Genomic DNA, 226,514 nt, shown 5'->3' with positions numbered 1-226,514 from the left:
AAAGTTGGCGAAGAAATGGGTTCATTTTAATCTAAGCGAAGAGCTCATCACGATCACCATTTCTTCTTTGAAAAAAGGGGGGGGGTCGTTTATCTTCGAATTGTGTATTATGAGAAACGCAGAATTATTTGGGGATGAAAGTAAAATAGTTTTCAGAACTTAATTAAATTCACGTATACGTGGTTTGTTTTATTTTGCTTTCGTTTTAATGTATAATTTAGCGAGATGTGTTCACCGGACTAACCCCGCCGCTAGTGGTATGGCCCACTCCCCGCTGCTAGCGGTTGTTATCTCTGGCTTTGCTAGTGAACAGATTTCGGTACAAGCTAACGGAACACTTGACTATTATCAATCCCCGAAAAGATGCTCCTCCGGCGGACCAAAACTGTCCAACACTCGGCAAAAAGTCCGGTGAAACTTTGTCCGACTGTGTCCCAACTTGACTGAAGAGGCAGCCCCCACAACGGTCTTCAACGATGCACTTTCGAGGGGGGTGTTAGCATTGTTTAATCGGTCCGTAGTACTCCCTGCCGAGGACGACTCGACTGTCTTTTCCCTCTCATTTTTCCCTTAAAAAAATATATTTATCCAATTTCCTGGAGCAAGTCCTCACTGATGAATTCACCGAAAAAGGACGCAGATGATGATGTGCCCGTTAAAGACTCGATCAAATACGGCGAGCTGGTCATTTTGGGGTAAGTAGTAAAAAAAAAACGAGTGGGATGGAGAAACCGCTCCATCATCGTGGCGCCTCAGACACACTAAAACGTACAAATATTTATCTGTGCTTGTATTTCATTATTTATTGTGCAGCCGACGACGTTTCCCGCTACCCGATCGTCGATATTCGCGTTTTAAAAACTAACTTTAAAGCTCACGGATTGTCTTGTTCGAGCGTGGTGCGTTTAGGTGTCGTGGTGAAAAAAAAGACTCCGTGGCCATTTGACACAAAACTGCAGCGGGAGACACTTTTTCATCAATGGTTGTAGGTGTACAGTGGGAGACAGGGACGGAGGGGGGCTGAATCCCGATGATGTCATCCTATGCTGTATCTTTTATGGCTCCAAGTAGGGACCGTCTGAAAAATGCATGACCGCGTGCATGCTTTTTATAGTGTCGTCTTTTTATTGATTTTTTTTTCCTGCTGTGTTAAGTTTCATCCTGATCGGTGCAATGGTGGAGTAGTAGTGGGAGGAGAAAAGCCCCTCTTCGTGACTGGTGCGGAATCTGCTGGGAGCTTCGATGCCCCCACCCCCCAACACACATACGCACACTTGCATCCCTGCCAGTTTTGCTCAGACGTCCCTCTTGGTCCACACAGTTTCCTGTCTGTGCCAAAGATAACTGACCTAATGGCCTATTGTTTCCCCCTACCCCCTTCCTGCTCGCAGGCTGAACATCTGAATACGGAAGAGTCGTCTTCCACGACATCTATTCCCTCACCATTTAGGCATTTGCAACCAGGAATGACAAAAATGAGCTCAAAATGTTGTACGTGTTTCTATTTTCCAGCCCATAACATACAGAGGCAGACAAATACAGTGCAGCTCAGGCTTTGGATGGCAATGTTTTGGCTTTTCTTGCATTTGCTTTACTGACTTGAGTCAGCATGGCTATCAAAGTACAGGCAATCTCTCAATTCATTCTCCATCCTGTTTTAAAAAGGAGGCTCATACCTCTGTTGCATATTCCAAACTGGGTCTGACAGGAACTTTACAAAACTTCACCAAGACCAGATTATGGTTTTGTCCACTTGCACGTGTGGGAATGCTTGAGGCAATCCAGAAGATGTTCAGCGGGTAACACGGCGACTCTCTTTTCCCTTTCGGTCGCATCTCTTATGTGTTTTGACCTTGCATCTGTAAGCCTCGATGATGTCACGCCAACCGTGCGCGTGGTCAATGCCGGTCTTCCACGCCGGCCGCATGAGCCGTCTTGCCAACACACGTTAACCGTTAGTTAGCATGGACACCATGCAATCTGTCTTTGCTATTATAAACATGCTTTGTCTCTTCTACACCTTCTTATCTCACCGTATCCCTCAGTTGTTGAGAGAGTGTTGGAGGTAAAATCTGGGTCCAGAGGGAGTGAATATTTCATGCTGTATGATTTATGATGTTTGCGCATGCAGGACACAAGCCGCCGCTTGCGTCGTACGTCACACACAAGCCCTGTTTCGTTTCTGGCCTTATTTAATTTAATTTTTTTAATCTCCTTCCATCGTCTCCGTCCTGCTCTTTGCTTATTGCATTTATTATTTTATTATTTTTTGTCATTCTTTGTGGTCGTTGCTCGGCAGCGACGAGTCGCCATCGAACGCAAAACTGATTCCGCTCTACGCTTGCTTTGAGTTTGCGTGGGGTCGCGACTGCCTGTTTGTCACCGCTTTTGGTTCACCTGCTTTCACAACGGTATGTCATGCACTTTAAATTTCGCCCGTACGGTGAATAAAAATGATATATAACATATTCATATTACCATTATTTCCCACTGGAGTAATTGCTTTCAAATGGAGGATTGTCATCGAGGTTTTAACGCGCTGCTGATTATTAACGGCCTGAAAGCTGCCGTGCTGCCTTCTGCCTGAACTGATGGCGCGGAAAGTGTTTTTATCGCCTTCAGAAAGAAAATAAGAGCAAACTGTGTACGGCTTTTGTGAAGCATTTGGTACAGCATGAAATCCGCAAGTCCATTTTCCCATAATGAAGTTCAGATCGAATTTGAGCCAATGGGAGTTTTTAGTCACCAACTGTCAATGCACAACTATAATCACTTCTCACTTCCCGTAATTATCTCATAAATGTCAGGCTGAGTGCAGAAGCTATTGAAAAAAGATTTTCTGTGTGTTTCTGGCGGCACACACACAAACTCCCTTTTTGGTCAGTGGACAAAGTTTGACATTTTGGAAAGTCCCATCCAGGGCGAAGGTGCTGATCTTTTGTGGAAACCATGACGTTGATTTCCCGAGCGCTTCTTATCTGTGACACAGGCACTTCCTGCGGCGTTTGTGTCACGAGAACACCAAAAAAAAAAAAACAGCGGCGTCAGACGGTGAATCAACACCAATGGCGACATCCAGGCTTTGCTGACGCTTTCTTTGTTGCGAACGCTGCCCGTGACGCCCGCCTGGTGTTTTGTCATCTTTGTGCCGCGTCGACTGAGGAGATGAATTCTCATTGAGGGTCGAGCTCAAGTGGAGCTTTTGATTTCGGTTCAAAAGAACTTGCGGGCCGAGCTTTTTTTAGCCACTGCGTTTTGATATCTTGTACATAGACGAGATTAAATCCACATCCCAGATTTTCTCTCTCTCTCTCTCTGAGCATTTTGCCTTCCTTAACTCACTGCTGTGGGGTTCAACTGGATTCCAACCGTTTACTGCCACTGACGAATATGTCGGTTGAGTACATTTTTGATCGCGTGGTCGAGGGTCTTGCGCAATTTTTTTTTGTGTCGCTCAATCTTCTCGATAACCGTAATAACGAACATACGCCATTAGCAGCGTTGCACCACTTGGATTTTGAGATCAGCACAGCATTTGATTAAAAGATAAATACTCGATAAATAACCGTTCAAACCATCGTCTTCCTTCTTCGCCATCATCAGGTACAATGGCTCTCTTCCCAGCGGCGACCGCGGGCGCCGAAAGAGCCGCTTCGCCCTGTACCGACGCGCCAAGGCCAATGGCGTCAAGCCCAGCGCCGTGCACATCCTCAACACGCCGCAGGACAGCAAGGTGTGTGTGTGTGTGTGTGTGTGTGTTTGTGTCCTTCTGGTCACCACCGCAACAAAATGGACGAACCTGTATTGATGCTAATTGTCTCCTCGGTGATGTTAATGAGCCACAGGCTAATAAAGGTCACTTGACTCACGCTGGCCACTCGCTTCGTTACAGGCTGTGCACAGCAGGGGGCAGCACAGCATCTCCTTCACGCTGTCCCGCAACCAGACGGTGGTCGTCGAGTATTGCCACGACAGCAACACCGACATGTTCCAGGTAATGTGTCGATTCACGTCTCGCAATAGGCTGTTATGTCCTGTTGATTATTGGTTGGATGTCGAGAATGATGGTTGATGTGACTTAAACTGTGTGTTTGAGCTGGACGATTAATCGAGTTAATCAGTTAATTCAGGTTCATTGAATTAACTGATCGTTTTCGAAACTGTCAGCGTTGCTATGGTAGCAAATTTTTCAACCGTTGTCTCTTTGCAATAATAATAATTTTTATATTCCCTGCATTGATATAAATTTTGATGCACATATGGACCATGTGGCTTAAGTATCTGTGGCTGTTATCGGCAACCGTCGTGACTACACGATACTTCAAAATAAGGCCGGCATTGGCTCAATAAAATACCTGTTGTCGGTACTTGCCTATTCCCAATTTCCACAATTATTAGTTTTTTTTTCCTAATTTCTTTTGCGTGTAAGTTTAAGTCAATGGGAAATAACATTCAAAAGTTACAAAGCTGTTTTGATATCAAGTGCTTTTTTTTTTTGTCCCTCATGTGTTTACCACAGATTGGACGCTCCACAGAGAGTCCCATTGACTTTGTGGTGACGGACACCTCTGGGGGTGTGAAGGAGGGCGAGGACCCTTCCATAGCCCCCAGCACCATCTCACGTTTTGCCTGCCGCGTGGTGTGTGAGCGCCACCCGCCGTACACGGCGCGCATCTACGCCGCCGGCTTTGACTCCTCCAAAAATATCTTCTTAGGGGTGCGGCAAGTCGTTTTGCGCAGGTTTTGAATTCGCTTGCTTAATTAAAGGATTGTGTAAGTAATTGCGCATGTGCCGCCGCAGGAGAAGGCGACCAAGTGGAAGAACCCAGACGGCCACATGGACGGCCTGACCACCAACGGCGTGCTAGTCATGCACCCCGACGGCTTCCCCGAGGACCCCAAACAGGGTCTGTGGCGGGAGATCTCTGTGTGTGGCGACGTCTACACCCTGCGGGAGACTCGTTCCGGGCCCTGCCGAGGCAAACTCGTGAGTCGTCCATTTCTGGATTGATTTGTTTTTATGGTTGGGGGGGGGGTGAAACGGTACGTGTATTTGGATCATACAATCGGTTTGTGGTATGGAAGGGAGGAAGTGGAAGTGGAACGTTCTCATAAGATAGCGATGCTTTCTCTTACAAGTTGAATTTGTTTTCAAATATAGTTTAGGGGTCCTAGCATGACTCCCCAAAACTCAACCAAAATGCACGTTGGAAGCAGCCACATTCTTTTTTTTGTGCGCCAGTTTAAATCCTTCCATAAGGAATGGCTTCGGCGAGATATAATGTCCGGAAAATGTCAAACGTTAAGATAAGATAAGATATCCTTTATTTGTCCCACACTGGGGAATTTTACAGCCTCCAGCAGCAAGAATGTGTTTCACATTCATACTTTGAAAAAAACCATTCATTACACCTTTAATGTGTGCTGCCCTTCTCCAGGCGGAAGGCGAGAGCAGTGCGCTGCGCGACGGCTCACTCGTGGACCTGTGTGGCGCCACCCTGCTGTGGCGCACGGGCGAGGGCCTCATGCGCGCTCCCACCCTGCGCCACCTGGAGGCGCTACGCCAAGAGCTGAATGCGTCGCGGCCGCAGTGTCCCGTGGGTCTCAGCACGCTTGCCTTTCCCAGCCTGCCGCGCAGCCACAGGTACGGCCCACAGACGGTGACAAGCTAAAACCTTCGCCAAGGCGATTATAAAATGACTGAAGAGGTGTAGGTTGTTGATGATCCATTCAGCCATTTTATGGACGTGATACGAAAAATGAAAACAAAACAAAAAAAAAACGTGGATATAAGACATTGTAATTTCAGCCTTGAAGAACGTCAGCCTTGGGTCTACCTCACCTGCGGCCACGTCCACGGACGCCACGACTGGGGCCAGAGGTCCGAGGGGGGCGAAGAAGAGCTGTTAGAAGGCGAGGGCTCCACCACGCGGCGCGAATGCCCGTTGTGCCGCAGCGTGGGCCCCTACGTGCCCCTGTGGCTGGGCTGCGAGCCGGCCGTGTACGTGGACGCCGACGCCCCCACGTACGCCTTTGTACCGTGTGGCCACGTGTGCTCAGAGAGGACAACCAGGTACTGGGCGGACACCCCGCTGCCCCACGGGACGCACGCCTTCAGACCCGTGTGCCCCTTCTGCTCTGCCGCCCTCAGCACCCCCGGGTGGACGCGGCTCATCTTCCAGGGTCCCATCGACTAGCCGCGACACAAAGTTCCCTTCCTCCTTTTTTTTTTTAACCGTATGCAGCTCCTTCCCTTATTTCTCATTCTGGATTTGGTGATGGATTGAGGATCTGGACTTTCGGCAACTCAACTCAACATGACAGAATGATCGAAACGCTCACTCATTACCTCAGAAGTCTGCGCACCTCGAGTCTGCTGGTTTTCATCCCGCACAAGCTGGACCGTCTCGTAAAGAAAAAAAAAAAGTTTTAATAAGTCATGATGGTTTTTTTTTGTAGCACTGTAGCAGGGCAACGAGATCTCCGTGCTCACATGATGCTTTGTAGCGCGTCACCTTTTGTGGAATGAAAGCCAGCAGATGTTTAAGAGCATACTCGTGGGGGGCTTTGACCCCTACAACGGAGGTGATGTGGACGGACGTTTTTACTCTATTTTGAACGGAACACTCGCACTAAGGTAAAATCACGATACTCCGCACCAAAATTCTTTATATTTATTCATACTGGTCCACCATTTTTCTGATGCAATTCACATGCTGAAGAATATCCTGCACATTCACATTCCTTAAAGTTTCCCAACATTTCTCATTCATTGTTCAGCGTCAGCACTGCAGTGTTCACATTCCTTTTCTACAGGAATAGCATTTTCGATTCTTTCGATTTAAAAATGGGTGCCATTCAACGGCCGTCAAACAGGGGGCCTCTGTACAGTATGCGCCTGAACCAGATATCAAGCCCATCATCAAGCAGATCGAGTATAAACAAGGGCTTGGACTCCCAACAAACTTGGTAAGATCCACTTTACACACACACACACACATACACACCAAACTCCCTGAAGCAATAACACCACTCGTTCTTGTATAAGCTAAGATCTCACGCTAGGTTTTAGCCAAGCGCTAGACTAGCGGCGGTCGCCTCCCCCCTTTATGATATGTTTTGTCTGGGCAGACTCTTATCATATCCATGTCCCTAATTTTAAAATCTGAAAACAATACAAATATATTATTACATTCTGATTAATACCCAACACACTTCTGGTTTCTCCACCACTGATATCAGGGTTCCTTTTTCAAGTATGTGACTGTGTCGGTGTGTCCAAAGCAAAAAAAACAAACAACCCCCCCCCCCCCCCCCCCTCTACTACATTGTGTGTCAAAGAAAAGTTATTTTGTTAGGAAATATGGTCTAGTGTTTAGGTAAAAACAGATATATCCATATATATATATAAATACATAGCCTATTTTTGTATCGGATTCAGTTGTTCAACTTGGTGGAAGAGCAGCGTATGGTCTGGGATGTGTTAGACGTAGCAGAGCCCATGAGTGTGAAAATGTGTCAACACTGTCTCTCTCTCGCTCTCGCTCTCTCTCTCGCTCAGACAAAAAAAAAAAAAAAAAAGATACATACATTGACACAGTGCTGCCATTGCTCGGACATTGAATGTAGCCGACCATACAGGCTATGTGTGTATTAGCCTCCCTGGTGCTCTTATTGAATGGTCTATATTGTGATACTATTTTTGTAAGTGAATATGACAGTGTAGCACCCCCCCCCCCAAGCTTGAATATAATAACTATGTATGGAAGAGTGGATACACTCGTGTGTGTGTGTGTGTGTGTGTGTGTGTGTGTCACTTGCATGTACACACACAGTATGTACGCTGCACTTCAAAATTACGTTCCAGTCTCCACCGCCTTTTGAAATCACGCTGGGTGTTTGACGACTTAAGATGTCTTCCGAGTTTTCTTCGGCTGTTCAATGTGCAAAAATAGAAGAGAAGAAAAAAAAATCCTCATACTTGACCAATGTTTGGAAGTGGGAGTCACACACTTTGTACTGTAATGCTACGAATATTTGCCGCCAACTCTGCTGCAGCATAAGAGAAATTCAGCCCACCTTTCTTTGTTTTATGTCACACATGCGTTTTCCAGCTTGTTGCTCACTCACAAAGCCAGCACAGCGTCGTTGCCGACATATGAACCACGGAACAAAATCTTGAGTTCGAATTCCATTCAACATTTTGAAAATGCTTGATGCAAACCAAAAAAAAAAAAAAGTGTTACCATGGTTTGGTTGATAACATTTACAATTGAAACCACTTGTATTTGGAAATGGCTGACTTTCTGTTCAATTTTGAGCTAAAATACGCTAACACGTTTTCGTGCGCTTTCTTACAGTGGAAAAGTGCACCAAATTCACCCGCAGCATCAGCCGTAAAATTTGTACAATATTCGATGCCAATTTTTTTTTCCAGAATTTTGGATCAGACTCCAAATTTTCACCATTGAGATACCATTGCGTGTTCCACAATTTGAGCTTGGTTTATAATTTTATTTTTTAATGGTTATTGTCACTCAGGATTTAGTGTGGGACAGAGTGATTTCACTTCAAACGTGAGAGCATTTATCTGCTACTGTAGACAGTATCCAGCTATTTACGGGTTTTAATAAAATAATCTAACTTTGCGCGAACCTGCCAAAAAATAAATAAAACGTCGTATACAGTGTTGGCATGTGGATGGAAGAACTGTTGGGGCACCTGTTTTTTAGTTTTAGATTCCTATTTTCATTTACTTTTAGGTGTTCATTATCGAATTCAGTCTTTTAGTTTTCACATGTAGCTTCTACTAGATGCAGAAACAGTATTTACTTTTAATTGTTTAGCACTTCTTTAGCAACATGATGTGTCATTTGACCTTCATTTGAAGCCTCCCACATGTATTAAACCGTGAACCCACCTCACTTTTTTATTATGCATTTTTCAAGATCTACAAACCATGTACAGCTCCTTTTTTATTATTATTATTTTACAATCGTATTCCTCTGTAACCGAATGGTGCACAGACAATCGCTCTACACATGTCAATAAACTGTTGAAAAGTGCCGCTTGGCTTTCGTGTGTGACTTTTGTGTGGGCCCACGTTATGTGCATGCATTAAAAAAAACAACTCCTTGCCAGCAGATGGCGCTCTTCACCAAACATTTGTGGATATGGTCCTGCGTTGCTTCACTTTGCCTCACAATAGAGCTTTTTTTGGACCACCTGGCTAACGTGATTGGAACATTTTCTTGTTTGAAAATAGGGCAAGCGCGGTGATCAACTAGTTGACGCATCCGCCTCAGTGTTGGTTTTGATTCCAGCTCCGGCCTTCCTGTGTGGAGTTTCTCTAAGTGCCTGCCAAAAAACATCAATAAATACTTGGACCGTGGCAAGCTATTTTATGTTTGCCTAAAAAAATGTGTGAGCTTTCAAACGTAACCTAATTGTTCACTCCGGTGTAATTGTAAATTATTTCATGACTTGAATTGATGGGCTCCCCCGCCCCCTCCCTGTAGGTGGCACCTGACGTAACACCCCTTACCCACAAATCCTTGTGAAATGGCGCCAAGATAACCCGGAAATGATTAGGCTCCTGACGACCGCACCACGAGGACGACTAACCCTCAAAGACGCCCAGACTACCTTACTGGGCCGTATTAAACACGTATTATACACGGAAGTGCCATGTGATGTTTCTTTAGTTATTTGCGTGTCAACTTGAAGGTCAACTTTCGGAAAGGGATGATTAGAACGAGTCCCGTAAATTTGTTTTGAAATTCTGCCTGTGTAAGGACATGTGAAGGGAGTTTGTAATGAAGCTCGAAGCACGAAGACAGTAAAAGATAGACCATGTTCGTTACTCTTTCACTGACGACAGATGTTTTTTCATGTTGGTACTTCGAACCACTTTGTTGCTTTTATTTACTTGACCGCAATGCTCATTTTGTGTGTGCAGGAGGAATGGAACCGCAAGAGGGTGCCAGCTTCACACTTTCGTGAACAGGCAGTAGCGGAGAGGGAATAATTAAAGTGCCAACAGAAAACATTACGTTTTAGGTGTAGTTTGCACTCTTTTAAACAGTCTTTTACAATTGTATTAAAGGTGGCAAAATAACACTGCTCTGCTCATACAAAAAACTTTCCAAAGTTACCTCTTTACATCTTGACTGTTTTTGCAACCTAGAATAACAGCTCATGAAAGCTGATGTGTCAAGATGAGTATTTTTCCAAAGTTTCATTTGAATTTTCCTCGAGCCCCATCTTTGGCAGCATGCATCGCAGAGAGGTGAGACCAAATGGCTGTTGCCATGGATATGCTGTGCTGCCACCACAAAATCTGTGTAGGCTTGTTGAACATGTACGGTAATTAATAACAAAGGCTTCTCAGCCATGATAGCATGGAGCTCAGCATCTGAAACCCCATCTTCCTGCTCCTATAAATAGCACACAGTGTGAGCGAATCACAACAAGGAAAAAGCTGCCCCCGGCTCCTCAAACTCGACTGTCACATTTATCTCTTTGACAAGTTATTTGCTCTAAATATATTTTCCTGCACCATAAACTGCAAATTGTCTCTGGTTATTAGTTTAAAAGCAGTTTTCATGCGACGGTCAGAATGCTAATTGTCACTTTCCTCCAATACAGGCCGATCATTGGAAATGGTTTATTGTGCTTTGAATCCATGAAGCCGCACGGAGATTTGACTTTCGCCAAGCATCAGTACTACGATCAACACCTTCAAATAAGTGTAAGTGCCAGTCAGTGTGCCAGAAGCTACTGTTGTGTAGTGCCTCGCTCAGTTGACAGAAAACAATGGTGTGTTTAATGACATGTATTGAGGTCATCCGATCACCCACTCCCTTCCTAATTGTGCCTCAGTTGCAACTTCCATATAGAAACATAGCGGGTGGATTGCCATAAAATTAATGGGAGGCCAACCGTATGTTCTCATATGTGCTCGTGGTTATGGACTTGCGTTAAGATTCCTCAACTGCAAACCTAATGTGCCGTCAGTGACGCTCAGGATGTTTAAGGCTGCATTTACACTGCTGGTCCATGTGGCAAATTCTCATTATTTTCCTGAGTATTTTGACCATTAAACTAGACTTGGATCCAATGACAGTTCATTGAAACAGCCACGTGTTTTTGCTATTCATGGCGAGGCTCGGAGCATATTCCCTGAAAATAGTAGCGATTTACTGTCCCGTATCTCCATGTCTGCAGTTTTAGTCGGAATCTATTTCTGCATCATTACCTTGGGGCTGCCGTGGACTCACGTTCTCTGTTCTGGGCGACGGTTATAAATTGTCTGCCGCCCCGCTACTGCTTCTGAAATTGAAAAGAGATTATTAAAGACGTTTATCATAGGAGTGGCTTAAACCCGTCTGAAAATGGTTGGCGCAAAGGAGAGACGCTAAAAGAAAAAGCAGCCTTGGGGAAATAACATGTTTGTATGTTGAGGGATGTGGTGCTCCTTCCTTGCTACCAGACGGGGTAGTCCCATAGGCCTCCTGCATGCTGTGTTGTACCTGCAGCCAGTTGGCACAGCAGGACACTCAGTCATAACTATCATATCGGAGTCACATTAATGACCCCCCTGGCGACGGCACCAGTCTGGTTCGGGTGGTGTACTGCGTTATGTCTGTCTAATCCAAGACGCTTCTCCTACAAAAGACGTAATTGGTGGTTCAGTGTTTCAGATGTCTCTTAATAGTCTTAAATGTTCAAAAGTGGTTCACCACATCCATGGATGGCAGCCAACTCCAGCACCACTTACAGCCCAAAAATCCCTGTTTTTTTTCCCCCTCCAAAATATATAAATGTTTAACTCATTCACTCCCAAAGACGTTTTTAAACGTCTTTTCAGACTTGGTCTAGAATTGGCTGGTACTGAATGAGTTAAAAGAAAACTAACTACACTATGGAACTTTTCCGAAGCGTATCATGCTGGGTTCCAAGTATTGGGTAAAGAAACATCACTGGAATACAGACAATATGGAGAGTAATTTATGTGCATGCATCACTGTAGAAAGTGGTGCTGAACCAGCCTCTGTGTGCTCACTGTTAAGTGCTCAGTCAAATCAATGGTCAGTCACTGACCTGGAAAATGCTGAAAAGCTTTGCTTGCTCTATCGATAGGCATTCTAATTAAGAATAGCGCCCGCAGTGTGAGCGGTGTTTAACTTAGCAAAAGTAGTGTCAGGAAATTCAGTCAGAAAATCTCATTCTAGTTGATCTCCAATGATATGATGGTGTTTGTAGCCAAACATGAAATTGGGCGTGATGGTTTTGTCAGATTGACATAATGAGACCATTTTTGGTTCACCGCATTAAATTTTAAGTCACGGATGGCCTTGTCTGACACGGGCAGAGTGTTAGCCTGGCACTGAAGGAGTCCATCTGTTCAGCCCCCCGAGTGCAAAGTATTGAATCTCTTTTAGGTCAGGCTTGCACACTAATGAGAATGAATCAGGGTAGAACTCTCCAAAATGGCTGTTGTTCACTGGACCGCGTTTCATCTGCCGGTCGCGACAATCAAGAGAACGGCGCACGCAGACGGCAGGCAAAGCAAAAGGGACTTGACTCGAAGCATGTTCAATGCTCCTCTGATTCTTGGGCCTCCTCCGCTGAATTTTCAACAGTGATCACGTCTGGTTAGAGGAGCTCATTGGTCTTTCTTCAAAGATGTCCTCTTTCAGTCCGGCCTCCAGTTGTAGTATCCCAAGTAGCAGCCAGGGATGCAGCAGTTGACTGCAGGGGCGGCCAGACTAGCTGGAGCTCAGGAGTCACTTTGCACAGCCACAGCACAATCAAGACGCAAAGCCATGCAGCTTTTCGAACGTCGCTGCAGGAAAAGAGAAGGTGGCCAGCCAATCTAGCCCGGGGGGGGGGGGGGGGGGGGGGGGTTATTGTTTCAGAGCACATCCCATGCGGCGCGGGGAGGGGGCGGGAAACAACTGCATCGAATGCCATGCATGACAGCATCAGGCAACGCATCAGGGGAGGAGGGGCTGGTGTCAGAGCCAAGCTAGCACGAAAAGAGATCAAGAGTGTCTGCGGGGTGGGTGGGGGTCGAAGGTTGAAGCCGAAGTAAAGTTATTTTCAGTTCTTGGACGAAGTGACATTCAATGTGCTTGGTCCAAACAGTTTTGCAGGCATCTGGGAAACCAGCTTCATCTCTCCAGCTTCATCTGAAGATCCACATCAAGGCGAGCAACCACAAGGTGACCGAGAGGAGCCCGAGGCTGCCGCGTTCAATGGCCCAGCAGCAGAACTTCTCACCGGAGGATCCGATCCAGGTGGACCAGTCTCCAAAAATGTATCTGGAGACAGACATTGACGTGGTGAGAAGGGATGACCATGCAGACGATGCGGCGATCAACCTTGACACTCTTCCGCCATTACTGATCGATGAACAAAATGTAATTCCGCCCCCTCCGAATTTCTGCCAAGGATTTGAAATGAAACGTTTCCTGGAATTTAATCACAACTCCCCCAGATGCCCCTCCAGATCCATCTCTCTGCCTAGAGGCATCAACATGGTGAGTCCCAGTTGTTTTTTTGTTTTTTTTTGCTCCAGGAGTGCCTAGTCATTTGCGTCATTAGTATTTACATCCATATTGTTTTTTTAAAAAGAAATGTTCTATGATGTCTCGTCAATGTAGCCGCCGATCAGGTTGTTCCAAGCGTACTCGTCAGCAGCCCACCCATCCGGTCTCCTCTTGTCTTGTCATTAATTAGAGAAATGCAACCAGTGGTTTTCCCGAGACACGTGTTGCAGGAAGACCGGATTAAAGGCTCAATTAAACATGACTTACTTCCAAAGTGAATGCGTTTGATGTCTCGGCATGATGTTCACCTCAGAGGTGGAGGAGAATCAAAGCACACGACTGCTTATTATTTTTCGGCAAATAAACCGGCACAGCACGGTTTGAAAATAGTTGAGCATATCATACAAGGGGGGCAACAAAGAATTTCAACAGGTCATATCAAGAACTCTCCATCCAGGAAGGTTCATAGGAATGAGCAATGTCGCCATGTAATATTAAAAGAGAAGCTCTCACGTTGCTTTTAATTTATTGTCTGATTAAAATTCAGCCTTTGCCGTCACCTTAGCAACTGCTTGGGAAAAAAAAAAAGGTGGGCGGTATGGGGGCTGTGGAGCCAGCATGCGAGCCTGTTGGTGTTCATCGCAGTGTTGCTTGCTTGCAGCAAACTTTCATCTCCTCACCCTCGTACTTGGCGAGCGAGTGGACATGTAGCAAACGTGCCTCCATGGTTGCGCGCGACCTCTCCGACATGTACTCCGATGAAGAGATGGCGACGTAGAAAGATGTATTCGATCACGCGAGGCCGTGCTTCATCCACATTTTGTAGGCTCTTGCTGGGTTTATCGTTCTTCAAATAACCGAATCCCCTTTTGGAGACTTAAACATGGTCGAAAAATTCACCAAATTTCTCATGCGTGTCAAGTCAAGTACAACTTTATTGTCAAATCCTGAATGGAAAATGTATGACTCTGTGATATGTACTCTTCGTATTGTAAATACAGTACATGGATGTCATTATTGGTACCCCCCAAAAAAAAAGTTCATTGTAAATTTACTAATGAAAATCAGACCTTGTTTTTGAATAGTGGTAACCACCAGAAGACCCCCCCCCCCCCCACCCATCGAACTATTTAACTCATTCAGGACCAGCCAATTATGGACCAAGTCTAAAAAGACGTTTAAACACGTCTTTGGGAGTGAATGAGTTAATGGTGTGACTCTGCAGTCTTAACTAATTTCAACTTGTAAGCGTGCAAAGGTGCAGATAAGATAAGGGGAAGCAAACAGAAAGGTCACAGAGATACGGCTCAGTCGTCTCTCAAATTGATATGCCAGCGAGGCCAAATCTCACATCACCCCTCAAAGAAATGAGAAATTATTTCGACCCGAGCAAGATGTGAGATGTGTCTAAAAATTTAGAATCCGATGATGAAATATGACATCCTGCGCCTTGTCGACAGACGACGGGGGGGAGGCCGGCCGGGAATGTGTGTTGGGGAAAAAGTGCTGACGAGATATGTCGGAATGATACCGTCTCCAGATTCAACAAATGGAACCACCTGTGCCTCTTTGGTCTTTGTTTTCACGTCTCGCCCTTCCCGCGCCGCATCGTGTCCCTTCTGCCCCCCCCCCCCCCCCCGCACATCAATGAGGGAACTGAGGTTGCCTCCGCTTTCTCTCGCTTGCAATATACTGTATCTGCAGTCTGGCTGCAATGGATGTTTCCACTCTTTAACCCCCCCCCCCCCCCCCCCTCCTCTCCCCTTCCCCTCCGTCTCCCGCCGCTCGATGCCTCTCACTCTTCTTCTCTCATGCCGTTCGTCGAGCTGATGACATCGTTCGCACCTCACGCGCAGGCTGCGGTGAAGCCCTTTTTTTTTTCTTTTTTTTTTTTCTGGAGAAGTAATGAATGAGGGCGCATGAGGGGGTGTTGGGAGGGGAGATGAACACAAACAGAAGCATGACAAAACGAACATGGTACGTTGCTCCCCCCCCCCCCCCCCCCCCCCCTCCGTCTGACAGCGTAACATACTCTTGTTTCCTTTTAGGTGTGTGACCATGGCGTGAACCACGTAGACACCATCAGGTAAGGCATCCACTCCTTTATCCTTCCTTCATCGCACCCACGCCTTCTCCCCGCGTCCTCTTCCCTCCCACTCTTCCTCTCTCTTGCACAGTCTTCCCTCCCTGGCTTGGTCGTCTTCTACTTCTGCTGCTGCTGCTGGTGGTGTCGGAGCGGCAGCAGAGGCGTCAGCTGCATCGTCAGCAGCGTGCGGCAGCGGGGGTTTCTCGCAGCTTCGGGGGAGCGGGGGGGGGGGAGAGCTGATAACGTTCAGGAGGGAGTTTTCGCCCAACGTTGACTAAGTCAGCCCCGGAGTGGGGTGGGGGGGGTCGTCTGTCCTTCTTCAGGATGAAGCTGTGCTTGAGCACCAGGTATCGCGTCACTCTTTGCATCTTTGGAGTGGTTGTGCGTGCGTGCGTGTGTGGCTGCGTTGGAAAGAACGCAGACCTGCTTTTCTGCTAGTTTGATGAGGCGGATGTGGGGGCGAGAGGGGGGGGGGGGAATTCAATGCTTCAGAATGCACGCGCGGCGCAAGGGCTGGTTTGACTCGGTCCGGAATTTCCGTACAGAGGGAGTTGGTGTTGACTTGCAAGACTTGTTTTGATCCTGCACGATGTTGCGTTCACCTGTCGGAATGCTCCATGCCGCGGTGATTAATAACTGCAAGGCGAGCGCCGCTCCTGCAACTCTCGTAGGTGTTGAGATCATTTTCAGATGCTTTCTCAGACACTCGTTCGAAAAGGACCAGTGCTCATCCACTTTCCCGATTTGAAGTTGCTTGACAGGGGGGGGGGGGGGGGGGGGGGTCGAGAAGGAACGCATCAGATGCAGGGCAAGCCTCGTTTTTGCTTTTTTTTTTTTTCTCCCCTCCTCAGTGAGCCATTGGTAAACGTGTGCACATGGAAATACTGTCGATGCTTTTGTTGATCACAGACAGCCGTTAGGACTGTTTCAACAAAGGCTCGTCAAGGTTTCCTGGCAACTTGTCATCAATTGTCCTCACTTCCGTGTCACGGTTTCAATTGAATTATTGCAGCCTTGCCAAGATGGATGAAGGGAATCCCGCGCTTCTTGTCCTCGCTCTTCGGTTTTACGAAGGCCGACCTTACCGGTAACCCCCCCCCCCCCCGCCCCCCCGCTTCCACCTGCTCACTTCATCACCGACAACCAGCGGTCTGTACATGATGAAATGCCCTGAAATTCTCTTCCCCGCCCCTCCTCACGGAGGTTCCTGCCCCAGGGTGCCCCGCGGGGGGAGAGAGTCATGTCAATTTTGCATGAAGGAGATTTCATTTTGGTTTGCAGATTTTCTTTTTTTTTTTTTTTTTAATCTTAGCGCTGCTCTTCGGCACTGATTGATACCGCCAGATTGAACCGAACGCGATTCTGAAAGGAAGTTAAATCATTCGATGATATTTGGAGAGGATTTTATCAGGACGACCCAGTTCACTTAAACGTGACCGATGTCGTCCTTTTCATGGCAATAATTACATTTGGTTAGCGCCAGTGGAACCTTTTAAAATCCACCCATCCATCTTGTATAACACGTGTCCTCTTCAGAGTCAAGCCGATCCTCGCTATGCCGGCAACGATTAGTGACAGCCAGAACAATTAAATGCTCGAATTAACGTGGTTCGCCACCACTTGTCAGTCAATCAGCGCAATAGCTTTCCGTTTCAGATTCCATACTGAACAAGTACGTTGTGTGAAAAAATAAAGACGGATCATCGTTATTACAGTGACAGTTTTTGGGACTGCGCAGTGAAATTTCCAAATTGGGAGTTTGGGTGCAATGAAGAAATGTGCCTCATGTCAAACAATTTGGAGTTCAACACGAATTTTCCGAAAAGGTAGACCTCAAATCAAGCAGATCTCAAAAGTCTTTGCCATGTGAATGGTTAACTTCTTTTTACACTTGTATTCCAATATTAACTATTTTTACTTTATTTTTTTGGACAGTTGAGTATATTAAAACATTCACATTGTGCCGTTTATTGTCAAATGAGAATGGATTATTTAAATTGAATTAAATTCAACAGAACATTGGTTCACTATAAAATGTAGCAGAACGGCAGCAGCGCTTGAATAAATATTGTTTGCTTAATATGCAACCAACCCCCAAAAAAAATCTATGCAAGGAAATTGTGGTTTTAAATACGCTAGACCGTGGCTGTTAGCGTTGCAATTTTTATGGATTCAATGTACTAATGTGTCCTTCTGGCCGTGGCGGTCTGACCAGCCAGCCTTGAATCAGTTATGCAAGATCTGCGCGGAGGAAACGTTGACAGCCTCCCCCAGGAGTCATTAAACGGACCTTATCAGCTCGCGCGTTGCGATCCTTCTCCTTTGCCCTCCTCGGCAGCAACGGGTCACGTTCATTCCTCATGTGGAAGCACTCGGCCGGCATGTAAAAATATCGTTTAACAGAGCTGGCCGAATGTTATTTTTATTTTTTTTAAGTATTAATGCGAACTAAAGTGGTTAACCTGAAGTGACGAGACAGTGATACCAATTTTGATGATTTGCGTGTATAACAGAATATCCATTCGAAAATATTACCGATGTTGCATAATGGGCAAGCCGGCTTTGCTTTTGAGGCGTAAATAAATTCCAAATTGTGCCACTTGAGGTGTTTGATTTGGGAGGTTCCACTGTGCGCGAATGCCGCGTGTCTTTCACAGCCCTTAAAATTTCACAAACACAATTGACAGTCTACTGCAATCGATAAATGTATGGAAATGAATGGCTCTGCTGCTAATCTTTGCGCACGATCCGATTTCAGACTCGCAGCCCCCCCGACCAATTGCCGTAAGTGTGTTTTTTTTTTTTTTTTTTTTAAATAAGATTGAGATTTGTCCATTAGCGTTGCAGATGCGGTCTTGGATCTAATAATAGGATACGGTTCATGTATAAAAGATGCACTCGTTCATTTGGGAAATCACTCCGATCGTCATTCTTGGAAAGTGCCTCATTTGTTATTTATATTTGTACAAATACGGTACTGTATATGCGGCGCCTCTGTTGCGTTCATCCGGACGAAGAGTGCATTCTCTGAATGATCACTGAGTGGTATTCCGCTGCGAAGAAACAGAATTATGTAAAGCTTTGTGCTCCCCGTGTCCAGTTCTAATCCATATAATCATGAAAGTAACCTTTCAACAAAAGTGCAATTTGTGCATCCTTGCGAGTCAGGAAATGGAGCAGCGAATACAGATGCTCTGCGCGCTGTTATTTCGTAATGTATTTGAACTGTTCTTTCTATTTGAGTTTGATATTGATACTGGACGCCAATTCGTATTATTTATTTATTTTTGGTGAACGTATCTACCCGGTGACTATTTTTTTTTCTCCATAATTGCTGGGTTATTTGTTGGGTTGCTTTTTAACCCTTTCATGCACCCTTTAATCAATACCGGGGCAGGCTTAGGTGTGAGATGTTTTCAACGTGGCGTGGTTGAGTCACGCGCATTATAGATTGGTGCAGATGTGGAGGGAAAGGGTGGACGGCGGAGAGCGGTCATCTTTTATGTGTGTCTGCGTCTCCGATGAGTCAGTCGTCTCTCCCCCCCAGGTTGTCTTCACTCGAATGCTGAGCTTGGAGCTAGGGGATCCTCACTGGTGAAAGATCGAGCCGGGAGTTTTCGTTGAACTTGGAGCCACAGACCGGTTACGCCCACGACTGGTTGCCAATCAGTGGCGGAGTCGGTATCCAAATTGTAACCCAAAATGGACATCTCGTACTGTACCTGAACATCTGGCTTCCAACAAGCAAGGTAGTCACAAACGCAACATCGTAATGCTCTCTGGACTGAAAATATGAGAGCGGTGTAAACGTGAAGATTGGAAAACGAGTCTTAAAGGGGATATTTCCACATTTTGAGTCACCGACTGCAGTGCTGTAGTGTCGTGGTTCACTCGCCTGACTCCCGCGCAAGCAGAGTGAGGGGCGGGAGTTCCCCCTCGATGACGACGTGATTGTTTTGTCTCCGTCTCTACTCCGTTTTGAGTGTTGCGACGGGATTTCCTGGTCACACCGTCATGCGCTGTGACAAACCCATTTTTTTTGGGGTGAAACTCTGGTGATAAAACAACCTACCGGTACTTTTTTTTTAACTAGGTCGTTGCTGTCTATGCAACATCTCTCGGACCATCTGTTCACGCTCCACGGTTCCTCCCACTCAAGCCCCCCAGGCTAGCTGTTAGCTTATCTGGTAACTCAATGGAGGTAATTTCTTGTCCTTGTCATTTCTAACGTTGCGAGACTCGGAAGTCCATCTTACTTTGAGCTTCGCGCTGTTGCCCCGATGTCATTACTCGTTCACGTATTCTACCGTCACCACGAATAATTGAATCGTTTCCCCTTAAAGGGAAAGTGATCCACGATCGGAATTGAAAGTGGTGGGAGTGATGTAATTATTGGCCCGTTTGCTAGATGACCTTGCTTGCCGCCGTGTAAAGCGCTGGCTCTCCCGATTGATACCTTTGAAAATGAGATCCCCTGAGTTTTTTTTTTGTTTTTTTTTTGGGAAGCTTGGTTTTGCCACAAAATGTGACTAGAAAATGTCAGGAAAGCCTACGAGAACAGCCCAGTTGAATCGGAAGCAGTTGGCAGGATCTTGAGTTGTACGGGTTATGGTTCACGTTATAAGAGTGAAAACGATTTGAAATGATTTTTTTTTTTTCGATTAAGAAATCTGGCATTTGAACAAGGGGTGTGTAGACGTATCTACTGTAGCTGCTGGTTATGGATGCCTGCCCCCTCACCTCCCTAATCAATTTTTTTTCAAGCACAAATGTCTGTGCATGTGCCTGCCGTATTTTTTTTAAAAAAAAAAGGGGGGGGGGGGTCCTGATGGAGTAAACCTTCACCTCATAACCACTTCCTGCTTCCCCCCCACCTCACCCCCAACTTTCATGTCCTCATCCTCCTCCGCTCCCCGCCTCCCTTCCCGCTCTGCTTATCAGCGCTCTGAAATTCTCTCCAAAGCGAGCATGGCGTGGGTGGGCGGCTGGCAGCCTCGTATGAAAGCGTTCCCCGTCCGTCGATGCGGCGCCGCGCGGCGAAGAGGCTCAATTAAAGGAGCGAGAAGTCGACAGGGGGGGGGGGGGAACGAGAGGAGGACGGGCGCTAGGGAACGACCGACATGGCCTGAGATGTCCCAATGTTTATGGCGCGGCGTTATTCCTTTGTGTGTGTGTGTGTATGTGTGTGTGTGTGTGTACAAAGCCACAAGACATGCAGATCGACACTTTTATGGTGAGATGCATACAAACACATCAGCCTCCCAAATAGCTCTAAACTGGCAGGGCCAATCTCACCTCACTGAGCCGGTGTGTGATGACTCACCGGGGAGCAGCTCGAGAGAAGCCTCTGGTGCTTGTGTGTGTCAGGGAGGGATGGCGGGGGTGGGGGGGGGGGGGATGGGGGGGGCGTAGACTTGTCACCAGCTGTTGCCTACTCGGCCTGATGCGGAAATCGCCGACCAGCAACGAGGTGCGAGCGGATCAACACGTTTTCCTTTTGACCCCTGCGCGTGCGCCTTTGAGTGTATTAAGTGCAATATCCGCCGACTCGTTATCGGGGCGGGGGGTGTCGCTACAGAGACCTGCGGGTACCTCTGTTCCCCCCCCCCCCCCGCCCACTTCCGAGGGGACGTTATCGGGGCTCAGCTGGAAGCGTCTTTGTTCAAACCGCGGCGGACGCGCTCGTCGAAACAACCCGCAGCCGTCGTCTGAGGGCTGACGTCGGCGTCCCTCCCGCACGCGTCATCCCCAAATATTTAGAGGAGGCGGCCGCAGAAGAACAGAGCCCCCTTGTCAAAGTCGTTTTGTTTCGACGCGGTGGCTGTCTCGATTCGCTTTGTAAAAATGATCGGATTTAGCGGTATCTCAGATCGGTCGCTCGTTTGTACCAACGCCGAGCGGCGACGTCATCGCTCAGAGTTGCGCGACCTTTAGCCCCCAAAATACTGTTCGCTAACATGTTTATTGATCTCGGCCATTCATCGGGATTATCGACCGAAAGATTGATTCATGTGTGTTTGTTTTGTTTGGCAGGTAGAACAATCGCTAACCCCGCAGGCATGATTTAGGGCGGTCTCTTTCGGGACACTAACACCCGTCGGCACCTCGTGGTCGACCCCCTATGAACACATGAGAGGGAAGGAACACAGACAAACCATGAAAAAGATATACATTGGCAAAACCGCCTCAAAAGTCCCCCGAAACGGCGGCAAACATCTGAAAAAGAGGTAAGCCAATCGAATGGAATCGCACCGTCTTTGCCACCTGTCCTCATTTTTTTTTTTTTAAATCTGTTTGTCCACTCATCCGCCCACGAGGTGTCTCCTCTCTCTCTCCCCCCTCATCCAGTCACACAAATGCATCGTCTGCCAAAGCAGGAGTCACGTTGCCTTCGTCATCCTCTTCGCCCCGAGTGAGAGCACTCATTTACGTCTGACTCAGCTCCCGCTCGCGGCCTCGGTCACTAATGGGACGCCGTTCCCGCCGTTCCCTCGAACCCACTCTATGTAAATTCATCCCATAGCCAACAACAAACACCCTGTATTCCCGCGCCGATGCCGGGTTGAAAGGGAGGTGAGGCGGTTGGAGGTGGAGTGCGAAAAAAGTCACTTGAGACTTCGCTCACAAGTCTGCTCCGCATTCGTCTCTGACTGGGTTGCAAATGTATTAACAATTAGGGCAACTGCCTGGAGAGTTATAAGTCGGCCCCCCTACCATTTAAATTTAGAGAAAGCGATTATATTAATGAGGTTTTTTTTTTTGTTTTGTTTTTTTGTTAGGAGTATAAACATTTGGTGCAGGGCCGCGCTGGAAGCAAAGATGTTTAATTGTGTCAGAGTAAATAACAAGCGCATCCAAACTAGGCTGTTCAGCTACTCGGTTGAAATGCTGTTTGAATTAAAGCACCTTATATAACGGCGGCTCTCTTGAGGCACTTTTCTTTCAGGACAGCCAAACTCTCTAGTCCTATTTATGAATACATAGGAGATAAATCCCCCCGTTGGCGAGCAGCTCACGACACCTCCCCTCTCTCTGCTGGAGTCGAACTCGACTCATTGAGTTTCCAAGAGAGAAATTAAAAAAAAACAGAGAGGTGGTTGAGGGCTTGCGGAGCAATCGGAAATTGAGGGGAAGGTGTCGCGTTCGTGAGACATATCAGTGGAATCGGACTGAGCAGACCCAGATGGAGAAGTGGCGCTTAGTGCGTCATGGGGGGTGGGGGGGGGGGGGGAAACAAAAAAAAAAACGACGGCCTGCTATGTGATGTCATCAAACATAAAAGGGGGTTTTCACATGTTTGGTTCAAACCATTGGGACCGATTTTCAGTTTCACCGCACTTTCCTTGGGCCCGTGGTGGCTTAATTTATTCACCCTCAAACTATTTTTGTGCTTGTTTGTTCTGTGCGACTGCTGAAAGTAAGCATCAAAGGTGTGGTGCAACTGTGCTATTCTGCATGCTTTTGTTTTGAAGGTCTGATTTGTACATGGATGTGTTAACTGTCGATGTTGCCGGGCAGACCAGGAGGCTTTTCTTTTTTTTACCTTTCTTTGTGGGTAAAAGCTTTCACTGTGGAACCTTTTCACACGACTTTGAAAATGCTTTCTTTGAATGAACGTGCGAGAAATGAGTGGCTGAGTCACATTTTCACTTTTTTAACCCTGGAGAACCCAAAAACCCCTTTCTTCTTTGGAAAATGATGAATTTTACATTAACTCATTCAGTACCAGCCAATTCTGGACCAAGTCTGAAAAGACGTTTAAAGACGTCTTTGGGAGTGAATGAGTTAAATGACATGCTATATGTTCACTGAACACCAAAATATTTTCAAATATTGAATGCTTTTATCCTCGTTTAGGATGAGGGCCAAATTTGACCCTTTGGGATCTCCAGGGTTAAAAAAGTGATAAATTGCGGTGGAGCAGAAAACTGGCACCCCCAAAACAGGTTCCACCGTGCTGTGAGTCCTAATTCTTAAAAGCCAGTAGGCGTATTGCCCCAAGAACATCGTGTACAGATTTGAAGGCACAAGGGACCATTGGAGTAGGGGTCGATCTCAGCATCTCAACCTAATGCTGATAAATGCAACGCTGACATAGCGTCGGCCCGTAGCGAAGGAGGGGGGGAGGGCCGTGTTGCCAAAAATTTAGTGAGTCAACTCACTGCGGTTTAAATGCACCGGTAGGATTTGTGCCCGGTGAAGCGGCTTTGTTTCTGCAGATCCTGTCCAGCTTGCAGCATACAGCATTTTGTCTTCAACACGTGTAGCTGCTTCTATGACTTGCGCATACGTCACCCCCCCCTCCCTCCCTAAAATAAAAAAGAATAAACCAACTACTTTCTGCAATCTATGGCATGAATATTAATGAGATGCCCTGTGGATGATCCCTCCTCTCCATGCGACCGGTGAGCGCTGAAAAGAGGGCCTCTCCATCTCGAGCCTTTTGTTACCTGACGTGGTTATTAGGGAGAGAAATGAGGCACGGGAGTGAAAAGAGCACGCGAGCGCATCTCTATTCGTTTGTTATCCGGGCCGCAGATAGTCATTAGCTTCCTTCCTCCAGCTGTCCGTCAATACGGGCTCCATTAGGCCCGGCCGCCCGCGCTCGGATCCATGGCGGCGGCCCACGTTTCCTCATTTCCCACGTACGCTTGCCCTTTCATTAGATTGAGGCAGCGCCGACTGCAAAAAAATAAAAAATAAATAAAATAAAATGAAAAAAAATTCCACACGGCGTATCCCGACATCTCGGCCTTCACGTTCCATTCGCGTGATGTATTAAAGAGTTTACAGCTCATATTTCACCGTTAATGATTAGGTTTCTCTCACACTGGCTGTCAGCTTTTAATTCCAAGAATCAGAAACGCCGCTTATGGTGTGTCTGCCTGCATGCGCACGCCATTTTTCTGCTTGAAATCGCCCTCTCCATCGCCCCCCCCCCCCCCCCCCCCCTTGCACGGCTGTCGGTCGGATACGCGCACCTCCCCGTTCGTTGCTTGAGGAAATTTGACGCGATAACTCGATTTATGTGTGTGCGCAGCTCATTGCTGGAGCAGAAAGAAGACCTGCGGAAGCGACTTTCCTACACCACGCACAAGCTGGAGCTGCTGCAGAGCGAGTTTGACGCCACCCGGCAGTACCTGGAGACCGAGCTGCGCCGCGCTCAGGAAGAGCTGGATAAGTTTACCGATAAGCTTCGCAGGTTTGAACATTCTAACTGGAAGAATGACCCTGAATCGGTTGCCAGCCAATCGCAGGGCACACAGAGACCACGCCCACACTCACAGCTAGGGACAATTTAGAGCGTCCAATCAGCCTGCCATGCGTGTTTTTGGAATGTGGGAGGAAACCGGAGCACCCGGAGAAAACCCATGCGCATATATGAAACTTCAAATGCATGCCGCAGTGGCTGAAGAAAGATGCGAGGAGGGAAAACGCTGAATGATCAAATGCGGGCGGGCTACGCTTTCCTGCAGTTTATTTTTGTCTCCGCTTTTGCTTCAGGAGGCAGCTCATGCCCGAGTGTATAGATAAAAATAATTGTCCAAACAGTCAGATATGCACATTTATTCGTAAGATTGACCCAATGTATTATTATTATTATTTTTTAAACGGTGCGCTTGTTTTACGCCAGCTCGCGTGATTGTGGATAAACAATGTACGTTGTTAACTGTGCGCTTTAGGATTCAAAGCAGCTACTCCGCACTGCAGAGGATCAACCAAGATCTAGAAGAGAAGATTCACCGAGATGTAAGTAAGAAGTGAAATGCTGCAGCGGGTAGTGTAATACCCGATGCCTTGACGTTAATTAGGGCTTATTAAAGATGGTGCGTCGTCCTCCAAAGCGTAGTGTGTGACAGCAGCCCCCCCCCCCTCCCCCATTGTTCCTCCGTTCAACACACCTCGCCTCATCGGCCAGACCAGAAAAGATGTTAATCAGACAGTAAACCCGCGTGACCTTCGGGGGGGGGGCTTTTGCTTTTAATCGGCGGTGGCTAAACATTGTTACGGCACACGGCGGTGTCATCGGCGAGATGTTACATCACATTGCAACACCGGCGGGATAATCGCTTGGGCTCCTTAAAATAGGAGAGGACCGGCGAGTGTTTTTATGCATGAAATGAAAATTCGACGTTTTGAAACTCGGAACTGCAGTCGAGGTGACGCCGAAACGCTCACCTGTCATCTTGTCAGTCGCAGCACCATGACGACGAAAAGCGGGCGCTGAGCAGAGAGATCATCGTCCTCAACAACCACCTGATGGAGGCCAAGCTCACCATCGACAAGCTCCAAGAGGACAATGTGATAAGACACTTTTTTTTTTTTTTTGATTTTCATCACCACGGATGACGATGATGTCACAATTGCATGAGGCTTCCATCATATCCGCTTCTCGGTTGATAAGAATAATCGCATCTTGATGCTTCTCGCTCCGTAGGACGTCTACAGGAAGGATTGCAACCTGGCCGCTCAGCTTCTCCAATGCAACAAATCCCTGTACAGGGCCCAACTCTCCGAGGTGAGCCTCCACCCAAATAAAACAAAAAGGGGGGGGGGGGGGGGGTGAGGTTTAAAAAAAATTCATAAATGTCACAACCGGTTGATGTGTTAAACCCCGAAGTGCTTTTCGGCTGACAAAACAGCAAAATCTGCTGGCTGATTAGCACAGCGCCACCCCACAGTTCAATTGTACTTGTCGCACGTATCGACGTGGTCTCGTTAGGACGCCTCTTTGCACCGCATCAGTCTCACGCACGTGACAAAGCGCACATGAGATTATGGAACCCCCCCCCGCTGCTGTGATTGGAAATTGATTGCGCAGGACTGACAAAGTACAACCAGTATGCACACAAAATGACGTATCGAGAAAAAGTTCACGATTACATCAGAGGGGTCTGAGGCTGTCCATGCGCACGTGGTAACTGATAGATCGGCAAAATTATGGCATCACGACTGACTTGCATCACAATAACTGCCCAATCCGATCAGTGTAAAGTCTACTTTGGAATCTTAACTCATTCAGTACCAGCCAATTCTAGACCGAGTCTGAAAAGACGTTTAAAAACGTCTTTGGGAGTGAATGAGTTAATGACCTGGGCATGTTTTTTTTTGCTCTCAGCTACCTACTGACTTTCAGGAGCGACTGACTATGCACATGGAAGAGCCTCCGGTCTGCCGCACATACTCGGACTCCGTGCCGGCCTCGCTCATCGGGCAGGTGCTCGAGAAGCCCGAGGAGGCGTGCAGCAGCAGCCAAGCCTCGCGCTCCCCCAGCCCTCATACGCCGGACCACGCTTTTGTTCTGGAAACGTTGGCCCAAGGTGGGGAGCGCCTGGGTCTGCGCGCGGCCTACAAGTCCGACTTGTACAGCAGCGACACGGCCCTTTACTGCCCCGACGACCGGCATCGGGAGCGCAGGCCCAGCGTGGACCTTCACGGTCAGAGGAAGCTCCTCTACGAGCCGCAGAATTCCACCGACAGCAACCCGGAGGATTGCCCCGTGGGCTTGAGACCCTCTTTTACCCAGGAGCGCTTTGCCGAGTTCCCCCCCTTGGGGGTGGGCTCCAGCTCCTACTCCAGCTTCAGCGGAGGGGGCTCGGAAGACAAAGCCAACGGCCCGCCGAGCAGCGCCGCTTCCTCCCCGCGCCAACACACCCTCTACATGGATTGGAGGGATGCTGGGGACTACGAGAGAAAGAGCGACTCATCCTGGGACAGGGATAGTCCCAGAGGGTTCGGTAACAATCATCCCTTCCAGCAGATGGAGATGATCCACCAGCAGAACAGCAGCTCGCCCGTGTACAGCCGCACCATGTCCTCCTGTTTCAGCGAGCCCTACGAGCCCCTGCCTCAATCGTCTTCCCCGAGCGTCGCCTACGGTGACAGTCGCCGAGGAAGCACCCTGGCCCCCGAGGAGGAGGAGGAAGAGGAGCTGATCGGAAGATGGCGGCAGCTCAGCGCCGAAGACTTGAGCTCGCACTCTTACCGCAGTCCCGGCCGCGCTTCGCCGTACAGCTTCTCCGAGCAGCACTTCTCCGTGAGGCCGGCCAAGATACGTCTGGGCCCGCTCTACAGCAGCTTCCAGGAAGGGGCCGACTACTACGATCAGCAGGCAGCCGGCGGCATGCAGGATCCGGTGTGGGTGGCTGCGAGTCCGGAGTGCAGCCCGGTGCTCCGCCAGGCTCACAGCCAAGCCCGCTTGTACGAGGACAGCCAAGGCTCCGAGCACAGCCTCTACCACCCGGGCAGCTCCAAAGACCGAGAGGGCAATGAGGCAACCGGAGGCCAAAGTGCCGATTATGGGGAGCAAAGTCCCAACAGCTCCACCGAATCCCTCAACCACCGGTCCATGGAGATGGCGGCGGAACTTCAGCACTACCAGGCGGAGATGCACAACCTGTCCGCCCAGGTGAGCCCGTCGTCGCCGCCAACGGCCCCACCGCCTCCGCCGCCGTACCACCAAAAATTTGCCTCTCTGGGACTTTCCCGGAAAGACAGCCTAACCAAGGCACAGTTGTACGGAACACTCCTCAACTGACGGACCTTGAGAGGAAAAACGGGAATAGAAGCCACAGAAGTGTATGTGTTGTGAACGTGACTGGTGATGACTGGAAAGTGAGAGGCCTCTCTACATCGTAAGAATGTGTGCAGCGGTACCTTGACTTACAGGATTAAAAAGAAAAATCCAGTCGATTTTTCACATTGCGAGCCAAAATTTAAATAGCATCCAGCTTCACATACGACATTCTCTTTCCTTATGTCTTATATTTTTAAATATTGCACTACATTTTTTTTTTAAATTAAAAACACAACATGGGTGTTTTTTGCGGCACCGGAATGTCATTTCAATGGTGGTCACTGAATTAATCAAACCTGTAAATCAAGGTACCACTGTATTTATTCTATATTTATTGAGTAGAAAATGACAGATATTTTTTTGTATGTAGCTATTCAAATGACAATTTTAGTCAACCTGAAACTTGTACATACACAAAGTAAAAAACGGCCAATACTATCTATTAAAACAAACGCACCCTTAACTTGACGCCTGTATAAACAGCATTGGCCTTGTGTACCAGTCACAGTTAATTAACAAACAGTGACAAATTAGCTCCGTTTTTTTTTTCTCCTTTGATTGAATTTGACAGTCTCGGTTGGTGTTTTATATTGTTATTGCTGGAATGTTTTGACATGTGAACATCTGTCTCGACAGTTTGTTTTAGTTCTTCTCTTAATATAAGGACACAAAATTCCTGCAACTGCCAAGCACCCACTTTCGACCTCTGATTCGGACACCGACACCTTCATCAAGACTATATAACCTTTGTTCCTTTTATTAACCATGCATGATTAGATATTTTCGGTTGTTTTATTGGATCAATAAAAGCACAAAGTATGCAGATGATCCTTGATTGTTTAGACCTAAGACGGCGTGTGTTGTATTTGGGGCCGGATCAAGGTTTGATGATTATATTTGACAAAAACTAACCAAATAACTAAAATAGTGAAAGAAAAAAAAAGTTGCGTCTCTTCCCTCAAACTGACGCGCCTCAACATGAACCACTTCCTGGCCCTCAATGCAACCCTCAAATGTAACAGCAGGTGGCACAATAACTAAACAAATATGCAGTCTGTCATTTTTACTATCATGCAGAAAAGGTACATTATTTGAATATTATTTCAATATTACCATGAACTTAGAATCACAACAGAGTCAGCTTTATTAATTTTTTCTTACAATTTTATTATACAATAGAATGAAACCAAAGATCAAAACCTGTTTTTGTCGCAAACGCAAATTGGTGAGCACTGTCAAAAACTGCAATTTAAAAATAAATCCAAAAAAATCAGCGAAACGGCAACGCCTTGAAAGGTGAACTGCATTATAGCACGGTTTCACTGTATAGAACCTTTTCATCAAAAAGTTTTTTTTTAAATTCTATTTTTGCTTCTTGTACTCTATAATGGCCTGATGTCACAATACCTTTTGTCCACGTGGTGAATGTAAGAACATTACTACTTTTTGTGTTGCAGCAACCTCCCATTTATCCCCCCCCCCCTCTTCCATCCTATTGTTCTGCTTCTGCCTATACAGCACATGGTACACAAAGCACTTTTATTTCTTTGCCCCTTTATTGGCACCCTCCGGTGGGGGGGAAAAAAAGTGCACATTTGTCAAGTTAAACAATATGTTACATTCTTCACGTTTTTCTGGGGAAACAATGATGGAGGGAAACGTGGTGACTCAGCGAGGTGAGTATGTTTGTAATTCCTCGACGTTACGTGACTGCGAGGTGTCGTCAAAAGGGTGAGTGCTTTTACAATATTTTCGTTGGATGATGACTTCTCGAGTGACTGCTGTAATTTGAAAATGTGACGGTGGTTAAGGATGCATTGCAGAGAGGCCAATAAGATGTCATTTTCAAGACTTGAATATAACTCGGCACAACTTGAATATTTCATCGGCTGAGTATTGGCAATCTCACTCTTATTGTCTCCACTGGCTTCGTAAAATCCAATCAGTCCTCGAGTCCAACCATCCTCATGCTTACATCCCACAGTTTCTTAGCCGCTTGTTCGTCCGTGGCCTTCGCAAGCAGCTCCTCTTCCTCGCAGTTTGCAAAGCACTTCCCCGACACCCCCTCCACCTCTGGCGAGCAGGCCAGATAGAGAGGCGTCTGCGCCCCCGCCAGCGGACTCTTGAAGAAGAGCAGCGATGCCAGGTAGAAGAGCGGCTTCGCCAGGAGGGGGATGCGAACGTGCCTGCCCAGCCTGGTCCTCACGATGCCAGGTGTGAGCGCGTTGACCGTCACCCCCGAGCCCTCCAGCCGCTGCGCCAGTTCAAGTGTGAACAGCAGGTTGGCTAATTTACTCTGACTGTAGCAGAATGCCTTGTTGTATTTCGTCTCGCTGTTCAGGTCGTCAAAGTTGACGCGGCCGTACTTGTACAGTTTGGAGGACACCACCACCACGCGGCTAGGGGCGGAGCTCTTGAGGAGGTCGAGCAGCAGGTGGGTGAGCAGGAAGTGGCCCAGATGGTTGACGCCGAGCTGCATCTCAAAGCCATCCTCCGTCTTGGAGTAGGGACACTGGTACACGCCCGCGTTGTTGACGAGGACGTCGATCTTGGGTTCCTCCTGATGGCTCATAGGCAGATATGCTTTAATATGCGAGATTTGTTTTAAAAGCAATAAGAAATAAAAATAGATTGAATCGTAACAAATTATATCAAACCAACCTTCGACCCACCATTATCATAGGTTACCCTTATGGCCATAATTAAGGCAACAGACCACAAATTAAATTTTCCGATTTACCAGAAGGCGCTGAAAAGAGCGAAATTAGAAAAATATTAAATAAAATGAAACCTGGGTCTCTAATGGGAGGGCCTATGGGATGTAAATAAAAACCTAGCCAGTCTGTTACCTATCGGGACCATGGACAGCTCACAAGAACTGCACCTCTGGTGTCAGCATTCTTAAAAACGTAATTTCTGTGAGTGAAGATGCGGATTCGTGACAGCTCACCTCTTGAATCTCTTGACAAAATTTACGAACCGATTGAAGCGACGCAAGGTCCAGCTGTTTGATGACCAACTCCCCGAGCTCTGTGTCCGAATGTCCCCGGATGTCCCGGGCCGCCTCGGCGGCGCTCTGGCGGTCCCGGCAAGCCATGATGACCCGGGCCTGGACTTTCAGTAGCTCACCGGCTAGGGCCTTCCCGATGCCGCTGTTCGCTCCGGTCACGATGACGGTCTTACCTCGCATCATGCCCGCCGGGTACTGGAGCAGCTTGAATGCGTTCTGTCGCGGGAACAAGCGGCGCATGACGAGCAGGACCCCGCCACCGACGACGGCGGCGATGAGGACCGCAGTGGCCATAGAAGCACCGAAAATAGTGTAAAACCAGTCGCGTCGTGTTCGGAAGGAAGTGACAAAGTGAGCCCAGGACTAACCCGGATGTAAACGCGGAAGTAAATCGAGGATATAAAATCGCTGCGCTAAAAAAAATCACTCGTAGCGTATTTTAACAATTGCTTACGTCATGTAGTAATGTCTATTTGTAAATAGAAAACGGACACGTTTTTATTCGTTTTAATATAGAAAGACCAACATTGAAATGCAACTTGATTTTCTTGTTTGATTTGTAGGACGACTACTAACAGTTAGATTTTTATTTCTAAAACAACGATAGAACGTAGCACGAGATACAAATGAAAAAAAAAACAGCTCGTGTTTTTGTTTTGATTCCCGGAAGTTTTCATATACAGCATTTCTCATCCTGACCAACAGATGGCGACAACGTCGCGTCAGAAGACGATTTTTAGTTTCCTCTTTACACTAACATTGTGATTGTTGTACACTAATTGTGTTTTGTCATGAACAAACATAAGTTTACTGACTAACGACACTCCCGCAATACTTGAAAGACAATATATTGTTTTCAGAACAAGTCAGGGCCCAGAGAGCAGGCCTCAGTGTCAAATATCACCTGCCATTGCACCTCTAAGCGCCAAATAGCAAACATATATGGGCTGATCATGGGTTCATTTTAAAACTTGCTTTGCATTGACTGTATCCAATCTATTGTTCTGTGATATGTTATCAGATAATATGCGATCCTATTACGAGAGCGCAGTTTTGTTTTGCATTAAGCAGTGCTCCTTACTTCCCTTGTACTTTGCGGCTTTTATTCTGTATATGACTCACATGGATATCACTAATGCAAAGAAGCAAGCTTTCTCTAATGTTGCTCTGGGAATTAATTGAGAGAGCAAGAGAGCGAGAGAGCGGGCGAGAAACATTTCCTGTGGCCTTGCCATGTTTCCAGTTGGGTAATACCTCCTGTTTTTCTAACTGTTTGCTTCATTTCCTCTCTCTCTCTCCGCAGCTGACGGCTGAAATGAGGACATGTGGGAATATGGGTCGCAAAAATGCCAAAACTCATCCTTCTGGACTTTAAAAGATTTAGATTTGAACACCTCCTCGAGAATGCATTTTTTTCTCTCTTTCATGCTTCTGTTTGTCACTAGTGCGAGCTCCGTTTCAGAAGGTAAGAATATCTTTCATTTTCAAAGCTTAAAGCGACAATGCAGAAGTGCTGAGGAAAATCTGTCAGGCGGCGACTGTTGAAAATTAGAGTTCCTTAAACACATATGTTTTATTTTGTTTTGCTGTTTTGAATTCTATTTGGTGGGGACTGCACTGTGATATAGTGGGTAGCCTTAATTCATTAACGGCATAACAATCAGGCACCTGATTGCTAGCGCCAGCACAATCGTCAATCGAGTTATGGCATACGTTTTTCAAATGTGTTAAGTTGAGAAAAAAAAACGATGTTGTGGGCGGATTCTACCCCGTTTGCTAACCCCCACAGGGCAGAGCAAGAAATTGTGCGATGTCACCCCCAAAGATCTGTACATCCAAGTGGGATCCGATACTCAGATCGTGTGCGAGAGCTTCTGTGCCCGCGGTAACGTGCACTGGACGCTGGACAACAAAGTTGTGGACGAAAGCTGGTCCCACGCCGTTAATTCCACTCACAGCATCGTGTCCCTGAGGAACTTCACCCAGCCCAAAGCCACCGTGCAGTGCCACCGCGACGACACCGGGGAAGTGCTCGGAGGGACCACGGTCAGAACGTACTGTAAGACCCTGCCATTTATTTTTGGTTTCATTATACCGGGGGGGGGGGGCATTCCAGAAAGCAGATTATATGCGAAAACTCAAATTTAATTGTTATACTTTAAATAAGCCATCATTGAATCACCTCGCACACTTTGTATTGAGATACATTTTTTTTAACCTCCTTTCTGGGATTCTGCCCCCCTCCTGGCGTGGGCAAAGAAAGATGCAATAATCGATGTGCTTTTTTTTTGTTGTTGTCGTTGTTGTTCTTCTTCTTCTTCTCCAATATAGCAAAACCCACCAAAATTGGCTGCATCTGGCACTATAAAAATGCATATTCTGTGGGTGTACCCGAGCTTTTCACATGCGATTGGGAGCACGGTGCCCAGTACCCAAAGGAAATAAATTACACCGTACTGATGTGAGTTGAATATTTCCTCCAGGTTGCGAAAGAAGCCACGCGTGATCATAAAATGCACGTTGCTTTTCGCAGCTCTCGCTTAAACACTGCCCCGAAGGAAATCTGCAGCTCGCAACAATCCACAACGTGCACGTCCGACGATGTGCACCAGTCGGGGAACGTGACACTGGCGGGTGGTAACCACAGTGTTACGGTGAGAGCAAAGACCAAATATTGGGAGGTTTACTCTGACCTTTACAAATTTAACCCCCGTCACATATGTAAGTCACACCGACGTCACGATAAAATGCTTTAAATAAATAAATAAAATATAGTAGGGCTTGATTTAATGCTGCCGTATGATTCTGCTTCTTTAGTGCAAATTCAATCTCCAAAGTTGAACCTCCAGGCCATCTCTGGTCATCTGCTGGCGAAGTGGACCACGTCCGTGCCCTCAAAGAAACACGACTGTCAAGTTCGATATAACGAGGTACCGGAGACGCAATCTACATCCTGATTGCTCTCGTTGTCGTCTGACTTCAGCCCTTTTGTGTTTCAGGTTGGCGAGAAAAGGAAACCAGAGGTAACGTAAAGGGATGTCGACACGTGCATTCGTTGCGCTTCCCTTTATGATCTGCACGAGAAATCCATTTAAACAAAAGTGTTGATTTCACATTCGAGGCACAGATTTCATTTTCAATCGTGCCGCGATGTGAAACTGAGGTCGACAAGTAAATTCCCACGTCCTCGGTGCGGTCATCTGAGAAAAAGTCAATGTATGCAAATGACCGTATTTTCCGCACTATAAGGAGCACCTAAAAGCATTCATTCCATTTTCTCAAAAGCCGACAGTGCGCCTTATAATCCGTTGCGCTTTATATATAGATCAATATCCTGATTTATTGGACGTAGTACTTTAAATGTTTTTTTAAAGCGGTTGCGAAAGCAATCTAAATTCTATTATATTTAGCGTATCTCCACCTAGTGGATGCACAACCCAACTGCAATTACTATTGTAGCTTCGATTCTATGCGCCTAAAAAAGCGGTGCGCCCTATCTATGGAAACACTTGTAAATAGGCCATTCATTGAAGGTGCGCCTCATAATCCAGCGCCGTTTAGTGCGGAAAATACAATAATCTGATTTTGTTACGGAGAGCGGGGAATGAAATTACGCTTCATTTAAAAATAAAAATAAAAATACTGAATCTTTTGCTCAAAAATGTCTTTTCCCGGGAAGGTGCTCAATAAGACTTTGGAAGCAGGAGAAAAAGGAACTCTAACCATCAAAAACATCGAGTCCTGCACTTACTACAAAGTTTCAGTCCGCTGCGCTTGGGACAAAGCTCCCTGGAGCAAGTGGAGCCGAGAGGAAACCGTTCTGAGCCAACTCAACAGTAAGTTCCCGTCGAGAGAGTTCTTCGTTCAAAGTGAAAATGATGTGATACCTCGGCAGGGAGTGACGTCAAGCTGCGTCTGTGGAGGAAGGTAACTGACCCGGGAAAAAATGGCACGAGGAAGGTTCATGCCATGTGGAAGGTACGCAAGCTGGTCAATTCAATGCCCCACGTTGTCATCTCCGAATATCAACGCATTGTCCCCCCCAACAAAACCTCTCATAATATGCGGCTACTTCTTCTTCGCAGGAGATTCCGTCAGCGTGCCGAGGCACATTTACATATTTGATCCAACAGTCTCTCGACAAGGACAACGGGACTCAGGTCGACGACAGTCCCACTTTATGTTGGAATTCAACTTGTACGATACTTGTGAACGAAGACGCATACAGAGTCCGGCTCAGCGTCTTTGATAACGACACCTTCCTGGCAGAGGACTCGGTTTACGTTCCGGCTGTTGGAGAAAGTAAGTTTTCAGGGACTTCCATTTTATTTAGCCACGTTATGAACACCGCTGTGTGTTACCGTATTTTCCGCACTACAAGGCGCACCGAAAAGTCTTCGTTTTGTTCAAAGCTCACAGCGAGTCTTAAATTCCGGTGCGCCTTGTGCATGGTCATTACGGTAATGTGTCGACCCCCAAAATGGCTCCTTGCTGGAGACATGCTTACAATGTTTTAACTTGCTGTTGGTTCAGTGAACTGTGTCGCTGCTTTATTAAATAAGTTTTTGTTGCAGCTCCGAAAAAAGGAGTGCTGTTTTGTTTTTTAAAACGCACACTTTATTAATGGTTTTCAGTCGCAACAAATGCAGGTACGTCTTTGTCCGTCTCCGTGCCTCCTTTTCTAACGTTCGACTCGAGAGGCGTTCATGACCGCCTCCGAAAAATGTAAATTAACGATTCCTTCAATGAAACGGCGAATATTGAAAACAATGCATCAAAACAGAAAGTCAAGCGGGGAAATCTCAAAATAAATTCTATAGTCCCCCCGCCCCTACAGAATTTATTTTGTGATTTACTCATTTGTGAATACAGTCCACAACAAAGGGAAAAAAAATAAACACTTGTGAGACAGTCCAGTCCACAACATTTTATTTCCTGACATCTGATCGTTCCGTTGGAGCCACGCTCAAGGAAATGCCAAAATAAATTCTGTAGGGGGGCTATAAAATTTGAGATTTCTCCGCTTGATTTTCTGTTTTGAGGCACTATTTTCAATTTTCGGAGTTTCATTGAAGGAATCGTTAATTTACGTTTTACCACCACCGACGCTTTCAAGCGGGGTACATTCAACGTAGAATCTTTACCCCTGTCACTCACTATTCCTTGGTCAGCTCACATGTCAATCAGGACAGTTGTCCCACTTTTTTATGACTGATCAAATGTTTTTGATTTTCTTCTTTGGATTGTTCCAGCCAGCCTCCCTCAAGTTGCAAACGTGCGGACTTCTTCGACCGGCGACGGTGTTATTTTGGTCAGCTGGGACGCGCCTTCTCAGCTTGTCAGCGGTTACGTGATCGACTGGACCCACGATGAGCTTCGCTACCGCTGGAAGGAAAGCAATTCCACCAGCACGACGTTGTCGGGTAGGAGAGAAAATGCATGCGGGTTGGGGGGGGGGTTGGTGGGGTGGGGCCTGGAATGATGCGTTGTTTCCTAACCATTAGTCTAACGTTTCACGATCTTATCGACAGTGCATTAACAGGAAGAGGCTATTGTCTGCCAGTGACATTATTGTTAGTTGCACGCTACTTTTTAAAAATGAAAAGTTTCTCTCCCTTCCAGGTCTTCTGGATAAAAAGCCGTACAACGTCACGATCACGTCGCTGGTTGGCGACAAGACGGGCCTCGGCGCGCGGGTCTCGCGGATCTGCGCAACAGTCACGGGTTGGAATAAATCGCTCGGTGCGTCTCTAAGTACTCTGGGTTTGAGATTATTATTTTTTTATGTTTCCCCGACAGCGGCAGCAAATTTCTCCACCGTCAAGGTTGAGGTTAAAGACAAAAGCGCCCTTGTGAGTTGGGATATGGAGCATCCGGATGTCTGTAGCGGCATTATTGTCCACTACCTTGTTTTCTATGGAACGGGGCAGGGAACAAAGCTCAGTAAGTTGACTTTTGATCTTTTAGCCACTTGGTTTTTCCTTTCTTCGGAACATATCCAAGTTTCTTTTTGTCCCTTCCAGATGTCACGGTTAATGCTACGACACGGGAGATTCTTTTGAAGGATCTGCTTCCTTACACCCAATACAGCATGTATGTCAAGGCCGTGGCGCTGACGGGAGCGAGTGAAAGTAACGTCAGGCACTTTAACACAAAACGATTCGGTAAGTCACTTTTGGAATCGTTTCTGATGCTGGGAACTTACTTGACCTCTTGTCCCTTTGCATATTTGGAATCCCCTTCAACTCCCGTTACTTGTAAATGACTCACCAGCACCAGTGTGACTGATGGGGGGTCGGGGGGGGTGAGTGAAAGACTGGAGATGGAAAAAAATGAGACCAAGATGAATCCTTTCAAAACTATTCCACCATTAATGTGACCTACAACCTGTACAATCTAATTGAATTGAATTTTTAAATCTTTTCGAGGGGGTGGTAAAAATAAATCACTGAGATAATGTGCTTGCGCAACAATGCGCACCCTCATAAAACCAATCGGATGGAAACTAATGTGAATCTGGGGATAGGCACACGCGCCTGCCGCTATCAAGGTTCATGGGCGTAAGATGAAGTGTGAGGCCCCCAAAACTTCAGAAAATGAATTAGAACTGCTGAACTTTATATGGGATTGTGCAATCTGCTGCATGTGAGTGGGCCCTCGCACAATCGAATGCCATGATGACAAATGCGGTCTTCCTTTGACAGATCCGAGGTTCATCACAAACCTTTGCGTCGTCGGAAGCATCGTTATAGTCCTCGTGCTGTCGACCGGGTTGTGCTGCGCGATACAGTAAGTGTTTTCTATTTCTGACAAAAGAAATTCTGAAGGCTTGTTGGATCATGAAAATAGTTTCCGTTTTGATTTTCAGGCTCCTCGATCATTACAGGAATGACAAATGGTCATTTTTCTGTAACGTGTAGCAGACCTTCGCTTTACTTCGTTTTTAGGAAGCTTGGGCAACTTACACGTTGGAAAAAAAATGTCTGATTTCAACAACTGATCATTAACAAGGCGTTTCCATGTCTTCTAGGTATAGGAAATTCTTGCAGAAGCCTCTTCCGAACCCGGGCCTCAGTTCTGTTGCCCTGTGGCCATCAGGAGGCCATCAAAAGGTGAATTCAATTGAAGAGAAAGTATTAAAAGCATATGAAATTGGCAAAGGTGTCCACAACTTAAATTTTTTTTTTTTTTTTAAACGCACACTTTATTAATGGTTTTGACAGTCTCAACAAATAAAGGTACGTCTTTGTCCTTCTCCGTGCTTTCTCGTTTCTTTGAAGGAATCGATATTTTAAGTTTTTTGGAGGTGGTCATGAACGCCTCTCGAGTTGAACGGAAGGAGTGTAGCTCCATCTAGTGGATGCATTGTAGATTGCGTTTTATAATCCAGTGCGTCCAATACATGAAAAAAATTACAAATTATGCCATTCATTGAAGGCGCGCCTCGTAATCCAGTGCGCCTTTTAGTGCGGAAAATACGGTATTATTTTATTTTTTTGGGGGGGGGGGGCATCAAATAATGACAAACGCTCTGCCTCTCCCCAGGGGACTTTCCCTTTCCGACTATTCAACTATCCGCCAGAAAGCTTCTGTGCACACGTCTACACGGACGAATCCCAGCTGACCTCCACGCCGGACATCAACCGGGAAGACTACAGCTTCCCAGCTTTGACGTCAAAGCTGGCCGCGCACAATGAGAAAGCGAATGAACCTGAAGAGACGCCGACTCGGTCATCTTCCGGAGAATGTCCAACGCTGCTCCTTGAGGGCAGCGGTCAATTAAGCCCGTACCGAAGCCAGAGTTCTGTGGAAAGCCCCACCCAAAATACTGAGAAAGAACGCCAATGTCTGCTTCCAGTCAAACATCAGCAATTGACAGCATCGCTAGCTATGTATGTGACAGTGGATATGTTTGAACAAGACCGAGGCAAGTGAGAAAACGCGGAAAACATTTCATAAGATACGATGGTCATTCAATCAGTGAGGTGAAGTTTTCGGTATCAGGACATCTAAAACAAAAGCTTACTTTTTTTTTTCCCCTTCGACTTAGCCTCCCAGCGCTGTGACACACATTTCCCCATCTGAGCACAGGCTTCCATGTTGCCTCAGCGTAAAAAAAAATAAAAATCTTTGGATTGATGTCTTAGCTCATCTCTCAAAAACGTGTGTGGCAGACCAAAAAAAAAACAAAAAAAAACGTCCTGATACAGAATAAAAAATCGATATTTATTGAATGACCCTCATACATTAAATTATCTATCGTGTATATCATAATTATGTGCATGTTGAAATGCATCCCCAATTGAGACAAATGTTGTTGTGCAGTGATAACAGTGCAAAATATTTTATGCATGAACTCATGAAAGTCTATCTACTCTTAAAAAGTAACTCTGAATACCTGTGTATGTGCGTCGGCTCGAATTTAGTAAAACAGGATTTCACGATTTTCACAAACACACACACCAAGGGACAATTGAAGGGACGTTTTTAGCCGAAAAAAACGACCATCTATAGTAAGGCGTTTTTAGCCCAAAAAAAACGACCATGTATAGTAAGGCGTTTCGAGCCCAAAAAAAACGACCATGTATAGTAAGACGTTTTTAGCCCGAAAAAAACGACATAGTATAGTAAGGCTTTTTAGCCCAAAAAAAACGACCATGTATAGTAAGGCGTTTCGAGCCCAAAAAAAACGACCATGTATAGTAAGACGTTTTTAGCCCGAAAAAAACGACATAGTATAGTAAGGCTTTTTAGCCCGAAAAAAACGACATAGTATATAGTAAGGCGTTTTTAGCCCGAAAAAAAAGACAGTATAGTAAGGCGTTTTTAGCCTGAAAAACACGACAAAGTATAGTGAGGCTATTTAGCCCGAAAAAAACGACATAGTATAGTAAGGCGTTTTTAGCCTGAAAAACACGACAAAGTATAGTAAGGCGTTTTTAGGCCGAAAAAAACGACATAGTATAGTAAGGCGTTTTTAGGCCGAAATAAACGACATAGAAGGAATTTTTAGGCCGAAATAAACGACATAGTATAGTAAGGTGTTTTTTAGACAAAAAACCCACATAGTATAGTAAGGCGTTTTTAAGCCGAAAAAAAACGACACAGTATAGTAAGGCGTTTTTAGGCGGAAAAAAACGACATAGTATAGTAAGGCGTTTTTAGGCCAAAAACAACGACATAGTATAGTAAGGCGTTTTTTAGCTGAAAAAAACGACATAGTATAGTAAGGCGTTTTTAGGCCGAAATAAACGACATAGTATAGTAAGGTGTTTTTAGGCCGAAATAAACGACATAGTATAGTAAGGCGTTTTTAAGCCGAAAAAACGACATAGTATATATAGTAAGGCGTTTTTAGGCCGAAGAAAACGACATAGTATAGTAAGGCGTTTTTAGCCGGAAAAAACTACATAATATAGTAAGGCGTTTTTAGCCGAAAAAAAACGACATAATATAGTAAGGCGTTTTTAGGCCGAAAAAAACGACATAGTATAGTAAGGCGTTTATAAGCCGAAAAAAATGACATAGTATAGTAAGGCGTTTTTAGGCCGAAAAAAACGACATAGTATAGTAAGGCATTTTTAAGCCGAAAAAAACGACATAGTATATTAAGGCGTTTTTAGGCCGAAAAAAACGACATAGTATATATAGTAACGCGTTTTTAGGCCGAAAAAAACGACATAGTATAGTAAGGCGTTTTTAGGCCGAAAAAAACGACATAGTATATATAGTAAGGCATTTATAAGCCGAAAAAAACGACATAGTAAGGCATTTTTAGGCCAAAAAAAACCACATAGTATAGTAAGGCGTTTTTAGGCCGAAAAAAAACGACATAGTATAGTAAGGCGTTTTTAAGCCGAAAACAATGCCATAGTATAGTAAGGCGTTTTTAGGCCGAAAAAAACGACATAGTATAGTAAGGCGTTTTTAGGCCGAAAAAAACGACATAGTATAGTAAGGCGTTTTTTAGCTGAAAAAAACGACATAGTATAGTAAGGCGTTTTTAGGCCGAAATAAACGACATAGTATAGTAAGGAATTTTTAGGCCGAAATAAACGACATAGTGTTTTTAGGCTGAAAAAATCGACATAGTATAGTAAGGCGTTTTTTAGACAAAAAACCCACATAGTATAGTAAGGCGTTTTTAGGCCGGAATAAACGACATAGTATAGTAAGGCGTTTTTAGGCGGAAAAAAACGACATAGTATAGTAAGGCGTTTTTAGGCCAAAAACAACGACATAGTATAGTAAGGCGTTTTTTAGCTGAAAAAAACGACATCGTATAGTAAGGCGTTTTTAGGCCGAAAAAAACGACATAGTATAGTAAGGCATTTTTAAGCCGAAAAAAACGACATAGTATATTAAGGCGTTTTTAGGCCGAAAAAAACGACATAGTATATATAGTAACGCGTTTTTAGGCCAAAAACAACGACATAGTATATATAGTAAGGCGTTTTTAGGCCGAAAAAAACGACATAGTATATATAGTAAGGCATTTATAAGCCGAAAAAAACGACATAGTAAGGCATTTTTAGGCCAAAAAAACCCACATAGTATAGTAAGGCGTTTTTAAGACGAAAAAAAAACGACATAGTATAGTAAGGCGTTTTTAGGCCGGAATAAACGACATAGTATAGTAAGGCGTTTTTAGGCCGAAAAAAACGACATAGTATAGTAAGGCGTTTTTAGGCCAAAAACAATGACATAGTATAGTAAGGCGTTTTTAGGCCGAAAAAAACGAAATAGTATAGTAAGGCGTTTTTAGGCCGAAAAAAACGACATAGTATAGTAAGGCATTTTTAAGCCGAAAAAAACGACATAGTATATTAAGGCGTTTTTAGGCCGAAAAAAATGACATAGTATATATAGTAACGCGTTTTTAGGCCAAAAACAACGACATAGTATATATAGTAAGGCGTTTTTAGGCCGAAAAAAACGACATAGTATATATAGTAAGGCATTTATAAGCCGAAAAAAACGACAGTAAGGCATTTTTAGGCCAAAAAACCCCACATAGTATAGTAAGGCGTTTTTAAGACGAAAAAAAAACGACATAGTATAGTAAGGCGTTTTTAGGCCGGAATAAACGACATAGTATAGTAAGGCGTTTTTAGGCCGAAAAAAACGACATAGTATAGTAAGGCGTTTTTAGGCCAAAAACAATGACATAGTATAGTAAGGCGTTTTTAGGCCGAAAAAAACGACATAGTATAGTAAGGCGTTTTTAAGCCGAAAAAAACGACATAGTATATATAGTAAGGTGTTTTTAGGCCGAAAAAAACGACATAGTATATATAGTAAGCCGTTTATAAGCCGAAAAAAACGACATAGTATAGTAAGGCGTTTTTAGGCCAAAAAAAACGACATAGTATAGTAAGGCGTTTTTAGGCCGAAAAAAACGCATAGTATAGTAAGGCGTTTTTAGGCCGAAAAAAACGACATAGTATAGTAAGGCGTTTTTAGGCCGAAAAAAACGACATAGTACAGTAAGGCGTTTTTAAGCCGAAAAAAACGACATAGTATAGTAAGGCGTTTTTAGGCCGAAAAAAACGAGATAGTATAGTAAGGCGTTTTTAGGCCGGAATAAACGACATAGTATAGTAAGGCGTTTTTAGGCCGAAAAAAACGACATAGTATAGTAAGGCGTTTTTAGGCCGAAAAAAACGACATAGTATAGTAAGGCGTTTTTAGGCTGAAAAAAACGACATAGTATAGTAAGGCATTTTTAGGCCGAAAAAAACGACATAGTATAGTAAGGCGTTTTTAGCCCGAAAAAAACGACATAGTATAGTAAGGCGTTTTTAGCCGAAAAAAACGACCATGTACAGTAAGGCGTTTTTTTCCCGAAAAAAACGACCATGTATAGTAAGGCGTTTTTAAGCCGAAAAAAAACGACATAGTATAGTAAGGCGTTTTTAGGCCGGAATAAACGACATAGTATAGTAAGGCGTTTTTAGGCCGAAAAAAACGACATAGTATAGTAAGGCGTTTTTAGGCCGAAAAAAACGACATAGTATAGTAAGGCGTTTTTAGGCTGAAAAAAACGACATAGTATAGTAAGGCATTTTTAGGCCGAAAAAAACGACATAGTATAGTAAGGCGTTTTTAGCCGAAAAAAACGACCATGTACAGTAAGGCGTTTTTTTCCCGAAAAAAACGACCATGTATAGTAAGGCGTTTTTAGCCGAAAAAAACGACCATGTATATAGTAAGGCGTTTTTAGCCGAAAAAAACGACCATGTACAGTAAGGCGTTTTTTTCCCGAAAAAAACGACCATGTATAGTAAGGCGTTTTTAGCCGAAAAAAACGACCATGTATATAGTAAGGCGTTTTTAGCCGAAAAAAACGACCATGTATAGTAAGGCGTTTTTAGCCGAAAAAAACGACCATGTATATAGTAAGGCGTTTTTAGCCGAAAAAAAACGACCATGTATATCGTAAGGCATTTTTGGCCGAAAAAAAATGGGGCAAATCGTTTTCTTGATTGGGTGTCAGCCGGGTGAGGGTGCCGCCTCCCCTCTGCCGATGGCCCGAAGACAGCCGGGGGAGGCTCCAGCACACACCCCCGACCCCGACCGACCCTTGTGAGTACAAGGGGATGAGAAAATGGATGGGAGGGTGGACGGACAACACCCATGCCAGCAAGAAGAGAACATGCAAGAGCGACAGGCCGGAGCTGGATTTGAACCCTGGACCTCTGCGTTCGCACTCCAACCCTAACCAGTGGGCCACGGAGCCATTGCAGCATCACACTCAAATGTATAAATGAAAGCATAAAACACTTTTTTTTTTTTTTTTTTTTTTAAAGATCAACACAACACATTAAAAGTCATGATACTCTTAATTCTCTCTGTGTTGTCATTTCTTGCTCTTGTGCAGCTTTCTTGGCTTCAATCTTCTCGACCTGTTCCTGTCGGAGAAAGGGGATATGTCATCTGACCATCTCAGTCACAACAGGATTTTTGCGTTTTTGGCCCAAAAAAACGACCATGTATCGTAAGGCGTTTTTAGCCAAAAAAAACGACCATGGATGGTAAGTCGTTTTTAGCCGAAAAAAACAACCATGTATAGTAAGGCGTTTTTAAGCCGAAAAAAACGACATAGTATAGTAAGGCGTTTTTAGGCGAAAAAAACGACATAGTATAGTAAGGCGTTTTTAGGCGAAAAAAACGACATAGTATAGTATGGCGTTTTTAGCCCGAAAAAAACGACATAGTATAGTAAGGCATTTTTAGGCCGAAAACAACGACATAGTATAGTAAGGCGTTTTTAGGCCGAAAAAAAACGACATAGTATAGTAAGGCGTTTTTAGGCCGGAATAAACGACATAGTATAGTAAGGCGTTTTTAGGCGGAAAAAAACGACATAGTATAGTAAGGCGTTTTTAGGCCAAAAACAACGACATAGTATAGTAAGGCGTTTTTTAGCTGAAAAAAACGACATCGTATAGTAAGGCGTTTTTAGGCCGAAAAAAACGACATAGTATAGTAAGGCATTTTTAAGCCGAAAAAAACGACATAGTATATTAAGGCGTTTTTAGGCCGAAAAAAACGACATAGTATATATAGTAACGCGTTTTTAGGCCAAAAACAACGACATAGTATATATAGTAAGGCGTTTTTAGGCCGAAAAAAACGACATAGTATATATAGTAAGGCATTTATAAGCCGAAAAAAACGACATAGTAAGGCATTTTTAGGCCAAAAAAACCCACATAGTATAGTAAGGCGTTTTTAAGACGAAAAAAAAAACGACATAGTATAGTAAGGCGTTTTTAGGCCGGAATAAACGACATAGTATAGTAAGGCGTTTTTAGGCCGAAAAAAACGACATAGTATAGTAAGGCGTTTTTAGGCCAAAAACAATGACATAGTATCGTAAGGCGTTTTTAGGCCGAAAAAAACGAAATAGTATAGTAAGGCGTTTTTAGGCCGAAAAAAACGACATAGTATAGTAAGGCATTTTTAAGCCGAAAAAAACGACATAGTATATTAAGGCGTTTTTAGGCCGGAATAAACGACATAGTATAGTAAGGCGTTTTTAGGCCGAAAAAAACGACATAGTATAGTAAGGCGTTTTTAGGCCGAAAAAAACGACATAGTATAGTAAGGCGTTTTTAGGCTGAAAAAAACGACATAGTATAGTAAGGCATTTTTAGGCCGAAAAAAACGACATAGTATAGTAAGGCGTTTTTAGCCGAAAAAAACGACCATGTACAGTAAGGCGTTTTTTTCCCGAAAAAAACGACCATGTATAGTAAGGCGTTTTTAGCCGAAAAAAACGACCATGTATATAGTAAGGCGTTTTTAGCCGAAAAAAACGACCATGTACAGTAAGGCGTTTTTTTCCCGAAAAAAACGACCATGTATAGTAAGGCGTTTTTAGCCGAAAAAAACGACCATGTATATAGTAAGGCGTTTTTAGCCGAAAAAAACGACCATGTATAGTAAGGCGTTTTTAGCCGAAAAAAACGACCATGTATATAGTAAGGCGTTTTTAGCCGAAAAAAAACGACCATGTATATCGTAAGGCATTTTTGGCCGAAAAAAAATGGGGCAAATCGTTTTCTTGATTGGGTGTCAGCCGGGTGAGGGTGCCGCCTCCCCTCTGCCGATGGCCCGAAGACAGCCGGGGGAGGCTCCAGCACACACCCCCGACCCCGACCGACCCTTGTGAGTACAAGGGGATGAGAAAATGGATGGGAGGGTGGACGGACAACACCCATGCCAGCAAGAAGAGAACATGCAAGAGCGACAGGCCGGAGCTGGATTTGAACCCTGGACCTCTGCGTTCGCACTCCAACCCTAACCAGTGGGCCACGGAGCCATTGCAGCATCACACTCAAATGTATAAATGAAAGCATAAAACACTTTTTTTTTTTTTTTTTTTTAAAGATCAACACAACACATTAAAAGTCATGATACTCTTAATTCTCTCTGTGTTGTCATTTCTTGCTCTTGTGCAGCTTTCTTGGCTTCAATCTTCTCGACCTGTTCCTGTCGGAGAAAGGGGATATGTCATCTGACCATCTCAGTCACAACAGGATTTTTGCGTTTTTGGCCCAAAAAAACGACCATGTATCGTAAGGCGTTTTTAGCCAAAAAAAACGACCATGGATGGTAAGTCGTTTTTAGCCGAAAAAAACAACCATGTATAGTAAGGCGTTTTTAAGCCGAAAAAAACGACATAGTATAGTAAGGCGTTTTTAGGCGAAAAAAACGACATAGTATAGTAAGGCGTTTTTAGGCGAAAAAAACGACATAGTATAGTATGGCGTTTTTAGCCCGAAAAAAACGACATAGTATAGTAAGGCATTTTTAGGCCGAAAACAACGACATAGTATAGTAAGGCGTTTTTAGGCCGAAAAAAAACGACATAGTATAGTAAGGCGTTTTTAAGCCGAAAAAACGACATAGTATATATAGTAAGGCGTTTTTAGGCCGAAAAAAATGACATAGTATAGTAAGGCGTTTTTAGGCCGAAAAAAACGACATAGTATAGTACATGGTCGTTTTTTTTGGCTAAAAACGACTTACTATACATGGTGGGGGTTTTTTTTGGCTAAAAACGCCTTACTATTCATGGTCGGGGGTTTTTTCGGCTCAAAACGCCTTACTATACATGGTAGTTTTTTTCGGCTAAAAACGCCTTACTATACCTGGTCGTTTTTTTGGGCTAAAAACGACTTACTATATACATGGTCGTTTTTTTTTGGCTAAAAACGCCTTACTATAAATGGTTCTTTTTTTTCGGCTGAAAAACTCATTGCTATCCATGGTCGTTTTTTTTCGGCTAAAAACGCCTTACTATACATGGTCGTTTTTTCAGCTCAAAACGCCTTACTAAACACGGTCGGTTTTTTTCGGCTGAAAACGCCTTACTATACACGGTCGTTTTTTTCGGCGAAAAACGCCTTACTATACACGGTCGTTTTTTTCCGGCCAAAAACGCCTTACTATACACGGTCGTTTTATTCGGCGAAAAATGCTTTACTATCCATGGTCGTTTTTTTCGGCTAAAAACGCCTTCCTAAACATGGTTGTTTTTTTGGGCTCAAAACGCCTTACTTTACATGGTCTTTTTTTTCGGCTCAAAGCGCCTTACTCTACATGGTCGTTTTTGGGGGCTAAAAACGCCTTCCTATACATGGTCTTTTTTTTTGGCTAAAAACGCCTTACTATACATGATCGTTTTTTTCTGCTAAAAAGGCCTTACTATACATGTTTTTTTTTCGGCAAAGAACGCCTTACTATACATGGTCTTTTTTGTGGGCTAAAAAAACCTTACTATACACGGTCGTTTTTTTCGGCTAAAAACATCTTACTATACGTGGTCATTTTTTTCCGGCTAAAAACGCCTTACTATACATGGTCGGTTTTTTCGGCTAAAATCATCTTACTATACGTGGTCATTTTTTTCCGGCTAAAAACGCCTTACTATACATGGTCGGTTTTTTCGGCTAAAAACATCTTACTATACGTACTCATTTTTTTCCGGCTAAAAACGCCTTACTATACATGGTCGTTTTTTTCGGCGAAAAACGCCTTACTCTACATGGTCGTTTTTGGGGGCTAAAAACGCCTTCCTATACATGGTCGTTTTTTTTGGCTAAAAACGCCTTACTATACATGATCGTTTTTTTCCGCTAAAAAGGCCTTACTATACATGTTTTTTTTTCGGCAAAGAACGCCTTACTATACATGGTCTTTTTTGTGGGCTAAAAAAGCCTTACTATACATGGTCGTTTTTTTCGGCTAAAAACGCCTTCCTAAACATGGTCTTTTTTTTCCGGTTAAAACGCTTTACTATACACGGTCGTTTTTTTCGGCTAAAAACATCTTACTATACGTGGTCATTTTTTTCCGGCTAAAAACGCCTTACTATACATGGTCGTTTTTTTCAGCTAAAAACGCCTTACTATTGTCACGTTGCGAGGTGGTGGAGGACCCAAAAAAGCAGTCAGGAGGGAGAAGCAGGATGAACTTGATGAAGTGTATTGATAAAACACAGAAAACGAAATCCTACACAAAGTCCTAACAACTAAACGAATACAAAGTATTAAACAAAAGCATGCCTGGAGCTGAAACATAACAATGACCAAAACACGACTGAAACAAACCTGACAGCAGCAAACAAGCAAACAGCAACAATGACCTGACACCGAGTGCTCGTGCCGGGAGTCCTTTTCAAACAATAAAGAGTCCTTTTCAAGCAATAATTATGTAACTACCACCTGTGTGCAGCTGCAGGGGGAGCCCGACAGTGCCACCTGTTGGTCCCAAACCAAATCATGACAGTACCCCTCAGTCAAGGGACGGATCCCAGACATCCCAGAGTCGTCCAAAGGCTTGCCTCGCCGGGGAACGGGAAGTAAAAGCGACGGCAACCCTTTGGCTGGGCTGCAGGGGGAGCCCTACAGTGCCACCTGTTGGTCCCAAACCAAATAATGACAACTATACATGGTCGTTTTTTTCGGCTCAAAATGCCTGACTATACATGGTCATTTTATTCGGCTCCAAAAACGCCTTACTATACATAGTCGTTTTATTTTCGCCTAAAAACGTTTTACGATACATGGTCGTTTTTTTCGGCTAAAAACGCCTTCCTATACATGGTCGTTTTTTTTGGGCTAAAACGCCTTACTATGCATGGTTGTTTTTTTGGGCTAAAAACGCCTTACTATACATGGACGTTTTTTTGGGCTAAAAACGCCTTACTAATCATGGTCGTTTTTTTGGGGCTAAAATGCCTTACTATATACATAGTCGTTTTTTTTGGGCTAAAAACGCCTTACTATACGTGGTGGTTTTTTTGGGCTAAAAATGCCTTACTATATATACATGGTCGTTTTTTTCGGGTGAAATCGCCTTCATATACATGGTCGTTTTTTTCGGCTAAAAACGCCTTTATACATGGTCGTTTTTTGGGCTAAAAACGCCTTACTATACATGGTCTTTTTTTTCAGCTAAAAACGCCTCACTATATATATGGTCGTTTTTTTCGGCTAAAACCGCCTTACTATACATGGTTGTTTTTTAGGCTAAAAACGCCTTACTATATATACATGGCCGTTTTTTTTCCGGCTAAAAACGCCTTACTATACATGGTCGTTTTTTTCGGCTAAAAACGCCTTCATATACTGTACATGGTCGTTTTTTTCGGCTAAAACCGCCTTCCTATATATGGTCGTTTTTTTGGCTAAAACCGCCTTACTATACATGGTTGTTTTTTTAGGCTAAAAACGCCTTAGTATATATGGTCGTTTTTTCGGCTACAAACACCTTATACAGGGTCGTTTTTGTCGGCTATTTTTTAGGTTTGAACCAGCGTTGCCTGCCCCCAAACCCGGCGAGTGTACCTCTACACTACCAGTGACTGTGGCTTGCTATGCACTTTCACTGGTGTTGTATTTTCACATGACAATTCACCTCTTCAAATAGTTCGGTCTAGAGAATTTTTATCCTTTTTATTCAATTGTTAATGCTTTGAAAAGCCTGACAGTTGCCTGACAAAAAATTGGTTGATGTCAAATAACACTAGAATGATTGGGATATAACTACTGTTGAATCATCCACTAGTATGGCGATACTATAACTGAGGTTTTTATCCAAACAATGATTAGTTTTTCTTTCTTAAAATGTTGCAAGAAAATAACAGGAAAAAGTAACTAAGCGTTTGATGTGGTATTTTCACATCACTGAGTGGGGTTTGATCCCATGCTTCCGCCACACAAATCCGGCGAGTGTACCACTAAACCATCGCCCCCCCCCCAAAACGACCATGCATCGTAAGGCTTTTTCTTTGTTGAACCCCCCCCCCTCCCCGCAACCATGTAAGGAATTTTTAGCCCCAAAGAAAACAACCATGTAAGGCGATTTCTTTGCCGAAAAAACGACCATGCAAGGCATTTTTAGCCGAAAAAAACGACCTTGGGTAGTCAAGCCATTTTTCTAAACGACCATGTATGCCAAGGCCTTTTCCCCCCCCAAACGACCATGTATAATAAGTTTTTTTTTAATGTATGACGACCGTGTCGTGTCCCACTTTCAAACAAAAAAATGCTTTGTCGCCCTCTTGTGGCGAGTATAAGCACAACGCAAGACGTCAGTCAGATCAGATCAATATCAGCTACATTTCTTCCCTCAATGCTCTCAAATTAGTGCAATACGTGGTAAAATATGCAATTGCTAATGTAAAACTGACTTACCATCCAATCACAAAAAATGTCTCTTTAAATACACATTAAATTCCATGGATCGATTTGGGGTACTTTAAATTACACTAGGTAGTTAAAGTATCATTAATCCCCCCCCCCCCCCAAAAAAGGGAGTTTTAGCTGCACTGGACAATGCTGACATACTGTACATTTGAAAAGGTGAGGTTGATCAACAACATTTAAATAAAATATGACCAAAAAACATTAAAAAACAATAAAATCACAGATAAAATTATAAAAAGAAGAGATGAATTTCAACTCTACATACATATATCAGCAAAGCTCAAACAACTTTTGATCTGCATTGTGTAAATTTACACCAAAATAAAAGCAGGGCACCACCAGCATGTTATGTTCTCTTCATTCTGCCGTTGATCCAAATTATTTGCATGAAAGGATAATGAATGTACTACAGATGAGTTACATAAAATGGGCAATGTGATATGCTCTACCAGCTGCATTGAAGACGGGGAGTTGTTTCGTGGCCTGCAGTATATCGCCCATTGCCACATTTGATAATCAATACAGCTGCCAGTGCCGCGGCGACGACCGCACCCAAAACTCCTCCTGCGACAATCGCTGTGCATAACACAAAACATTTTAATCATTTCTTTGTCCGCCAAAAATAACAAATACAGTTTACAGTACCTGCAACAATGTCCTTATTCTCCAAGAAGCTCCTGGGGTTGCCTTTTGGAAAAATGGCCAATTCCGTATGTTGGACGAGCTCTTTTAATTGATTCGAGTTAAATTTGGAACCATTCTAATGACATGACATAACATGAAACGTATTAGAAAGTATTGATCAACAAGGTCGGACAACTGGTGTGAGTGTTAAGTAATAAATAAACGTGCATTTGTGTGACGAGTCTTACTTTCTGGGTTTTGGTTTCCGATTCTCCATCCATTGAATTGTCATCTGGTAGAGAAAGGGGGACAAAAAAAAAAACATCGACGTAAACTTTTAAGATGCACATGTATAATTCAAACAGAAGAGCAAGTTGCGTGTTACTTAGCAGGATGATATTGATTTGAGATCATGCGTTACCGTCGTCAGCGCTGTCTTGGTTCAAGCCCGATCCAGCGAGGTCTTCAGGCGCGTCACAAAACTAATGCAATGAGCGGGAACAATGATCAAGAAATGAAGTGGGAGAATACAACTTTTCATAGTACGGCAATCGAAAAATGCATCACGTCTCAGTAGAAGGAGCCGCCCAACACAAACAAGTCTTATGATTCGTTTTCTTCCTGGAGTAATTTTTTTTAATCGCCGAACAGATTTTTTTCGGCATCTTGTTTATGAAAGGGTGTACATCGCCTACTGCTCGAAGTCACAGTAAACCAAGATGCAGTAACTGTATGAAAGATAATAACGTTCTGTTTTGAATGACATACACGAGATACATGCAGGTATAGTTTCGGCAACGTAATGTTCGTTGCTCTAAGTTGCATATTTCGCTACGGGGAAAAATACTACAAACAGCTCTCGGTGTGACGATCTACTGGACAACAAACATACATATTCCGTATATCTATTACCGCCGTGTGGTCAGTACAGTAAATACTGTATATGCGTCGGGTGATTTGCGGAAATGAGACGAATCTGCGAGTACAGAAATGAGGCGTTTAAAAAAAATCAAGTGAATATCAAACTTACCGATTTATCGACAGTGAATATGGAGAGCAGAAATAGCGTCATGAATATTTCCGTCATATTTTATGCATGGAAGGCAGAGAGTCGTTGCAATTTTCTTAGCGGTTCTTGTCGTTCACCCCCGCCAGCCACCAACGTCGTAGTGATGTGTCGTTCGCGAACTACCCGGCTCTTTGAAGTGAACGATGGGAGCCGGTCCGAATAGGAGCCGAATTTTTTTTCTCCTGTTCACCCCCCCCCCCTTCTGTTAAAGCCGCACGTGATTGGTCAAGATCCGTGGTAGAACAGTAAGGGGAGGGTTACACACACGCTGCAGTTTAAAGGGGGAGGGGTTAGAGAAGAGACACAGCAGCACACTGAGCAGCACGCGAACAAGTCAGACGAGGAGACGAGAGAGCTAGTTAGCGAAAAAAACACGGTGGAAAGCGGAAACGTGAGAAAATGGATAGGAAACGCAGTGAAATTTGGACTAATTTCAATTTAAATGATAGTTCAAAGGCAGCGTGTAGACTGTGCAAGGTTAAAATATCCCATCGATCAGGCTCCACAAACAACCTGCACAGGCACATCAGAAAAGTCCACCCATCAGTACAATTTGAAGAGAAAAGAGAAGCAAGGGAACCAGCTATTAATGAAGGTGCTAGTCGCTAGTGTGTCTGCAACTGTTGCTGCTGCTGCAATGTCACAACTGCCTAGATGTACAACCCAGAGCTCTATGAGCCACTTTATGCAAAAAGCTATAAAACCAGCAAAACAGAACACAATTGACGAGGAACTGGGTAAAATGATTGCAAGTGATTTTCAGCCATTTTGTGTTGGCTGTGTGTTGTCGCAACATCTGTCCCCTCAGAGAAAATCTTCTCCAAAACAGGGCAAATATTAACAGAGGAGAAACAGGCTCAATCCCTCAAAGCTGAGGCACTTGGTTTTTGACGACCTTGTTTTGAGATGGGTCTTTGTACTTTGTTGGTTTTTCTTAATGCCAATCTTCGCTAAAGAGAAGCTAAAACCTTTACCTGGATGCTGCTTTTTTCTTTTTGTTTTACAAATTTTAATTTTAATTTGTTGTGTGGTATTCAATGCTTACTTATGTTGTTTTACTGTAAATAGTTAAAAGGTTGTAAATATACACATTCAGAGATTGGAACTTTTTGACGACCTTGTTTTGAGATGGGTCTTTGTACTTTGTTGGTTTTTCTTAATGCCAATCTTCGCTAAAGAGAAGTTAAAACTTTTACCTGGATGCTGCTTTTTTCTTTTTGTTTTACAAATTTTAATTTAGAATTTGTTGTGGTATTCAAAGCTTACTTATGTTGTTGTACTGTAAATAGTTGAAAGTTTATAAATATACACATTCAGAGATTGGAACCTTTTGTTGACCTTGTTTTGAGATGGGTCTTTGTACTTTGTTGGTTTTTCTTAATGCCAATCTTCGCTAAAGACAAGTTAAAACTTTTACCTGGATGCTGCTTTTTTCTTTGTTTTACAAATTTTAATTTATAATTTGTTGTGTGGTATTCAAAGCTTACTTATGTTGTTTTACTGTAAATAGTTAAAAGCTTATAAATATACAAGCACTCCATGTTGTACTCCATGTTGAGTATGTTCAGAAGAATATAAATAAAGCCATATAAATCATAAATATTTGATATGCTGTCTATTCTTTGCATTAGTAATTCATTTTACACAATACTACGTTATTTTTGGTAGTAAATTAATTTAAGCAACAAAAAAAAAACTGAGGAGCCATTTGGGAGCCGAAAGAGCCGGCTCTTTCTAGGGAGCCGAGCCAAAAGAGCCGGCTCTCTAAAAGGAGCCGGAATTCCCATCACTACAACGATGACTTCTTAGTCTTCTTCTAGCAGTTTCTTGGCGATTGACAAATGCGCATTACCGCCACCTAGTGGTACAAAGCGCGAACCGAACAAGACCGCTCAACCACTACAGGTGTTTAAAACAAAGCAAATCTAACCCTCAATTTAAATCCTCTTAATCTCCGCCACTACAATTGTTGCCGACTTCAGGGTCGTTCACAGGCTTTTTTTTTTAAATCAGCTATTAGTAGAGAATGGGAACATTAAATGCAGAAGGGCGCACGAGGACCCGAGTTGATGCTCCTGAAATGCATTTCCCTCAAACTAAGTTAATACAAACCTACACATTGCGCTTACCTCCACGTTTTCAGTCTGCTCAAATTCAACAGTGGCCCACCTGCAATGTCTTTTTTTTTTTTTTTTTTTTAGATGTTCCTATTCTGGTCCCGCCTTACTCGTTTCCCACTATCACTCAAAAAAATATATTTTTTTTTAGATCAAGCTGACAAGCTACATAAACGAAAATGACAAAATGCAATTCAAATGTTAGAAGAACAGTTTAATCATACAGTCACAATTCTGCCTCCAAAAAAAAAGTGTGTTTTTCTTCATCTAACAGCTGGAAATGTACATAAGGCCACCTGAAAATGTACATGACTTTGACTGTGACAAAACTCATATGTTCATATTTATATAATTGACAATATTTTACAATGCTTTTTTTTTTTTGCTTACAAGGTAGTAGCCGTTCCAAAATACAGCCTTTTTCTGTACAAAAATATTTGCCATATCCTGTGAGGTCAGCAGACAACTAAAAGGCAGCCTCTGATTTTGAGGATTTTTTGTTTGTTTGTTTTAAAAATCCTTTTTTTTTTCTTTGAAAAGTGTCACACGTCAGAAAGACTATCAACAGTGGATGTTTACAGCAGCTCCAGTACAAATAAGAGGCTGGCCTTTTCCCATAGATTTAAAAACAAAAATTACATGCCAGATTATGAAGCCTGAAACATTAATTTTTTTTCTCTTTAAAATAACACTTGCTCAAATAAAACTGTGTACAGAATATTCAAAAGGGGGGTGTAAAGGAGTGATGAATATACACACGCTAAAATGCACACGCTTGTTTGCCTTTTCTCCCCCCCCCTAAAATGTAGAAGACATCCCATTTACAGCATAAACAGTTACAAATGTACAACTGTACAGGGAGAATAAAAGCATCACTACAAGTTTGCAAGGCCTGTTAAACACAAGACATTTTTTTTCTCACTTTAACTAATAATAATAATCTTACAATTACCGACTGCACATATACTACATATATTCTACAATCCAAAAAAGCCATCACTACAATTATTACAGGACAGTTGGATAGATTTGAGATGGGCCCCCACCGGCATCCAATCCAAAGAGTTAAAAAATACAAAACATTGGCGCATTTAAAAATCAGACTTAAAAATCCCTTCTTCCAAGTCCCAGTAATAATTCCATCTCATTTACAACGCTGGGGGGGAAAAGCCCCCACACTTTTAAAAATGTTGAATCTTATGTGGTTGGGGGTGCGAGGGGATTCGTCCATCAACAGCGACCAGAAAGCAACAATTAAGAATCACACAAAAAGATGCTACACTAAAACTACTTTTTTTTTTTAAGCTAGAGATGATTATTTAGTACATAAAAGTTAGCTCAGCGCAGTGTTCATTTTCTACTCCAAGACACTAAAAAGGATCAAGAGGGGAGCTCAAACGAAAATTCAACCTGACAACGGTGCGATATTAAATAATCGTCGCTCTGGTAAGTTTCGTTTCAAAACCGAAGCCCCTCTCTCATTTAATACCTTCTCTTGTTAGTACCTGTTACATGTGATAAATGCAAGTTTGGGCTCAGGTAGTCTCTTTGGGTACACCCCCCCCCCCAAAAAAAACAACAGACTTCCAGCTGCTGACCGATTCAATCGCTCAAGGGAGGTCAGAGTGCGAGGGCAAGGCAGGGGGGAAAAGAAAGGCCCCATTTAAATATAAAGCCACTCACGTTGATTTGTTCTCTAACGTCAGCCCGACTAATTTCGAGCAAGCACAAAAGGGATTTTCTCAAAAGATCCGTGGCGACGAGGCTGTTTGGAATCAGCAGCTTTGGCATTGGGAGGGGGGAATTACTATTGTTTCGACTTTGACACGGGGTCAAACGTAAATATGCAATTTCCCGGACTTACACAAGTCGGTTTGAAAAGCAAAAGGGAATTTTGTCACTCGGTTTTAGCTTTTAGTAGGTCACTTGCTGGTTGAGAATTGTAAGAAGTTTCGGCAAATGTGTCGGGGTTTTTTTCCCTCTACAAAGAATTTACATGGTAAAAAAAACAAATGTACAATATGAAAACCAGTCAAATACATCGGTCACATAATTAATGGCCTTGTGCTTTACCCAACAAATAAAGCTAGCTCACTTATGCCGGTCATGGCAGGTGGGGTGGGGGGGGTCAAATGGTACTTCACCTGTGGCAGCACAATAGCAGGTGTCAGTTGTCACAGCTGTTTAGGTGAAATTGACTTTTTTTACACCCCCCCCCCAAAAAAGGAGATCTTAATATGCTTGGGGGGGGGGGGGGGGGGGGTGTCCATAATGTCGTCTTTGACTACATGAGGCCGTTTGTGGGGCCACCGATTGGACCCAACTCGGAGCCACTCTTCATGTAATACTTTTCCAGTTTGGCCAAAATGTGTTTTCCGTAAGTGTACTTGCGCAAGGTGGCGATGTGAGGCCGGATCTAAGGAGGACAAGGTTGGGGTGGTCAACAACAGGTCATTTTCTTATTTTCATGTCAGGATTAATATATAATTGATATGAGATGAATATAGTTAATATTACTAATAATATAGGATATTAATATTTGATCAAAGATTATATTGGATCAATAATAGTGTTGAATACCGTATTTCCCGCACTAAAAGGCGCACTGGATTATAAGGCGCAATCTACAATGCATCCACGATTCCGTTCGACTCGAGAGGCGTGCATGACCGCCTCCGAAAAATGTAAATTAATGATTACTTCAATGAAATGACGAAAATTGAAAATAATTCATAACTTTGCTGCTGTGAATTGGGAATTTCTCCATTGCGAGACTAATAAAGGTTTTCTTATCTTATCTTATCTTAATGCATCAAAACAGAAAGTCAAGCGGGGAAATCTCAAATATCTCAAATCTCAAAATAAATCCACACTGAATATTACCAAAAATAATTTGGGAAGGATCTCTGGAATGGGCCAAAATGGCTGACTTACTTTGTGCGAAATCAAATTGGCCTTCCGACAAGCGCGCTTACCTTGTGCATGATGATTTTCCGCTGGGCGGGTTCGGCCATGTCGATCATTCTTTGGACCACGTAGTTGGCGTACTGGTCCTTCATCATGGTGTACAGGGCGCTGTGGGGGCCGTCCTTCTGGCAGCACACCTCGTCGATCAGCAGAGCTCTCTCGGCACGCGAGGAGTGGATCACGCACTTTTCCACAACGTTGCTGATGCGCAAACGACACCGCAGTCGTAATTCCACTGCTTCCCCCCCCCCGTTTCACGGTTCCGTTTTAAGACGAGCAGCGCGGCATCGTACCTTGCAAATTTATGTTGGCTCAGTAGAAGGACTTTCCCACGCACTTCCGCAACGATCTTGCTCTTGTCTTCCGGTCTGCCGTGCTCCAAAACATGCTGAATGACGTAGTTACCATACTGATCCTGCAGGGGGAGGCAACGGACGTGCAAGATCAACGACGGCATGGGCGGGATCAACGATTTTCACAAATGCATTACAAAGAAGTGGAATGACCCCCATTCATGTGACACTCGTGCACTCTATGGAACCGGTGAGGTCGGTCATGAAGAAATGCATGCATGTCACGGCGGGAAGATAAATGAGATGCCCCCCGCCCCCCCCCCGCGGAAACTTGATGATGTCATCACTGCAGAAGGTCAGACAAAACAGATGCTGCTGATTTGCAAAAAGGGACGGCGACCGGGCAACCAAACCAGCAGCATTTTTGCCCCTTCGGAAAATTGGTGATGGACACGTTACGGGATGAGGTAGGTTGAGTCTGAGCGGAAAGGGAGAGAGACAACACCACTCGGAACGGTTCCGGCCTGTAACCTCATCGTGCACATTTGCTTTCAGATGCATTTCCTGTCAAGTCTGTTCATTTCCGCTTGTCAGATTTTTGCAATCCAATTTTTTTTTCCCTTCCCGATTCAAGCATTTGAGGTTTCAAAAAGGAGTAAGCTCAGAAAAGAAACACCGGATTTAACAGGAGATGCTGCGGGCCATCGCACAGAAGGGGAAGCCTTGTGAGTCCTCGGTGCGATTAAGTGAAAAAGTAGAAAGGCAGGGGGGGATACATTTTAAAAAACTGTTGATTAAGGACGCGGAAAAGTTGAGAACTCCATCTATTGTAACATTAAAAATTAGAAGAGGGAAGAAGGAGAAAAAAAAACATGGACATCCTTGAGAGAGAGGCAAATTGCTCTGACCTTGAACAGTGCATCACGGGACACTGTATAATATGTTTTGGGTGTCATCTCCAATGATACGCCTTGATATTTCTGGATGGAATAGGTGAAGGGGGGAGGGGGGGAGGGTGGATGTTTGAATATTCACGTCAGATGTGATGAAAGCTAACAAGACAATTTTTTTTTTCACAAGCACAACAATGATGAGTGACGTTCTGGGAGGAAAAAAATAATCTGCAATTTAACCAAGTGCACACGTTTGTTTACCTGACCCAGTTGCTCAGAGTGCTGATGCAACTCTTCCAGTATTGGCAAAGTCTGCTCCTGGGTGCAGTGCTCCAAAATCCTTTGGATGACTCGACAGCCGTAAGGGTGCGTGGAGAGGACAAACACCTGAAAAAGCAGCCGCGGGTAAAAACACTTTTTTTTTTTAAGCCGTCAGTTTTAGCGGCTTTGACACTTCAACGGGTATCCCTGCTGACACACACAAAAAAAAAAAAAAAAAAAAAAAAACATCGCTGCGAACAGAAAACCAGTCCATCCTGCCAAATTAGCAAATCCTGCAAGCCACTTTTTTTTAAGTGCTTTTCTGCAAACAAACAGGCAACATGAGCAGAAATTTTGGGCTTTGTGTCCGATAGAAGGCAATCATGGAGACATGAATCAAAGTGACCACCGACAAAAGCCTGGTGCCCAATTCAATGTTTAATTTTATTTTTATTTTTAAAAAGCTGTGGTTTATGTTATGTTTGAAACGTTAAACAATTTGGCCGTTGCCTGCGCCATTCATAAAACAAGTACCATATTTTCCGCACTAAAAGGCGCACCTTCAATGAACAGCCTATTTTGTAATTTTTTTATCATATATTGGACAAACTGGATTATAAAACGCAATCTACAATGCATCCACTAGATGGAGCTACGCAAATGTCAGAAGGGAAAGGAAAAAATATGATTCATTTTGAATGATGTCACGGTCATTTCAAAATCAGATTTTTGGAAGAAAGATTTTTTTTTTTTAAAAATCACCTGAGCAAAACAGCGATGAGATTATTTCAAGCACTGATGAATTGAGGCACGGCATTGATGACAGCGGAGCTTGCGACCCTTTTCACTAACACGACACACATACCTGGCCTTGGAAGGCGTCTATAATGAACTGCAGAGCTTGCGGCTGGACACACTCGATGCACTTTTGCACCACATGGTTACCATTCTGGTCCTTCACGCACTTTAAAACATGGCCGTCCAGCTCACGAACGATGTCACTCTGAAAACCACAAAAAAATCGTTTGCGAGGAACAGCTGAGACCTTTCCAAACACCGACATCAGCGCGTGGAAATTAAAGCCTCGAGTCTTTTACGATGGAGGGAGGAAAAAAAAGGGTCAAACAGATTTGAAGAAAAATCTCACTTACAATTACCTGCTGGTCTGAAGAAATGGACTCTAAGGCTTTCTGAATGACCCTGCAGCCGTACATCTGTAAAGCCAGCGGGAGGACATGGCCGCGGATCCGAGTTGCCAACGCCAGCTTCTGGTCCGCGCTTCCAAACTGCAACACAGAAAACATCTCAATCTGACATGACTCGACAAAGCAGCCACGCTTAAAAAATAAATAAATAAAATCTCTGCTCGCTAAACGTCGTCACCCGTCTAACCTCAAAGAATTTCTGGATGACATAGTTGCCAAACACATCTGTCATCAGCTGGTATGCGGCTTGTAGGATCTCTCCGAAAACCATCTGTCTCTCGGCGGGACTGGCCCTCTCCAGTTTCTGCTGGATGAATCTGAGAGGTGAAATTATTTAAAAAAATAAAAAATAAAAAAATCAATCTCCATTGGACAGAAAAAAAATAGATGGCAATTTCTTCAACCAGGAACGTTCGTTTCGCAAACCTGGATCCGTGCTGGTCTTGCGAGAACTCCACCATGTGTCCAGGCAGGTCTCGGAGTTGAAGGTTTGGAAAGCGGTTGTTCCTGAAGTCTTCCAGGAGGCGGCTGCGGCCGGACGGCATCACGTCCGAGCGGCTATAGCGGGGCCGAGACGGTGGGAAGAGCTGGCTGCTGGAATTAAATAGGCTAGAGGTGCCGCCGGCACTGCGGTACTTGGCCTCGGCTCCGGGTGCTGCGGAGATGTAACGCCCGCTGCCGTTTGTCAAGCCACCTGAGATGATAGAATAATATAGCGGTGATTGTAAAATTGCAACTCTTTTGATTTTGTAGTATAGGGTGATGCCCAAATTATTTTTTTTACATAATTCTCTGGTCAATATGAATAACGTGATCAGGTTAGAATTTTTTTTTTTTTGGAATGCACAAACTGAAAAACTGTTCTAAAAATAGCTCACCGGTGATGAGACAATTGTGACTTCCTAGGATTGTTGTTGCAGTGACCACAGTAATGAATGGCCTAGTTTGTAATTTTTTTCATATATTGGATGCACTGAATGATAAGACGCAATCTACAATGTATCCACAAGATGGAGCTACGTCCCTTCCGTTCAACTCCAGAGGCGTTCATAAGCGCCTCCGAAAAATGAAACTACAAAAATTGAAAATAATGCATCAAAACAGAAAATCAAGGATTTTCACAAATCCTGTAGCCCCCCTACAGAATTTCTTTTGTGATTTCCTCGTTTGTTAATACACAACAAAGAAATAAAACACTTCTGAGACAGAAATCACAAAAGAAATTCTGTCGGGGGGGCTACAGAATTTATTTTGTGATTTCCTCGCTTGATTTTTTGTTTTGATGCATTATTTTCAATTTTTGTAGTTTCATTGAAGGAATCGTTCATTTACATTTTTCGGAGGCGGTCATTGAACGCCTCTCGAGTCGACCGGAAGAAGAGAAGGCACCGTAATTGTACGATTAAATTTAAAGAAAATCATTTCAGAAGTGTGTATCGAACTCTTAGCCCCCATGTATTAATCCGTAACCAAGTAGTAGCTCTCAACTTTAAAAAGGTTGGCAAGCCTGTTCTTATTAAAAATATCAAATATTTTGGAAGACCCTACAGAGCAGCGAGTTTGCGGACAATGACATCTCTCTCTCATTCAGCTTCAACTCTCATGCAAATTAGCGGGTCGTCGTCAATGGCGGAAACCGTGCTGGACTCTAGCGACGCGGCGGAATGACAAATATGCTCTCACCGAGGTGAAGGCTGGAGGAGGACCCGTGAGAGGAGGGAAGAGAAGGCGGGGGAGTGAGAGGCGAGTGGCCGGGGGTGAGTCCGATGGGGCTGGGTGAGGAGGAGTAACCCAGGCTGTTGTAAAAAGGCTGGCCGATGGGAGTTAAACTGCTGCTTCCGCGCTTGTAAAGATCCGAGCTCGTCAACAGGGAGTCCCTGCGAGACACGCTGCTACTCGTTGAGCTCGACACTACGGCGACAAAAGAAGGAGGGGCGTTGGAATAAAAGCAAAAGTGGAAACATCACGTGAACCTTGGGCTACCGACCCGACGAGCCGAATCCTCCGAGGGCAGACGCCAGACCCACGCCGAGCGAGCTGCCGGTGCTGCTGAAGCCCAACGAGGAGCTCTGCGGCGGCGGCGGAGCTGATGTGTGCGAGAAAAGCGAGCTGCTCTGAGAGGTGTTGGGGACAGAGCCGGAGCCGTAGAATGAACTGGACTGCAGGCCGCTGCTCTGAGGGGGAGCCTGCTGCTGCTGCGGCTGAGGTTGGGGTTGAGGCATGGAGCGGTACATGCCGTTGGCCGGAGGGCCTGGCATGTTGTTACCGGAACCGGACGCGGACACCGCAGCTGCTGGTTGGAGAAAGCAAGGAGGGTGAGACGAGGCAAAAGAAAAAGTTGTCTCATGCGTTACGTTCAATCCGAAGCCGATTTGGGTATTTAACACATATTCCCCCCTAAATTTTTTTAGGGGAGTGACTCCAAAACGATGTGCTTGCACAGATCCTGTTCCATGGAAGATTGTCCAATTACAATTAATTTCATTTCCGCACTGGGTTATGAGGCGCACCTTCAATGAATGGCCTATTTTGTCATTTTTTTTCATATATTGGACGTATTTTCATATATTGGGCGGATTTTAAGGCGCGCTGTGAGCTTTTAAGGCTATGGAAGACTTTTCGTGCGAAAAATATGGTACTCCAAATAATTTATCCATCAAGATGATTGCTATTTCAGTCTTTTTTTTTTCCTTTAGGGGTACGCTGTGAGATTTTTCCAATTTAAAATGTACACTGGCTCCAGAATAGTGGCTAAATATGTCCAGAGAAAGGTGAGTTACGACCTCATCTTTTTCTGAGGGGTCTAACGGGGGAAACCATGCGTAAAAGAAATACTAAGACGTAAATCCGACTAGCGCTCGAGGAGACAAGATTTGAACTGAGAAAATTCATGCAGACCAAAGCCGACAAATATCAGATTGTCAACTTTTATTTGAAACTGTTGTCCTTTGTAGGTTGCGACCAATCACCTCAAATCAGAAGTGCCGCTCATCCAGATAGCGACGAGGTGCTATATTTACTTACCAGCCTGGGCTGCTGCGGGATTGATGAGGAGAGGCGTTTGGACTAAACGAACTGGCCCGCCGAGGCCGGTTCGAGCACTTGGGCCCATCACCAGTGCGCCGGTCTGGTCGTAGAAAGCTGCGGGGGCCAACACCTGATAACCTGAGCGGAAAAAAAGCCAATTTGTCAACAGATGATCTGAAATGCGAGCTGCAGATTGCAGGCCACGGTTGCTGATGAGCACGTGTAACCGACCGGGCATTCCGGCGTACGCCAGTGCGGGGTTTGCGGCGGCAGCCGCTGCAGCCAGAGATTCCTGCTGACTTTGTTGACCTTGACCGGGCGTAAGAGGACGCTGGTTGTTTCCCGTGCGCATTACCTGCCGGCATGTTAACGTCAGAAAACACAGTACAAACACTTTTGTACAAAGCAAAACTAGTTTCAAACGCCCTTGAAGGGAAACCAGACAATGTGAGGCGTTAACTGTGGTGCGCTTCTTTATGCTGCATTGGAAGCACACCGCGCAGGTGTTGAGGTGTGGAAGCTCTTTCACGGTCTTGCCTTGGCGTTCGCGACGACACGTGGTGCTCACCTGAGGTTGGCCCGGCCCTGGTCCCTGATTGGATGCTTGCTGATTCGCAGAGTGATTGGCAGTAGATGCGGCCTGTTGCTGAAAAAGGTTGGCCGGGTACACGCCCCAAGGAACGCCATAATATTGCGGTGGAACCACCGTGGGCCCTGGGAGGGGAAAATAAAGAACACTGTTGTCGTTTTTCCAACTTTTGGAATAGTTGGCACCTTGATCCACGTGGCGGCGTTGAAAAGACCGGACGAGGTGTGTCAGGTGATCACCTGCAAGAGTCGCTGCTGCCGCCAGCCCTGCTGCCGTGTATGGATCAGCTCCAGGGGGTGCGGCGTTGATGATGTAAGGGTTTGGCACAAACGCGGGAGCGAGGCCAGCTAAGCAAAGTCAACAAAAATCAACAGAAAGGTCAGTTGCAGGGGAGAATACTGGACCCAAGTAAACTGCTCAGTAGAATCAGGGATTTAAAAACAAGAAAATTATACGGCAACGGTACCAAGGTGCTGCTGTTGAGCCGCTGCCAGGGCATATTGTTGCTGCTGGGCTGCTGTGAGCTGCTGGACCGTGAGGGGATTTGACCGCTGGAATAACTAGAAAGGGACCAAAGAGATTTAGAACCTGCTTCAAACTTACAATTACGAGTTCTACATTCAAAAAAATAAAACAAAAACCACACACCTGCTGCTGCGAGCTGTAGTCAAACAACCCCACCGGGGTTCCGGAGGAGTCCACTTGAATCTGGTTCCCTGCATATTCAAACTGGAGGGATTCGACACCGGCTTGTTGTTCCATGCCACCCATGTTCTGGCCTTCCTGGTTCTGAAAGTCCTCCACTGGGCCCTTGTTGTGGTTCTGTTGTTGGAGAGCGTGCGCGTGGGCGTGGGCGTGAGCGTGGGCGTGGGCGTGAGCATGGGCGTGGGCGTGGGCATGGGCGTGGACGTGATGTTGGGTCATCATCTCCAATCCGGTCTGGTTCGGGCCCATCCTCTCCACGGCTTCAGTTGGAGAAGCTTGACGGCTTCCTGGAGTTGGACTGAAAGACATAAATGCCGTTAGGATACGAGTCCTCGGGCCTTAGAAATATTACGGGCCTTTCGGTAGGTTGGATATTTTGCCCAACCCGCCCCCCCAAAAATAACGCCACACATACTTGAAGTCTTTGCAGTCTCTGTCCATGCCGTTCAGTAAACTTCTTCCATTGGCTTTCGCGGAATCGCCGTCGTCGCCCACCTTCATCTCAGGGCTCTTGTCTTCCTCAAACGGAGAGACTTTCTCTGGGCCATCATTCTTCTCTCTCCCGTCCTGGTCCGTATCGCCTCCACCCTGGATTAGCAAGAACACAAGGTTAGGTCGAGATGTCACTCAACGGTGGAACTAAGTGCTAAAAATAAAAAAAAGACATTTTCGGGCATGAGACATTCGTGAAAGTAGAATAACGTTAAAAACCACAAGTGCATTTCAACTCACATAGCCGCCGTTCCTGTAACGGCCGTCCATCTTGTCGCCGGGAGACGAGCTCAGCACGTACTCCACCATGCTCACACCCAAGCCTCCGCCCTCCGAGCGGGGCGAGAGCACCGAGTTGGCGTCGCCGTTGCCGTGGAAACCCTGACCCGGCCGTCGCTGGACCATAATTGGTTGGGAGACTGAATGGTCTAGAGAAAAGGCTGGCATCAAACATCTGCAAAGCTGGCCGTAAAACCTTTTACGGGTAGGATTTTTTTTTCAAATCCGTTACAAACAAAACAAAACAAAAAAAAACATTTGGGTGTGAAGGTTGGAGTGACTCACGTGATGACCCCCAGGCATTGTCCCTCCACTCCTCTCCAAGAAGCATTCCTTTTCTTCCATCCTTGGCCAGTTCATCAGAGTCCCAGAGCTTTTTCGCTGGCAAAATCTTCAAAGAAAACAAAATCGGATTAACTCATTCACTCCCAAAGACGTTTTTAAACGTCTTTTAAGACTTGGTCCAGAATTGGCTGGTACTGAATGAGTTAATTGAAGCTTTTTTTTGCCCTTGAGTAGTTATTGCGTTTGCAAAAAATGTCCTACCTCTCCCATTCCTCTGGACTCCAAAGCCAGAGCTTGAAAGTCATAGTTCATTTCATCCACAGCGCGGACCTGAGCCACAAACACGACAAACGCGTTAAAAGCACAGTTTTCAATTTCACCACTGCTCCCTGACCCTTATTTTAATCATCAATTAATATGTCGATCATTTCTTCGATCGTGTTTACAAGCAAATGCGAAAAACCTGATCAACATGATTGGGGTCCCCGGTGGGCCAGCGATGCTTGCCCGGCGCGCAACCTGCCAGCTGCTCCCCGGCCTGCCTCTGGAAGAAGTAGCCGACCGTGGCGTCGTCCTGCGAACGACCGCTCAACGGCGGCTGCGGTGTTCCCGGCGTGGGGTTGCCCGTCCGATCCATGCCCTGTAAATGGGGGCCCCCTGTAGCCTGGCCCGCCACCGCGGCTAGGGGCCCTCCACCGTGGACCCTGACCCCTCCGGCCTCAGGAGCGCCATTTGCATGCAGCATCCCACCTCTTGTCTCCTGCCAGGCCACGTCATTCATACCTAGGATGCTGCATGGAATGCTCATTCCACGGAAAAGCCTAAAGAGAAGCGGGAGAGGTCACTCAATGGACAAATCAGGGGACAACGCACAATCGGATTCAAGATTTATAGGAGAAAATGAATTTTGGTAACATTATTGTCATGTTTGTATTGTCTTCATGACTAAAAAGTGTCTGGGAAGGCTGATATTTCTTAACTAATTTCGAGCAACGGGTCAGTTACATCACCATTGACTTGTGACTACGGCTGCAGTCTGTTTTCACGCCGTTTAGTTTGGTCGGCACAACCCTTGCTTTAGTTGTGCCTAATCGGTCATGAACTCCCTTTATCAGACGCGTATGAAAGCGAGGAACAAGTCATATCACCAGTTGCTCAAATCTGAGAAAGCCATGTAACGAATGTGGCAGTGTTTTGAAAGCTACGTGGTCTTGGGATCTTTGACAAAGCTCTTGAAAACTTGCGCTGACTACTGAGAACTAAAGGGGTTGTCGATTCCAAAGCCAATTTAATGGCTTAAATAAGTGTCGTTTTTGTAAATGACCACAAATTGCCCAGGGGCCATCCTGTCGACGTTGGTTCTAGCTCAAACAATTGCTTTGACTCTGTTATTTTGTTGTTGGAATTTTAATTTGTGAAGAGACTAGCGTACACTCACAAATGAGTTGCTTGACAAAACGCTGCCTAATACATCACCAACAGAGTTTCTTCTTGATAAAGTTTGTAGCTTTTGTTTTTTTAAATAGACGTTTCAATCAGAAGTTAGCACATCCTAGCGAGGAGGCTGAGCAGTCAGAAATTTAATGGTTAAAAGCACAATTAAATGAAAAAGCTTAATTTATAATACAACATAAAGCTGGCATCAGGCTAAGTTTTGCTGACACTGTCCGAGAAGTATTAAATCTTACAGTTGCTGTGGATACACTGTAGTTTTCTAAAAAGGGTCGTACGTATTTTGGTTGCTTTGTACGAGATGAAAAGGGGGTAAAACATTAACAGTTCTGCACAACCACTTCGTCAACAAGCAAATCGCAATTTCTTGCGCATGTTCTTTGCTAAAAGACACTTCTTGATTAGACTCCATTTAAATCGTTATGCAACTTCATAAACCGATGGTTTAGTGACCCAAACAGTAATAGCTAGGCTAATAGATGCCCGTTCATTACAAAACGAGTGCTGAAAAACAAAAAGCGGCATGGGAAAGGTATTAATGAGCACAACAAAAAGAACAAAACAAGTGCCGCTTGTTAGCATTCGTTACTAGTTTCGCTCGTGACCGAAGATGCGGCGTCGTAGCATCGCTACGACTGAGCCTTATGTGTATACATGTAAAACTGCTACATATGAACACAGACCACCGGACAAAATGACAGTCTTGCTCACACGATAACCATTATTCAAATATTACCAACAACATACTGATTGTTGCAGAAAACTGACGCCAGGCTAGTTCGACAGACAAGCTAACTAGCGAGCTAGCTGCTACCAGCGGCGATTTTGGGGTCTTAGACGGCTGGATATCCACGGGGGATTATCATTTTAATCATTCCTTAAAGTGATGTGGTTCCATTTTATCCTAACGTCCGATTTAAAACGGCATCTAAAATCGTTTCACTATTATTAACATTAGCAAGCTACATGAGCAACCATCTTAACGCTAGCCGCGCCGGGCCTGTTTATTATGGCTTGTCTGTGCTTGACATCAAAGTTTACATGAGAAACCAGCGCTGCATTTTTTATATCAGATGATATTAGTTTCACCGAATATGTGCGGTAGATTTTAAAACGAGGAGAAATGTCGCATCGGGTGCTGTGCTATAGCGCTACTAGCCAACTCGATGTTGTGTGCGAGCAAGAAACCAAGCAAACTCAGCGGCTAAACAACATGGCACCCCTTCAAGTTGCAAACAGAGGGGCCTTTACCGCTAAACAAAAGGGGAAATGCTCGCACAACGGCGGCGGTGTGTAAAACACACGCGCGTCGCCACTTTCTTCTGTCTGTCGACACTGAAAAAGGAGCTCAAAATACTTACGCGTTGTAGTATGGAGAGAGGCTCCGGGCTTGAGGCACGCCGTAAACCAGATTCTATATTGTTTTGTTTCCTTGGAGAGAGCGCTGATTTCTGTGCAAGGCTTTGATAGCCTCGGCTAATAGTTGGCCCGTGTTGCTGCCCCCTGCGGGTAAAGAGCGTGTACTGCTTCCGTCCTGCGCTGCACAGCGGCGTGCAAAGGAAAGTCCCCTCCCCAACTACTTCGTTCGTTGCAACGAGGGGTATTCCGGGCTCTTTTCAGCGATCTGGTGTCTTTGGCTCGACTCTCTGGGCTCAAAGGGACGAAAGAGCGTGAAAAGACTTGCTCGTTGCTTGCTGTGAAAACAGTCACCCATGACTCACATTGGGCCCCCTCGTCTTGTCATTTACTATAATGCCACAAATTCATACATTTGTGATTTTTAAAAATGGCATTTGCGTCACCACTTCATCTCTATTGCATTCTCCTCAGCTAACACTGAATAGGGATAGTCAGTCAGCACGGAAGGATTACTCGCTCTGTACCTTTTTAATAATTTATTGAAGCACTTTGCAGCAGAAGCCGAAATAGTAGAAGCAGGTAATAACCTAAAATACACAAATGAATATACATCACAATGTAAATGTGTATATAATTAATAATTCATTGAATAGCTTGTTTACTGAATAACTTAATAAACCACGATTTCACACTATGTATTATTGTAGTCATCATTATTCATTATTCTAAACGCAAGAATCTATACAGCAAAAACGTATCAAATGGAATCGAACAAGTCCCAGCGGCCGAAACCCGGAATTGGAGCCCCGGAATAATTAACTCCAATTAACTCCAGCCGTAACGCAAATTACCCCGCTTGAACATTAAAGTGCAGTCGGACAAACATGACAACTATGCAAAAAAAAAAGAACTAAATAAAGACACCACTGTGATTGCAGACTTTGGCCCACGCTGTGTAAAGTGCCAATTGCGAACAGTAACTTGCTGTGATTGCGATGCGGCTAACATAAAGCACAACGGACCCAAGACAAAGCAAGCAAACAAAGCGAGCGTGCACGCTTGAATCTAAAGAATAACTCTCCATATCTGATAAATAAAAGCGGACACAAACGAAACTCACTATTGGGCCATGCTGACCACAAAGTGAGTGTTTTCCCTCACAAAACAAACTGCTATGCCGCTTTTTACACGTCCGGTCACCTGTCAGTGGCAGCCCCGCCCCTCTTAGAGCAGCAGGTTGAATCCAAAACTGACCATGGTGCTAAAATAGTGCCTGGTTCACTCAGATTTAGACCACAGACCTAAAACACACCCTCGGTCAGGTAGTTAAATCTTTAAATTTGAATCATCCGGATTTACTGTCCAACCGTGTGGTCTTCTGCAACAAAAGGCTGAGGAGTAGGTTGAGAAAAAAATGACAAATTCCCCACAATTGAGCTGCCAGACTAGTTTTACAAAAAGAACAAACACAGTAAGTATGCGCCATAAACTGTAATGTTTAAAAATAGACTTGAGAAAAGCCTGGATTCTCTACTTTAGCCGAGGTTTGAAGTTTTCTGTCACATTTTGTGTGACCTAGTTGCCGAATCGACCTCTTCAACGGTGATTCGATTCCTGGTCGTTTCTACCAACTCGTGAACGAACGACCCATTCACTTTTTTTTTTCATTATTATTATTTTACGTGTTTAGAAACATCAGTATTGTGCTCTACGACCTACGTGATAAATATGTTGACATTTTAAATGTTTAAACAGTTCGAAGGAGTGCTAAAACATTTGGATGCGGTCATTCGGACGAGCCCTCCCCCGAAACCTCAGCGAGATCCAATCACCAGTTGCTTCACGAGCTGAAAGTTCCCTTCCTTATTTCCGATTGGATTGCTATATTTAGGAAAGCTCACTTTGCTTTATAAAGAGATCTCGCCGAGTTGTCACCGCACGGGGAAAAAAGTGTTGCGGCCGAGACGCCCCAAAAAAACGTGACTTTTTTTGAGGGTCGATTCTTTGAAGACTTTGCAATGGGGAAGGAGACGCAAATGGCGCTCGAGATCCGCAAGAAACTTGTGGTGGTGGGCGACGGCGCATGCGGGAAAACGTGTCTCCTGATCGTGTTTAGCAAAGACGAGTTCTTGGAGTTGTACGTCCCGACCGTTTTCGAAACTTACGTGGCGGACATCGAGGTGGACTCCAAGCAGGTCCAGCTGGCCCTGTGGGACACCGCGGGCCAGGAGGACTACGACCGGCTCCGCCCGCTCTCCTACCCGGACACGGACGTTATTTTGATGTGCTTCTCCGTGGACAGCCCGGACTCGCTGGAAAACATCCCGGAGAAGTGGGTGCCCGAGGTGAAACACTTCTGCCCCAACGTGCCCATCATACTGGTGGCCAACAAGAAGGATCTACGCAACGACGAGAACGTCAAGAATGAGCTGTCCCGACTTAAGATGGAGCCGGTGAGGCCCGAAGACGGCCGAGCCATGGCCGCGCGCATCGGCGCTCACGACTATTTGGAATGCTCGGCCAAGACGAAAGAGGGGATCTGGGAGGTGTTCGAGGCGGCGGCGAGGGCAGCTTTGCAAAAGCAAAAATCCCGACGGCCGAATATTTTCAAACGGTGCGCTTTTATGTGACTGGGTGGCTCCAAGGACTCGCCGAGACGTGTTGTTTAAGGCCTGTTGGGGCAGTGCCGCTCCCTGACAAAGTGTGGCCCAAAAAAAAAAAGAGAGAGAGAGGAAGAGGACAATAATGGCCCCGAAGACTGTTTTGGCCACGCCGTCGTCTTTTGCTGCTGCAGGGAGTGTTTTTGGACACAATCGTGGGTCTTATGAGCTGAATTTCACTGGTGGAGGAATGAAAACACAACTTTTTTTTTTGCCTTTTCAAGCTCACCATCTGTAGCCGAGAACGCTTTTTTTTGTTTAAAAAAAAAGTGTGTATTTTTTTTTAAATATCCTGAAAGCTGAAAAAATCTGAATTGTGTTACATAGCACTGATTTACCTTGAAATATCCCCAACCAGAGAAGATGGATGACGTTAATAAAGCTATGATAGCTCGCTATAACCGCAACCACTTTCCATCAGCCATGTAAATATATAGATTGTTTACATATTGTTAAGGGGAACAAAGGATGTGATTCTCCAGGAGGAAGAAGGTTTAATCTGTCCAATTGCATCATTTACAACGCATTTCTGCACACATGGAACATCACAACAAGACGAGTTTGCCAAGCAAATGCCTTCCACAGCACTTTCTATTTTCATTCTTTCAACCACTGTGCAACGATTTTCGAGCGAAGAATCACATGTGTGTTTCTGTGGACCGATTGTGGCTGTTAACAAGCTAGCCTATCGCTTTGCTAAAGCCTATGAACAAACCTCTGGGTCATGTTAACCCCATTGATTAAATATTTGGATTAAAATTGGCCGTGTATCCTCTTCTCCAGTTCCTATTTTTCACGTGAGCCTAAAATTTGAATGATGAAAGCGATTTCACAATGAGAATAATATAGTCGGTGTTTAATTTGAAAACGAAAGACTGATTCGCAGACTCCTTGAGCTCACGTTCTGCTCACAATCGACAGTACAAACATAAAAGACATTAAAGCTAAAAGCAGTCATGTTTGCACATGTTCACTTTTGTTACCGTGAAACAAGTGTTTTTAAACTTAAGAAGTTGCACAGCATTGAACTCGATAGTGTTCATTAGGGATGGGCATTGAATTAAATTTCCATGTCATTTTTACATCAAATTGAAGCAGTAAACATTAAATGTTGCCTTACATAAAAAAAAAAGATTTCTAGTCGATGTACAGCATTTTCTAAGTCGACGTACTACAGAAATCTTAATATTTTGGATTCAGGACCAACTATGCAGTCTAGTGCAATTTTTTTTAATGAAGCAGGGGTTCATTATTTTTGTCATTCAGGTACATTTTCAGCATATTATAGTCGTCGCTGGTCATGTTTGTTGGAAGGGCACTAACTAGGTGAAGCGTTGACTCAAAAAAAATCTTGTAGCGGTTGTGGTTTAGACCTGAACCAAGTTATGGTTCTAAAGCCTGCAGTTTGCTAGCACGGGTGAGCCAATCGCCGTGGCTCACTGCGGGACGAAGCCATTTGATGGCCGTAAAAATACAAAGTGAGACATTGGTGCGTTTTTGGGGACCGCTCAAAAAAGTTGGTTTACGATGAAAACACTCATTCGGTTGGGACATGCACAGGACTGTATGTTAATCCACCTGAGTGTCCGAGGTATGACTATGAATGTATCTCCTTGTTGTGGACAAACGACACAAATGCATTTGAATCATTGATGGCAAATCACTGTCCACTTATAAAATGTGTTAACTTTTGTCTTAGTGACACCGAGGGCAGAAAATTGGGAGTGCTGCAGGATTTAGTGTCTGATGTTAATCTTTGATTCTGAATCTTAAATGACTTGTGACTGCTGTCGGTAACAGTCGTCTGTCAATTTTTTTTTTTTAAAGACTCTTTTATAAATTGTAATTATGCAAAAGTCGCATACCTGCCTCTCATGCGTTGCTGGGATTTTTTTTTTTTTGCTGACTTCCAGGGCAGGAATGCATTGTGCTGCACTTCCTGATTATTCCCACACTAGCTCCCCTCTTGTGTTTGTAATTGTCAATGGATTTGTATTTACACGTATTACTCAGATGGGTCTGGTTTGCATTTGTCCATTTCTACAATTACGCAGAAGAAAACAAAAAAAAAAGCACAGAGTATGTGGCAATCTAAACCATTTTGTGCATTAGGTCATTTTTAATCTTGATTTGCATTTTTTGGGGGGGGGGGGGGTAAGCAAACGCGCTGACGTTTTTCTGAAGCAATAAATAAAATGTGGTTGCCATGTTTTTGTTTTTCCTCCATCTTATTTTTACCAGGAACTATTTAACTCATTCAGTACCAGCCAATTCTGGACCAAGTCTGAAAAGACGTTTAAAAACGTCTTTGGGAGTGAATGAGTTGTATTCTTTCCCATTGTTCAGCTATTCGAGCGCATGTGTCACTTATACAGAGTCCGACTATAATTAGACGTGACGATACAAATGACTAATAGGCGTACGGCAGAAAGGCGTTGGAAAGTTTCTTCCCAAGAGTTTTTTTTTTTAAACATTCTCTGTAGATTATTACAATTGTGTCAAAAAAGTATATTTGTTAAAAGACAAACTGACACCGTCTGAAAGCAGATGGAGGGTAGATGGAGTTTGCAGTTAAAACCAGTTTTTAATTCAGGAAACAGGCTTTAAATAGAACAGCACAACATACAAATGACGCACGATACGCAACGGCGTGAAAATAAACAAAAGGCAGTCTAATAATAACGACAACAGAATAGACCAGTATCATGGATACAGGCGACATTTAGTGTACAGTTTTGCATTTCCTTCTTGGAAGTGGTCCTTCCGTGACAACAACAACAAAAAAACTGGCGCTACAGTGTAGTTAGCCGCTGGAGTTTAGTTAAACCGGGGAACGAAGGGAAAAGGGATATCCAACTCCACCTCGCTGTCACCAACTCTGATGACTTTTTCGAAAGTTTGATTATTCTCCTTTAGGATTCGAATGACGTTGCTGTGGAAGGAATTCAGATGTCTCAGCGTCACGTCAATTGAGGACTCGATGTCCGCTCGAAACTGTTCGGCGGGAATGTCATCCAGAACGTTCTGAAGTTTTGTCGCCACGGTTTGAAGATAGCCGCTGATTATGCGGTGAATCGTTTCGATCCGCTGAACGACACTCGCAAAGGTATGGGAGTCGATGGCTTCCTGGTACATGTCGGTCAAGAAAGCGGGGACCTCCGTTATATCTTGCGATCTTAGAATTGGGAGCAGCATTTGATTTAATTGAGAAAGATCCCAGGGAATATCTTCAATGACATCCCCTCCCACTTTTTGCATCGTGGCAATCACTTGGTCGCAGACTTTCCTTAAAGCTCCAAAGAAGTCATTCAGAATGTGTCTTCCGGGGACGGGAATGGCTTCAAAAGATTCGGTTGCTACTATCGAGGAAAAAAAGACGAACTTTGAGAACTTCCGATTCGCCTCCTCATAAGCGTCAATAATAACGGTACGCCATTTCTGATAGATTTCGAGGCCCGACCGTCTTTGCGGATACCCTGGGATTCGGAACTTGGTTTCTCTCAGGAATATAACCGCAGCCTCGAGAAAAGTCTCCACTTTTTGTTGGGATCTTCGAATGATACGATTGGTCTGATTTTTAGCAGATGTCATCACCTCGGCGGGATTTTCGACAGCCTTATTCAACAACTCTGTACCTTGCTTCCTTACCCGCTCCAGAGTCCCCTCGAGGCGTCTTGCGTATCTGTTGATTTGATCGTAGGTCGCGGCAGCAGGAGTAATGACCGCTTGAACGGCCGCAGGTACGTTCTTCTTCAGTCCCAGCATCATCTCGTACGGCATTTCCGTGTTCCAGGAAGTCTGAAGATTCAGCTTCTCAGAATTCATCACAGACATCTTCAGGGCCAGGATATCAACGTCCGTTTGTGGTTCAGTCTGAGGAACAACAAAACGGTACCATATTTAACTCATTCAGTACCAGCCAATTCTGGATCAAGTCTGAAAAGACGTTTAAAAACGTCTTTGGGAGTGAATGAGTTAATGCGCTCTTTTCTCTAAAATTCAAAACAAACAAACCCCAAAAAGAATTTGACTTACAGGGTAGCGACCATAGAGTCTCGCTCTTGCTTGTGCCGGGTGCTCAGTTTGCACCTGAACTCCGACGAGACCGGCAGATGGGGTGGACAGAGAGAAAACGAGACGGTTTCCCGTCATCTCCTGGCGGACTTCCACGGTTTCGTAAGGAAGATTGACCTTGAGGGAATTGCTGATGGAGGCATCAATATTTTCATAACTTAAGAGGATGGCGCTGTCATGACTTCCTTCCAACACCGCATGTTTTACAACCACCACCGAGGCCATCTTGAATCCCCCAACTAAGTTGACATTGGCAGTGCCCTCGATATTCCCTGCCAGAACCTCCCACTCCGAAAACGAAGATGCATCGAGTTTGACCAGGAAGCTGTTCTTATTGAGAACGCTGGCGTTGCTTTTGAAAGTGATCATCGGTGTTTTCATCGAGAACTCGTGGATCAGATCGCCCATCTTTGGAATCTGGATGCTGTGAATTTTCGGCAGAGTGATTTTGGGAAGCGTCAGAGCTGGCATTGTGACAAGACTGCTGTCTGGGAGGGGAATGGTGAATGTTGACATCCTAATATTGATCCCTGGCACTGTGTATTCAGGAATCGTCAGTGATTTAGGCCATTCGGTGTAATATTTTTCAAACTCTGCCTGTGCTGTGGCATAGGACGAAACCAGAATATCGATGACCGGATCGGCATTCACGTCGATGGTGAACGTCTCCGGGTTTTTTGTGTATTTCATCTTGGAGCTCAGGTCAAAAGTCTGTTGAGTTGTCGTCAGGAGATTCCCCAGGCCAGCGTCGTCCCACAGTGAGAAGTCGTCCACTTTCGGTGTCCTCGTGCCATAAAATGGCAACGCTATTTCAGGAATGGTGATTGGTTGCCGCAAGATGTCAAGATTTGCTTCTCCGTGAATCTGACACATGAGGTGAATTTCCGTTTCACCGTGATCCATTTTGAAGAAATGGGAGTATTTGTTTTGGTTGACTCTTGCCATTCCGGTCCAGCTGGCCTGCTGCACTTGAGAGTTGAGCGTCACAGAAATGTCATTCTCAAACTCCATCTTTCCCGACTGCACGAACGGAAGGAAAAGCCTGGAATTTCCCTTATTCTTGGTGTCGAGCGTGAGCTCGGTAGGCGTTATCAAGCCCAGGGCGGAATTCGAAAGAGTTCCCTCGATCAGTTGTGCGTTATGGGAGGCGGTGAAATCGATTTGCAGGTCTTGAAGGCGAGCCTGGAACTTCATGTCAAACACGCTGGTCTTCATCACGGGTGTTTCCGTTTCGATTTTGGCATCGATCAACGCGTGGCCGAAAACGCAGATCTCGGCGACCACATTCTGATTGCTTTTGAAACCTTTGCAGTTTGTAGCGCCGGTGAAAGTCACTTTGGCCGTGTGCGGACCCAGGACCAAGTCAACGACGCTGTTGTGAGTCGCCTCATCGGAGAAATCCCGAACTGCGTATTTGGCATTGGCCAGAGTGTTCACGTTGAGTTTTGCCGAGCCGGCTTCAAGTGCGAAATTCGTTTTTTGGGTTGACGACACGTGAGTGAAAACGTCGAGCGATGGCATGTTGAGGTCTTGATTGAAGTTTGTGTTGACGCTTGCGGAGAGTCCGTCTTCCATGGCCAAGAACACGTTGTTGACAAGTTCGGCGGAATACCACTCGAGGCTGATCTTTGCCGTCGTGTCAGCGGAGCCTTGACCCAACAGTCCGTAGACGGTCATCGTTCCCTTGTGGTCGACTTTAAAGGACGACTGATCCATTTTAATCGACTCTGAAATCGCCAGACGGCTCATTTTGGGTAGAGCCAAATGTGCGCCGGCATCTACGGCGAACTGGAGGGCCCCCAAAGTCGACGTGGCCTGAGAATTAAGATTCACCTTGAACTCCGGTGTGAGCGATGTCGCCGAGGTGTTCGCCAGATCTGCGCTCGTCCTGAGTTTGTAATGCGGCGAGTCGATTTGGAACTCTCCGTATAGTTTTCCGAAACAGGGAACCTTGCTCATATCTGTCATTTTTTCTTTGAGACGCAGCATTAATGTGTCATAATCGAAAGACTGTATTTTCTGCACCATCCTCAAGACGTAATCCCTCACGTCGTCAATCATCTGTTTGAAGTCAAAGGAGTACAAATGAGTCATAAACTCTCGAATACGGCCCGTAAACTTTTGAAACAAAGGCTGCAGGTCAAATGACCGAAGAAGGGCAAATACAGACTTAATCTTTTCCCTCACTTGATACGTCTTCATCATTTCGACTACTTCATCCATCACTGTTCCGATCAGCTTCTCAATTTCATATTTGGACAGAATTTCCTCCATTTTTTGATAAATGACCGCAAACCTATTAGCGATGTTATGTTTCTTGATCCAAGCCGCGATAGCATCCTTGACGGATTTCAGCACACGGATGATTTTTTCCGTCGGCAACTTGGTCGTCAGGTTCGTCAGGGCGTTTTCAACGGTGTGGAAGCGTTTTCTCACATCTCGGACGAAGACGCTCAAGTCAAAGTTGTCCACGAACTCCTTCATTTCAGATACTTTGTTCTTCATCGTCATACCGATCTCATACTTGGCGTTGACGTCTTTCAGCAGGTCGACGCCGTTGTCGGTCAGACTCGTCGCTGTGTTTTTTACGTGTTCGATCACGGCGGGGATGTGCTCGGTGAAAGGGATGTGGACGAGATGACTGTCGGTGTTCTTGTCATACTTGACGAATCCAGACAAGCTGTAGTCTTGCCCGGCTTCGCTAAAGAGGTTCGTGGTGACCGCTCCTCTCATGTCAATCGCCATTCTCTCGGCTTTGTTGTAGGCCTCGAATTCCTGATCAAAAGTGTGGTCGTTTAGCTTCGATTTAACCTTCAGGTGAAGGCTTTGTTCTTGAAGGCTCATGGTGCTGCTGAGTTTGCTGTCCGCGGCGGTCTTGATGGCGGGTAGGCCTCGGATCTCGTGGGTGGTCGACCCTCTGTACTCAAACGACTGCGTGAAAAGCAAGGGTTCGGCTTTCAGGAGGAATTTACTGTACAGATCGCCACTCTGCTGTCCGTAAAAAGAAACGCCGCCGTTGGAGTTGAGCGAGGCATCGACGGTAAGGGCGAAGGGCTCGGCGGCGGCATTGACCTTACTGTCCAAACGAAGAAACCGAGATTTGTAATCGGCGACGTGGCTGAATTTCACAGTCAGGCCTGCAACCTCCAAAACGGCGGCATGCGTTATCTGAGATCCAAGTAGTTGACCGTTGGTGTTGCACTTTGTGGACAGGATCATGTCCACGAACTTGACTTCGTAAGTGTGCTTGAGTTCGTCCTCCGACGAGCCTCCCTTCAGCGTTCCCGTCAGCTCCACGTTGTAGGGCTGCGCTTTGAACTGGGCGTCGTTGTTAAAGTCGATCTCCATGATCTTGAGGTGATTTTTGATCAGAGCGGAGGCGGTAAACGGCTCCATGGTAACGGTGATGTCGTGCGCGTAGGAGTTTCCGGTGTTAAGGAAATGAGCCGTCTTGGCATGGAAGGTTAAAGATCTCGACGTCAGAGAAAGGGAATTGGAATTTTCCGTCCTCATTTCGTTCAGCGATCCGACTACGTTGCTGGAGACGATGAGGCCATCTTCGCCGACTAGGAAATTCATTCTGTTCCTCGTGTTGAATGGCGAGACGTCGCCGTTAAAGACGCCATTGAGGTAGACTTCGGAGCGTGCCATTTTCCCTTCGATATTCAAGTCCACGTTATTCCCTCCAATGCCTCCCTTGGTGGTGAGAGACAAGGTGGCGCCGTCGGTGGCAAGCCCGCTGTGGAAAATATTCTCAAAGGTCAGTCGGTTGCGCTGAGCAGTCGTGGTACAGCTGGTGGTCACACCGTTGGCGTTCAGAGTCAACGTTGCCTTGTGAGAAGCGAGGCTTGAAAAGATGTTGAGGGAGGCATCGGCGTTGAGCTCCAAGCCAGAGGGATCAACGGAACCGGTGAGCAATGAGTAGGCGCGGTTTACCGTATCGTCCGCTGTATTTCCTAGACGGAGGCTGGCTTGAGCTTCCGAGGCGGAGAACTCAACTTGGCTTTGAAGCGTTCTCCGACCGGCCTTGCTCACCGATTTGGAGAGAAAGCTCAGCTTGGAATCCTTGTAGTTCAGGTTGACGTTCGTCGAGTGCTGAGCGGGGTGACTGTTAATGTTCGTGTTCGACTCGATGTTCAGATTCTCATTTGCATATTCAGCCTTGATGTTATTTGTAATTTTCAGGATTTCGGAGTTCGCTCTCAGCGTGCTCTCCGACCTGAGTTCCTTCTTTGCGCGGTCAGATGAGAAGGTGTTGAGATAAGTGGCGCTAGCGGTCAAAGATCCCATCGTGAGACTTCCATTCGCATTGATATCCCCCAACAGCTTGGCGGAATCAAGCGTGAGGTGCTTGGTCATGTCCAGAGACGTCCGCAAGCCGAGCGGGGCAGCAGCATGGATGTTGTATTTTCCCGATGACGTCACATCGTCCGAGACGACGGCAATCGTCTCCTCCACATTAACACTCGTACTCACAAACGTGTGCTCCAGGGAGCCGTTCAGGGTGAATTTGAGCGTTTTCTCATCTGTATCGGTAACTTCTGCAGCTCCTGAAAAAACAACAACAAAAATGTAAAAAAAACATTAAACACTATATGGCTGATATTTTTTAATGCCTGTTGAAAGAAAGACATCAAATTACCCTCAGATGTGAAAGCCAAAAGTTTGATGGGACTGGTAGCCTGAAGCGTGAACTTGGCCAAATAGTTTGGAGAGTCCACAGTATTGTTACCCGCTGACACGGTTGCCTCCCAATCGTAATAGTTGCTGTTCACCTTAGCGGACGCATGCATCATTCCGATCAGCGGCAGGGTGAGCTCTTGCTCAGAGGGGATGGTAAATTTGGGGATTCCGATCTGGTGTGGTGCAAGCAGGGGCGTGATGATTGCGTTCGTTGCGATAAACAGTTCCTCCGAGGATTTGCCTCCAAGTGGCAGCGGGATTCGGATGGTCGTAAAGTTCTTGTTGAACCGGTAGCGGAATTTGCTTTCCCTGACGATTGGATGAAAACAGACACCAGTTTTTATGAGAGAGATGTCTTCTTTTTTTTTGTGTTAGCATTTAGATAAAAGTCTGACAATTTGAAAATCGTTTTTTTTTTCTTACATATTCATGAATAGGTTCTCGGGCACGGAAGGCATTTCCACCTTTGCAATGTTGTTCTTCAGAGTCTCCACATAGGGGACGTCAACTGAAATTTTGTTCATCCAGATGTTGCTGGCCTAATGAGAAAACACAGTTGTTGTTTTTTTTAAACGTTTGAATGCATATTAAGCCCAAGCGAACTCACCTCAAGCGTCTTTTTGACAACGTGACGCAGTTTCATGTCAGTGCTGGCAAGCTGACGATCCAAAGCATCCTCGGCAAATTTACTGAGCCAGGCCCCGAGCGCTTCGGTATAAGGTAGCAGCACTATGGTCTCAGCATTCATGTTTGACAGCAGTTGAACCTCAACCTCATCATTGCCTGAAATACAGAAAGAATATTAAATCTTTTAGCTTCCGGCATGAACACATACATTCGAAATGAGTCCGGCGGCGCATATTTTTGGAAGACGTACCGTATTTGAACGTGATTGACTGAATAGATGAGGTCTTGGGGAGATTCATATCACTTTTGATCTCCAAAGTGATTTCTTGGCCTTTGGGGCTACTTTCAGTCACGGTAGCAGAGATGCTAGCGTCTGTCTTCAGCGCGGGCACAGCCAACTGAACCTGCAGCGTGGCTCCCGTTGTGGAACGCAGTCTAGAAAATAGATTTGAAAATATCAAATGAGAGCGTGGATCAAGACAACTACAGATGACGGTTAACTCGTTTACTCCCAAAGACGTTTTTAAACGTCTTTTCAGACTTGGTCCAGAATTGGGGCTTCGTCGGGTTTCTGAGTTTGTGGTTTATTTTACTCACTGGGCACGACCAGTGAGAGTGAGTTGTGGCACGTTCTTGTTGGAGATCTCAAGGCTGAGGGCTTTGCCTTTGTTGCTGCTGTCAGTCAGGCCAACCTTGACCCCGGCTTCGACATCCAAGACGGGTATCTGGATTTGGCTGGTGAAGACGTTCCTGTTCCTGTTGTATTTCATGATTGCGGAAGCTTCGGCGTCCTGATCCCCTGCGGGGTCGGGAGAAAAATAGTTTCACGTGACGCTGAGAGAAGAGGGAATTATTCTCAGAATAAAAGAGTTTGTGGCTATCATCTTTCTAAATGTGGCGCCGATACCTTCAGCTTTCAGAGTCATCTTCAGAGAGTCGACCTTCTGGCGGCCATCTTTTCCTTCATTGAGGAGCGTGTACGCAACGGTGGCTGTGTAGGAGACCTGAGGCTCGATTTCAATTCCAAACCTGAGGTGAAGAGTACAACATTTTAGTTCACTGGCAAAATAACAAGTAACTTTCTCTTTGGGGTTCAATGATTTCATTCCATCCTTTTCAACTTACCTCGTCTCTCCGCCCAGGGGGAAGTAAGGCACATCGCTTTTACCCTGTACATCAGCCTGAAGTTTTTTCGTGCAATACTTGAATCCGAAGAGGGAGTCACAGTTTATTTCACTCGTGTTGTGCGGGATTACGGAAGCGTTGCCATCAGCCACAATCACTGCATTGCTTTGTAAAACAGATCAAAGAAATTGTTTTTCAAAAATAAATAAATAAACTCCCCCTGATTGACAGCCAAAAAGTCCAACAACGACCACAATCACGATATTTTTACAGAGGATAATCAGCGACAGTGCACTCATATTTTGTATTGCTGAAGAATTCGTGGGCATGCACTCCAAAATGTTTCCAACCCATATTACTTTTGACCACATTTATTTTGTTTCACCTGATGCTCAAAAGTTTTGCAGGGCCCCGCGCAGCCGGTATAGTGAGCTTGACTTGGTTTGCCTCCACGGCTAGCTTAGCATTGAATGCGCTCTCGTGGTACAAGCTGGTGTGCATCTCGACAGCGGAGGCAACAAATTCGGGGACGTGGACGCCCATCTGGGTCACAAACTCAACGCCGACGGATGGCTTGAACAACAGTTCATTCTGTGTTTAAATGGAACAAAATATTGAATCGGTAGCGGCCATGTTATACATCCAATAATAAATGGCTTCTTGGTGAGAATAGAAATGAGAAAATACCGCGGCCGGGGAAATGCGAAGTCCTCCCTTAGCTCCGGGAGTAAACGTGCCAGACAGAGAAAAAGTCAGAGGCAAGCCAGTGGCGGTTGGAAGGACAAATTTGTTATCCATGAACATGTAATGGATAAAGATCTCATTGTCGGTGCCGGACATGAGGTTGGACACAACCTGATGGAAAGGAAAAAGAAGAAATATTAATGGTCTCATGCTGTCCTTAATTAAAAAAAAAAAAAGAGAAAAAAACTGATATGAAAGAAGAAATATGTCATACCTGTTTCGGGAGAAGCTTCAGGAAAATCTCCGCGTACATTTTAGCATTTTCAGCGAGAAACTTCAGATCGCTGGCCTTGATGTGGCCAAACTCGGTTCCCATGATCTTCAGGTAGGCCATGGCCTCTGGAGATTCTTGATTCTGGAAATCTTTTACCAGATGGTTGAAATTGCGAACAATTTCTCTCATAAGATCTTCGGGAACCTGAGGGAAACAAATATTTGGGATCCTTTAAAGGTGATGTTTGTGTCGTGTAAAAGGGAAAGAAGTGAACCCCCAAAATACCTTCTGTCCTTCTGCTTTCAATGGAGCTACCCACTTTTCCAGAACTTCCATCATCTTGATTGGCACCTTCTTCTCGGCCCAGTAAAGAGCCTTGGACAATGTATCTGGGAAGAAGCCGTTCTTTCCAAACAACGCCTCAATCGAGGGCTCTGAGCCTTTTCCTTCGATTCCGAGCTATCAGCACCAAATGCAAGATTCGGAAACAGCGAAAGCGAAGGTTTAAGTTGTTTTCAAAATCATTCATCGGCCATTTGCCAATTGTGACAATGACACACCTCCCACATGTCCACGTTGTAGCCAAATATTTTCAGGGTGGATTCCATCATGACTTCTCTTGGCAGCTGGTTGCTGGGGTCAAAGATCACATTGCCCTGGAAATTAGCCTGCATGTTGTTATTTGCCAAACCCAGCTTGTAGTTGCGGGACTTTGTTGTGTAGTCATGGTGTGTCTCCACGTCATAGTCCTGCAGAGCGTCCGCTATCTTCTCGCCAAGCCTAAAGAAAATAAACAAAGACACAAATAAATATATGTCAAACTATTTGTACCATTTTTGGTTTGAAAATCAAGGATATGTTTATTCAGTCGAAATAAATCTTACTTCCGGGTCTCAGGATCAGCGGAGGAGATAATGTTGTAGACGTGGGAGGTCACGAAAGATTTGACCTGCTTGTTCTGCTCCTGTTTCAGGATCTTCTTTACCATCTCGATGTCACTATTGAGGGGATTTCTCATGAGAATCAGATAGGTTGCAAGACGTTTCTGCACAGCACCCTTTGGGTACTGGCTTACCCGCTGGAGGTTAGAGCGAACCTGCACCGAAAAGGAAAGTTGATCAGTATGACAAAATGTACTGCAAGGATTCAAGATAAAACGAGGAAAAAAAATGTCAACGGACAGCTGCGAGTTACCTCATCTGTCATAGACATACGTCTGAAAGCCTGGATGGCAGCAAGCTGAACAGCGAGTGTGGTTGCAGGTTGTCTCATGCATTTCAGCAAAGTGTTCTTAATGGCGGGGTCGGCGACTTCGATCACATCTCCGATGTTACCGACAACCTGCAGAGAAATTTTACATTAAATTGTCAGGAAAAGTCACAAAAGTTGGTCCGTACTCTGTAGCTACATAAATCAAATTCCAGTCATCTGTGAACATTTCCGGAAAGATTTTGGAATTCTTCTGTGCATTTATGTGGAATTCAAATTCAGTGGCAACTCACCCAACTTGAGCAAGGAACTCTCTCGACAAATCCAGGTCGAGGAATTAAAAACACAGCCAGATTCTTCTACTCAAGAGCTCATTTACCAGCCGGTTTAGTAAAAACTGGAGCAAAAATGTGGCATATTTTTACTTTCTGAACCTGGATTTGCCACCTCTCCCGAGGCTGCACGTAAACCCTTTTTGTCTACCTCATTGGATATTGCACAGTTGGATCCATGTGTACATGTTTACCTCATTCACTTCCAAAGACGTTTTTAAACGTCTTTTCAGACTTGGTCCAGAATTGACTGGGACTGAATGAGTTAAGCTTCCCGTCAAGCGTTTTAAACTTGATTACGCACCCTCAAAGTCAGGAAGGTCAGGTCTTTCTCGCCAGAGCAGTCTGGGCCCAGAAGGGAGGCCGTGAAGTCAGAAACAGCAGTAATCTCCGGAGTGACTTTTCCCTCAGCCTGGTAAAGCCTAGTGACAACGTTTTGGATTAATTTCTTTACACAAGAGATCATCGACTAGCACATCATAACTGGCACCGCCACTGATGTCTACTTACCTCCTGACTGCATGACTCAAGGCATACATGATGGGCTTGCTCTTCCTGTTCTGAGCCATGGCCAGAATATCCTTGACCATGAGGCGTGAGGGGTTAGGCATCAGTGCAAGGGCATAAACTGCCATGTCGACTTCAAGAGCAGATTTATCAAAGGTCCCGAGGACCCTCAGCATGGCGCCGGTGCACTCTGGAGTACCGCATTGGACAAGAGCTTGCATGGTCACCGAGTCGGACATATCCATCATCTCAAGTGCAGCGGAACCCAGGATATCAGCCTTCAGACCACGCAGTTCAGAAACCAGTTTGTGGAAGAGGGATGCACGCTGCTCGCCGTTACTGGTCTGGGATAGAGTCTTCAGCTGCTGCATTGCAGTCATGGCAGCATCTTTAGACTGCTTAGGAGACTTGTCATCAACATGGTCCATTGGCAAGAAACGCAGGAGAGCCTCATCTGTTCAGAAAATCCCGCCCCCCCACAAACCATTACACTGCAGATAATGAACATTGGTGGAGAGATTAAAGCACATTCTGAAAAACTGAAACACTAACTATGATCAAAGATTCTGTCATTAATCTTGGTCGTCTCCCTCAGAGTCACAGTCTGCTTCACCAGAGTGGAAATTCCATATTCGCTCCTATGCGGGACACAAAGTTACAGCAGATGAATGAACAATATGGCAAACCGCAAAAATACACTTTTTTTTGTATATACCTTTTGTTTAGGACTATTTTGTCCACTTACTTGTGGGAGAGGGGCAGGAAAATATGCTTCTCTGTACAGGTTCCACTTGTCATGTGCTTCTTCTGGTTGTCAAACTTGTAGTTGCAAGTCTGGTGGCTACTGATCATCTTGGACAAAGGATATTGCTGGAAATGGAAAGCCAGAAATAAACAACGAATTTGGCTCAACTTGGCGTTAAGAAGGTAGTTTGAGGCTTTTTACCATTCCTGAAAGGAGAGCCAGGGGACTGCTGGCCTGTTTGTGAGCGCTGAAGCCATCACAGCTGGAAAGATCCCTGCTGATAGTCACGTCGGTGGCGATGTCTCCTCTGGCGTTGACTGTGAAGTCGGTGGTGCAGATGCCGTACACGGTGGGCTGGATAGAAATGATGTCAGAATCATTCAAATTGAGGAGAATCTGTCAGTGGCGATACAGCATTATGGCTGAGGGTGTTTCTCTTTCTTTTAGTTCATGGATTGTTCTTTTTAATAATAGACTGATACTGAAACAGAAATATTTCAACACACGAAATATACTTGTAACACACCAAGACAAACTAAAGTGGGCACAGTTGTTAATATGCTAACATGGAATCCTGAGGACTTAAAACACACAAAAAAAAAGATCAATGAGGATTTAACTTTGTGCCTTCTGGTCAGGTAATATATTCAAAGACAATGGATCCAAGGCAAACATGGCAACATTTGGGATGCTCACACATAGCAAAAGATTGATAACAATCAAAACATGCTCATAATTCGTATGCGAACAAATGGCAGCCTCTCATCCTACGGAAAGTGCCGGAGTAGAGCTATCACGTATCTTGTTCAGTATTGGTGGTGTGATAATGCAACGAAAAGCCTAATTCGCCTGATTAATATTTCAGATGAGTGGCAGACTGTGCCATGTGACAGGTTGCTGAAGAATGACGTGGCGTGAAATTGCTCTCACAACTTTTCCCTCGCTTAAGGTGAAATAAAAGGAACAAAATGTATGGCATTTGACATTTAAGTCGCACTTTGTACAACATAAGCAAATGTTAATGGACTATAAATTGAACGAAACAGAAAAATAAAAGAGTTGGTGAGTTTTTGAATAGGAAATGACTGTCTACCTTCGTCGAGGCACGTGACGCACTTCCTCGCTCACGTGCACCGTTTTAAAATGCTTCACATCCTTTGTCAGTGTCCTCAGTGAATTGCACACAAAAAAAGAAATAGAATAATAATAATAACAATAATAATTTTAAAAACGAGATATATCGCAACAGCTCTGATAGCTAGCTGCAATTGCAGATTACTGACCGCTAACAACTTCCGGTGATGTACTGTGGGTCACGTCAACATAGGTTAAAGGTGACTTGATTTTTCTTTTTTTCCTTTTTTTCTTTAATACTTTTTGTGAAAGTGAGACTGGTAGGGTGCTCTGGGTGCAGTGTGTACTAAAACCAAAATATATCATATTAATAACATAAATAAATGTTACCTCCCATACCCCCCCCGCCCCCCCACCCCCTTGCAATAGACTTGGGACCAATCTATCGCAATAGACATATTAGGCACCCCTATGTCATCGACTATGCAATGGGATCCAATCCAGAGTTAGATTTGAGAGCTGGATGGGTAAACATGTTTTCTCTTTTACTATTCTACTTGGATCAAATTGTCAAATCAATAGGCCAGATAACATGAGCAGATGATGCCTCGGGAGAGATAAAGTTATCTAGGACTTTGCCCCGCCGGCTGACGTGGGAACACAAAGTGACCCACGTGCATTTATCAACTATGACTGTTCCAGATGATCTAGTCATTGTGCAATGTGTTTATCGGTGAATGACTCTTCGCAGAAAACAGAATCGAACTTTCAAAGAACAACAACAGGCCTTCTCACCATTTTCTTATTCCTCTCTTCTTCCATGACGGGAACAAGGAGAGAAGACATAATTCCTCTCTTGATGTTCAAGATGTTGAGCGCCTCATCTTCCTCGGGGAAGAGTTTCACATCAGTGTGTCCCTCAACTGTGATCTTGAGTGGGTTCCTTTTGACATGGACGCATCATCAGTGACAGCCTCATTCTACCTTTGTCGGGACATATACATTGACAGCAAAAATAATAGAGAAAATAATAATAACTTTGAGGACCCTGGCAGACCAGCAGCGCTGATGTAGGTTTGTAAAAACAAAACAAAAACAACTAAAAAAAAAAAGGCAGTGGAAGACGACAATGCATAAGTCAGTCTGTAGAAGCATGTTTTAAGAAATGATTTAAGGCTTCTAAATGAGGCTTCTAAATTACAAACATAAATTAGGGTGATGTAATGTATTCTTCTCCCTGGATAAAATAGCTGCTGGTTTTCAGTTTTCAAGATGGGGAAGTAGACTTACTTGGCCATGGCGGCTTTGAAGGCCTGATTTCCAGCAGCGGGGCGGTACAGTGCGTTCCCATCGTCATCCACAGCAAAAATCTCACTCAGAGAACATTTTGGGGTGCGTAGGATGAAGCTGCAGGTCTGAGGCACGTCAAGCTCAACCTGCACAGTCGATGAATCGCCGTTTAGTCACGTTTACCTTTCCCTGCAGTCAGGACAGGGTAAAGACTTTTAGTTCCGGCCCGGAGACGAACTTGACAGGAGATTTTAGGGCCGCTCTTGTTGTCGGTGGCTCCGGGAACGCCGTTGAAGGTCTCAGCCTCGTAGTCGTACACAAAGCGCCTGAAGTGCCTCAACCTTTTAGCCACTGAAATGCGTATTAGCGGTCAGTTAGACTTGAGCAACACTTTGCTCCAGTTACATTTTTGAGAATAAAGGGGCAACTTACAGAAACATGTTGGAGATTGTTCGTCCGCACGTCCTACATCTTGCTCTAGAAAGATAACCGCCCCCCCCCCCCCCAAATTAATGCATTCACTCAGTTCATGATGACAATGAAGTCTCTACAACATAGTAGTTAATATAAAATATCTACTGCCTATGTTAAAATACCTTTAAAAATCACAGTACTTACGGGCAAGAGTGTATGTGCCCAGAAGCAACAAAAGGCAAATCCGCGTCCATCCCATGTTGGACTCAGAAACCTGGAAGCCTTGGTAAAAAAAAAAAAAGAGCCTTCCTCTTTCACCGGAGACTCATCCTTGTGCTTCATTTTAAGGCTTTTATACATCTGCCGTCTTACCAGACGTGATTAAGGGTCTTCCAAATGTGTTGTCACGGTTCCAAAGTCTGATTAGTCCTTGTTGCAGGCCAAAGGTAAAATGTTTCACAAAATAAGATGTGATGTCAGCACTGGGTGGGGGTGGTCGGTGTGATACTTGTTTGGAAACAGCAAACAGTCTTTTTCCACTAATAAAAGCTTGAACTGTCCATAACCGTATCTAAAACGATTCCATTCAAATTCACCGCACGTAAAAAGGAATTGTACCTAAACTGGATACATTTTCGAAACAAACAGTTCTTGGCGGCCCGAAAATCTTAAATACAACCGAACTGTACTCAGGCGGTAATTCTTTCATGTACCACTAGAGGGATCCTGCGTACCACTCGTGATACTAGTACCACACTTCGAGAATTATCGTTTGAAAACTTCCACGAGATAACCTTTGATCTTTAATATAAATCATACTGCTGAAGAAAAGTTGACTCAGATGACGTATTGTTTTACAGCAACATTTAAAATTCATCGACTCTTATTTCTGATTTCCACACTCGAGAACATATCATGAATGTCATCATTATTTGTATACATATACAGTTCTGCATATTGATCTCTGAAAATTCTTTTTCCGGGTCATGTCACATCTTTTGTGACATCTGCTACCATTACGACGGTTCAGTTTGGAATTGATCGAATTATTATTTTATTAATAAACACGTGCTGTTATGGTTATACTCGTCACCTTACTGAGAATATTTTTTCAAGTCTTTTGGTTGAAATGTCTTCGTATAAGGCCGTGCACGACAAACTCCAACCGCAATCAGAGACGTATTCTTAAGTGAGTTCATCACCGCATCTTCTAATTGGATCATTGTTTTCTTGTTTCTTGTATTCGGTTTGTGTGTCGTGCTACGTTGCCATTGCCAATTTTTAATCCCAGTGATGACTAAGCATGTGGGTGAGTGAGCGTTTGTTGCGTCGAGCCAAAAGTGACTCAACCTGTCAATCCATACGCTGATGATTCACCTCTCCCCTATTTAGAAAAGCCGGTAAAGGCTGTTCGAGCAGGATTGTGTGAGAGCGTTGCACGCAAGATAACCTCATTAGACAGAGGAAGACAAGTCTAACTGAATATGATACTGCAATGTAATTTATCGCAAACGAACTTGTGGACTTGCATGCTATGGCTTTGATTGAAACCTGTGAAAAGAATATGATTTTGCACCCCTGTCATAAACTGACAATCCTGTTTTTCAGTCTAGGCTCATAACAATCGTCATCACTTTTCTCCCATTTATGGAATGGCTCGCTTGAAAATATGAAGGATTAAGTAAATGTCATTTCGCATTAGTATGGCTATTAACATTTCTGATGTTTTATTTGGAAAGAGTTATGTAAATGTTTATATATATTTTTAAATATGTATACTGTATATAAGAATACCTGTATGAGAGTGTGGTTTCAATGCTCAATTCTAATCTCAATACAAACTGAACTGTCAGGTGATTCTACGCAAGGATCTCATTTGAATGCGTCGGGGGAAACTAGTGTCGTAGTCTTGAAGCGCTCATTCAAAATCAAACTAAAAACTTTGAATGAAGCCAAGGATTTTAGAAACGGCTCTCGTGCCGATACTACATGTTGCGACAAGGTACGTGCTGTGCTTCGGATATAACGCGCAATTGATGTAATGGTTTTGTTTCATAGGCACTGCAGACAAAACATTGAACTCGGATGGTTCACTTTCAGATACTTTATTGACAAATGTCATTTATCCCGTGAGTACGTAAAAGGTTACATGCACAACAGATGAAACAAGATCATTTAAAACTGTCATACCTTTGTCATAAATATGGCTAAGCAATCTAAGTGGCAATACTCCTTCCAAAGAGGCGGGAGTGTTTTCTGCTAATTCAGACCTTGGTTTGTTCGTCATTGTTGAAATGCAAAAGGGAGGTCAATTTCAAGCCTTCCATTTGTGAGTTTCACCCGAGCCTCAGGTGAAGCTTCCGTCAGCCACCCGGAAAGAGTCGCGTTAGCCTGATCAACTCCCTTGATGATCATGTCGATGATGGAACCATACGCATTGTTGAGCTGCTCCGTGTCAAGGGCAGAGATCTTGTCAACGATAACCTTGATGAGCGTCACGATATTGCGGTAGATGTCATTGATTCGGAGGAACGCTTGATCTAAATAGTCAGACTTGATCGAGTCAACAAACTGCTGAGTTTTACCAACGACAGCTCTCATGGTCTCACTCATTTTCTCCAGCGTTGTGTCAAGACTCTCCATATTCTTCACAAAGGCCACCAGTCCATTCATGATGTCGCGTACATATGTTTTCACGTTTTCAAAGATCTGGCCAACGGTAACCGCATCACCAACTGGCATGGAGACTTTCATGGTGCTGATTTTCTCCACAAATGAGTTATAGTAGATCTCCATGGACTGATACATAATCTGGGTGTTTTTGTCCAGAGCCGTGGCAATACTGTCGGTCATTTTCTTCAGGACCTCAGGAAGGGTGGTCATTTCATCAGACCCTGGAAGTTGGAACTTGGTCTCCCTCAGGAGCTTAACGATAGCGTCCACGATAACCTGGAGGTTTTGCTGGTATTGGACAATGGTGTTTCTGAAGAAGATTGACAGCTGGCTCATCTGGACATCGTAGTTTATGGCGGCGTTATAGATATCACCGATGCGGGTAACGACGACATTCTTCAACTTGTCCACGTTGCTTGTGATCTGATACTTGCGAAGGAACTCCGTGAAAGCAGAGACGATGGAAGGGATTCGCTGTTTCAATTCCGAGAGAATGATTTTGGGTGCCTCTGTGTTGTAGGTAATCTGGAGGTTCATCCTATTTGCGTTCTTGGAAGAGGATTTTATGACGAAGATGTCGACATCAGCCTCTGGAGCAGACTGTCAAAAAAAAAAAAAAATCCCAAAAAAAGAACTGTTAAGCAAGACTGAGCAAAAAGCAATTCCATTTGTAAAAGCGTCAGGTTACTCAACTCACAGGATAACGACCGTAGACTCTTGCGCTCAATTGAGATGGGACCCTGCCATTCATCTGCAAGCCCAGGAAGCCAATAGATGGAGCAGATAGTGAGGCACTAAGAACATCTCTGCGAGCGGCGTAGCGAAGGTTGACATCAGTGAAAGTTGGGCTGGTGATGTCCACGTTGAGGGTCTGGCGAGAAACACTGAAAAAAGGAGATTTTAAATTGAATTGTGGTCCTGTGATTGAAGGAGAAAGAAGTACAGTATGCAAAGAAAGAGATAATCTTACCTCGTGCTTTGGTCAATGACATGGTTGGCATCCATGTTGAGGTCAGCATGTTTCAGGATGAGTTTGTTAATCACGTTCAAAGCGGCATTCTCAAAGTTTACCGTTGAAGAAGCTGTTGGGTAAAAAAAGGTTTTGTGTCATTCAGTACTTGAAAATATTGCAGTACAATACATATAATTATACTCAAGGAATATCATGAACTCACCATCCATGTCATAATCCAAGATGACGAACGTGGAGGTGGCGGAGGATTTAAGTGTGCCTTTGAAAACTGGAGCGTTTCCCTCCAAGAGCGTATCAAAATTTGAGGTGTACAGTGGGCTGATGAACTTGCCGTTGGTGGAGATCTTCTGTTTGGCGACTGTTACATCGACCACTGTTTTCTCCGAGATGGTGAAATCCCCCAGGGTGCTTGGTTGTGACAGATTAATCTCAATATCAGCAGTCAAGGAAGAGACTGGTGCAATATCAACGGTCGCTTGGGCAAAATGTTTCCCGTTGGTGTTGAAAGTGAACAGGTTGAGCTCATTGTTACTCAAATGCTTCAGCGTGGCGTACATACGACTGAGGGAGGCTTGCAAAGACACGCTGTCATTTAAATCGAAGTTGATCACTTTCGTGGTGCCGTGGTTCAGCTTGACATCAGCAATGACCTTGGAGGTGGAGCGCAGGCCGTTATTCAAGAACAGGTTCACGTCACTGTCCAGGACTCCAAGGACGATATAGTCATCAAGGACTTTGCCATCCACGTTTGCCTTCATGGCTGTCTCAATGGAAATGTCTTCACTGGTTCTCTCCAGCTTCAGGCTCCAATCGGCGTTTGCTTTTCCAACAGCCTTGACCACTGGAATGTTGTAATTGCCCTTAATGTTCACAGTGGAGTGAGCCTTGGTTTTGGATTTGGTGTCCCCAACCAGACGCTGGTTCAATTCCAAGCTCAGTATAGGCAGAGAAATTCGTGCAACAGAGGTCACGGAGGTAGCGGCTTCCAGAGTCTCACTACTCACGCTGAAGGTGCTGTCGTGGGTGCCTTCAATGTGCCGATTTTCTAGGGACAAGGAATTGGCCAGCTTGATTCCTCTTTTGCTGGTCAGGCTGGCGGTGCCATCAAGTTTAGCCTTTAAGGCCTCAAACACTGAGGTCGTCGTAGCTCCCAGACGGAATACAAGATCATCTGCTGCATTCAGCCCAGTGTTGACATTCACACTGATGACAGAAGACTTGAAGGACAACTCTGTAATCAGGTCACCCACGGGGGGGATCTCGATCAGGCTCATGATCACCGCAATGGGAGCAGCCTTCTTTTTCTGATAAACAATCTTGGCATCCAGATCCACGTTTTGCTTCGGCGAAATCATCAGGTGCTTCAGTCCCATCAGTTCATATAGATTCACGTCCTTTATTGCTGGGGTGCGCATGTCGACAAAGGGGATTTGGATGGCAGGAACGCTGATGGGGTTGTTGAGGAAGTCAAGATTGACATTCCCATCCATCGCGATAAAGGCGCCGGCCTCATTTCTGTTGTTGTCCACAGTGAGGTTGTAAGTCATTACAGCCTGATTAAGACGAGCGGTGTAAATTGTGTTCAGCTTCTGGTTGTTGGGTGTCAGAGCGGCGGAATAATCGTTGCGCAAATCAATCTTAGCAGTAGGTGCTCCAAAGATTGTAACCCTGCTATTGATTTTGTTTTGGAAGTCAGCAACCAAGTCGTTGGGAAAGGCAACAATGTTAATTCCATTGGAAAGGAGTCCCCTGACCACTCCAGTCACTTCTGTGTCATGGTTTGCTTTAAGATCGGCCTTCATGGTAATGAAGTTGACATTTCCAGAGGCGGAAACCACACTGCTCTTCACGATTGGCGCCTTCATGTTACTGAGCAAATTGAATTTGTAGATGTAAGGGCTCGCCTCGGCTGTTACTTGCTGTTTCATTGTCGCTGTTTTTAAGTCTGTGTTGCCGGAGAAAGTCAGTGTGACAAGGCTTGGACTGAGTGACAAATAGAGGGTGCTGTTGTGGTTGCTCTCCTGAGCAACAGACTTGCCGACATTGTCAACAGTCAAAGTGAGGGCGTAACCGTCTTGACGGACGATTGCTTTCTGGGTCACGATGGCATCACTTTTGACACCGACGATTGGAAGGTCGACAAGATGTTTGTAGTTAGTCTCGAGAGAAGCAGCCATTCCCTCTTCCATTGCAACGAAAACGTGGTTCGTGACATCAGCGTTGTAAATTGGAGTGTTCACTTTCACCGCAGTCTTTGCTTGGGCCTGGCCGGAGAGACCATAGAGAGATAGAGAGGCTAGGTGGTCGACGACGAGAGCAAGATGGTTGATCTTGAGGGTCTCTGCGAGCACAACGCGGCTCATTTTAGGAAGAGCAATCTGAGCAGTTGAGTCAACTTTGTAATTCAGGATTTCAAAGCTGGGAGATGTGCCTTGGGAACTGATCATGGCTTTGAATTGGGGTGTCATGACTTTTTCTGTGGCGTTTTGGAGCTCGGCAGATGTCTTCACGGTGTAGATGGGAGTATTAAACCGGATCTCGGCAGAGAGTTTGCCAAAGCAAGGGACGATAATATCACTTGGGATCGTTGGAAGTTCAATCTCAGGAACTGAAAGAGACTTAACAAGCTTATCGACAGGGAAGTGTGGGAGAGACGGGAAGGAGATCTCAGGAAGGGTAATTTCTGAGAGGTTTATCTCAGGCATGGAAGGCAAGTAGTTCATCTTGAGGTCTCCGAAGAAAGCATCAATATCAATTATTTTGAAGTCATAATTCAAGATGAAATCGATAACTTGGAGGATTCTCTGCTTGATGTCATCAAAGGAAATGGTGGTGGCTTTGATCGTATGGAAGCCCAGAATGGTGAACTCAGGAATGTCCAGCTGTGTGGGGATGTCAACCTGCTGAAGTTTATCCATGTTGAACTTCACGGAGGGAACCACAAGGTCAGTGAGCGGAACGGTGAAGGATGGAATAGTCACCTCATATTTCTTCAGTTCGCTCGTCAGCGCGTCGTAGATTTGCTGAAGCTCACCGATGATCTTTTGTTCAGGGAACACTGACCTGATTCCATCTATCACACTTTGGCAAATATAAGTGGCAATCGCCAGAACTTTCTTGTAGTAGTTCCTCATTACCTTGACGTATAAGACAAGCTCATCTCTGAAGTCGATATTTGTAACTTCTTTTTTGATTTCTTCAAAGACCCTCCTGATATCTTCAAATATAGCCTGGTCCATCAGTTCCTTTACAGATGTAAGAATTTCTGCAACTCTGATTTCTCTCAGACGATCCGAAATGCCTTTAGCAGAGGTCAAGACAACGTTGGCGAAATCCTTTGCCGCTTCTAGTTTCTTGGGAATTTCCAGAGCCCTGATTAGATCATTAACATAAGTTGTGCAGCTTGCAGTGATTTTATTAACCTTATCCACAAATGCCTTATAATCCAGTGATGTCATCTTCTGCATGATAGACTCAGCGAAGGACTTCAGGTCTTGAATCATATCCTTAACTTCAGTAGATTGCATGTAGTCAATGACGACCTGGAAGAATTGCTGGCATTTTGCAGGGATGTTTGCATCCTTGACCATTCGGGCAACAGTGTTGAGGGTTTCCTCAATTCTAAACTGCTTGATGACCTCCACAAGTTTTTCAAAGATGACTTGGATCTTTTTGTCAGCTTCAAGCTTGACAATGAACTCCCTTATCTTGGAAGACAATGCGTTGATTTTGTCAAAGACCTTGAGATCCTGGATCAGTTCCTGGATATACTCCGTCATCTCATTGAATAGCTCGATTGGGATCTGACTCGTTAAAACCTTGACGGAACCGCTAATGTCAATATCTTTAATGATCTTCTTCAGTTCAGCAACAAAGTTGACAAGATCGAAATTGTCAACGGACTGCTTCATGATATTCAGGCAATCCTTCAGATTAGACACGATTTGGTATTCCTTCTCAATATTATGCAGGAATGCCACACTAGTGCCTCTCAATTTTTCCAAGTCGATCTGCTGGATCATCGTCTTCACAGTCTCGATAAGATACAGGACCATTCCCTTGATGTCATACTTTTCATTAATGGCATTTAGCAGTTCCTGGATCTGTGATGCCACGGTTTCAGGCAGGCTGCCGTCAACAATAATCTTCTCCATCATGGCAAAATAGTGTTGGATGTAAAAGGTGACCTCAGTGATCATTTTCTCAACGTGAACCCTAAGGTTTCTGAAAGCAGCATCCACATCCTCCATGGAAATCAGAGATTTGGGGGTAAGGTCACTGATGTACTCCTTCAACTGAATGACTTTGCCTTCAATGTTAAGTTGGGCAACAAACTCACTCACACGCTGCGGAAGAGCTTCAAGTTTTTCTCCGATCCGCTCATTCTTGATGTAGTCGCGAACAAGTTCTGCAACACCGACAAGAACATCCTTGATACCTTCCAAGAAGACAGGCACGTTTTCCAGCAGAGGGAACTGAATGATGTGACAGTTTGTGTTCTTATCATACTTGAGGAAGCCTGAGACACCAAATTCCTGGTTGTCTTTGGATTCTGCGTTGATGATGTTTGTGAGGATGTTCGCGGAAATGCTCATGCCAGTTCCCTCGGCGGTGTTGTAAACGCTGATGTCCTGATTAAAGGCGTGATTGTTGATTTTCGACTTCAGACTAACAATGGCCTTCTGTTCATTCATAGAAAGACCGGCATCCATCTTATTGTCCAATGTGGTCTCGAGGGAAAGTCCGTTATCTAGCGCCTGGCTCACTGAGGCTCGGCATTCATGTGAGGTAGCAAAAGCCAAGGGTTGCGCTCGCAGGAGGAACTTGCCGTAGAGTTGTGCACTGTGCTTTCCGTACAACGCCATGTCTCCATCAGCATTGAAGATGGCATCGAGGTTGAAGTCGAAAGGAACAATGCTGGAACGGATGTTGTGGTCAAAGCGCAGAAGCTGCGAGTTAAAGCGAGCGTCATTGGTGAACTTGGCAGCAAGACCGATAATCTCAAGATCTGAGGTGTGGCTCATGTAGGTTCCAAAAAGATTCCCAATTGTGCTGCACTTTGCGATGGCAGTCATGTCAGCATAGTTAATCTGATAGCTGTGCTTGATCTCTGATTTATCATAGGTAGTTTTCAGACTTCCGGTCAGGTCAATTTTGTAGGAGCCGGCCTGCAACTGGGCATCATTGATGATATTAGCGGCGAGAAGCTTCAGGTTGTTGTTGACCTTGGCAGATGCGGTGTAGGGTGTCAGGTTAATGGCAATATCGTGAGTATAAGAGGCAGACTCACTAGCCTGGGCTTTAGCCTTAGAGTTCAAGATAAGGCTAGAAAGTGTTAGCGTCAGATCATTGCCATTATCAAAGTTGAGGTCGAACATTGCAGCCTTGTTATTGAAGGACAGAGTTGCTTTCGTAGTGTCCAGCCCAGCGTTAAAGGTGTTGTCCAGAGACAGTGGGCTCCGAAGCGTGTTTGTTCCACTTGTGACCAAACCGTTCTTGTCCAATCTCAGGGTGGCTTTGTGCATGGCCGTGTTCTTCAGAAGCTTAATGTTGGCATCGCTGTTTACAGTCAGACCGTTGACATCAAGAGAGGAAGTGAGCAGTGAGTAGATCAGATCTTCTCGGTGGTCCGCGTTTGTTTCCACTCTCAGAGCAATTTTGCCTGCTCCGGCCGAGGCTTCAGCTTTGTGGTGGATTTTCATACCAAGAGCACGGGCGCTTGAATGGCACTTCAGTGAGGCTTTGCTGTCTGCGAAAGAAAACTCAGCGGAATGCGTCAAGGTGTCTTCAAAGGCGTTGGTGTTCGAAACAACTAGGAGGTCACCATCCACAAAGCTTCCGGTGAGTCTGTTTTTAGCCTGAACGATTGTTGATTCCAATTCAAGCAAAGAATCGAACTTTGCATTTGGTTTGAATGGAATAACGTAGAATGTCTGATTTGAAACAGTCTTGGCAGAGAGGGGTCCGGCCTTGAACATTCCCTTAAAGCTGCTATCAACAGAGATCTTCTCAGCGTTGATTCCAGTCAGAGAGTTGTGATCGATGTCGACATTGAGGCTAAATGGGCTTGTGGCTTCAATCTTGCTATGGGAGTGAACGTTAATTTTGTCAGTGATGGTTGCATCCTCAACAAAACTGACACTGGCTTCAAGAAACTTGTGGGACAAAGAGCCTTTCATCTGGGCTTTCAGTGAGTCAGTGGTGGCCAACAGTCCAGAGCCTAAACGAAAGAAACGAAAATTAAATTCAAAGTCGTTACAGCCTTGTTTAAGACTCAGTTAATCTATAATAGTTAAAAGTTTAAAAAAAATACCTTCGATCTTGAATGAGAGGATTTCAAATTGAGAGGTTCCTTTGGCATCAAACTTGGCAGAGTAACTTGGAGCTTCCATAACATCCTTGCCGGCTGCGATTGAGGTCTCAAAGTCGTAGAGGTTGCTCTTCATCTGTGTTGAAACTTTAGCTTTGCCAAAAAGAGGAATAGTCAAAGTGATCCTCTCAGGGACAAAAACCTCCGGGATTGGAATCTCCATGGAGACGATCTCCAGTCCAAACTCAGGCAGAGACAGGTGAGGTGTTGTTAAAGCCGGCGGGAAGTTGAGCTCCTTTGTTGACTTTCCCCCAAGAGGGACTGGAATGGTGACGGTGAAGCGCTCTTTGTTGAAGTAGTACACAGCCTTTGTTTCACTGTAAAAAGTACAAAAGTTCAATTTAGAAATGTTTTGGAAACACCCAATCACTAATTCATGTGGCTCATTTCCAACATACGTGTTCAGGAACAGTGTCTCTGGCAGGGAAATTTCAGGCATATTTGGAACTCTGAAGTTCTGAAGGTAAGGGATCTCAGCACCATACTTCTCCATGTAGTTGTTTGCCGCCTAAGAAACAGACAGCAATCGAAGCTGTTCTACTTCAACACGAATAAAATCCCATTTGCAAAAATTGTTGGATCTCATACCTCTCCAAACCTCTTAAAGATGTGAGAGACCTTCATGTCGGTCCGTCCCACCTTTGTGTCAAGAAGGTCTTGGGTGTACTTCTCAAACAAATCCTTGAATGGGCCAAAGGTGACGTCAGTGTTCATGTCAGATTTGAACCCAACCTCAACCTTGTTGTCGTCTAAATAACGGAAAAAGTGCAAACAGTTTCAGATGAGCTAAAGTATTACTGATGGTTGTTTTTTATAAGGAAAAAAGCATAAGAAAAATATATTACCATATTTCATTGCAATCTCCTGCTTGGACACAGCATCCATGACCTTCACTTCACTCTTTAGTTTCAATTCCAATTCTTCCTCTCGCTTCATGTCAGCTGTGACTGAGGCGTCAACGTTAAGTGTGGGGACCAGGAGCTGAATTTGAAGCATACCTTTCTTCATCACCTCAAGACTGAAAGAAATACCAGCGAGTCAGAAGCTAATAGACGTCGTATGACATCTTTGTTCCTCCATGAGACACTTGATTTCTTACTTGGCTCGACCAATGAGGGAAAGCTGAGGGATTTTTTTGTTCAGAAGATCCAAATAGATGGAATGGGTTCCTTTGCCTCTGGTATTGCCATCAACAACACCCAGTCTCAAACCTGCTTCCACATCATAGTCAGGAATCTGGATATCAGCTGTGACCGTGTGCTTCCTTCTGTTGTATTTCATGATGGCTCTGGCTTCTGTGGGCTTGGCGCCTGTTTTGGTCCGACCAATTCCATAATGTCACTCCAGTGAATTTCAGAACCACGTCAAGTAGCGTGCTATCGTCTTGAGTGTGATGTACCTTCAGCTCTCAGAACAAACTTCACAGAGTCGATCTTATGCTTGCCCTCGTCTCCCTCTTTCAGCAGCTCATAGGCAAGAGTGGCAGTGTACTCAGTGACTTCGCCTGTCGGATGGAGCTCCAGTGCAAATCTATTCAATAAAACGCATAAAATCATTTCATGAACGAATCCGTTTTTGCTCAGTAATCTATATCGAAAAATGTAGCTGTTCTTTGTGTAATCTCACTTGCTGTCACCAGTGATGGGGAAGTAGGGTGCTGTGTCTTGAGAGAAAGCATCCGTGTACTGAAGAGCAGTGCAATATTTCATCCCAGCAAAGAAGGGGGTGCATTCACTGACATCGACTTTGTTTGTCACCATTGGGGGGAGAGTCACGACCCTCAGGTCATTAACTGCCACCAGGGTGTTTCTAAATTTGAAACACAGAGAAGGAGTTCAAATAAAATATTTCGCTTTTGACACCATTCCGACACCATTTTTTGTGTGCAGCTTACGTCATTTTGATGAGCTTGGTTGGTCTTTTTGGAGCAGGGATGGTCAGCTTGACGTGGTCACGTCCCATCGAGATCTTGGCCTGGAGGCCACTCTCGTGGAAGATGTTGGAGTGCATCTCTAATCCAGAGTTGAGATATTCAGGAATGTAGGCGCCAACGTGGGTTGTAAACTCAACGCCCGCAGAGGGCATGAAAGCGACTTCACTCTGTCAGAGAAACACAAAAGATGCACAGTCGTTAGTGTAATGATACGTGACTTACGTATCATTTGGTACGGTTGAACACGTTCAGCAAAAAATTACCATGTCGCGGGCCATCTTAAATCCAGCCTTGACACCAGGGGTGAAGGTTCCAGACAATGTAATTTTCAGAGGCACGCCAGTGACAGTCGGCAGGAAAAAGTCATTGTCCATGAAGATGTAGTGGGCGAAGATGGTGTTGTCAGCCTTTGTCATCAGTCCCTTCAGGAGCTGCACAAATACAAATCAGATTTAGATCTCAAACATGTTTTGTAAACTGTGCTCCTCGAGCCGCATTGTCTTTCATTACATCAGTAGGGAACATCTTGAACATGCTCTCAAACATCAGGGCAGCAGAGTAGGCCATAGCTTCCAATTCACTGGTCTTCAGATATCCCAGCTCGTTTCCGAACAATCTCAGATACATCATCGCCTCTGGAGACTTGGTGGCCTGCAGTTTTCTCATCAGCGCGTTGAGATTCTGCCCAACTTCTTTCATGAAGTTCTGAGAGATCTGAACACAGATGCGGAGAGGAAGTATTACCGAATTGTTCGACACAACCAAAGTACAAGTTCTTTGCAACCGACTCAAGTACCCGTCTCTTCATCTCAGCATTCCTCAAACCGGGAAGGAAGCTCTGTACAATCTCTTTGACTGCATGCATGTTATCCGAGACAAAGTACATCGTCTTCATGGCAGTGTCGGGGAAGAATCCATTGTCACCAAACAGTGCTTCAACCGTTGGTTCAAATCCTTTACCCTCAACACCAATCTGTAATGATCGTACAAGTCAACCAATTGGTGTTATAGAAACTTAAACTGACGGTTTGTGTTTTGATCATTCAGAATATTTACCTCCATCATGTCAATGTCAAATCCAAATGCCTTAAGAGTCATTTCCAGCATGGCTTCTTTGGGCAGGTAGCTGGTGCCCTCAAAGATCATATTTCCCTCGACAGATCCCATCCGGTAGTTACGAGAGAATTTGGTGGGGTTATTGACGGGTCCAATCTCATTGTCCTGGATGGCATCGCGAATCTTTTGTCTGAGTCTTGATAAGAAAAGAGATACATTTTCAACTCTAATCGTCTAAATTCTACAGTACCCTGACAATGACAAAATAAATCATACGTAGCAGCTTGTCACTCACTCTTCAGTTTTCGTCCCAGTTGAAGACAAAATATTGGTCATGTGGGATACCACAAAGCTCTTGAATTGGGTATCTTTCTCGGTGGGCAGGGCAGCGGCCAAACGTGCCAACTCACTTGGCAGCGGGTTCTTCATAACCACAAGATATGCAGCGATTCTCTTTTGCAGTGGGGTGGCACTGTCCAAAAGGACCTGAATGAGAAGTTCTCTTCCCTGTGACAGAAGAAATTGATCCAATTAGCAAGTACGATCATGAATTATTCAAACCATCCTTTAATATCTCTAAAAATTGGCACGTGCCTCATCTGAGATGGGAGTCAGCCGGTAAACCTGGATGGCAGCTTGCTGCACTGCCAGGGAAGCAGCTGGCTGGTTCACACACTGGAGCACTGAAGATCTGAGTGCAGGACTAGCAGGCACAACAGCGGGAGCCATGTTCCCAATAACCTAGACCAACACGGACAAAAGTTAGTTTTATCGTACGGAATAAAGAAACGGGCTTTTGATAATGGGTTAATGTTTCCATAAGACTCATGGAACGAGCCATTTGCTACATGACATACCCTCAAAGTCAGGAAAGTGTTTTCTTCATCACCAGCGCAGTCGCCCAAATGACCAGCCAAGAATTCAGCAACAGAGCGAATCTCAGGGATTAGCTTTCCTTCACTTTTGTAAAACCTGCAGATGAAGAAATGTCGGTTTAGTGCCTTCGAATTATATTTGACAGTCAATGGTATACCCTGAATAAAGGTAACAAAGCTCACCTCTTGACTACATTGCTCAGGGCGTACATGATGGGCTTGCTGGGCTTGTACTTGACCATTTCGAGCATGTCATTTATCAGCAGGGCAGAAGGATTAGAAACAAGTCCCAATGCAAAAACTGTGGCGTCAACTTCAATTGCTGTGGTTTGGAAGCCCCGAAGGATCTGCATGATGGCACTGCTGCACTCCGGAGTTCCGCACTGGGCCAGAACTTGATAGGTCAGGACACGGGACATAACGAGAGCCTCTGGAATGGCACCGCTCAGAGTTTCGGTCTTCATTCCGCGGACCATGGTGACCATCTGACGGAAGAGGTGTGCCCTCCTCTCGCCCTCGGTCTCAGGCAGATTGACCAGTTCACTCATCAGATCCAGATAAGCTTCTTTATCCTGGAAGTATGTCTTGTGCTCAACGGTGTCCATATGAAGACTCTTGACGTTATCACCTGTGACACATCAGCAGCATCGTGGTCATCGGTGATTCTGCTTTGAAGATGGGAATTAAAACATCTCAGGAAAAAAAATATGTAGATTTACCATGATCAAAGATTCTGTCGTTGGAAGTGGAAACGTGCACCAGGGTCAGTTCTTGCTTTCCGACATTTGTAACGCCATATTCACCCCTGAAATTGTAAAGCACCGTTTTAGGATCCGAACTGAGGCAGAAAATGCGCTATTTTACTGAAACAGCGGGCATTAGGTAAAATTCAGATTTACTTGTGGGAGAATGGGATCAGGATGTGCTTCTCTGTGCAGGACCCGGAGGTCATGTGTTTCTTCTCGTTGTCAAACTTGTAGTTACAGGTCTGTGAGCTTCTGACGAGCTTGGAAAGGGGGTATTGCTGAAAATGAAAAATGAAATAATCATTATGAAAGGGACATTGTGCTTTGTTCAATTTTAAATGGCATTTTCTTGCCCTAAACTCTCTTGTTTCATTTCCTGCATGCCTTTTGTATTTTTTTTTGATCTTACCATGCCAGAGATGAGTGCCAAGGGGCTGGTATAATCTCTTGTTGGGACAAATCTGTCACATGTGGAGAGGTCCCTTTCCAGGCTGATGTCTGTTGCAATGTCCTCCCTAGCGTTGATGGTGTAGAAGGTCTCGCACATACCGTGAACCGTTGGCTAAAATGCAAAATGAACAAATGCATTCAGTACTCGTTTTACAATAGAAGGCATTATTAGTTTAATCGAGGAAATAGAATATTGTTGTTGCTTTTGGAGATTGCCAAAAGGTGTACCATATTCTTATTCTTGTCCTCTTCCATCATAGGCACAGCCAGGGCTGAGATGATACCCCTCTTGATGTTCAGGGCGGTTGTTGTCTCACCTTCCTCAGGGTACAGTTTCACATCGTAGACACCCTCAACTACAACCTTGAGAGGATATCTTCAAGATGGAGAAAATATGTTAACCGGCTTGTTTTTGGACAACCCCATATTTGTTAAAATGTTCCAAATTTTTGGGGGTACCTTTCCATTTCATCAGCAAAGGCATTTGAGCTGGGGGCAGCACCGAACGTGGGGTTGCCATCTGAGTCAGAGCCAACCACTTCACTCAGGGCACAGCCAGTTGTGCGCACGATGAAACTGCAAGTCTGCGGAACTTCGATTTCAACCTGTGACATATGACCCACGTCGAATTAATATCATATGTTTACCTCCACCGCGTTTCAACTTATTAAAACTGACTCGTTGTAAATGTAATATCTGAAATAAATATATGCATATCAGAAAAGAGACTGGATTGCTCCTACTTTGCATGTTGCCCTGGGTCCATTCTTGACTGATGAGGCTCCGTCGATGGCATTCAGAGATTCCGCCACGTATTGGTATTCGTACTTGTGCAGGGTCTTGTACCGTTTGGCCACTTGAGTAGAAAATCACATCAATTTAGTAAGACGCTCATTGCTGTCATGTGATAAATTATTCGGCAATCGGGGCAACTTACGCAGACACGTTGGCTGATCTCCATCTTGCGCAACTTTGAACAAGAAAGAGTATCATTGTTTATTGATGCCAAAAGATTATTATTAGTGTGGCTCTTAGAACATAGACATAAGATTAATTAAAGACTATTTTAATGTACTGTATTGTGTTATGAGTTGTTTATCTGCTATTAAAAAATTGACTATATATCTCTATATATATATATATATATATTATATACAGGTATATATATATATATACAGTATTCTTTTTTTTTAGCGAAGGCTTTATCAAATCCAGTTTTAGTCTGAGGAACTACTTTATGAAAGTGCTGATGATGAATTATTTCAAGACTTTGTGACATCTCTCTTTTCTGCAGATAAGGGTGTCCAAACAACTTTCTGATAGGCAGCAAAGTACAAAGATGGGTGCAGTAGTAATCACGATTCGAAGTGCAGAGTGAAAAACAGACACCGGGGGTTTAATGCCGAGACAAAGGCATGTTGATAGATAGGGTCACCATAATCCAGAACTGATTTATCCCCAAAAAAATTTTGAGCAGCCTTTTCCTCCATGAAATTTGTTTTGTTGCGGTATAAATGTTCTGAATATGACATGATTGTAATAGCAGTGTTTGCGATATTGGAAAAGGAATATTCTGTCAAACTATTTTTTGTATAGAAATGAGCATCACAGGACCAATTATCGCGCCTTGCGGGACACCTTTGATCAATGCCAGGTAAGCCAAACCTTTACGCTGATATTGAATTCAACACACAGAAAGAATGAAGAAGATTCCAATAGTCTGACAAATCCCTGACTTGCATTTTTTAAGGTAATCATAGAAAAGGAGAAGACTGACTTGGAAAAAAAAATCCTTTCTGGCAACAATCTGTAAACTTCAATTTCCTTTTCCCTCAAAGGTAAAGTTTCTCCTCTGTGAAATGTCCAAATTAATGAACCGGATTCAGATGGTCATCCACAGACTCTTTAGCATGAGGACACTTCAAATAGCATGATCTTTAGCCAACAGTGATCATAGAAAATTTGCAACAGCAAGCTTAATCTTTATACCTAAATAATATGAAATTGAACATTCATATTATGAAATACAATACTGTATATTTAAAAGGACGACAAAAGACGACAACTGTCAGAAATACTCACCAGCCAAGGCTGATGCGCCGAGGATCAGCAGAAGGCAGAGCTTGGAGTCCCTCATGGTGGGCCCGTATAGCCCAATTCCTTCGGACGCTTGGCGAGTACTCAGATGAGACTGAGTCGTCCGAATCCCTGCGGAGCTTTTATAGAGCACTTACTGGGAGGAACGCTCAAAGTCCACTGTGACCTGCAGTGTGGAGGGACAAAGGGAAAAGGTTTGAAAAGGATACTGCGTTGCTCAAAGCAAAAGCTTACAACACAGATTTTTCTGAAATCGTTACGCGGCGGGGTCCTCACTCAAATGTTTGATCTATCGAGACAAGTCAATGAGTTGAAGTTACTTTGTTCCTTGTTTGTTTTTTGTAACTCAATGTCTGCGCTTGACCAAAGTGGGTCAACCAAGTCAAATGGAGCTATCGTGTACCATTAACTTGTTTCTACGACAAGACTGACTTAGACAAAATTTTTCTTCCATTTCTTAAAGCGTTTTTTTTAATCTGGTGATTAATTTATTGACTCAATTGAAACAAGTTTAGCAATTTCTAATGTTGATTAAATACAAATTAAAAGCATAGCAAGGTGGCTTTTTGGGCCCTTTATTTTGTATTGTGCCGTTTTGTTCTGAAAACAACAAGGGGCCCCACAAATATGCAAATTAAAACTGTCACTGTCACTGAAAGGGTTAAAAAAGAATATTCGGACGATTTTCTTGATGTAATATTTCGTTAATTATGAAATCAAACGAAACACCGATGTGAGTCATTTCAGAGGACTATCTGTTGAAATCAAAGTTTAGCTCCAACGTTGATCTGTCGTTGGCAGTCCTTTATTGCACTCAGTACTTATTTGTGATTCATCGCATTTTGAAAATGGCCACACCCATGAAAGCAAGCTTCACTAAATTACAGCCAAAACATACCAGAAAGTGTGTCGCAAAGATTCACCGAAGAATCGGAAAGTAAGCGACACTTTAGTTTGGGTGTCATCTATTCTCATTAAATATTGAAAATTCTGACTGCTGTTTGGATTTCTGGATTTTTTTTCAGAAATGTTTCAAACGGTCCTCAGCAGACTTTTTTTTCCAAACGGGAAAAATAAAAAGGTTGCCACACATGTTTCATACCCAACATTTATAAATGCAGTCTCATTCCAAGTAGATTACAAGTACATAAAAAATGACAATTTTAATAGTACCTTCTTGTTCTTGTGTTGCTGCTTCCACTGCCACCAACCCAAAATGAAAACTGTCCCCCCCTAATTCAATACAAGCTGGAGAATGAACTTTGATCAACAAATATTCAAAGGTTCCTCTCAGGCTTTATTTGCTGTTCAGGCAAACATAAATAAACATTTTTTAACTCTGCGCAAATTTTTTTTTCTTTATCCGTGAACCTAATTTTTAGTGGAAGCATATTTGGCGGCATCATTTGGAAAATTTAACTTGAAGATGTGGGTTTGTATTGACTGCCATATTTGTGGTTTGGATCCAAAGCGGGTTTGGGGCAGTGGGGGTTAATCCTTGAATACTTGATAAGCTACACTTTGTGCGATTTGTCTGAGTGATTCAATCACGAGAAAGCTCATATACTGTATGAAAGGACATTTTTGGTGCTACTTTGCTGATGATGAAAAGAAAATTCTGTCATTTGTAACCATTTTTTTCTGGCACGTTACATTTTTTAACGATTATAAAATATTTGATCAACTTGATTCTACTTTTTGTGACCTAATTGACATACTTAGAGTGGTTACTAAATGATTGGTCAATCTGGAGGGGGCAAACAGTGGCCCGAAAGTCCAGACATAACCGAGTCATGTACAGAGTATCTGCCGTGTCGTAAAACGCAATGTGCACCCTGCAGCAATGTTGTTGTTCTATTTTATCAGGGAGCGAGTGATAACGCTTTTTGAACCTAATAAAAGGATTGACAATCTAAGAAGACAGGACAAAGTTTATTATACACCTTCCATAGAAGGCGTGCATGCTATCGTGTTGTTACGTATTGCATACGTTCTTGCGTTCAGATGATCTAACTTAAGCAAAAAATATATACGTATATTAAAAATCCAGCCTTTTTCTGTACTGCTAGTCCTCACTCGCACAGACGATTAAAAAAAATTTGAATTAGGGAGTGAAAATGTTTCTGTTCTTTTTATTCCAGAATTTTGTTGTTGTTGTTGTTGTTGTTTTTAGAATTACGTGGCCTGTCTGGTCACATGTACTGTATGGCTGAACAGGCTAGAGATTTCCCCACTTTATAGCAGAGGAGTCACGCTTGACGACCTTATAGAGATGCTTCGTCTAGAATAAAAAAAAATAAAAATTTGATTTTCATGAAAAGGGCAGAGGGTCACGTTTTTTTTTTCCAAAGAAAATTTGAGGCTTAATGCAACAAGTTTATGACAGCAACCAAAGACTTTACCCTGACCTAATCTAATCCTTTCCCATGTGTATAGTATGACATTTGGTCATCCAGCTAAATCTTAACGTGACTTTTTCAACTAGTCATGCTTTAGTGTGCATAGTCCATGAACTTTATGTTGCGTTCCTTTCGTGTTATTCTGCATCGTAAAAACGCTGCCATAATGGTTCGGCTGGTGTGTTTTCTAACCACAATGGGTAAAGACACACATTTTTTTTCTCATTATATGTGCTATAGACAGTGGAGTGTGTTATTCCGGTTCTTTAACAAAATCATTTTGGACAAGGCCTCGACTTGCAAAGCGGTGGCCTCCTAAACTTGCAGACCTCTTAGCACCCTCTAGTGCACAATTTCGGGAAACAAAAACTCCTCTGCTCACCTGAAAATGTTGTTTCCTAATAATTTGGGTGGTTTCCCCTTTTCAATTCCAACGGTTACGTTTAATTCAACAGTCTACATGTGTGCGCTGCATGCGCCCCATTCATTGATCTGCGATGCTAGTGTATGAAGTATCAAAAATCACTTTTTTTCCCCCCACACTGTGCTGGAAGAAACCGTTTGTCTCACCGCAACCCCCTCTCCCTCCTCCTCCAACCCTTGTTGTCATGGTAACAAAATCAGTACTCCCCATTGCCGAATGTGGAGTGAGCAATGGGTCATTTTGCACGAGACAGTGCGGTCCCAACGTTTCGGTGTAGCGCCATCCCTGCCTTCAGATAGAATGAAACCTGCAATGTGCTTATGGGAACAGGTGTCAGGCGTCAGACACACACACACACACACACACACACACACACACACACACACACACACACACAGTTAATTATTGATCCACTGCCTGAAATACTGACATACACACCGCACTTCCTGAAGTGTCTCAGCTGCACAATTGAAGCTACAGTCGCATGTTCATGGTTAAAGAGCCTACACAATTTAGAGTGTTAAAATATATGGGTAACAGCTTTAAATTGGATTTCAACAGGGGCTCGTGAGATACAGATACACACACACACACACACACACACACACACACACACACACACACACACACACACACACACACACACACATACTGTATACAAATATATAGTCTTCTTCTGCTAAACTTTTTTTCTTTTTCCTTTTTTTTTAAATTCAGTGTTATTTTTGCAAGGTTTTCTTCTCATACGCGTATTTGAGATAGGGAGCTAATAATAGTCGACGGAGATAATTTTCCATCGGACGCTGCGACTTTTTTCTCCGATGGAAGCAAGCAAGCAGAGAGTGGAACGAACCATTCCGTACGTAGGGAGGTTGGCTCATACGAACAAGTCACACTTTCAGCATTAAACATTTCACCACTCTCAACACTCAGTTTAACCATTTAGGAGTTGAAGATATCGTATTAAAATATAGTTATTTCACAAGATGCCGTGAGAAATAACGTGTATTTTGGGTCATAAGTGAAAAGTAAACCCCATTGTTATTTTTTTGGTCGAGTCGGATGAAAATCGAGCTCGTGCCACATCTTCCTGCAGCCGTTAAAGCTTCTAAGCATCGCATGTAGGTTGTAGATAGACAAACAACTGTGAGTAAACAGCATTTTTGCAACAACTCCGCTTTTGAACATATGTGTGATTTTTTTCCCCCGTGTTGGTTTGGTCCATAGAAGACGCTGAAGTTGATTGTGAATTCTGTCCGCTGAAGACGACGTCAAAGTGGACCGACCGAAGCGGACTTTTCTCCCGTGAAACTCCAAAATCATCCCCTCCAAAGGTAAATTTTATTTTAGTGTGTTTAATAACAAACTTCTTCGAACGTAAAAGTTCAAAGTGCGCGTTCGGGTGCCGTGCCAGTTTTCTCCTCAAAGAAGACACGATGGTAGTTTGAGGGTTACACCCATTGACGACCAGACTGCACCACATTCCTATTTCTGTCAAGTCTGAGTGAATTATTCAGTCCACTTATTTTATTTCAAATTCACATTATTGTACAACGTTACAGTTGCTTATCGAAGAAAAAACCCAAAGTGACAACTGGAAACCGTTATCATGCATCAACAAATAATTGAAAGTATCCCTTTTACTCCGTTACTCTTGTGTCAGACATCATTTGTGGGATGGAAAAAAGCTTTCAAGAATCAATAAATGTCATTCAAGTAACTAATAACAAAGGCCAGCTGCACTTTGTGTAGTTATCAGAATGGTGGAAGTCTTAAGGGGAGTCAGAAAATTTTATTTGGTCTTATTGCCCTCTCTAACCACATGTTAAATTGTGACATAAAAAACGGACGAACTGGAAAAACAAAAACACACGATGGACAACTGCTTTAGTCCACCCACACATTGCACACACGTGAGCGTTTCCATCCAGCAATATAGTCCAGTTCACGTGGAGACCAGGAACAATTGTAACATTTTTGACATTTATTTCTCTAACTTTGAGCCCTTTTGACGTGGGGGTCTTCAAAGTGCTCCGCAAACTAGCCTCAAGTGTCTACTAATAAAGGTCATGGAAAATGCCAGTGGAACGCAAACAGAAAATGCATGACGCAACCTCAAACCTAAGGAGTGAAATGTTACAACTGACCCCATGGTCTGGGTCAGTTTATCTTGGGGGTGAAATGTGACATTTTGAAATAAAGGCCACAATAATGACCGGAGATAGTGTGAGTATTGTGTTCAAAACATTTCAAGGACATCAAACGTCAAAATGTGCCACTGTGCACGAACTACAACAACAGGTTTTTTTTTTTTTTTGGTTTTTTTTCGGTGGGGTGCACATTTATTTTCCATTTCCCTTTCTCAGAACTCATCTTCTGCTCTACTTTCAGTGTAAGCTTGACAGGTGTGTCAGTTATTGCTGTTTGCTTTCTCTATCTTTTTCTTAAAGGGAGTTTCTGTTGTCTGACTCTTGGTAAGGGCCGAGCAACTTTTGGGACTAAAGTTCAGATAAGTCTGTGTTTCTTCAGAACAGATTGTGGCTTTCTGAGTGGCTTGGTTTCGAGCTGCAGCAGAAGTTCGGTCGGCTAGCTAGGACAGAGGCAACGTTGGTATTCCAGTATTTTTCTTTCTTTTTTTTTTTTTAAATTAAAAATCAAATGTATACCGATCCATTCAAGTCAAATTTAGCTGGTAGTAAATTGTATAATTTTAGAAACGTTGCTACTTACCTCAGACAAGTTTGTTACAACTGGTATTTTAAAAAGGAGCTAGCTTGGCTAAGCGCTAGCAGTTAAAACATTACCTTACAACCTCGATGAATGTGGCTAAACAGGCGCATAATCAAAATGATATACATTTTTAAAAAAAAAGAAAAAAATATTCAGGTATCAGCTCACCTGTTTTCTGAATTTGGTCATGTGACGTTCGCAAGTTGAGTCCTTTGGGGTTGTGACGTCATTTTCAATCGACAGCAAGTGGCAGTACAAGACAAAATGGCCGCCTCTGGATAGTGATGGAAAAAAATGAGTGGATTATTTCTGCTTGAGTTAGATTCCACAAATGCAATATTAATCAGAATGCCATATTTAGACTAGTGGTGGTGCATAAAAAATAATTTATTGAGAGTAGGCAAATGTTTTACATTGGAAAAAATGTCACAGCAAATCTCATTCTGAGCGATGGCTAAAGGTGGATACACGATTATATCTCAAATTCCCAATTCATATATATTTTTTTGGTTTTAGCATAGCTAGCGATCAAAGTGAAATCGGGCAGAAGCGACTGTTTTTGAAGTGCACAATTGGCTCGCTATTTGGAATCTCTTCTTAAAAAGTTACAAAAAAAAGTCTTAGAATTGGCTTGAGCAAGGTTGCAAAGTTTTTGCATGACACCATATAACTTACCAACAATGGTGTTATCATGCCTAAAACTATGGTGTCCTGCTACTAAATGGTCTTCATATCTTTTCGGAGAGACTCTGGAAGCATACGATTGTCTCGGTGAACTCAATTTACATAATATTTTGTAAAGGCATGGCTAATTGCATCAGAGTATGCCAAGTGCTGCATCATCTGTCCTGCACGAGTCCCAGATTGGCGGTTGCATTGGCTCCCTTTTTTTTTTTTTTGCGCTTCAGCACCACTATTCGGTTGCCGTAGCAACTGGTGTGTCAGGGGACCTCATCCTGAGCCAGCGCACGATGTTCTCCGCAGCAGTTCAGAGAAAAGCACAAAGCGAGAAATGACATGAGAGCTCATTTATTTATTTTTTAAGACCAATTAGTTCCTAACGCAATTCTGTTTTTATAACCAACACACACACACGCACTTCAGTAGGAAAGAGGTTCTCAAGTCCTTGTTGTCCCGAGGTTCGTACAGCATCCGTGTTTGATTACCATCCAATTAAATAACATTAAGGGTACCATTTTTATTATTTTTCAAAATCGTTCGGCCAATCGACTGCAAACAAACGTTGGAATCAGATGTCACACAGCAGTAAAAGTAATTACAGCCACCATATTACAGTATCCGTTTGGGAGGGGGGGGGGGGGGGTCGTCAAGCGGATGACACATCCGGCTAGGAAAAGCGCTGCCATCACTTGAGAGCAGAGGCAATGATTTGAGGAAATACGGTAATGAGGATGGAAATAAAGACAAGTGTCATTTGTTCCGCTCCCTTGATTAAAATCATTCACATCGTTTGTTGTACTCACACGCTATGACTGCATATGTTCCGAGCGTTGGGCTCGTCATCTCCATCCAGATTCAACAAGTCACTTTTCATTTGAAGTCACGTACAACAGTGGACGGTTCACACGAGGGATTGGCAATTAGGAACAGCAAACTCAAGGGCCGGCACATCAAGTTTCTCGTGAAAAGTCAAGAGGTATGCGGGATTGTTTTCTTTTAGCAAAAAAAAAAAATGCCGTGAATGCCAGTCATGCTCCCCCCCCCCCCTCGGAAATGACCTAATTTGGTCAAGTAGATGCTTGAACAATAAATACAGAATTTACAATGACACGTCCAATCCAAGCGCAGCAATGAGTGTGATGATTTTTTTTTTCCAGGTTGATTTACACCTGCACCACCTGTGATGTTGCGATCACACTCTGATGCTCCTCGTGAAGAGCCAATTATTGGCGGGCGTGTTCATTACTTACTTTTTTTCTGGCTCCCTGAGCATCCAATCTATTAACTTCCACAAGGGATTCCGATACCTCCATCAAGCAGCATTTGCAACAATAATGGAATTGTTTTTTTTTTTCCAATACAATCATGCCACACAAAAAAACAAAAAAAAGCAAAAAGAGAGCAGGCTACTCTTCCATCAGCTGGCTCCAGTTCAGCAATATCAACAATATAAAATCCCAGGACGATACGGGCCTTATGTTAAGGTATTGGGTACTTATGGAGGCGGCCGATACCAGGCACCGATACTGAAGGCCAAAAAAACAAAAAAAAAAACTCCTCTTCTGCAGTAGTTGGGGTTATACTGCCGTGAATGATTATCTGCATTAGAAAGAAAGGTCTCTGGTCCCAATATTTTGTTGCGTTCATTTATTATTATTATTTTTTTAATATTAACCCTTTCAAGGGACAGCGATTACTACAGTGGACAACTTCTCATGTTATGGGGTGCATGAAAGGCTTAAAAGTACCACAGGTATTGTGACTCTGTATTGCGGAGTATTCAAAGAGTGAATACTCGTAGTGGTATCGATCTGATCAAAAAAAGTGGGATCGGACATCTCTAATAATATGACAATATGACATCAACCATTTGTTGAACCAATTGATTATTTTCCCATTTATATGCTAATGAGATTTGTCGGTTCTACTTGAATTCTCTACAGGAGAGCAGAAAACAAAAGTAGTCGTCCAAAAACTAAAGAAGTGGCAGTGTCGAGAACATCAGCCGAGCAATCGCCCTTGTCGACGGGAGCGTTGCATCATGGGAAAACAGAACAGCAAGCTCCGGCCCGAGGTCTTGAACGATTTACGAGAGAACACGGAGTTCTCCGACCACGAGCTGCAGGAGTGGTACCGCGGCTTCCTCAAGGACTGCCCCACGGGTCACCTGACCGTGGAGGAGTTCAAGAAGATCTACGCTAACTTTTTCCCTTACGGAGACGCCTCCAAGTTCGCCGAGCACGTCTTCCGCACGTTTGACACCAACGGCGACGCCACCATCGACTTCAGGGAGTTTATCATCGCACTGAGCGTGACGTCGCGCGGCGGGCTGGAGCAAAAACTGCGCTGGGCCTTCAGCATGTACGACCTGGATGGGAACGGTTACATTAGCCGGGCCGAGATGCTGGAGATAGTCCAGGTGAGATTTTTCCACTGCATGGCACCCATACGGTACCCCCCCCCCCCCCCCCCAAAAAATTTTTTTTAAATCATATATTTCAATTTTAGTATTTATTTTACATCAATGTTTTGATCTCAGTCTTAAGTGTTCACGATGACGTCACAATGTCACACAATGTGACAAACATAATTCAATTAAGACATAAATCAGTAAACGATATGCAGGTTAATTAAATATGGAATTGGGAAAAACAAAGCTTGATGATAAACGGCTTTTAGAAACATGAGATGTCAAACGTAGGGATTATTTGTCTAAATCAAACAGCAGTTTCAGCTTCCAAATTTGAACTTTGAAATCCGATTTCTGGTCTTGTAGGACTGTAGTCATATTTTCTCTTGACATCACAGAAGATGCCCTTTCCGTGGTTATATTTACTCCTCCGGCGTGGTGAGCTCAGCTGCCTGCGAGGTCGCATCAATATTGGCTTTAGAAATGCATCAGAGCTCCCCCCCCCAACCCCCCTTTTTGTTTGTTTTGGTCCTCATCCAAGGCTGAGATCCTTTTCGATTATTTCCAAGATAAGATTCACAATTTTGGGGATCTCACTTGCACTATGAAAAACACTTATGTGACTAAACCCGCCTTCGTTTTCGCAGGCCATTTATAAGATGGTGTCTTCGGTGATGAAAATGCCGGAGGATGAATCCACGCCGGAGAAGCGCACAGATAAGATCTTCAGACAAATGGACATTGATAATGATGGTGAGATTCTATTCAGGATCCAGAAGGCTATTAGTGCGAAGGCAAATAGTCCTAAAATGGACTTTAAGCTGGATAAATGCTCAAACAAGCATTTACTACATCACTGATTTCGTGTTGGAACACTTGGCGAAGCGTTTGTGACTAATACCACAGCGCCACCTGTTGGCCAACATTGATAACCCCCCAATCTGACTTTAACTTCTGCCGTTTGAACAGGTCGTTTGTCCTTGGAGGAGTTCATCAAAGGTGCCAAAAGCGACCCGTCGATCGTGCGACTGCTGCAGTCCGATCAGGGAACCTCTCGTCAGTTCTGAAGCAAAAAAAAAAAAACCTCACGTGCGCCGAAGCATGTACAGCACTCCATGACGTCTTATTGTTTACAATCGGGGTTTCCCAAATACGGTTTGACTCGAAAAGTTACAAATGTGGTTCCTCTGCTAAAATCAATCACGCGTTGTCGTGACGACATTTAATGACAAATTAGTAAGCTCACAAAATGTGACCCATTTTGAGTCCAGACTGTTGTTTTGGGAAACCCTGCTTTTCATAATTCTATTTTTGTGGCTTCTTTTCTGTGGACTGTTGCGCTTTTCCTCGCGTGTAAAATCTTTGATCCTGAAATGGATTTTACTTGTCCTCCTAAAAAAAAAAAAAAAAAAAAAAAAAATCAAGTGCCATATCGTATATTTATATTGACTGGATTCCTCACATAGCAAGTATTAAGACTCTCGCTGCGTTACCGTTCAGAGGGAACTAATCGAATCACTGCGTTGGGATTTGATTCGCTTCAACGGTGTTGCTCGGGAATGCTCGATGGCTGTTTTACACAAATGATGTACATGCCTTTTAGTATCGCATGCACTTTGTGATATACTCAACGTAGGTGACTTTAAATAGAGAGACCGTGGCTGTTTTTTCATGGTTTATTATTGTAACAAATGTTTTCACACAATTGAAATAAAGTTTGTGTAAGAAAAATCTACACAAGCTGTCTTCCCCCCCCCACTTCATCCTAACCCCACTAACATTCTGCACCCACTGGATTGGAAAACCAGGTAAAAGAAAAAGATATGATGTCGCGTGAGGGGGGGGTTTTGACATTGAATGCGACGAGTGCACATTTAAATACAGGAGAAGAATCAACGATAAAACACTTCCCGTCTCCTTTTGAGCATGTTGGACTGCAACTTTCAGAAGGTACGCCAGTCATTGACCCCTCCCCCGAATGCGTATTTGTGACTTGATAAAAAAAAAAAAAAATTCAGCCGCCCCCCCCCCCCCCCCCCCCCAGGAGTATTTCAGTGACTGCGACCAACCTGGCCTTCCATTCTTCCACAGGAGAAGGGGAGGTGGCACGCACTGGGACCAGACCGCATCCGACGTAAACCAGCCGGGATCAAATCTGAGCCGCCTTTTGTTTTGATTCTGAGCTTCATAACTCAATCTTTTTGTCAAAGTCATCATCATCCAGCTCGACGTCGCTCAGGTCGTATTCCTCTTCCTCGGGAAGCTGGTTGGTGAGAGAATATAATGTGATTTTTATGACTGGGGAAAATAATCCGGTCATTTTGTCTCACCTGTCCATCTTTTCCATCCCACGGTTCAACCGAGTGAATTTGGGGTAGGACACCACCTGTCAACGTGGCGGTCGAGCCTCGTCCAACAGAAAGCTCCCTGCAAACCACCAGCAAAGAACGATTTTTACGTTCCCGCTGTTCATTTGAACGCCTCCATCGTACCGCTCACCTGAGGAAGTCGTGAATCCCGGTGTCACTGAAGGAGCCCTTGAGCAGAGCGAATTTCATCTTGCGCGTGTTGATGGCGGCCATGGCGGGGTAGCCGAAGCCGCCGATGCCCAGCGAGGCCTCCAGCTCCATCTGACTACCGGCCTCGGCCCACAGCCAGCTGATGGGGGGGGGGGGGGGGGGGGGGGGGAGATGAGACAGGGGTGCTATGATGAAGTCCCTTCTCTTACGAGATCAGAGTCCAAACGTTTCAGCTCTCGTTCTTACCCCCACATCTTCTTTTTGTACTTGTCGGCCATCTTCGCCATCACATCCAGGTAGCCGTTTCGACCAGAGGCGCCTTTTTCCATATGAACAGTTCAAACACACTTGATCATAAAGGAAGCACGAGTCCAGTGGGTGACACTGTTATTGGAGTTAATGAGAACTAACGAACACTAAAAACGAAAATAAAATTTTTCCTTTATGAAAGACAAAAAAAAAAAAAAAAAAAAAAAGCTAAAACGATATATTACGTTTGTAAAACTAACTATAAAACTCTTGTAAAGAAGAAAGGTCACATGGTGTGAGAAATGTACTCTGGCATTTTTTTTAACCTTGCATTCTATAAGTACTGTTAATGACTACAAATAATGGTGAGTGATATGGGTGCCAGCGAACAAAAGTACAGTTTGCAGGACACTGTGTGCTCACCTGTGTCCAGGATGTGGGGCAGGATACCAATGATACACAGCTGATTGTCCTCACAAGTCCCCTTCAGGACATCTTCGTTAATAATCTGTAAAACAAAGACATTTTCTTCCCTTTTTATTTCGGAATGAGAACTTGAGCCTCGTGGTATGCAGTCAAAAGTTGAGGGGCGGTCAAATTACATTCGCCGACTAACCTCCAGCAGTTCCGGAGCAGGGGCATTATCAGAAAACAGATCCAAGGCCCTCGCGATGATGTCGCCGCTGGAACGTCCCCCCTGGTAGTCCTCGGGCTCCTCCCCTTTGCGGAAAATCTTGATGGTGGGAAAACCTCGAATCTGCAAACACAGGCGAAACATTTCAGATTCTTACAGCAATGCCGTCGTGTTCAAAATTCAGTTTCAGTTAGTTTCATCAATGCGACCTGAAGAGGATGTCGGGAAAAAAAAAAAAAGAATAAAAGTTTCAAAGTTTCATACTCACCCCATAGCGGCTGGACACAGCCTGATGTACAGTTGCATCCACAGCTCCCAGGCGAACTTTGCCCTTCGTCTGCTCCTTCACAGCCGAAGCGGCGGCTGCCCACTCAGGCTCCAGGCTGATGATTGAAAAAAGGCACTTTCATCACATCACTTTCCACATTAAATCACTTTAGAATAATCAATTCATAACACTGTTTGACTTCTGCAAAAGATATTTTTCCATAAGATGTGAGTCCGATGTCCAATCTGTGCGATACGGACAGCGTGTCGACGACTCAAACTCACTTCTTGCAGTGTCCACACCAGGGAGCAAAGAACTCCACCAACCACACGTCGTCACTGTCCAGCACCATCTTGTCAAAGTTGTCATCAGTGAGCTCCACCACATCCTTTTTACTGCCACCGTCACTCCCACCGCCACTCTGCCAGAGGCAAAGTTTTACTGTCTCGCCAAGCTCTGGTTTTATACATTAACACCAGAAAAGCTGCATTGACTCCGTCGTACCCGTTTGCTGTAACCCGAGCTGCCAGAACTGCCACTCAGTCGTTCTTTGACCAGAGCACGCAGGGCATTCATGGCTCCATCCACGATGGCCTGGCTAGTTCGTCCACCTGAGGGAGGGGTGAAAAAAAAAAAGTTGTAAAAATCTTTTCAAGTGAAATATACAAAGACAAAGACACCCTGTCGGAAGTACCTTGATATTGTTCGGGTATGTTCTTGTTGGCGCCGAAGATCTTGATCGTGGGGAAGCCGGAGATGCCATATTGGCTTCCTAAAGACTTGTGTTCATCTGCATCTACGGCACCAACCTTGACAATACCCTGAAAGAGAACACGGGCAGTACATTTAAACACTCAATTGACCTTATACAAACTTTTCCGCATTTCCTCGAATGTGAGTGTCTCAAGTCCGCCCCACCAATGAGCGACCAGCAATTATCACCAATATGGTATCACCACAATCCACTAAGAAGAAGAGCTGAAAGTCACATTAATATACACTGATGTCATGTTTACTTTGAGGGCTGTCGCTGCCTTCTTCCAGTCTGGCGTCAACCTTTGACAATGGCCGCACCTGATGAAGACAAGGCATATCAACATTATCCACCTGTGCCGTCCAAGCATTGTATGATAGACATGAGAACCATTATACATAATACAAAAAAATATTATGAAGCTGGAGCTATTACAATTACTGGCCACTCCAGACATAAATTTTGTTGTTAATTTGGTTGTCGGGACACTCCTATGCACTGTATTGAGCCCACCAAAGCTGCATTTGTGCACTGACCAGGGAGCGTAGAACTCGATCAGCCACAGACTGTCGCTCTGGATCACCTCTCTGTTGAAGTTGGACGGGGTCAGTATGACCACATCGTCGCTGGGGGAATAAAAGGCTTGCACACGAACAAACAGCGAGCAGCACAGCAACACTCCTGCACCAAGAACCACAGCAGCACGATCAGTACTTTTTAGCTAACCATTAGTCTATAGCACAGTTACGTATAACCAGCAGAGGAGTCCTTTTGAAACACGGCTTATCCTGCATTGACACGTGTTTTATAAATCACACTTTTATTGAATTAAAGAAGCCTCTTAAATCACACTCCTATTGAATTAAAGAGGCCTCTCAATGACGCTTTCACGATTCAAGCTAGCCAACCAGCCAAACTTCACAATTTCCTAACCTAAGAATCTCGGTGCCTTTTAATGAACTAATTTGAATTTTTTGGTTCCACTTACCAGAAAGTAACGGTTTCATTATTTTAGCAGCGTCTGCGTCTCCTCCTGTACTTGCAAACACTGCGAAGGCTACCTCCTCTTGATTCAGCTGCCTGAAATAAAGTCAATGGAGGAGATTCACCGTGGCCCACGCTGATTGGCTGAACGCGAGCGCTGCAACCAAAAAGCGAACATCGATTGGCTGAAAAGAGCAGTTCCGAATAGCCGACCAATCGGAAGGCGCCGTGTATGGTTTTTCAAGGAAGCCTGACGTTCACAACAAATGATAAAGAAAAGTCAAAACAAGCGAATGACGTCTACAATTAAAATACACAAGGAAACCATGCAAAACAAAGCCTGATACGCCACACATGCGTCCTAGCAATACATGTGTACAGTAATTGTAACATTCCAAGTCAATGTGGGTGATTCACAGCTATACGGATTAAGACTATTAATTTGTTCAACTCAAATAGCCCACTGTTATTTACGTTAGGTTTGCCAATGATACAAATAAAATATAACCGTGCCTCTGTTCACAATGGGGGTTTTTTGCCTCTAGATGGAGACAAATAATCACCCAAAACCGTGAAAGAACCTTTTTGTACTGTATCCCTTTTTGTAAATCACCTTAAAGAATAAAAGCTTATCTCTTATTTTTCTGTCGTACCGGAAGTCACCCTTTCGATTATTACAGCTTGATTTAGAGTTGCGCGATTTCAGTCTAACTTTGTCCACTCCCAGAGACGCCAAACCTCAGTGCGTGAAAGCAAGGACACTTAAACCCCTGCTTCGGAATTTCTCTTTTTATATAATTGCACCATTAATCACTTGTACTTGACTTTGACAAAAATATAGGGACACCCCGGCCCTACACCAACACAATGTGGGGGACCCACAGGAGCCGGTACCGGAGCGGCTCCGGAGCCAGCGAGGAGCCCGAGATCGTGGTGAACATCGGCGGACTGAAACAGGTGTTCTGCCGGGACGTTCTCAACCGCTTCCCGGACACTCGCCTGGCCGAGCTGGTGAACTCGGTGTCCCCCCTCCCCACGGAGGACATCTCCTCCCTGTGCGATGACTATGACCCTGAAAAAGGAGAGTTTTATTTCGACAGGGATCCGGACGCTTTCAAGTGCATCACGGAGCTTTATTATTACGGCGAGATTCACGTCAAGCGAGGCATCTGCCCCATCTGCTTTATGAAAGAGATGGACTTTTGGAAAATTGACTCGGATTTCCTGGATGAGTGCTGCAAGAGCCACTTGAAGGAGGTGGAAGACGAGCTGGAGGAGATCGCCGAGAAAGTGAGGACCATCCTGGTGGACCGGGATGGAGACCCGAGCGTCAGTGGTTGGCAGCGCTTCCAGACGTGTGTGTGGAGGCTGATGGAGAAGCCCGAGTCGTCCTTGGCTGCTCACATCATCGCCATCCTCTCCTTCGTCTTTATCCTGGTCTCCTCCGTGGTTATGTGCGTCAGCACAATACCGGACCTGCAGGTGGAGGACGAGGAGGGGAACCTCATGGAGAACCCCACCTTGGAGGTCACACTGAAAAAAGGAACTTTAAAAAAAAAAAAGAAGCTCATTCTATATATTATTATCTTAAAACTAATAGTAACAAAACAAAATCTAAATAATTTTGAGAAAAAAATTAAAGACACCTCTATAAACCAATTAAAACTTACTGAATTTAAAAAAAATTATAACGAAATCACAAAAAAAGCAATAAGCAAAAATCCACCTTGGTAGCAGTGTAATCCAGATATGACATCTCAACTACCGTAAGTAGGAAGCAGTTGTTTTTTTTGGAGAGGATAAAGAATATCTGCATGTGTGTAAAAAAAAAAAGGCAGAAATGTTGATCATCGGTGTGTAATTTTAAATTACACAACCCTTTGAAACGATGAATGGCTTCTCCAAATAATTCTTGATTAGTTTTATAATCATTTCATTGTTGATCAAAGTTTTAAAACTGTTGTTCTGAAAGATCAAAAGCAAATAAAATACCATACAAAAGGTCAAACAATTTCAACCGCATGAATTTTTTTCCCCCCAGTGCATCGAGACGGTGTGCATCGGCTGGTTCACCATCGAATACGTGCTGCGCCTGGTCTCGTCCCCGAACAAAGTCAAGTTTGCGCTGGCCTTCATGAACGTGGTGGACTTCATGGCCATCATGCCCTTCTTCGTGGTGCTCCTCCTCACCTCGCTGGGCGCCGGCGTGATGGAGCTGGCCAACGTGCAGCAGGCAGTGCAGGCCTTACGCATCATGCGCATCGCCCGCATCTTCAAGTTGGCGCGCCACTCGTCGGGACTCCAGACCCTCACCAGCGCCCTGAAGAGCAGCCTGAAGGAGTTGGGCCTGCTCCTCATGTACATGGGCGTCGGGGTGTTCCTCTTCTCTGCGCTGGGCTACACCGTGGAGCAGCACCACCCGGAGACCTTGTTCACCAGCATCCCGCAGTCATTCTGGTGGGCCGTGATCACCATGACCACGGTGGGCTACGGCGACGTGTACCCCAAGACCACCTTGGGCCGTTGCAACGCCGCCATCAGCTTCCTGTGCGGCGTGATTGCCATCGCCTTGCCCATCCATCCCATCATCAACAATTTTGTCCTGTTCTACAATAAGCAGCAGGTTCTGGAGACGGCCGCCAAGCACGAGATCGAACTGATGGCGTTGCGCTCCGATCAGGATGGCGGCGGGAAACACGTGTGTGGGGTACTGCTGAAGAGCCCCCGCAAGGCTAACCGGGACCACGACCTCCACGCTAGCCTTGAGAGAACATCTGAAAACAAACATTGTACGGTTCTCTGAACAGTTCCTCACATGGACAGAATGGCAAAGCATGTCAAAATGTAGCTCTGGAAAAAAAATAATAATAATTTAAAAAAAAAGAGACCACAACAAAATGATCATTTTCTCTGATTTTGCGATGTAGCGGTACAATGGAACCTCGGATGGTAATTTATTCCATACCGCGACCAAACCGAAACATAAAATAATTTCAAGGAATGGAAATGCAGCTAATCCATTCCAGCTCAGTGTGTGGTTAAAAAATAAGTAGAATATGTAACAACAGCAACAACAAAAAACTAGCATAGCTTTTAACCTGGTTATAAAAGTATTTACACTAGCTAGCTTCAGTTTTGTTAGCAGCTCATTCCATTTCATTTAGCATAGTTAAGTGTATTTTTATTTTTTGGGAGACCATAAAGCCTCACTAACACTATTAACAGCAGTCCCCGGTGGTCGAAGGTAAACCCCGGGCAGACATTTAACAGCTGGAGTCTTGCTTGAGACTGCTAGCTAGCTGTCGTTACGTTCGGCAGAGGTGACCGCTTAGCGCCTCACCGCAAGGCTTTTATTTTTACTTCTTTCCGCTTTAATACAGCCGTAGGTATTGAAAGAAGCGCTTTACAAATGTGATTTCTTATCATTGTTGTTATGACAATAGAACCACAGATTGATTTCGCTAAACTATGCAGCTCAATCACAACCGTGAACGCCTTGCTCATATTTAGTACCACTATCAGTGGTACTGCTCGCTCAGAAGCAGTACCCAAAAATTATACGTCGTCGGGTTCACTCAGAAGCAGTTTTGAAGGCATTGAATGGATTTGAAGGCCAGTCAACTATTGACCCAATTAGCTGTGCCTTTGTGATTCCCTTCAGGCAGATGGATTGTGAAAACTGACTTGAATTGTGACTGAACAGCTGCATGTACAATGGATATAAAAAGTCTATTCACCCCTGTTCAAATGCCAGCTTTTTGTGATATTAAAAATTTGACCAAGATATATCATTTGACATTTTTTTCTTCCACCATCTATCACATGTACAAGACAACTGAAAAAAAAATCTAAACATTTTGAAATGATTTCTCTTACTTTTTATATTATGAACCTGCCATATGAGCAGGTCTGTGTTGGCTTTTTATATCCAATGTATAGTAATAAGCCTTATATTTATTTGAGAACCTTATTATTCTTCTGTATGAATCATAATGTTCCTATGTTTGTTTTTGTCCCATTGTGAAAGGTCGGGATGCACACGTCCCACAGTGTTGTTACATTAGAGCAGCTGGGTGCTTAACTAAGGAAGTGTTCTTAGGTTTTTTTAAATATGTTTTTTCCTATTTTTATTTTGTAAAAAAAAAAAAGTTTTCACATTTTTTTGTGTTTTGTGTATTAAATTTATTTCAGTTTTTTTTGTTGTTGTTGTTGTTGAATGGAATATTCTGTTTAAAAAAAAGATACTTTTTTTTACTGTTTTGAATGTTTTTCTGTCATTTCCACCACTTAATATTCAGAAAACAGAAAAGAAATATTCTGAAAACAACAAAAAACACACAAACCCCCCCCACCCAAAAAATCAAAATAAAATAACCCGATGCCCCAAAATAAATTCCTAAGAAAAAAAGATTTTTATTTTCAAGTGAATGTATGTATTCATTATCGTCCATTGCCTAAATATTTTGATTAAGATGTGTGTGGGGTTTTTTTTCAGTTTATCATTTTCTCCAAGAGTGTACCTAATAAAGTGTCCGGGGAGTAAACAAAATGAAGGCCTCTTGGGGGTTGTTGTTGTTGCGCAGTCTAGTGCAACCTCACAGCTGTTCACGGTGTGTCTGTCGCCCTCATTTTGGGGCCGCGGCGTGACTGCGAGGCATTGGATCTACTGTAAACTCGATCTGGTGCGCCGGAATGTTTCTAAGGTCGTGACCCTCTATTTTTTTTCCACACCCACTGTAAAACTGACACTGCGAAGCGCGCGTGCTCGGTTTGGCTGCAGGATATTTAACTGTGATGCTTTAAACGTTGCAGAAGATTTGTCCTCCTCCTTGGATGATCTCTGAATTGATTTGTTCATTAAGTCGAGTGCGCGTGTGATTCACAATAGGCTCAGTTGCTTTAACCCTTTCATGCACCCTGTAACTTGATAACATGATAAGCTGTCCACTATAGTAACTGCTGTCCCTGAAAGGGTTAAAAGTGGAGAGATATTCTTTAGATTTTGTGTACAACGGTAGAGTACGAAGTGTGCCGTACTTAACAGTTACATTCTTGTCGACGTTTACATTGGAATTCAGCACAGTTTTGGGGGGGTTTTTCCTGTAAGTGATGCTAAAAATAAAGATCAAATGTGAAAATGTATTTTGTGAGTGACACAGAGTCATTCTTTCCGTTTGCATTTGAGAGGAACAATTTTGAAAAAAAATTGAATTGCGAATTTTTTTTTTCACCTCTTAACTCATTCACTCCCAATGACGTTTTTAAACGTCTTTTCAGACTTGGTCCAGAATTGGCTGGTACTGAATGAGTTAATATTATGATTTCCAGGTGATTCATTTAACTCAATCAATAAATTCCTCTGCAGTACTATGGCATGAGGACTAGCATACATATTACAATGTTTTTAGTTCACCGGGAGGTCAAATGATGTCATCCATATGCAATTATTTTTATTATGATTTTTTTTTTTTAGGAAATCATTGGCACGTAAACAGCACAAAGTGCAAATCCCAGCATTGACACAGCAACCTCCTCGCTAACGCAAGCTCGTTTTGCATCCACAGGGCTGCACGCATAAGGTCAAGGGCAGACGGTGCACATCGGTCGGCCCACGCGCTCTGCGAACAACGCTAACGATAGCGGCTATCTCGGCTAACCAGCATGCGGAGAAAAGCCTTTTGTGCACACTGACAGGTGGGGGCTATAGTGTGAAAGTTTTGTTCAAGGAGTGTTCAATCAACAAATATACAGACTTCAGGCGCAAAAAAAAAAAAGATTTCACGAGCTCCCAAGCCGAGACAAATATCCTCGTCCTCGTCCTCGCCTGCCCGCCTCCGATGCACGCAAACAACTGCATACATTCACTCCTTTAGTTGTGACCTGCTGTGGGCTGTTGGCTAATCAGTATTTTCACTCCTCCATGTTGCTCGTCTGTGGCATTCTGTGGGCGCTCGAGATATGGAGCAGCTACAAAAAAAAAAGTGTTTCTACAAGGCAGAAAAATAAAATGCATCCAAACTTATGACAGAAAAAAAGTTGCAGTTCAAGTGACACACTGTGAGTCGATATTGTTCTTCCGAGGACTGTTTTCATGTTTTGTTGTTTTGTCTCCTGCTTTCCACTCCTTTGCCACCTAAATAAACATGTAGACGAGTGAGAGTGGGTGGACAATAATGGCACCGTGGCTCTATTTAAAAAGAAATGTTTGCCCATGTAGGAGGCAATTATTCCTGAAACTCCTTTCAGCTGACCTGCACTTCTCATTATTTTCTCGGGATGCCACAATGTATACTCGGCAGCGCTTTCCTCTCTGCCTCGCCTCGCAGGACATTCCAGGGCTTGGTCATGTATGATATGATGTTGTATCGCATTTATTTAATATAATTTGATATGTGCCGCTCTTTATTTTAAGACAATAAAGCTTGAATTTCTCTTATTGAGATCAATATAATATGGCAACAAATGCACTCACCAGTGTCTCTCTGGACACAATCAAATTTAGTTCACGAAAAAAAAATCACGTGTAAAATCCAGCGTGTATAAGCAAAGCAGCTACTTTGGGTGATTCAATCAGAAAAGATGAGCCAGAATGCAGTTATCGTGTGTCCCGAGGCACTACAAATAGGATATTTAAATGCATTTGCATCTAAAATGGCCAAACCCCTTCATTTGAATAACAGTGTGTGATAATGTGCAGTACTGTTTTTTTTTTCTTTCAATCTTCCCAGTGGTGGTCTCATTTGGGATTTATTTTCCGCTGCAAGAACAAGACCTCAACAAGACCGATGTGGCTATCGAGAAGAAACGACGGAGTTCTCGTCTGCCAAAGACGATCGTGGAAGCATTTGTGTGCGTAAATGCACTCTTGGAGCACGATGACAGCGTCGGCGAGACAATTACCAAGATTAATCGTGACCTGGCGTGAAAACAAAGTCTGGATGAGGTGCAAAATTTACGGACTTTGCTCAACCTGTCACGTCTTTTTATCCTTGGGGGGTGGGTGGGGGGGGGGGGCGTCCATGGTGGAACCACACCCTTGTTGCTTTTACGTACGATAGTCGTGAGCAAACTAGCCCAATATTATTTAAGATGTTACGTGAGGTGTGGAAAAATAAATTGAATTACTTTAATTTAGAGAAGTACAAGGCAAAAAAAAAAAAAAAAAAAACATCAAGTCCTCCTCGGCAGCAGATGGCGCTACATTGCGAATCATCTGCGTCAGACACAAATTTAATTCTTCACATTTTGTTGTTATTGTGTTAAATTAAATTTTATGTATCAAAGGGGTTTTCCGTTTGGTTTTAGCTAAGTAAAAAGTGTAACTTTAAAAACGCCATGAGATGAAAGTGTAAAATTGGGTAAAAAAAAAAAGCCCTCACACGGGGGGCGGGGGGGGGGGGTAAAAAATGTCTTTGCCAAACAGAGAAATAAATGAATGCAATCTGGCTGATGATAAAATCTGGTTTACTGTGAATGCAGCACTGCTTTATCAGCACCACATTATAGAGACGTAGACGTTATTTATGTCTTCTCTGTTAATGAAAAAGATAAGAATCACATAGTCGGAGGTGACTTGAAAGAGTGCTTCCAGGTGGTAGAAAAATATGCATTCGGCCGCTCGGAATCTTCCCATCTGGGAGAAGAGTTACAGCCTCATTATTTTTGGCGCATGTTGCAATCTAAAGAGGAATTAGGGAGCCCCTCTAATGTGAACGTGAAAATAGAAACAAAAGTCAGCTTCACCCAAGATGAGATTTGCCGTTCTGTAAATTGCTTCTCTGCATAGATTGTTGTGATGTGCGGCCAAATTTACACTAAATGGCCCAACAACTTGCTGAACGAATTCCTTTTGCGTGGTGCATCTTGTCTCTGCAGTATTTTTGTTTGTTTGCTAATGTGGAACCTTGATTTCCCTGTGTTGCTGTTGAGTGTTATTACCCCCCGCCGCCCCATCCTCCCCCCCCAGCAAAGGGCAGATTTCTTTGAAACGGGATCTCGTTGGGTTGCGCAGGCGGTACTGACGTCGCTGCCGCTGAGTGTTTGTTTACACTTGCTCATAAAACACTCGAGGCCGTAAAAGTCGTGAAGATAAGAGCGCCGGGCTGGCGCGCGCTCATGAATGCGGCAAAAAGTTTAGGCACTAAATCAGATGATAGTGCTTAGCTTTACTTTTGTTGTTGTTGTTGTTGTTTTGGTGACTATTTTGAAAAGCCTCATGTTGATGATGGTCATTCTTGTTGGACTAATTGTCATAAGAGCACTAAAATCCCAAGAAAAAGCAAAACGTGCACGCATTTTGTGCGACTTTGGTTAAAATCTTTCACGACTAACAGGCAAATTACATTGTAGGCAGAAAGATTCGACCAAAATAAAATCTAGTTCCTATTTAACTGAACGGGACCATTTTCTCGACCTAACCGAGTCCTGGTTCCTGGCCAGGAACTGCTCTCTCTTCTTTTCTGATGCAGTTGTTCAGTTTTAGGGTTTGAAGCACTCTTGAGCGATGTCTGCCATGTAGCGTTGAACCCTGTTATTGCAACTTAAAAGTACTCCAGTAAAACAAGAAAATGGCATAAACACTTTTCCCCCATGAAAAGGACATCTTTTAGATGAACCCAGTGAACCAGAACTGTATTTAAAAACATAGAAGTAACATTGGCATCAAGAGTGTAACTAGCTAGCAAGCTAGCTTAAATTGCTAATGAGGGGCAACAAACTGATTTTGTCTTTCCACTCCAAGGAAAACCATGTGAACTCATCTGGACCAAAATTGGACGGAACATGTTTCCGCCTGACGCCGGCGATATGAGAGCCAGCGGTTTTCTCTTTGAGAAAACGTCAAATGCAACAACTCAATGAGGAATCCCTGTTTGTTTGTCATCGCAGAATGCTTAAAATGTCATCCGTTTGGAACATTCCAGTCAGGCGCTTTGGTCTCACCTTACATGGCAGTTTGAATGAGCACATTGCACACCGGTGCCAAGCACTGAGTGAATTTAAGCCTTTGATGGCCAAAAGGCCCAAATGGATTGTTCAAAGCCGGGGCTTGTTCTCAAGCTCCTTCGCTTGATTCCAAAATCAATCTGTCCATAAGCTAGCAGACATCCTTCAAGTTTGATGTCAAACACAGCGGGTCAATACGTCGTTCGGGATAGTCTTTGTAGGTTTTTATTTCCGTCCAACCTTCAGAAAACATTCAGCCCCGTCCCTCGCCCGCTGATACATGATCTCGCCTTGACCCTCCCAAGTTGCAGCCTGGGAGCAAACCGCGCCCGGGCAGCCCCGCAACAGGTGAAAGGTCTTTTATAGATGGCGCATAAAGCCCCCCCCCATGGGGACAGTTGTAGCCGGATGCTAATCCCTTTCGCATCAGAGCGAAAGAATCGTTAGAGGATCCAAAAAACTCATGGCAAGGGATGCGAGAAGCCGTCAAGGAGATTTAGATGTCACTTGCTGATGAAATGCCCTGTGCTGTCTATTATTTTTTTCCTTCTCTTTTCTAATATGTGGAGGTAATTAAACTCTGTCAGGGCAGTTTGTGCCCTTGCGTGAGCGATCACTTAGCTTGTAGAAATCGATGTACAAAAGAGAGGGGGCGGGGGGGACACACAAAAGGCAATGTTGCAAACCCTGTCGTTTTGTCCATAATTTTAGCATGGCAATGAGGTATTGCAATCCACGTGGGAAGCATAATGAGCGTGTGCTTTTATTATTTTTTTTCATGTCAAAGTCCTGGACAGGACAAGGTGAGTCAGCTTGGAAGAAGTCATTAAAACTTTTAGTGGCGCTCATCAAGAGCAACCCCCCCCCGAGAAGCAAAGTCATTTTTCACGCTTGAGTGGGCAAAAGAGTGACGGTGATGACAAGGCACCTTTACTTTTAATTGCATACGCATACCTGTCAACTCATACGGTTTAGCCATAGTTCATACGGATTTTGTGGTGAATCTTACGTATATGGCCGTATCGCACAAATCATACGGATTCTGAAAATTTACGAGTTTTTTTTTCACCAACTCCAAATGATTTGGAGTTGGTGAAAAAAGTAACGCAGGAATACAACTTTGAACACAGTAATGCCACTAAGTAGAATTATGATTAGACATTAACCAGACATTGTATTATGGAGATCTACAATAAATATCATTGAAAATTTCGTGTTTTTTTTCTGCCGTTATTTTGACATATAAAATGCTTTGGTATGTTATAAGGATTTTTTGCTCTTTATAAGGATTTTTTTGGTAGTTTATACAGGTTGGCGCTCCGAAAAGTCGACAGGTATGCATACGTGTTAAAATGTCGGAAACCTTTTTTTTTTAAACTAGGTTGTCCCCGCTTCGCTAGTTCAGCTGGTTTGCGAGCATGTGCCAATTGAATCTCATGTTCAGGTTGATCGTTACTAATGTATCCATCCCAAAACATTTACTCCTAACATAAAACATCGCCAAGCGTTGAAAAAAAGAGCATCCAGCTCACATCAGGATATAATAGCCCATCATTCCCTCGGGAAAACAGTGAGAGGCCGTTTATCGACCAATCGTGCAGTTGTGGAAGCCACCTCAGTTTTCTGTCTCAGTCATGAGATAAAAGTACATTTTCAAGCCCTACTTCCAGTTTTTAGCCGGCGTAGATTTATGAGCTGGGAGACGAAATGGCAACGATGCACATCAAGGTAGCGACGGATGAGGATGGGGGGTTAACGCACGGGATGTTGTTGTGTTTTCATACTCGTTCAACTCAGCGACACGCTGCCGCTTTGCAAAACGATGCAATGAAAAAATCCGCCGGAGCCTGAACGTGCCATTTGAGTGCCCGAGTCGTGCGTGGGAGTGTTGATAAAAGGCACAGTGGGAGCATTCGTATGCTAATTTGGCCTGGAAGCGACGTTTCTGTTCCACCTTGAGGTTGCATTTTAATGAGGAGGGGGGAAAAACTCTTTCCTCCTTTTAACCTGAGCTGGACATGAAAGATGGTTAAAGAACTAAGTGCGCCATTGATGGGCAGATTAAAACGAATGCTGGAGTTCTTTAGGTGACATCGTTGTGACATTATGAAATAGATGCTATAATATCAAGCTGAAAATGAGCAATCTTATTAAAAATGAAGAAGTACAATTTAATGATCAAAACTGTTGCTGCACTGTGGTGCCACGCTTGAAGACCAATGAATTAAGAAAATACTGTAAATAAATCAACAGGAAGTGACCTAGAAACAACAGGAAGTGCCCCAGGAGCAGCACAAAATCAACAGTCTGCTTTTCGTTTATCTCTCTTTATACTATGTATGTATTAATAACTTGTTCGGATAGTTCTCTGTGATTTGAGTTGGTCAATAAAGATTGTTGTTTCATTAAAAAAAAAAATTAACAGCAAGTCACTCAGGAAGTGCTCCCACATCGACAGGACGTTACCCGGAAGTGCGACATCGCAGAATTTTTAAAAAAAATATTTTATATTTTTCATTTTTGGACTTGTAAAAAGCTCTGAAGTAAAAAAAAAACGCAGATGGCAAAGCTCTTATTCTGAAGTGCTGGAAACATATTCATCGGTCATATGACAAGACGGTGCAGCGAGACTTTAAATTTGTGACCTTTTTGCATTCCCGTGGCAGTCAGAAATGTTTAAGGCGCCACTGCGGTAAAATGTCAAGTGAAAAGGTTTGTTTGTCATTTCATCTTACCAGCCTGCTCACTCTTCAAGATGAAAAATATGACAGCCCGCAGATGCCTTGCAGCAATTTTGCCACTATGGAGGCCCCAGCGCATGTTTGCTTTTTGCTTTCACACTAAAGGCAGTCTTTGAGCCCCTTCGTCAACATTTAGCTCCCAGTGTGCAAAGCTGCACTCTGCCCGGGCCTGTATAGAAGAAAACCTTTATTAGTCTCGCAATGGAGAAATTCCCAATTCACAGCAGCAAAGTCATGAAATCAAAATCAAGTTGTTTTCCTCAGCGCTTTCTTTGATGAATGATGTTTCATTTTCATAAGTGTGGATCGGAGCAGGAGGCTGTATTTTATCCTCAATTTGAATTACCAACCCATGCAGAGGTTTCATCATGGTAGTGATGGCAGGAAAAACCTGAAGAAAAAAAATAACATCCAGAGGAGATCAGCTGGAAGATTCAGCCCCCCCCCCCCCCACACACACACACTCACACCATTAAAACATCTCTGTCAGATTTATTGCAAAAATGAAACATAAGAAACCAAGGAACTAAATACAAGCAAATGGACGAGACGACGAGGCACACCTGGGCAAGCCACGAGTGACCGGAGGGAGCCGATGAACCGGAACGCGGCTGACGAGAACAGTTAGAAACGATAAGCTAACGAGTAGACATGAGATGGAAAAACACGAGTCAAAACTTAAAAGTCAAGAAAAACACACGTCGTGTTCATCACAAATCTTTGCATTTGACAATAATTTGCTTGAAAATCGTTTTTATCTGACCAGACCAAGTTCACTTTCCGTTAAAGACGCCACTTGTCTGTTCTTGAGAGCTTCCGGCCCGGCGCAGGTCACCTCCTCCAGATAAAAGACACTTTGAGGATGTTCATTGAGCCATCTCCACAGGTACTCCATTTTCCCATCGCACAGCCATGGGTTGGTCGCGAGGATCAGCTGGAAAGACGAGTCCTTGTCATCCAGCAGGCCCGCGGGGAGATGTCGCAACTTGTTCTGGTTGAGAAGAAGTAACTGAAGTCGACGCAGAACCGAGAGGAGGGACGGCGGAAGATCCCGGAGTTGATTCTCTTGTAGAAACAGACGCGAGAGCTTCGGGTTGTGGCTGAAGGTCGTCGGCGTCAGGACGCTCAGTTTGTTCCCGGCCAGATTAAGAACGTCCAGGTGGTGCAGGTTCTTCAAGGCATCCGGTCGCAGAGCTTCTAGTTTGTTGTGACTCAAATCCAAATTCTGCAGATGTTGCAGCTTTTGAAGAAACGACACCGGGATGTCGGATAAACGATTGCCTGATAAGTCCAACTGGGTCAGGCTGTTGTTCTCATCAAACCAACCCGCTTCCGCCTCTTCGATGCGATTGTTTTTGAGGACCAAATCGCGGAGCGACTTCTGCCGGAAGACTCCCAGAGGAAGACGGATTAGTCGGTTCCCCGTGAGATCCAATGAGTTCAGCTGGGAAGCGTTCCGCAGGAGATCCGAAGGAAGCTTGTCCAACATGCTGGCGTACAGCTGAAGCCTGTTCAGAAAGGGCACGGCATTGAAATGACCCGCTTCTAAGGAAGATATCTGGGTGGACCAGATGGACAACACCGTGGTGTTGGACGGTAAACCGTCGACGGGGAACGACGTCATGTTCGAGACGTCGGCGCACTCCACCTCAGAACCCGAACAGGAGCAGCGATGTGGGCAGGCACGGACACCGCGGTTACTTATTGCGCATAACATCAGCACCAGAATCAAATTCATCTTCAACCACTGCAAACATGTACCAGGACAAGTTAAATTCTTATTATTTTTAAAAAAATAAAGATTATGACAAAGATTTTTCGTCTTACCTAAAAGTGTCTGGAGAGCAGTCTGTTTATGCCGAAATGGGGTTGCTGTCTTGTGAACGAGGACAGTCAGTCGGGACAAAATGTTGCAAGAGGCAAACAGAATCAAGTAAACACTGCAGCTCATCCACGGCCGACCCATCGGGGGCGGACTTTTGACCTTTGACTTTTACCCCTTGGTGACAGTGCAGCAATCCCAGACCACCCCTGTGATAAAATAAATCCGCTATTTAGAAAAAATCTATTTCAGTGCTTATGCTAAATCCCGCCAGCAGTAGCTAAGTTGACGATAGCTTGATATAGCATCAGCAATATGAATGAAACAAAGACCTTTTTTCTTTTTTTAATCCTTTAATCAAATTTTTAGTTCAGTCTCTGTGAGTGACATCACCGAGCGACCCTTGAGAGACTGAGGACCGGAACAAATCATGGTCTCGGGTAGAAATGCTTTCTTTTGGTTGTTTTGGAGCCACCTGAGGAGGTACGCCATCTTCCCGTCACACACCCATGGGTTGGCAGTCAGGTCCAGGCCTTCGTCCTCCAGAGCGTTCAGATGGTCGAGCAGTCCTGGAGGGACACTGCTAAGCTGGTTGTCGTCCAGACTGAGGTGTTTGAGCTGAGTGAGCTTCTGAAAAATGTTCGGGGGAAGATGAGTGAGCTTGTTCCTGGAGAGGAACAAGTAGGTGAGGTTCTGGGTGCTTTCGAATAAAGAAGCATCCAGGCTGTCCAGTTTGTTGTTCTGAAGATTTAGGCGATCAAGTTTGATGAGTGGATCCAAAGAATTTGCCAAGATCTTCAACAGATGGTTGTTGGAGAGGTCGAGGTTTTCCAGGTGGGGCATTTTTTGAAGAAAATCTTCTGAGATGTTGGTTAGACGATTCCCAGAGACGTCCAACCAGGTCAGGTCGGAGTTATCGGGAAGCCACGCGGCGTCCGCTTTCTCAACCAGGTTGTTCTTGAGCACCAGGATTTGAAGCGGGGCATGGCTGAAGACCTCTGCAGGCAAATGGCTCAGCTTGTTGCCGGTGAGGTCCAAAGTGGTGAGCAGAGGCACGCCTCTAAGGAGGTGCGAGGAGAGGTTGTTGAGGTGGTTGCTGAATAGGTGGAGTTGCTTCAGCCGGGGCGTTGCGTTGAGATCCTGTTCCGAGATGGATGTAATGTTGGTGAACTGGATGGTGAGGGTGCTGGTGTTCTCGGGGAGGCTCTCAACGGGGAATACCGTCAGGGGAACCTCATTGCAGACCACCTCTGCTCTTCGTGGGTAGCATTGGCAAAGCGCCGGGCACGCTGAAGTGGCATGGCCAAAATAGGCCAAGAAGACCAGCACTCCACCAAACACCTTCATTACTGGGGGAGAAGAAGAAATTGCAAAAAATTCGTCCTTTAACCACGGCACAGTTTATTAGAAAAACCTGATAGGTTCAAGACTTATCCATAATTGGTAAAAATTGATATTTTAGAAATCGTTTTATTCCATCCACTTGCTCTGAACACACTAAAAATTGTATCAGAATCACCTTTATTGACCAAGTATGTAAGATCTCATCAGGAATTCGTCTTCAGTAGTTTGTGCCACAATCAACGATGACAAAAAGAACATGCAGGACGCGACTAATGAAAACACCTTCCTTCCGCTTGCCACTTAAAAAAAAGAAAAAAGTCTGCTTTCTTCAAGTTGTGTCCCTCCCACTTTAGTTTTATTGTAAAACTGCCAACTAAAACCAAAGATAATTAATTTCAAAACCGAAATGTTCAAATAAACCATCGAATGTTCTCCAACCAAATTCCGCTAACTTGACGCTCACATGTAACGTGAAGTACCACAGTCGGGGGGTGAAATAAATTAACATACACCTTCAAACAACTGCTACTTTAACACACAAGAGAGCCACAAACACATACAAACAGATGTTAAAAACAATACTCACGGCCCGGGTAGATATTATCTCTGCACTGTAGGAACGAATGTTTAAACGGGAAAATGTGGAAATGTACGACAAGGACGCGGCATCCTTTTCTTCATGCTGTTAATTAAGATGCATCGCTTTCAGTTGACCGCAGTGCTGCCTGTTGTGGCAGAAGATGGTACTACACTATTGGAGCGTCACTGTAAATTCAGGCCACGTAATATATTCAGTGTTCTGTTTTATGAATGGCTACAGGTTAATTGTACCTTTTGCCACTTTGTGGATGAGCATTTAATTTCATCTGTCAGGAAACATCACTGGCTTAGACAGATGGACAAAGATAGATTGTGTGTTGTGCGGAAATAATTTCAGACTTAATTGAATGAAATTCCCAACGCATACCTGATGATCGTTCACGTCACACTTATTCACTCATTATGAATCACTGCCCGAATGTAGTGATAACAAATTAGAATCCAACTTACTGTCGTTGCAGATGCTCGAAGGTGGATGAGTGAGAGTCAGGCTGCAGGATCCGCAGAACCACTGAGTCATTTGGGAGCCCCAATCCCAAATGTAATCATTACTTAGTATGCAAACAAGCCAGTCACACAACAGTCAAGGACGGACACTTGCAGCTGACCATGTGACTTGGATGCAAACAACAGGACATAAGATTTACCTATTGCATTTGATGATATGGCAATTTCAACATGCATGCATGGTTGTTTGTCTCAATGTGCCCTGTGATTGGCTGAGACTCACGCTCACCCTCAATCTAAATGAGAACAAGTGCCACAGAAAATGGATAGATGTATTGGAACGAGTTTCACTAAAATTCTGTTTGTGTTTGCCGGTACCTGTAGTTATGAGTGTACATGTGTGTCGAGGTCAAAAGTTTAGTGGTCATTCAACCAGGACTGAGTCATTCACACTGATCGGGAATACATTCGATGTGCAGTGTGAAGTACAATTTTTAGCAGATGGCTAACATGGTGAGCTATTCCATTATGTATGATGAGTGCCAGTTGGCTTTAGGCGCTTTCTGAAAGATTAATGTAAGCCCACTCCTACTACCAGAACCTTGGAAGGGAAATAAAACTATTCTGGTCAAACACTCACTGAAAAAAACAAAAAACGCTGTAGTGTGAAGTACAGAAATCATTTCTTATTTCTTCTTTTTCTTTCATTGTATGCATGTTAATTGTTGATAAACACTGTAAGTGTGAGTGTAGGGTGTACCTTGAGAGACCTTGATGGAATGAGGACAGGAGCTCTAGAAAATGGATCCATGTGTAATTTTATTGGAGAATTGGAACAAAAAAAACAAACAAAAAATTGCTTGAGTTTTCATTAAAAAGGCAACTGTCAAATGTGATCCAAAAAAAAAAAAAGGTAACTGATGTCCCAATATTAATGTGCAATTTCGGTCTGTAAACTATTTCCAGACAAGCCCGTGTTGATGTGATAATACTACATGCTCAGGAAAAAAAATACAATCCACGTGTCCTAAACCTCTTCATTTGATGCACGCACCCCTTTGCACTTCAAACACAAATGTGACAGTTCGTTTTTTGTTCCTAATGTCGATTTGACAAATTGCCATCATGTAAAAGATTGTGCTCTTGTTCCTTGTTTTTTAAAAAAAAGTTCAGAGTAAAACTAATTTCCTGAAGAGTAACACGTGTTGGCACGCTGCTGTCAATCATCCACAAGGAAGAATCCCTTCGCTGAGTCAGGGTTAACTGGAGGAGAAGAAATAGACATGAAATGATATATTAAAAAAAATAATAATAATTAAACACACACACACACACGCTGCCAATGGCACACGCCCACACAATAAGCATAAATAAAAAAAAATAAAATAGAATAATTGCACTCTTGGACAAAGACATCACTTCATGTCAAATAGATGTGTCCCTGTTTCCCTCCAGGAAAAAAATAACAAATAAGTAGTACCATGCTGTGGAAAACAAATTAAAAGCCCGTTCTGGAAATGGTTATTTGTAACTCTTCTGAATTCACTGCAAGTGTCAGGCCACACACAAAGAACGTGCTTGTAATCCAGATGCAACCGTGCAGAGGCCAAGTTACCCTCCTTCCCCCCTTTGTCACTTCTTTCAGAGGAAAATATCATCATCACTGTCGGTGTCGTCCAACGACCACCTCAAGTCTTTCAGGCCAAAATCAAGCAATCTGAAACGGTAAGTCGGAGGTTCAACTGAGGGCCGTTAGTGAGCGGCGACAATAAATCAGGGGGGGGGGGGTGCAGAGCTGTGAGTTGAACGATGAAGGGGTTAAATCGGTGTTGCTGCATGCGGCCCGACAGGAGGGTGCTCCTGGGGGGGGTGCATGGTAGCTCAGCTACTTACAGTCTCCCAAACATGGGAAACAATAGAATGATGAATGAAGAGGTCAGTGGAGGATGATGCGTAGCATGGGGCCGCTGCTGAGGGGCGAGAGCCAGTTAGCGTGGGGCGAACAGGAAAAGATAAAAACAGACGGCTGACAGACTGTGTGGTTGCCAATCGGCTTCATGTAAAATATCCGTTGCTCTAAAGCACAACGCTTGCTTCCGTTCAGGTGGGCATTTGTGAGCATACGGAACACATACGAACATTAATACGGTGAAGCCCATTCATTTCACGATTCAACATTTGCTATAACACACCTATTCTTGCCCGTCCATTAATTTTTATGCTCTCTCTGTAAAGCCCGAAGACACAAAAGCGCCACGTAAGAAGACTAGCTAGCACGAGCCACTGGCTAATAGCCAGCTAGCTTGACAGCTAACAGTAGCGCGATTCCAGTCGACGTCAGACAGGCAGGTGAGGCTCCGTGGGTTTGACGTTGGAAAAAGCAAACTGGTAAACTTTTCTCAACGTTGCAGTGGACATTGCGGTGCAAATTTTTGCTATTTAATGTAACTCCGATGAATAGCGGGGGTTCACTCTAATAGTTACCAAAAAATTAAATAACAGGCATTGAAGTAAAGTGGCAACATAACCGGAATTTGGATACTAATCATCACGACTGCAGTAGCCAAGTCAAAATAACTACAAATATTTGGATGATAAACACTTACAGGCAACAAAATTTTAAATACAGCGGTAACTGAGTGTGCCTTTTTGTGTCGGTCATGACGTACTCTTATGCTGCTACATGCCATTCGTAACCTGGAAATGTCTTATGGCGACATCATCGGAAACCGAGGATCCCCCACCCCTGCCATCGCAATAATAAACTGTCATGTACAGAGACTACAAAGTGTCAGGACAGTGTCGGAACCCTTACCTGGCTTTCCCGGATGGCTGCTGGTGTCTGGAAGACGAGATTCTCATCGCCCCGCGATGCGGCGAAATCTGCGGCGAGCCCCTGGGTGACGGGCGGGGCGAAACGCGGGGGGAGGATCGGGGCGGTGCCTCAGGTAGGTGGGCCGGAACGGCGGACTGCGGGTGTTTCCTGGGGATGCGCTTGAGGAGGTGGCTAACCCATCGCTGCTGCTCCTCCCGGCTGCCGGTCAGCAAGAGCAGCTCTTTGGCGGTGGACATGTCGTAGTTCACTGTTCACGGACAAGAAACTTATATTGAATACGTGTCAAAATGAATTAAGTGAAATAAATGGGTTACGTCCCCCCAGCCACCCCATTTGCCCTTACACCCCCCCACGATCGACTGGTTGGACGCCCCTGGATTAAGTTCTACACTGACCTTTGCAGGGCACAATGACCTCCTCCTTCCTGTCCAGGTGGTCCTTGTGACACTTGACACGGCAGCGGCGGCACTCGAGGGCCGGCGGCGGCTTGAAGACGTGCCACAGCGGCCGAGTGCACGCCTCGCAGCTCGAGGGGAAGTGATAGAGCGTGAGGATGAACTCGTGGCCCTTGTGGTTGATGTGAGAGGGGCGCTCGCCGAAGGGCGTGGTCTCCATGAAGACCTCCTGATCACGCTTGCTCTCGCCCTCGTTGGCGTACAGGATCTGGAAGGAGTTTGGGGTTTCTTTATTTTAAGAACTTATTTGATTCATTCTGCTTGAATCGCGTGATTAATTGGTTATCGGTATTTTATTCGGCCCAATATCAGAATCGGCCGGCCTCAAACACGTTTGAAATTGACATTGCAGTAAGCATAGCTGGCCACTAGTGGGCAATGTAACTTTGAAGTGAATTTAACTGGGTTTAAAATTTAATGTACAGTAATCCTCCACATTGTCATGGTTCACACGTTTCATTTTGCTGGCAGTGAGGTGCAACAGGAGGGAAAAAAAAGTTTCATTTATATTGTATGATCGCCTTACCTGAAATATCCGTGGGATTTCTACAGCGTCTGCACGGTACACGTCAGTCTGAGTGACAGGTCGCACATGAAAGAGCTTGCTGCAGCAGGCAAGAAGAGACAATAGTTGAAAATAAACAAATGATGAATGTGGTCACAGTACACCACTTCTAGGGATTTTTTTTGGCAAGTTAAAACTTTAAGATGGTCTCGAAATTCAAAAAATAAAATGTATTGATTTTAAATGATTTCTTGTTGCTCTGCGAGGGCAAATGTCCGATCGGGAGTTAGACATTGCGGTCATGTTCAAGCTATGAATCATCATCTTTTTCGGGATTCTCGTCTCTATTTCGGAGCGAGAACATCATTAAAGTTGAATGATTCCTGGCCCCGGCGTGTTGGAGGTGGCTCGGGGCAAATCATTTAGCTCAGTCGGAAGGTGTTGTATAAAAAAAAATCTATCGTGACACAATGTTCAGTCCATCCTCAAATTGAAAATCAGGATCATCCGTTTGTTTCGATACACTTTTGGGGGGAAAATTAGAAAAAATAATCCACGATATCCTGTTGCAAGGATGATTTTGACTAATATGACTGTCGATTCGTGATTTAAAAGTAGAAATTAAAGCAGACAGACTCACTCTATGTCCAAGATCATGAAAGGGTTGGCCTGTTCTCGGTCCTGCTCGCTATTGTAGAACAGAATCTTTTTACTGCTAACCACAACAAACTGTTGAAAGGAAACAAGGGTCAAATTTGGTTAAAAAAAAAAAAAAGAAACAATATAAAAAAAAAAAACATTAAAATTACTCGACGTGATGACGTTACCTTTTTGTCCCAGCCGAAGCGCTTTGTGTGCTTGGTTGGGAGTGAAAGCCAGCCCTCCAGTCTGGAATCTAAAACGACACAAACATTTATTTATTTCATGAGGTCACTGATGGAATTTTATTTGAATAAATTAATTCTCCCTCAATATGTCCGTGTGTGCCTAGACCCCCCCCCCCCCCCAACATGTATTGTACATAACAAAACCACGTGTCTCTTTTGAAGTCAGAAGTCAGGCTGTGATTATGCATCAGTGGACATCAAGGATATTAAGACACAGCAGAACCCGAGTAAACAGAGTCGAGGGATTAGCTGACATCATGCTGAGCTCAACCGTGGTCAGATTTTTTTTTTTCCATGCACAGACTGAGACCAAGTTGGATAAAAAGTTAGTCTCGAGCCCTGATGTCTATCAAATAGCGGTAGTAGTTTGAAGCTTCAGGCCTTTCTTTAGTTTTCACCGCCATGCAGCGGGGTCACCTGCAAGATCAGGCTCAGGCTGCTGATAGGTGAGAGCCAGGGGACGCTGGCCCCGCTCCTCACTTTCAACTTTTTCTTCATCCTCCGAGTCAGAGTCAAAGAGAGAGTGCGCCGAACGGAGGTCGGGACGGGTGTCCACGCGCACTGATTTGTGTGTGCGCTCGTAGGTGAAGGACATTGATTCGGAGGTGTGTGAGTGAGTAATGCACACTGCGCCCAAAGGGGAAGAGGGGGGTGGGGGGTGCGGAAAAGTGGAGGAAGAAAAAGGTCAGAAACACCGCAGATGATGGTGCAGAATATTAAGTAAAAAGGAGATGAGACGGAAGACTTTCAAGAAGTGACGGACACTAATTGTATGCTTCAAATGGAAAGGCTCGCCGTTACCTGGGTAGCCTTCGCCCACGTCCAGGTCGCTGCTGATGCTGGTGGTGTCCAAAGAGTGAACGCTCAGGGAGGTGAGCTGGCACCGCAGCTGCTCGATGTCGCTGTCCTTGCTGGCTAATGTCATCTGAAGCTCCTGACGCACTTGGTTCTCCTCTGCTATCACCTGTGTGACACACACAAAAACAGGCAAGGATGAAATTTGCTTTTGCAGTCGCCAGATGAAATATCCGCCCCCCTTGAAAGGAATGGAAATGCCGTTAATCTGTTCCAGCCTCCCTAAAATACCCCAATAATTGCTTTTGTGATGTCTATTTAAAGCACCCTAGAAACATGATAAACACAAAACATAAATAAATAGAATGTAAACAATGAAACGGTGATGGTATGACTTCTTCACGTTTCATGAAGATGCAGTCATAGTCAATCCTTGCAGATGATAAGGAATATATGCCTGTGAGGATAGTTATGTCTACATTTAGCAGCTTTAAGTCTTTTTTTTTTAAAGGATTGTTAATGATCTGTTCAACTGCTATTTGTTGTGAGGTGAGTTGAGTTCACTGTCACCACAACACAGTAAAAAGATTCTGCTCACTCCAATCTCAAGGGACCACTGTATCTGCTTTCCTCTTCATGTATTAGGATGCATATCAAGCCACGAAGTCATCGTGGGCGTACTCACCGCCTGCATTTCTGACAGCTCTCGCTGGTATTTGATAATGGTGCTGTTGAGTTTGTCCTTCTCCGATCGCAGTTCCAGTTGGAGCTTCCTGTTCTCCTTCTCCTTCTTGTGCACTTCCGTGTCGGTGCCTCGATGGCCTCCCCTCGCCGGCTCCCTCCGGTTCATCACCTCGGCGAGCTTGTTGATTGCCTGCGTGACGGGCCACACGATTTGGTGCCGTGCGTAACGTTCAGAGTGAAATCACAAGCCCGCTTGACACACGAGACACACCTGAATTTTGAGCGTCCTTTCAGTCTGCAGCTGCTTTTCAAAGGCCACGATGAGAGTGCTCATGTTCTGCTCCTCATCCTTTGAGTCCTGGAGCTCTGCGGTACATCAACGGCCGATGTTGATTTGCAGAATAGATGGCAAAGCATTTTTTTTCCCCCCTGGAGCTCTCACGTTGCTGCAGTTCTTTCAGCTGGTTGTTGAGCTCCTCCTTCTCGCTGGCGAGGTTGGCCACATCCACGGTCAGCGTGCGATTGGACTCTTCCAGCTGGGAATGAGACAAATCGGCTCAAACAAGTGTTCTTGAATTACTGGCCACAAATTGCAGGCCATAAATCGCACTTTGGTCAAACCCGTTGTTTTTTGTTTTGTTTTTAACATGCTCTATATATACATTTGGATGAGGTTGGGAGAGTCGTAGTGTTTGTATTTATCTACTACTATTACAAAATATTTTAGCATTAAAAGAAAAGTAAGATTTCTATTGGGTGGGGGGGGGGGGGGGCTGAAATAAAACTTATCAGACCCTTGGTTGAGATTTAGTGACAACTAGTGGAAAGGCAGCAGAATGCAGACAACTGTCGATCCAGAGTGGTAATTGACATAACCCCACTGACAATTTAACCCAAATCCAAATTGGAAATCTTTTTGGTGGCGCCTCACCGAGCTGATGGTGGCCTCCTTGTCGCCGAGCTCCTGTTTGTGTCTGGCCATCATGTCTTTGATCTCCAGCTCCTTCATGATCTTCTCCTTCTCCAGATCAGAGTACTGCTCCTCGGCGATGGAGCGCGCCAACTGCTCAGAGTCGGCCTTGGTCAGGCTGACTTCCAGCTGGGAAGTGAGTGATTCCCTGTGGTAGGGAAGTGTGTGGGAGGGGGGGGGGGGGGGCGGAACCAATCAATGACAGTGGTGGTGGGGGGGGGGGCCGTATGATTCTCTAACATCTGTTCTAATTTAGCATCGACTTGAAAGCAAAAACACCTTCCCATTTTTTTATTGGAAATAAATTCAGGCGTCAAGTGGTTTTAATTTACCACCCATGTTTGTTATCTTCTGTTTTAAAGGAAAAATACCGTCCATTCTTGTCTTTTGGGGTGAGAATATGATCAGGAAAGTTTCATTTTTTTCGATGAGGCTCATAGTTACGATGCCTACTTGCAGTAATAAGGCTGCTCTTTACACCGCCAAGTGGCATAAAAGTAAATTGCATGAGAGTGGAAGCCCCGCGGCATAAAAAAAACCTTGTTGCTCCTTTGTGCCACTTGAATATTTATACGGTGCATTACGCTTGCGCCATTACCTCTCCTCCTGGTACTCTTCCAGACGCTGCTGAGCCTCTTTGTACAAGGTGCTCCTCTCATCGCACTCTTCCTTCAACTCGCGGATCTGCGTCTTGTAAAGGGTCTAACACAGAAGCAGGGTTTCCTATTCATTTCAAATCACAAAACTCGCACAGGGGTTAGCTAACCAAACAACGCTGACTGTCAAACGCGGTGGAAAAATTCCCGAGAGCGCGCGCACAGAAAAAGGGGATGAAGTTCTACCGTGAAATATTGTTCCGCCTCCAGCTGGTCCTTTAAATCTTTCAGCAGGCCTTCCGACTCTTGCTTCTCCCTGCAACGGCACCATCAATCTGTCACGCCCACAACGGTTTCTTTCAATCAACATATGTGCTTTCGATCACGCACGCTCGTGTGCGGGGCTGGGGGGGACCTGACCTGCGCAGCGCTTGGTTTTGTTTCTCCAGGACCTGCTTCATCTCCAGCAGTTGGTTGAGCTCCTGCTTGAGCTGCTTCTCGGAGGTGTGCAGGACGGTCACCTGCTGTTTCTCCATTTTCAGGTCACTCTGGGCCAAGCTGCGCTTGTGAACCTCCTGCTCCAAACGCAAGCTCAAGTTCTTTACCTGCGTGAGGAGAGTGCCCGTATGATGAATCACCCGCTCGACTTTTAGGAATTTTGCAGATGATGCTTTGTCATTTAATTAAAACCAGGGACAGGGGTCAAGTGCCGGCGTGAAGAAATCACCTACAGTTTCAACTATAAAATGTAAAATCAGTTGGGATTGTTCGATACCACTGCAAATATTCATTCTTTGAATACTCACTGATACCGAGTACCAATACTTCTGATACATTTGATATATCTATCGACTTTCATTTCAACGCAATGATAAAAATTTGTGAACAAAGACCTTTTTGACGCAGATGATGATTCGCCAATGTGTCAAACTGCCATAGTATGGCACCAACGAGTGCTTAATCAAAGTCTGATTTTTTTTTTGCCGATACTGTCGGTGTCTGGTATCGACAGTACCAATTCTGATACCTGGAATTGATACTCGCCCATCCCTAAACATTTAGTTTAAAATATTACCATTAAAAAGAAATGGAATACAAATGAAGAAGTGCAGGCGGCAAAGACTCTCCATCCACCACCCCCCCCCCAAAAAAAAAAACGAGTATCACTTCATCTCCCTACGCGACCCAATAACCTTGTGATAAGTCGTATAGCACCAAGCTCACATCTTCGGAAACTCTCTCCTTCAGCGCCTGCAGCTCGTCCAGTTTGTGCTGCGCCTGTTTGTAATCGCAGTCGAGCATGGAGTGGTCTTTCTTCAGCTGCAGCAGCTTGGCTTCCAGCTCCTGCTTCAGAGTGCGCTCCTCCTGAAGGCTGCGCTCCATCTCTGAATGACAAAACAAATAATTTGGATGAAAAATAGTTTTTAAGCAGGGGAAAGATTTATTTTTTTTATTGCTACTCATAACCTGATTGTTATAGATAAATTCAGAATCGTTTCAAGGTAACGTTACAAAGAATGCCTTTAAATGCAGAGTTTACGCAAGGTCAAGTGACCGTTCGCTCACCTTTTAAGGTCGTAGATTTCGCCACCTCTATTGACTGATAAATTTGGTTTTCATCCGCCAACTTGGCCTTGGTAGCTTTGTGTTCACCTTCCTCCTGCTCCAGACTCTGTTGGAGGGACTTCAACTTGAACGTCAGCTCGATCTCTTGGTTGCTCTTTTCCTAAATGGTCAGAGCGAGAGTTTACAGGTTAAAACTTTTTTTAAGTTTGCGTACTATTTCCCTCAAACCATCAACACCCAAGTTCGGTAAGTCCAGTAGTTAAAACGAGAAGAAGCCAACCTTCTCAAGGTTATTGAGCTTCTCCTGCAGTTGGTTCTTTTCAGTCTGGAAGTTGGATAAACATGACTTCATTTCTTTCACCTCCTCTTTCAGGCCAGATGTGTGTCCTGAGGTAGGTGAATACAAGTGTACATACATAATAAGTCCTTAAACTTGTACTTATTCACGACAACCGAGAGGAAAAAAAACCCACAGTCGAAGCTACATAGAAAACAACCTGACATCCAATGGCGAGACATGATGACATCATGTTCCTCCATGTTGGGCCCCAAAATAAATCATATATTTTTCACTTGTACCTATCTCCGCCCATTTTTTTTAACCAATAAGAGAGGAAAAATGCAGTCAACGTGCAAACAGGCCACACTCTGTTCTTCAATGTCTCCAATGAGCATTCAAATCAAGTTTTCCAAACAGCATCACGCAAGAGGTTCTGGTGCCGCTTCAAGCTTTGGCTTCCGTGGCCCTTGCTGCGAGAAAGATGTTTTCACCCACTGATGACCGGAAAATTTCCAAAGATTTACTCCAAATAAATAATTGACATCTTATTCGCCTGTCACAAGTCCAAGTTGCGCATGAGGCGGAATTTATCACCGCAGCAGATGTAAACATTCTCTTCAGTATATTTAAAAAAACAAAACAAAACATTAGGTGATCCATTAAGTATTTTGGGTCATTTGATTAAGATTCAGATCATTAAAAATGGCAACATTGTCATCCATAATGATAGTTTACAACCACTTGTGTGCACAAAGCTCCGCCATTAAGCAAACGGCTCACCCTGGAGGTCGGCGATAACATCCGTCTTGATGCTGCGCTCCCTCCTCTCAGCCTCCAGCTCGGCCCGCAGTGCCGTCAGCTGCTTCTCCAGCTCCGTCTTGGCCTCCTCCAGCTGCTTGCACTTCTCGTGCGCTTCCCTGAGGCTCAACTCGAGGCTCTGGGTCTGTTTCTGCATCTCCGCTTGGTTCTTCTTTAGCTTCGTCGCTGTCTCCTGCTCCGCCTGAAGTGTCCCGGCCGCCTCCTCGAGCTGCCGATGAGAAGGAAGTGATGTGAAGGATTAACATAAATGATAATATTTAGTATAATTATTAGAACCTCTTCATCAATTTAAGTCCTTATAGTCATGTTATTTATTTTTTTGGTACCTCTTCTAAAATGCCGTGTCATGTCGAAGTGATACATCCTGACTAAGAGACAATCTTTGTATGTCAGGGAGGAGCTAAGTTTAGTTTCTGTTATTCATGGCAGTTCCGAAAAGTCTTCGCCAAATGTACGCATGTACCGTTGGAGCTTTAGAACTTTTTTTTGTGTTGTGGTGCGTACTGAAGTAGAGGAATATTTAATCTCATATTCTGAGAAAACGCTCAGGGGTGAACACTTTCTGACATCACCCTTAGTCCTCTTTCCCTCACTTGTTTCTGCAGCTGGATGTTCTTCTCACTGGAGATCTGTGAATTGTGGTTCTTTTTCTTGAGATCCTCGAACTGGTCCTTTAGGTTATTCACTAGCGTGGAAATGACAGAAGTACGAGATCGATGAAGCAAAAGGTTTCATGTGACGTCATAGGTTTAAAAACAGAATGACGCTCGGTCCCAGTGAAATAAGGCTGCTCACATTCGTTCTCCAAGCCGCGTTTCCTGTCCGTCTCAATCTCGACTTTGCGTTGGTTCTCGGTACTCTGATGCTGCAGCAGCGCGTGCTCGCGCTCTATCTGCCTCAACGAGGCCTCCACACGCTGTCTGCTGTTCATCTAATCAGAGAGACAAGAACACAATACACTCAGGCTAAGCGGGTTGGAGGTGGGGGGGGGGGGGGAACTGTTGCCGAGCTGCAATGGCATCCATCCTCACCTCCTTGTCTAATTCCTTGACTAACTTGTCTAAACGATTCGTGGCATTTCTGTGGAAACAAATCAGTTGTCATGACAGAATATTGAGTCCAAATGTTCCACGTCGTTTTTTTTTTCTTTACGGAGTTCCGCTCGTACCGAAACTTGTGCTCCAGCTCGTCTTTGGTCTGCATTTCATGGTCGAGCTGCTCCTCCAGTTCATTCAGTTTTTTCTGCAGTTGCTAACAAACATCAAAGGACAATTCTACTACCTTGTCTCTATGAATTCCGTTTCGCACTTGATGCGAACAAATGCTTACTTCTTTCTTGTTGTCAGAGCGCTCTTGCTTTTCCTCTCCTTTTTCCTTTTTGTTCTCCGAATCTTGCGCTGAGCTGTTATTCTTTCCCTTCAGCAACCTGAGAGAGAGAAAGAGAGAGAACAAAGTCAAGCTTGAGCAACAGTTTGTAGTTTTTTTCATGTATATAAAACAACCACATTTATATCTTAAGGACTCTGAGACCATCGCGCGACTGGATTTGTTTTGATTATGATGAGCATGCGAGATGTTCAATCGTTCGCAAATCTGCAAATCATTACGTGACCCCCTCAACATGGTTTTTCATGATAAACAAGGAATCGAAAGCCATTTTAGCAAGATGGGAAAATGGCTTAGGCAATATTTTCATCTGCATCCGCAGATCCTTTAGACGAGACAGCTGACGCTTATGTAAAAAAAAAAAAAAAAAGAAAAGAAAAAAAAAAACCCTCAAGCACTCTGACAGCTTCAAACCCAAAATGGATTTTTTTTTCTGCATGCATGCATGCATGCATGCACGAGAGCATGCAGGCTTAGGGAGCTTATGATGAGAGACGAGGGCAGTTTTGGGCCGGCTGTCAGAACAAGGCAGCACAGTGTGAAGACTGAACAAGCATACAGTGTGTGAAATCTGGTAGGCTCTATTTAAAAAAAAAAAGGTAGCTGCCGTGGCCTCTGTTTCCTGCGTCAGAGGCCTGCATTGCTTTTGCTACACGTGAGAGTCATTAAAAAAAATAAAATAAAAAATTAACGTAATCAGCTCTCAGGATAAAAGAAAGAAAAAAGACTTACTGGTCTTCCTTGAAGTAGGTGAAGCCGACAAATGGAAGCTGGTTGCCCACAAAGGCTTTCGGCGGAGGGAAGGTCTCGGCGGCTCCTTTATCATCCTCAAAGTCGTCAAAGTTGCTGGTGTCGATGTCGCTGTTCAGCTCAGGTACGACGGGAGCGACGGCTGTCGAGAGACATTGAAACCGTTTGAAGGGCTTCAAAAGTGCCTTTCACAAGTGGAGCAGGCTTTGGCTGCGCTGCTCATAGTAAAAAAAAAAAAAAAAAAAAGGAAAAAGAAAAAGGAGAGAGAGAGAGAGACTTGGGCATGGCTATCGTGACCTCAGACCACTGCTCCTTTTTTCACGCACAGTGCTCACTTTGTGCGCACGCACACACACACGCAAGCTCGCACGCACACATACACAGCGGCTTCCATAAATATAGCCTTAACGCTGTTCTCTTCTCAGGGATGCACATTTAAAAAAAAAAAAAAGAAGAAAAAAATCCTGTCAAAAGATGACACATAAAGGGCAATAGGTGAAGTAAGGCCCTCTATCTTGGCTTGAAAGAAAATGATCACTTCCATTTGTAGGCTTGTTCTCCATAACGTGTGTATTCTTAACACTTTAAGAAACGCGCACCAACTTTAAGCGTTCTTCCTTGGCTCAAGCCAATAGAGCTTTTGAATAATCCACAATGTTAAGAATCACCAACGAAATTGAATAGTGCCCGTGGCGATCACTCAGCAGTGAACAAAACGTCATCCAAATCGGTTTCGGAATCTTCTTGGCAGAACATTAAAGAAGAGAAAAATAATAATAAAGTGACAAGGGCTCTTCCTCGCAATCTTAATTCATCCTCATGAAAGTCGAGCGCGGGGAATTGAAGCAAATCGGGATAAAAAAAGCCAAAACGTGGTGGCCGTTGCGGCTCCGTTTCCCAGAATGCACCCTGATAGAGGGTGGCTAATGACAGGCAGCGGAGGCCACAGTGACAGCGAGGGAACGGGCGCAAACCCCGCTACCGGGGCATCCCTTCTCATTAGGCCCTGCCGCACGGCCGGCCCCACCCGCCCCTACGAGGAGGGTCCCTCTGCCAGCCACGTCCTTCCACTCACCCGCTGGGACCAAGTCTTCGCTCGAACCTACGAGGCGCACGGCGTTGGAGGGGCATTGTTTTTTATTTTTAAACTGGAGGTTGTTTTTTGTGTGCGGCACGGCACGGCGGGGGGGGGGGGGGGGTGTCACCTTGCAGACTTGCCAGATTCTAATCACAAGTCATAATGTGTTGTCAAAATGAAAGCCAGGTGGAGCTCAAGTGGGCTGCGTGTTGTATTAGTCACAAAGCCAAGGCTCCCTTCATACTTTGTAGTCCAATTATGAACGCTTCAAACATTCCAAATGTATGGCCAATTTTTTTTGGATGATGTAGGACACCCTTAAAAAAAATAAACATATTCAAATTTACGCTACTTAAATTTTTATTTTTATTATTTTTTTTAAAACAGATTATTTTAAAGTGAAACAAAACAGAATACGGAAGCTCTAAAGTCACCCAAGCTTGATTTCTTTTTATTGTACTGCCGCCTGCTTCTTAAAATGTGCAATTCCTACGGCTTTGCAGGGTTATTTTTATCGCGCTCTTGCTGCGATTAAACCCAAAACAAAACCGCGCGGTGCAAATGTGTCACGTGACCATCCCATGCTTGATAAAAGCCAGACAAAAATTACCTAATGCTTGGCTCACACTTATCGGGCTGCTTCAGAGATTTGCCACAACCTTTTTTTGCTTTGTCGTGACTCTCGAAAGTATTCTAGGAAATTATTATTCCACTATAGACTTCACGAACAGCAGATTTGCTGAGTTCTTCCTGCATCGCCTCCTGAAGGATGAGCACATGGAAAGCATGTGTGCCAAACATCCAGCGCATGGAAGTCCTCCGTCAACTACGGCCGGGGTCCCGTAGCACCAAAATGCTCAAAACAAAAAACAGGAACTAGCAAGCGGAAGGAAGAGAAGATTCCAAAACAGAAACTTACTCGCTCGGATGTTGTCAAAGGTCCACTGATCGCTTTTGAAGAAAGGATGGCTTTTGATCTCCTCCACTCCGGTGCGGCCCAGACGAACCTCCCTGCACACAGCGGGGGGCGTGAAACAATCGGACTGAAAACACCTCCCACCGTCAGCATCAACATCGCAGTCACAACTGACCACTAGGCACGGACCACAGAGACCAGCATGGACAACCGCATGACCGCTGGTGGACGCGCAGCAGAACCTCCTGGGACTGCCCGAGATACTCAATTAACATTCACAGACTGAAGCGTCCCTCCCCCTTGCACCTCGCTGAAACGCAATCTATGCTCCCCCCCCCCCTCTTCTTCCACTGCTGGGTGCCTGAGAGGCGCGGCTGCTTGGCCTTGCCACGTGTGGGACATTCCAAACTCAGCCAACAGGAAGAAAATGGAGGGGCGGGGAGAGCGGAAAGGCAGCAGAGTGAGCTTAAAACTCCCGCTAACATATTAAAAAAAAAAAAAAGCGCAATGGTGAACATTCTGTCATTGGAGAAAAGGGCGATATGAAAGGAGATTGGTGATAACGGGAGGATCCTGGCGTGAGGCGAGCTAAATGTTTCAGCTGACAGAACGGTGAGTGAGAAGGTAAATAAACAGGAGGGAAGAAAAGTGAAAGGCTTCTCTGTATTGAGGGAGAAAGGGTCGTGTCTGAGTCCTCTCAGGTGGGGGCGGGGGGCAGGGGGAAGGACTTGTAAATATAAATAGGAAGCTGTCTCTTCTTCAGGGTCACTTAACTTTTATACCGTAACACTTTCCTTTCCGCAAAAAGCATTCTTCCCTGTTTGTAAAATTTCTTGAATGACTCACAGGGTTGAAAACTATTTCAAGTGGCAAGAATGTCATAAAAAGTCTTTTCATGACATTTTCAAAATATACAATTTTGAGCTTTCCGAAAGCTTACGGCGCCGAATGATTACGTTCGCTGGTTCGTTGGTCGCTTTATGCAAGCCTCGACATAATTGATGGCGCGGTTTTGCAAATCCGTCATTTAATTCGAGGAGCAATAATATTTGTGAAGCAATTTTTTTTTTGGCAGGTTAATATAACAAAATAAAAAAAGAAAATATATGGTGTCACTTCAAGGGGGTGTGAGGGTAAAGACGAGTACAAACCTGTCCGTTAGAAAGGCACAGATGAGGTCTTTGGCCTCCTGGGACATTTCCACATCATCTGGGAAGTTGAGGGAACCTTTGTGGTTCATGATCTTTCCGTACGTTCCCACCAGGGAATCAGCATAGAAAGGCGTTTCCCCTGTGCGACAAGTCATTTCACATATTCGTAACCGAATAGTAATCTGACAAAACAGAAAATGAGCTCTTATCGTGGTACAAATGTTGTTCTTGCTGGGTGCATTACCACGTTACATCCACAAGAGGTCACTCACCCACTAACAGCTCGTATAGAAAGACCCCGACAGCCCACCAGTCGCACTCCCGCCCGTAGTGACCCTCGCTTCCCTGAGACTGCAGCACCTCGGGGGAGATGTAGTCGGGTGTGCCCACGGCGGTGTCACAGTGCACCATGCCTGTCTTTTGGACGCACAGAAACACCTGGTCGATGGTTGTGCACTCTAAACGGCAGGTGGGGCAATTTAGCTAGAAAAAAGTCAACCGAGATTGAGAACAAGGTCCAAAATGCCCAGACGCCAACTTACAGAATCCATCTTCATGCAGGTGCCGAAATCCGCTAGCTTGAGGTGCCCGTGCTGGTCGAGGAGCATGTTGTCCGGTTTGATATCGCGGTGGATGAAGCCCATGGTGTGGATGGCATCCAGGGCCAGCACCGCCTCGGCCGTGTAGAAGCGAGCCCACTTCTCCGGGATGTCGTAGTTCAGGGTGAGAGTGACCATGTCGCCGCCAGCCATGAACTCCATCACCATGTACAGGTGGCGGTCGTCTTGGAAGGCGCAGCACAACTATGGAGCGCACACACGGCAGTGAACATCAGTCACGCGACCCTTGTGAGGATGAAGCGGTTCAGAAAATGGATGGATGGACGTATCATTTTTGCACTTTTTTTTTTTTTACAGCTTCAAGAAATTTCTATAAAACTAGTATATATTTTTAAAATAATTTCTGAAATTAAATTGTCTTACCTTTGTATTTTTTTTTTTACATTTTTAACTTATGTAAATGATTAATGTCACGCAATGATGAGGGGAGGGGGAATAAATATGTGGTTAAAAACATGAAACATTTGTCCAGTTGAGTGTTGAAAAAGTTGCGCATCAAGCAGAAAACCAGAATTTAAAAGATTTCAATGACTTGAAGGTGAGCTTAGTCATAACATCCGCGACTAAATAAATTATAATGCGGCGTGTCGCTTTCTTGTCCTGTAGTCAGATGAATTTTGCGGGCCCCCCTCCTTAACTCATTGACTCCCAAAGACGTTTTTCAACGTCTTTTCAGACTTGGTCCAGAATTGTCTGGTACTGAATGAGTTCATATTTGTTCACTCCGCTCCTGCTTATCACCTCAAGTGAGCATAAGGCGCAACAAAGACGGGACACGCGCACACCTGGATGACCCAGGGGCTGTCGGAGAAGGCCATGATGTAACGCTCCTCCCAGAAGAAAGCCGAATCGCACCGCTTGATCATCTCAAACTTGTTGAGCTTCTTCATGGCGTAAACCTTCCGGGAGGCCTTGTGTCGGACCTGCGGCGGCAAAAATTGGCACGCATAGAAGCGTTAGCTCCCTTGCGAACAATAAGATATATCACGGCGTCGCGACGATGAGGATTATTGACGAGGCAGGAAGCTGTAATTAAAAGGCACACGCCTGGAGAACGACATGCTCGCACATGTTGTTCAACTCCAGCGAAGCACCCCCCCCTTCCCTCCATCACTATCATCCCACGTGCTGCTCCTGTCCAGACAGGCTCGTCGCACAAGACTTCTCACACAAGATCCCTTCCGAGCTTGTGCCTCCAAACTCTTGAATGAATAACAAAGGCCTCCTAGCAACGTTTATGATCATGCTTTAGTTTCATATTTTGTCGCACTCATGTAGCTAAAAACAGTGAAGTGATTTTTTTTAAGCAGTTTCGGTACAAAGCAGACCTTTTTTGATACACCTCGGTCGATTGTGCAGGTGTACCTAACAAAGCGGCTGCCGGGTGTGCGGTTCATTGAGTTCCCGAGGCCTCTCACCAGCTGCACTTCTCCATAAGCTCCTCTTCCGATCAGCTTCACCTTTTCAAAGTCGTCAAGCTTGACCTGCAGCTCGCGCAGCTGGCTCACCGCCTTTTCGTCTGCGAAAGAGACACGTCGCCGTGGCAACACGCGGGGTCAAACTTCAATCGTTCAGGGTTGAGAGGAAAGAGGGTCAGCTGGCGAACGTTGAGATCGGGGGGGGGGGGACGCGAGCCTGGGCTTCATCATACATTTTCTAGCAATTATGTAAGAATGTGTACTATAGATGACAGTGTTGAGAATTTAAGTCAACCTTGTTTTTTATGGAATTGTGGCTTACTTACTATTCACTGACTTCTTTGTCCATTGATGCCAATACTCATCTCCATGGCAACAAGTACATAATTAACCTGTGTATGCACTCTGTGGGCTTTTTGATGTTGTCTGGTGGTGTGTCTTTATTATTAAATTTTTTTTCTTCAAATGTAAAATATATATCTTGGTTGCAAAAAGTTTGGAAACATTGCAGCACTCACATCGGCTGAGAAACGTTTCAATGTTCTTGTTCTTCCGCAGAGCAGGATAGTTCAAATCGTGAGCCAAGGCATTTATGGAATCCTGGAAGGGAAAGAAAATCATCAGCAATTACATACTGACAATATGGGAAGTCAGGAGATGAAATGGAGAGATAATAAAATCTTTTGATAAGACGCAGAGACCAAAACAAAGAAACAAATCAGCCAATCTCAACACAGGACCCCCCGCCCCACCCTCATAGTCAGGCGGACGGTTGGCTGAGCGCCACGGCCTCACTCGTGTCACTGGGCGCATTGGGTTTCAACATGGCATCAAAACGCCAAACGCTTTCGCAACCCGTTAGTGACAGCCATGTGCCTGGTTGGGCAAGAGGGGGCACCGGAACAATTCTGCACCTTTAAATAGCAGCAGTGAGGAGAGATTCCCCCCCCGACCCCCACCGCAGATGGGTGGAAATAGACCAGAGGCTCACATGCTATTTATTGTGCGTCAAACAGCTTATGGCTTTTGCACTGACGTTGCCGTTATGCACACGGCGTGGAAAAAAAACCCCCGTCTATATGTTTTTACTTAAAATAATGTGACCAAAATAGCGTGATAACCTGATAGGTTGTCCACTGTAGCGACCACTGTCCCTGAAAGGGTTAAAGTCATTTATTTTGCATTAGCCTGACAGTTGATGTTGTCATTAAGAGTTCTATTTGCCACAGTTGGACCCTAAAATGTATGATTGCATTTCCATTTTTCAGATTAAAATGTGTTTGAAATTAGAGGTTGACCATTACGGCAAACAAATGGGGCATACAAGATTTTATCAGCTGCGTCAGGCTGATAAAACAATTCTATTGACGATCACGGATCGACTCGTGTTACTTTTGTGCATTTGCGATAAATCCCTTTGACTTGACAAGTTCATTTCTTTGAATTGTTGTTTTCTGGAATCGGAACAAATCTCGACACGATCAAGTATGTAGGTTAAAGGTGGTTTGAAATTAAGACTTTGTAGGATTCAAAAATCATTGCGAAAGTTAGTTTTTTTCTTTTTTAATTCCATTGAGGTGTTTCACTTTGTTTCTCTTGCTCGGTATTTCCTGTTGCTGTGTTGATTCCTGTTGAAAGAGCAAAGTAAAGTCTCCTATTGTTAATGATTATTAATATAAGAACAATAGATTATTGACAACGCAGCGAGGCAAAACAAAAAACATTCAAGTGATGTTTTGCTCTCAACCGTGACCATTCGTTGCTCATTGATAAGCACACCAAAACTTCAAACACCCACCGAACCTTACGAGATGTCAAGTTTTGAGGGGAATTCACAAATTAAAAAAAAAAAAGACGTTTGTGAACAAAAGGGGATGGGGACAATGTGAGGTCAGAGCGGGTTATCGCCGCCTCAATTCCAGGATGTGACCGCACTCTTCCTGCGTGGGAGGTGCCAGAGCAGTTAGTGAGTTTAGCGGACATTGCTGTGTCCATCTGGCTGGATGCTTGGCCCGGTGGCAGTCTTTGCGATGACAAAGTCACAGTGTTATTTTCTTGAAATGACGTTGCATGATGTCATTCACAAAAGTGACAAACAATTCAGAGAATGAGGAAACATTCCTTTCAGGACTACGCTGACTTTTATTTAGGAGTCTGAATGAGACAATGAATGAATAAACTGTAGAATGTTAGGAAAACCAAATACGAAAAGGGGTTGAACTGCTCCTGTATTCCTGATAAAAAGTGATAGGAAGCAACAGCTGGCAAGTGAACTTTGTATTTGGCACAACACAACAGTAGAAAGTCAAAGGTAGCCCAACACTAACCGATTATAACGTGGGTGTTTCTATGCCATTTTAAATTGAATTCCAGCGCTCTTAAAATTTAAGATATCATCCGTCCATGATTCAAGTCGCTTGTCCCCTGGAGCCTATCAGCTGTCTTCGGGTTTCCAATCGTAGGGCACATGTCAACAAACAAACATTCACCTTCACAATCACACCTAAGGACAATTTAGAGTGATCAGTTAACCCATTATGCCTGTTTTTGGAATGTGGGAGGAAACCGGAGTACCTGGAGAAAACCCACATAGGCGCGGGGAGAACATGCAAACTCCAAGAAGGCCGCAGCCTAGAACTGAACCGCAGACCTCTGGACTGTTCTGTCCTTTGAAATATTAAAGGTGCTACTCAAAACCTAACCTAACCGAACACACACACACACACACACACACTGACATTTTAGGAGTCTTTACTGAACCTAACATGCCTGTTTTTGGAATGTGGGAGGAAGCCGGAATGCGTAGAACTCTTCACACAGGAAGGGAGTTGAGATTCAAAACTCAGAACTGTATGAAAGACGTGCAGACTATTAGTCCACAGTGCTTCGGATCATAAATGATCATCCTATGATCAGCAATAATCAGAAGTAAGCCCTGAATGTGGAAGTGTAGCTATTATAATCTGTCTCGTGAGTGTTTGTGTTTGCAGGTGTCAAATGAGCTCGTCTAACCGGCGGCCATTAATGACGTGAGCAGAAGATGACGTTCGCACCTCTTGCCCGAGTGTTCCTTCGGTGTGTGTGTGTGTGTGTTTGTGTGTGTGTTTTTCACTCACCAGCAATGTTGCCAAGTTTAACACCGACTCCGGATTCCTCATGAGAACCTCCAGCGTATTTAGCCGGCTTTCCAGTCTGCTCTCCGCCCCGAGCATGCTTAATTAAAATCCTCTTCAGATATCATAAATAAATAAAATAAAAGCACACCGGAAGTGTGATCTTTTGTCTCCCCCTTGAAGTATCTTGGCCCGACTACTCACAAATGGCCAAGGCTGCTCGTGCCACCACTCCGGTAAACGTTCGTTAAAAGTTAGCCAGGTTTATAAATTATCCACGGACAAAGTTGTACAATTGTGTCGGACTTGGTCCTTAAAAGTGTCCGCGGGCAGGTGAACCGGCGGGGTAGTCCCTTCGTGGCCGACAACAGGCGGGTTTTCCGGTGCTCAGGTGTGCCCGCGTCTTGTCCCAGGTGAAAGCCCGACAAAACTGATCCGAGTTCAGCGCGTCCAACCTGAGGCACGCGCCGCCGTTAGCTGAAGTGAGACACATCACTTCCGGTAAGTACTACAAGATTAAAAGCGTTCTGTTTATTTCTTTTAAAGTGGGCTGAAACTCATGACATGATAGCCTGGGGAAGAATTAGAGGGAGGAGGGTTGGAGAGACAACGGTGGTTTATGTTTTATTTTTTTTGCTTTGTTGTCTGATGGGTGTGGCTGTCTGTTAAGGTCCAAATCGATAAATGGTGTCTGTATGTGACAATAAAATAACAACATACATGATGTTGTATTGAGGTGTATGCCCACCCCACTTAAACCCCCCTTCTCATTCTTATGCACACAATTTAAAACACTTACAGGTGTTTCAATATCATGTCTATGGAGAGCTTTTGTCAGAATACCCCAAGGATGAAGAATAGCCAACCTATTAGCTTGCTTGTCATTGCACTCTGTCCGCTGTTATGTTGCTTTTTTGTATGGTGATGTTTTACATTCTAAGAGTGAGTGTTATCGACAACTCGCTGCTTGCCTCTACATGCAGTCGCAGAGTGCAGTGTGGAAAACATGCTAGCCACCATAAAGACAACAAAAGCATTCTTGTGGCGCATAGACACACGGCCAAGCATGAACTGCCCCCTACCATGCCAAAAACATTAGGGAACAATTAAACAAGTACAGTTTATAATCTCACTTAAATTGTATCACTGGTGGATGTGAATTTCATCACCAAGCTGTTCTAAATTACACTTATCAATTCGTGTCTCGTTTAAATGCCAAAAGGAGAATTATTTACATTTGCAACACTATTTTATGCTTTTATTTTGAAAGTTCCGGTAGGGCTCTGTTTTGTTTAAACTCACTTGTCATCCAGCTTCCCCACCTTACATATACATTATTATTAGATAGTGTTTTCCAAGGACTTAAACCCGCCCGATTTGTTCATCCATCCTGCCCATGGATGTTGTTCCCCCATATCCGGATACACTTGCACCCTCCAACCTCCCACACGCCCTTACCCTTGCCCCCACAGGCCGGAATTCCTGCCCTCTTATCTCATCAATCTGTTTCAAAGCCTCAACTCACTGACTTTCAGTATTTGAGGAATGCTGATGCGCAGCCTCACAGACATGCTGCTGCTGCTGCTAAAAATAGACTTTAGAAGCGACAATTCTGGCCGTCATATATTGTAAACAAACGTTCAAAATTCAGACACGGCACTGAAAAAAAATGCAAAGTTGTTGCTTTTAGAATAACTTTTATTTAACTTTACAAATAGTTCAAATACAAACAACCTGTGATATCTATTTAGTGGGCTAAATGTGTTATAGCAACAAAACTGTGGCACTAAAGTACTTTTTAATCCAAATTTCAGTAAGCACACATAAAGCATAAGGGTGTAAAAAAAACAGCCAATAGTTAAAATGTGCAACAAAATCAATATTCGCAGTTATTTGTTTGACTTTTTAATCCTATGGTGTGAGACTAGAGTTCAGTTTTTTTTTGTGACTCACACAAGCTGTTGTCCAAGTCCCCTGGCCAGCCAAGGATGACTTCCAGTAATAATGGCATGACCCTGTGGTGGTGAGCGTGGCGGGTTGAACGAATGTGTGGGTGTGGCGGGGGGGGGGGGGGTGATGTGACGTGGGTTGGCTTCTTGACCCATCAAATAGGACGACACGCTTGTGCATTTTTTTCCCTTCATGTGATAGTGCTTTATGCGTAGGATAAATAAAATAATGGCATAGCAGAAAATGTATTTGGCATGTAATGTCAGTCTGGTGGCATTTTGGACGTTCCTGGTATTGTCTCAATGTAAACAGGCAGGCATATAGTAACATTTCCAAAGCATACACTGCTCTCTAGTGGGGATGCAGTATAGAGTTAGATTACAGGAGGTCAGATTTATACATTTGATTCAACTGCATAAACACAATGGAGATTCAATGGCTTGATAATTTGAGGAAAATCACTTTTGTTTAAACCCATGAGTCTCACCCATATGCTATTAGAACAAAAATCTTATACTGTATCTCTATGATCAGTTAGCCAAAAAAAAAGTGTTGGACATACAGTAGCATCTAGCTGCATAAAATCTCAGGATGTGTTCCCAAAAGAGAGAACTGTAATACTGATCGCTGTGTAGTACAACATTTGATGGTTGAATATAACACCGCACTTGGTAACAATTACAAGCCTGTTATTATGTGGAATCATCAGATAAGAGCCTTTTTTTTTAAAGGCAGGATCGATCGCTCACTTTGTCCCGTTAGGGTATTCTTAGTGAGTAGAAAAGTGTGATTGATTGATTGAATTTGATTGTTGATTATTAATCACATCTTGAGGCAAATAAGGCGAATGCATTACTTGGCTGCAACCAGCAGAGGCGCTGTGGAATCAAGTAATGAAGTGCACCAGGACATCAGCTGCGTGAAGTTGAGCAACATGTCCACAGCTCCTGAAGGCAGCATTATTCTGCTCTATCCCCCAAAATTCTTCTGCTCCATGAACAAAAACGGTCATTATTTCCTCGGTTGTCAAGGAAGGAAATGTGGCCAAATGGGCACCTAAACAAATCAGGTGAAGGTCGACGGGCCCGTGTCTTTAACCCTTTCAGGGACAGCGGTTACTACAGTGGACAGTTTATCGTGTTATCAGGTTACAGGGTGCATGAAAGGGTTAAATAACATTTATGGACCAGCATCATCGGGACCACGAGAGTGATCACATACCATCGCAAACTACTGTGTACCAGTAGGCAATCCCTTCCATAATCTGTGCTTTCTATACATTATTTTACAGGAGTCAAATTCAGACATCTTATCACACTGCTCAGTCATAAATTTTAAACCCCAAATTCCTCTCTGATGATTAAAAAAAATCTCACCCCTCCCCGAAAGGCAGCAAGCTCAGAACTCAAATGTTAGTGTATTTGGATTGGGTAATGAGATGGATGAGAGAAGGTTATCCTATATTTCTAGCTGTTGGTCAAAAAAAAAAAAATCAAAAATAAAACCCTCCTCCTGAAGTCTGAGCCCACGTCGGTCAGGTAACCCAAAACCTGGATCGGGGAGTCGGTGTGGTATATGGGGAGAGGAACAATGTGGCTCTTTGTGCAAGCTGGGCAGAGAAAACAAGCCGTTTCCCCTGGAAAGAGATCATATTTAGGCTCCATCTGAGAAGACCACACAGGGCTGATCGCTGCCCTGTCTGCAGTGTGGAGCGAGGAGTCGGGAGAGGAGGGGGGGGGGTTGAGGAAGACGAGTGCACAAACATGACACACTTTCGGGGATAGTCTATCAAGATGTCAAAAAAGATGGTCCATATCAAACAGTCCTTGAACACAACAGAGCAAACTAGCTTTTGACATTTTTCTTTGGTCCCCGCCTCCCTCCTCCCACTCCCCCACATGTAGACTTCGCGTGGCCATCTGGGCTTCCTGCTTTGGCTACCTGCTCGTCCACAGGTTAGGCAACACCGGTGGGCTTCGGCGAGCAGGCGGGATGGTGTTAGCACTGGCGCCGTCCACACGAGGGCGGGGTACTGAATCTGGCACTGCCATACGTTGGTGAACAGGGGTGCTCTTCATCCACTGGGAAAGGGGGAAAAAAAAACAAAGTGGGCGGGGCTGAGGAGATGTAAGAGATCCTTTAAACATGTCACATGTATTTATTCACCCATGTCATATAAACACTTTGAGTCAACTCGACACTACCGATAAATTACACAATCAAACCAAGAACATCTGGCCTCTCTCTCTGTCTCTCACACACGTGCGTATTAAATGCCAACAAGCGCACACTCGTGAAGGCAACTGTTCAATACTCCCTCCGTCTCATTGCGTTTTAGTTTCAAAAGCCTCAGCGAATACTCAAAGCGGTCGGTTCGGATTACACAAGCCTATAAAATATCCCAAATAAACGCAAAGGAAATTTAGAAAGAAAAAGCAACCGTTTCTTGAGCTCAACCCCCCCCCCCCCACCCCCCCACCGCGCTCCACCGTCGGCTGCCATTTCTGTCAAGAGCGGGAGATATTTTAAAAGACGTTCGGCCTGTAATGACAATGAGGGAGGAAGGTAATGCTGCTCTCAAAGCGCAGAGGTGGTGAGCTAAAGCCATTCACGTAGGGCAGCGGCCAGCTCTGGTTACACACAACGGCCGGGCCATAAATCCGTCTGCACGACACAAGCAGCGCGCTGTGATTTCATATGTATCGGTTACTAAGGGAACACTGGAAACCACAACAAATGACAACACTCACTTTTCGAAGAAAGGGAATCGCGCAAAATATGTGCCAAAAAACATTATTTCAAAAGACAACGGGTTCGCGTACGCTCTGTCAACAGCGTTTGAAAATAGTTTTTTTTTTTTATTTTTTAAGTTGACCGTTGACCTTTCGAGGGACAACGCAGCGGAAAAGCAGAGCGGTTGAAATGAAAAACCATGTCTGAAATATCAGCGGATTAATCTCGGGACATACGGTAACACGATCTCATTATGGCAAGATACCAGTGGGCGCGGGCGGACGTGTGGTGTTACAGCCATTTGGACTACCAAGTCGGCGAGTGAAATAAAGAGGGCCCTTTGATAGGTCCAAAGTCAGGAGGCTGTTCTGCTATACTTAACATCTGGTTGGCAACGAACAGCAGTTGCCGGTGCAGACGGGGAATAAGATGATAGGAGAGCGCTTGAGTCAGCCAAGCTAGAGTGTCACAATGACGTGCTTAATTGAATCATTCTGTTCTTGTCCATATGTTTTCGAAAGAACCTCCAGAGCTGTATTCCAGCTGGGTCGTACTCGTACAGTAGTACCTTGTAAGCCTTTCTGAAAATCATCTGACTTGCTGCATTGACACTGAAACATATTCGTCTCAGTTTGACTTCAATCTTGCCGGATCATCTCTTGCTCATCGGTCACCTGATACAAAAGAAGTCGACCGAAAATTGGTGCGCTGCAAACTACCCGGGATATAAGTGTATGTTCTACACACACAACTGAGTGGAGCCAAAGGAATTCTGGAAGGCAACCAAAGCATTGTGACTGTCAGGTTGTCGAAAGTGATCGCCTTTCAAAGTGACTCTCACTACCCGTGCCCTTCACCTCCTTCCCCCTGTTTGTAACCTTAGAGCCCCGAAGAGTGCCAGGTAACCAGGATTCTCTCCGTTCGGCGCCATGCTGTTTAGTGACCATGTGCGTGTGAAACCTGTGATTCAGTTTCCACTACGGGAGTCTGCGCACAGACTTTCCGGCCCTTGGTCAAATGATATTTGGTATGATTGGTGGTTTTTAATTCAGAACATGGCATGTCACTTAGGAAAGGGTTGCTAAGTATTATAATGCAAGAGGATTTCTAAAACCAATAGCATTTATTACAGTAGTTTGTCCACTTTTCCTGTCATTCCCGAAGTTGTTCATTTATTTTCCAGGTCTTGGGGCTGCAGACATGCGCCAAATTGAGCATATTAAGTGTTTTCTCTCTCTCCCTCCCTCTCTCGCCTAAAACATTCATTTCTTACCTCTTTTATTTGTTTTGATCACGGATTCGTAGGCATCTCCTCTTCAAAGCTGGCTCCATGTCTCCAGCACTGGGCATATTATTAGCAGGGCTCCTTAAACTACCCTTGTCCCTGAGTTTGGGCAAGAGTAGTGGGGTGGTGGTCCCACCTGTCTTTGGTGCGGTAGGTAGGGCATAGGCGTGGTCCTCGTCTGGCAAGTGTGGGTCTTCTCCTGTATCCCTACTGGCTGTTGAAGGCTCCTCTGTCTGATTAACTGGGCCCTCAACTCGTACAGAGCAGACAACTGAGCACTTGTTTTCTTTTATAGATTCCATCTCGGTTAGTGCGGGCTCTGTAGGTGCGGGTGGTCTCTGGGGTAAGGGTGAGCCCGGACTGGCTATGGATAGCACTGAGGAAATCCCATTAGGACCATGGTTCTGAGATTTCAGGACAGAAGCCATGGCATCATATGAGTGGTTGTTCACTTTAGGGCTTGGAGTGTGTGAAGGTGAGGTGTGTCTGTCCTTATGTTGGTATACAGTGTCAAGAGAAGGGGGCTGCGTTGGTGGAGGTGGGCCTGATTTGGTACCCTGCACAGACCCTGACTCCTCTAGCCCTGAGAAGTCCACTACTGCTTTGACGTTGGGTTCTAGCTTCACCTGGGATCTCTGTAGAACCCATTGTATAACTTGTCGTTCTGAGTGCTGTTGCTGTTTGTAGTCCGTCAATCCTTCTGAGCTGCGTGTCGAGGAGGGAGATGTGTTGTACTGGGCTCTGGGAGATAATGTTCCACTGTGGCACGTTGACGAAGGGGATGAAAATGGCCTCTCTGATTTAACCCAGCCTATGTCCTTGGAATTGGAGTCACTGGGTGAAGGGAGACCATGAGGCAAGTTTCCACTCAATCTGTGGTTTAACAATTGGCCGTTCCCTTCAGGGATCCCGGGGGATGGAAACCTTGCTGGTATGGATCTACATCTGTCTGTTCCCTCTGGCACAGGCTGTATAACACCAGTGTGGTTTGGGGTTTCGTGGTTTGTTTTGGAAGGGACTGGAATTGGTATCGGAATGGGTATTGGGACAGGTAGAGGAACAATAATGGGGTACGGTACCAGGACAGTGGGCTGGGGTAGAAGAGGACTGAAGGAAGGAATGGCAAAGTTCATTAAGGGAGGCATTGGCACAGGGCCTCTGGGTAACATAAGCGGAGGAGAGTGTAAGCCGGGGTAATAGGGCCGAGGGAGAGGATGCATCAACCCTGGGGGGTTAACGGAGGAGGGATAGGGAGGCTGCAGGTGTGGAGACTGTGGAGGTCTGTGGATAGGACTGGATGAAGAACCAGAGGGTCTTGGATGGTGGGCATTAGCTAGGGGGCTTCTGAGGCCCTGGGCATGAAGCGGAGGTCTAATGAAGGGCATTTGCATTTGAGGCATCCGCGGATGTTCTGGTGGGTGGCGTGGAAGAGGAGGAGGAATAAGTGTAGGGTGAGGTGACACCTCTCGAGCAGCAGAAGGTGGAGGAGGCTGAATGGGCCTTTCTAGAGTTCTCTGCCCAGTGACAGGAAGCTTAGAAGAAGATGATGTCTCTGATGGCGACCCGGAGGATGATTCTGATGATCCCAGGATTGGTGCCGGGCCCTTGGGAGATATGTTTCTTTGATGCGCTTCCCCTGTGGTACTCGTGTTGTTCCAAGACTCTGGCGTGAGAAGGTTTTGCCCGAGAATATTGTGGTCTGATCTCCCCTCTTGGCCAGCTCTGGCAGGGCTTGAGCATGTAAGAGCTGCTCGAGCTTCTCTGTAGAACACATCCATCTTGTACTGATTCAGGCATTTGGTGCTGCAGAACTGGAGTCGCTCTTCACCCGATCCGAAATCCAGGTATTCTTTGGTGTGGCGGACATGCTTACACCAATCGCACACCTGCAACACAGGAGAAAGAGACTGTGGAGGGTCACAAAGGTGATCTGTCATCTTATTACCGGTGTGAAACTGTTGATTAAGGATCCTCTTACTCTGACGTTGCTGTTTATCTTCATCACCAGCCTGGGTGAGTCCTCCGGATGAGAGTGCTGGGGCGATCTCTCCCCATGGAGGTCTTCATCTCTGGCCTAATTGGTAGAAACCACAATATGAAACATCCACAGTGAATCAACATCAAGCAGTTAAGCAAACTTGAGTTCACACATGTGATGGATTAACTACAAACTGTAGCGATGTATTCGCTTGTAAAACACACGAGAGTGGAATCGATCTTTTGGCCAGCAAATCACATTTGAAAAACTCCGGCAACAAGCGTCAAAAAAAAAGCTTGAAATGATTTGCCCTGTCATGATGGCATCAAACCCTAAAGGTCAGTTCAGCGAAGGGAAAATCATTATGTGGTGAAATAGATACGCATATACAACCAAGCAGTGAGGTAATGCAACTGATGTACCGTCATATTAATGTTGCCAGTATTAATAAGGGAATTTGTCTGGATTTGTGTAAGACGATCTTTTTGTGGATCCGAGTGGTTCCCCGGCCCACCGAGTCGTGTTGAGTTACGACACATGAGGCAGCTGAAGTTAAGGTATGCACTGAAAGTGGACACCTCGCCTCAGGCCTCCTGGTCTTCTTCTCAGACAAGCAGCAACAAGTCAACCACACTGCTCTCCTTCCCGCCTCTGAAAACGTAGAAGGCTTGTGGCACGCAGTCTACCCAGATCACCGTTTGGTCCTGACACTCTTGTGAATAAACCCATCACGACATCAATGGCGAAAGGGGATATCGATGCATGTCACCCCCTACCTCGAGATGGTATGTCCATGTCTTAATGGAAGGTGACAAATTACGGTATGCTCTGTGCATCCGAGCGTTCCCTCACAGTCGTTGTTAGGGTCTTTCCCCAAACACCAAAGCCACTCTAATGGGCGATACCCCTCCATTAACGAGAAACTGATACAAAGCATCCTGGATGACCTTTGACCTGTGTGGGGTTTTTTTTGGACAAATTAAGTGAAATTGAATGATTTCCCGCTGCACCCTGGGTTTGGGTTAGGGGGGATAGGGTTGCAGTGAAGGTCAGGTTAAGGTTAGTCCAGTCCTGTGATTGAGTGGCGATGTCCAAGATTGGCAGGATGAGTGGTCGAGAGAGGTATTTTGCTATCTGGTCGCAAAGGATAACCCTCAGCTGCGTCACAACTTACTTATGTTCACAATCACCACGTTCTACCACTGCTCACCTTATTGCGCTTGAAGTAAGCCCGTCTGCAGGCGGCGAAACACTTCTCGCTGCAAAAGCTCTTGAGCTCGGAGCCCATGCATAGAGAGTAGCGCTTGACACCTTCCTTCTGGCACCAAACACACACTATCTGCACATTCTGCACGTCATCCACTGCAAGGTAGAAGAAATCGCCGTCAAACCAGTGCAACGCGTAAAACTCAAATGTACCACAATTCTGCTTTTTTGAATCAATTCAAGTGAATCTGTAATACATGTTTCAGTTGGACTGGTAAATTGGTGCTGATTTTGAATCCGGCTTTTTTTCATCTCAGGCGGATGGCTATGGTAAAGCCTCTCCTTTCTCAACAGCACTTTGAAAGAGTAATTCATGCCTTTGTCGCATTTCAGTTGGATTACTCTAATGAATCCTCCATTAAGCGTCTCCAGTTGGTTCATAATGCTGCTGGATCCTTTTTGACTGGTACTCGTAAGAGGGATCACTAAACTCCCTTAGATGCCTCCCTGTGCATTTTAGACTTCATAAGATTCTATTATTTAGTTGACAAATCTTTCAATGGCCTCACCCCACCTTACCTCTGTGAGCTCCTCCATCGCTATGCACCTGCCCAGTGCCTCAGGTTTGCAGATCGGACGCTATTAGACGTCCCGAGGACTAAATGAAGGCCCAGAAGGCTTTCTCTCGCTAAATGTTAGGCAAGCCCCTTCGCCGGCCTTCTTTAAAACTAGCTAATTTTTATTCTTTGGTTTTTGACCGAGCGAGGATAAACGATATGGAAGATTTCATGAAAGATCATTTTAATGCTTGCTACCTGCTGACGGCTTTATGAGCGGCACGATAACGGGCGCGCTCTTTTGCTCCATGGGCGTTCTTGAGGAGGTGTTTGTTGATGAAGAGGAAGAGGAAGACGAAGGAACGCCGAATGACTCCCTCTCAACGCTCTTCATCGCGAGGACCGAGTGACTGACTTTGCTGTCCACGCTTTTGGGTTTTGGCAAAGAGTTTTCTGAAAGACATACCGAAAATATCTTCACCATCAAGGAATTGCGTCAACTTTCCAAAAGGGTGGTGAGTGATAAAAGATGGATCTTGATTGAAAGATGACGCTGTAAATTTGAGTGATTAAAATGTCAGTAGAACCCGCAGAATCCGTTCGCAAAGTCTTCTCTCAATTACAGTCAAGCAACTGCCCTCTCACCTTTCAACACGGACACATGCTGCCGCCTCTCCCTGTAGTTCCTGATCTCGTTAGCCTCGGCGTCTCGGAGATCTACTTTGTCGTAGCCGTACCATCCAAGAAGCTCGTTCATCGTGCTTTCTGCAAAAGTCTACATTGGACAAACAGGAGAAACAGTGGCGGATTAGCATTGTTTTTAAATGTGTAAAGAATAACAGATAGAATATTGTTTATATGGTTGCGGTGGGAGTTTTTATCCAATGCTAAACATAATCAGACCTTACTACCGGCGAATGAATGAAAGGGATTCTTTCTCAGCTCCAGCCTGGTGAGAGAACTGAATCTGAGCACAGTGGAGTCCAGTATGACACTTTTTTCCATGATGTATTCATGTTGTTTACCCTTGCTAAATCTGAGACGGAAAGGTTTAAAACCCGACACCGGCGTGAGATCTGTGAATCATCCTTTGTTTATCTCATCTAATTAGAAAAAAAAAGCGGGAGAAAAGAAAACGGTTTAGCTGCAGATGTGTGGTCCCCCTTTTTCTTCTTCTTTTTTTAATTTATTTTTTTGTATATATTTTTTTATTACGACCAGATGAAAAATAAATAAATCAAAGCACAAAGGTCTCTCTCTTTATCCACCCACCTCTCGCTGCGGTTTTGGAGGAACCGGATTGGAGGAGAAATCTGATCCAGAATGGGCAGAAATCAGAGTGGGACACCCAACACCACAGTGAGGTCCCACGCTTCTCGGAAATGCCCCGCTTTTCTTCCTTCTCCCAGCTTCCCCCCACCCCCCCACCTCACCTCAGATCCATCCTCCCCATGTTTGCCATCCTCCCCTCCACCCCGACACCTTCCAGCCCTGACACCCGACCCGGCCCGTCCTCTCGGGTTTCACCCTTTTCCAACACAGCCAGTCTGCTGTGGCGGCGTCGAAGCGCCGTAGTACCGACTACACATTCTTTCCCTTCCTTTCGCTTTCCTCACTCCGACCTCTGCTCTGTACCGGGGCCCTCAAAAGAAATGGATCCCTCCCTTGACTTGCTCACTTTCTGCTACGTATGTGTGCGAGCGAGAGCAGCGGTATCATATGCAGCTAAATATGCCTAACGATGATTAAAGTCAAGTATCCGGTGTCTGGTGCTACGCTCTTGGGCCTGACATGGAGGGAGTAAGTTTGAATGTGGTGTTGAAACAGATGTATTACAGAGACAACACTGGGCCGGACCTCAGCGGAATGAGAAATCTGTTCTCCTGCCTTCCAGTGTGTTAACCGCTTTCCATCGTAGCTCTGTTAGTTCAAGGACTCGACACACACACTCAATTGGCAGATTCTTATAGAGTCAACAGAATTGATTTCAGCCAACCCAGACCTTTAGAAATAGGAGTCCCTCAGGGTACAGTCAACCTGAATATCCCTCCCCGCACTGTTGTGCTACCATCCAATGTCGAGATTTGACTTGTCACCCATATCACCCGTATCACACTGTACCTGTTCCAGGGAAAAATATACAAACAGTGACTCTTCACCCCTTTTCGTGCACCAATAATGATAACCTGTCACCTGATCCCATGATAAGCTGTCCACTGTAGTAGCCGCTGTCCCTGAAAGGGTTAAAGTCCAGTGATTTGCCCTCTGAGGTTCACGAGTGTAGATTGGACCCTCGGGACAGAAGCTGACCCTCCCAAGTACACGTATTTCTGACACCTCGTGGTATATTATTGGATTCTGATATTGCTGTTTATACCCGTTCTGTGACCCAAATGTTCTGAGGTCAAGTCTTGGGGATTGCACTCCGATGGGACAGTACTTCTATCTCTGACTGCGTTGGGACAGAAATCTGACTGAATCATGACAGTTATTGATAGCTGGAGCTTTTGTCCAAGGTAAATGTTTACAGAGCCACATATTAACCCTTTCATGCACCCTGTAACCTGATAACATGCTAAGCTGTCCACTGTAGTAACCTCCGTCCCTGAAAGGGTTTTTTGGAAAGCCTAACTTAAGGGACAATTTATCCGGTCTCTTAGTGGGAGCACATTGAGGATCAGTTCCCCTATTTTTAACAATGTCAGGTTTAGTTATTGTGTTACAGCGTGTACTTTTTTCTAGACCTGTGCAATATATTACTGTAGATTTGTCATGATTGGACAGAAATGGAGGTTGTCACGTAGCAAGGTGGTGGTGGACCCCAAAAAGCAGGCAGGAGGGAGGAGCAGGGTGTATTTGAAGAAGTGTATTGATAAAACACAGAAAACGAAATAAATCCCAAAACAAAGTCATGAAAACAAAATGAATTCAAAGTAACAAACAAACACCATGGCAGAAACTAAAAACTCTCAATAACAAAAACATGACCAAAACATGACTGAAGCTAAAACATAACAATGAACTAAACAAACATGACAGAAGCCCACAGCAAACAATGACCCGACACCGAGTGTTCGGGCTGGGAGTCCTTTTAAAGCCCTAATTACCTAATGACCAACAGGTGTGCAGCTGCAGAGGGAGCCCTACAGTGCCACCTGTTGGTCCCAAACCGAATCATGACAGAGGTTTACTGTACCCCTATTTCGGATAGGTTTCATATTGGACTCTGACCCAAAACTGTTCCCAAGCACCAAAAAAGATTTTCCCAAGGTGTAAAAGCCATCTATCTAGGGTATAATTCCAGTGGCACACCCACTGTACCCCCGAAAATTATCTCCTGTAATGTCAATGTATGTACAACGCTGACGTTCTTTCATCGGTTTTGTCCGTCCACCCTTCCCACAGTGTTGTTTGTGTTTCTTTATTGGCAGTTCAGACAAACATCTGCTTTGTGAGAGTGACAGGCCGTATCCTAAACCGCAGCCAGATTTGTGTCCAAAGCCAACAAACCGGGGGCTGACCCAGAGAGCCAACCGGGGGCAAGCTTTACATCAAGCGAGGATAGCGTTTCGCATGTTTTGATTAAAATTAGTGGAGCTCGTAACACTACACCTCGTCTGGATATCAAAACTCCACAGTCCAAACCACTTAGTGAAAAAAGAGCACATTTCCTTCCCGTGCTGCCAAAATCATCCCCTCCTTCATGAAAAAGAAAAAAAAAATTCGATTTCCCAGGGCTGCAGGCTTGAAGGAGCCTTGGATATCCCTTACCAACACTCTCAAATAACCACTGTCCGAACCCAAACAAAGCACACAATCCTTGGATAGGTTTCCATGCAGTAATGTGTACATAATGGTGGGAGCGAATTGCGCCTTTGACTGTGATTTGACTTGTCATTAGCAGAACAAGGAGAACCTTTGAGGAGGCGAACATCTCTGATGTTCAAGTGCCGATTAAGTCATGTTTTGCCACCGAGCGTGAGGTTGACGTGAGTCCATTTGGGGATATTCATGTCCCAACCTGACCACCGCCCCCACCCTTCAACTCCAGCCGGGGCTGGGAAGAAGTGACGCACATCTGGATCTCCAGTGGACACAACTGTGTGCACGTCGGGGCCACAGCTGGCCTGACGCCGCGTCGCAAAAGGGACAAACTACTTTTTTTTCCCCCATCAGCTAACATCTGCAGTGGAATTACAATTTCCTGTATGGGTTAGATTAATATGTGAACACTTGCTGAAAAGCGATAGCTTGAAAAGTTATGGTCTGTCACATCAAATGAATAAGAGGTGTACTCGGCATATTAGTCCTGCACTGATTTGTGAGTGTATAACCTAAATAGGAAGAAGGGGTTTTCTATTAAGTGACCAAACATCCTCTCACCTTCATCTCCTGATTTATTTCCCTCTTGACGGGATGTGCGGGTTTCCTGCTGCGTTTACTTTCTGGCGGTCTCCCTTTCTCCATCTCTGGCATAGTCCCGGTCTGTGGTGGATCCGGTTCGGATTGAAGTTGGATGTGGCAAGCCGTCAAAGAAATTCGGTCGATCAGTGGAGCGGGCCAGAGTGAAAGCTGTCACTCACAATGACAGCGGCTGTCATTCCCAAACGTGGGGGCTCCTTATCTGGGGCTCCACGCAAAAAGAATCCGCGGAACATGCGTGCGCGCTCCGTGCTGGAGACTCCACTGGCGAACCAGTGCAGCTCGCTGAGTTTTTGCATCGTCAAGTTAGTGTTGATAAGGGAAGAGCAACTTCCGGTTAGAACTGAAAATAAAGCTTCCTTGTAAAATGATTTTTAAGCTTATATCGCAAGTCATTTGAGCAGCTATTTGATAATTGTACACACTTTGTCCTCACTAGTGGGTAATTTTAGTACACAAGTCGGACGTTTCTTAGGAATTACATTTTTTTTCTCCACGATTGTTTTTCTGCGCACTAATAGAATGATTTGGGCGGAAAACGAAAATCTAAGGTTAACTAGTCAGTTGTTCACATGGTTGGTAGTCAGTAAAATTATGTCAATGGGAACTGGGTACTTTCAGTTCAGTCAGCATGTTAGGCAAGCGGTTTGCACATCTGCCTCACAGTTCCGAGGTTCGGTAAATAAACCATTGACAAGTTTGTGAGAATTCAAATATTTTTAAAAAATATGAAAATGAAAGCGATATAGTCACAATTTGCTTTCAAATATTTTACAATGGCTTGTTTAAATTTACCGTTACGGCATACCCATTTGTTGTGCTTTTATTTTGAAAGCTAAACAGCCTGCTCTTGGTTTAAATACAGTTTTTTACGATGCTGCCCCCCGCCCCTCAGGATGGAAGAGGCTTCTGATTTGATGTAACCTAACACCGGGCACCCACCCCCGCTGCCTCCCAAATCTCACAGATACATTTCATAAGGAATGCAAAGACTGTGTTTTATCTGAGGACACAAGACAAACACTGTCTCTTGTCCTAAAATAAGGAAGGAGATGATAAGGCCACTGTGGGTTAAATGATACGGGGGAGTCAGGGGGTTAGGGGGGGGGGGGTCTTTTTCCACTTGGCATCCTTTTGATCAGAGCATGTCCAGTGTAAAACACATGAAACATCCACAAGGTCAAGATGCGTAAAAGGTGAAAGTCAGGTGAAGTCTTGGTCTGTACAGCTTTACGCATCTGGAGGTTTTTGAAGAGAAACATTAGTGCCGTGGTTATTCTGGATGTTAAAGGCCAGGCAAGGAACTTGCGCCTATCGTGTTTCCCAGTCGGTGAGGAAAAGATGGGGACGATCGAGTTGCATTCGGTAACATAAACATGAGTGTCAAGCGTGTTGTGTTGCTTGAACGGAATTATTTTTACCTGATTATTTTTGCATGCGTGCTCAGAAATAGGACCGATACGGGAGGGGTCCATTTCTGTTCCTTTAGTTTCACTAATGTACTCCATTGGGTGAGTTACTGGACACCATATGTGACATTTTTGTGGAATTAATGTCTCATGTAAGCAATAGATTTGAGGGTATCGCTGTTCCAAAAAAAAAAAAGTATATTATTTATATATATATATATATATATATATATATATATATATATATATATATATATATATACAGTATATATACACACACACATATATCTATATACACACACACACACATCTATATATATATATATATATATATATATATATATATATATATATATATATACAAAATGTTCCCAAAAACATGGCCTGTGCAGTTCATAAATTTTATGATCTCAATCTTTTGAGCCGAAAAACTTTCATCAACGGCAATACTACAGCTTCACCATACACTAAGCGCTTCTCTTAAAGTGTACTTAAAAATGGCCTTTGGGGTGTACTTTTTCGTAAGAAGAGACAGACAACAGAAGACAAGCGCTTTCTTCGCTGTCTCCAGTCTTGCCCGATCTGCTCTGGTTGGAGGAATCCGGGCAGCCCGCTCATGTAAACAGAAATTTGACCCGGCGCACAGGTTTTGGGTTTCGCCCTCCTCGTAGACCCACTGATGACACTTGATCCGGCCCTGCTTTGGGAACAGGGGCTTATCTGATGCCTCACAAAAGGGCCCCTCTTTCTCCACATCTCCATAACAGTGCACATCTGGTGCCTCTGCAGGGAGTGATGGTCCTTTCTATGAGAGAAAGAGAGAGAAGGCGGAAGGGCGGTGGGGGGGTGTTGGGAATGTTTTATTTTTTTTTAAAGCAGTGAAGCTCTGTTTCCTCAGCCATCCAATTACACAAATGACAGGGGACGCGGGGCTGTCCAAAGGGGCTAAAGTTTCAGTCGCCTAACATCTGGATTGAGTTAGAGAATGTCCGCGGATACATGATCGCATTGAGTTTACGTTCTCAATTTGGAGGATCTGGAACATCTTGTGTAGCCTATACTCAGTATAAACAGTAACACACTGTAGTAAGGAGTGGTGCACAGTAACACGTATTGGGCAACAGGGAGCAATGATGACCTGATGTGATGTAAAAAAGGTATTCAACAGGGCAGATCTGGGCAATGTACGCCCAGGGGGCCACATCTGCCCCGCCCGCAGCCTCTGACTGGTCCTCATCCTCACAGTGACCCATGAAGTCAAAATAAAACATCAAATATGCAGTGCTTTTATTTTGAAAGTGGTGCTTTTATTTTATGGATGGATGTCGGTAGAAGCGAGGGAGCGAACAAGAGGTACAAATTGTTTTCTGCGGTGTTGCTGTGTTAGAATCCATTGTGTCTGTCCTCAATGTTCCACTGTGTGGCCCTCTACTGCTTTTGGTTGCCTTTCCTTGAATTCAGCGTGGGGCGTCTCCCCAATCATCGCACCTGTCGCACCGACACACCTGCCAGTCTTCACCCCGTCAACCACACGCCCCACTACAGCATAAAGGCCAGTCTGAAGAGCTACCGGTTGCCATTTTGTCACCTAGCTTGCCTGTCATCATCTCTGCTGCCCAGCTGTTGCGACCAGCCCCTCCGCCGGCACACCTTGGTTTGGTTTCTCTGACTGCCATTCGCTTCCTGCCTCCTGAACGTGGCCTTCTCCCCTGACAAGAAACCTGTAAGGAGTTCATTGTGTCTACTTCTGGGTCCTGTGCATGTCTTCAGCTTAGTTTAACACAACGTAGCGACATTTTTTTTACAATATTTTTTATAGCGCTGGTGGATGAAAGAGGGCCCAGAATTAAAACTACACCCAAAGTGAAGTCCAATTTAATGTGATGTTATTGTAATTATGACAATTATTATTGGTATCCATTAATTGAAAAATAAATTACATGCAGGTAAAAGGACAACAGGGGGCAGCACTGCCCCACCCCTTGTTTGTATTTTCAATTTAGTCGGTTTCGCTTTTGACACTAGATGTAGCTGTTGCCATGCTTTTCATGCCCGCAGAACGGACGCGCAACAGGTCAAGTACGACACAATATCCCCCCCGTCATTGTATTAAAAAAATATATATATTTTACAAATTGGCTCAGTCACCACTTTTTTTTTTGAGGGGGGGTATCCTCATAATCATGCTCACCATTGCAACATAATGACGGCAGTTCGATTGGTCGTTTTCTTCCCTGAGAAAAGAAAATATTAAAACTAATATGCACAGCTGACTTCCCAATTGTCTGGAAACGTATAAAATTGGTGCCTACGTCATTCTACTCTTCCATAATCTCCTCCTACTTTCCCTATTGGTGACATCACGGCGGCTGAGGACGCGTATAAAAAGGTGGTTGGGAAGCCGCTGACACCATTGGAGGCACGAGCATCGAACGAAGGAAGGACAAAAAGCACGACACTCTTCTTCGCAACCAAGTCCAACATGTGCAAAATGACCATCGTCCACCTGGGAGTGATCATTTATGCCATTTGTTTATCAACACAGGTAGGCTTGCATTTATATTCTTTTTGTTGTTTGTTGGTTTGTGTGTGATGCTTTATTAATACGCTTAAGTATTGCTGTCATCATATGTGGGATGGCCTTAAAAATCGGAAAGTATCGCAAAAAAAAAAATTATTGATGTCCTGATGGGACAAAAACCTGAATTATATTGATTTCCCAATGCTGAATGAATGCTAATTAGATTGATTATGATCAAGATGCCGCTTCTACAGATGAGTTTTACTTTGCTGCCCTGACGCCTAAGACTTGATGATTCGGATGCTGTGTGACACCCGCCCCTGTGCAAATGTGGCGAGAGCATCTAAAGTTACTTTGGGTATCAGAAGAAACCTGACACACGCGTGTGGGCTAATTGTTTGAAACGGTTGAGGAGGCTTTCTTATTAGCTCAAAGATTGTTCACATCTGTTTGGAATATATTTTGAAATGCATTTGAATGTTGTTCCTCAAATGACTTCTGATTTAGAGCAGGGGTGTGGCACCTTTCGCAAATGGTTACGTGAATTTGTAGTTATATATTTTTTTAATCCAGTGATATTTGAGGGGGCGGGGGGTTAGTGTCGAGAATGTTGTGTGGTAGACGTGTTCAAATACTGATTCAATAGGTCCCTCCCCCGCTTTGAACAGTAAATATTTGTACATGGGGTATGATACGATTGAATTCAATATGGGCTATCGGTCATATCTGTCATTTGTATTATGCCACAATACAAAGCTCAAACTCTGAAAATAAATTCAATTTAACAAAACACACGCACACAAATCTTCAGCAACATCAAACCCCATTTATACCTGCCATGCATGTTTAATAAAAGACGATTTGATACGGCTCTGCATAAATCTCCATTGCAGTTCATCGATTCAAGGACGGTACACTTTAAAATGTAACAATTCAGTTCTATTAATCCAAACAGATTTTCAGATTCAAATTGTTTTTTCCCTACAACCCTAATACATACACTGTATGTTAAAAGCATCTATTTGTCTTAATCCTGCCCCCTGGTTCCAGGTGGTCTCCCAGAACACCACAGTCGCCAGCACAGGAATGACTTCCACCTCCAACAGCAGCATGCCCACCATGGCCACAGACATGTACAGCGGTTCGACCAATTCCACCCCCTCCCCCACCGGAACAGGCCTCTCGCTGCACACCTCCGCCTGTTCCTCCGCCCTGCTCCTCATCCTCGTCGGGGCAGCCTCTTTTTTGCAGAGCCTTTCTTGAAAGCTGCCCATTCCCAAAGAACCCACCTGCTCCGGCTGGACCCCCCCCCCCCCCCCCACCACCACCATCATCACAACCCTGCACCAGACTAACAGAACTGGACACCTCTAAGTAATATTCCTAATCGAAATGTGTAATCAAGAAATGGGCGGGTGGAACTTCCGGCAGGTTGGTGTGGGCTGATTCCCTCAGGCCCCCTTTTTTTGCACGACATGAAAAAAATGCACCTGGCTTCTCTTTGGCTTTTCCATTGCCACACTGAAGATGCTCTCCGCTGCACTTAATGTCACGTGTTAAAATTGTGGACCACTTGGTTTATTCTGTGGCTTCAACCCCACCAGGCTATAAATACTGCAATGGCTTTTGGCTCTAAAGTGTAAGAGTATATCTAGTATTTAATAACTGCATGAGCCAAATGAGTTGGTTCCCCTTTTGATTTGGCGCCTCCATCTTTATCTTTAAAATGTCGGTTGTATGTAGCAATTACTCTGATGCAGGCCTCGTCCTTCTCGCCTTGTCATTTTTAAGAGTTGTGGTCTTTGTAAAATTAACCCCCCTCACACACACCACTCCTTTTCCAGGCTGACCCAGGAAATGACTGACCACATGGGTGGGGTTAATGTTTGATTCCCCTTTAAAAGCTTATTTTTTTGTACAAAATAAAATGTCCTGTGTATGAGTTTGATTTATGAATTATGTACAATAAATTGTTGAAAAAGAACAAGGTTTCACTTTTCTGCCCCATTGTCAAATAATTCTTGACCTGCAATTGGCTGGCAAATAGTCCAGGATTGTACATTGCCTCTTACCCAAAATCTGCTGCAGGCACTGAGGATCAGTCATAATGAACAATGATGGTTGGGTGGACGACTGCTTTGAGTCCCGATGATGGGAACCATTTCACAAATGCCCCAGCCCTCCATGCTATTGAATTCGTCAGTTATTTGCACATAATGATGGCCGCCACAGCTGCTTTCATAGGCTGTGGAGCTGTCTCGGCCATCACGAAAGTGGCTGCCAGGCAGTCTAGACTGGCAGCTGGTGGACTGTAAAGCCAGAGATGGACTTGGCATTCCATGAAAGCACCACTGATCTCTTTTGGACCAGAGCCAGAGTGCATCCAACAATTGCTATGGTATTTTGGGAATACAGGCATAGCCTAAACAAATTAGCACGGGCCTTGTCCGTGTCCAACTTTATGACGACCTTCATTGTGTCACAGCAGAAACAAATCTGTTTTGTCATTGAGTCTGAAGGTTAAACGTGCTTGTAAAAGATTGGAAGAGAATTTAAAGAACTTCAAGGTACCAAAAATTCCGTTGTCGTGTGTTTAACACTAAAACATGTGATTTGCTTGTGTATGTACATTTAAAAAAAAAAAAAAAGGACCAAAGTGAAAGGAAACATGCGGTGTTAAACAGTTATTAGATCCCCGGATGTCATTATCACAAAAAACTGTTGGGTCAACATAATTTTTTTATTTTTAACCCAGCCGCAGGATTATTTTTGCACCAATCCAGGTCCTGAAGTAACAAAGCACCCTCAGACCATCACACTATCACCATCATGTTTGACTGTGATCATGATTTTCCTTTCATTGAATGGAGTCCTAGTTTTACACCAGAAGTAACGAGCCACGCAACTTCCAAAAAGTCCACCTTTTAATTCGTCAATTCACAGATTATTTTTCCAAAGATACTGCAGATCATCAAGATGATTTTTAGAAAATGTGAGCTGAGCCTCCTTTGTCGCGCACTTGCGGACACTCTCATCATTGGCACACCATGATGGCCTCTGAAAACTGACAACTTCAAACTAGTCAGTGCGAGGCCCTGCTAACAAACATAACTGAACTCTCGATTATTTTTGGAAACAAAGTTGTGGAATACATTTCCATTTACATTTTTTAAATGTAAAACAGTCTTAGTGCAAATGTGCATTTCTCTGCTTTCCCACACATAGACACGTAATTAAAATGAAATTAAGAATGCCTATAAAAATTGCCCTTTCTTTTAATAACTCGATAGAAGTTGACAGAGTCAGCACGTTAAAACATGTCAGATGTGGTATAGTGGACTGTGATGGCAGAGCGAGGTGTGTGGTGCTCGGAAATGCCTCAGCACCAGTAAAGCCGTCCGTCATGACTCATTATCCCACCCTTTTGTCTGTCAATCCTCTGTGCACTATTCACCTCTGCACAACACCGCCAGTCTATTAAACATCCTTTTTCTGGATCCTTCCTATTTCAACTGTTAGCTCTGCGTTGTTCTCCAAAAAAAAAAAGGAAAAAAAAAGTGGCATCCCAAAGTTGTTAATGTACTGTCCAGGAGTTGTCCTGTTTGAGTGAAAATGTATTTTTCCCATTTCCTGATCTAAATTCTGAAAGCATTAATTGATGGTCGGATATTTGCCTGAAGAATTTTCTTGCGGCAAGTCCTCCAGGTCCTGGAGTACTATAGCAGCCCCAAACCATTACACTTTCACCATCAGATGATGATTTTTTAAAGTTTTGGTTTATTCAAGCCAAGGACCAAGAAAGCAAGCAGTATTCCTTTAAAAACATGCCGTCGTTTGAACTCGAGTTGAAAGCGGACCTCACGAGGTGGTCGGCAAAATACTTGGTCAATTAGGGTTGACCACGAAAGCAGCAACAATCACATGAAGCATTTCACGGAAAACCTCTGTAGGCTGACGCAGCATATTGATGCATTTCCTGTTAGACAATCAGTTCAGTTTCCTTTTTGTTCTGCTTCCCCCTGAGATGACTACCACTTGTCATAATCTTATATCCTCATTGACCAGTGTGACTAACAGAGTCATCCCTCGTGACGTGATGCGCAACACACCCAAAAAAACTCTTTAATCATTGAGTGACACGATGAATTATTCAGGCTGTTGCCATGGTAATAAAGACAATGTCAACACGCGTGTCCACATGTAAACTTCAGTCTCCTTATACCTGCAAAGGTGTGAAAAGGGATCTAGGAGACTATTTAAACATGTCACAGTTTATAAATGTGGGCAGTACTGGAGTTGTCGTTTCAAACTTCACCGATATTTGTAAATCAAGACTACGGCAACTATTTCCCTATTTCTAATGAAATTAAATTTCTAATTCCATATGGTCCAAACCGGAATTTATCATTCGTTGGATTTCTAGAATTTTATCTGCAGACTTCAGGTACAAGTTTGCTCGTGAGGCTCGTGAATAATTCAGATCGCAGTGTCACATGTCTGAGGTGACTCATAATTACCAAATGTAAAGATAAGTGTCTGATTTCCCCAGAGGAGTTCACGCTGTATCACAAAACTATTCCAAGTTAAGACATGTGAAAACACCGCGACAGGCATGCCAGGTTGTGTGTTTTAAAGAAGTTGACCTACTTGTCATCATTTAAATGTCCACCCCAGCAGACCCAAATTCTTTCAAATGCCTTCATGCTCCCGTGATATCACATATGTTGACTGTGGCCATTCACACACATTTAAATCCTTGCAAACCAAATAATTCGCACATTTGCAAGGCCACCGTCCCGTGGCAAACAACAACCACCATCACTTTCTTTGAAACGAGAGTCTACCGAGCTTAAAAAGAGGGGCTTTCGGGATCATTGGTACAGTAAACGAGAGGTGAGGCTAGGATAAGGACAGTTGAATGCTCTTTCCTGCCAGATGGCCACCTGCGCTTCCTTTTTGGCCCTGCGAGTTGCTGTACCGACGACAGCTTAAGTGGATCAGCTCCAATATAAGTTGTTTAGTTTGGTTTCAGTCGTCACAAGTGGCTCGACAATCAGACGGCAATTAGTTTGCTCATTTGCCGGCTTCGGTTTCAGGGATTCCAATCTGGGGTTGCCGTGGAAACCAAACAAAGGAAACGACCAGTCATGGAAAGTTGCTTATAATGGCCCTTGTCAAGTCACTGTGAATTTATGATTTTTCTTTGTTTTTGTTTGTTTCTTTTTGCCTCTTCCTCTGTCAATAGTGAACACAAACAACACATGAAGGGTTTCATAGAAATATTGAATGAATATTGACTCTGCCATGAGTGACGCTCTCCCTTTTGTGGGCTTTGTTTGGCCTGTTTAACACGTCAGGAGTGAGCTCAAAGAGCTAACCTGATTTCATAAGCAAATCAGGTTGGGTCCCCGATTTAGAGCACCGATGTCCCTCTTGCTGTCCATGGCAACCAAACTGAAGGGACCGCAGAGAGCGACAGCATAACTAGGACACCCACCTCCCCCTTTTGGCCCCCACTTTCGCAGAACTCTTCCATCCCTTTCTAACCTTTAGGAAGGACACCTGATGCTGTGCAGTAGCACCTGTTTGTTGCATGGCAATAACCTCCGCTCGCGTGGGGGTTGCGCTGAAAGAAAGCCACATGAGAAGGCAGTGCCTTACAGTGCACATGAATAATACTGTACACAATGACTGGCCATCTGCTTGATGCACCACCCTTTTTTTTGGTCTGAACTGCATTCAGCTGTCGACAACACCCAAACATAAAAAAAAAGCATAGTCCATACTATTTATGAAACATGGAGTGTTCCTCACACATAAAAAAAATCAACAAAAGGAGGAAGTGCACTTTAAATTCCAAGGAGAGCACTTTTAAACATATATTCTGTATGAAATAAAGCCAATAACAGAAACTCAATCAAAACGCTGTGCTCAAAGTTGTTGCTAAAATGGTCTTATCTCATTTGCAGCTTGACTCACTGCCCACCTGCCCAACACAGCCTCTGCTCCTTCCACCACTTCGACAGCAGGCACTGACATTTCTATCACGGATGTGGCTCATTTTCACTGTCTGCACATCTAACGTGAAATGTAGGGCAAATGTAGTTGGGCTTTGAATAAAGTCTGCCTTAAATAAACTGCAAAGATTAAGAAGTACACCACACAGTACAGTATAATAGTGCTTCATTTCAACCAGTCGGCTTAATGCTCCAACCTGACAAAGAGGTTGCTTTCGCATTGCACTGTCAGTAAAGCAGGATTCTATTTATGTGAACATCAGTCAGGGGTAATAATTCATTAGGCAGGCCCACTGTAATGAGCCTGTGCAGACAAAGCACCCTGTTTCCAATGCGTCCTCTTTCCCCTGGGAGCTGTGATCATAATGACAGCACTGTGTCTTGCTTGGTTTCGTGCTGAATCGACTCATTAGAATAACCAGATAATGATTGGTCAATTAGTGCCCTCTCCTGTCTTTCTCTATTTTTCGTTTAGGGTCGTGTATGCTTCGGGATATGACATGTGTACTGTAAACGGGAATATTGAATTTTTATTTTCATTCCATTTTAATGTCATTGCTTTATTAAAAATGTCAAATTTTTTAGGTTATTGTGCACTTTTACGTATTTTTTACTTTTTTTGTACTGTTTTGTATGAATCCAATACATTGAATAGATGTTATTGAGTGGTGGTGACGTCATTAATCGGAATATTCGCATCAACTAATATAATAAATTAAGATTGTGATGCAGCCAGATGATAGCGGGAACACTCTTGTGTTAGGTGTTGGGTTATTTATTTAGTAACACAGTTACTCTCGCTAGCACAAAAATTTAAAATTTAAATTGTTGTGTTTTTGTCTCATCTGTGACGGAAGGAAAACCAGTACCCAGTGGTGGTGACGTCAGGACAAACTTCGCGACCCCATTGGTCAGAATACTAGCATCGAGAAACGTGATTCGCTGCTGCTGGAAGGTGAAAGGTTAGGTGTCTTGTAGCCACCTAGCTAGCAAAAACAATGTTTCGATGTTTGTTTTTACCACGTTTACTCCCGCTATAGCGTAATTTCACACTCGTTCTAGCAGTTCAATTATACCCGGTTAATTTTTGACCATATAAAACAATTGTCTTGACGTTCTTTCTCACTTTGAAGGGAGGACTTTATGCTACTGGATCGCAAACTGGCCCGTGTCTTCCTCCAGGCAGGCTTATGTGTCAAAAACTGACCTTGTAGCTACTGTCAGTTGAAGGACGGTTTTAAGGTTCTGTCCTTAGCAATGGCACACGCCAGGCTGCTCCCCTTATTCAGAATCGCAACTGCAATTTCGACCCAAACGCGAGCCGCCTGGGGTGGACGGTGCTTCCGAAAACATGTCAGCACTTCAGCTTCGCGAGCGCAGAGCTGCATGTCTGCCTGGGTCATCGACCAGTTTGGCACGAACGAAATGCTCAGGTACTCTGAAGACATCCCAGTGCCCACGATCACTTCGTCCAGCCAGGTGATGATCCAAGTGCACGCTGCCAGTCTCAACCCTTTGGATGTGTCCATGAGAGGTAAGCGGTCAGTTCACTACAAAGCACGTAGACAGCAGTCTGACATCTTGTTAAGCATCACATGACTTTCTTAATTTCAGCCGGGTATGGAGCTAAGTTGCTCAAGCTACGAAATGACCCATTTTCCACAATGGACGATGGTAGTGGTTTTCCTCTGATCCTGGGTCGAGATGTGTCTGGTGTTGTCGTGGACTGCGGATCTGAGGTTGCACACTTTGTTCCAGGAGATGAGGTACATGGTGGTTTCCACTGACTAGGCATTTGACTTTTGGATGCTTCAAATGTGCACGAGTAATAAAATATACAGTGGAACCTCTTTGCTTGAACAAAATCAGCGACAGGATGCTGTTGGACCTCCAATTTCTTCCATCAGTTGATCTTCTATATTGTACCACTCATTTGGATCATAGTTTGACTTTGAGTGAAAAGTTGCAATCCTGGGCTAAATTTTTTTGTGGGGGATGAAGAACGTTATGAAAGGATAGACTTGGTCAAAAATACCATGTTACGTTTTATGATAATATTCCACTCATCAATAATGTAGAATGTGATAATATCATTTTGTGCGTGGATTAGCATCCCTGTGCGGGGAGTAATTCACTTATGAGTATTCCATGCGAAGCGAATGTACAATACAATTATGCGCAAATGTTCTTTCTGTAATCTTGTTACGTCATCGTAGAATTATTTCTATGGATGACTAATGAACTCTCAGTGTAAACTGATGAATGATATTTAAAGGTACAGCGGTTTGAAATTTCAAAGCGATTGTGCTTCAGGTTTGGGCTGCTGTTCCTCCGTGGAAACAAGGCAGTCTGGCAGAATTTGTCAATCTGACCGAGTTTGAGGTGAGTGCTTGGCTGCGCGTTATTTTCAAGTGATTCCGCTAGCCCTTGAGAATGCACTGACGTTTGATGATCTCTTAAAGGTGTCCCACAAGCCGAAATGTTTGAGTCACATGGAGGCGGCATCCATCCCCTACGTAGCCAGCACTGCGCTGTCTGCACTCGTTAATGCGGGTGGTCTTTGCAGAGACAGCTCCTTGAATAAAAGGCAAGCTCAACTCAGTCGAACAGTGTGAAAGTCCAGAATTGCTGCTTTTAATCATGTTTTAAAAACGAAATCAACTTGTCATTGAATGCCAAGTTCTCATTTGCTCACATTTCTTTCACCAGTCACCATTGAACATGTTTTTTTTTTCTTTTAGAGTTTTGATTACTGGAGGCTCAGGAGGCGTTGGGACGTTTGCAATTCAGGTGAAACGTCACAAGTTCCGATTCTGGGCTTTTTTTTTTGTGTGTGTGTGTCTGTGATGATTTCAGTGTTTTCTTTCCTTCTGTGCTGACAGTTGGCAAAGGCCTGGGGTGCCCACGTTACAGTCACTTGCTCTCAGAATGCCGAGGGCCTCGTCAGAGGGCTCGGAGCGGACGAGGTGGTGGACTACACTGCAGAAGATGCGGCGGACCGCCTCGAAATGATGGAGAGGTGCATGACATTGCTCTGATTGCGGGGGGGAAAAAGAAAAGCAAATGCTATTAACTATTGAATAGCATTGCAAATAGTAGCATAGTGTTCCTATTTAAGTGCCTTAATGTACCCTGCTGACATCTCGCAGTCAACCGCATGCGCCACTTTCCCCCCTAGTTTTTCTAGTTTCCACGGATACCAAGGCTTAAGGCCAGAGTGCACAATGAGTCAAGCCCGGTTGAAGCTTTGAAGATGAAACAAATGAGCATCGTCGTGGCAATTTTTTTCCCAGCATAGTAAATTCAAAAGAAACCTCTCATGTTATTATCTCGCATTGCCAGATTTGACGTGATTTTGGATGGCGTGGGCAGGGACACTGAGGAGTGGGCGGTGGGTTTGCTCAAACCCTGGTCTGGGGCGAAGTACGTCACGCTGGTAACCCCTTTGCTCTTCAAAACGGATTCTCTCGGCCTGGTGGATGGACTCGTTGACGCCGGATCCAACCTGGGCACCAAAGTCATTCAGGTAGCATTTTCAGATAACAAAAAAACGAATCCAAACTCTTAATCGAAGCCAAACGTTTCACCGGATCCTGACATGAAACTTTGTTGGACGGATGGTGACTTAGAACTGTCTTAAGTCCACTTCCGTTATTCAGTACTGGTCTAGCGGAGTATATGAGGAAGCAACAGTCGGAAGTGGGGGGGTTAGTGTGTGGGTGGCGAGCATGCGCCTAGTGCTGAAGCAGCAGTATGCTGTTTGTGCAGATTGCAGCCAAATGTTAACCCAACCCCCCCCCCCCACCCCCCCTCCGACCCCTCCACCCCACCCCCTCCCAGCAAATAGCAGTGTTTGTGTGTTTCTTGCCAAGCCTCCCGGCCCCTTTTGTCCATGGCAGGAACCAGCTGGACAGTTCAGAGGGCCTTAGCCACAGTGGTCACACCCTCACTTCACAGCTCCTCTCATAAGAGCAACATCGCAGCTCAGCTGAGCCCTCTACTGTCACCTATTGGAAGCACTCGAATCAAATAGACAGCGTGAAAAAAAAATATAGCTATTTTTTACACACTATAATGTATTATAATGTAAGATAATGATTTTCGATGCCTGGGGGGCATGTTCTACCCCCAGACCCAAAGTTTGGGAAAGGCTTGGATAAAGGAACTGCTAACCAGAGCCTGAATGTCATCAGCATGGAATGTTTACAATATATATTGCTAAACCAAAAAAAATGGGCCTTAAATTGAACCTTGGGGTTCTCCATACATAACAATGAAATTCCACAGATAAACTACACAAATGTTTGCATGAATTAGCATTCAAAGAAGAACTTTAAGAGGACAAAATGCATCAGTATATACAATATGTCACTGTTTGGAGATGATTTTTTATGAACAACAGTCTCAGGTACACACAGGAGCCTCTTCATCTAGTGCTTTATTACTCCAGTTGAGTTCACCACGTTGAATTGTCAGAGGGATATTGACCACTCTGAATAGAAGGCCACATTGTGTGTGTGGGGATGCTGTCCAGGATCGGCCCAGAAATACACCGGCCGCTCTGGAAACATATCCTCCTGAAATTGCTGATGAGCACCCTGCCCCTGATTATTATATTTCTATCTCTTTGTTCATATTCTTCGTGTCTATTTAATCTCTTTATGCTAGTGTCGCTAGTGTAGTGTGTATGCTACACCTTGACTTTTCATTACTGCCTTCACTTTGTTCCCCTTTCCAGAATATAATATCAAATGGCATCTTCTACCGCTGGGGGTTCTACGCTCCAGATGGGCCCGCCCTGGATGAGGTCAGCACGCTGGTAGATACCGGGAAGGTACTGTATTGCTTCACAAACGATTTGAAACATCAACCAAAGCATCCAATTCAAATCGGAATTGAGCATCGTAATGCAGATCAGAGATAAAACAAGGATTCCATACATTCCCGATCTCCCAGCAGCTTTGTTTCGGAGTGCGCTTGACATTCATTCCTGCTGTGCTGGTGGGTTGGCGTCCGATGGAATCAGGCGCTGGGAGAAGCTGAATGGATTTTTACACAGTGCTGAGCAACTATTCGTACAGGCCTTTTGTCCTGGGGGCTTAAAACAAGCAGCTGATTTAGACCAGTGGTGGGAAGCTATGGATACACCCACACCCACACACACTCCCAAAGTGCCGCTATCAGTCAGAAGTGTTTCCAGCGTGACACGGCCGCTCTCGCCATTCATTGTTAATAACGAGAGATGCTGACCAGAATAACAGGCCGGACCTGCTCAGGATTGTCCAGCCTCATCACATTCTATACTCCCCCCCTCACATTTCCCACATTGGAAGCCGGGGAATTCTGACAATTTGTTCATGTAGACTAAATACAAAATGTGGAATTCTGGAAATTATAATCGTTTCTTTTTCGAGCAGCCGCTGTTTAAATGATTCGTAGATTGTCTGATTGAAAAACGCTATTTAGATGCCTTTTCAACTATGCAAATTAAAATAAACACCACACCTGATATCGACACAGCTTTTTTTTTCTCTCTCGTGAAAAACTATATCCTGTTTGGCCAGTTTGTAACTGTAATAACCTTTCCTACGACTTTTTACAATATGAGATTCCCCCTAATCTTTATATTATAATAATAATAATAGATTTTATTTATAAGCGCCTTTCAAGACACCCAAGGACACTTTACAATAACAAAAAACACAAAACAATACGGGTTGAGCAGCGGCAGCCAAAACGCGCCAGCGTTCACTCAACCCGAAAGTCAGAAAGAAACAAGGGAGGGACAGGGGGAGAAAAAACCCCCCACGCTCGAACTACCCTTCTACTCAAAAGTTGTGCTGATCTCAAATCCAGTGGGATGCTTCACTGCCATCTTCCGGGATCTGTTAATTTCATGCACCGTGTAACCTGATCACATGATAAGCCGTCCACTGTAGTAAACACTGTCCCTGAAAGGGTTCATTCAAAATTATGATTTACGTTATAATCCGTAACATTGCTTGTCAAGAGTTATGAACTTTGAAATGTCTGCATAAGATGAATGTAATCATCGTTCGGACTCGCTCAACCGCTTCCTGTGTTTTCTCCGCCATGCTTGTGAGGACAGATCTTGCCAGTGGTGGAGGCCCAGTTCGCATTCAGCCAGGTCCCTCAGGCTTTCCATAAGTTGGAGTGCGGCCACGCCAGAGGCAAGACGGTCGTCAGCGTGACCGAGGAGCAAGATGGGGAGGAGCAAGACATGCGCCAGAACGCGGCGCAGGAAACGGTAACGCAAAGCTAGCTCCAGCGCAGAGAGAACGAAGCCGTGCCGATTCTTCTCCGTACAACCTCACGTTGCAAACGCCAAAGAGACGAGATACATTTTGAAAAATGGAACCCTCAACACTATGGAACCCTCAACACTTCTTGAAGACTGTATATAACAAGATGCCTGAAAGAGTGCTTTCCTATAATGATGACGTTGCTTTGGTTACCAAGACCAGAGCCTCTAAAAAGATAATGCAATGGTGTCATGGCATAGGCTCACTTCAGCATTGAGTGTGAAAAAGCAAACATCCTGTGTTGACAATTTTTGAGGGCACTCACAATTTCTTTCTTTAGGTCACTATAAACATCTATTTGGAGGCTCTAAATTATTATTCCTAAAGTGCATGCTTATTATTGTTCTGTAAAAAGTATTTTCGTAGTGATTTTGTTGTGTCATCATGCGGGCTCAATTAAATTAAAAGTCCATACAAGGTGAGATGAGGTAAGTCGAACTTTTGTTTTTATTGCTGAAGAAAATGCGATATAACGTTGGGAATAAAAATACATGAGACGCGTTAACACTGTTTTAAGTTAATTTACAAAATGGGTACATTGATTGATTCACTGGGGAAAAAAAAGGAAAACATTAACCTTGAGCTGTAGGACTTGGAAGGTCTTCTTTTAAGTTCAAAGCTCAATGTTTGTATTTTAAGTCAGCGGGGAATACATTCTTTCATAGGTCTTTCCACGGCGAACGTTGCCAGCAAATGTGCACCCGGTCCTTGGAACACCGGTCTTGCTGCACGTTATAGTCTTAAATAATTTCCACATCCCATTTTTGGTGTGCTTTGTTTGGATCCAGGGTGTTGAGAATCACTTGGTTTTTGTCGTAATGATGTCCCCCTGTAAAAGACAAAACACATATTTAAACACATTGTGTGTCATTATTCAACCATAATTCATTTTAGTTGAGTTTTTATTCGTTGTAGTTTTTTGTTGTTTTAATATGCGGGGTATTTGTCGAGTACAAGATTTAAAAAAAATACATTTTAACATATGTAGTTCGAGTTAGTTTTAAAAAGCAGTTTTTGTATTTCGAGAAAGAAAATGTTTTTGCCCTGAGCAACGTTAAAAGGCTCGTGTGCAATTATCTTTTTATTCCAGAAGGTGTCACTGTTGACAACGAACGAAATTGGACTCGAGGGGAACAACTTTCGCCCCTGCCAAGTTTTGAACAAAACCAATTTCGACTTGCATAAGGATGATGTCGCAATTTTCGAACAAATTTACTGACGCGGTGTGAAACCCGAGCCACTTTACTCGAACACAAAGCTATTGTATGAATGACAGGATGTCAAAACATGCATTCGTTGTACCTTCTCGAAGAGCTTTTTTTTTTCATATTGCCTGATACTAAACATATTTTCGTCACGCTTATAAACCTGACAGAGAGACAAGTTGAATCCGCTTAGTGTTCAAGTCCATCCAAAGTTCTCTTTCATTGTTAATCGTTTGCCAGTCAAGGCTCACCTTTCACCTCCAAGACCAGATCAGAGGTCGGCATGTACCGGATGAAACCCTCAGGGGTGATACTCCAGACGTGGTTGTCCACTTCTGGCATGAGTCCCACACGGCTTCCCGCTATGGTCACACTGCCGCTGGGACTCAGGCAGCACTCCTCAAGTAGCTGGAATATACACAACAGCCCACCCCATCCTCAGTCGATGACGTTGTGATAGCTTGAGTCGGGAATTGTAAACGATCCCACTCGTACCTTGCAGTGGAGATGGCCGCCGCGGTAGACCCAGATCTGCTCAAGACCGTTAGTCTCCTCAGCCTCTTGAATCCGCAGCAGTTTGATGTCTTCCAGATCGCCCGTCACGGACATCAAAAGCCGTGTTTGTCTGTTCCTTAAGCGGAAGTGCACGCGCCTCTGCGCAGCAAAACACCCAATCAAAAATAAAAGGCTCAGTGTTTCTGTTAGACGACTGACATGACATGGTAGAAGCCTGTAGGTCAGGGGACACTTTCATTCTGTAACTGTACCGGTATATGCAAATGAGGCAGGTGTGGGTTTTTGAGAAGGGGCCTTAAATACCTGTAAAAGCGGACGGAGAGATCCGACTTTACTCCACTCGCTGAACTGGTGCCAGTCGGGTACTTCACCAGGTTTGAGCAAAATCTGAGCACCACGATAGTTGATGCCCTCATATAATATCCACCTGACAACACAGGAAGTAAACAGAAACAATGATTAGCTGACGGTCTTTTTCTACACACAGATTATTAACATGTTTGTTTCCTAGACATTTTCTGTAACCCCCACCCCACTGTCTGTCTACTGCATTTGGAAAAGGAGGATTGGGCCCCTGCTGAAGTTGTCCCTCCCACAGTGAGCGCTTTGTATTTCCACAACTTGGGTTTACACCAGTTGTCTGAATGTCACACATCAGCAGCAGATTTCCATCGTCATCATTGTCAGTGTTATCATGCTCAAAAAGAGGCCCTGGCACCGTTATTTCGATGCATAAATGAGCTCAAATTGCTTCACCAACATCGCCACAAACATGTGACTTGAGCCAAGTCACAAGTTTAAATGGTAGACATGTACTGTACTCTATTGAAGTGTGTGTTCCACAGGGTTCAATTCTGGAGAGCCTGCTGTTTTCAATCTGTTTGTTGCCACTATCTTAAGAAAGCGTGATTTTTTTCCTTTCACTGCTATGCGAATCTATGTATAGAGCTATTATTCATCGACTCCCTTCCGACACTTTGTATAAATAATATATGTTCAGATTCCACCAAGTTGCTTGTCTTTTTCTATTGTGTCTCCCCCACCCTCAATTATGTGTTTATAATTTCCTCCACTGAGTCACAGGAAGACGACAGTCAAGAGTATTCCATCGTTGGGTCTACTGTGATGCAAAACATTGAGGGTTATGTGTAGCTCATATGTAACAAAAGAAACAAACAAAACTCTGTGAGATTCACACCAGGCAGAGAACTTGGAGATGGCCTGGCCGCAGCCTGGATGACCTGCGCAATGAGGAATATACTCACATGCCACCATCCACCAGCACCGACTGGACCCGGGCGCAGCCCTCAGCCAGCTGAAGGTTGACGCACCCGTCCGTCAGCACTACCCGCTTTCCACGCAGACCGCAACGCTCGAAAAGAATGATGGATGGCTGAGAGAACTCCTGCCAAAGAGGGAGGAAAGGGTTCAAAACAAAACAAAAAAAAAACAATGGGTGGAGTACTGCAGGCCATGCAAAGTCAAATGGAGATTTTTGTACTGTTACCATGGAAACAGACACCACTCAGACCTTTGTACCTACTTGTGCCCCTCTCCTCCTTTTTTGTGTGTGTGAAGGGCTGGCTAAAAGCCTCAGGGAAGATTTTTGTTTCCTTAATGCAACAAATACAAAATATGTTCGATCCTTATTTTCATGAGAAGATTGGGAAAGTGTCGGTAACTAAGGCAAAAAAAAATCTGAATTGAGCTACTGAAATGATTTCTCTGCAACACACCATACTTACAGTATTTATTGACCTGTATATTTGATACATAATTGTACACGCTCATGAAATGGTAAATGCATCATGATTGTTTGTGAAATTTTGCAGTCCGGCACGTTAGAGTAAATCAACTTACAAAGCCCACAGTCTGTAACGAGCGGATGGCGGTCGTCGGGTTGACGCAACCCATTGCCCTCACATCCTGGTAGTTGCCCTCCTCCAGCAGGTACATCCTGCCGGCGAAGTCCTGATCTTCGAACGCCAGCCAGCTAAGGGGACGTAAATATGAAATTAGCTCAAATTAAACGACACATAGCGAGAAAATGAAGTGATGTTAAGTCAACATTTGAAAACGCTCACCTGCCCACCAGGACCTTGCAGGAGGCCACGGAAAAGCCTTGCTGCAAGGTAGCCACGCTGTCCTCCAAAGTGACGAGGCTGCCTTGAAAGCCTGGCTCGGAGAAAAGCTGCACCTGAGGACACGGAGCATGTGGCGCTTTACACCTGAATCACTCATTGCGAGCCCTCTCTCAAGTTTCTCTCAAAGACAGACACCTACTTTGAACTTGGCCACGTTCTCAAAATCATCCTGAAATACACAACAACAGTGAGTTATTTATCCTTTCTTCACAACACCGTCAAATCATGCAGTCACGTTTTCTTGTGATTTTCACTGCGTAACAATGGAGACTCATCATCATGTGGTTCGAAGAGGGCGAGGGGGGTGCGGAGGGGAAGCCCATGATGAGTCATCAAGACCATCTGACATGCATTTTCCTCATTTTGTGGCTGTTTCATTTGTTCTGGACTTTTCTGTGTCACATGCGTTCAAGCGGGATCAACAATATAAAAATACGTCAGTTCCCCATGTCAAGTGAGGACACGAATAATAGGAAGGAGCCCGGGGGGGGGGGGGGGGGTGACTGGTCACATGCACTGAATATCAGTGTCATTGAAGCAACTTTCTATCAGGATTCTCTTGGCGGGGGGCGGGGGGGGGGGGGTAGTTTAGAAACAGAACTACTGTACATGGAAAAAAAGTATTTCCAACATGTAAAATAATTACATAAGCAACTACAGAAGCATGAACAAGTGTCGCGCTACTGTAAGCAGTGATATACTGCAAGCATTCTTTGTTCCTAGACCCAATTTTAAGTTCAATTGAACAACATGGGCTACAACTGTTTTGCTTTACCTCTCTGTATTCCAACACTGGCGCTAAAATCTTGACAATGAACCCATGTCTGTACAATTAGTGCGAATAGTAATAAACAAAAATAAATAAATAACCAAATATAGAAATAAACATTCATTGATTCATGTTCTGCCGCCGATCCCGTTCAGTCTTGAACTGTGGTATTTTAAATTTACGCACCGAGCAAAGTCATTTAACGCACCACAAACTCGGAAGTGATATCTAAGCACCGCCCCAGGTTTGCAAATTAGCATAAAACACGCGAAATTACAAAAGTGCAAGACGAAATTAAATTATAATAACAACCCCCGTAAACTAAGAAAAAAACCCCGGTAAGAAAACTTTTCTGAAAAATAACATATTCTCGTTTGTCTAGCACCAGATTTTAGCGTCCCGGTGCATACTCATCCGGCACTTAATTAGTTGCACATGCGCAACCTCACGGAGTCCAACAAAAGAAATGTATCTAATATTTCTCCGTTTGGCTCGATAACGGCTGAAATGTCGCTACAGAGACATCAAAAGTACGGACACGGGTGAATGTGGAATGACTGAAGCTGTTATGCAGAAGTACAAATGTACAAATTCGATCAGGACGTGACAGCAAAATTAAAATCCCCCCCCCCCCCCCGGCCCCCCAACAAGACCAATGTCAACGGTAAGAGCCTCGAATAACGGAATAAACCCCTTTTTGAAATGAAAGATGTTCAGAACTAAGGAGCTTATACATTTTCAAGGCTTCAAAAAGCAGGCAAAAATTGTCTCAAATTGTTTCAATTGTTACACTGGAATGGCTTGGGATTGCCGTTGCGAGTTGGTGTGCAGCTACTTGGGGACAAGTGCAAAGAGAAGCAATTTGAGCCATGATAAGCAGATGGATTCAATACAAGAGCTCTAAAAGCCATCCCTGCGGGGCGACAAAAGTGTTAGCAACGTCTCATGTTCTTTGGAAATGAATGAATTCGATGTCATGTCTGTATGTCCCCTAAAATCCCTCAAAATCGGTTGGGGGGAGGTCGATATAAATATTTCAGTAAGAGCCTTTTGGGCTCTTACTGAAAAGTCATTGCGTGCGACAACCATTGAAAATACTGCAGGAAAATAATCAAAAACAAGGAGACAGAGGAGATGCCACTGTACACCTGAAAAAAAAAGTATATATATATATATATATATAAAGAGACACAGGAAACAAATTTTTAACAAGCCAAAGTTTTTTTTTTTTTTTTTTGCTAACAGGAGTGCAAAACAGCGGTATTACCAGCACAACGGGCATGACTGAGGCAATCCGGTCCTGTAGTGCCCCCCAGTCCTCCGGGTTTCCGTACAAGCCTTTTTCCAGGATGTAGGACTCCCCACAAAAACCAGGCTCTTCAAACACTACCCAGCTAGGAAAGAAAATATTAACTGTAATTTTCTTCCTCTGAAGCAGAGAAAATGTTTCCGTAGATTAAGTGGTCGTCGGATGTGTATTTGACAACATTTCCTTGATTGACAGACAACATTTAATTGAGCCTCAGTTGCTTCAAGACATGATTGATTGAACAATAAATCCCATATTAATCAACCTAATTATTACTATACTGTACTTGTCATTAACAATTATTTTTTTAGTGCCCGAGTCCCACCGATATGGACTTTAAAAAACAAACAAACAATTTTTAAGGTTTATACCAATTTCAATATAGTATTTACCAAAGTCAAATTTTGATAACTGATTAAATGGCCGATTTATATATATTTAAAAAAACAACAACAACTGGTATTTTGGTCTCTCAACACTTATCCAGGTAGCAGCTACCTCTCCGTTTCGGTGTCCTCTTGACAAACATTCGGAGCGTGTTCTTTATTGAATTTTGCTTTCAACACAAGTGAGGGCTTTTGTTGACTTTTCTTGGGGCTTTTGTGCTGGGAAGCATACGAGACCAGTCCCGCACAGACACGACAAACAAGCATGCTTATCACAAGGGCGTGCCGTGCGACCCAAAGACATGCTAACCACGCAAAAGTAAACATTCAGTGTCATGAGAGTCCTCTCCCTTCTCACTGGGCTGGCAGGAATCACCTTCGCATGATTAGAATGCCATTTGCATATTTTCTTGTAGATTTCTTGTGTCGTCTGATCATAGCTTGGAAATTGGACTTTCCACTCCGTGGTTGTTCTCACCATATCGACACTCGCATCCGTCCGCGGTTGATCGAAAAATGAAAGGAAATTGAAAAGACGGTTACTGAAGTCTACCTTCCACTCCTCTTCCACATTTTGTTGTAGTCTCGTGGCGAGAGGGTTAGCGTAACAGCAACTTTACATAGGCAGGAAGTTGAGGTGTGGCAGAGTGAAAAGCCTCAGCTAACCTACTTGTGTTGACATGCGCTTGGGTGTGGTGCCATTGATGCTACCCACACGCACACCTGCACTGGCCTTGCAAAGCACGCCAGGAAAGCACAAGAATTTATTGGATAAGCGCTGAGCTCACAGAAGAGCAAGAATTTGCACAGTGCATGTAAAAATGCCTTGAATTCCGAAAGGCGTAGTGACATCATAGTTAAGTGATCTCTGAGTTGGTCGTAGGAAATATCGGTCAAGTGTGTGAAATGGATGATTAATCACCTCTTGAAGCAATTGAGGTTAAAAAAAAATAATTAAAACAAACAAAAAAAAAAGGTTGAACGTCGACTTACATGCCACGAATGACATCAGCAGACTGCGTCTTGGTGCCGTAACCCGTGTTGTCCATGTTGATGACGGGCACGATGAGGTCGATGTTGACCCCCCGGTCGCTGAAGTTTTGGTTGCTGAACATTTTAAGGTGCGGTGACATGAAATCCTGTAACACAGGGGTGTCAAACTATTTTTTGTCGCGGGCCACACTGTCGTTACGGTTTGCCTTGGAGGGTTGTTTTGAATTTTGGGAAAACCATATAAATGTTTAATCACCTCCGCATATTACATACACAGCGCACAACAAATTGATGAATAACTAGTTTTAAAATCTGAAGTCAAGAATAATGACTTTTATTGTGGATTACAAATGACAATTTGAAATTTTGGTTCAGACTTTAACAAGCATCATGGAAGTTGACATGCTTGATTTGCTTTCGCGGGCCACATAAAATGATGTGGCAGGGCCAGATCTGGCCCCCAGGCCTTGACTTTGACACCTGTGCCGTAACAGATGTGATTAAGTCGTTTTCAGTCGACAGCAAGTGGCACGTCAGGACAAAATGGCCGCGTCCTGAGATTGAATAAACACGGGTGTCTTTTTCTGCTTAATTTATATTCCACAAATGTAATAATTTCTTTGGTTTGACTTCCCCTTTAAGGTACTCACAGCCAGGATGGGTCGCAGTGACCGAATCTGCCCTGAGTCTCCCCAGTCGCTACAATCCAGGTACTCCCCTTCCTCCAGCATGTACTGTTGCCCTTCAAACGCTTCCTCGCTGTAGCCGACCCAACTGGAAGATAATATTTGCAATTGTGTATTAATTGCTAAAGACCACGGTGATCAAACTATCACTTCAAGAACCAAAAACTCACAATCCTCCAATTATTTTCAAAGAACCCACAGACTTCATCTCGTGAGTGTCGGCGTCGCTTTCATCTCCTTTGCAAAAGCTGAAAAGATCGCTGTCGATTTCCAAATAGGGACCTTCCAGTCCGGGCTTCTCGTACACCAAAGCCTAGCAGAATGAAACGGACGGTCTTTTCAGCAAACGTTACGGGTGTAGGTTCAGGAAATACGACGCTACTTCACTCTGTCTTAGCCGCCTTACCTTCACTTCATTTGGGTTCTCCACTTTAAAACCACCCTGAAACAAATACAACATTTATCTTAACAATTTGCCGGATTCAGCTCATGAATACTTTGACAATCTCTGCAGGCGTTTCCCACACGACATAGCCCGTTATTAAGAAGCCGCTGAAATTTGAAAGTTGTCACCGAGATTTCTTGTCTGTTACCCTGCTCATCCTTGGATTGCTACTTGCAATGCAAAATGCCTACTTGGCGAATGCTACGAACCATTTTGAGGGGTTTGAGGGAGCCCACAAATGGCGAGGGGAAGCCCCAGGTCTCAGGTACGGGGTACACTCCTCTTTCGAGAACAGCCAGCATTCCCTGAAACCCCGGATCACTGAACACCAGCCACCTAAAGGCAGGAAACAAGAAAAAAAAAGACACTTTTGTGACCCTTTGCTTGATCATTAAACCAGAAGGTGGATTATTATCCATGAGGTGCAACTCGGACATAATCAGTCGAGCGAAAATGATATTATCTGGTACAATTGTCCAAATGGACAACTGATGTTAATTTGTGTCAAAAAAATTCTTGAAAATTGCATCTTGAACAGGTTGTGTAAAACGACAACACTATGAAGTGGAATCAGTCAATATGCTTGATAATCGGGCTGACCTTGTATTGCATTTGTCATACATTCGTGACTCATTACTCCTCTTTCAAAACGAAGGTCAAACATGTCCAATCCTTTTTGGAATTAACCTCAGGGAGATTCATAATACGGTCTGCCTGGCTTTAAAAAAAAAATCCTTTTGAATTTTTAAAATAAAATATTTCGATGACGTTTGAAAAAAAAAAAAGACTCAACTAAAAGGAAAGATTATTGATGATAATAATCTGTTGGTCATGATAAAATTGTTCTATTACGAACCCTGCGGATAAAATGAACAACTTGCATATTGAAAGGTAAAATTAGAATAGTGAAATACATGGGTGCATATTTTTTTCAAATTATTCGGCTGTGTTTCATCTTTTTTTTTTTTTTTTTTTTGGGGAAAGAGTCCCCATGGGTACCGATGTGTGCCGTCCAACTACTTTTCATGCTACTACTTTTCCGAGTGCCATTTGTGGGGATAAAATGATCCTGTTGTTTGGGACTTTACAAAAGGTCGTAGTCGTATCAAAAACACAGCCTGAGTGGTCAGGCATCATAACAAACAAAAAACAACAACAGTAACAAAAACAGAGAAATGATTTGTTTTCCTTGAAAGGTGCAAAATGTAACGTACACAACAAAACAGAACAAAACACAGACAGTCATCAACTTCTTCCAGGCGTTGAACACAAAATGTCTCATCTGACTCACTGGTGTGGTTTAACATTTTCTCCTTTCTCCACCACACCTTTTTGTCTGCAACTCTCATTCCTGCGCCTCACTTTCCAAGTAACTCCCCTCAACCACCACCACCACCCCCAAGCACACGCCTCCTGCCTTCGAACAGGCATCGACACGACAGACATTCCTGAGCAAACACAAGTGACAGTGAGGCGACGACAGAGAATGAGGAAGTCGGTGATGACGAGGATTCGGCTCACGTTGCCAGCCTCCAAATGATCGACGTCTTTGAGCGTGCCACGCAGTCTTTGAATGCATCGTGCCTCGGAAAAGCCACCACTTCACCTGTGGATCAATCTCACTAAGCGAGAGCTATGTGAGTTGATTCGGTAATTGGAAGCATACCGTCAATACTGTCTCACTCCACCAGGGGGTCGACTACTGTATTTTCCGCACTATGAGGCGCTTCAGAGTGTAAGGCGCACTTTCAACGAATGGCCTATTCTAAAACGATTTTCTTAAGTAGGGCGCACCGTATTATAAAGCTCATAGAATAGAAGCTACAATAGTGGCTGCGGTTGCATTATGCATCCACTAGATGAAGCTACGCTAAAGGGAATACAATACAATAAAATACAGCTTTATTTATGTGACGCTTTCACAACCGCTGCAGCTGTAACAAAGCGTTTCGCAGGATTTTTAAAATACTATGTCCAGGAAATCAGAATATTGATCCACATAGAAGGCGCATCGGATTATAAGGCGCACCGAATGCTTTTGGGTACTTGGATACGGTACTTGGATCTGAGCTACTTACACCCCAGAGTGAACTTGGATGGAGGCGGTGCTCAGGGGGATGCCAAACGATCCGGTCTCGATGGCGTCATCGTGGTAAGCTGTCACTCTACCGTGGCCGTCCGGTTCAGTGAACAGATCAATATGAGGTGTGCAGTAATCCTGCGGAGAACGGTGGACAAAAACAGCAACTGTCAGCGCTGGTGCATGTTCCGTACCTTAAATTGTTCCTTTGGAGCTGGAATTAAGTGACGGTCTGTTTTTGCATTTAGCTGTCCAGGAACCCCACAGTGAATAGAAATGTGGCCATTATTGTCGATTAGTTAAAACGGCGGGTCCCTGTGTGGTCATGATAACATCTTCAAAAAAACAAGGTCAGAAGAGGTGGAATCGTTTAAGCGGGACACTCACACGGACGGCAAATCGAATCGAGCCAATCAGCATGGGCGATGTGTTGTTTTCCTCGGGTTGTGCCCACTCGTTTGTCAGTTCGAGGCCCCCCTCCTCCAAAGCGATACAGCGTCCCTGAAAGTCTGGCTTCTCGTAGAGGATCCAGCTGTAAGAAAGCCCTTCTCAAATCAGTTGGAGAGAGACATGGCTGTCGAGTTAGAATTTTGGGGATAGAAAAAGATAGAGGCAAGTAGTCTGAGCAGCGAGGTCGACTGGGCTGTTGGCTGCTTTCTTTCTTGGTTGCCTCAGCAAATGACTGCAGTTTGCCAGGCACGCTCTTTTGTCTTTATTCTAATTTACCCCTCGTAAACCGTAACGATGCATGCGCTCGGCACATACGGGCGCACGTGATCTGACATCGCGCTCGGCAAATGCCACAACAATCGGAGATGATCGGAGACTTCTGGGCTTGAGTTTAGACTTTTGTAGGGTGACTATTTGATATCGAATAAAAGCAGTCAGCATAGTTGGATGTGAATCTTTTTCGCTTATTGACATGTCACGTCACGTCACTTCTATCGTCTTTTCAGGCGACACGGATATCATAAAACACGACGAATTTGATTCGACGTGCCCAAAGAATGTACAGCTTACCATCCACGTATGACCTTCACAGATATGATACTGGAGAACTGCAGCTGAGTCGCGTCTTGGACATCCCGGTAGATCTCGTAGGCTTGCCCGCTGAACTCAGCATTTTGGAACAACACAATCTATGGAAAGATACGAGAGGATGTGCAGCTTTTTGTTTAGCGAGGTGGAGTTGAGTCAAAGGCGCACATTTACAAAAGCCAGCGTCAACAATGTAGGACTCCGACTAAGCATAACGACTTGAGTTCGTCGGCCAACATCAAGCTACATACATAATGCTGCCGCTGCGTTTTGCAAAACCGGTAATTCAGAAATGTCGTTTGAAAATCAGCTCAAATTCTCGAGTAAGGTAAAAAAACAAAGACCTGATCAACTGAAATTACATCCGCTGTCTCCAGGAACACAACCAATTCCGCAAGAAAAATGATTTGTCGATCGTAGTAAAAACCTGCAGCAATAAAGTTCAAAACAAACGTGTATATACCCTAACCGAAAAGACAACGTAAACCGCCTGGCAAATATAAATAAACCTGGCTAAAATATTTTCACATCACCCATAATGAAGTCTCGTGTTTACCCGCGCAACTGGCAGCCCCGATTTCCATGACGGTAATCACATCCAGCTTTGCACCAAAATGTTCTTTTAAAATGTATTTATACCCCCCCTTTAGTACAACATATGAAAAGCAGATGTTTTCACTGCTCGACGAGTCAGTCTTTCCAGAGTTCCTTTCCAACCTCAGTACAATTGTGTGTTGTTAGTGTACGGGTACCTTTCCAGGTCGCTTGTGAAATCCCCTGGCAGTCCTCGCCTAGGAGTCAAAAAGCATACAGGCGTTAACATAGCAGAATGACAAATATCTACAAGGGAGGCCGGGTATGCGTTTCTTTGTGCCACGTTGATTGTCAAAACCTTTTTTTTTTCCTTTCCGAGTGCTGAAAATATAGCTCCCCGATGGGGACGTTTTACGCTTGCGCGTGGTCAAAGCAACATGCTGGCGAGGCCTTCGCAACCTTTTAATCATGGTTTTCACGTCGTCACGCAGATCTTGAAATGCAAACAATTGTGAGCTGTAGGCAACGGCACAGTGTAGTCTTTGTCGGTGGCTAAAAGGCCCCCCCTCCGCCCCCCCCCCCCCCCCCCACGGACAAAAGATCCACTGTTTGTGTAAATAGAGAAGCTTATGTTGCAACTAATGATGACTCTCGGCAGAAGAACTAAACGACAAAATGGTGTAAGCTTTGCCGTGTACAAATTGTAATTGCCTTAATACTCCTCTCACAGTGCCAAAAGCAGATCATGTTGTCGAGGAAAAACAAAACAGATGCATGTTTGTTGATACTCTTAAATCACATGTGTCAAAATCAAGGCCCGGGGGCCAGATGTGGCCCGCCACATCATTTTATGTGGCCCGCGAAAGCAATTCAAACATGGCAGATTCCATGAAGCTTGCTAAAATATGTACCAACATTTCTAATTCTCATATGTAATAAATAAGAGAGACTTTGTAAGCATTTTTGTTGCCAAACACCCAGTTACACTCACTTAAACAATAGTTCCATAAACTATTATTCTTGACTTCTTTATATGATTTCAATCATAATGGCCCTCCAAGGAAAATGGTACCTAAAATGTGGCCCGCGACGAAAATGACTTTGACACCCCTCCTTTAAATGGTTAAGGGATTCTTCAAAAAAAGATGGTGTGTGTGTGTGTGTGTGTGCGTGCGTGCCATACTTACATGATTAGTATGTATCCTCGGAGTCACAGGCTGCCTAAACTCTGAAAGTGCCGGGTAAATCTGAGGTGGATTTCCACTTCTATTTCCAAAAGCGGGAGGCACAGCATTCGGGAGGTTCAAACTTGGTTTTCCAACCAGATCTGCTTCAGTGACAGAAGCCGTAGTTGCTATTTTTGCAGCAGCCTAATGTTTAAAAAAACAAAACAAAACACCTGAAGCCCAAAGCTTTATCACGCTCACAAACCGTATGTTTTCTGATTAAAGCTTAAAACATGCCTCGTGAGGACGTCACATTTCTTCAGAATAGCACAGAAAAACAAACCTCTGCTTTCATTTGCGGGTGTTCCTCCATGCTCTGGGCTGAATTTGCTGCTTCCCGAGGGAGGTACTTCTCTAAATAGTCAGGCAACTTGATGTCGTCAAAAGAGGGAAACGGAGGACCTGAATCACTGACCGCAGCCGCTGTAGGCTGCATTCGGTCCCCGCACGGCGCGGTGAAATTTTCGGCAAATGAACCGGTGGTGGTCGGAACGGGTGAGGTTGACTCTGACGAAGGGCTGAGCTGGGGCGACGCATCCCGAGAGTTGGTGCTTTCTGACAGAGCCTGAATTCCATTTCTTCTCCCCCTGGTGCTGGAACTCTTGAGGCTGCTGAGTACACAGCTTCCCTGCAAGCGAGACTTGACAATAACGTGGTCCTCTTTCTCCTCCTTGCTTTTTTCCTGCTCTTTCTTCGGGGTCTTGTCTTTTGCATGAGAAGAAGCTTCCAGACTACTGATCAAAAGACACCGATCAGTGATGCTCACCCTCGCTGGCTTAGCGCCACTTTTGGTTTCTGGGTTTTGAAGCTTAGCTAAAAGGCTCGGGCCTGTGTCAAAGGTCCGGTTTTTCTTCCTCAGGCCAAATTTAAACTCATCCGGGTCAAACGTCTTCTCAAAATGGTCTTCCTTGATGGCTGGCATGGCAAATGGGGGCTGGGGCGGCCTGAGCGGATTGTGTTTACGAGGCGGTAGAGAAAAGGGAGCGCACAGCTTCTGGATTTTTTCAATGAAGTTTTCATCGTCGAGTTCATCATTGTCCAGAAGGTTGCTCTCGCTGACGGAGGCACTCAGCTTGGGCCCTGGGAGTTTAAGTCTCTGCTTGGGAAAGTCCACATCGAGCCAACTCGATGGGGCGTCCTGTTGAAAGGAAGAATCGTCCCTGCTTAGTCCTCGCTGCGATTGCATCCTCTTCGGGGACGACGGCTGGACTGAGTCCGAGTTCAGCTTTTTAGACTCTGGGGAAGTTGATACTTTTGGAGTTGGACTGGGCTTATTTCCTGGTTCATCTTTGACTTGAAGTTGGGAAGAAAGATCACAGTTAACAGTCGTGGGATGCACGATAATCTCTGGTGGCTCAATCCCTTTCTGATTGGTCTTCCCTCGCAAAGCTTCTGCGGTGCTGGAAAGGCCGCCGTCGGATCTTTTGTCCGAACCCCTGAATGGAGGAAGACCACTTGTACTCACTGTATTATTCGCTTCCTCAGACTGAGGGCGACTCGGTTTTGTTGTCGAGATTTTAACTTCCACAGCTTCTGAGTGTGCTGCTAAGCGTTGAGTCTGACTGCCCCGAGGTTTCCCATCAGTGCTTTGAACAGAAATATTGGTCGACTCTTTAACAATCGCCGTCTTGCCAGTCTGTGCGCTTGTCGGCGCAGGGGGGTCATAAGAGACAATTGCAGGCACTCGCTCGGGCGTTGCGCCGACAAACTCGGCGCCAACGCCCTCATGTTTTTTTGAAGCCTTACTTTGAGACGCTTCAAGTTTTTCCACAGGTGCACAATCATCGGAAGAGCCTCGGGCACTTTTTATTTCGATTTTCTGTGTGAGGACGGTGATCTCAGCTATCTCTGGATTTGTAATAACCGTTTGGTTGGCAGTCGGTGTTATAGTCGGGAGGTTTGCGGCTTCTTCGTTGTTTTCCAACTCCGCTTTTTTAACATTTCCGCTGGGCCTTGTGTCCTCTTTTCTCCCCGTCTGATTTTTCTGATCATCCATCGCCTCGCTTTCCCCCGTCCCGGAATTTTCTTGTCTGGACTGTAAAATTGGGGTTGTCACATGAGTTTGCGTTTTGTGTGACGGGATAAGATTTTCTTCAGCCTGGCTGCTGTTGTCACCACGTGACCTTTCTAATTGATCAACATCTTTTATCTGACTCAGACTCGTTGGCTTTGCTTCCAAGTTTTGGTGTTCTGTGTCTTTTTCAACGTGCCGAATTGGTTTTAGTCGACTTGTCGGTGCAGGCCGCGGCGGTGGTTCCACATCGAATTTTGGACCTTCGGCAGGTGGGATCCGAACCACCGGGGCAGGCTCCCGTTCGGCTGACTGTGAGCGGGAGGACGATTTATCCCCTGCTGTAATCTTGATCTCCTGTTTGGGTGACGGAATTTCTCTCTCGGCCTTTGCCCCCTTTTGGGCTAAACGAACGGGAACCCTGTCAATAGGTTTCTTTGTTTTTCTGTTCGAAGCAGCGGTATCGAGTTCGTCTTTGTTGACAGCTGTCGGTTCAGGTAAAGCCTCCACTCTGTTGACCAATTTATCGATGACTTTAGCATCAGTCGACGCCGACTGTTGATCGGATTTGTCGGATTCTTTTACAAATATACCTTTATTGGAGAGGACTCCATCCACTTTATCAGGTTGCCGAAAAACGTCATCGTCAACCTTACTTTTGACCGAAGTGGCATCTTGCTGATTTTGATTTGGCTTGCTTTCCCGATCTTCGCTCACCGGACTGGTTGCCTCCCTGCTTTTTCTTCGCTTGGAACGAGACGCTGGTTTGCTAGTGGCCTTGGACCGTGCGCTTGTATTATTGGTCAGTTCTACGTGATCACCCGCGCCTTTCGTCGCAATACTTGAGTCTATACTGTTGGATTTCGTATCCTGATCTGCGGTCTTGGAGGACTGTGTGCCATGTTGTTCCCGTGGTATGGAACCTTTCGCGCTCGCAGCAGAGGTATCCTGTCCACCGGGTTTTAGTGTTATCCCTGTCATTGCTTTTGTATCCAGTTTACCCTGACTGTCGGGTTTGGATGACTTTGATGCAGTGGTTGCCGCAGATGTGGCTAACTTTTTTGCTGTCTTTTGAGGCAGCATTGATTTCGAGTGCTTTGTTGATTCCTCCGCAAAGTTCCTCGCTCTCTCTTTCACCGTCAGTGGAATCTCATTTTGTGGCGGCGCGGGGCTGGACGTAGCGTCGTCATATCGCTCAGCCGATTTCGATCTCTGTGTCGATGACAAAAATTCAGCTTTGAGCTTCGCGGTTTCTTTCCGAGCAGGAGAGACATCGGCGCTGCGAGGGGTTTGGAAAGTTCTTTTGAGGTCCGTCACAGCTCCCTGGCGCTCAAATATGTTGATCTTATCTGTAATTCGGCCAATAATTGGTTTGTCTTCGAGTTTCTTGTCCTGCTCCCTGCATATGATCAAAATTAGAATGATCAGAAAACATGCACATGGCTAAGTTTTGAAAAATTGAACATGTTCATTTTGACAAATGTTTCATCTATAATATTTATCGAATTGTGTTGTTTTATACAGGTCCCCCCACCCCCAAAAGTGATCTATAAATAAATTTTATAAAGGTGTGTTAAGCTTTTCAGCACAGTGTCATGTCAGGAAACTAGATGGGCAGGTTAAATTATCTCCACACCCGTTGCACTTTATTTAGCATGTATGCTACTTACACAATAAATGTAATCACGGTCAAAGTTTTTTGTTACGGAAAACTTGCACTTTAATTTGACATTCTTGACGGGTCACGATGAAATGAAAAAAAAAACTTACCTTGTATCAACTTCTGTTGCTTTATTTTTCTCTTGGTCCGGTGCCAATTCCAGCTCCACTTCTGCTATACTCTTCTCCGCGTTCAAAGGCACGTTTTTGGGGAAAAGCTTCACTTCTGTCCGAGAAACCTTGATACTTCTCCGTTTGGATTCCGGGGTCTCCGTCTTACGCACAACTTTGTAAAACCTGTCGTCGTCCTCCATGACTGCACCGCCATCAACAGCGGCGACTGATCCCGAGCCCAGGAATTTGTCCGCATACTTGGGACAGGAAGTCTCATTTTCCCCACCTCCAGGTGAGGCCGGCGAGGTGAGGCTGCGCTCGGAGGAGGAGTCAAAAGGCTGCACTTTGCCGTGACTCTGTGTACTTTCTCCTTGTGGGCTGGTCTTTGAGCTGTCAGATGAGGGGAATCCTTCCTGACCAGGTTGGACATCGGGAGACGTTTTTCCCTGAGGGCTGCATGCGTCATCTCCCTGAGAGGTCTTTCTCGATTTCTTTTTAGCGGAGTTTTTACGGCCCATTTTGTCAGCTTCTATTTGCTCTGCGTCGAGTTCAAGCTCCAACCGCCAGTCTTTGTGTAACTTCTGTGACACGCCCTCTTGTGGCACGACCACGGGCTTCAAATTTGCAAGCGTGCTCTCGTCCGCTCTTGAACTTAAGCCACGTGACGAATCAAAAGTAGGCGACTTTGGCGATTTCGACTTTGATAAGACGGGCAGCTTTTTCTCGATGGTGGTGAGGATCACTTCCTGCCCCGTCAAGGTGTCTTGCCCGCAGTGAGTCACGCTGGTCTCTTCCACGTACACGTGGAGTTTCCTTCCTGCCAGGGCCTGTGTTGTTTTCTGGGGCAAAGGCTGGGCGTTAACCCGGTCAGAGTTCCATACCGCACCCTGCTCCGAGGAGGAGGCGTTGGCGGAGAGATCCGTCAAATGACAGGCAAACCGTTCAGAATTCCCGCTCACCCAAGTACCATGACAGCCCTCCTTGGCCTGCCCTATTCGCTGCCTTTTGCTGAATAAAAGCTCCTCCTCTTTAGGAGGAGTCACTTTGCCGCTCGCAACAGAGTCGTCTCTGTGGGCAGACTGTATGGCGTCCGCTTCTTCAAAGCGGAAAATGTCTCTTGAGGGACCAAGTGGGGCGGGATTGGAGCGTCGTCCCTTCTCCTCCCACTTTCGTTTCTTTGCCTCGGCGTGTGTGTCTTCCTCACAAGACTCTCCCTCGGACTCGACCGCCCGATCGCAAGTGGGGGATGAATTTTCCGTCTGAGTTTTGGGACTCTTTCCCTTCCATGGCGAAAGCCAGTTCCCGATTCGGCCCAAGACCCCAGGACTCTGTTGCTCCTCTGAGTTCTCAGACTATGGCAAAGAAGACGAATAACTCAGTTAAATGCCATTCCAACACAATATTGTTAAAAAACAAAACAAAAACAACAGAATCATGCACTTTTTTGGGGGGGCGGGGGGTGAAAGAGCATATAGCGCATATCATGTGAATCGTCAAATTGAAAGCGGTGCAGATTTAGGAGCCTTTTTTTTTGTCTTGAGACCACTTTTTTATTAAAAAAAATTTTTTTTTAGTATGGCCATGCATCTCTCGGCACAGGAAGGACATGCAGGAGAGCATATAACCTGAAACCTTACCGTGGTAAATACCATATCATTCAGACTCTTTATGTAGGTTGTGAACATGTTTGGTTTACAACATACACTCCTACAGACCATAAAAAAACAAAGACATAACAAAGGAAGTGATAAAAGAGCAGAAATACTCCCGACCAGCACAATTTTGCCAGAGCAAAGCGACAGACCAATCGCTCGCTTTGTATCCAAGAGCAACTCACCCTTGATCAAACTTCAGTTGTAAACTTTTCCTTCCTCCTGCAACAGATGAGCAATGGCGGGCCGCGTTTGGCACACCGGCGCTTAACTGACTGACGCATTTTTAGTCCATTCGCTCAAGACCATCCGCAACTGTACGAGAACGCTCCGAGTGAGGCATGTGAGAAATGCACTGCTGCTGGACGTTCTGCCCCCCCCTTCTAGCCCATGCAGCTGTGTGGTTACGTGATGCCTTCAGTGCACCTTGTTCCAACAGCTTTTACATACCGAACCGGTCAGGTGGCAATTTTTATTAGTTTTTTTTTTTTGGATGCAATTAGTCAGTGAACTGTAGCTTTGGCTCATCATCAAGAATCAAGCAAGATATGTTTGCATGGAGGAACTGACGACACTCACTCACACATTCAATTTATATCGAGGTCCTAGTTGAGGTCAATGCATGTATTTTTGGGGGAGGGCTTGAAAATATATCTTTAAAAAATGTATTAATGGAAGCTATATTGAAACCTCTTTGTCACTGAATCTAATTATAACCACTATTTCAATTGGGATGAACCCTGTGGTGTGGTTTTGTTGGTTATTCCTGTTGCCCTCTCCAAGAAGTGTTTCCTCACCTTTGGCATGTCAAAATTGTATTGTGTTAATTACCAAGCGCACATATCGCGAGATTTTGATTTTCACTTGCGCTTGGATTGTTTATACAAACAAATAATGCCCAAATGTCTTGACTTCCGCAGCGGGGTCTCTCTTGTGCTATAAATGCGTTAGTAGTAGGACTGTGTGTTAAAACAGACCCCCCCCCCCCTCAGATTTCCCGACCCACGAGCATTTGAACGCAGCGCGAGGCTGAGCTCCTTTCCATGTTGAGGGGGGGGGGGGGTTGATGACGAATCGGTTCCAGCTTTTCTCCAATGTGCTTGCGCTTTTTTTTTTTAATTTGGCGGTTTGACTCAGTCTGCCTTTTTAGAGGGAAGCACAATTTTAACCCTTTAACCACCGACTGCATTCGTCACGAAGACAAAGAAGTTTTCAGCTTCGCGCGTTGGTTTTAATAGTTTTTTTTCTTCACGAGTTTGATACTTTTGCCTCCCGGCCGGTGTCTGTTACTTATTATTGCACGCCGAGTCGCGTTTACAGTTGAAACATTGCACAGCTCAGCTTTGGCGACAACTGTAAATCAACCGCGATAAGGTTTGCTATTCATGTTGTAAAAAAAAAGTTGATCCTTAACCTGGATGACTGCGTGCAAATAAAACAAATCGCACTTGTGCAAACGCGCCAAATCGATTTATTTCGAAACTAGTCAGTTCGACGGTCTCTTACCATGATCACACTGGTCTCCGGTAAGTCCCCCTCATGGACTGAACTCGTCCCTCCCTCTGGTGCCCGATGAATATTTAAGGGCGCCTCGCACAACGAACCCTCTTCGGCCGCCAGTCGCTATTATGTGTCATTTGGGGTTGGATTTATCTTTTGAGAGGAGTGTTAACTCGTCTTCCGCGGTTAATAAGGGAACGCGGTTGCCGATGGAATCTGGCCGGCCCAGCTCTCACTCACCCCGAGGCGTCTTTTCACGGAGCGCGCGCGCGCACACACACAAACACACACACGTACGCACAAGATTTGTTGTGCCACTATAAAGAGACGTGCGGACAGACAGTTGCTTCTTGGCTTGATTTTATATCTATAACTATGTCGATATCACTCCTGATGACCGAAGACGAGAGAAATACAGTCTTGATGTCGTTGGGGGGGGGGGGGGGGGGGGGGGGTGAAACTATAACGTATGGCTCCCCCTGCAGGAATGAACATCAAGACTGGTGAATTTGATTTGAATCGTCTTGAAACTTTTAAATGCACATCTCCAGCTGTTCTCTTGCACTACGTTTTGCACAACTTGCGTTTTCGAGCAAGGAGCTGTTGGGAACAGCATGTTGTGCAAAAAAAAAAAAGACTGACACTCAACGGTGAGAAGGGAAAGTAAGTTTGCCGATAACGTTACAGTGCAACCTGAAATGGTACCTGGATTTGGGGTAGTGTAGTTACGCTTAGTTGCAAACTTCTACAGAGGGGTGTTTGTAAAATGTTGCCAAAATCTTAAAGTTACCTGAAGTCACCACAAATGCAGTCTGTTTTCAGAATAAATGACCAGATTTAACGAATTTTATGATTTGTCCACATAGATCAGCAGTTCGGACCCCCCCCCCCCCCCCCTCCCCCCCATCGTGTATAAAATTTGGGAAAAATGATCATGCAACAATGACCAAAAAAAGAAAATTCCTACGTTTCTCTGAGGTTTTGTTTTTCGAATTGCACTGCGGGTCGAATCGAGTGCCCTCATCGGCCCTTATATGGCCCACGGGCTGCAAGTTCCCCACCCCTGCTTCAGAAGCATGCATAGCGTGTTTCTCAGGTTTGTCCCACATGACTTATTCATGTCCAACTGACACCTGACTCCCTCATCCACCTAATTAAACATTTAAATGCTTCTCATTTGCACTCAAGTTTGTTTATTTGTTTAATAATGTTCTTGTGAAATGCTTGAAAAGCAGGAAATGGAATGAATGATACCAACCAATTTTAATTTGCTAAGCGCGACGACATCAGGGTTTTGACGAGAGGCTAATTTGTCATGAGCGGGGGCGTGGGGGGGATGTGTGTGTTTTTAGCTAGAGCTCAGGAAAAAGTAATAGAAATGAAAGCATACTGATCTATTTTTCCAGAATCAATGTACCGATAATACACAAACGTCAACACTGAACCTTTAGGGCATTGAAAGTTTTTTTTTTTTTTCCTTTTTCATACCTCCCCGTGTGACACATCTATCCAATAATAGTCTTTTGTCACACTGTGGCCACTGCGCCGTGCGCTGCTGTGTTGTTGAGTCAGACATCCTTTTGTGATCTATCGGAGCTCTCAGCAGATTTCAGACCTTTGCCAAGGCCAAACAATCAGTTTCACTTGGCTGGCTTTTTTTTTTCTATTAACATGTTTTCTCATATCCATTGAGTTTATATTTCAATTAAAAGGACATTTTTCCTTGCAAAGAGTTGGAAAACCAGTCCAGGTGTTTACGTTTAATCAACAAGGCACACCACCAAAAAAGCTCATGGCACCCCACCAAACAAAAAATATCACCCAAAGAAATATGTCCGCTATTGGAAATATTGATAATTCCATCTCAGTTTACCCACAAACACAACACGGGTGAATTCTTCTGACATTTCAAGGGAAGGGCATTTAATTGTTCTGCCTGTCAAAGTTTTGTTGTTCCGTCGGCGGATAATTTGACTCGGGGTATTCATGCCGCGTGGAGTCCTCGACACCTCCGACGCACTTCGAAGTCGACAAAATGGAGTCACGGGTACATCCCCATTATTTTCTGCAAGTATAACTTTGGTCTGTAAAACAGAGATGACGTTAGCTAATATTAGCGAACGCTAATGATTGAGTTAAAATGACGTAGTGCGTTGCTCATTGAATTCATTTTCTTCCTTATTTAACCCTTTCATGCAACCTTGTAACCTGGTAACCAGATAAGCTGGTCCACTGTAGTCACCACTGTCCCTGAAAGAGTTGAAAACTGTTCTTGTAGTATAAACGACTTTGCTACCTGCTAGCATAAACGTAAAGAGCCTTGAATCTTTTATCTGTTGGTTCATCTGATTTCCGAGCTTGCGTGACATCCCAAATAGTTCCAGGCAAGAGGAAGCAAACATTCCAAACATTTTTGCCGCTCTCTTTCTAGTTCGAATGTTGGACGCTGTCACCGCGGAGATCACATGTTCCGATCCGGTGTGATTGGCGGCCCGCACAGCGGGTCATCTTCTCCCAATGAGGAAGCGTGCTCACAAGTGACGAAGTTTGGGATATTGAAGTGGGACAAGAAATCACAGTCCGTATCTGTCCTCGTCTCATCTGCGAGGAGTCCGTCGAAAGGTAAGACGACCCTCGTATCTTCATCCTCCTGTTCGGTCACCGCGGGGCCGGTACCTACTGACTGGTTGAAGGTCCCCTGCGGTCCATTCTGCTTTGTTCCCGGGTTTTGCCACCGCTTACCCTCGTCCCCCTTACCGATATAGAAATTAAAATACGAGCGGGATTCAGCCAGGAAGGCACGAGAAACGACATTGTTTTCGTCAGAGTCGTCGTCTTTCTGACAGATGATGTTCACAAGACCGTTTCCTGGACCGGGCAGGTTCTCGTTGTCTAAATTTCTGACAAGAAAAAAAAACAAAAGCGACACAGTCAAACACTGTTTTCGATATAGGGTCATGGGTGAGCTGGAGTCGAGCTGAGATTACTTTGGGCGAGTGGCAAGGTGCGCCTTGGACTGGTCGTTGGCCAAAATGACAGCAAAAATAATCAACCCACAACATTAAGTGAGGAGCATTAAAAAAAAACTGCCTTTAACAGGGCTCAATTCGTTTTCAGTCTGTTTATTAATTTATATTTTAAAAAAATCTTTAGAATTGCATTTAAAAACGCAAATGGATGAGAGATGATCTTTTCGTGTGTGAGGGCAATTGCGCAATACTCACTCTTGCTGCGGCGCCCCCGTCTTTGTGAGCATCGTGAGCACAAAAAACATGAAAATGACGAACACCGCGAGTCCGACCCAGAAGCCGATGACGATGGAGTCTGCAATGAGAGGGAACCAAAAAAATAAAAAAAACAAGATAGAATTTAACCATAATCTTGAATTTTTGAACGTTTGTCCAATTGACGTCGCAACGTGCGTAAAACCAACTGTAATCATCATCATCATCATCATCAGCCGGGCGACTGACTTACGACTATCGACGGGGGGGGGGGAGAAAAAAAAGCATCGATTTCACATGCCAGGCTTACATCTGTGTGCTTTGAGTCCCTCAAATGACACGGGCTCGTCATCGTAGTATTCATATTGCCACACGTAGTCTCCGCGCCGCGCGCTGCTTTGGCTCCGGTTGTGCGAGCTCATGTCATCCAGCCTTCAACTTGTCCGTTCAACAAGCTCGACGGACGCGAAAGGCAAAAACAAACCCGAAGTTAACTTCCAGGTTTGGAATCCTCCACCGTGATGATAGTTTGAGCTGCTCTGGGTTTATGTTTCCAAATCCATCCATCGATCCTTAATCACGCATTATGGGTTACTTTCGTGCAACGGCTCAAATGTGAGCGGATTATGTCACAAGGCAATTAAACAGACACGTCATTTGGGACTGAGACTAAAAGATCGAGTCGGGGATGTCACTCGGCTGAATCCCAAAGACCGAAATGAGCTGAGCGCTGTACAGTTTGCACGGTTAGTACTTAAAGTGCACATTCAGTGATGGTCAGAAACCGCACAATCGCGCTCTCTAGTGGCATTAAGCAGGAACCGCCTCATCCTGAAACAAATGTGACTTTTACCAAGCGATCATCTTCACGCTCTCTTTATAAAACTAGCCAATTACAGGTGTGGGGCAGTAGTCACATTTCAAATAATAACCACCGGAATCATATGACGTAATTTCTCCTTGCATTTGATTAATATCATATTTCAGATGGATGACTAGTTCTGAACAGAGGTCAAAGAATAATGCTGACACACACAAAAATGCTTACTTATTACTGACAAGTTGTCAGTAATGTAAATGTGACATTTCCCTGTGTGATATATCCCTCCGATAAAAGAAGATTCAATATGTATGTCAATAAAAAAAAAGATTCAATTCAATGCCACTCGCGTCTCTTAAAATGGAAAAAAAGATTTTCCGGTTCAAACCAATTTTTGTTACGTCCCGAATATTTACTGAAATAAAAATGAAAAATGAAAAGTTGAAAATGTGACTTACACCCAATCGGTTGTTTGAGTGTCAAGTCTCAGACTAACCGTAAAAATACCATTTTTCTTTTTTATTTTTTATACAGCAAAAATGAAAATGGTCCTCTTGTAGTGTGATTAGTTGCTGTCGCAGTTTCTTTTTTTTCACCCTCTTTGTGTAAATTACCTTTTGGCATTTGGCTAACTCATTCAGTATCCTCAAAATGTGAACCTGGAGTCTGCAGTTTCATTCGTAAAGTGTGAGATGATGAAAGAGTTGACATATCGCTTCACCCACGGTACTCAAAATTGAGTTACATCGTGTATTTTTATTGGGCATCTTCCGATGCCTGCAAATGGCTTTGCATCCGGACTGCTGGTTTCCAAGGTAATAGTCAGGACTTCAATTAAAAAGAGGATGCGATGCATCCCGACTGGCAAGCTCTTGAGTGCTGGAGCATATTACCCACCCCCCTGACCCCCCAATCATCTCTACAAGGGATGCATCAGAACAACGTGACCTGATTGCATGTTTGGGTTAATGTTAATCAATTGTCTCCGCTCCCCTCCCCGTTAGACTTAATTGCTTTGTCATATTCAGCGTGCGTCTCGGAGAGCCCGCTGAAGACGACTGACCTCACAAACTGCCCCCGAAATAAAATCCCCGCTTTGTCGAACAGTTGAGAATGAATTTTGTGTCACTTGTCCAACTTGTTTCGCCATTTGTGTGTTGTTAACAAAATGGCATTTCTTCTACATTTCTACATCTGCTCTTGTTTACATATGCCCCCCCTCCCCCCACCCCCGCCCCCTTCCCCATTAGCCTGCAAACTTTGTTTTGTGTACACAAGGCCGACACACGCCGTCACCCCCTGCACTTCTTCCATCATTCAAACAGCGGGTACTGACAGGAGGACATGTCTTTACACAAACACCCAAATGGCTCTAGCTATATATTTATAGCTAGCTAGCTCATAGCGTAACTAGCTAGCTTGTAGCATAAATAGCTAGCTCGTAGCTTAACAGGCTGGCTATCTAGCTATCCAGCTGTCAAACCACAACCTTATATTTCTATATACATATACACACACTGACAACGTATGTCCCCCCCCCCCCCCCACTGAAAACACTGTTATTAGTAGGTTTTTTTCCTCCTTCTTTTACTCTAAAATCCCTGTGTGAAGTAATACGCGTCTCTCAAACAATGAAGTTCAATGTTTGCATCGACCATTCAGCATATATCACAGTACATCTTTGCTGACATGGGGCTTTCACAGCGGCTGGAACCAAGTGCTTTACTGAATAATTAACATAAAATAACAAAATACGGTAATTTAACCTAAGGCATGGACAGTCATACAATCTCCTCTCTCTCATATATATAATGTAGAGAAAGAAAAAAAAAACGAACATTCATTTGATCCCGGTTTTAGATGCTTCAATTTTGCAACTACTAACTCTAAATGAAGTCACACACACACACACACACGCGCGTACGTTTATTTACCCATCAATCAACCAGAATGCCAGCATGTGGCTTTGCATTGCCCCCTACTGACGCGCACTGGGAGAGAACAACAGTCTTCAACCCCAAATGGAACTAATTAAATCAGCCAATTAGTTTGTTTTTATTTGTCAAACAGCTTTGCATCTATCCTAAACGTCATTATGGACTAATGAGGTATGTGTGTGTGTGTGTGTGTGTGTGTGTGTGTGTTCGCAAGTTTGCATGGTTTGGGTTTCAATGCATATGACTTCAATCCTTAAGCAATATTTATGACCAGTTAAGGAACTCATCCCCGTTTCTTCACACGACTGTAATTCGTCTTTTTTTTCCTGAAATGCTGACGCGTGTCTACCCCCCTCCTTGCCCTCTCATCACCCACGCGGCGTGACGTTGTCAAGAGCGGCACGTGTGTCTTCGCACCTTCCACCCAAATGGTTTTGACTCACATAACCTGAGCTTTGAACGCTTACAAAAAAAGAAAATGTAAAAAATGAGCCGATCTATCCAAGTGCGTCTTTAACTAAATTGTGAAGCGTCATAGTTTTGGGTTTGAGATGTGGTTGCGGTTTCGTTCTCATTTTTCTTTTCTCGCAGTTACAGCGGGGAAATAAATTCGATCTCCGTGTTCATCGATCGAACACGCAAATCAATGCGACCTCTCGAGAGCTTGGGGGGGGGGGGGGGGGTTCTTTGCAATGACGTGAGATGTTATCGAAAACGACGTTCAAAAAAAATCCCCAAAAGTAAGGCAAGTTTGGCCCCATATGTTCGGAGTTTGCTCATGTGTGACTTCACACCCCCGCGCAGTGGCGCATGGAAACACTTGGCGACGCGTCAAAAGTCCAATTTGGCGCAGCCCCTGTTAAATAGCCGCGTCCGCCGAGTCACGACCCACATTTGCGATCTCTTGAGGGAGGGGTGGGGGGAGAGACTCAACAAGACTCGACTCGGCTCGGATCGTATCGCCAGCGTCATTTTCGCTCTCCTTTAGCAAACATGAACGCACGCGGTGGATTTAATGTTTCGGACGCCAACCAGCCGTCCGACATGTGGAGACCGTGGATTCGAAACGACACGACGGCTTCCCTACTTGTGGTAAATTTTGACTTGACTGCGCGATAAACACGCGTGGAATGTATTCTGCATGGAGCCTAACGAAAGATGTTGAAACTTTTCAGGCTCCTTTCGATCCTGCTGCAACGCAACCCAAACCGGCTCTTTTCGTTCACCCCGTCAAGTAAAATTCTTTTTATTTTATGATCCAGCAGGAATTACTGTACTTATTTTTTTAACTCCCCCCCACAGATGCTTATTATTATTTTTTTGTATTCCCTTTTTTTTTTTTTTTTTTAAAGGTTGTACTGGCCCAAAACCAAATGCTTTGACTATCTGTACCGGGAAGCCGAGATGCTCCTTCGGAACTACCCGGTCCAAGCCACCATCTGCCCCTGTGAAGACTCTTCGTCCACTGAGGAGGACACGGAGGAAGATGAGGATGATGACGATGATGAGGATGATGACGATAGTGAAGATGAAGAGGAGGAAGTGACAGAGATGGCCAAAGACCTCCAGTAAAGTTTCCAGTTATGTGCATAATGGTTTAATATATTTCCTATTCCTATTTATTGCTGTAAATAATTGTAAATAGATCATCTGTCATTTTTTTATACCACACACACCCCAAAAAAATGTCTAAATTATTTTGTCAACTACCTCTTTTTTTTTTTTGTATTTTGTGCACCCTGCAATAAAATACTTTCAATGAACCACAATTTCTTGTCTGTGTTCCGAATAGAGTTTTTGAGTGAACGAAGTGGATTTTTTTTTTTGGGCGATTTAGCACGTTTGCTGCATCGTATTGTCATCAAGCAGATGCGTTTCTTTCCCTGTAACGGCACACGCTCGGCTCCTTTTCCCACTGATAGAGTGCAAGGTCGTAAACGTAGCCACTTCCTCTGCTCGGTCGCCTGAGGTGTGCGCGGTGCGTGACAAAATGGAGGTGTCAGCCTTTAAGAGAAACCAAACATGTGGACTGGCGTCCAATGATGCTGCCTTTTTTTTTCCTCTCTCAGATGTTTTGCAATATAAATATACATTGACATGCTTCCATTCATAACCAAGACGCACCAGCTATCAAAGAAAGGGTGTGTGTGCAAAATAACTTCACTTGTTGAGATATGTTGGATTGAAAGAGCTTTTATTTCATTCAGTTTTAGTTAAGTTCGAATCAGGACTTGGTTTAAAAGTCGATACAAGTCAGGGTAAGTATTTTGTCCCAGATTCGGTCAAAACTCAGCTTTCAGACTCGTCAGGCCGCCGCAAGTCAATTTCTCCATTTTGTATCAAGCAAGAATGATCCCAAACCGCTCCTTCCAGCGTAGGAGGCAGCGGATTCAACCGCTTTCCTGGCAAGTCTTTTTACGAGCCGCCAGAAGAATTTGACATAACTTTACGCCTTCAGTTATGCTCCGTTTTTTTTTTCAGGCAAACAGAAAAAGCAAATGACAGCTAACAATTAGCAAATCTCCCTCTTAGTATGATAACTATTTTGATTTACTGTATGTCGAAGTAGAAAGTCAATTTGAATTCATTTGTATTTTGAACATTTTCTTTAAAATCAAACAGTTTTATCGCTTGCGGCCCTGACCCACCTCAATAACGTGACCTTTTGACTTTTTGTTTTTCCTCTCGGAGCCCTCTAAAATTTATATATTTGCGTATCCCCCGCGGTAAACTTTCAATAGCGCAAATTACATCCCGAGTGTTACAATTTGAATGCTCCAATGAAGCTCAGTTGCGCGCTAATGACCCCGAACTCTTGTCGGCATTCTCAGGCGTGCCGTGGGAACTCTTGAGATCAACTGGACGCGTTTTGTTGGGTGCAAAGTCTCCACACCTTGCCGGGCGAGACCGAACGCATCGTTGCCACTGAACTCATGACCTCCCACGATTGCAATGAGAGAATTATTATCACGTAAATGACTTAACTATACTCATGCCCCCTCAAACTAAAAGGTGCAAATGAAGAAAAAAAAAAAGGAGGGGAGGATTTAGGGGGTTTGTGGCGCAACATTCGTAAATTGAATGCGATGATGCTCTGATAACCTCTTCAACTCAAGGCTCGCCTGCCTGGAACTTTCCCAGGCTTGGGTGTCAGACTTAATGCTATCAGCGGTGTCACCTACTTGGGTGTGAAATGCACTCACCTCCGCAGTTAAATATAAAACCAACCACTGATGCCCTGGCTGATGAACTTTAGCCCTTTAATGCACAAATACTGACACTGGTTAAAAAAAAAAAAAGTTGGGTGTACTCAAAATTTCATTTAACTCACAACTAGCTTGCCTCGGTGCGCTAACATTGTTGCCATACACCTCAACAATTTATATATTTTTTTCCCCCACCGTGACTTTGGGACCCTGAGTGAACTTTGCACCGTGCTAACCCTTGCGGCACATGCTACCCTTTTTCTCATGGGTGGGGTGTAAATTAGGAAGGTGCGAGTTAGACTCACCTTTAAGGGGGCGCAGACAACCCCCTCCGCCCTCCCCGAGCCCTTGTTTGACCTCTGGGGACTTATGCATGTGAGCCACAAATACCATGCCTCGAATTAAACCTCCTACTTCTATTTACTAGTATGTATACAGTCATACAGCCCGGAGGAAAAATTTACTACTCACAGCTTTCATGCACCAATAATGATGACAACCTGCAATCTGATAACCCGATAGGCTGTCCGCTGTAGTAACCGAGTCCCTTACTCTCCGCACATCTTGGTGAACCAAACGCATCCAACTTAGTTTTATTCTCGTAAACGTCAAGTGCACTTATGACTGGGAGAATCCTCTCCGCGCGATACTGCTCCGGTAAACTCTGTGACCTCGCTTAGCAGTGTGAGCAGTGACACTCACAGAGGTGACAAAGTGTGACCCAGAGGAGTCCAAGACTGAAGATGCTTCTCACAGTCACACCTTTGGTCGTCTGCCGGAGGTCGGGGCAGCGCACTCCGCTTTGGAATGTTTGTGCGCCCCCCATGATTGCACAAATGCACGAAGCCTGTACGTCACCAATTGTCATTCATCCATTTTTTTTTTTATAGTGTTCCGGGTGGGCCGTAGTCTGTTCCGGTTGACTTTGGGTGAAAGGCAGACTCTTCTAGTGATGTACGAATGTAAGCACGTCTGCCGCACACTTCTCCTATTGGGAAATACTGTGTTAAATCCGTATGTAGCATTTCATACTGTGCTAGTTTTGATGTTTAAAATTTTAAATTTTAAAATGAACCCATAAACTGCCTAATATCAAAGTGGCCCTAAGACCCGGGGGAATTGTTCTTTTCCATACCGGAGGATTAAAATGTATCTTTTTAGATGACTTTGACAAAATACATAAAAACTTTTGAGTCGCGAAGTGCATATTTGATCATGAGCTGAAGCAACGAAATGTTTTTGAGTGTGGACATGGGTGATGTAATATTACAGTTTTTCCACTTGGAGGCAGTATTGCACTTTTACACTTACCTGAGGTGTTTTTTTATTTTTTTTTTGGGGGGGGGGGGACTTAACCGTTAACTAACAGAACAAATCTTTTGAAAATAGATTCCAAAGTGGAAAGCAAATACAAGATATTTGCTTGGAATAGAGGAGGGGTAAAAAAAAAACGCTTATAATTACCAACAACCAAATTATCCTTTCGCAGTGCATGGATGTTTCGTGGCATCCATCCTTCTTGCCTGAGCACAATTAAACGATACAAATAGGACTTTGTCAAAGAGACATAGCCTCCATTTAAAGACTTAGTCTCTTTGAGATACGTCGACTGGAGATAATTACAATTTCAGCAACATTTGCCAGGTGATTACCTCATAATCCCCAATTTCATTTGAGAAGTCACGCATTGATTCGACTGCGAGTTGGAGCTAATGGAGTAGCTAGCGCGCGCCGCCACAGTGATTTGTATGCCGGGGCGAAAGGACAACGACAGATTGAAGGCAGAAAAACAGACGCTCGCCATTGCCTTCCACTCAGCAAAACAAAAAACAAAAAGAACGAGCTTTCATCAAAGCAGCCCGAGCCCAAATAGTAAATCGCGCTGATACAATGACCCGTGCTGACAGTTCAAATAGTCTCTTCCATAAAAAGCTGGTCTTTTTTGTTGTTGTTGCTTTTTTAAATAGTGGCTCCTTTTGCAAGGTAGGGGTGGCTGGAATGATAGAAACAGTGGATGAAGACAGAAGGGGAAAGGGAGAGACGAGCCCTGCTTTGTATTCACCTGCGTCTCTGGATCAATAAAAGATAATTTGGGCTGATTCCTCCCCGTAGGCCTCTTAGCAGACGGGAGGGGAGAGGGGTCAGCCGCTACTGAGCTGCCAGGAGCTGGAATAACTTAGAAACACACTGCAAATTACTGGCCCTTGTTTGACTATCTCTCATTCGGCTTTTTTCGCTTTGCCGAGAGAAGCCACATGAGGCGAAGTCCTCGCCCTAATGGGAGTGAAGGAAAAGAAGGCAATTCCGCCCTATGGGCAAGAATACAGTATACTGTCACTCCCTGATTTAAAAAAAAAATGAAAATAAAAAATAATCCAACCTATATGGTTGATGCCTCCAAATGCTATTTTTACCCCGGAAACAATCAAACTCGAAATATTTTCCATTGTCTGCTACATGTCAGTGATATTGTAGGATTTCATACTTAATGAAATGCCATGTTTTGAGGTGACATGACATTATTTGATGTGCTGTAACAAGAAATAAATCAAAACGAATAAACTGTGAAATCACTTACAATCAATTAAAAATTAAAAATTGGTAACCCTACAAAAACGTAAACTCAAGAAAAGTTGATCGAACCAAAACTATTTATTGACGAAAAGTAGGCGCAAAGGCAACAAAGTACAAATCATGGCACTGGACAACAAGCCACGAATAATGCGAAGAAAGCAAACGTTTGCATAAAGCAAGAACCCCCCCCCCCCCCCCCCCCCCCAAACGCCAAATAGCTTGTAACAAAAGTACAAGAAAGACCAAACCATGTCAAGAACAAACCATGCGTACACTTCAACACACCGAGAACTACTTAGTTGAATAATGAAGAACATAAGCAAAGGGTGGATATTCCGTCATAGTGTCAGCAAATGCACAGGAAGAGGCCATAGCGTAACACCTCATCAGATTGGTTATGATTAGTTTTTATTGGGAGTTGATCCTTAGGTGCTCACTGAACTGAGGTTACGCAACATATACCAAAGTCTTGAATGAAATCCGAAGTTTTGGGCGCTTTCAGAGGTATTATTTTCCCCTCCTCCCCCCGGGTATTTTCCCGTAACACCATTTTCTCCCCACTTTGGAGCTTGCCGAGGCTACCCAAAAACAATTCAAAGACTGCCACTAATCCCCACAAGGATGACCGCGTGTTCCGAGATGTTTGGATTCACAGGTCAAGGCCTCGTAAATTACCAAAGAATCAGGTTGAAGGTGGGGAAATGACACAAGTACTTGCCACGCTGAAAACACATCCAGTAGTCCCACCCGAGGTGCGATTTCCTTCTTTTAGCCTTCAAGCTCATTTCTTCCCACCCGAAATCTGCCGCGATTAGTCGAAAACCGGTAACTGCTTCTGTCCCTTTGGACTCCTTTCACATTCCTTCATCAAAAACCTTTGTGTTTTGTCAGTGGGGGGATGGCGGAGGGTTTGTGGCGTTTAGGCTTATAGGCATGGAGGTTGCCGTCCATCACCGAGGGTCACCAGTCTGAGAGGAATGCGCCATGTCAGGAGATGTCAGGGGTGCGAAGGAGGTCCCCGGGGAGACCCGAAAACCCCACATTCAAAGTACCCAGGTGGAGTTCGTATCGCCGGTGTGCACATGCTCGCTATTTGATTAGTGGGGGGCACAGGTGGGACCTTGTATGTTACCGGACCCCTTGAAAGTAAACCTTTCCTTTTGTTTTTATTAATCGAGATGAGTTTTTCTTCGGAATTTTGTTTGAATGCTATCACTGGGCCTAAACGCGAAGGAAATAAATCCATTGAGGATACATTGCTGGTTAATACGCCACAGTGAATCCCAGTTTCCCTCGTGGCAGCATTTCAGCAAATAGTTTCCCCAAAAAGTCTTTAGGACGTTAAATGCTACCCCCACTTGAATTTTACTATCAAAATAAACATCAAACAAAGAGATTATTTTTAAATTACATACTTAAAACAACCAAACAATCATTGCCTTCAGTACAGTCCGCCAGCTTAATGCTAACATCTCATGAAAAATGAAATTAGCATGCTAACAGTTAGCAATGAGAGTCAAGCTTTTAGAACCTTTGATGCACTGGATGGCTGAAGATAAACGGTAGACGGAAAAAATTCACAGGCATGTCGCCTTTCTCTACAAAACAAGGAAGAATATCACGGCAAACGGTAACATTTGTCTAAGAATTCACGCATTTTGTTTGACGTATTAAAAAACCCCACCATGGATTAGCCAGGCCACCTCTCATGCTTTTGATAGCACTAGCGCTGTTGCTAATGATCCTGTCCGCAGTTCTGTTTTTGCCACATATTAAATCCATTTATTTTTTTATTTTTTTTAAATAAGTAAGGAAGACTTTGAACAAGTTAGTACCTACTGTGCCGATGTCCAATTGAAGAACATGGAAAACCGTGTGTATGATTTACACTTCATCTTCGTACCAGCATGTCTTTTCTGCAGTGGCCACCAAACGCAAATTGCATCTATCTCCCGAGTAAATCAACAGTAACATACACAGGCGGTTCGAAAAGTCCCTTTTCAATTAGCTCTTTGATGGAAAAAATAACCACGCGATAAAGAATCATCTCAGAAATCTGATTAATGCTTCAGCTATTATATTTCAGCCTCCGTCATTGTTTCTGGTAGGAGTGCGTATTAATTTTCCGACGCGGGGGGGGGGGTGCTGTTTGAGTTTGACTTACCCGATGAGTCATTTCCATTCTAGTAGGCCGATCTAATCACCATATCATATTAGCATTCACATGAAAACACTAATTACAAAGACAGGGTGAACCTGATTTATGCTAATGGAACGTGAATATGTGACAGATAAATTCATCTGGGGTATCGGACCCTATGACGGCGTTAACCGTGATTACCATGCGATTAGCATAGCATGGGTTAGCTCGGCCGAAGCAAACGTCGACTCTCCGGCGGCGAACGTTAGCGGCGACTCTTCACTTGAAAGTGATGTTCATCATTGCAAAAATGACCTTTCATTTAACTTATTCCAAACAAAAAATAATGATGCGGCCTTTCAGCACAGAATGGACTGCAAAACATTTTATTTACTTAAATTCTACTCTCTCATAGTCTACTTCTGTCTCATGCACTGATTCACTAGCTAGCAGCCAATCAGACCGGGCGTCCGACATGCTGGCATTTTCACGCCTTCATAATTGACGTGACAAGCTGAGATTCACAGACGAGGTGGGCGGGACGTCTTCGTTGGGGGGGGGGGGAAATCTACTTTGACAAATATATTCGGCGATTGCAGTAAATGTTTGGATTCTGTTCCATAGCTTGACGTCTTGTTCTTCTTCTTCAGATAGCAAACTATTTGGGAATGTTGAGAGAACGAACAGCACCTCTGCTGGACGAAGTCAAGTACTGCGCTCCATTTCACTCAATACATTCCACATAATTTTTTTTCGAACGTTTAATTTGTTGATGATAACGGGCATCCCCATTTCAGATTCAATGCATCACAATGATTTCCGTAAATTCTTTTTAAATATGTGTAAGAATGTCGCAATTGTGGACCCCCTTCTTTCCATGAGTTTCTTCTGTTCCGTCGAAATACTTCTTACGCACCCATGCAGATGCGTTGGTGCAGCGCAACTTTTTCCGGGGATCGCCGTGGCACCAACCCCACCCCCCCCTCACCGCATCCTCACCCCCACCCCGCCGCTGCCGCTTTTCGGCGCCATCTGTTCGAAACACCGAGACCACCTCTGCGGGGCTGTTGCCAACAAGAGGATGCGTTTGTTTTGGGAGACACGACAGCACAAAGAGATGGGGCCCGTCTCTCTCTATCCCTACTTTGATCCCTCCATTGAAAGGACCCGGGCGTCTCGCTTCTCTTGGTAAAGCCCACTCTCGCCCAATACGCGATACCCCCCCCCCCTCCCATTCCCCCAGCTAGCCCGTGGCTGGTGGCTGACTTTGGTCAAGCGCGCACATGGCACTCTAGCAGAATGAGCCCATTGACGAGTCAACAGATTGCCTTTGAGTGTACCTGATGGTGATCCACCCCTACTTCTTCCCCTCGGCTCATCCCCTTCTCGTCCTCTCGCAAGCATCCAAAGACAATCCTCCCCGTGTGTCTGTCATTCTCATACAAATTGCGAGTGGGTAGTGGATTTAGGAGAGTGGCAGAAGCCATTGTTTGCCAATCTATATCAAAAGGGGAGCGGCAATGTGGAGTGCGGTCCTTTTCTTCGTCGGGATTAGGGTCGGTTTTTTTGCTCAGCGTGCGGCTTTCTTCGGGGGGGGGGGGATGCGTTTAAATCCGTGTAACTTTTTTTTTAAACCCTTTCAAAAAAAAGTGATTCATTTTTTTTTCAATCTGACACAACAAAAACGCTTCAGTTCTCTTATTTGAATTGTAGATGAACCCTTTCATGCACTTTGTAACCTGATAAGGTGTCCACATTAGTCGCCGCTGTCCCTGACAGGGTTGAGATCTAAAATAAACCGGATTGAATTTGATTTGAATACTTAATTGGTCGTGTTTGTGTGATCTCGACGTTTCATAACACACATAAGTAAAGATATGTAAGCTCGTTAGCCGCCACATTCAGTGGGGAGCCTGACCTCGATCCATCAAATGATCCGTCGTCCATCTTCTATCGAGGACAAACGTGTTTGCAGCGCTATTGGGGGCCACGGGAGATATTTTTGTTCTGTTTGTCAGACGGATGGCATTGTTTTCAATTGATTCTTGTCCTCGCTGAACAGACGAGGAGACGTGCGATTTTTGTTCTTCTTTTATCCAAGCTTAAAACAGTATCGGCACTTCTCCGTTTCACAGTTAGATTTTTTTTGTTTGTTTTTTTGCGGAGAGACTTGCAACAGGTCTGTTTTTTTGGTCAAAGAGTTCCACGCTCTACTTTCACTACCTTCCAGATTTTTGTATACCGACTTGTATGTCACGAACTACCGTACCGTGAGCTACACAGTTCTTGGCTGCGTATTATTCAAAGCAACATATCGTTCCTCGCCGCCAGCCCAACTCTTCTGTCAGTTTGAATCTTTTAAGACAAGCAGCGATTTGGCTCACCGCTTTGCTCTTCCACAACCATCTTATTATTTATTCTTTTTTTTTACTTCTCAGATTTGCTGCTCCGCGGAACGCTATATCGCCCGGTGACCGCAAGCAGACGGACAAGTCGAAAGTCCTCTCGAAAATTGGCCGCCGAGACGACCAAAAGCAATCGGTCGGCGCAACGCCCACAACCCATCACCAAAACAACACGATCATCGGTACGTTTTTTTTTTTTTCATTCTCATTTTCATTTTTTAATTACCAAAGTGGAAATATCAAATGCCCACACGTATGCGTTTGTCGGGAGAGGCGGACGTGCGACATGCGTTGGCCCACCACCGGGATGACAAAAAGTAAGTCGAAAAGCACATACCTTGCGCGGGCATGAGTGTGACATGGCGTCATCTGCCTTCAAATAGGCCTTCTCAGGTGTTCGCGCTGATGTCTGTTTGCTGTCGGGAATCAGTGTCTGGCCCTGACCCTGCTAGCCCCAGCTACGCTCCCCCCCCCCCCCCCCCCCCCACCACACACACTCCCACCCCCCTGCCCTCTTTCTGCTCTGCTCTGGTCCCTCATCACCCCAGCTAATACCAGGCTCATTACACCGCCATCGATCGCCTCCCGACGCGCGGCGAGAAGGCCAAAAGAAGTTCTCTATCGCCTTTCGCTCTCCTGTCATCATTACGCGTCCTTTTTATCATCCGACATTGGTCCGTTTCTTTTCTGATGACCTGTTAGCGAGATCCTCGGATGAGAATTTGAGTTTTTTTTTTTTCGTGTCAAATTGATTAACAATTGCAATGGGTTTGAAATATGTTGTCCCCCCCAGATATTCCACAATCGTGTTGCAATCGTCACAGCTGACTTTTCTTTGTTTCTTGCTCTTGTTTGGCCGATTGACAAATTTCCCCGCAAATTGATGCAGTGATTCCGAAGAGCTCATACATGCGCACGCGAGTCAGTGACTAAGCACGTGTTCAACGGGGAAATGTGCAAAATTTGTTTCGCTACACTGCCAAGTCATCTGCTGTCTGCTGCACAATGCCCCCCCGCCCCCCCACAAAAGATGATTTTTATATCAAAAGTGAATTCAAATCTCCTCTTCCCACTCATCCATCCCCTGCAGTCCAACCCTTCACGTTGCTTTTTATCTCGTCCCGTCGTCGCTGATTTGCCGCCTTCATATAATAAGATCCAATTTATTATCCAAATCTCTATAGTGGGCAGCCGTGTGTGGGCTGAAGTATAAACACCGCGGCGATGGCTTTGAGGGGAAAGCAGGTGTTGAATTACAACACTTCCGAGTGCGGCGGGGCAGCACGTTTCACGCAGATGCGCTTTACGCGCCGACGGGCGGCGAAATGGCTTTTGAGCCGTTTCTCCCGAATTCATTGAGTTGCGTTCAAAGACTTGCCTCATATTGAACAAGCGTTATCGTTTTGTTGCGATGCTATGTAACTGTAATTTACGATTTGTTCGGTTAGTTGTGCCTGAAGTTCAACCGTAAAGCTTAAAGCACATTCGAGGTCCATCCCATCATTGAAAGAGATCCGAAAAGCCGATTTGTGAGTCCTCCTGAATTTACAAATCACCTATAAATCCCTATTGTTTGTTTGTTTGGGGTTTTTTTTTTTTGGAACGCTTCTATAAGCCATTTTTTATATGTCACGTAACAATCTAAGAATCTACTTTCGCCAAGAAAAAAAAACAAATAACAATTTGAAGGGAGGGAAGCAATATCCAGGATAATATCTCAGATTAATCGACCGCATATGTTTGGGGAGGAAAAAGAGTAAAGTGCTTTCTGTACTGCGAATTATTTGCATTTCCTCTGCTACAGTAACTCGGCAAGGGGTCGTCTGTCCTCTGACCTCGCGCTGACAATCTGCGAGGGCCTGTTTAAGGATAATTGCTTACATACCACGCTACACCCACCTCTTGACTCGCCATTTGCACCCCCCCCCCCCTCCCCACCTCATCCCCCCCTCCGGTTGGCTTTAATAAGCAGCTTACAGTAGACTTTTCAACTAGCAGGTACCACATGACCGAGGTGGCGCGCCCGGGTCTGCTGTTGTTCGTCAGGTTGGCGGTACCCTGAAATCCACCCCCCTCCCCACCCCACCCCCTCTCACCCCTCGTCCCCACCTCTACCTCTACGTCTTTGTTTCACGGCTGACAGAAGAAGTGCCAGAACTCCTCCGGCTCGAGTGATTTATGACCAGCAGCTGCTTTTGCAGCCCGTGACCCACACAGCTGGGTGTCAGATGTGGTCTCCCCTGTAAGCAGAAACTTATCTGGCAACCCCAACATCAGTCGCGAAAGGGTAAAGAGGAGAGAAGACCGAGTGGGAGGAAGATGGAGTGGCCAGACTGATCCTTGGAAAAGTAGAAAAAAAGAAAAGAAAAGGAGAAAGATGAAAGTGATAGCAAGGTAGAGAAATGGAGCTGGAGAAGACGGATTAAACAACACGGATTTTGACAGTGCTAAAGAAACAAAGAGGCGTTAAGTCGAAGTTCTTTCCCCGGCAAAAAGCAAAGCCCGTGTGGCTCCAGTCAATCGATTTGAATGCAGCAGCTTAGCTCGCCATTGATTTCTGCCGGTGCAAGGAAAGCAAAATGTTTGTATTATTTCATAAGCCAATTAGGTGCAAGGATACTCCTTATCCCTGTGTGCCTATTGACCCACAGTCTGTGGCTGCGGCTTTATTGTCGGGCGGTGGAGCGGGGGGTGGGGGGGGGGTGGGCTTTATAAAAGATCAATAACAGGCGAGTGATTGGATTATCGGTTAATCAATGCATTGTGCTAATATATCACCAGAGTGATTACAGAGCACTAGCTAATAGGATGGCCTCGGAGAGCGCCGAGGACATCGGCACAGGAAAAGTGGGCATCGTCGATGGAACTCCGCAGGGGGGCAAAGTTTGAGTGCGTGTATGTCACACGTGTGTTGTATAAGATAGGAGGCTTAAAGTACGTTGTTTGGAATAATTACTATGAACTTATATAGTACTGTACGTATATGCTGTTTTACCGTATTTTCCGCACTATTTGGCGTATAAGCCGCACCTTCAATGAATGGCCCATTTTGAAACTGTTTTTATATTTGAGGGGGGCGCCGCGTCATAAGGCGCATAGAATAGAAGCCACGGTAGTGGCTGCAGTTGCGTTATGCATCCACTAGATGGAGTTCCGCTAAAGGGAATACTGTACAATCCAATACAGCTTTATTTATGTGGCGCTTTCACAACCGCTGCAGCTGTAACAAAGCGCTCTACAGGACATTTCGAATACGACGTCCAAGAAATCAGAATATTGATCCATGTATAAGGCATTGTCGGCTTTTGAGAAAATGGAATGCTTTTGGCGCTGCCTTATAGTACGGAAAATACGATTAATAAGAAAATCCCACAAGCACTTAATGCAATAATGTATATTTTTCACAGCTGAAAATTTTAATTTGATCTGTTCAATTATTTACGTCACATAATGGCAAAAATACGCACTTTTCAGTGTAGCATGTCCGCCGTAGTTAAACTGTAAGGTGCTGGAAAACTTCTGTTAACATGTCGTCGATATCCTGCAACCTGAGAAGTGTTGTGGCCGGTCCACCAAACTTGACGACCATAAAAGTCGGGTTTTCTTGGTTGCCATGGTAACGACAGAGACCTTTCTCTCCCCCATTACAAGCCTGTTTAGCTCACCACAGAAATGAGTTGAAAGTCGTTCGCGTCATGGCCCAATATGCTGAGTCGCTGCTTTGAAGCCGCTTCCAAATCATGATGACCTTTGACCCAAAAGACACTCAACCTGGGCATACCAACACTCACATTCAATTGCGAGTGCATCAAGTGCTTTTTTTTTTTTTTTG

The 226,514-nt window shown here is 44.4% G+C and overlaps 20 protein-coding genes and 1 long non-coding RNA gene across 45 annotated transcripts; 9 read left to right on the top strand and 12 right to left on the bottom strand.

The window, feature by feature from the left end:
* Positions 1–274: 274 nt before the first annotated feature.
* LOC147185675 (E3 ubiquitin-protein ligase pellino homolog 2-like) lies at positions 275–9,065 on the top strand. Its single transcript, XM_086104408.1, has 7 exons — positions 275–695; positions 3,604–3,733; positions 3,893–3,994; positions 4,520–4,717; positions 4,802–4,987; positions 5,439–5,644; positions 5,810–9,065. Exons 1-7 carry the CDS (start codon positions 616–618, stop codon positions 6,195–6,197), a joined length of 1,290 nt encoding a protein of 429 aa, XP_085960534.1. The 5' UTR covers positions 275–615; the 3' UTR covers positions 6,198–9,065.
* Positions 9,066–10,580: 1,515 nt separating this feature from the next.
* LOC147185674 (brain-enriched guanylate kinase-associated protein-like) lies at positions 10,581–29,044 on the top strand. 8 transcript variants are annotated; one of them, XM_086103993.1, is made up of 8 exons: positions 10,581–10,750; positions 13,150–13,544; positions 15,602–15,639; positions 24,680–24,841; positions 25,323–25,389; positions 25,834–25,941; positions 26,078–26,158; positions 26,759–29,044. In XM_086103993.1, exons 2-8 carry the CDS (start codon positions 13,260–13,262, stop codon positions 28,175–28,177), a joined length of 2,160 nt encoding a protein of 719 aa, XP_085960119.1. In that variant the 5' UTR covers positions 10,581–10,750; positions 13,150–13,259; the 3' UTR covers positions 28,178–29,044. The 8 variants fall into 8 exon arrangements, with proteins under 8 accessions (XP_085960119.1, XP_085960118.1, XP_085960117.1 ...); XM_086103994.1 differs by lacking the exons at positions 10,581–10,750; positions 13,150–13,544 and adding exons at positions 15,397–15,530; positions 21,673–21,866; XM_086103995.1 differs by lacking the exons at positions 10,581–10,750; positions 13,150–13,544; positions 15,602–15,639 and adding exons at positions 15,889–15,986; positions 19,187–19,388; positions 21,673–21,866.
* A 706-nt stretch (positions 29,045–29,750) lies between these two features.
* On the bottom strand, positions 29,751–31,579 carry LOC147185673 (retinol dehydrogenase 14-like). The gene is made up of 2 exons (XM_086103999.1): positions 31,167–31,579; positions 29,751–30,776 (listed from the first exon to the last, which is right to left on the bottom strand). The coding sequence occupies exons 1-2, from the start codon at positions 31,518–31,520 to the stop codon at positions 30,159–30,161; spliced, it is 972 nt and encodes a 323-aa protein (XP_085960125.1). The 5' UTR covers positions 31,521–31,579; the 3' UTR covers positions 29,751–30,158.
* On the top strand, positions 30,530–39,621 carry LOC147185672 (interleukin-31 receptor subunit alpha-like). 2 transcript variants are annotated; one of them, XM_086103988.1, is made up of 18 exons: positions 30,530–30,650; positions 32,530–32,691; positions 33,016–33,285; positions 33,558–33,687; positions 33,760–33,947; positions 34,044–34,156; positions 34,226–34,249; positions 34,906–35,062; positions 35,122–35,204; positions 35,312–35,528; positions 36,479–36,649; positions 36,849–36,950; positions 37,026–37,169; positions 37,250–37,390; positions 37,931–38,015; positions 38,257–38,338; positions 38,450–38,464; positions 38,772–39,621. In XM_086103988.1, exons 2-18 carry the CDS (start codon positions 32,550–32,552, stop codon positions 39,159–39,161), a joined length of 2,454 nt encoding a protein of 817 aa, XP_085960114.1. In that variant the 5' UTR covers positions 30,530–30,650; positions 32,530–32,549; the 3' UTR covers positions 39,162–39,621. The 2 variants fall into 2 exon arrangements, with proteins under 2 accessions (XP_085960114.1, XP_085960115.1); XM_086103989.1 differs by lacking the exon at positions 38,450–38,464.
* Positions 39,622–43,632: 4,011 nt separating this feature from the next.
* LOC147185671 (uncharacterized) lies at positions 43,633–52,257 on the bottom strand. 4 transcript variants are annotated; one of them, XM_086104002.1, is made up of 7 exons: positions 52,101–52,257; positions 51,492–51,552; positions 51,319–51,362; positions 51,092–51,206; positions 50,896–51,022; positions 46,152–46,223; positions 43,633–44,137 (listed from the first exon to the last, which is right to left on the bottom strand). In XM_086104002.1, the coding sequence occupies exons 1-6, from the start codon at positions 52,155–52,157 to the stop codon at positions 46,172–46,174; spliced, it is 456 nt and encodes a 151-aa protein (XP_085960128.1). In that variant the 5' UTR covers positions 52,158–52,257; the 3' UTR covers positions 43,633–44,137; positions 46,152–46,171. The 4 variants fall into 4 exon arrangements, with proteins under 4 accessions (XP_085960128.1, XP_085960127.1, XP_085960130.1 ...); XM_086104001.1 differs by lacking the exon at positions 43,633–44,137 and having other exon boundaries at positions 45,721–46,223; XM_086104003.1 differs by lacking the exons at positions 43,633–44,137; positions 46,152–46,223 and having other exon boundaries at positions 50,922–51,022; positions 51,092–51,133.
* A 2,192-nt stretch (positions 52,258–54,449) lies between these two features.
* LOC147185670 (pumilio homolog 2-like) lies at positions 54,450–68,225 on the bottom strand. 5 transcript variants are annotated; one of them, XM_086104282.1, is made up of 23 exons: positions 68,066–68,225; positions 65,716–66,073; positions 65,514–65,582; positions 65,253–65,358; positions 64,929–65,116; positions 64,612–64,784; positions 64,140–64,494; positions 63,958–64,051; positions 63,731–63,838; positions 63,471–63,616; positions 63,134–63,257; positions 62,900–63,040; positions 61,863–62,168; positions 61,559–61,786; positions 60,302–60,569; positions 60,063–60,192; positions 59,822–59,956; positions 59,536–59,673; positions 58,671–58,796; positions 58,425–58,496; positions 57,517–57,638; positions 57,232–57,424; positions 54,450–56,672 (listed from the first exon to the last, which is right to left on the bottom strand). In XM_086104282.1, the coding sequence occupies exons 2-23, from the start codon at positions 66,058–66,060 to the stop codon at positions 56,541–56,543; spliced, it is 3,699 nt and encodes a 1,232-aa protein (XP_085960408.1). In that variant the 5' UTR covers positions 66,061–66,073; positions 68,066–68,225; the 3' UTR covers positions 54,450–56,540. The 5 variants fall into 5 exon arrangements, with proteins under 5 accessions (XP_085960408.1, XP_085960410.1, XP_085960409.1 ...); XM_086104284.1 differs by having other exon boundaries at positions 59,828–59,956; XM_086104283.1 differs by having other exon boundaries at positions 61,863–62,165.
* A 1,734-nt stretch (positions 68,226–69,959) lies between these two features.
* On the top strand, positions 69,960–71,493 carry LOC147185669 (ras-like GTP-binding protein RHO). The gene has a single exon (XM_086104288.1). It carries the CDS (start codon positions 70,082–70,084, stop codon positions 70,691–70,693), a length of 612 nt encoding a protein of 203 aa, XP_085960414.1. The 5' UTR covers positions 69,960–70,081; the 3' UTR covers positions 70,694–71,493.
* Positions 71,494–73,286: 1,793 nt separating this feature from the next.
* LOC147185668 (apolipoprotein B-100-like) lies at positions 73,287–88,020 on the bottom strand. Its single transcript, XM_086104281.1, has 27 exons — positions 87,966–88,020; positions 87,780–87,824; positions 87,586–87,698; positions 87,348–87,493; positions 86,853–87,000; positions 85,185–85,337; positions 84,984–85,108; positions 84,791–84,876; positions 84,242–84,692; positions 84,036–84,153; positions 83,385–83,531; positions 83,075–83,286; positions 82,751–82,970; positions 82,476–82,649; positions 82,191–82,394; positions 81,920–82,087; positions 81,618–81,823; positions 81,233–81,397; positions 81,015–81,136; positions 80,705–80,906; positions 80,358–80,542; positions 80,088–80,263; positions 79,904–80,019; positions 79,440–79,789; positions 75,465–79,347; positions 74,759–75,236; positions 73,287–74,596 (listed from the first exon to the last, which is right to left on the bottom strand). The coding sequence occupies exons 1-27, from the start codon at positions 88,018–88,020 to the stop codon at positions 73,541–73,543; spliced, it is 9,504 nt and encodes a 3,167-aa protein (XP_085960407.1). The 3' UTR covers positions 73,287–73,540.
* Positions 88,021–89,850: 1,830 nt separating this feature from the next.
* Positions 89,851–106,150, bottom strand: LOC147185667 (apolipoprotein B-100-like). The gene is made up of 29 exons (XM_086104280.1): positions 106,108–106,150; positions 104,920–105,100; positions 103,775–103,807; positions 103,581–103,693; positions 103,297–103,442; positions 103,066–103,213; positions 102,797–102,949; positions 102,541–102,665; positions 102,361–102,446; positions 101,825–102,269; positions 101,624–101,738; positions 101,361–101,507; positions 101,062–101,273; positions 100,767–100,962; positions 100,507–100,683; positions 100,221–100,424; positions 99,974–100,141; positions 99,672–99,877; positions 99,404–99,586; positions 99,177–99,307; positions 98,877–99,087; positions 98,623–98,795; positions 98,366–98,526; positions 98,176–98,285; positions 97,721–98,094; positions 91,610–97,627; positions 91,405–91,516; positions 91,132–91,318; positions 89,851–91,034 (listed from the first exon to the last, which is right to left on the bottom strand). The coding sequence occupies exons 2-29, from the start codon at positions 104,972–104,974 to the stop codon at positions 90,045–90,047; spliced, it is 11,379 nt and encodes a 3,792-aa protein (XP_085960406.1). The 5' UTR covers positions 104,975–105,100; positions 106,108–106,150; the 3' UTR covers positions 89,851–90,044.
* A 2,684-nt stretch (positions 106,151–108,834) lies between these two features.
* LOC147185666 (hippocalcin-like protein 1) lies at positions 108,835–115,304 on the top strand. Of its 4 annotated transcripts, none has more exons than XM_086104319.1 (5): positions 108,835–108,878; positions 108,985–109,091; positions 113,112–113,587; positions 114,226–114,331; positions 114,548–115,304. In XM_086104319.1, exons 3-5 carry the CDS (start codon positions 113,210–113,212, stop codon positions 114,643–114,645), a joined length of 582 nt encoding a protein of 193 aa, XP_085960445.1. In that variant the 5' UTR covers positions 108,835–108,878; positions 108,985–109,091; positions 113,112–113,209; the 3' UTR covers positions 114,646–115,304. The 4 variants fall into 4 exon arrangements, with proteins under 4 accessions (XP_085960445.1, XP_085960444.1, XP_085960442.1 ...); XM_086104318.1 differs by having other exon boundaries at positions 108,843–108,903; XM_086104320.1 differs by lacking the exon at positions 108,835–108,878 and adding an exon at positions 108,883–108,903 and having other exon boundaries at positions 108,988–109,091.
* Positions 115,305–115,608: 304 nt separating this feature from the next.
* Positions 115,609–119,113, bottom strand: LOC147185665 (protein disulfide-isomerase A6-like). Its single transcript, XM_086104315.1, has 13 exons — positions 118,991–119,113; positions 118,539–118,683; positions 118,265–118,322; positions 117,943–118,069; positions 117,753–117,859; positions 117,533–117,669; positions 117,249–117,363; positions 116,963–117,103; positions 116,770–116,854; positions 116,344–116,416; positions 116,078–116,236; positions 115,909–116,005; positions 115,609–115,841 (listed from the first exon to the last, which is right to left on the bottom strand). Exons 1-13 carry the CDS (start codon positions 119,007–119,009, stop codon positions 115,764–115,766), a joined length of 1,341 nt encoding a protein of 446 aa, XP_085960441.1. The 5' UTR covers positions 119,010–119,113; the 3' UTR covers positions 115,609–115,763.
* Positions 119,114–119,733: 620 nt separating this feature from the next.
* On the top strand, positions 119,734–124,128 carry LOC147185664 (voltage-gated potassium channel regulatory subunit KCNF1-like). Its single transcript, XM_086104429.1, has 2 exons — positions 119,734–120,513; positions 121,028–124,128. The coding sequence occupies exons 1-2, from the start codon at positions 119,854–119,856 to the stop codon at positions 121,787–121,789; spliced, it is 1,422 nt and encodes a 473-aa protein (XP_085960555.1). The 5' UTR covers positions 119,734–119,853; the 3' UTR covers positions 121,790–124,128.
* Positions 124,129–131,142: 7,014 nt separating this feature from the next.
* LOC147185663 (uncharacterized) lies at positions 131,143–132,623 on the bottom strand. The gene is made up of 2 exons (XM_086104432.1): positions 132,498–132,623; positions 131,143–132,417 (listed from the first exon to the last, which is right to left on the bottom strand). Exon 2 carries the CDS (start codon positions 132,406–132,408, stop codon positions 131,425–131,427), a length of 984 nt encoding a protein of 327 aa, XP_085960558.1. The 5' UTR covers positions 132,409–132,417; positions 132,498–132,623; the 3' UTR covers positions 131,143–131,424.
* A 202-nt stretch (positions 132,624–132,825) lies between these two features.
* Positions 132,826–134,962, bottom strand: LOC147185662 (uncharacterized). Of its 2 annotated transcripts, none has more exons than XM_086104430.1 (2): positions 134,887–134,962; positions 132,826–133,841 (listed from the first exon to the last, which is right to left on the bottom strand). In XM_086104430.1, exons 1-2 carry the CDS (start codon positions 134,954–134,956, stop codon positions 132,850–132,852), a joined length of 1,062 nt encoding a protein of 353 aa, XP_085960556.1. In that variant the 5' UTR covers positions 134,957–134,962; the 3' UTR covers positions 132,826–132,849. The 2 variants fall into 2 exon arrangements, with proteins under 2 accessions (XP_085960556.1, XP_085960557.1); XM_086104431.1 differs by lacking the exon at positions 134,887–134,962 and adding an exon at positions 134,423–134,507.
* Positions 134,963–135,681: 719 nt separating this feature from the next.
* LOC147185661 (rho-associated protein kinase 2-like) lies at positions 135,682–155,940 on the bottom strand. Of its 5 annotated transcripts, XM_086103976.1 has the most exons (33): positions 155,712–155,940; positions 153,114–153,195; positions 152,596–152,696; positions 151,963–152,100; positions 151,100–151,360; positions 150,830–150,974; positions 150,558–150,696; positions 149,410–149,501; positions 147,395–147,554; positions 146,606–146,702; positions 146,445–146,527; positions 146,308–146,356; positions 146,072–146,207; positions 145,870–145,961; positions 145,238–145,484; positions 144,458–144,564; positions 144,178–144,337; positions 143,836–143,996; positions 143,032–143,216; positions 142,858–142,927; positions 142,614–142,717; positions 141,977–142,163; positions 141,488–141,581; positions 141,317–141,411; positions 141,047–141,235; positions 140,368–140,530; positions 139,984–140,193; positions 139,507–139,574; positions 139,320–139,408; positions 138,701–138,779; positions 138,115–138,382; positions 137,699–137,966; positions 135,682–136,600 (listed from the first exon to the last, which is right to left on the bottom strand). In XM_086103976.1, exons 1-33 carry the CDS (start codon positions 155,805–155,807, stop codon positions 136,525–136,527), a joined length of 4,491 nt encoding a protein of 1,496 aa, XP_085960102.1. In that variant the 5' UTR covers positions 155,808–155,940; the 3' UTR covers positions 135,682–136,524. The 5 variants fall into 5 exon arrangements, with proteins under 5 accessions (XP_085960102.1, XP_085960103.1, XP_085960099.1 ...); XM_086103977.1 differs by lacking the exon at positions 139,984–140,193; XM_086103973.1 differs by lacking the exon at positions 139,984–140,193 and having other exon boundaries at positions 135,682–136,146.
* A 129-nt stretch (positions 155,941–156,069) lies between these two features.
* On the top strand, positions 156,070–173,674 carry LOC147185659 (uncharacterized). Its single transcript, XR_015099425.1, has 3 exons — positions 156,070–156,209; positions 172,841–172,971; positions 173,638–173,674. It is a non-coding gene; the product is annotated as an uncharacterized LOC147185659 (long non-coding RNA).
* On the bottom strand, positions 157,399–170,088 carry LOC147185660 (sine oculis-binding protein homolog). The gene is made up of 7 exons (XM_086104527.1): positions 169,801–170,088; positions 166,063–166,192; positions 165,676–165,870; positions 164,865–165,016; positions 163,655–163,750; positions 161,665–163,583; positions 157,399–159,739 (listed from the first exon to the last, which is right to left on the bottom strand). Exons 1-6 carry the CDS (start codon positions 169,891–169,893, stop codon positions 161,670–161,672), a joined length of 2,580 nt encoding a protein of 859 aa, XP_085960653.1. The 5' UTR covers positions 169,894–170,088; the 3' UTR covers positions 157,399–159,739; positions 161,665–161,669.
* A 7,029-nt stretch (positions 173,675–180,703) lies between the features above and the next one.
* Positions 180,704–186,531, top strand: LOC147185658 (NAD(P)H oxidoreductase RTN4IP1, mitochondrial-like). Of its 2 annotated transcripts, none has more exons than XM_086103979.1 (9): positions 180,704–181,320; positions 181,401–181,552; positions 182,100–182,168; positions 182,249–182,373; positions 182,528–182,576; positions 182,669–182,805; positions 183,159–183,312; positions 184,525–184,620; positions 185,896–186,531. In XM_086103979.1, exons 1-9 carry the CDS (start codon positions 181,044–181,046, stop codon positions 186,067–186,069), a joined length of 1,233 nt encoding a protein of 410 aa, XP_085960105.1. In that variant the 5' UTR covers positions 180,704–181,043; the 3' UTR covers positions 186,070–186,531. The 2 variants fall into 2 exon arrangements, with proteins under 2 accessions (XP_085960105.1, XP_085960104.1); XM_086103978.1 differs by having other exon boundaries at positions 180,708–181,320; positions 183,129–183,312.
* A 2-nt stretch (positions 186,532–186,533) lies between these two features.
* LOC147185657 (uncharacterized) lies at positions 186,534–205,194 on the bottom strand. The gene is made up of 23 exons (XM_086103972.1): positions 205,062–205,194; positions 204,862–204,931; positions 203,222–204,576; positions 199,724–202,850; positions 199,402–199,584; positions 198,433–198,471; positions 197,663–197,781; positions 197,030–197,174; positions 196,641–196,780; positions 194,772–194,898; positions 194,524–194,559; positions 194,288–194,430; positions 194,082–194,205; positions 193,432–193,577; positions 192,011–192,137; positions 190,114–190,143; positions 189,915–190,027; positions 189,691–189,823; positions 189,096–189,235; positions 188,134–188,257; positions 187,810–187,968; positions 187,566–187,722; positions 186,534–186,938 (listed from the first exon to the last, which is right to left on the bottom strand). The coding sequence occupies exons 2-23, from the start codon at positions 204,907–204,909 to the stop codon at positions 186,850–186,852; spliced, it is 6,804 nt and encodes a 2,267-aa protein (XP_085960098.1). The 5' UTR covers positions 204,910–204,931; positions 205,062–205,194; the 3' UTR covers positions 186,534–186,849.
* A 2,927-nt stretch (positions 205,195–208,121) lies between these two features.
* On the bottom strand, positions 208,122–210,299 carry LOC147185656 (melanocortin-2 receptor accessory protein 2A-like). The gene is made up of 3 exons (XM_086104293.1): positions 209,911–210,299; positions 209,601–209,700; positions 208,122–209,276 (listed from the first exon to the last, which is right to left on the bottom strand). The coding sequence occupies exons 1-3, from the start codon at positions 210,020–210,022 to the stop codon at positions 208,838–208,840; spliced, it is 651 nt and encodes a 216-aa protein (XP_085960419.1). The 5' UTR covers positions 210,023–210,299; the 3' UTR covers positions 208,122–208,837.
* Positions 210,300–213,282: 2,983 nt separating this feature from the next.
* Positions 213,283–214,065, top strand: LOC147185655 (protein ripply2-like). The gene is made up of 3 exons (XM_086104363.1): positions 213,283–213,449; positions 213,533–213,591; positions 213,710–214,065. Exons 1-3 carry the CDS (start codon positions 213,351–213,353, stop codon positions 213,927–213,929), a joined length of 378 nt encoding a protein of 125 aa, XP_085960489.1. The 5' UTR covers positions 213,283–213,350; the 3' UTR covers positions 213,930–214,065.
* Positions 214,066–226,514: the final 12,449 nt, after the last annotated feature.

Source organism: Hippocampus guttulatus, chromosome 23 (genome assembly GCF_054856545.1).
Source record: "Hippocampus guttulatus isolate MCC_2025c chromosome 23, RoL_Hgut_1.0, whole genome shotgun sequence".
Classification (NCBI taxonomy): Eukaryota; Metazoa; Chordata; class Actinopteri; order Syngnathiformes; family Syngnathidae; genus Hippocampus; species Hippocampus guttulatus.
This window is presented reverse-complemented; position numbering and strand designations above follow the sequence as displayed.

Bases quoted from the DNA above. Each gene is read 5' to 3' on its own strand.
- LOC147185675 (XM_086104408.1), top strand. From the start codon at position 616: ATGAATTCACCGAAAAAGGACGCAGATGATGATGTGCCCGTTAAAGAC. The intron at 4,718-4,801 runs GTGCGGCAAGTC...GTGCCGCCGCAG, and splicing joins CCAAAAATATCTTCTTAGGG to GAGAAGGCGACCAAGTGGAA. The intron at 4,988-5,438 runs GTGAGTCGTCCA...GCCCTTCTCCAG, and splicing joins GGCCCTGCCGAGGCAAACTC to GCGGAAGGCGAGAGCAGTGC.
- LOC147185674 (XM_086103991.1), top strand. From the start codon at position 13,131: ATGTGCTTGGTCCAAACAGTTTTGCAGGCATCTGGGAAACCAGCTTCA. The intron at 24,842-25,322 runs GTTTGAACATTC...TGTGCGCTTTAG, and splicing joins TTTACCGATAAGCTTCGCAG to GATTCAAAGCAGCTACTCCG. The intron at 25,390-25,833 runs GTAAGTAAGAAG...TCATCTTGTCAG, and splicing joins AAGAGAAGATTCACCGAGAT to TCGCAGCACCATGACGACGA.
- LOC147185673 (XM_086103999.1), bottom strand. From the start codon at position 31,520: ATGGCCACTGCGGTCCTCATCGCCGCCGTCGTCGGTGGCGGGGTCCTG. The intron at 30,777-31,166 runs GTGAGCTGTCAC...ATGAGCCATCAG, and splicing joins TTTGTCAAGAGATTCAAGAG to GAGGAACCCAAGATCGACGT.
- LOC147185672 (XM_086103988.1), top strand. From the start codon at position 32,550: ATGTGGGAATATGGGTCGCAAAAATGCCAAAACTCATCCTTCTGGACT. The intron at 33,948-34,043 runs GTAAGTCACACC...CTGCTTCTTTAG, and splicing joins ATTTAACCCCCGTCACATAT to TGCAAATTCAATCTCCAAAG. The intron at 34,250-34,905 runs GTAACGTAAAGG...TTTCCCGGGAAG, and splicing joins GCGAGAAAAGGAAACCAGAG to GTGCTCAATAAGACTTTGGA.
- LOC147185671 (XM_086104002.1), bottom strand. From the start codon at position 52,157: ATGACGGAAATATTCATGACGCTATTTCTGCTCTCCATATTCACTGTC. The intron at 51,207-51,318 runs GTAAGACTCGTC...TCATGTCATTAG, and splicing joins CGGAAACCAAAACCCAGAAA to AATGGTTCCAAATTTAACTC. The intron at 51,023-51,091 runs GTACTGTAAACT...TGTTATGCACAG, and splicing joins GAATAAGGACATTGTTGCAG to CGATTGTCGCAGGAGGAGTT.
- LOC147185670 (XM_086104282.1), bottom strand. From the start codon at position 66,060: ATGAGCATTCCATGCAGCATCCTAGGTATGAATGACGTGGCCTGGCAG. The intron at 63,617-63,730 runs GTGATCACCTGA...TTCCCCTCCCAG, and splicing joins GGCAGCAGCGACTCTTGCAG to GGCCCACGGTGGTTCCACCG. The intron at 62,169-62,899 runs GTAAGTAAATAT...TTCTCCAACCAG, and splicing joins TCCCGCAGCAGCCCAGGCTG to CAGCTGCGGTGTCCGCGTCC.
- LOC147185669 (XM_086104288.1), top strand. From the start codon at position 70,082: ATGGGGAAGGAGACGCAAATGGCGCTCGAGATCCGCAAGAAACTTGTG.
- LOC147185668 (XM_086104281.1), bottom strand. From the start codon at position 88,020: ATGGGATGGACGCGGATTTGCCTTTTGTTGCTTCTGGGCACATACACT. The intron at 87,699-87,779 runs GTAAGTTGCCCC...TACGCATTTCAG, and splicing joins ACAATCTCCAACATGTTTCT to TGGCTAAAAGGTTGAGGCAC. The intron at 83,532-84,035 runs GTGCGTAATCAA...ATTTCTCTGCAG, and splicing joins TGACCTTCCTGACTTTGAGG to GTTGTCGGTAACATCGGAGA.
- LOC147185667 (XM_086104280.1), bottom strand. From the start codon at position 104,974: ATGAGGGACTCCAAGCTCTGCCTTCTGCTGATCCTCGGCGCATCAGCC. The intron at 101,508-101,623 runs GTATGTCATGTA...GTGTTGGTCTAG, and splicing joins ACACTTTCCTGACTTTGAGG to GTTATTGGGAACATGGCTCC. The intron at 98,286-98,365 runs GTATGAGATCCA...TCTGTTTCTTAG, and splicing joins TCTTTAAGAGGTTTGGAGAG to GCGGCAAACAACTACATGGA.
- LOC147185666 (XM_086104319.1), top strand. From the start codon at position 113,210: ATGGGAAAACAGAACAGCAAGCTCCGGCCCGAGGTCTTGAACGATTTA. The intron at 113,588-114,225 runs GTGAGATTTTTC...TCGTTTTCGCAG, and splicing joins AGATGCTGGAGATAGTCCAG to GCCATTTATAAGATGGTGTC. The intron at 114,332-114,547 runs GTGAGATTCTAT...CCGTTTGAACAG, and splicing joins AATGGACATTGATAATGATG to GTCGTTTGTCCTTGGAGGAG.
- LOC147185665 (XM_086104315.1), bottom strand. The intron at 116,237-116,343 runs GTAAGAACGAGA...CCCCCCCATCAG, and splicing joins TACAAAAAGAAGATGTGGGG to CTGGCTGTGGGCCGAGGCCG. The intron at 116,006-116,077 runs GTGAGCGGTACG...GGTGGTTTGCAG, and splicing joins GGGATTCACGACTTCCTCAG to GGAGCTTTCTGTTGGACGAG.
- LOC147185664 (XM_086104429.1), top strand. From the start codon at position 119,854: ATGTGGGGGACCCACAGGAGCCGGTACCGGAGCGGCTCCGGAGCCAGC. The intron at 120,514-121,027 runs GTCACACTGAAA...TTTTCCCCCCAG, and splicing joins TGGAGAACCCCACCTTGGAG to TGCATCGAGACGGTGTGCAT.
- LOC147185663 (XM_086104432.1), bottom strand. From the start codon at position 132,408: ATGAATTTGATTCTGGTGCTGATGTTATGCGCAATAAGTAACCGCGGT.
- LOC147185662 (XM_086104430.1), bottom strand. From the start codon at position 134,956: ATGACTCAGTGGTTCTGCGGATCCTGCAGCCTGACTCTCACTCATCCA. The intron at 133,842-134,886 runs GTAAGTTGGATT...CTTCTCCCCCAG, and splicing joins TTCGAGCATCTGCAACGACA to TAATGAAGGTGTTTGGTGGA.
- LOC147185661 (XM_086103976.1), bottom strand. From the start codon at position 155,807: ATGCTCGGGGCGGAGAGCAGACTGGAAAGCCGGCTAAATACGCTGGAG. The intron at 145,962-146,071 runs GTGAGCAGCCTT...TTTCCACGCTAG, and splicing joins ACGCGGCTTGGAGAACGAAT to TGAATAACCTAAAGGACCAG. The intron at 144,565-145,237 runs GTGAGCCGTTTG...CACCTACCTCAG, and splicing joins TGTTATCGCCGACCTCCAGG to GACACACATCTGGCCTGAAA.
- LOC147185660 (XM_086104527.1), bottom strand. From the start codon at position 169,893: ATGCCAGAGATGGAGAAAGGGAGACCGCCAGAAAGTAAACGCAGCAGG. The intron at 165,017-165,675 runs GTAGCAAGCATT...TCTACCTTGCAG, and splicing joins GCTCATAAAGCCGTCAGCAG to TGGATGACGTGCAGAATGTG. The intron at 163,584-163,654 runs GTAAGAGGATCC...GACCCTCCACAG, and splicing joins AGATAAACAGCAACGTCAGA to TCTCTTTCTCCTGTGTTGCA.
- LOC147185658 (XM_086103978.1), top strand. From the start codon at position 181,044: ATGGCACACGCCAGGCTGCTCCCCTTATTCAGAATCGCAACTGCAATT. The intron at 181,321-181,400 runs GTAAGCGGTCAG...TCTTAATTTCAG, and splicing joins TTTGGATGTGTCCATGAGAG to CCGGGTATGGAGCTAAGTTG. The intron at 184,621-185,895 runs GTACTGTATTGC...TTGTGAGGACAG, and splicing joins CGCTGGTAGATACCGGGAAG to ATCTTGCCAGTGGTGGAGGC.
- LOC147185657 (XM_086103972.1), bottom strand. From the start codon at position 204,909: ATGTTCACAACCTACATAAAGAGTCTGAATGATATGGTATTTACCACG. The intron at 196,781-197,029 runs GTGAGTGTCCCG...CGTTCTCCGCAG, and splicing joins CGATTCGATTTGCCGTCCGT to GATTACTGCACACCTCATAT. The intron at 194,899-196,640 runs GTAAGTAGCTCA...TCCTGCCTTTAG, and splicing joins ATCCAAGTTCACTCTGGGGT to GTGGCTGGTGTTCAGTGATC.
- LOC147185656 (XM_086104293.1), bottom strand. From the start codon at position 210,022: ATGAGCTCGCACAACCGGAGCCAAAGCAGCGCGCGGCGCGGAGACTAC. The intron at 209,701-209,910 runs GTAAGCCTGGCA...CTCTCATTGCAG, and splicing joins GGGACTCAAAGCACACAGAT to ACTCCATCGTCATCGGCTTC. The intron at 209,277-209,600 runs GTGAGTATTGCG...TTTTCTTGTCAG, and splicing joins ACGGGGGCGCCGCAGCAAGA to AAATTTAGACAACGAGAACC.
- LOC147185655 (XM_086104363.1), top strand. From the start codon at position 213,351: ATGAACGCACGCGGTGGATTTAATGTTTCGGACGCCAACCAGCCGTCC. The intron at 213,450-213,532 runs GTAAATTTTGAC...GAAACTTTTCAG, and splicing joins CGACGGCTTCCCTACTTGTG to GCTCCTTTCGATCCTGCTGC. The intron at 213,592-213,709 runs GTAAAATTCTTT...TTTTTTTTAAAG, and splicing joins CTTTTCGTTCACCCCGTCAA to GTTGTACTGGCCCAAAACCA.